Below are 288,358 nucleotides of genomic sequence, written 5' to 3'. Positions count from 1 at the left end.
AAATGTTGTGTCACTCAGAATGACGGTTTTGGTCATATCAGCTACCGACGATGGCCGTTCTGCGAAAGTGTAACCCCGTGGGGACGAATAGTGGCAATTTAGGTCAGCTGGACAAATTAGCTTAATTAAGGTTGACACGGCTACTGGACACACTGGCTGGCGGAATGTTTAGATTGGCGGGTGCTAATTGCGCAAATTGGACCGTTTTGTGGCTTGGGAAAGCAGTGATTTGAATATATGTTTATACAATGTATTTTAGTGTTTCTAAAAATGAAAACTAGATATTTCATAATCACTCTACCCAACATTAATTCAATCATCAAAACCTTTAACCTTCAAAATCCCCAAAACCATCGACAGCATCGTCTGCAAACATTGTACGTCTCACATGATGCGGGTTTCCCAGCTGTTGGTTTTATCCCCCCGTCCTCCCACGATACGATTTTCCAGCTCAGCTTAAAGAAGGCACACCACCGCCGACGACGACGTCTTGACGTGTACAAAAGCTTAGCGTCGCGACGCCATGAATGATAAATGGAGGCTGTAACTGCTTTCTCGCCAGCCAAGCCAACCGACCGACGTGCTCATAATATATTGAATTATACTTTGTGGTTTGCATCTGCTTCAAAGCGAGAGGTTAGGATCCCGTTAAGGAGAGAGAGTGAGAAAAAAAGTAGGGATCTTAAGGATGAATTAAGGAGCGGGGAAGAAGTGTAGGGTGAGTGAAGGTGCGTGTGTTTTCTTTTATTTGTGTGTTGGTTTTGGGTCACCGATGTTGCTTTAACACGTGGAGGATGTAGGTTAGAAAATGAGGAAAACATATCTTTGAATTCATTTTTTGATCTCTACCAAAGCCAGATCAAGCAAATCAATGAGTTTACCTGGAGCTACCGAGGGAATCGTTTTAAGATTGATAAATTATTATCCCATGAATGCTTTGGTTGTTTGTGTTCAGTAAATGTTTTCAATGAAGTTAACCACAGGAATTTCGAAATTTGTTCACGAGTGTGGATTTTTGTTACAAAATCATTCAATCTATACAATAAAATACTTTGATTAAAAATTATTTGTTGATAAATGGTATCTTAATTTTCCAATTGTTACTATTGTGAGAGACCTCAATAAGAAAAAAATGTAGCCAGATAGATTATTCAGATTCCTTAGTAATGGATTGCTTTAATTTTTATTTATTCATATTGTAACTTTTGTATTTTTAAATCTGGCTGAAACTTTTTTGGTGCCTTCGGTATGCCCAAAGAAGCCATTTTGCATCGTTAGTTTGTCCATATAATATTCCATACTAATTTGACAGATGCCCATACAAAAATGATATCTGAAAATTTAATAATCTGTATTTTTTGAAGCAATTTTTTGATTGATTTGATGTCTTCGGCAAAGTACAACTACACTAAAAAAAGTTACAAGGATTTTTTTTGTGATTTTTTATTTCACTTTTTTGTACTAAAACTTGATCTGCAAATATCACAATTTTATTTTTATTTTTTCATTTTCTGATATGTTTTTTGATCGATTTGGTGTCTTCGGCAAAGTTTTAAAGGACTACCCTGAAAAAAATGAAACACTGTAAAAAAATGCTGGTGATTTTTAATTTCACTAAGGCCGTTGCAAATATTTTTTGAAGTTTATGTCCCTCGCCTCGCGGGGGGCAAAAAAATAAAAAAAGTTTAAAAATTGAATTTACGAGCCATGGTTTTAACATATGAATGCAAAAAGTGTTTTAAAATGCATTATACACCTGTCCAGTTGTTTTGCAAACATTAGTTTCCAAAATATCTAATTATTGTAGAAAATTTGATTTTTCGCCATAATTTTTTTTTTTGCGGTGCTGTACATTGGGATTTCATAAAAAATCAAAACATTTTTAAACAATCCCAAACATGCTAAATATGATTATCAATGCAGAAAAATGAATTTTAGATTGTTTTCAGTTGATTCGACTTATATTTTCATGTAAATTTTGAAGTTGAAATCAAAAATTATATGAGATTGCCAGAAAGAGTACTCAAAATGGAGGCTCAGGAAAAAATTTCAGCTCATTTGGTTTAAAACTGGCTTGCCTTGAGCAGGAACAAGTTTAAATGGGAATTAACCCGTAAAACTGGAGCATTTAGGTAAATTGCTCTGTACAAGTCAGCCGTTAACAAATGACGACTTTTGCATACCATGGGGTCCTAAGGGATGATCTGGGGAACAATTCCTCCGAAGGGTGCAAGACGATCCGAGGTCCCTTGTCTTGCCTTGAACCGGATTTATTCCGGCGTCGCAGAAATTCTCATGGTCCCAGCTAAATGTATAGGGAAAAATCAAAGCACACTAGAAGGCTGCCTCGATCAGAGGACGCCACATGACAATCAGCCACCACGTGGCCGGAAAATAACTTCAAATTCGGCTTCAAAATTACATTTAGCGTTGTTAAGGTGTTTTTGATCAAATATCTGGTTGAATAAAGTGTCCTAGGAATAACAAAACCACTTTAAAAGCAAAAATTGATGATACCCTCCTGCCACGTGGTAGCTGATTGCCATGTGGCGTCCTCTGATCGAGGCAGCCTTCTTAGTGTGCTTTGATTTTCCCCTATACATTTGGCCGGGACCATGATAATTTCTGCGACGCCGGAATGAAACCGATTCAAGGCAAGACCAGGGGCCTCGGATCGTCTTGCACCCGTCGGAGGAATTGTTCCCCTGACCTTCCCCTAGGACCCCATGGTATGCAAAAGTCGTCATAAATGCTCCAGTTTTACGGGTTAATTCCCATTTAAACTTGTTCCTGCTCAAGGCAAGCCAGTTTTCAACCAAATGAGCTGAAATTTTGGCCTGAGCCTCCATTTTGAGTACTCTTTCGGGTAATCTCATATAATTTTTGATTTGACCAACTTTAATTTTTTTGACCCGGGCTAATATCCATAATGTGCAAAAAATCTTTGTCCGGGTTATGAATTTTTGAATTAATACTGATTTAAAAAAAAAACTAAATATTGATCACGCAAAAATTTATCTTCATTTTTCGATAGAAATTCGAATTTGCAATCAAAATGTACTTTAGTGAAATTTTGATGAAGTGCACCGTTTTCAAATTACAGTCATTTTAAGGTAGCTTTTTTGAAAAAGGTCGCAGGTTTTCATTTTTTTAAATTAATGTCCATGTTTTCCCACTTTTGAAAAAAAAAACTATTTTGGAAAAGCTGTAAATTTTTTTTATATTTTGGTGGGTTCTTTGGGTGAGACTTAGAAAACATCAATTTTCCTGTTTTTAAATCTTTACATGGCAATATCTCAGAAATTAAAGGTCGTATCAACAAAGTTCAATAAAGGAAAATATAGAGAATTTTCTTAGCGTTTCAAAAAAAAAATTTTTAAGTGGGTAAACATGCGCACTTATTTAAAAAAAATAACATCCGCGACTTTAAAAAAAAAGTTACCTAAAATTGGCTTTAACTTGAAAACGGTGCATTATATCAAAATTTCACTAAAGTTCGTTTTGATTGCAAATTCGATTTTACATTGAACAACTAAGTTAAAAAATTGTTGCGACCAATATTTCGATGTTTTTTTAAATCAGTATTGATTCAAAAATTCTTAACTCGATCAAAGATTTTTTGCCAATTTTGGAAATTTCTGAGAGGCATTTGATTTCCACTAAAACATATCAGAAAATAAAAAAAATAAACATAACCTTGTATCATTTTTTTCATTGTAGTCCTTATCCATACCTAAAACTTTGCCGAAGACACCAAACCGATCAATAAATACTTCTTATTTCATATATCATTTTTGTATGGGCAGCCGCCAAGTTTGTATGGAAAATTAAATATATGGACAGACTAATGATGCAAAATGGCTTCTTTGGGCATATCGAAGGCACCAAAAAAGTTTCAGCCGGATTTAAAAAATACAAAAAAAAATCGAATGACCGGAATCTCAGAGAATTGCTCCATAGTTCATGGTGGTGCAACATCTGGTTTACAAGATATGGTTTTTTGAAAAAAATACAAAAACTTTAAATAGAGCTTGTTCCAGTCTTATGAAACTAGAAAAAGCACACAAGATTTCTTTAGTCTCAAACGATGACCTCGCAGCCAGCGGTGGAAAATTGACGCTTATTTATATTAAATGAGCGCATAAATTATTGTCACGCGTCATAGCTGAGGCCACGTGAAAGAAAAAGCGCAAATAAAAAAAGGAAATACCGACGATTTTCGTCCATCGACTTCCCCTCGGCGGATTTCCGGTGGAAAATTCCGGTGCAGTTTATCTCTCTCAGTTGCACGGAGGAACAAAAAAAAGAAAAACATCAATAATGCCGCAATTTTACGACGCTAATGGCCAGACACGCAGCAATTGAGGGTGGGGAACGGTGGGTGGTTGGACACTTTATGCAATATTAATATTTGCCGGATTGCGACTTGCCGGCATGTCATGATTGTTGCAGCAATTTGGGGGTGACCCTTCTTGAAGTGTGGTTGGCGCACGGAAATCCCTCGGACATTTTTCTTGATTTGCGGGGATGAGTGAAATATTGTATGGCAGATGGTTCGATTTTTCTTGTTTGGCATTGTTTCTGCTGGGGGAGAGGATATTGTTTTGGAAATCAAAAGGGGGAAGAAAATGATAGCTAGTGTGGGAAGAGTGCAGGAATGTGCGTGCAAAGGAATTTTATCAGTTTTCGTATGAATCTTTTATCTTGAAATTTGCTTTTGCTTTTTAAAAGATTAATCGAAATGTTTTCATTGGCTCATCCTCTTGCAGCAGATTTCATATTTTCAAACAAAATAATAAAAAGCAGATGCTTCTAATAATCTTATCCCCCGGACAAAATTTTGTTTTTTCTTATCCAGCTTTTCATTCCCATTTCCCCAAACTGGCTAGGATCGTTATGTTTTCATTCCATATTTTTCCTCTTTCAACGTCCCAACCCAAAAAAAAGAGATACATTCATCGTTCTATTTTGATAGTGGTCAAAGTCAAGAAATAACTTCTTCATCATCTCTGTACGAATCCTAGTCCTAGGAAACCCCCACATAAGCTTGCAACGGAAAAATAACAAACCCTCCCGGGCGAAATGATGTTTAAAATTGCAACGTTCTATTTAATCACGGTTTTCTCGTATCCTCATGGTTTGGTTCGAGAGGGTGCAAAATGTTTTAATGGCTCTGGCGGGGATTGGTAACCCGGACCAGAGACTTGGAATTAATCTTTCCCTCGTTTGGGACTGCGTAGAAAGTGGAATGATTCCGGTGAAAAACCACAGAAGGGTGGGACTTTGGGTAACATTTTGTACTTTATTAAGTTTTGGAATTGGGACCTGCTAGGGTTCATGGTTCAAGGGCAGCGATTTGCAAATTTGAAACGATGTCCGAAATTTGGCACTAAATTTTAATATTTCAGGACAACATTGAAATAAGCGTTAATTTTTGCAAATAAATTCCAAACAGCCCGTACCGTCCAATCGGGCACTAAATTGTCCCCTCATTTCAGCTAGCATCAAGGACCTAGGCACGTAAAGTGGTGAAATTAAATGCGTCTGAGCGGAGTTTCCCCCCAGTTGTGCCACCGGCGATAAAGCTAAAAACGATGGCCGTAAAGCGAGGACCTTTAACATCTGTTCCGTGATGTCGGTTTTTCGCGAGAGTTGACGCCAAAAGGACACGCAAAATACCATCGGATCCGCACGATGGCCACAGACAAGTGGACAGATTCTTTCTGCCATAAATTAAAAAAAATCATTTGAAAAAACAAACCAAACGATAAACTCCAACTGTCACATCCCGATGTCTGTTCTACATCCAAAGAGAGAGTGGGGAAGCCGGAGCGGTTTGAAAAGTGGTCTGCCATGGCATGGAAATAAATTTGTTACGTCCCAACCACCGCAAAACGCGCAAATGAGGCGTAACTCGACATTGTACAGCCGAGAGCCGGCAACGGTTCGTTCGCTTGTTCGTCCGTCCTATCGCCATCCTGGGCCCCTTTTTCCATGATGTCGACAAAACAAATAAATATATTTTTACATGATAATGACATTTGGTGTTTCTGGTGGATTTAACCAAAGTGCGACTGTCTCCACCAGACTGCACCGATAATTTACTGCCAGCGGTGAAGGTTAAGCTTCGGAATCGAAACTGCGGAGTTTAAAGTAGATTTATGGGGAAATGCTGAAATCTCGCTTTAATTTTTTTTATGTGCAGATAAATTCTTTAAAATATTTGTTTATTTTCAACTTACAGTATGATGCAGTCGATGCTTCAAATATCCGAAGTTCGTTTATCCCAAGGTTTTTTAGAATCTACTCGAATTTAATTTTATCACGTTTAACATTAAATTCGTGTCTGCGACCCCATTTAGTCAAATATGAATGGTCGATTCCTGTTGTACTGAAAAATGCATTTTCTTATTTTTTTTTGTCACCACCATTTGAACCGTCATCATAAATTAAAAAATTTCAAATTTATGTAGAGCATTTTGGGGTCAAATTTGAGATCAACGACCCAAAATAAGACACTGATAAAAATATGTTTCGTGATTTGATTCGATTATCCAAATCAAATTTATCTGAATAATTGAGTAATCTTGTCTTGATTGTGTAATCAATTCCGAAAAACTTTGTGGAATCTTTTATAATCATTCTCCGCCAGCTTACACTGCAGTTGCCCCAGAGCCGTACCCAAAGATTGGTGCAGTTGGTGACCGCCAAAGTTGCCAGCCCCTCGGGGGCGTCGAATTGATGATTGAACAAAAATTGTACATCAATACCAAAAATTCTGAAAATGTGGCATAAGTTAAAGTTGAACTGAAACTTGATTATTTGGGTGGAAATATAAAAAAAAAATATGTAGAACACTTGAGGCGCCAGAATCAAATGTTTGAATTTTTGTAGCATTTCTTTTACCATTTTTTGATAAAAAATGTCTTTATACCCTCAGAATATTCGTATTGTCAACATATTTATTTATGGACGTATTTTGAGTTTCTATGGAATATGATTGAGTCATATACTTTTCTATCAAAATTTTGAGATTTCAAAATAAAGATGTATCGAGTTTAACAAATGGTACATTGCCAAGGGCGCCGTGGACCCGATTTGGCGGCCATGTTTATTTTTGAAAAACATTCAAATCTTGGTCCAGAAAACATCAATCACGTTGTTTTTAGAAGCATTTCTCATATCGTGATAAATTTTTCATTTCAATTTAATATTTCTGGGCCCCAATTCCATCATTGACAGTCATTGCTTCAAAAAAGAAAGACACCATCTACGTCCTTAAAAGAAATATTAGTTTTAAACCATAATTATTAGGGTCAATTTAATCATCTGAACAAAAATAAATAACATAAAACAAATTTTATAATTGAGTTATACTTGACTTTAAGATTTTGTTATTTGTATTTTATTGTTTGATAAGAAATTATAAAATTCATGAAATTTGGTAACAAAAGTGCATTAAGTACGTTATTAAGTATGCCAACTATCAATCTATAAAAAATGTGCTCACAGCTAACTAAAATTCAAGAATAACTATCGAAAAAATGGAATTATTCCCAGAAATTGTGCTACAAGATTCCATAACAGGTTTTTCAAATATATTTTTTTAGATTGTTTATTTGCTATTTTTTTGATATTTTCTGCATTCAATCAAAAATTAGCTGTTTTTTGAAAAATGTTTTTGCTTAAATCAATTTGTTTATATTTTCACATTGTTAATCATGAGCCAAAGCTATTTTTTAAGTTTAAGGGGTTACATACATGTAAATCTGCAAAAATGTCACAGGTTGGTATGAGCACATGCTTGTACTTTTTTCAATCTGTTTTGAGGGCATAAAAATAAACATTTTTATCTAATAAAAAACAAATTTGAAGACCTTTGGCTGTAACATTGCCAAGATATATCTATTTGAAGTTAGCAGTTTCAAAAAACGGGTGTCACGATATGTCAACACTGCCTTGCCAAATTGGCTCCAAATTTTGGTGAAGACTCGTTAAACCGGTCCCGTGTGCATGACGAAGGGCGATTTTCAAAAAGTTTATTTTCAAAAAAAAAATCAAAATATTTTTTTTTTTGTTTTTTGAATATAAAATTGTCAGTTTTTGATTTTTGTATTTTTTAATAAAGAAAAATTCAAAAAATCGGGCTTTGTCATGCACACAGGCTATGTCTTGAGCGCATGGCATATTTTTTAGCTTAAATCGTCTCTTTCTCAGTTGAATCATTAAATATCTTCATTGAATTTTCAGGAGTGATCATCTTTTTAGTGGATTTAATAAATTTTCTGTAATATGAAATTTTTTGATTTTCTACATGTATTCAACCCATTAAATAAATTAGTTAAACTTATTTTCTTAAATAAATTTAGGCTAGTTTTTAAACTCTGTGCAGTTTCAAATTATTCGCTCTACAGCAGCGATTCTCAACCTTCTTCTAGGCTGGTACCCCCTGCCATGTAAATCAAGTAGGCCCGGTACCCCCGTTGAGAATCGCTGCTCTACAGCATTGCCTTGGCGTTCTCGATTGCGAGATTCCTACTCGAAACTAGGTGTTCGAAGGCTTGATTGTTGAGGCAATTGCAAACCTCTTTTTACACCTTAGCTTCCATCCACCCCGGGATTCGAACTGACGACCTTTGGATTGTTAGTCCAACTGCCTACCAGCGACTCCACCGAGACAGAACCCAGGGAGACGACTCCTACACCTAGACTGAGCTAACGACCTAACCTTTTTTTTTTTTAGGTTAGTCCGGGGCCAACATTTACTTCCCGTCCGACGGAAGGCGTGATCAGACAAATCTCGTCTCGAAAAATGCCACCGGGACCGTCTGGGATCGAACCCAGGCCGACTGGGTGAGGGGCAATCACGCTTACCCCTACACAACGGGTCCCCGTGTGCAGTTTATGGAAATAAAAAAAAAACAAATAATAATTTTCTCGAATATTTTGATTGTTTGGATTTTGACCTTTTTATTTTTTGTCAGTTTTTTATTGTTGCTTTTGTTAGGTTTAGGTTTAGGTAATTCTATGCAAATTCAATTGAATTTTAATTCTTCAAAAACTGGGCTGCTTTTACAACATATATTTATAAGGTTATGAATTTTTGAAAAAAAAATGCTTCACATAAAATCTTCATTTCACATATATTTTTTTTAATTATTTTTTTATATAAAATTGAACTGGCAATCGAAAAGTACTTAACTGTCTCAGCAACTAATGGTTCGATTTTTAACTTAAATTATCTTGAGAAAGACAGTTCTCACATTTTTCTTTTATTTTGGGTCCAAAAATTTGAAATGGAAAATTATTTTATTTATTTTTTAAAGATAAATTAACACTTTTTGGAACGTGGAATCTGTCTGGAAAAGGTTACTTCTTCAAATTTTCAACCTTTCATATTAACTTTTTATTAATGTATATGATAAGAATTGAACAACTCAAAATAAATCAGCAGTTCATCCCTGCTGAACTAACACAACAAAGTTTTAAACGAAGCCAAAGCACCTTTACAAACTTGTAAATGCACAGCTTTGCAAGAACGAAAAACAGAAAAAAAACTTCAAACTCCGATAACTTAAGCATCTTTGTAAAAGAGAAAAATGACATTTTTCTTATAATTTTATGATTATGGAATTTCTATCTCCTCCGGCAAAACTTTTCACTCGACAATATTACTAGCTGTTCGCTTCCACCTTCAACCTTCCCGCGCCAAGCATAAGGACATTGTCGAACTCCCGCAGGACCAACTCCGGTGTGGCAATCGCGCGCACTTTTGGAGTGACTTTTTCGCCGATGCACTTTTCTTGTTCTCCCGACGATGGAATTGCCACAATAAACTGTTGGCAAAGTATGAAAATTTGTATTCTTTTTTTTTTCTTCCGTAGCTGAGCTTCACTTTTTGCATTTTTGCTTGTTTAGTCCTCTCGGGGATAAGTCGAAACGAGCAACTTTTTAAGGTGCCGAGAGTCACCTAAAATTGGTTGACAGGGAAGATGGAGGAAAAAAAATGGGACCGGAAGACGGACGGAAAATGTTAATTTTATTTACGAGCTTGATTTTTATTCCACGGACTAAGCGGAAGATTTTCGGTGGTCTCTTTATGCGAAGAAGTTTTTTTTCCCTCTGGTCGTAAGGTATTGTGCAGCATATGGTTGAGATGGGATCAATGGTTGGGGACGATTTGGATGGGAAAAGTTTTTTTTTTTCTTGTTTGTTGAACCAAAGTGGAGTGGTTGCGAAATCGAAGGATAAAGAATAAAACTTTGGAAATCATCGCTCCCAGATGGATAAATCTTAAGAGCTTTCGGTAGTTTAAAGTTTATAAATTGGAACAGTTTTTGGTTCGTTATTGAAGTCTGATTTTTATGTGGAGTTGGAATCAAACTGAAAGAAAATTTTTTTAAGTATGAGAAAATATACACACGCACATTCGAATGGCAGAACATACTTTGCAGATGATTTTTTTTTTCGTATCAGAATTATCACTAAGTTTTAGGATTATTTGTACTAGTTTGAAATTCTGTTAAATAATTCTGACAATTTTAATGCAGATTACAATAATCCTTTAAAATTTATTTTCTGAAACATTTTCAAGATCATTCTACAGCGTTTCCTCACAATCAGCTCTAGCTCCAGCGGTCTTTAACCCCCGGCGCACGCCAAAGCCATCCCACTCCCGAAAATATCGACCCCGCCGGTTCCCCGAATGTCAATTAATATTCCGGTCCCGACCGGCTTCGTTATCATGTAACCCGCCAGTTAATTGACTAATGAAGTTATCCCCGAGACTTGGTTGTTTTTCCGCACTGACTGGCAGTGCACCCACCCCCTCTTTTCCTCCACCCACAAACATTCGCTCGTTTAAGTCACTTTTAGACAATTTTCCTCGGACGTCTTTGGCGTGTTGTTTGCCGCGCCTCGGGGGCACAACTTTCCGATCGGATTGCGATTTTCTTCCGACTGACTTTCGAGAAGAAAGGCAAGGTATCCATCCATTCAGCACAAACAATAGAAGAAAGGAGGAAGTTTTGGGCGATTTTTTCCGGTGGGGTGGGAGGATCTCTTTCCGTGTATCAAATGACAGAATCGGAAAAAGGCAGCCCGGTGGTGGACTTTTTGACAAGAAGTCTGCCTCGTTTTCCAGTGTGTAACAGAAGAGTTCCAGCAGAGCATCGCCGAGCAAGAGCGAGTGAAATTTATATTCCACAAGATAAAACATTCCTTGCGGCTATCAACGAATTGAATCAAATTACAATTCGAACAGCAGAGCTGGTTGACATTGTGGGGCAGATTGGCGTGAAAATAGGTTAAAAAAGATAGATTTTGTGATTTGTAGCATAACGTATGAAATAAAAATGTGTTTATGCACAAGATTTTTTTTTCAATAATTTTCGCACTTTAAATTTCAGACATTTATTTGAAAGAGGAAAAGAAGATTGAAAAATGTTGGACCTTGATCGAAAACTAGAAAAACGCAATGTAAAAAATAACAAACCCGTTTTGTTTGGCTGACCATTTTGTGAATTGTTCCGAAATTTTGTTGAATTTTGTTGCCGGAGCGTCAAGATAGCATGACAATATTGAAACTCCTTTCATATGAGTTATTTGTGTTTTTATTGAATATATCTGGATTTAAATTGCATTTTTGAGATCTGTGAAGTTCAAAAGGTGAGGCATTCTGAGCTGCACAAAATGATGTTCTTAACCCAATTTGTCCTATAATGGACGTGCGACAAGATAGCATGACAACTACGATATGTTTTTTTGGGTTGAAATAGTAAAATAAATGTTTATTCAATTTTCTTCTAAACTAAAAAAATACGTTTTTCCCACTATTTAGTGGATGGCAAACTTCTCCGAAACCAGCCAGATGAGTTGGAAAATAAGGACTCTCCATCAACCAACTGTGTGGGTGGACAGAAGATACCGAACCAAGCCACGGTTGAAAATGATCCTTCCCACCCGGATCTTGGGAGGGTGGTGGCGGCTGGGAGGAAAAACTTGGTATCATCTCGCACTTAATTATGTCTTTGCGGTTTTGTTTTCTGCCCGGACAACTTTTCAGATGTGTCAGATTTGGTTTGGATTGCCAAGGACGGGGAGGATGATGAAACTGGTGGTGGTGGTGGTGGGATATCATTTGTGTGGGCAAAACTTGCCTGCGAAACTGATTGTTGATGTCATTTGTCATAGTTCTCTTCTCCACTGAAGGGAGGAGACGTGTGGGGATTTGATTGAGGATAATGAGTCTCTGTTTGTTGGAAAAGTATCATATTTATGACGAAGGACAAAGGGATGGTTAAATGTTTTGATTGGAATTGTCTGTTGATACTTGGTAGATTGTTTTCTGGAATTAAAGTATTTTGACAACAATTTTTCAATGTTTTCATTTTACAAAAAAAATACTCAATAATTTATATAAAAAACCACAACTTCAAATAAAGCTAACAGTGAAGCTCAGTAACACGAATCGTTAAACATAATTCATAAGTCATAAATCAGCACATCAAGTCAGAGTGAAAGTGATTGACATAACATTTATTACTTTTTCATACACGACTAGACGTGCAGACCGGCTGTACCGTCTAGGCATGACAACGAATAACCGACTGAAATTTGTCTATCCCCACTTTTAGGTACTGCTATGTTTTTCAGCAAAGTTTTTACTTTCACAGACATGCAGAAAGCTATTTTTTCACATTTTATCTGACCTACAAAGCAATGATTTCTTTTGATTCGAAAATTACACTTTCTTACTTCAAATTGTATATACTCATTCCAAATTTATGGGATTGACCAAAGAAAAATATTCTTTAAAAAGATCAATAAATGAATACAGTCCAGACTTGATTATCCAAAGCCTCGATCGAAGTTCGATTATCCGAAAGTTTGTATGGGACTTTGGCTAATCGAACCATGAACAAAAAAAAATGTTTTCCTTTTTTTCATTTTCTTACTTTTAACATCAAATTCGAGTTTTGCGACCTCATTTTAGTCAAATTTGAATGGTTGATTTCCAATTAAATTATGCAAATGCATTGTTTCAATATTGCATTACCGCCATTTTGGCCGCCATCTTGGATTTAAAAATTCTTCAGAGTAGTTTAAAGGTTATACTTGAGCTCGACAATCAAAAAAAAGTCAACGAAAAAAAAAGAAATTTGCTAAGGCCTTCCGATAATAGAGTCTGGACTGTATTGAAATTTAAATATTTTTTTTAAATTCTGATTAGTTCAGAAGTAAATTGTCTGAGGCCGCACAATGTGCTCTAACATAGGCACCTGAATTTTGTAAACATTTGAGGATAAAATCGAAACTAGTAATATGTGAAATAACACAGACATTCATCAGAATATCGTTTAATCGTAAATAAGAATCAAATGATCGTATAATTTAAAATGTTTTCGTAAAAAACTTAAATATTACAAGAAAGTGCCAGATTCTTTGAATGACCTATTACAATAATTTTTCTACCTTTGGAATTCCTTTGATATCTCTGATTTGAATATGTTTATAAATATAGCTGACAAAAAAAATGAATATTAAAAAATGGGAATTTAAGACGAATTTTGCTAAGAAACAATTGGAAATGGATACAAGTTTTTTTTTATTATTTCAAACATAAATAATACTTTAAAAACAAACAATTTTTTAAATATTTTTAACAAGAATTTTTTTTTCTTTTCTTTGAACATTACCATTTTTTTTTTTTTTGGAAGATTACTGTATATATTTTTTTTTGTGTTTTTGTTGTATTTTCTCGAACAGTTGAAATGGGGTTTCTTAAGTCATTTTCTTTGAATTTTCTCTTTGGTTGAAACATGAACAGCTCTGAAATATGTTTGTTCAAGTTTTCGAATATGAGTTTTCAAAATTCAATTCAAAATTCATGTAAGTTTTCACATTCTTTCGAAATAGGCAGCTCTTGAACATATTTTCTATTTATAATTTCCTTGAGTTTTTGGATTGTTTCAATTTAATAACCATCAGATTTTTTTATTTTTTGAATATTTATAATAACTTGAATTTCTATAAATCTGAGCAAATAAAAATAGTTGTGATGTTTAAAATTCATTCGAAATCTTGAGTAAATTATTAAGAAAAATTTCCGATATTTTTGAAACTTTTAAGCATTAATTTTTTAGCTTTGATAAATGATTGAATTTTCAAATGACTTTTTTTATTTTTTTTTGTTTTCAAACAATAAAAAGATATTTTCCATTCCATTACAGCAGGTAATACAAATTGGTTGAAACAAATTCTTTGATTATTTGTAAATTGATGCGAAAATACAAAAAAAAACTTCTACAAACATTACAGTCTAAATTTTGACCTGTGTGCATTGATACCAATTTGTTTAAATTTAAAAGGGGGAATGAGGATCGTGAAAACTAGCCAAGGGTGAAATGAATCGAATAAAATTGAGAACCACTGGTATAACGTCATGTTTCCTTTTTATTAGTGAGATTTCAGTTCAAATATGTTTTGAATTTCTGAATTAATTTTCATTAATACTTTTGTAAGCAAAAAATACGTTTTACAAATCAAAATATCGAGTATTTCAATGATATGCATTAAAAAAAAAAAATATGGCTCAAACTGAATTGTCTGTGACGAATAGTTTCCTGCCACGTTGACACCGATGAAATGAAACATTGCCTTCCGGCAACGATTCCACTGGTTCCACGTCGCTAGCAGGAATTTGCTTTCAAAACATTTACATAAAAGCCTTACCGTCAACTGTCACCGCTAAGTTTGACGGGCAGACAATTTGAAATTGAAAAACTGTTTATGAAATATTCATATCAACTTTGCGAGAAGCTTTTTAAAAGTTTCAGATTGTTATTTGAAAGTTGATTTATGATTTTGCTAAATAAAATTTAAATGAAATAACATAAAAATCAATCAAATAATGAGAAAGATAACCTCAAAACCCACTTTCTACAATTAAACTCAAACTGAACCCAGTTAAACTTTTCACAATTCCACAAGTAATCGGAACGTGTCCGGATTCTTCCATGAAGACCATCCCTCAGAAGCCACCTCTCGACCACAGAACAATTGTTTGGATTCCCGGTCGGTCGCCAAAAGTTTGTTTAATTTTGTTTGCCTTCGACGCTCGGCTAGGGAGAAAGAGTGAGCAACACTTTTTTGTTGCTTAAGGTTTCTCTCTCTCTGTTGTCTTTTCCGACCCTCATCTGTGCATCCGGTTCCGCTTCGTCGTTTTTTGTTTTTGTTTCTTCCAAGAACTTTTACTCTATTTTTTTCGTCCTGAATTTCTTTGTGATCTTGGGTTCGTTTGGTCTCAACATCATTCATGATACTTTGAGCGTTTCGATGGTCGTGAGGGTGTGTGTGTTGCACCCTGAGGGCACAAAATCCAACAATCACCTCGGTGCTGCTCTTTCCTGGTGTTTGTGTTGGTTGGGATCCCTTCGTCTTTGCCTGATTTTTTTTCTCCCGCTCTCATGTCTCTCGTGTCAGCATCCGGATCCGGGATCGGGATTTGAGTGTGCCCGGGCAGGGTTTGCAGATTTGTTATTGTTACAAATCAGAAAAAAATTCAGGTATAAGTAGTACAGTCCAGACTCGATTATCTGAAAACCTCGAAAAAATTTCCTTCGGATAATGGAATCTTAGGATAATTGGGTGGGGGACATTTCGCCGAATGTCGTTTCGCCGAGGGTCATTTCGCCGAAGGTCATTTCGCCGAATGTCGTTTCGCCGAATGGGACGTTTCGCCGAATGGGACGTTTCGCCGAAAAGGAAAAAAATAAAAAAAAATATAAAAAGGACAAAAAATTATTAAACTTTTAAACTTACTCCAAAAAAATCAGAATAACTCAGCGGTACAGTTGTCAATAAAGAAGACTACTTTGTTTATGCAAACTTTTGCGACAAAAATGAAAAATTATATGAAAATAAAAAGTATGAAAACAAATTTATCATGATCTAATTTGATTTGGCAAAAAAACTTTTCATAGAATCATCAATAGTTTTGTTACAATCTTTAAATCATGAGCAGTTCTTATCATACTTCTTAATGCAAAATTGAATGACTTGAAAAAGTTGCTGAAAATTGTCTATTCTTTTAAAATCAATATTGCTTTATTTTGTGTTTTCACATACTTTAAAAAAAAGAGCAGTTCTTTTGATGGTTTTAAGTGTAGTTGTCAGTCTAGATCAGAACATGTTCATCTTTATCTTTTTAAACATTTTTGTTTGTGTTTTTCCATTCTTTAAAACATGAGCATTTCTTATCACAGTTTTTAATGCAAAATTGAATGACTTGAAAAAGTTTCTGAAAATTGTCTATTCTTTTAAAATCAATATTGTTTTTTTGTGTTTTCACATACTTTAAAAAAAAACAGCAGTGATGGTTTTAAGTGTAGTTGTCAGTCTGGATCAGAACATGTTTGGAAAAACATCAAATCATTGAGACATCTTTATCTTTTTAAACATTTTTGTTTGTGTTTTTCCATTCTTTAAAACATGAGCAGTTCTTATCATAGTATTTAATTCGAAATTTTATGACTTCAATAAAAAAGTTTCTGGAAATTGTCTACTCTTTTAAAATTAATAATGTTGTGCTTCCACATTCTTTTAAAAAAGAAGAGTTCTTTTGATGGTTTTTAAAGCGAAGTTAACTTTCTTGAACATGTTTTTGAATTTCTTTAAAACATGAGCAGTTCTTTAAAAAATCTGACTTCAATGTACATGTCTGTGGAAATTATCAACTGTTTAAATTTTTTTATTGTTTCACTCTTTTTCAAACAAATAATTTTGAATATTGTCTGTGAATTTATGCAGCAGTTTTTTAAACAAAAAAAGGGTATAACAAAACTATTCTAAAAGTGTTTGCCCCTACAGTAATCTTGTCTTTGTTAAACTTGTTGTAACTATGGATGTAATTCTTTCGTACTAAGCATTAAGCAGTAAAAAACAACAACAAAAAACTAAAAAAGAGCATTTGAATTACATTTGAGCATGAAATTGAAAAAACTTTCTATTTAATAGCATAAGAGACCATCTCTCAACCATTTATACAATGTCGAAATCTTAACAAAAAAACAACCCCCACACAACCCCCGCAGCGTCTACGTGGTTTTTGGATGACCCCCAAACAGTACCTAAAAAAATCGGCGAAATGTCCTTTCGGCGAAACGACTTTCGGCGAAACGACTTTCGGCGAAACGTACCATTCGGCGAAACGACCTTCGGCGAAACGACCTTCGGCGAAACGACATTCGGCGAAATGTACCAGATCCAGGATAATTGAATCATGAAAAAACATTTTTTTTATTTGCCTTATTTTTTATTGTTTAACCCCAAACATGCCCAAATAATGAAAAAAAAGTTTAATCAAACTTCGGATAATCGAACTTCGGATAGTCGAGACTTCTGGGCTGTATCTCAAAGATTTAATAAAAATAGAAGTGCAATCCACATCTATCCAAAAAACATTTAATTACGTTGTTTTATTTTACTTTGCAAGTTCTATGTTTTATGCGACTTTTTCACATAATTTTATAAGAATACAGGAGATATCTTAATAAAAACTAAAATATTGTTCGAAAAACTCATGAGCTCTAAATTCCACAAAATAAAAGTATCAACAACCTAGTTTATTATTGATAAATTACATTTCAAAATAAACAAATCTAACTTTGGACTTTCTATTGAAATCCTATTGAAAACAAAAACATGAAAGCTTAATTTAAAAAAGCTTCACCCTGAAATTGTTAGAAACCCAAGTGAACATCAACCCCGATGGATACATCCAACAAACCCAACCAAGTGTGTTCGCACTGCAAACAAACCCAGATCCACAGCCAGCAGAGTCGTCGTCGTCAAACAGTGTGGGAGAGCCTGCGGGGATTGGCAAGCTATTCCCAATCAGATTGAATGGGATAATAATGCAAACAAACACGAGCTCGGCTGATGTGGACTTGGGTTTGGGGGGGTTTTCCTCTGATTTTCAGAGCAGAAAAAAAACCAGACGAACCTCTTCACGTAACAAACACAAACCACGTAGCGACTTTTTTGAGTCTGTTTTCTTTCCCAGTTTGAACACATCCATCGCGTCGAGATCTGGGGGAAATCAACGATTTGGGACCTGGTTCCGTCCCCGGAGGTCATCCGTGCGTAATCGAACCTTTTGCGCTTCCAAGCTGGGGTAGAGTTCCGCGAACAATTTTAAATTCCGACCTCGCGCGTCTTCCCGGATCGGATTACATCACTTTTGGAAAGTTCGGAGAAGAATCAAGCTGCAAAAAAGCTGCTACTACATCCAGGTGTAACTTTTCACCCCCGCAGTGTCACTTTATTAGAGCCACCTTCCAGCGGTACACGTAGTTCTGTTGGCCATTCTCCCGCACCAGGTAGTCCACGCGGACCCGTTTGACCCCATTGCGTTGCTCCAGCACGGAAACCTCCGACCTTCCATCGTCCTCACCGTCCAGGATCACGTGGTACCAGAACACGGTTCCGCTCGTATTGCGGCAAGTGTGTCCCTCGAGCACCGTATAGTTGAAGCCCTTCCGGTTGAAGACCGCTTCCAGCGTGGCCGAGACCCTGCCCGAGTGGACCGGCTGCTTCAACTCGTGGAACTGGAACGGCGACTTGTTCAGGCAGTCCTTGGCACCGATCACTGCAAAAGCATTCCAAGCATGACCATCAACTTCGTATTCAACAACAACAACACAGTCAATCGTCACTAACCGATTCCGGCGAGAAGAACCACCAAGGCCACCAGTAGCTTAACCATCATCCTAGAGGCTAATCAGGAAGAAATACTCTGTTTTCAATAATTACACACACTGGGTTCTGTTCGCAACGGGCGCAGTTCCTAGACTGATAAGGAGTTAAACGTAGTAGCTGCTACTAATTTGGCCTGGAGGTTGGTTCGTTCGTCTGGTGATTACAGACTTGGGATGCTACGCGATCGTGAGACGCGCGCCTTGTCGGAAATGATGACGCACTGTTTAAATATAAAATATTGAAATACATGTGTGCCAAAGTGGTGGCCGAAAATGTTGTGACCAGAAAGCTGAAATAATTTCAACTCACTTTTGTGCTATTATTAATAAGAGCACATAAGCAAATCTTGCTTGAACAGTTGTGCAAATTCGAGAAAAAAAAGTTGTCGATTCCAGTCTATTACCTTGCTATTTGCACAGATGGTTCAATCTATGCCAAAGCTTCAACAAACTCAATTCCTCGATTCCTCCCCGAAATGTTGAAGAGAGTTTGTTATTAGTCATCTTCAAATTGAAATTGCGTCTCATTACGAGAGCAATCCTCATGACATGACACGATCATGACAATAAACAAATTAAGCGAAAGATCAGCATCGCTGTTTGATGGTAAGAGATTTAATATCAGCTCTCATTTTTAGTAAAAGTTACGATTTTTGAACATTTGTTTACCCCTTAGCGACCCAAGTCTGTCTCCAGACATGCTACGATATTAGTATTCGCCAGGAATCAATTATAAAACCAGTAAATAATTTTCTAAAAGCATTGGAAATGAAAACTTTTAAGATTGAAAAAAATGGTTTCACAGTAAAAATAAGTTAATACGATTGTTGGCATATCCAATTACATCAAATGAATTATAGTGGAAACCATAGTTGAAAGGAACTCCAAAATCTCTATTTGTTTAAAGAAATACGAAATTGTTACCTGATTACCTCAAAATAAACTTTATCGAATTGAATTGAATAAGTTGAACTTTGATGTTACCTCAGGAAACTGATAACTTTTCATCAATATATGTTGAATTTATTTTTTCCTTAACATTAACTTAGATAAAATTGAGTAAAAAAGAGATAATCAATCATAATTGCAAATGACCAATTTCACGGAAATTTTACTGAACGTAATAAATGTTAAAATAAACTATTATATATTTAATGTGCAGGAAGTATTTTCTTCACTTCATCGTTTTATAAAAATGTTTAATTAATCTTTAATTACATAAAAAAATTATCAATAAGATTGCCGAGACAAACTTATTTAACGTTCTGCAAAGCATTTTTGATTTTTATTATTTATATCCCAGCAGAATTTGATTTGCATGCAAGTTGGAAAAACTTGAATGAGAACCAACTGAAAATATAATTTTAAAATGGCTATAAATATGCGTAGAAACAATTAAATTTTGAAAACCAGGGGGGCTTCAGAAAGGGGAAAACGTGAACATTAAGATGCATGTATTGGTTTAGTTGTTTATTGAATAGTTCTTTTGTAAAATAGTCGACAAGGTAGCTAATTTTGGCCTAAACTAACATTTCAAACGGGTGTATCTCAAAATTGGGACCATTTGGAGCAATTCTGGACCCGGATTCGGATTCAGCAGGCAAAATTCTACTAGGAACACATATATTCGTCTCAGAGACAAAATCTTGTTGAACTGTGTTATCCTCACCCATTCAATTTAAAATAACAATATGTCTTATTCGTTTTATACAAATGCATTTAATTTTTTTTTATTTTAATATTTAAAACCAGTAAAAACTTTTCTTATGTATCTCCGATTAATATATTTTTTAATTAGTATTTTATTGCTCGTGTAAAAATATGTTGAAAGCTTTTAACTCCCATTTAATAAAAATCGTTTAAATAGGATCCAAGGAGCAACACAATTATTACTACCAAAATAATAAAAATGTCATGGATTGACTTTTAACCTTGTTTTACAGTCAAATGGCGAAAGTTTTTCGAAAAAAGAAAAATAACATTAAAATGGTAAAAATCAAGAAAATTATTAACCATTTTTTTAAATAAATTTACATATAAAATTTTTCAGAAACATAACAGTAATTTAATAGTTTTTTAATATGCGATGATTAATTACGTTGCAAATGAGGGCCAATCTGTTTTTATTTTTATTTCAGATCTGTACGGATAAAATATTTGAAAAATGTTCATTTAATAAAGACCAATAGGCTTTATCCATAAAGTACGTCACGCTAAAATCAGCCAAAATTTACCCCCCCCCCCCTCCCCCCCTTTGTCTCGCTTTTCCTATACTTACAACACGCAATGTCACACTTGCTCAGACCCCCCCCCTCCCCCCCTAGAGCGTGACATACTTTATGGATGACGCCATATACAATTTCACCGATTTCCACGACAAATACCAGATGTCACGAATTTTTACTGTATGTGAAGAAATGCATTTTTCATCACCACCAATATTGACCAATATTGATTACAAATTTTCAGGTCTAACAATTTGATTTATGGTGAATTTGATTGTCCGAAGTTATTTTTTTCGAAGATTTAAAACTTCGCTTGTTTCCATTAAAATAGTACTCAAAACTCTTTCTCATTTAGGGGAGAGTGGGGAGACTTGATCCCCGGGGAGACTTGATCCCAAGCCTGTATCTCGTCAGCATGTGGGTAAAACAATTAGCTTTGTTCTAGAAAGTTGTGCGAAATTAACTAAAACTCATTATAGAAAACAATGAAAAAAAATAAAAAATGTTTAGATTGAGTTACACACGTTTTTCTAAAACGAGCTGCAAAAAACTTCCAAGAGATCTTTTTTTCTTTGTTTTGATATGTATAGAAAACACTCAAAAATGATTCAAAAAAATATTGTTTATACATGAATTGTTTGATAAACTTATCAACTCTAAAACCCTTACGCATTTGATGTTAAATTTATCGTCATAATATTTTTACAATCAATTGTTTAAAAAAGTGCGTTTAGGGAGACTTGATCCCTGCATTTTTACAGTCACTGGAATCAGCCTCAAGATTAATTAATTGGGCTGGGTTTTCATACATTGTTTCCTTTAGTATAGTAGTACATAACTTACTGCAGTTTGAACCTTTTTTCAAAAGTTTTTTAAACAAAAATTTCCAGCTTTTGTAAGAATGCTTAATTTTGGTCTAAAAAATAATATTTTAAGTTTTTAAATATTCTACATACTAAACTTGTTATATTTTGAACACAAACGTACAGGTTTTATGTGAAATTGCTGTAACTTATAGAAAATTAAAAGTTTGGATGAATAAGAAACATTTTGCTTAAGATTTCTTCAAAATGTTGAAAGGGGGATCAAGTTACCCCTAACATTTTTAAAATGCCGGTTTAAAATATTTTTTTAAAACGCTTGGCATGATTCGAAGAGTTCATCTGATGAAATACCCGTATTAGCCAAACATAGATGAATGTTTAAGCTTTCAATTCACGCTAAAAGTTTATAGTTTTGTGAGAAATTGACAGAGTTATGTGCGATACAAAAAAAGGGGATCAAGTCTCCCCACTCTCCCCTACGACGTCTTAACTATCGAAAGATTTACATAAGGAAAAAACATTATTAAAATAGCATTATTTTTTCCATACTAACAACCCAACCATAATGAATCTTTATATGTTGTAGGGTGCAAATTAACAGTAAACAATTGGAATTAATGGGCCTGAATATACTCATTTTTTAAAGTATTGACAGATTCAGTGTAGACAGATTTTTGCTAAATTTTTGTTTAGTTTTGAGGGCAATGATTTTTTTAAAGATCACATTTTTAGAAATCAATGTTGGCCAAATTAGGAATAATCTTGCGATAGCAAATAATGAAGCTGCAGGAGTGGTCCAAAAAATGATCCGATTCGATTATTTTTAGAACTCACAAAAAATAAATCTTCAAAAAATTCTCTTTGTCAATTGTAGATGAAACGCTTTTCAGTAATTTTTTTTTAATTAACATTTTTTTTATTGTGTAGGTCAGAAAATCGAAATTTCACTGTACTAATGTGACATTCATTCAAACTCATACAGTTTTCATTGCATCGATCCCACGCAGCATCGTGGCATCGTCATGCATCTCTTTCACACAACCAAAGCGCCATTCGTCCCACTCACACCAGCTCAAGCGCTGCGCGCTCGTTAACCAAGGCACGCAACTGTATTGGTGTCATCCGTCAAGCTCGTTCGCCACGCGCGCTCTCGTTCAACGTCGTTTCACGTTTCATTCACAAAAGTGCGCTTGTCAAAATCGGTCCACGTTACGGTGTTGCTTCCCGCCGAATCTCATTCATACATAAAACCAGTGAAAATGTCCGTGTTTTGGTGTGGCTTCCACTACGCTACGCTGCAGGTGAACGGCCAGCGATTCATCGGTCCGCCGGAGCTCGTCCCGGAACCGTCCTACCGGTTCGAGCTGTTTGTGAAAAACTTGCCGCGGCACCTGTTCGAACGGGAACTGGTTCCGCTGTTTAGCAGTGCCGGCTTCGTTTACCAGATCCGGCTGCTGATGTGTTTCACCGGGTTGAACCGCGGAATCGCCTACGTCCGGTACACGAACGAGCAGGACTTCCAGCGGGCCGTCACGATCTTCCACGAGCTGCAGCTGACGCCGCGGTTCCTGCTGTACGCCTGCCGGAGCCTGAACCTGAGCAAGCTGGTCATGTTGGACATTGATCCGGCCATCGACAACTTTATCATCCGGGAGGTGATCCGCGAAGTTTGCGGCGGAGAATGCGTAAGTACCATAACCTAGAAACATTTCAAAACTAACGAGTGTTAATCCGGCAGGTGTTCTTCGGCATCCGGAACTGCAAGGAGGGCAAAAAGTTCGTCATCATCCAGTTCAAGTGCCACTACGAGACGGCCCTGTCCCGGCGTAAGCTGATTCCGGTGTGTGCCCGGTTCGGCGAAACGTGCTACCTGAAGTGGTACGCGAAGCGCTAGGCGGCCGGAACGAGCCCTCCCCCTGGATGCCGGATAGAATGCGCAGATGAACTCGAAAAGAACTGGCACGTAATTGTATAAAACTGACTTCTTTTGTATCGTTTTGGTGTAATTTTAAGTTGAAAGTTTTATTTGTCGCGTTTAAGTTTTTGAGTTCAGTTAACTTTTTTCTTTACCTTTTGATGTTATCCTAAGTTTAATCTACCTACTTGGTATTATTTATTTTAATATTTATAGCAAAACATGGAAACAAATTGACGTTGTATGCAAGAGAAACATATATTATACCGTTTTATATCAAAATGTTATGAATAAAAGCTTGAAATGTTATTCAGTTAAGAGGTTGTTTTGGTTACTTATTCGAATTGAGAATGATTTATGACAAGTAGAAGAATATAGAATAGAATATCGAGGTTTGCGCCATTCTCAGCCAACTTGCTCGAAATCGGATAAAGTTACCCAGATCCCTCTTCAATTTGCGTAAAACTTTGTCCTAAGGGGTAAATTTAGTCCATGATCACGAATTTGAGTTCAATTTTTTCGATATATTGTGACGGAGGGGCGATACGACCCCTTTCATTTTACTAAATTTTAACTAAGCCACTTTTTCAGTAATTTAAAGATTCAAACCGTGAAGAGATAGAAATTTTATGTAAAAATGACTTTTGTGTAAAATTGGACGCCCGATTTGATGGCGTACTCAAAAATCCGAAAAATCGTATTTAACATAAAAAAGTCTAGTAATTTAAGTCCCAGATCCCTAATCCCTAATGATATTTTGTGACTGCTTTGTACGACTTTTTTCACACTCGAAAAAGACATGATTTTCAATAATTTGCATTTGAAAATATCTCGTTCCTTTTGTGACTTTTCAGCATTCCCAAAATAAATATCTTGTATTTTATAGTTTTTTTACCGCTTTTTTTAGAAAACATAAAAAGTCACATTTCACACTACAGTCTGGTATCCGAGTTAAAATTTTTGAAAAAAAAAAAGATTTAAGGAAAAATAATTGGAATTAACAGAAAATAAAAAAAAAGATGCAAAAAAAATTTACAATCAAAATTAAATTAACATCTAGCATAAATTGTGAAAATGACCAACATGAGTGTTTTCGTGGCGCAGGGGTAGCGGCTTCGGCTGCCGATCCCGATGATGCTATGAGACGCGGGTTCGATTCCCGCCTTATCCACTGAGCTTCTATCGGATGGTGAAGTAAAACGTCGGTCCCGGTTTCTCCTGTCTCGTCAGAGGCGCTGGAGCAGAAATCCCACGTTAGAGGAAGGCCATGCCCCGGGGGGCGTAGTGCCAATAGTTTCGTTTTTTTTCGAGTGTTTTTGCCACAAAGCAATTCTCTGAGATTTCGGTCAATCGATTTGGTATCTTAGGCAAAGTTGTAGGTATGGATAAGGACTAGAGAGCCTATATGGAGAGGCGAAATGTCACTCTCAGGGATCCAATCAAACTTTCAAATCGGGGTTCCAATCGAGCAACAAGATCATGCAAGAACAAGGTCGGAATCAATTTAAAATAATTTTGGCAAAAAAAAACGAGACTTATAACAATCACAAGTATTGTAAAACTGTTGTTGATAATAATCTGGTAGTTTTTGTTATGTTTGTGCTTGTTCGGTACAAGAAAAGTGCCACCACCAAAGAAAAACTGCAAGTTTAACAACCTTAAATTTGAATGACTTTGGTTGTTTGAAATTTCTCCCAGAACATTTCACTACACTGAAAAAAATGATACGCAGTAAAAAAAATTGGTGATTTCGAATTTCACGTTTTGTCACTAAAACTTGATTTGCAAAAAAAAAATTCTGACATTTGTTTGGGGACATCAAATGCCTATTTTTCAAAAAATTCCAGAACGGACAAAAAATCTTTGACCGAGTTATGAATTTTTGAATCAATACTATATTTTTTTACCCGTGTATAATTTTTTTGCAGTGTAGTCCTTAACTTTGCCGAAGACACCAAATCGATCAAAAAATTCCTTCAAAAGATAATTTTTTTTTAATTTTCATATATCATTTTTGTATGGACAGCTTTCGTAGGAAATTTGTATGAAAAATTATATGGACAAACTAATGATGCAAAATGGCATACCGAAAGCACCAAAAAAGTTTCAGACGGATTAAAAAATACAGAAATTGAAATAAAAAAAAGACCGATTTCGTAGAGAATTGCTCAAAAGTAATTTTAAAATCATCAGCTCAGCAATTCCGCTTAAGTCCGGTTATGGATTTTTTTATTTGGCTTAAGCTCTGTTTTAACTTATTAAGTTCCAAAGAAACTATGTTGCATCAGTAATTTGTCCCTACAAAAGTGCAATGAGATAGGCATGAAATTTTCTGATTGATTTATGGTCTGCTCATTGTTTGATAGTATTGTTTTGAGATAAATTAACCATTCTGAATTCTGTATTTTTTCAACTTCGATTTGTTGTTGGAAAAAAAGGTTTCAAATTTATGATTTAGCCCTTTATTTCTATGGTCCAAAACTTGCTGATTTTCTTCAATTTAAACATTTGCAAAAAAATCAAAATGTAATAATTAGTTCTACAATTAGTTTCAAACATTTCTCACTTTTATCAAGGTTTGAATGAACTCTTCATCAATCCAAAAGGAATGGAAAACTTAAGACAATCCAACCCCTCATTCCATCCCTTCCCTGAAAGATGGCATTTCACTCGGAAGCTAAAAGCTATAATCTGCACAGGTCTGGCTTTAAAATTACCATTCCTCCTTTCGTCGTTCCCTTTTCACTCAGCAACAAAGCTCTTTGTTTTTGATAAATGGTTACATTATAATAATTGAACGCTTTAAAGGCAGACCTTCGTCGTCGTCGTAGGTACCTGCCAACGCCGATGATGGCTTCTGAATGGATGCTGTCATTTCGGGTAAAACAGGGATTAATGTCAATCAAAGTGTTTTCCTTGGTGAATGATGAGGTGGGACTTGAGGAATTTTGATTTTCTTTTCTCGAATAGTAGGTTTTAAAAAGATTTAAAAAATATCAAATAGGTTTCAGCCATAATCAATTCGTCAATCTCCAGATTGAATCTTCCACCAACAGTCAATAATGCACTCGACCAAGGAAGGCAGGTGGTCATGTTGGTCTAGAGTGATTTATGCCATCCTCGCAGAACATCAAGATAACGACCGGTGACAGAGTGTCAGGCAGTGAAGCAAGTTCCTTCCTCTTCTAGAGAAAAGGACGTGTCCATCGTCCTTGTCATGCTACCATATACCAAGATTGTCGAGCTGCGATAAGATTCTTGGTGGTTTGAGCACGGTTTTTTTCTCTCTCTTTTTCCAGATTATCATCATCAAGAACATCCTGTGCACGACGACCTGGGGTCGTTCCGAGGAGCACACAGTCTTCACTTATGGCGCTGCCATTTGGCGGAGGAAAGTACACCGCTTAGTAATATTACTAAGTGCCTCATCATGACACGAATTATGATCTCCGAGATAACATAGTGTTATGAGTGTTTGAAGGAAGTTTTCAAGATTGGTTGTTCATTTTGTACAATTTCCTTTTCAACGGATTTTTAAATGTATAAATTGCTCTAGAATAACAAGAGTTATGGAAAGCAGCTGTATGCAAAATTTATTCCTGGAAATTCCATAATTGAATGTAATTGCAAAGCTCCAATTTGTCATCAAAACCAATTTTTCATTTCATCAATTAATCTCAACTGAAACCCCCCCTCAAAACTCACCCCCCAAAACGCCCCACAGTCGAATCGAAAACACACGTTTGATGTACACTAAATCCCTTAAATACGCTCCCCCCGATTACGCCTCCCCCGTTTTGCGCCCCCCGAATTGCGCTCAAACCCCGAAATAATGCTCCTCCCAGCGTTATTGCGGGGTTTGGGCGTAAAATGGGGTTTTCTTTTTAAATGTACTTTTTTTACATATAAATGAATCATTTGTATAAGGGGCCATCCACAAAACACGGATAAGGGGCCATCTACAAATCTGGTTATCCAAGAACTCCCGAAAGTCATGCCCTAGATATCTACTTGATCAACGGGGGTCTATATGGTTGAACTAACCATCGGTATAGCTTCAGGTAGCTTCAGTGAACCACGATGGATACCCTTCGCCATGTTGGATTGTTATGGATCCTCCAGGAACTCCCGGGAGTTATGACCTGATGATCTACCTGATCAACCGTGGGTCTATATGGGTGTTTTAACCATCGGTATAGCTTCCGGTAGCTTCAGTGAACCACGATGGCTATCCTTCACCATGTTGGATTGTTATGGGTCATCCAGTAACTCCCGGGAGTTATGGCCTGATGATCTACCTGATCAACGGGGGTCTATATGAGTGTGTTAACCATCGGTATAGCTTCCGGTAGCTTCAGTGAACCACGATGGACACCCTTCGCCATGTTGGATTGTTATGGGTCTTCCAGGAACTCCCAGGAGTTATGACCTGATGATCTACCTAATCAACGGGGGTCTATATGGATACATTAACCTTCGGTATAGCTTCAGGTAGCTTCAATGAACCACGATGGATATTCTGAGGTACGTTGGATTGTTATGAGTCATCCAAGAACTCCCGAAAGTGATGACCTGATGATCTACCTGATCAACGGGAGTCTTAACCATCGGTATAGCTTCAGGTAGCTTCACTGAACCACGATGGATACTTGGGGTACGTTGGATTGTTATGAGTCATCCAAGAACTCCCGAAAGTGATGACCTGATGACCTACCTGATCATCCGAGTCTATATGGGTGTATTAACCATCGGTATAGCTTCAGGTAGCTTCACTGAACCATGAAGGATACTCTGAGGTACGTTAGATTGTTATAGGTCGTCCAAGAACTATTGGAAGTCATGACCTGGATATCTACCAGATCAACGGAGGTTTAAATGGATGAATTAATCATCGGTATAGCTTCAGGTAACTTCAGTGAAGCACAATGGATACCCTGCGCCATGTTGAATTGTTCTAGGTCATTCAGGAACTCCCTTAAGTCATGGCCTGGTTTAATTAGACACCCAGGCCATGACTTCCAGAATTTCTGAAAACCCCGAAACATTCCAACAAGCTGCAGAGTATACATCGTTGTCCACTAAAGATACCGTAAGCTATACCGATGGTAATACTCCCATGTAGACCCCCGTCGATCAGATAGATCATCTGGTCATCACTTCTAGGAGTTCCTGGATGACCTATAACAATCCAACGAACTCCAGAGCATCCATCGTGGTTCACTAAAGTTACCGGAAGCTATACCGATCGTTAAAACACCCATAAAGACTCGTGTTGATCAGGTAGATCATCAGGTCATAACTTCCGGGAGTTCCTGGAGGACCCATAACAATCCAACGTACCCTAGAATATCCATCGTGGTTCACTGAAGCTATCTGAAGCTATACCGAAGGTTAGTTCACCCATATAGACCCCCGTTGATCAGGTAGATCATCAGGTCATAACTCCCGGGAGTTCCTGGAGGACCCATAACAATCCAACATGGCGAAGGGTATCCATCGTGGATCACTGAAGCTACCTGAAGCTATACCGATGGTTAGTTCGCCCATATAGACCCCCGTTGATCAAGTAGATATCTAGGGCATGACTTCCTGGAGTTCTTGGATACCCAGATTTGTGGATGGCCCCTTATCCGTGTTTTGTGGATGACCCCTTATACAAATGTTTCATTTATATGTAAAAAAAGTGCATTTTTAAAGAAAACCCCATTTTACGCCAAAACCCCGCAATAACGCTCCCCCGATTTGCGCTCAAACCCCGAAATAACGCTCCCCCCGTTTGCGCTCAAACCCCGAAATAACGCTCCCCCGAATTGCGCTCTCTCCCGGTGTGCGCCCCCCCAAAAAGAGCGCACATGGGGGATTTAGAGTAATTTGTTTTATGACAACACATGCGACATGCAATTCATCAAATTCAACTAGATCATAAATTTTAAAACAAACCTCCCTCCACCCACCCCATCAACAAAAACACCAACCCCCTCTGGCCACTGTCGTCGTTTCATTGGTTCATTCATTTGTGCCACCCTCACCCTCTCTTTCGTCACAAAGCCCCAGGGGGACGACACTTTCGGATCGTTCGCGACTCTCGATGGTGGTTGATGGCGTCGCGGTGGACACGTTCTGTATCGCGGGGGAACGACGACGACACCACCTTCATGTAGTCGTCGAATTCCAAAACAGCCAGCAATTGATGATGGGTGGAATGAGGGGGGAAAGAGTCTTAGAAGCAAAAAATCATCCCCCTTGGCGGATTGAACGGAAAGGTAAATTATTTGTTAATTTTGTTTAAATAAAATTCTATTTTAAAAGAACAGATTTTCAAAAATTTAAAGAAAATGAAAATAATCATAGGTTCAATTGGGGGCTTTCCGGAAATGACGCACCAATTTTTATCAAGTAAAAGGTCATTTGTTAGACTTTTTAGGATAAAAAGTTAAGAGTTTCAAAAGACTAGCATACCATTTCAAAAAGTCGTATGAAATTTTTTATAGGATTCCTAGCTCAAATTTGGATTATGAAATGTGATTTTTTTTTAAAATCATATCTGAGCAAATCTCTCAGATTTCGGTCATTTGATTTTTTTTGTATTTCTTCATCCGACTGAAACTTTCTTGATGCCATTCGATATTTTTTTATCGATTTGGTGTCTTCGGCAAATTTGTAGGTATGGATAAGGACTACACTGAAAAAAAATTATACACGGTAACAAAATATGTGATTTTCAATTTAACTTTTTGTCACAAAAACATGATTTGCAAAAAAACACTTTTTTTTTTGATGTGTTTTAGGGGACATCAAATGCCAACTTTTCAGAAATTTCCAGGTTGTGCAAAAAATCTTTGACCGAGTTATGAATTTTTGAATCAATACTGTTTTTTTTTCAAAAAATCGAAATATTGGTCGCTAAAATGTTTCAACTTCATTTTTCGAAGTAAAATCAAATTTGCAATCAAAAAGTACTTGAGTGAAATTTTGACAAAGTGCACCGTTTTTAAGTTAAAGCAATTTTTAGGTAACTTTTTGTAAAACGTCGCAGTTTTTCATTTTATTAATTAGTGCACATGTTTGCCCACGTTTGAAATACTGAGAAAATTCTCTTTATTTTGCATTTTTAAACATTGTTGATACGACCCTTAGTTGCTGAGATATTGCCATGCAAAGGTTTAAAAACAGGAAATTTGATGTTTTCTAAGTCTCACCTAAACAACCCACCATTTTCTAATGTCAATATCTCAGCAACTAATGGTCCGAAATACAATGTTTAAATATGACGCACGAACGAAGTTGACTTTATAGCTGTCGGCCACCATTACTAGTACCAACCACTAGTGTCTTCCTTTTTATCTACAAGGACTTCGCCGCCCTGGGCTCCTAAGTGTATGAAAGTATGGCACGGAGCGACGGCGCCGAATACCCATATTTACACAAAGAATTTTAGAGCGCCCGCCGCGGGATTCGAACCGGCGACACAAATATGACACATTCTTGAAATATCCCAATCTTTTCGAAAACATTTTTTTTAAATTTTCAAGTCAAAACTAACATTTCAAAAGGGCAAAACATTCAATATTTTGAAATGTTAGTTTTGATTTAAATATTTTGAAAATATTGTTTTCGAGAAGATCGGAAAATTTCACGAATGTTTCATATTTTAACATTGTAAATTTTACACTTTTTGTTTGAGAATTTGCAGGAGAAAACAAAACCTTTCAATAAAAATTCCATTGGTAAATAAAAACACACATTTTTTTTTCAAAATTTAAAAATTGGTAGTTTATGTTTATCGCCATAAAAAAAAAGATTTTGAAATAAAAAAATATATCAATTTTCTTTTTACGAAAGTGATGAAAAAGCGGAAAGAAAGGGATTTCTTGGAAACTATGGATCTGATTTTCAGTGTTAGATATTTAAAAAAAAATCAGAAAAATATATTTTAAAGTCTTGAATCTTTGAATTTTAAAAACACTCCTATTTTTTCCAAAAAGTTATCTTCAACGTAAAGGCCCTTTGAAAAGCTGTTTTTATTTTTTTTTTTGTGTTATTTTCTTCAGTCAAACTATTGAAAAAGAAAATGATATTTGATCTTTCCTTAGCTATTTTAATATAAATTTTATTTAATTTAAATTATTCTCTTGAAAAAAATACTCATATTGCTAAAAAAAGTTTACAAGTTTTTAATGGTTTTAAGCAAAAAGTACTATACCGTAATCTGGGGTGCATCGGGACTACAGTCTGAATAGGGACAGCCTGAATAGGGACAGCCTTTAAATTTGGAAATGGATGTACACATTTTGTTGGCCTGAGTTTGTTTTAATTGTAACCAACCAGAAAAATCAAAATATGGTGCTCCAACATGGTTAAAACTGCTGTCCCAATTCGCCCCATGTGTCCCGATTTGTAATAAGTATTTTAAAAATATTTCAAAGCTTGATACAATGGAAACTAAAAATCAAACAAGATTTATTTGCTCCCAATGTTTTGGAGAAAAATTAAAAGGTGAATAAAGATCGTCACTTGAACTAACAATTTCATTGTATAAATGACATTTTAAATCCTTTTAAGTTTTTTTTCACAAGAACAACGTACTTTTATTCTTTTTATTTTATTTTGTTTTACATTAATATCAAAATGAATTTCTTATTGAAAAAAAAATGCTTAAAATAATTTTATATCTTGACAATTGAAAAAAATTAACGATTTAAAATGTATTCAAAATAATTTACTACTGATTGTGAATTATCCGATGATTGATCTTTTTATTTGTTGGCCCACTTATTATTTGGTATACATTTGAAAAGGGTTTGAGGTTAAGACAAAACATTTAATAAAATTTATTTTGCCCTTATTTTGAATTGTTTTTGGTAGAAAAATTATCGGCAACAATAATTTATACGTATGAATTAAAAATCGCATTTTGTCATCTAACACAAATCTTTGAGTTTTTTCTAGTAAAATTTCAATTTGATAACATAAAAAAAATACTTTGAAAAAAATGGTAAATCAAGGAATGATGACAAATTTTGTGTCCAAAAAAGGTGTAATATTGCACCAGGAACTGGTGAATTTTTTGATGAATTTTCATCAGGTTCACTTTTTTACACATTTTGTATGTAATATTACTCAAAAAGTAGGTCACATTCAATCTTCCGAAATTCAACATTTTTTTCTGTGTATCTGAAAATGAAACCCTGTTGGCACAAATGAAACATGCTAGTAGAAATATTTTAACTACTTTTAATTAGTTGCATTCAAGCTTTTTCCGTGCAAAAAACCCTCAAATTGGTGCAGCAATTTGCCAGCCAACTCTGTCTGACTGACTGGGATCCGTGTTGCTGCAGGTGTGGTGGTATGCTGAGGTAATGAAATTAATTAGAGCAATAAATTTTAGACGCCAAGGTGCACACAAAAAACTCCTCCCACCCTCCTCCTCCAGGCAAAGCAACAAAACAACAATGTCACGTGGTTGAGATGAAAAATTAAAACCAACTCCCGGAAGCTCTGCGGGGACTGCCGCTGATGCTGAACCACTGAGTGATTGTAAACTGTTTGCCAGCAGCAGCTGTCGAGGGCAGGTGCGGTTTCGAAACGGTGGTGGGAGGTTGTAAATGACGCCTGAAGAGATTTTTGTTTGCCGAAAAGGATGGTTAAAGTTTGTGAGGTTGCTGCCGCGGAAATGACGCCCGTTAGCAGCTGCTTTGGTGGGCTCGCGAGCAATTATGCTGAAATTGGGTAATAAATTCTGTTTTAATGTGTCCGCTGGAAATTTGAGAGATTTTTTACCGGAAATCCGACAAAGAGCAGCAAAACAAAAAAAACAGGTGCAAAGGAAAACTTCATATCACTGACCCAAATTGAAATTTCATGGATATTATAAATCTTGCGACGACCTTCCCCACCATCGAAGATCGAACGCTGGAACGTGGGCTCATTTTTATCCTGTTCGATGTAGGCCATTAGAGCAACAGCTGCAGCACCTTCGACAGGTCATTAGTGTTCTGATTTTCCACCTGGGCAACTTTTCGGTAGTCCGCCACCGAAAGTCGTATTTTTGGCACCAATTTTCCTCCTCGTTTCACCTGGTGGAACCATATGGGAAGGGGAGGCAGGTATATCAAAAGAGTCATCGAGATTTTCGTTTTCTGGAACTTGCTCGAGCTTGCTAGAAGAAGGCTGGTCTCACAGGCAGGTGCTAAAAGAAAAGTTGGATAGTAAGGTGGAAAAAAAAGCAAAAAAGGATGAATCACTTTATAAAAGTTGGAGGCAGAAAAGGAGGCAAGTCATAATATTGATCGAATATTAGGGCTACTACACAGATCCATAAGAGGAAATGAAAAACATAAGAAGAAATGAAGAAATGAAGAAATGAAGAAATGAAGAAATGAAGAAATGAAGAAATGAAGAAATGAAGAAATGAAGAAATGAAGAAATGAAGAAATGAAGAAATGAAGAAATGAAGAAATGAAGAAATGAAGAAATGAAGAAATGAAGAAATGAAGAAATGAAGAAATGAAGAAATGAAGAAATGAAGAAATGAAGAAATGAAGAAATGAAGAAATGAAGAAATGAAGAAATGAAGAAACAAAAATGTCAAAATGGATAAAATTGATAAAATTGATAAAATTGATAAAATTGATAAAATTGATAAAATTGATAAAATTGATAAAATTGATAAAATTGATAAAATTGATAAAATTGATAAAATTGATAAAATTGATAAAATTGATAAAATTGATAAAATTGATAAAATTGATAAAATTGATAAAATTGATAAAATTGATAAAATTGATAAAATTGATAAAATTGATAAAATTGATAAAATTGATAAAATTGATAAAATTGATAAAATTGATAAAATTGATAAAATTGATAAAATTGATAAAATTGATAAAATTGATAAAATTGATAAAATTGATAAAATTGATAAAATTGATAAAATTGATAAAATTGATAAAATTGATAAAATTGATAAAATTGATAAAATTGATAAAATTGATAAAATTGATAAAATTGATAAAATTGATAAAATTGATAAAATTGATAAAATTGATAAAATTGATAAAATTGATAAAATTGATAAAATTGATAAAATTGATAAAATTGATAAAATTGATAAAATTGATAAAATTGATAAAATTGATAAAATTGATAAAATTGATAAAATTGATAAAATTGATAAAATTGATAAAATTGATAAAATTGATAAAATTGATAAAATTGATAAAATTGATAAAATTGATAAAATTGATAAAATTGATAAAATTGATAAAATTGATAAAATTGATAAAATTGATAAAATTGATAAATAAAATTGATAAAATTGATAAAATTGATAAAATTGATAAAATTGATAAAATTGATAAAATTGATAAAATTGATAAAATTGATAAAATTGATAAAATTGATAAAATTGATAAAATTGATAAAATTGATAAAATTGATAAAATTGATAAAATTGATAAAATTGATAAAATTGATAAAATTGATAAAATTGATAAAATTGATAAAATTGATAAAATTGATAAAATTGATAAAATTGATAAAATTGATAAAATTGATAAAATTGATAAAATTGATAAAATTGATAAAATTGATAAAATTGATAAAATTGATAAAATTGATAAAATTGATAAAATTGATAAAATTGATAAAATTGATAAAATTGATAAAATTGATAAAATTGATAAAATTGATAAAATTGATAAAATTGATAAAATTGATAAAATTGATAAAATTGATAAAATTGATAAAATTGATAAAATTGATAAAATTGATAAAATTGATAAAATTGATAAAATTGATAAAATTGATAAAATTGATAAAATTGATAAAATTGATAAAATTGATAAAATTGATAAAATTGATAAAATTGATAAAATTGAAAAAATTGAAAAAAATCATAAAATTGATAAAATTGATAAAATTGATAAAATTGATAAAATTGATAAAATTGATAAAATTGATAAAGTTGATAAAATTGATAAAATTGATAAAATTGATAAAATTGATAAAATTGATAAAATTGATAAAATTGATAAAATTGATAAAATTGATAAAATTGATAAAATTGATAAAATTGATAAAATTGATAAAATTGATAAAATTGATAAATTGATAAAATTGATAAAATTGATAAAATTGATAAAATTGATAAAATTGATAAAATTGATAAAATTGATAAAATTGATAAAATTGATAAAATTGATAAAATTGATAAAATTGATAAAATTGATAAAATTGATAAAATTGATAAAATTGATAAAATTGATAAAATTGATAAAATTGATAAAATTGATAAAATTGATAAAATTGATAAAATTGATAAAATTGATAAAATTGATAAAATTGATAAAATTGATAAAATTGATAAAATTGATAAAATTGATAAAATTGATAAAATTGATAAAATTGATAAAATTGATAAAAATGATAAAATTGATAAAATTGATAAAATTGATAAAATTGATAAAATTGATAAAATTGATAAAATTGATAAAATTGATAAAATTGATAAAATTGATAAATTGATAAAATTGATAAAATTGATAAAATTGATAAAATTGATAAAATTGATAAAATTGATAAAATTGATAAAATTGATAAAATTGATAAAATTGATAAAAATGATAAAATTGATAAAATTGATAAAATTGATAAAATTGATAAAATTGATAAAATTGATAAAATTGATAAAATTGATAAAATTGATAAAATTGATAAAATTGATAAAATTGATAAAATTGATAAAATTGATAAAATTGATAAAATTGATAAAATTGATAAAATTGATAAAATTGATAAAATTGATAAAATTGATAAAATTGATAAAATTGATAAAATTGATAAAATTGATAAAATTGATAAAATTGATAAAATTGATAAAATTGATAAAATTGATAAAATTGATAAAATTGATAAAATTGATAAAATTGATAAAATTGATAATATTGATAAAATTGATAAAATTGATAAAATTGATAAAATTGATAAAATTGGTAAAATTGATAAAATTGATAAAATTGATAAAATTGATAAAATTGATAAAATTGATAAAATTGATAAAATTGATAAAATTGATAAAATTGATAAAATTGATAAAATTGATAAAATTGATAAAATTGATAAAATTGATAAAATTGATAAAATTGATAAAATTGATAAAATTGATAAAATTGATAAAGTTGATAAAATTGATAAAATTGATAAAATTGATAAAATTGATAAAATTGATAAAATTGATAAAATTGATAAAATTGATAAAATTGATAAAATTGATAAAATTGATAAAATTGATAAAATCGATAAAATTGAAAAAAAATTAAAAAAAATATAAAACTGAAAAAAAAATTTAAGCTATACCTCACCGATAAGTTTGACTATTTATCATAGCCTAGTTCAAACACATCCGCTCATTTTACTGATAAGTTCCGAGAGTTTTCCGCTGCTGCCAGGTGTATAGTTTGTGTTTTCCAACGATTTTACGACCTTTTTCTGCAGCAAGCGGAAAGTTTTTCCTCCCTCATCCTTTAGCCCCAAAATGGGCCACACCATAACGGAAAACGATTTTCCACCTTCCGGGAGTCCTTTTTCCGCAAACTTTTTTTCCTTTTTCGATTTTTTCCTTTAACTTATCTGTTGGGACGCGAATTATGATTATGATTATCACTGGGGAAGGTTACCGGTGATCAGTGTGAGGACGCGTGGCTGGAAAATTGTCTTTCGGAAAAGGAAAATGTACCTTGTGAGGAAGGAGAGTGCCCTTTCGATAAGAAATGGATGAAAAATGTAACTCGAATCGAAACTGGAATAGAGGTGGAAGTTTATCGTGGGACTGAAATCTGAGCTGGAAGGAAAAAGCTACAGTTCAAGATAGCACAGTGCAATAAATGTGTTTTTTTTATTTTTGTTATAAAGACAAAAGACCTTTAAACTGATGTTTTCTTTTAAATAGAAAAATCGTGATTTGAAATTTGAAAAAAAAAACAGAAATTTTCTGATCAAAACATATTTAAGAATTATTTGTCCAGAAAAAGCTCGTCTTCTCCACAATGCCATTTTCACTACAAACTGTGAGGCCATAAATTATCACCCACAGCCATCCTCCTCCACTCCGTCCATTCTTAGTGGCCAGGATTGTATCCTGGGCGCAATCGTGACGAAAAAAGATGAAAAACGAGAGTGCACCAGATGTGGCTTCTCCTTCTTCGCCCCCAGCAGCTGTCACCAGGCTCAAATTGGTCGGATTGGTTTTCATGGGGACTTTGAGCAACTTCTACTCCCGAAAAAAACGTGCTGCCAAAAACGAGACAAAGAGAACAAATCGGTTTGGTCCTCCCTTCAGAAAGTGCAACCGAAGGGGACGGAACGCAGGACAGGAAGAATAATGATTAAGGTGTGGGAGGAGTTATGGACGTCGAACACGTTACTCATAATAATTTATGGCACAAACTTTGGCAATTCGTTGGCTCGGTGATCAGGTGATTCCCCCCACTCTCGAAATTGGCATTCAGAGAATGAATGGTTTTCTGACATGGAAGAAGCTTTTTGAAATTACTTTCGTTTCAACAATAGATAGTTTAGGAATAATACTTAATATATTCTCTTTTTATTCTTCAAGTCATACTATTCATAGTGTATGTTATGCCTCATATCGGATTTCTTAAACAAATCAATCAAAAAGTTTTGTATTTCCCGTTTAAAAGAGTATCTAAAAAGACAAACACCACTTCCCTTTATTGCTTTCACTTTCCGTCACCTTTCAAGGGTGTCAAACAAACAAACTTTCTGCAAAATTTCCCACCCACCAACCAGCGGAAGTGGCGTTGTTTAAGTTTCCGAACCACCATTCGTTTGATTTAGATCGTGGTAGGAAAAAAAAACAAGTGGCAAACTCTCTAGAGACAAAAAATTAAGCTTTCACCAACAAAAGGCGTGTGCCTCCTTCACTTTTTCCGTTTGAGGTGATGATGATGATGATGATGATGAAGAGGAAGAAGTTGAACGTACCATCCGGTTTTTCTAACTCGGAACGAGAAAAATCATGCGAAAGGTAGAAGGAGTGAAAAGTTTTTTCATGGCTTGAGTTGTGAGCTTTTTTGTTTTTCTTTGGGGTTTGTTTTTTTATTATATTCCATTAAAACAATATATCAATAAACCAATTCTAATACATTGAAATAAGTATGAAGACCAATTCCACAACATTTAAATAATTTTACGAAGGAATTCATGAATTTGAAGAAAAAAAACAGGAATGTAATCTTTCTAAAAAATAACTTTAAAAAATATTCTTAAGATAGTCCAACAGAAAAACATAAATTTCTTGTCTCGAGCGTCAATTTCTCGTCCCGAGAAAAAAAATCCAGGAATTCACGTTGAAAAGTATTACTCGTTTCTCGGATTTTTTTTAATTTCCTGGGAATTCCCGTAATTTGAGAGAAAGTATATATTTCTAAGAGTGGTAGTGGGTGGGTCTCGTGGCGCAGGGGTAGCGGCTTCGGCTGCCGATCCCGATGATGCTATGAGACGCGGGTTCGATTCCCGCCTTATCCACTGAGCTTCTATCGGATGGTGAAGTAAAACGTCGGTCCCGGTTTCTCCTGTCTCGTCAGAGGCGCTGGAGCAGAAATCCCACGTTAGAGGAAGGCCATGCCCCGGGGGGCGTAGTGCCAATAGTTTCGTTATATATTTCTAAACTATTTGGTCCAATGTTTGGAAAATGAATGACAACATTTGATTTTAAGTTGATTCTAATGATTGAAGCATTTAAACTACAGAGTAGCTCTTGAAAATTTATAGAAACATAATATAATGTTATACTATGTGAACTAAACTATTACTATTTTCTGATTCATAAACAAATAAAAATCATAATAAAAACCTGAGGATAACTTATCTAACCAATGCAATGAAAATTAGCTTAAACTGTTTGAAAAACTAATGCAACAGCACTTTAACTCTGTTTGTGTCATGAAGTTTTCATAGTTGAATAAAATAAACTTTATATGGTAAGAAAAACAATTTTAATAAAAGTAATTTATTAATCAAAATGCCATGAAACAATAAAAAATATATATTTAGTTTAAAAAAACGAAATAAAATTATTTAGTAAGGTGCCATCAATAAAAATATAAATTGATTTTAAGTACAGGGGTGCTCAAAGTTTTTGAATGACGGGCCAAATTTGAAGCTTACATGAGCTTGCGGGCCAAATTAGAAAAAAGATTCAATCTCCAAAATAAAAAAAAGTCATTTATTAGCTGAAGTTATTTGAAATTTCAGGTAATTCAATTGGCTTAATTTCATTAAAATCAGAAAAAAACAAAAAATTGCAAAACCAATATTATTCATCCGTTTTTCATTGCAATTTTCGTAGCAACTATCAATGCAATATTTTCGACTAAATAAAATAGTGATTTCACAACTATAATGAAAATTAAAAGGTATTTAATGGAATGCACTTCTATTTCAACTGACTTTGTTTTTATCAATTTTTGCCTTCCTCACGTTACTGAGGAAAGGCTATAAAATCACTCGGAAAATGAACTTCTTAATTAGACCTTCTAGACCCACCTTCACGTATACATATCGACTCAGAATCAAATTCTGAGCAAATGTCTGTGTGTGTGGTGGGATGTTGCTAAAAAAAATGTCACTCGATTATCTCAACATTGGCTGAACCGATTTTGTCCGTTTTGGCGTCATTCGATCCGTCTTGGGGTCCCATAAGTCGCTATTAAACATTATGCAGTTTAGTTATGTACTTCAAAAGTTATGCTAAAAAACCATTTTAACAAAAGTCCGGAAGATTGTAAAAAGGGTGGTTTTTGTAAGAAAACCCGTCATGCTATACATTTTCAGAAAGGCATTAAAAAGACCTTTCCAATGCGTCCAAGACATTGAAGATCTGACAATTCTATCAAAAGCATTTAAGTGTTATTTACGCACTTTTTGGATTTTGGATAACACCCTTTAAATGTGAGGAAGGCGCCAACCACCTAAGGGTGGATTAAGTAACGTTTTTAAATATATTTTAGAAGGTGTGACAAAAATTTTGTGAAAAGGGTTTGTTCAAGTATTACGTCCAGTGATTTTCGGGATTTCAGACCCCTTCCTCCCCCCCTGTCACGCACTTTTCCTATACCTTTAAAATGGGCTGTCACAAACCCCAAAGCCCCCTCCCTCCCCCTATTCATGGACGTAATTTTTGAACGAACCCAAATGCGTAGTTTTATTTTTCATTTAATGTGCAACTTTAATGATAAATCGTGACTCAAAGATCTTTCAATAAAATTTGGAATGTTCTAAGTGCGAAATAAGTGTCTGGCCTGATATCTTAGCTCTTTACAGTTTCCTGCTTTAATCAAATTCGAACGTTCTACAACTCATTTCCAAAAATGTTCGATGAAAATTCGGCAAAATTTACTTTTTTCAATCACATTTAAACGTGCTACTTATATTGTTTCAATAAGATAGATTGTTCAACACAATATTTGTTTCATATAATTGGGATCAAGGTATGGAAAAATCATAATTTATTATTGAGAAAAAATAATCTCAATTTTTAGGAAATACTTATAATCAAAATCACTTACAAATGCGTCAAAGGGCCATTTTACATGATCATTTAAAATGAGGTTGCGGGCCACAAAAAATCACCTCGCGTGCCACGTTTGGCCCGTGGGCCATACTTTGGTCACCCCTGTTTTAGAAGATTAATAATTTACTCACCTTTTGAGGTACTATTACACATTTTTTAATGACGCAATATCTGTCGACATTCCCAGATGTAATATTATAAAGTTTAGTTCAACGATGCAAATTATGCAGACATTTTCCAAAAGAATCTGGATTTAAAAATAAAATACAAAAGTTAGATTCTTAAGGAAAATAAAATTGATTTACAATTCAGTAATGCTTAATTTTCATAAAATTATTTTTCTTAATTTTTTTTTTTTGAAATCAATAAATGCCAAGCAAAAAGATAAAAGGCGGCTTTTGCGTTGAAAAAGATAAAAAAGAATAGTTTTAAAATCACACTTCCTGTAACCAAACCGTCAAAAATGGTTAGATATGAGCAATTCTCTACGGAATCGGTCTTTTTTCTTTAATTTTAATTTTTGTATTTTTTAATCCGGCTGAAACTTTTTTGGTGCCTTGGGTATGCCCAAAGAAGCCATTTTGCATCATTAGTTCGTTCATATAATTTTCCATACAAATTTGGCAGCTGTCCATACAAAAATGATATGTGAAAATTCAAAAATCTGTATCTTTTGAAGGAATTTTTTGATCGATTTGGTGTCTTCGGCAAAGTTGAAGGTATGGATATGGACTACACTGAAAAAAAATGATACACGGTAAAAAAAATTTTGGTGATTTTTAATTTAACTTTTTGTCACTAAAACTTGATTTGCAAAAAAACACTATTTTTATTTTTTTTAATTTTTTGATATGTTTTAGAGGACATAAAATGTCAACTTTTCAGAAATTTCCAGAATGGGCAAAAAACTTTGACCGAGTTATGATTTTTTGAATCAATACAGATTTTTTCAAAAAATCAAAATATTGGTCGCAAAAATTTTTCGACTTCATTTTTCGATGTAAAATTGAATTTGCAATCAAAAATTACATTAGTGAATTTTTGATAAAGTGCACCGTTTTCAAGTTATAACCATTTTTGGGTAACTTTTTTGGAAATAGTCACAGTTTTTTATTTTTTTAAACAAGTGCACATGTTTGCCCACTTTTGAAAAAAATATTTTTGAAAAGCTGAGAAAATTTTCTGTATTTTGCTTTAATGAACTTTGTTGATACGACCTTTAGTTGCTGAGATATTGCCATGCAAAGGTTAAAAAACAGGAAAATTGATGTTTTCTAAGTCTCACCCAAACAACCCACCATTTTCTAATGTCGATATCTCAGCAACTATAGGTCCGATTTACAATGTTAAAACATGAAACATTCGTAAAATTTTCCGATCTTTTCGAAAAAAATATTTTCAAAAATTTAAAATCAAGAGTTACATTTCAAACGGGCCAAACATTCAATATTAGGCCAATTTGAAATGTTAGTCTTGATTTTAAATTTTTGAAAATATTTTTTTCGAACAGATCGGAAAATTTCACGAATGTTTTATATTTTCACATTGTAAATCGGACCATTAATTGCTGAGATATCGACATTAGAAAATGGTGGGTTGTTTGGGTGAAACTTAGAAAACATCAATTTTCCTGTTTTTTAACCTTTGCATGGCAATATCTCAGCAACTATGGGTCGTATCAACAAAGTTCAATAAAGCAAAATATAGAGAATTTTCTCAGCTTTTCAAAAATATTTTTTTCAAAGGTGGGCAAACATGGGCACTAATATTAAAAAATTAAAAACTGCGACTATTTTCAAAAAAGTTACCTAAAAATGGTTATAACTTGAAAACGGTGCACTTTATCAAAAATTCACTAATGTAATTTTTGATTGCAAATTCAATTTTACATCGAAAAATGAAGTTGAAAAATTTTTGCGACCAATATTTCGATTTTTTGAAAAAATCAGTATTGATTCAAAAAATCAGGGCTGCGGAGTCGGGTCATATTTCAAACGACTCCGACTCCGACTCCGACTCCGGTTTTCTCAGACTAGCCGACTCCGACTCCGACTCCGGCTCCGGCTTTCAACAAATGGTTGGCTCCGACTCCGACTCCGACTCCGGCCTACCAACTCTAGCCGACTCCGACTCCGACTCCGACTCCAGCTTTCATCAAATGGTTGGCTCCGACTCCGACTCCGACTCCACATATTTTTAAATGTTTCAAAAGTTAGTCAACTATTATTAGTTAATTATTTTTAAAATATGGATAAATAAGATTATTTAAATACTCTCTAAGCGTCATGGTTTTCTAAAAAAAAATAAGTTCGAATCACAAAACGAAAAAAAAGTTTCTAGGTTACAAGTTTTATACGTTATCGAAAATTATGTTCAGTATTAGAGGCATTTTGAGAAGAACAGTTTTGTTAATAAATTTGGAATTATTAGCTAAACCTCAAATTTGCAATTAATGTATTCAAAGCTAATATATTTAAATATTAAATTGTTTTTTTGTGAATGAATAATTAAAACAAACCTGGCCTTAATGATCTATTGAACATTAAAATTCAATTAGCTCTTTTTCAGGCTAACATTTATAAGAAGCACAGTGACAGGCACCTTGTTTTTATAATGACAATTTTAAACGAAACATTTTTTTTGTTTTTTTTTAAGACGTACATGGACAATACGTCATGGCTGAAGAAGATTATTATTGCAAATCAATTTTTTCGTGGAAAGTACGCTTAAGAGGCCCTTTTCAAATATCTGTGACAAGGAACATATGTTACCCTGGATTTTTTAAAATTTATTTTAATTTTAAATAATAATATGCATTAAAAAGGAGGCGCACGATACTTCGTGAATCTCCATCTAAAACGAAGCTTTATGAATGATCTTGCGCCTCCATCAAAATATATGAAAAAACTTAAATTTTAATAAAAACAAATATCCACAAGTAAAATATTTTCTGGTCACAAGTATTTAATTTTTTAAGGTAAATTGATTTGCAATGATAATCACCTTACGTCATATTGGCGTGGGACATACAGTATGAGAAAATTCTTACGGGTTGATAATATTTTGATTTCGTTTTTTAATAATATTTGAAAAATAAATTTAAATCCTATATTTTCTTCTATACATTTTTTATTAGTTCATTTTTGTACTGAAGTCTTGAGATTTGTTCAACGATAATTTGCAACGATATCAAAATAGTTTACCTAAAATCAACATCAACATCAACATTCAATGATTTTTTTCAAAATTAGTTGCAACTTCTTTTGATATTTTTTGTTAGTTTCAATTATTTTAAATGCAACACTTCGATTTTCTTGAATTCAGTTATAAACAAAATGCGCATGTTGAGTTCCAAGTAAGAGATTGTTATTATCGTGGATTATTTGTTACAAAAGTTAAACTTAAAAAAAAAACTGTCAGTGACTCTTTTTCGATTTCCAAAAACAGTAATTACTATTTTTAATCTTTTTATGTACCTCGTAATTTTTTTCCTTAAAAATTATTTAACTTAAAACCTCCAAGACATTCACTATCGGGGTAAAAGATGACTATGTGTGTTCTTTTTCAGAAAGAACTGGAAGAAATTTGGTCAGATTTGAATTGGAAATATAGGCAAAAGGAAGCAGTCAAGAATCAATTAGATATGTCTGACTACATAACCAATATTTTTTTTTATATTTTTTAAATAATGATACTACATATTTGGGTAAGAGGTTATCATCTAGTGATTATAGTGAAATAACACAATTAGAGCTTTCCAATAGCAATAAAAAGCTTCAAATACATAATGGCCTCTGATAAATCTCTTTAAAAAAAATGAAAAATGGCGACGCATTGCATGCGACGTAAAAAACAATTAAAAACATACCAAGTTTTGTAAATCAAGCTGATACATAGTAAATACTGAACAATAAAAAAACATATTTTTTGTTGAATTTAAGATAACTCCGACTCCGACTCCGACTCCGGGTTATCAGAAATCTTCGGCTCCGGCTCCGACTCCGACTCCAGCTCTAAAAATTTAGCCGACTCCGGCTCCGACTCCGACTCCAGCTGTTCGAGTTTTGACGACTCCGACTCCGACTCCGACTCCAGGTCCCCAAAAAGACCCGACTCCACCGACTCCGGCTCCGACTCCGACTCCGACTCCACAGCCCTGCAAAAAATCATAACTCGGTCAAAGATTTTTTGCCCATTCTGGAAATTTCTGAAAAGTTTGCATTTTATGTCCTCTAAAACATATAAAAAAATAAAAAAAAATAAAAATAATGTTTTTTTGCAAATCAAGTTTTAGTGACAAAAAGTTAAATTAAAAATCACCAAATTTTTTTTACCGTGTATCATTTTTTTTCAGTGTAGTCCATATCCATACCTACAACTTTGCCGAAGACACCAAATCGATCAAAAAATTCCTTCAAAAGATACAGATTTTTGAATTTTCACATATCATTTTTGTATGGACAGCTGCCAAATTTGTATGGAAAATTATATGAACGAACTAATGATGCAAAATGGCTTCTTTGGGCATACCCAAGGCACCAAAAAAGTTTCAGCCGGATTAAAAAATACAAAAAAATCGAATGACCGAAATCTCAGAGAATTGCTCATATGTCATTTTATGTGAAATTTCATGTTTTTTTTCGAGTCTGCAATAAGTTATGGAGTTACAAAGAGTTATATTCAGCATTTCAAGAAAAATAAATTACTTTAAGGGGTTTGCATGAATTTTATCTCAATTTTATATTTTTTTTTCTTTCGGGTGATAATGTTGACCATTCTTGACATTTTTTTTTTTTTTGAAGTTTTAACTCATAAAACTTAATCGAATGCCTTTGAGTGTAAGGGAATAGCATCTAATTCCAGCGTGCCTCTAATGTTGTCATATCAGTACTTTGACATTCAATTACAGCTCATTAAAGGCGTTTTCAACTAAAATCGAGTGATAAATAGCTCAATAAGAAATGAGCAAGTAAGTTTCTATTAAAAGTTTTGCAAAATTAGTTTTTTAAACAGTGAAAATCAGTCAATTGGATGGAGTTAGGGGCGAGTGCTTGACCTGTCAAACATAAGAGAATTTTCCCTACGTTTTTTGAAAGTTCAGTTTGCATAAAAATGTCCCTTTAATGTTTTTGTGGCTTGTACAGCTAGAATGACAAAATTGAAAAAAAAACGGCAGTATCTAGTTTGATCCTTTATTTTAGGAATTTCCTCGCATTCCCACCATTACGAGATATTGAAAAGTGGACCTTAGATTCGTGATAAGGGACCAACATAACCTCTTTGAGCAACGTTTTACGCCAATCGATTTGGCAAAGAATGACTAATTTCTCATAAAGCTATATATAAAAAACTGTTCATCGTTAAAAAAAATTAATAAAAAATCAAAAACCTTTAAGAGGCCAGTCTAGTTATCGCGAAACATCTTTAAATATTTTAAAGAACTCAAATTCAAAAAAAAAATAATCAAAAAATATACTCTTGTCCACTTTTATTATATAGTCTAGAATCGATAATCTGGAGTCCTTGAAAAAAAATAACTTCGGCATATAAAATAAAAAAAATATGTTTTTTTTTTTCATTTTAATGATTTTAGTTGTTTAGCTCTTGTAGTACCCCTAAATTAAGTTGGATCTTGTATACTCTAAATTGAGTTGGAAATTAAAAAACGAATGGCTGTTTTAAACAGCCAGGATGGCGTTGACGAAATAATAAGACTTTCATGTCCATGATTCGATTATCCAAATACTTCGGATTATCTAGGCTTCGGATGATTGAGTTTTGACTGTATTGTCTGTATTCGATATATTTTTGCAACATTTGTGTATATATATTTAAAAAAATCGATTTTAATTTTTTTTTTCTCTTCACAAAATTAACTCATGACAAAATTGAATGTACAGACCACTTGATTTTATTGTTCCAAATATACCACGTTCAAACGAAAACGACGTCCATTTAAACACATTTGCTGTCATCCACAATGGCTGGTAATTGTGCCCGTCGTCGTCCCATTCCGTCCACCGTGCGATGATCCCCTGGATGCAATCAACGGTGACAAACGACTCCTCCGGAAGATAGCTCACGGTCAGTGGTCGTTTATTCCCCCCACCTTTTTCCTATAGCTCTAGCTCGATCAACAAGAAAGCACAAACTATATTGCCACTTTTTCTTGTTCTTCTTGCGGGAGAGAAAAAGACTAAAGATTTAAGGTGTGGGATTTACTGCTCTCGTCGTCCCCAAGTCGAGAGGAAAATCCGGAAAAGAGCAGCATCATGCCTGCAACTGTCTTCCCCGGATTCAACAATAAGACACGGGTGAGATAATAGATAATAGTTTTACTGCAATATAAACAGATAAAATTGTAAGAGGACTGGAGACGATAACTGGACAAGACACTGGACACGAGAACCGTCCCCATCGTCGTCGTCCAATGGATCAGTTTATTTCCCGACTTTTCTTCCGGAAGAAAACGCAAGCCATTCTGCAGTGTAGAACGCTGCTGGACGTGACATGATTACTGGCATTTCGTTTGAAACAGCTCAGGAAAAGAGGGATTAGACTCGTTCTTCCTCGCCCGGTGGTGTCGAGCTTAACCCGATCTCTTCCCAGCGACCTGAACGTAGAGTAGGACCAAACGGGGGCCATCCGTTATATTATCTGGTCCGGCGAGTGAGGTGAAATCGCACAATCCCCCGTTGATCCCTTTTCAGCAAATGAGAAAAGTTAATTTGGAAGATGTTTTCCCTGGGAATTAAAACCCGTCCACCCGGCGATGCTTTGGTTTCTCCTAATGAACGGTACCCAATGTTGGCCGCAAAAAAGGGGGCAAGTTGTTAGAAAAGGGTTAGGGGACCTTCATTGGTTCTTTGTTTACCTGGGTTTTAAAAAAATATATTAGAAATAGTTTAAAAACGTTAACGTTTTTTGTCTCTCCACAACTCTAAAAATCGTTGGCCAGGAAAATCTAAGGAAACTTGAATTTGCTTTTTCGAATTTGTAATAATCCCAGTAAACTAAAACAAAGCTCCAGAATGGTGTCCTTACCTTTCCCAAATCCAAATCAAGCTTCCGAGGGGGGTTGAGACTTCCAGAACCTACAGCAAACACCAAAAACCACAATAAATTTATTCCGGTAAAATTTCCCAAATTAAAAGCGAGCCCCAAAAATGTAAAATTCTCTTTGCTAGCTTGCGTACACCATCACCGAGGAAACCGCAGAGAAGATTAAATATCTTCTACCAATTTCCCCATCCCTCCCTCCCCCACTAACCAAGCAAAATAAACAAAACCTCTTCCGGCTGAGACGAGCTTTTCTTTGCGGGGGAGAGAGGGAAGGAAAAGTTTACCCACCCACCCGAAGAAAGAAAAAAAAACCTTCCGAAAAATTGAGGAAAGGAAATTCAAGCATTGTTACACACCCTTTGCAGCGGCAGAAGGGAAATGGATGAAAACTCCGAAAAAATGACGCACTCGTATTAGACGGCAAAAAGCATCCCGAAATTAAACAAATGAAAAAGTTTCCACTCGGCTCTCTTTCGTTTCTCACACACATTTTTGGCGTTTTAATTTTTCGGTGGGTGGGAAAATTTCATAATTTTGTTTTACTTCCAACTGACTTCCATTTGCTTGTGGGTGGAAACTGAACTGAACTGGGGGGAGGGTTGGGCAGGAAGAGGCAAATTGGGTTTATTTTGCTGGTGAGATTTGATTGTATGAATTGTGGGAAATTGGCTCATTTCGAGGGAAAAGAGCAATACACGAGGAAATACTGGTATTACTTGTGATTGTGATATCGGCTGGAACACATTATTTGATTGTGAGTTGAGACGATGAGTTTTATATTAAAGTAATTATGTTGGTTAAGATTCGCTTTAAACAAGAATAACTGAAAATCGGTGAGCATTTTGTAAGCAAAAAGGAAAGAGCTACAAAAGTTAAGTTTTTGTGATATTACACAGAACACCTTGGATTCAAACTAAGCGTGATAAAGAGTTGAAAGTAGTTGGAGAAGCAGTTTTTAACAATCTTGGAGTGTTTTGTTAACTTTAGACTCTAAAAATGTCAAAATTTTCTATTTTCAATTCCGTCGTGAAACTACTTACTTTTCTTGACATTCTTTCTACCAAAAATAACAGAATTGAAAATTAATACCGAAAAGTTGAACTTTTCACCACTTGCATGAACCACTATATTCAGAACATACATAAAATATTTCTAAATTAAGTAGACTCTCTGGTTTTCATATTGATATGACAATCGAGCAAAAGTAGCAACAGAGTATTGAACGATGCGAATTTATTACTTCATTGGATTTTCATTTTCAAATAATCAACGAAAAACAAACGAATGTCAAACACAATTCAAAGCTTCATTTTACCAAGCCATGCGAAAGAGGAAATAGAGCGTCCAATTTTCCGAAATTCAAGCAGAAGTATACATCACCTTAACTTTTTGGCACATTTTTTGAATACAAAAAAAATAATAATGAAACAGCTACTATTTTATTCAACTCAATTTATTGATCTTATTGAACATACCAGTTCGTTTGAAAATGTCATGTCAAGGTTTATTTCAGATAATATTAATTTCTGAAGCATTCACATCTGATAATAGATCTTGTTTATTTGTTGGGCAACAAAAATTACGATATTATGTAATGAAAATAAACTACTGGTAATTTTTTGAATAAAAAATGTTATTTTGAAAATAGAATTAAAAATAAGAAACCCTTTTCCGCCAAGATCAAATTTTTTATTTTACGTTTTGTTTACCATGACCAAATTGAATGATAATATGAAATGTGAAAATAAACAAAAAATAAAAAGAACTAGAATTTTTCTGCATGTTTTATTTTTCTTTTAAACTCCATGTGTCAATATTATTCTTTATCATATTCTCCTAAACTGTTTATTGAGACACATTTAAAAGCAATTTAATGGTTTTGGAGCATACATTCATTTAACTTATTGTTGAAACACTGTGATTGGAATAGAAATTTTTCTTATCAAAAAATACTAACGATTATTTGTTGATATTCTATACGAATTGGTAGACAGCTTATAAGAAAATTGTGTTTTTATACAAGCAGTCAAGAAGAGATGAGAATGAAGAATTTTTCGATACATGGAGTGATATTGAAATTGGGAAGATCGACAACCAAAGAGTTGACTGCAGAATAGGGTGTCCAGAATATGGAACTTTTTCTCCAAACCTCGCTCCATAAGCTGATTATTGTTTCTTAAGACGTCATCCATAAAGTATGTCACGCTCTAGGGGGGGAGGGGGGGTCTGAGCAAGTGTGACATTGCATGTTATAAGTATAGGAAAAGCGTGACAAAGGGGGGGAAGGGGGGTAAATTTTGGCTGATTTTAGCGTGACGTACTTTATGGATGAAGCGATGAAGCCTAAGCTATTTTAGGACTCTGGGCCAAATATGAGCAAAATTGGTCAACATTTACCCATTGATACTCGAGGGTGAAGTTTGTATGGTAAAATTCGAAAAAATGTATGGAAAACTCAATTTTCTTACGTGTTTGTCTGTAGGGTGCGCTACTTCCATCCAAAAATTCTCAAAAGTGAGATTTTTAATGAAAATTAATTGTTCTAAAACTTTGTAGAACATACCAAAGCTGTCAAACTCAATCCTGAAAAGTTATTAGCGATTTAAAAATGTCATTTTTGTATGTAAAACTTTTTTTTTCACCAACTTTAGGCTCGGGTATCAATGGATCAATCTCAACCAATTTCTCCCAAAATTTACACAGATGCTTTAAATAACCCAAAAATCTATTTTCCGCTTGTGGAGCAGGGGGTTATTTTTTCTAAGCACCCTACTGGAAAAGTTGTATGTGTAAGAATTGTTTCAAAAATATTTGACAATTTCTACAATTTGTAGTTTTTTCATCTACTTGTTAAAAACTATTTGAATTTTAAATAAAAAATAACCTTAGTAAACAAACAAACAAATGTCAATATAACTAAGTCACCCGGGAATTGAACAACCTTTAATTTTGCTTTCGAAGCTTTTATGTTTAAACCACTTTTTAAAAAATCAACAATTTCGAAGAGTTACCTGGTCGTTGTGTGGTCAACTTGGTCAAATTTTAAACCTTGAGACAATTCCTATTCTGAGCAATTCTTATCATTAATGTGTCCATAATTTTTTTTCATACAAATTTGGCAGCTGCCCATACACAAATGATATATGGAAAATAAAAAATCAGTATCTTTTGAGAGAAATTTTTAATCGATTTGGTGTCTTCGGCAAAGTTGTAGGTATGGATAAGGACTACACTGACAAAAAATGATAAACGGTAAATTTTCTTTTGGTGATTTTAATTTCATTTTTTTTTATTTGTTACTTAAAATTGATTTACATAAAAAAAACTATTTTTATTTTTAATTTTCTAACATTTTTTAGGGGACATCAAATGCCAACTTATCAGAAATTTCCAGAACGGGAAAAAAAACTTTGACCGAGTTATGAATTTTTTAATGAATACTGATTACTGAATACTGATTTTTCAAAAAATCTGAATATTGGTCGTAAAAAATTTTCAACTTAATTTTTTAATGTAAAATTGAATTTGCAATCAAAAAGTACTTGGGTGAAATTTTGATCAAGTGCACCATTTTCAAGTTATAGCCATTTTTAGGTAACTTTTTTGAATAGTCGCAGTTATTTATTTATTTTTTAACCCACCGGAGGTCGCGTACCTGTACATTGTACACAGTTTGTAAGGGCACTTGTAAGAAAGGCGAAAACACGCGACTTCCCGAAGGTTAAATAAGTGCCCATGCTTGCCCACTCTTGACAAAAAATACTTTAAATTATCTTATATCTTATAAATTATCTAAATAATTATTATAAATTATCTATATTTTATTTATTTTTTAAATTAGTGCCCATGTTTGTTCACTCTCGGCAAAAATTACTATAAATTATCTTATATCTAATAAATTATCTTAATAATTATTATAAATTAGGCCGTTGCAAAAAGCAAATATATTTTAAAGTTTATGTCGCCTTACGGCCTTATCTGTATTTTGCTTTTTTAGACTTTGTTGATACGACCCTTAGTTGCTGAGATATTGCCATGCAAAGATTTAAAAACAGGAAAATTGATGTTTTCTAAGTCTCACCCAAAAAACCCACCATTTTCTAACTTCGATATCTCAGCAACTAATGGTCCGATTTACAATGTTAAAATATGACACATTTGTGACATTTTTCGATCTTTTCGTAAACAATATATTGATTTTTTTAAATCAAGACTAACATTTCTAAAAGGCCTAACATTTAATATTACGGCCTTCGGTGAAAATACATACGTTAAATGTCATAGGCCGTTCAAAAAAATCATCATTACAGCAAGAGAAAATAAAAAAACAGCAAAATTTGGAAAACCGTGGTTTTTGAAGTTTCGCTATTTGCTAGACAGTCATTTAACAACATTTATCTGATATTCTAAATAAAAAAGCAAAAAATGTTTAAAAGTTGTAGATTTGAGATATAAGTAAAAAAAAAGATTTCCAGAACATTGCCAAAAAACATTTTTAAATGTCAAATTGAATTTGCAATTGATAGGTACTTTGGAGAAACTTGGATGTAGTGCACCATTTCGATCAGAAATAACTGTATGGTTGATTTTTTCGAAAAATGTCTTATTTTATTTTTAAAAATAGTGTCCATTCTTGTCAAGCTTTAATAAAACGTTGAGAAAACCCTCTACAATTTCCATTATTCACATGGCTTATCAATCGACGATTTGTTGAAAATTTTTGATTAGATTTTCTATGTTAAAAATTAAAGTCTTTGTGAAATTTTCTTATTTTTCCAAAAAGATGATTTCAGATGTTTTCAGAGTTTCAAAATTTTGATTGACTTTTCAGAAAAGGACGTTACGTTTTTTTTTTGTTTCATTAAAAAAACGAGATTCAAATAATATCACAAACTTAAAAATGTCAATCAATGTCTTCTCCACCAACACGAACTTCATTTCTTCAGCAATGTCAAAATACTGAATAAGTGATGATAGTATCCGTCAACCTCGTCCTGTCGTCCCAGCACACTGAGCAGAAGCAAGTCACGCAGATTGCATGTTTGCTCAACTTTAACACCAAAAAGGAGGCGTCCAAGTCTTCCGGCTCCTCCTTGGTACAACAGTTCACGAAGCGGAGCATAATCAATAATAGACTTTAATTTTTAACGAAGGTTGCCGTTGTCTGTTGAGGTTGTTTTTCCGATACGCCCCCTTAAGGGGTTTTCCGCCCTAGTATATTTGGATCGTCAGACCTTGGTTTGTTTTGCGGAAAACATCATCCTTTCAAGGGATTGAGCTTCATTCTGAACATGGTGCCGTGAGTGTGTACTTTGAGGCTTGCATTCACTTATTAAGGGTCCATGTTACTGTCCCTTCAAGACGGGGGGGAGGGTTGAAAGTCATGAACTTTTACAAGAGGTTAGGAGCTTCGAGAGAGACGTATGCAAAGCGATGTTTGTTAGTCTGGGAAAACTTTGTTTGATGAAGCTTACTTTGAGGAGTTAGAAAGGGGAAAGTTTAGCTAAGCTTTCGCTGCTGAGAAGGTTGTTTATTTAGATTGAAAGTGAGACGATTTGCTGAGGCCATAAATTAATAACGAGGGTTGCCACCGGCCAACCCATCTGGGAAGGTGGAATCGATTGAAGTTTTGCCCGGCGAGGGTGGCATTAATTATTGGCCCCAAAGTGGATGACGGTCCTTTTCCCGGTTCGGGGCCGGCTTTGGGGTCAAACCGAGGTTGTGTAATCCGTTTAAAAGTTTTCCACAAGTGGAAGTGGACTCTTTTGTAGAACTTTTCAATATTTGCACTGTGCGGTGATACTTTGCCGACCTGTGGTGGTTGAGGGATTTACATTTTCATGGAATTGATTATTGAAGTTTTGATGAAACAGGGAAAAGGATAAAGTTTTGAGGCTCTTCAAACTTTGCACATTTAATCTTGTTTGGAGCAACCATTAATGTTATTGAGTATTATGTGAAGGAGGGATATTTTTGGGGAAAACATGAAAATATTACGTCATTGATAAATCAATTCCAACAAAATGTTCTAGATTCAGTCGTACAGCTTCAAATCACCCAATTAATCACAAAATTTACTACCAACTCTACGCTCTTTTTTCAAACCTCCAGGATCATTTTTCCAGGACCAACTTTTTCGTTCGCCCAATTTTCCACCATAAATCAGTCAATTTGAATTTAAACACAATTTAAAATCAACACCCTCCAACGCCACCATCACACACCATCGTTGACGTTGGTTGAACCAATTTGACGAACAATAATAAAACTTTCGGTCGAAACTGACGCCATGAGTGAAATGAAAGCTGTGAAAACATTGTTCCTGCCCCCAACTACCGTTACCACCACACCTTCTCGTACGGATGCACCGGAAAAGCCACCTGTATGAGGGTGGATTTTCAGTTTGGGAAATGTACCGAATCACACGCACACACATACGGACTTATCGTGTAAAAACAGTGCAGAGCGAGCAGTATGGCGCTATCAGAATGCAGATACGAAAGCGAGTTTGAAGTAACCTTAGGTTAGCCAAAATCTTATTCTGCCTTATTAAAATGGAACTGATTGTACGACTCACATTTTAATTCTTTTTTTTTAATTTGAAATTTTTCGAACTTACATTTCAACTTTACATTTTAACAAATTTTATGTGAAATTCCACAAGGTTGTTTACATTTCTTTTTAAACTTTTTGTGACGTTTTTTAAAACAAATTTTAATTAAGAGAAATTCTCTAGAATTTCACAAATGACTCATTACATTTTTTTTTAAATTTTATGAAAATTTTCCAGCGATTCCTTTTATTCAATAAATCATTTTACATCATTAGTTTCTTCTTACAAATCTCCATACAAAATTGGAGGCTGTCCATAGAACCATAGAAAGTGCTATGAAAACACTGAAAAATCTGCATTTTGAGAAGGATTTTCTGATCGATTTGGTGTCTTATCACAAAAACTAGATTATGAAAATCTTTTACTTCTATTTTTTGACCGGTTTAAATTATAAGTAACGGACGTTTTGTTTGTAACATTTTTTTTTCATTTTTTTTGAAAATTTCCCAAAAGTTTTTATTTTTTACATTGAAAATCTGATCAATGATTTTCAAGATATCATCAATAGAAAATCATGGGTCAATCGGGAACAATTTTTAAAATCACATTTTTAGCAATTTTCACTCTTTGCAAGGCCATATCTTACCAGGTCGGATTTTTAATGTCAAAAAAAGCAAATTGCAGAGAATTTTCTCAACTTTTCCAATTCTTTTTCTAAGATGGAAATAATAAAAAAAATTAAAAAATCTTTAACTCAAAAACGGTGCACTTAATCAAAATTTTACAAAGTACTGGTGGATTAAAACTCAAATTTTACATTTAATAATGATTTTTTGATTTTTGGTGAGTATTTTCGATACTTTCCAAAGAACATATTAAAAAAAAAAACATACCTTGGCCAAAAACAAAACTTCCATCACACCTTATAGTTCAAAAGTGGACACTTTTTGTCTATTAACTAATAAAAAAATAGAATAAAAATCAAAGAGGGTATAAATTGACAAATTCGAGTTATTGTGATTAAAATTTAAAAGAAAAAAAAAATAAGAAAAGAGTGCATGATCCAAAACTTCTAATACCGTAAAATGGGGTGACTTTGATAGTTTTGCGATTTTTCCACAAAATGAAGAGTACAATTAAAATACGTAAGGAATGGTTCAGAAACATACTGACCGTGGTAGAGAAGTGTTCAAAGTACCTCAAGAAGAACTTTTCATAAATTTTATAAAGTTTTATAAAGTTAGTTAACTATAGTTAAAAAATGTTGATGGAAGTCATTATTTTAAACTTCTCAAAATGTCATGATTTTCTCAATGAACATGATTTTTAATCGGAAAACGGAATGAATTTTCGGATTCTTTGGACAATTTTCCACTAAGAGATGGTTAAAAAAGTTTGTAAAAAAAAATAAATAATATGTGTTTTTGAAACACAATTATAAAAACTCTCTAAATTTATAGGCAATTTCAGTTGAACAAATTTCATGTAAAATGTGAAAACTTGTGATTCGTGCTTCGAATTCAGTATAAAATGCAATATAAATCGATAATTTTAGAAACAAAACTAGTTTTAACAAATTTCAGGCAAAATTCTGACTTTTTAGCAATTTTACCTAAAATTTATATGTATTTTTTTAAAAAGCTTATAAACTTAGTTAACTTAACATAAACATTGATTTTTTTTCTTACAAACTATATCAGCTACTTTAGTGATGGTACATTTAACGTACAAATAAAGTTTGAACATCTTAAATATGATTTTAACAAGAAAAACTATGACTATCAAAGTCACCCCGGAATTAAAACTAAAAATTTTTAACGTAACTATTTTTCTAAACACTATTGAAAAAACTTTTTTTCCAAAATAGTGCATGGACTTTGTGTGGCCTACCCCAGTACATGTTTTAAAAATAAAAATCTTGAGAAAAACCTTACCTGTTGGAAAATATTCTAAAAACAAATTGAAATCCTATCAAAGTCACCCCGGTTTACGGCATACTTTAAATTGTCGTGAAATTCCTATGATAAAAAAAACTTTAAAATATTGATTTTTTTTTCAAAATTATGGCAATTGCAAATATTTTCCAATGTTTTTGTTTTCAAAAAACTACATAATTTGAATGAAAATAGAAGTTTTACTAACTGAAAATAGCCTAAAATGCTTGTTTTCTGGGATAATGTTTGGGCTAATTGAAAATTATTTTGAATTTTTATGAAATTGTACAGCACGGCAAAAAACTGTTTTTTTTTCTTAAAAAAAACTTTGTTTTTGTCATTACTTAGATATTTTGGAAACTAATGGTTGCAAAAAAAACTGGACAGCTGTATAATGCATAAAACAACTTTATTCATGCAAATGTTATATATTTTTTTTTTTTGCTCCTCGAATTTGGTCACAATCAAGAGACATAAACTTGAGAAAATACTTGCACCGGTCCAATAATTAAAAAAACTGTAATAGTGTGAAATTTATTTTACAATACTTTTTTCACCAAATGGTTGATTGCAAGACTTGATATTTCAATTATTTTTTTGACAAAATCACCAAATTAATTCGAATATTTTCAAACCTTATTTGTGCGACAAAGTGCAAATTTCTGTAGATAAATGTAGAAAACTTGATTGAAAAAAAGTTGTGAAGTGTTGAAAATGTTGTGATACATAAAAAAAATCACGGAGGCGTTTGATTTTTTTTAAATAAGAAAGTTAGTTAACTAAGAGAAAAGGTAGCCCATTTTAAGGTTATGTCTAAGAAATCTTCGAAAACAAACCTTATCACTAAAATTCAAAGATCTCGGCTCTAGAGTGTCGTAATTGAATATAATTCCAAAGGAAAATATTTGTGGTAAATTAATTTAGTATTTTTGAAAGAGAAGAAAAAACACGCGGAAGAACCCAAAAAAAAAACAAATAGATGAAATACGAGACTGGACAACAAGTTGCGATTGAGAAAATGGAAAAAACATTGTTAAATATATTTTGTTAAAACAATCTTGTTTTATTTACATTTTGTGTAAGGTTTCCAATCTTTCAAACATGAGCAAGTTTTGAAAACCCTATCTGATTTCAAAATCATTTAAGAAATTGTTATGTTGTATTAAGATAATTCTTTCGGTAATAATTATTAGGTACAGTACATTCTAGTAATAATATTCTTTTTTTTTTGTTTCACACAATTTTTTTTAAATACATTTGAAAAAAAAATAATCCGAACATATTTCAAAGAATGTAATGCTCTTTCAAATTACACTATTGTTTTCAGTTATATTTTTGTCAGTTCATCCTTCGTTTCAATTATGAGTTGATGTTTGCAAATTTGTATGAGAAATAGTTAGCATTCAAACATATTTCATTTTTGTTGTTTTTTTTGTCCTTTCGACGTTCTGTCCATTCAACCCCTTGTCCACTTTAGATCTTATGTCTGTTGATTTATTGGCATACAATCGGTTTTCTTGGTTTTTTCATATTTCTTTTTAAATAAGACTAAAAGGAAAGATTTCTAACTCTGTGGAAAATTCAAAATAAAAAAATCAAATTATTCGCTCTACAGCATTGCCTTGGCGTTCTCGATTGCGAGATTCCTACTCGAAACTAGGTGTTCGAAGGCTTGATTGTTGAGGCAATTGCAAACCTCTTTTTACACCTTAGCTTCCATCCACCCCGGGATTCGAACTGACGACCTTTGGATTGTTAGTCCAACTGCCTACCAGCGACTCCACCGAGGCAGGACCCAGGGAGACGACTCCTACACCTGGAATGAGCTAACGACCTAACCTTTTAGGTTAGTCCGGGGCCAACATTTACTTCCCGTCCGACGGAAGGCGTGATCAGACAAATCTCGTCTCGAAAAATGCCACCGGGACCGTCTGGGATCGAACCCAGGCCGACTGGGTGAGAGGCAATCACGCTTATCCCTACACCACGGTTCCCGGTCTGTGGAAAATTATCACAGTAATACTATCCATGTTTTAAAGTTAAAATATTTGGCTATTTTTTTGAGGGAAAAAGCATCATAATTTGAAGTTTTATAATATTATAACATTTGTGAATATCTACTAATCGTAGACACAGTTGACTTTAAATTGATGCTGAAGTATTTTCCCCTGAGCAATAGAGGGATAACATATGCACCACTCACCCTCTCCCCACCAGGCAGGAGGAAGTGTGTTCCCCAGTGCACCCAGAGAGCATCAAATTATACACGGGGCGCGCGTTGGTGGGAGTCTGCTCAGATGGTTCTATTTTCAGAGATAACATGAGACGCTGCTCTTACAACAACTATGGTTCGGAAACTCGTCCCGAGCGCCACTCCCACCTCAACGACTTCAACGTCAATTTGTGCTGAAATTGGATGCTTTTTAAATTTGGAGAACAATGTAAATTTGCATATGTTATCGTTACGGTGTGTGGGTTTTTCGTTTCTCGTGCCCCAAAAATACACAAACCTTGATGATTTTACTCTGTTTTCCGGAAACAACTTTTGCGGTTCCACTTTTCTTCTGTTGGATGATGTTTTCCATTGGATGGTTAAGGTTTGATGCTGTTCGTCCTAATCAAAGTAAATGAACAAAGTTAATTTTTGCAGAAGAAAATTACATCATGTACCGCCACATTAACTTCGAGAGTATTTCGATTAATTAACAAACCTCAACTATAAAGCGACCCTCGTCACAAAAACCCATTCGGTGTCTGAGGCATTAATCTTAATCGAACATCTTAATCTTGCCCCAATAATTAAGTTTTGTTTAGCAGGGGTGCGCCTAACGATGCCGAATGGCTTCTCATTTTCGACTGCCGCTGCGTGGCAATGGTCTTCGATTTACACCACAGAGATTGGAAGTGAAATCATCCCCTGCTGGGGCTCGGTTTGCCGGAATCCTTGTTGGTAATGATTGGAGTTGACCACTCTGCGGGGGACGACGACGAATGATATTGGAAGAAAAGTTTTGACAAGATGAAGGACTTTGATATCTAGAAGGCAGGGGTGAATTCTCGAAGTTTTCTTAAATATTTAGAATTTCTTCTACTTCTTGAACTTCCTGAGATACTTGATATTCGATATTTCTCGAACACAAGACTTCATCCCTGGCTGCTCCACCACAAAACAATGGCCACGTGGCCGCCACAGGGGGTCAAACCCCAAGCCAACAAACGCTTCCCTCCCACACTCCCTTCAGTTTTGGCCAAGAATCTAATTTCTTTCATTAGCATAGTTTTCCGGCACTTCCGTTTTTTCGGCATCCCGGCCAACAACACGGTCGGATGCCCTCGACGGTTGGCTGGCTGGCTGGGGGGTGGCCAAAAACTTCTCCCCCCGATTTCAGCTATCATCGTCACAGAATCCAGGACGTACACAGTGGGGAGCTATTCATTTCAAGAGTCCCTCTCACTTAGTCCATCACGGTTAAGTACCCTCTCGGTAGGTGTCTTTTTGGAAGAGTGGAAAAAGATTTCTGAACGGGAGCAGCAGAAGCAGCAGCAGCTTTCCATGGAGTTGAAGCTTCTGGAGAACACAAGACTTTTGCACTTTCACTTCTGTGATGGTTTCCAGGAAGAAATTGTGGTGAATGTTCGGTTTCTTCGAAAGGGACCATGCAGTAGTGTGAATTTGAAATTGGTTCAAATTACAAAACTTGGAAAGTGTTTTATAAGAGTTGAAATCAGAATCGCTAAAACTTCAGAAGTCTTGGTCAGAGTTGAAGTCGGAATTTCTTAAGCCCTTTTTAAGGGAAGTAATATTAAAACATTTTCAGCCAAACTAATTTATTTTTCGATCAAACTGTGTTTTTTTTTTCTAAATCCACTTCCATCTACTTTACGGTACTTTGACTCCGGCAAGCCCATGGAACCAGAACCTTTTATGCTGCGAAGAGCGCAACGCAGTAGCATCCCCAAGGTAGAAGCCACTTACGAAATTTCCTTCCCCGCAGCTGCCTGCTTTCCCGAAAGCCCCCTGCTGGCCAAGAGTCATGAAAAAAAAAAACAGACAGCAAATGCAAACACCTTTGCAGCACCGGGACACTATACCAGGAACCCGGCTATGTGGAATCCGGCATGGTGGCCGGTAAATGAGATTTCATAAAAGCATAAATTTTGCAACTGAAGCTCCTTAATCCCAGCAGAGCGTTGCCGAAAAGCAGCAGCCACGTTGGGGGAGGGGGGGAGGCTGATTTCCCATTTTCGGACAATGATTTACGGTTATGATCTCAAGTTTTGCACACCCTCATAAATGTAGGGTTTTTCGTACGCCGTTGGAGCACCGGAGCGAATCTTGGCCATGGCCAGATCCGGAGAGGGGAACGAGGAATTGGTCATAAGTAGCACTCGTAATTGTTGCAGTAGTTGTTCCTGCTGTAGAGGAGTAAAAGCTGGAGCGTTGGACGGACGATGATGGTCTAAGCCCCGAGCCGGAAGAAGTGGTGAGAGCTGCTTGAATTACGTACCTTGATTACCTTGTTCTTGTGGGATGGGGAATTGTAGTGCGGGAGAGGGAGGGGCATGGTCACTGTAGCTACCATAATGAGTTAGAGAGGTAACGGAAAGGGGATGGGGCACTGTTGTTAGCCGAAAGCTGTTTTATGGGTTTATTATGGTGCCGAAGCAACTATTACCAAGCGAGGGCGTTGTTTTAGGTTGTAGATAAGAGGAAGGATTAATGGAAAATGGATTCTTCCCGGGAAGTGGGTTTTTGGCTCCGTGGCGAAAGCGTGAAATATTTTGGTTAACAAAGCTCGATTTCAATTGAAGAATTCAAACACTTAGCATATCAAGTAACACAAAGTTTCAGGAGTTCCACAAAAAATAACTTAAATTACAAGCCAAAAGTTTCAACATTTAAAAAAAAAGCCAAAAGGGTAATTCTCCGCCAAATCACACAGCAGTTGCCCCGACCCCTCTTCGATTTGCGGCCACTTTATCCTAATAGGTAACTTTTGTCCCTGATCACGAAACCGAGGTCCGTTTTTTGATAACTCGTGACGGAGGGACGGTACGACCCCTTCCATTTTTGAACATGCGAAAAAAGAGGTATTTTCAATAATTTGCAGCCTGAAACGGTGATGAGATAGAAATTTGGTGTCAAAGGGACCCATCCCATTTTCCGTTAGTCGACTGTAAAATTTTTTGGAACATGTCATTTTAAGGGAAATTTAATGTAATTTTCGAATCTCCATTGACCCAGAAGGGTCATTTTTCATTTAGAACAAAAATTTTTATTTTAAAATTTCGTGTTTTTTCGAACTTTACAGGGTTATTTTTTAGAGTGTAATAATGTTCTACAAAGTTGTAGAGCAGACAATTACAAAAATTTTGGAAAAAAAAGAAGCTTGAAAATTTCAAAAAAACTGTAAGCAAAATTTGATTTTACGGCAAAGGGCAATGATCATGGATTTAATTTTCAATTTTTCACATGGGGAAAAGGGAGGCGGGTCTAGACATTTTATAAAAAGGGCAGTTCTCTACAGACTCGGTCTTTTTTCTAAAATTTTAATTTTTGTATTTTTTAATCCGGCTGAAACTTTTTTGGTTCCTTTGGTATGCCTAAAGAAGCCATTTTTCAACATTAGTTCGTTCATATAATTTTCCATACAAAGTTTGCAGCTGTCCATACAAACATGATAAGTGAAAATTCAAAAATCTGTATCTTTTGAAGGAATTTTTCATCGATTTGGTGTCTTCGGCAAAGAAAAAAATGATACACGATAAAATTTTTTTGGTGATTTTTAAATTCACTTTTTGTCACTATAACTTGATTTGCAAAAAAACACTATTTTTAATTTTTTTTTATTTTCTGATATGTTTTAGAGGACATCAAATGCCAACTTTTCAGAAATTTCCAGAATGTATGTATGTATGTATGTATGATCCCCATACCCGCAGGCAACTTGGTCCCGAAACACATGTGAGCGCTACGTGAACAATTCGATCATCTTTTACTCTGTAATCTGTACACCCACGTGCATAAGTTTTTTTGCACGAATTTTAGTGCTACAAATACCGGCGCAAAGATCAAAATGGGTACCCTCTTCCCTCCCCAAGCGCCGGAAATTTGTAGCGGGTGTAGGGACACTTCGCATAGACGCCCTTGCTCCCATCACGTCACTGAGGGTATGGAGCGACGAGAAATTAATAAGCATGCCCCCCTAGTCGAACCTTCATAAGAGAAGCAGGCAATCCACAACTCACAGCGAACGACCAAGGGAACACCCTACCGCGTATATAGTTGAATTGGCGTGGTTTGTCTTTACTGAAGTGTATGGATGTTAGAGTGGATGAAAGTGTCAATTGAAAAATACAAAATGGAAAGCTCTCACCAAATACGAAGAATCTTGGAAACAGCTCAATTCCGATCGCCTCGCAACATGACACTTGAAACTTCACAAATCTTGAATTCCTGCCTTGATCAGCAGAACCTCCGGCAGCAGTCCTGGTACCGCACGAATGATTGCAAGCGACCCACAACTTTAAAGTGGCTGGATAATGAACGCCACCCATATCTGCTTCGACAATCCTTGAAAGACGTGGAACCACAGGAACGCTTAAGCTGGTGGCCACTTCGTGAGGTTAACAAGCTCCTGTCTTTCTTGTTGCTGCTGACATCTCCTTCCGGTGGAGCAACTCTTCCGAGTCGTGGAAGAAGTATTTCAAAAATTTCACAATAATTTCTGCTTGTCACTTCCACCACTTTAACTTCAAATGTCTTGAAGCGGAATTGGGGCCGAGATCTCCGGATTTTGCAAAACTTTTCACTTTTGAAGACAATTAAAAAGTTTATAAAATGACAGCAATCAAAAACGCGTACGAACACGGGCACAGATTGCTTCGATCTCCACTTTTCAGAAATTTCCAGAATGGGCAAAAAAGTTATGATTTTTTGAATCAATACAGATTTTTTCAAAGAATTGAAATATTGGTCGCAAATTTTTTTCAACTTCATTTTTCGATGTAAAATCGAATTTGCAATCAAAAAGTACTGAAGTGAAATTTTGATAAAGTGCACCGTTTTCAAGTTATAGCTATTTTAGGTAACTTTTTTGAAAATAGTCACAGTTTTTATTTTTTTTTTAATTCGTTCCCATGTTTGCCCACTATTGAAAAAAAATATTTTTTAAAAGCTGAAATTTTTTTCTGTGTTTTGCTTTTTTGAACTTTGTTGATACGACCCTTAGTTGCAGAGATATTGCCATGCAAAGGTTTAAAAACAGGAAAATTTATGTTTTCTAAGTCTCACCCAAGCAACCCTCAATATTCTAATGTCGATATCTCAGCAACTAATGGTCCGATTTTAAATGTTAAAATATGAAATATTCGTGAAATGTTCCGATCTTTTCGAAAACAATATTTAAAAAAAATTAAAATCAAGTTGTCATTTGAAGTCCTCTAAAACATATCAGAAAAAAAATTTAAAATAGTGTTTTTTTGCAAATCAAGTTTTTGTGACAAAAAGTGAAATTGAAAATCACCAAAAAAATTTTACCGTGTATAATTTTTTTTTTCAATGTATTCCACATCCATACCTACAACTTTGCCGAAAACACCAAATCAATCCAAAAATTCCTTAAAAAAAACAGATTTTTGAATTTTTACATATCATGTTTGCATGGACAGTTGCAAACTTTGTATGGAAAATTATATGAACGAACTAATGATGCAAAATGGCTTCAATGGGCATAACGAAGACACCAAAAAAGTTTCAACCTGAATTAAAAATTCAAAAAAAATCGAATGACCGAAATCTCAGAGAATTGCTCAAAAGTGTCATCGTGGTTTATAGATGGTCCCTTACGTGACTTCCGTGAAATCGCAAAAAATCACTATCAATGTTCACCTTACTGAGGAAAGGCTATAAAATCACTCGAAAAACGAATTTCTTAATTTGACTTCCTAGGCCCACCTTCATGTATACAAATCGACTCAGAATCAAATTCTGAGCAAATGTCTGTGTGTGTGGAGGGATGTTGATAAAAAAATTGCACTAGATTATCTCGGCACTGGCTTAACCGATTTGAACCGTTTTGGTCTCATTCGATCCGTCTTGGGGTCCCATAAGTCGCTTTTGAAAATTATAAAGTTTTGCTAAGTACTTCAAAAGTTATGCTTAAAAACGCTTTTCACAAAAGTCCAGAAGATTGTAAAAAGGGTGGTTTTTGTAAGAAACCCCTTCATGTTATACATTTTTAGAAAAGTATTCAAAAGACCTTTCCAACAAGTTCAGGAGATTGCAGATCTGACAACCCTATAAAAAGTTATAAGCACTTAAGTGTTATTTATGAACTTTTTAGAGGCCGGATCTCATATATTTCGATGAAAACGTTGTCCGGAGTGGGTCTCGTGGCGCAGGGGTAGCGGCTTCGGCTGCCGATCCCGATGATGCTATGAGACGCGGGTTCGATTCCCGCCTTATCCACTGAGCTTCTATCGGATGGTGAAGTAAAACGTCGGTCCCGGTTTCTCCTGTCTCGTCAGAGGCGCTGGAGCAGAAATCCCACGTTAGAGGAAGGCCATGCCCCGGGGGGCGTAGTGCCAATAGTTTCGTTTTTTTTTTTTCGTTGTCCGGATCTATCATGCGACCTGTCGTTGGATAGGTAACAAAAGACCTTTTCAACGAGTTCAAAAGATTAAAAATCTGACAATCCTATCAAAAGTTATACGCACTATATAAGTGTTATTTATGAACTTTTTAGAGGCCGGATCTCATATATTTTGATGAGAACGTTGCCCGGATCTATCATGTGACCTTTCGTTGGATAGGTAATTAGAACACATTTTCAAAGAGTTCTAATGATTTAAGATCTGAAAACCCTATCAAAAGTTATAAGCACATAAGAGCCCTGAATTATGAAGATCTGACTACCCAATCTGATGAAATGAATCAAGTTGAAGAACACTGAAAGGTCCGCCCTTTTGTACCTATTTTGGATAGCATTACCCTCTCAATGTTAGGAAGGCACCAACCACCTAAGGGTGGATTAAGTAACTTTGTTTTAACATTGACTAAATATGCCCATTCTCGTCAGTCAGCTATCTTCGACCTTGGGAGAACTTTTTGCTTAAAGCTCCATTATATGTTGATTTAGTATCATTTTGAAAATCATAACAAAAGAAAAACCTAAAAATTTAACATCAAAAATCCAATCAACTAAGTACAACTAACTTCAGTCAGAACTCATTAATGAACGTACCGGAGGAATCTATAACTCACTCTTGTTTCACCCTCCAAAACAATGCGAAAAACAGAGCAAAAACCAAAATTTCCCCCCCTGCACACTAATGTGCCCACATTCGCACACTATTGTTCGAAGGTGAAAGTGCGTGTGCGGTTTTCTTCAGCCAACAAGAATCAGCCATCAGACACAGCCTCCAGCACAGCAGCGTATTGATGATGGGTGGGTGGGTTGCTTGTGCTGATGAGTGTCAGCAAGTACCGTACACACACCCATCCATTGAGTACAATATAAAACCATTAATCAATTTTCATCCACCCCCGCTCCCAAAACCGCCTCTAAGATCGGGGTTTTGCCTGACGGTAACGAGCCTTGATGCGTCTCGTGAATCAGTTTTCCCTCATCGAAGGCTTGCCCTCGTCATCTCGCCCTCATCAGGAACCACAAAATATGGCTTTTCCACGTGGGGGAATTTGACAAGGGGGTGTGGAAAACCGATGGTGTCGTATTGGCAAAAGGCGAAAGCGTGTGTGTAATTCAAATAATAAACAAAGTCAGCTTTAATTAGAGCATCCATTGTTTTCGACCGGAGTGTGTAGGATGTGGTTGAACGCTGCTTCGTCCCGTACTTTGTAAGGATACGTTCAGTTCATGCGAGTGCCAGGATCCTTAAAATAGCATCCCTACTGTGTGAGTGTGGGTGGTGTTGTGTTGCAATTTGCACGTTAAATGAAACTAATATAAATGATTTTCAAGATGATTTTTCACTCTTTCGCTCATTTTTAAATATAAATAGCACAAAGTATGACAAAATATAAAAAAAAGAGAAATTTTCCGTGTAAATTGCAAAAACCAACTATAGTGGGCAAAGAAGACGTATCGGCCAAGGTCCTTTGGTGGGTGTGCACCCCCGGTTTCGCTGTAAGTAATGACAGTCGGGCCGTGTGGAAGAGTGCCCTTGGAAAACCACTTACAATTTCTCCGCATATGAATGGTGCCGGGGTGGTGTTGTTGGTTATTTCAGCATTCTGGACGTTACATTCGTTATCGGCAGAATCTGTAGTTCTGGTTCGTGAATTCCTAGGAAAATAATAGTGAGCAACTCTCTACGAAATCGGCCGATTTCGACCATTTTTATTTGTTGTATTTTTTGATTTGGCTCAAACTTTGTGGGGGCCTTCCCTATGACCAAAGAAGCTATTTTGTGTCATTGGTTCACCCATACAAGTCTCCATACAATTTTGGCTGCTGTCCATACAAAAATGGTACGTAAATATTCGAATATCTGTAACTTTTGAATGAATTTTCTGATCAATTTGGTGTCTTCGGCAAAGTTGTAGGTATTGTTGAGGACTATTGAGAAAAAAAAGGTACACGGAAAAAAAAATGCCGATTTTTAATTAACATTTTTTTCACAAAAACTCAATTTCCCAAAATAAGTATTTTTTAATTTTCGAGATTTTTTGATATGTTTTAGGGGACAAAAACCCGCAACTTTTGAGCCATAGAGAAACATGGTCAAAAAATCTGCCGCCGAGTTATGATTTTTTGAAAAATAGTGATTTTTGGAAAAAATCGAAATTTCATGCAAAAACAAATTTGACGTAATTTTTTTTTAATGCAAAATTGAATTTGCAATCGAAAAGAACCTTACAGACATTTGATAAAGGGCTCCGTTTTCAAGATATAGCCACCACAAGTTTGATTTTAGCGAAATATTTGCAGTTTTTCAATTTTTAAAAATAGTGACCATAAGAGACCATTTCTAAAAATATTTTTTTTTGAAAAGTTCTGAAAATTTGCTACATAATTGTCTAAGAGACATTGAAGATTGGACCTCGGGTTGCTGAGATAGAGCCGCTTCAAGAAAAAGAAACACGAAAATTGAAGTTTTCTTAATCTCACCAAAACAACTCACTATTTTCTAATGACGATATCTCAGCAACTAATGGTCCGATTTTCAATGTTAATACATGAAACATTCGTGAAATTTTGCGATCTTATCGAAAAAATTTTTTTGATGTTTTTTAAATCAGGACCAGCATTTTAAATTTGTGTAATATTCAATTTTTGACCCTTATTTAAAGTTTTATAGTAAATTATCTGAACTTTTCAAAAAAAATATTTTTAGAAATGGTCATTCATGGTCACTTTTTTTAAAAATTGAAAAACTGCAAATATTTCGCTAAAATCAAACTTTCGGTGGCTATATCTTGAAAACGGAGCCCTTTATCAAAAAATCTGTAAAGTAGTTTTCGATTGCAAATTCAATTTTGCATTAAAAAATAATGTCAAACTTGTTTTTGCATAAAACTTCGATTTTTTCAAAAATTCATAACTCGGCGGCAGATTTTTTGACCATGTTTCTCTATGACTCAAAAGTTGCGGATTTTTGTCCCCTAAAACAAATCAAAAAACCTCGAAAATCAAAAACACTTATTTTGGAAAATTGAGTTTCAGTGAAAAAAAAGTTGATAAAAAAATCTGCAATTTTTTTTTCCTTGTACCTATTTTTTCTCAAAAGTCCTCAACAATACCTACAACTTTGCCGAAGACACCAAATTGATCAGAAAATTCACTCAAAAGTTACAGCTGTTTGAATATTTACATACCATTTTTGTATGGACAGCTGCCAAAATTGTATGGAGACTTGTATGGGTGAACCAATGACACAAAATAGCTTCTTTGGTCATAGGGAAGGCCCCCACAAAGTTTGAGCCAAATCAAAAAATACAAATAAAATCTATTTCCGGTTTTGGTAGAGAATTGCTCTAGTGACTTTGCAGAATCGTCGTACGTTACTAGTGCAAATTGGAAATCTGCAACAGATTTTTTGGATAGTTTGACTTAACAATGAAGTTTCAACTTTTTTTAAATCAAAAGAATGGTTAAAGGAAAATGAAGTTACTGGTTTAAGAGGAAACAAACTGTGCATAATGTAAAGAAAGTTCTTGATGATTTTCCGTATGTTGCTAATCCCCAAAGCTATCATTTAGGTCATTTGGTTAAACTACGAATCCTCATAAAACCCTTACACGTTTACCATCCTTTCTTAATATTGAAGCATCCGCCCTTAATACTCTCCCAACACGCAGCAGCAAGTCCCGTAAAACACTTCTGGTAATCTTTGCCTCTTTAGCAAGCAAAAAACCATTTTTGTTATCTTAAAATTGAATTACCACACCACGACGCACCTGCTGCCAGACTTCAACGACGACGCCCATTAGGCACATCCTGACTTTCCAAAGCGCATCCCCGGATCCTGAGGGTGCGAGGGAGTAAGGGAGGGAGAGATTCCTTAATTATCTTTTCACTGCCCTAGCTGCCTGCCAACCTCCACTCTTCCAAAAGGACGGTTATCCCCTCCTTGGGCCACAAAGGCAAGTGTTGCGCGCACGCCAGAGCAAATAAGCCATATTGTGAAAATCGATGTAAATTTAAATCGCTCCCCTCCGCTGGGGATTCACTTAATATTGCACGCTCTTAAATTTTCCTGGAAAAACACACGCACTTCTTCCCCCCGCTTTTCGTGAATTCCACGTGACGTGCGGGAGCGTTAAGCTTTTTCAATAATAAAAACTCCTCGGCGTTAATTCCAGCAACTTGTACCCTCCCCCCAATCTGCTACTTCCTCCTCCTGATGATGATGATGATAGGCGCTTCTCCAAGCCGGGAGCCTTCCTCAGTCGCGATAGCATCGAAAACCATAAACTGCTTTTCTTACGTGTCAGTGTATTTGCTCGAAGATGCGTCGCGGCTTCCAGCGGCTCCTCTGGCACTTGTCAGAAATAATTAAACATATCTTCCTCGGCTGGTTCCAGCCCCCGTGTGCAGTGCATACAAGACAGCTGCTGCTGCTACTGTAACCAACCATGTTTGCCAACAACCAGCCAGCATGAAGATGCTGCTGATGACGTGCCACAGCGCTCTGGCTTACACGACGGGACTCTGGAACTGTGTGTATTTTATAGACACGTTGCATAATCAGATAAAGTGCGTGTGTGGGGGTGGGCAGCGTGAAAGTTAGGATGTGCTAAAAAAAATATTTTTAAATGCAACTTTAAAAAGTTTTATCTTAAAAAAAGTATTCCCGAGCAGACGGAATTAACTTGGGAATAACATTTTTTGATATTTGAAAATACTAGGCCAATAACAATTATGTTATTTATAAAAAGATTAGTTATTCGTCGTTATGAATTTTTTATTATTGGATAACAGACTTATAACATTTTTAGTTATTTTTCGAACAAATCTATGTTATTATTTTTTGTTATTTTAACAACTAATCCGATCATCCCAATAATAGTTGGAGTTATTTTTCCAAAACAAAAAATGTTATTCCAAAGTTCTTTTGGCTTTCAACCAATATCAGACAAATAACAAATTTTGTTATGATAACATAAACTGTTATTAATCTCTTATGCAAAAATGGATTTTGTAAGAATATTCCACAACACTTTTTGTTATTTTAACAGTATTTGTTATTGAAATGGCTTGAATTTTGTTATTATCGTCTGCCCGGGTTAAGACGTACATACACATACAAAAATGATGGTAACATTCATCAAGAAATGATGACAGATTTTGTGTCAAAAAAAAGTGGAATATTACATCAGGAATTGATAGAGCGATCCAATATTTGAACGGAATAATTCATTTTCAAAACTCAAAATCATATCTTATTTAAACATAAAAAAGCATAGAGCATAGAAAATCCGACAATGTGCGAAGAAGTGTTCTGATTGAGTACACTTGTTTTATTACAATTACTTAAGAGGAATTAAAAAATGAAAAACAAATAGACAGCAATATTATTTGCAAAATAATCAAGAATTCATGAAAAAAAATCAATCCTAACTTTGATCTGTGGTCAAAGCGGTTGACATTTTTAAGAAGCATAAAGTGTACATTTCTAATAAAACAGAAAAAAATTATTGAAAATCGTCCTGCAGAAACATAGTTTGCTATCAAACTAAATTATAATTTTGGTCATTTTGGTCATTTTGGTCATTTTTGCCATTTTTGTCATATTGATCATTTTGATAATTTTGGCCGTTTTAGTCATTTTGGTCATTTTGGTCATTTCGGTCATTTCGGTCATTTCGGTCATTTTGGTCATTTTGGTCATTTTGGTCATTTTGGTCATTTTGGTCATTTTGGTCATTTTGGTCATTTTGGTCATTTTGGTCATTTTGGTCATTTTGGTCATTTTGGTCGTTTTGGTCATTTTGGTAATTTTGGTCATTTTGGTCATTTTGGTCATTTTGGTCATTTTGGTCATTTTGGTCATTTTGGTCATTTTGGTCATTTTGGTCATTTTGGTAATTTTGGTAATTTTGGTAATTTTGGTCATTTTGAACATTTTGGTCATTTTGGTCATTTTGGTCATTTTGGTCATTTTGGTCATTTTGGTTATTTTGGTCATTTTGGTCATTTTGGTCATTTTGATCATGTTGGTCATTTGGATCATGTTGGTCATTTTAGTCATTTTGGTCATTTTGGTCATTTTGGTCATTTTAGTCATTTTGGTCATTTTAGTCATTTTGGTCATTTTGGTCATTTTGGTCATTTTGGTCATTTTGGTCATTTTGGTCATTTTGGTCATTTTTGTCATTTTTTTTCATTTTGTTCATTTAGTTCATTTTGGTCATTTTGGTCATTTTGGTCATTTTGGTCATTTTGGTCATTTTGGTCATTTTGGTCATTTTGGTCATTTTGGTCATTTTGGTCATTTTGGTCATTTTGGTCATTTTGGTCATTTTGGTCATGTTGGTCATTTTGGTCATTTTGATCATTTTGGTAATTTTGGTAATTTTGGTAATTTTGGTAATTTTGGTAATTTTGGTCATTTTGGTCATTTTGGCCATTTTGGTCATTTTGGTCATTTTGGTCATTTTGGTCATTTTGGACATTTTGGTGATTTTGATCATTTTGGTAATTTTGGTCATTTTGGTAATTTTGGTAATTTTGGTAATTTTGGTAATTTTGGTAATTTTGGTAATTTTGGTAATTTTGGTTTTTTTGGTCATTTGGCCATTTTAGCCATATTGATCATTTTGGTCATTTTGGTTATTTTGGTCATTTTGGTCATTTTGGTCATTTTGGTAATTTTGGTTATTTTTGTCATTTTGGTCATTTTGGTCATTTTGGTCATTTTGGTCATTTTGGTCATTTTGGTCATTTTGGTTATTTTGGTCATTTTGGTTATTTTGGTCATTTTGGTCATTTTGGTCATTTTGATCATTTTGGTCATTTTGATCATTTTGGTCATTTTGGTCATTTTGGTTATTTTGGTCATTTTGGTTATTTTGGTCATTTTGGTCATTTTGGTCATTTTGATCATTTTGGTCATTTTGATCATTTTGGTCATTTTGGTCATTTTGGTCATTTTGGTCATTTTGGTCATTTGGTCATTTTGGTAATTTTGGTCATTTTGGTAATTTTGGTAATTTTGATCATTTTGGTCATTTTGGTAATTTTGGTCATTTTAGCCATTTTAGCCATATTGATCATTTTGGTCATTTGGATCATTTTGGTCATTTTGGTCGTTTTGGTCATTTTGATCATTTTGGTCATTTTGGTCATTTGGATCATTTTTGGGGACCATTCTTTTTTGTTAATTTTGGTTAATTGTGGTAATTAAGTTATTTTATTCATTTTAGTCCTCATTTTGAGCATTCCCAAGTAACCGCGAAGCACTAAATAGCGGCATTAAATCAGCATTATATTGGCATTTAATACCAGCAAATAATGCTTCAAAACATTAAACCAACACTTTTCCCTTGAGAAATATTTCAAGTGGCGCACAGTGATGCCGATTTAATGCCTCACCGAAAGCTCGAACAAAAAAACTGCTTTATCGACGTCAACGCTGGGGGAAAAAAAAGGACAGCTAGCTGCTCCACACACTTGGTGGTGGGCCTCCTTTGTTTTTTTTTTCTCCTGTTGCGTGTCATGTGTGAGTGTGACACTTTGATGTTATTCTTGCATTTTTCTCGTCGATCTCCAGGATGCGCGCCAGCCAACTGATGTATTCTGAAATGAGTGTTTGTTTTGAAAGTTTTAATCGATGTGGTTGATGCATCGAACATTAAGGAAGACTTTCTTTCTGCTGTTTCGAGTTTCTGGTTCATGAGAAAAACCCGTTGTCATTTCGTTGGACGGAAATTATTTACGAGTCACAAAGCAAATTGCGGCCAGCCAGTAAGTGCAGTGCAATCAATTACGGAAAGCTTGAGGTTATTAGGGACAAGTACTGGCTAACGGCTAACGGGAACTGAAACTTGGATTTGCTTGGTCCACGGTTGGCAAAATTTCACAAAGGGTATCAGACTTCCGAAAAGCAGCTTATTGCTTGTAAGAGAAGTAACTAAATTTACCAGAGAACTTTTGATAATGTCCTTTGTCCTTTGGACATATGTTTTGAAAAATTTGGCTTAATTACAAGCAGCAGTTTTCCACAAAAAAAAAAAACAAAAAAACACTTCAATCGGCGGGAATTGAACCCAGTTCATGCAAAATTATAACTTATGCACACTGGGGGAACTGCGCCTTAGCCCGCACGCTTATTAGAACGGTATGACGGGAGAAGGATCAAAGTCAATAACAGCGTGTTTGGCTGAAATGTTTCCCGTATCGATGGGTTACTTTGTTGATAAACATCAAATGCTTTGAAGCACATTTTCAAGGTCGTAAATGGTGATTTAATGCCAGTTGTAATGCTGCAAAGTTTTGGTAATTTGAGGCATTCGCAAAGCTTATTTACTACTTCAAAACATTCGAGTGCTGATTTAGTACTGAATTAATACTTCAATTTAGTGCTTGTGGTTACTTGGGTTATTTACTACTTCAAAACATTCGAGTGCTGATTTAGTACTGAATTAATACTTCAATTTAGTGCTTGTGGTTACTTGGGTTTTGACCTCTTTTGTCAAATGTTAAATTTTGAGCTTGGAAAAAATATTGACAGATTTCAATGCTCTTTTTAAGAAGTTTCATTTTGATATTAGTTGAAAATTTTATTGATTTGTTGATTTTACCAGGAAGTTTTCTGAATGAGACATTATTTGTGAACCTTTTTCTTAATAATCGATCAAGTTTACCAAAAAATGTTTCAGTCAAAATTGTTGAAAGTAATCAATATCATCCCAATTTCACAGTGCACACTCCTTTTCCTACTGTCAATACCTGACGGCAAGACACGAAACAGGGCATGAAGCGACAACCCCCGGCGGCAGCAACGACGGCAAGGCTCAGTTGGCAGTAAATCCAAAACGGAAGCAGCCGGCTGCCTGCCTGCCATATCTCCGATGACGGAACGGGAAGTCGGCTGTAAGCAGAGATGGCACCGAGCATTTACGCCAGGATGTGACTTTCCGGAGGTTTGCCACGCAATCGCGGACTCATTCTCACTTTAAGAAAATGATTTTCGAAGGATTTTCGATTGAAAAATCGATGCCCTTTAGACTTTTCAATCTTGAGTTACCTTAATTTCGAAAATTCCACCGCGTTGTTTCATGATGTCACCTAAATCAACTTCCCCAAACCACTCTAAAAGTCACTCATTTGCATACTGTGGTCTTAAGCTACCCATCAGCATCCAACGTGCAGACAGTGAATCTTCCACGCCACGTGCCTCCGAGTCAACTCTCTTCCGTGTGGGTCTACACATCTGCGCTCATACGCGGCCATATTTTAGACCGGTTAGAAGCGGTAGAAGAAGCGTTTCTTCATCAGGACAGGCCCCCAGGACTCGACGTCAGACAATCGCGACAAGGATGTCAGCCAATTTTCAGCACGTTCAACTATGTAGACAAACGGCGGCGGCGGTCTTTCCATCCTCAGTGACTCCGTCCTCGTTGTCGTCATAAAACAGAAGAAACATGTTGCTGTCGTTAAGATTTCTTTATGGGTTGGAAAATTTCTGCCACTTTCTTTGGTGGGGTGAAAGCGTGAGGAAGCAGACACGGCTGCCACACACGATAAAAGTTTCAAAATGTTAATTTTATAATAGTTGGTGATTGTATGAAATTATTAAATTTTCGTGTATTATTAAACAGGGTTTAATTAAATCACTTGACGAGCGGGACGTGTGCGTGAACGTCGTCGTTGCGGCGTCGGGAAAGTGTCTTCCCCAGCAGTGACACCGGCTTAATTCAATTTGGCGCGCGCGAAAGTTTGATGTGGACGGAAGACTTTGTCTTGTCTCGAATGGTCCCGGTTTGAAACGGATGAAAAAAGTTTAGTCGCAAAAAGTGATGTTTTTTTAATTTTTTATCGTTTTGCACACATCTATTTCTATTTTTATTCGCATATTCCATGCTGTTATTTTTATGAAAAAAGGAACATAGATTTCTCATACAATTCTGAAGAATTATTTGATTTGTGATAGACAAGAAATATATCCAATTCTAATGGAAAAATTTCGCATGCTCATTTATTTTTTTTATTCTTTACTTGTAAATTGATTCGTCATCAACTTGAGCGTAAAATTTTCCAAAGAATTCAATAATGCATTCCAATGTTCGATTCGAACTCATAAATTAAATGAAATCATTCAAAATGCAAACCTGCATGCATAAGTACACATGCATATAAGTACAGTGATTTGGGTAATTCTCTACCAACTCACACGAAATCGGGAAAAAATGCCCCGACCCCTCTTCGATTTGCGTGAAACTTTGTCCTAAGGAGTAACTTTTGTCCCTGATCACGAATCCGAGGTCCGTTTTTTGATATCTCGTGACGGAGGGGCGGTACGACCCCTTTCATTTTTGAACATGTGAAAAAAGAGGTGTTTTTCAATCATTTGCAGCCTGACACGGTTATGAGATAGAAATTTGGTGTAAAAGGGACTTTTATGTAAAACTAGACGCCCGATTTGATGGCGACCTCAGAATTCCGAAAAAAACTAGTTTTCATTGAACGAAACACTAAAAAAGGTTTTAAAAACTCTCCGTTACTTGACTGTAAATTTTTTTGGAACATGTCATTTTAAGGGAAATTTAATGCACTTTTCGAATCTACATTGACCCAGAAGGGTCATTTTTTTACCTAGAGGAAAAAATTTCATTTTAAAATTTCGTGTTATTTTTTAGAGTGTAACAATGTTCTACAAAGTTGTAAAGTAGACAATAACAAAAAAATAAAAATAAACATAAGGCGTTTGCTTATAAACATCACGAGTTATTGCGATTCTACGAAAAAAAGGTTTTGAAAAAGTTACTTTTTGCGTTTCTCTTTATTTCGTCGTCCGTGTCTGGCGCGGGTGACCATGAACGGCCATGATCAACGACGACCAACTTTTTCAATTTTTTTTTTGGAAAATCGCGATAACTCGTGATGTTTATAAGCAAACCCCTTATGTTTATATATCAAAATTTTTGTAATTGTCTGCTCTACAACTTTGTAGAACATTGTTACACTCTCAAAAATTACCCTGCAAAGTTAGAAAAAACACGAAATTTTAAAATGAAAAATTTTGTTCTAAATGAAAAAATGACCCTTCTGGGTCAATGTAGATTCGAAAAGTATATTGAAATTCCCTTAAAATGACGTGTTCCAAAAAAATTTACAGTCGAGTAACGGAAAATGGGAGAATTTTGAAAACTTTTTTCGTGTTTTATTCAATGAAAAATACGTTTTTTCGGAATTCTGAGTACGCCATTAAATCGGGCGTCTAATTTTACATAAAAGTCCCTTTGACACCAAATTTCTATCTCATCACCGTTTCAGGCTTCAAATTATTGAAAAACACCTCTTTTTTCGCATGTTCAAAAAGTAAAGGGGTCGTACCGCCCCTCCGTCACGAGATATCAAAAAATGGACCACGGATTCGTGATCAGGGACAAAAGTTACCCCTTACGACAAAGTTTCACGTAAATCGAAGAGGGGTCGGAGCAACTGCTGTGTGAGTTGTTAGATAAGAACAAATTAAAATATTTGAAAATGTTAAGAGATACCCCCTGGTTCGATTCTTTAGGTAAAAATAAGTACCGTAAACTGGGGTGACTTTGATAGCCCAGGGTGACTTTGATAGGTTTTTCAAATGCCCGTCAAATTATTATCTAAACATTTTTGAGAATTTTGAGAATGTAAGCATTAAGGGATAGCTTATTATCGAACATTTATGCAAAAATGTGACTGTTACATTGGATGTATCAAAATTAGTGGCCAAACCAAATTTCTATCAATGTCACCCTGGGCTATCAAAGTCACCCCAGTTTACGGTAACTGTGCAATGTTTGAGCCAAATCGGTTAAGGTATAAGGATCGCTTTTTATCGTTGAAGTTTGATGGGAAAAACCTCAAAAATGTATGGAGCAATTCTCTACGAAATCGGTCTTTTTTCTTCAATTTTAATATTTGTATTTTTTAATCCGACTGAAACTTTTTTGGTGCCTTCGGTATGCCCAAAGAAGCCATTTTGCATCATTAGTTTGTCCATATAATTTTCCATACAAATTTGGCAGCTGTCCATACAAAAATGATGTATGAAAATTCAAAAATCTGTATCTTTTGAAGGAATTTTTTGATCGATTTGGTGTCTTCGGCAAAGTTGTAGGTATGGATACGGACTACACTGGAAAAAAATAATACACGGTAAAAAAAATTTGGTGATTTTTTTATTTAACTTTTTAACACTAAAACATGATTTGCAAAAAAACACTATTTTTAATTTTTTTTATTTTTTGATATGTTTTAGAGGACATAAAATGCCAACTTTTCAGAAATTTCCAGGTTGTGCAAAAAATCATTGACCGAGTTATGAATTTTTTAATCAATACTAATTTTTTCAAAAAATCGAAATTTTGGTCGCAAAAATTTTTCAACTTCATTTTTCGATGTAAAATTGAATTTGCAATCAAAAATAATTCAGTGAAATTTTGATAAAGTGCACCGTTTTCAAGGTATAGCCATTTTTATGTAACTTTTTTCGAAATAGTCGCAGTTTTTCATTTTTTTAAATTAGTGCACATGTTTGTCCACTTTTGAAAAAAATATTTTTGAAAAGCTGAGGAAATTCTCTATATTTTGCTTCATCGGACTTTGTTGATACGACCTTTAGTTGCTGAGATATTGCAATGCAAAGGTTTAAAAACAGGAAAATTGATGTTTTCTAAGTCTCACCCAAACAGCCCACCATTTTTCAATGTCGATATCTCAGCAACTAATGGTCCGATATTCAATGTTAAAATATGAAACATTTGTGAAATTTTCCGATCTTTTCAAAAAAAATATTTTCGAAATTTTCAAATCAAGACTAACATTTTAAAAGGGCGTAATATTGAATGTTTGGCCTTTTTGAAATGTTAGTCTTGATTTGAAAATTTTGAAAATATTGTTTTCGAAAAGATCGGAAAATTTCACAAATGTTTCATATTTTAACATTGAAAATCGGACCATTAGTTGCTGAGATATCGACATTAAAAAATGGTGGGCTGTTTGGGTGAGATTTCGAAAACATCAATTTTCCTGTTTTTAAACCTTTGCATGGCAATATCTCAGCAACTAAAGGTCGTATCAACAAAGTCCGATGAAGCAAAATATAGAGAATTTTCTCAGCTTTTCAAAAATATTTTTTTCAAGAGTGGGCAAACATGTGCACTAATTTAAAAAAATGAAAAACTGCGACTATTTTGAAAAAAGATACATAAAAATGGCTATAACTTGAAAACGGTGCACTTTATCAAAATTTCACTGATGTACTTTTTGATTGCAAATTCAATTTTACATCTAAAAATGAAGTTGAAAAATTTTTGCGACCAAAATTTCGATTTTTTGAAAAAATCAGTATTGATTAAAAAATTCATAACTCGGTCAATGATTTTTTGCACAACCTGGAAATTTCTGAAAAGTTGGCATTTTATGGCCTCTAAAACATATCAAAAAATAAAAAAAATTAAAAATAGTGTTTTTTTGCAAATCAAGTTTTAGTGTTAAAAAGTTAAATAAAAAAATCACCAAATTTTTTTTACCGTGTATTATTTTTTTCCAGTGTAGTCCGTATCCATACCTACAACTTTGCCGAAGACACCAAATCGATCAAAAAATTCCTTCAAAAGATACAGATTTTTGAATTTTCATACATCATTTTTGTATGGACAGCTGCCAAATTTGTATGGAAAATTATATGGACAAACTAATGATGCAAAATGGCTTCTTTGGGCATACCGAAGGCACCAAAAAAGTTTCAGTCGGATTAAAAAATACAAAAAAAATCGAATGACCGAAATCCTAGAGAACTGCTCTATGGAGAAAGGCAAAACATTCAAAATTCCACCAAAAGGTGGTGTTAAATGTGTCGTAAAGTTATGTTAGGTAAATTGTATGACAAACAATTTTGTCGAAGACCGCAAAACGATCCGAGTTAACCCTGAAGAGTTATTAGCGACTTAAAGAAGACGTTTTTGTATGAAAAGATTTTTTGTTCACCAAATGTAACGATCTATAGCGACCCTTAAACCTGCCTAAAAAATCGAATCAGGAGGTATCCCTGAGGTCGATTTTTTTATTGACATTTCAAAATACAAAACCGAGTCGAATATAATCCTGAAAATGATAAAAAATATGTCATATTCCGTGATCTACTAGAAAACATGAAACCGCCCCAAAGTACCCAAAATGATCAGGAAATTGTTTGGGTATTTATGATCTTGAAAATGTTGACAAAAGTTGCTGATTTTTTATTTAAAATACACAGAAAAAAAGTTCAATTTTTAAAGGTTGAAAATTTGGTTGGTTGAATTTTAATAGGTACCTCTTTTTGAGTATTTTTACCAAAAAAAAAAGTGTAAAAATGTGAACCTGAAGAAAATTTATCCGAAATTGATAAAATTTCTCCAGTTTCTGGTGTAATATTGCACATTTTTATGATATAGAATTTGTCACCATTTCCTGATGAATATTACCATTATTCTGTAATTCTTGCGCATAAAATTTTTCAAAATAAAAAAAAATTGATTTTTAGGAAATTGTTTTTTTGGGATAAAAGTTAATTGAAAAATCGTCAAAAAAATTCCGTATACAATTTTTTGCTTCTTAATCGAAAACTGCAAATTGAGTTATCATAAATTTGAATGTGATACATGACTTTGCAACGCTAACATGCAGTATTTTCAAAAAATGCTCCAATTACTCTTCATCAGGACCCAACCCCATCGCTAGGTGCGTTTTGAGGAATATCCACCCAAAGTGTGAAAACTTTTCAAGCCGGGCAATTCTTCTAGGTTACATCGTTCGTCCTCCTGGTGAAACTTCCCGACAGCAGCTTGGTGCGGTGAAAAAGGTTTTTACCTCTTTGTCCTTTTCAGGTTTGTTTACCATGCTCCACCTCCGCCGTCGTCGTCGCCGGAGCTGAACTCGTTGAACAGCAGAGAAAAGGTATAAACTATAGGTACAAGATTCCAGTCACGCTCTAATGAAATTAAAATTAATGTGAAAATTATTCAAATACGCTTTATTTTAATAGATGTGGTGGGTGGAAGCAGAAGCAGGAGCAGGATTCCTTGCTGCAAACAAGACTCCTTGTTGAACGAGGATGGTGGTGGTGCTGTAACAAGCAGCACAATGATAGTAATTAAAACGTGGTCACGTGGGTGGAGTGTGGAGCAGAGGGGAGGGCGATGGTGGACAACTTTTCACCATCAACCGCTAGGACAACCGACAAGCGATGGGAAAATGTCGAAAAGCCAGTTGACTGTACTGCTGGGTGGGAAGGAAATTATGACTGGGTTTTGTTGGTACATGTGTACAAATAATGGGTTACAGAAAGCTGTGAGAGGTAAGCTTAATTTATGGCTTTAGTTTTTCCTGGTGAAGGGTTTGGAGGGGAAAATTATTTATGCAGGGGGTGGGAGGAAATCGCTAAACGTGACTGATAGTAGCTGTTTGTAGTTTACTAGAAGATGAACAGTATTTTTTGTGCATTTAAAAAGTTTGTGTTTTTTTGTAAAATATCCAATCCAAATTGATGTTTGAGCTCTAAATGAAAAAAAAAAATACATTACTCACATACAGATTATTTATTTGGTTCTAAAACAAAGTTCGCCTTATAACAAATGACCAACTAGAAATATAAGCCGATCATATTTCATAACAAACTTGTGAGTCGTGTCTCTATCACATTGAAAATAGCTTCATTATACCAATCTCTAACCCTTTCACTACTACTGATGTGAGAGAACAAAAATAAATCGCTCCCCGTTCCTAGACAGGAAACGAAGCGAATAAACTAAGCACGTAGTTGAAAGTTTTAATTTTTTAATAAATATCCTGGGTGTGTGCAATTTTCTACTCTACTCAGTGTCCCACGTGACCTGTCTGTTATGATTCGGCAGCCACAGAAGCATGCCATTTTTAATCCTCCTCCCGAACCCCCACTTCCCTCAAAATCCGACTCCACTGAAAAGATCACAGCCATGCTTACTTGCCGGGCAGCCTGAGAGTGTGCGGAGAGAGAACGAGTTAGCAAAGTTGGTCCCAAAATCCCCAAACACGTTTTAATTAAAAATTTTGCTCATTTCTCAAATTCCCACCCACACACACATTGCGCCGCCTGACGCCTTCCGCCAACTTTTCACTGCTCAGTTGTTCTGCTTTGATGCCCAGGCCAGGCCACCCAGAACCTCCCATGCCATGGTGGTCCGGACGCGCGACTTATGATTTTGCCAATCAGACAGCTCAAAGCATTAGTGATGTTGTGGGTAGCATTGTGGGAGATTGAAAATTATTGAAAATTTTGAGTTTAATTTTTAATGAATCATGAAAAAGCGTTTGATTTAATGATAAAATAACATTGTAAATTGATTTAAAAATTAAGCCTTCTAAAAATTATTGATAAAGGTGTATTACAGAAACTTCTTAATCTTTTTGAAGTGGACTAGTAAACATGTTGTACTTGTTGCAAAAGCAAATATCAACTTTACATTTGAAATTAACATTTGAATATTTTATATAGATTAGATTTGCAATCAAAATTACAACAAAATTATCCAAAAATATTCAAAAAGTTTGTGTATTGAGTCATCGTCATTATAAAGATGAATTAAAAAATGCTATAGAGGAGAAATTTTGATAGATAAACATTACCAGTTTTTTGTTTTCATTTTCCGTTTTTTAATATTATAGATTTGTGAAGATAATTCTCTCATAAATACTCATTAAATAGTAATTAAATCCGTTTTGCAAGGGAAAAGACTTGAGCAATTCTCTACCAAAACCGGAAATGGGTTTTATTTGTATTTTTTGATTTGGCTCAAACTTTGTGGGGGCCTTCCCTGTGACCAAATAAGCTATTTTGTGTCATTGGTTTACCCATACAAGTCTCCATACAATTTTGGCTGCTGTCCATACAAAAATGGTATGTAAATATTCAAACAGCTGTAACTTTTGAGTGAATTTTCTGATCAATTTGGTGTCTTCGGCAAAGTTGTAGGTATTGTTGAGGACATTTTAAATGGGCGTAATATTCAATGTTTGGCCCTTTTAAAATGTTAGTCTTGATTTAATTTTTTTCAAAATATTTTTTTCGAAAAGATCGGAAAATTTCACGAATGTTTCATGCATTAACATTGAAAATCGAACCATTAGGTGCTGAGATATCGACATTAGAAAATGGTGGGTTGTTTTGGTGAGAATCAGAAAACTTCAATTTTCGTGTTTCTTTTTCTTAAAGCGGCTGTATCTCAGCAACCCGAGGTCCAATCTTCAATGTCTCTTAGACAATTTTATAGCAAATTTTCTGAACTTTAAAAAAAAATATTTTTAGAAATGGTCGCTCATGGTCACTATTTTTAAAAATCGAAAAACTGCAAATATTTTGCTAAAATCAAACTTTCGGTGCCTACATCTTGAAAACGAAGCCCTTTATCAAAAAAATTGTAAAGTAGTTTTCGATTGCAAATTCAATTTTGCATTAAAAATTGATTTCAAATTTGTTTTTGCATGAAATTTGGATTTTTTTTCCAAAAATCACTATTTTTTTAAAAATTCATAACTCGGCGGCAGATTTTTTGACCATGTTACTCTAAAGCTCAAAAGTTGCGGATTTTAGTCCCCTAAAACATATCAAAAAATCTCGAAAATCAAAAAATACGTATTTTGGGAAATTGAGTTTTAGTGAAAAAAAAGTTGATACAAAAATCTGCAAAAAAAATTTTCCGTGTACCTATTTTTTTCTCAATTGTCCTCAACAATACCTACAACTTTGCCGAAGACACCAAATTGATCAGAAAATTCACTCAAAAGTTACAGCTGTTTGAATATTTACATACCATTTTTGTATGGACAGCAGCCAAAATTGTATGGAGACTTGTATGGGTGAACCAATGACACAAAATAGCTTATTTGGTCATAGGAAAGGCCCTCACAAAGTTTTAGTCAAATCAAAAAATACAAAAAATAAAAATGGTCGAAATCGGCCGATTTCGTAGAGAGTTGCTCACTTTATTTTTTATGTTCAATATTCTTTATTAACTATGGATCTTTTGATTCATTGTTAGTGCGTCCATTCCAGAATTTCCCGGGACAGAATTCCAAACAATTTTCCAAAAATGGAAATTTTGTTTTGCCTCGAAATGTGAAGACAAAATTTTTTTTGGTCTGAAACATCAGATTCGGTTTTGAAAAAGTGAAAAAGTTTAATATCTAGTAAAATGTTTCTACAAACAAAACAAAGAAAACCATTTTTTGACTGAAACATTCTGAATCAAGCTTTGTATGTTTTTCTAAAACAAAAATGGCCGTCAAACGGCTAATCGGGAATGATGCCTTTCAGAGTCTTAATGGTAATCAACAACTTCTATGTCTTCAAGCATAAAAGGGAATACATAAATCGATTGAATTTTTTTCTCATGCTTTGGTTCAAATAATTGAAAAAAAATATTTATGATTTGAGCATCAGGGGATTTTTTTTATTATTTTTTTTGAAAATAAGGCAAAACTAGTTTTTTTGTATTTATGAAATTTTACACGTCGTTATTTCAACTTTTTTCAGCACTCTTGAAGGGACTTTAAATTTATTGGTAAGCCTCATAATTCAAAATAGTTAAGAAACTGAAAAATTGCAAACATTAAAAAAAACTCCTACAATAATATAAACAACGTATAGAGCGTGGCCAAGAACCAAGAATTTATGTCTGAAAATATGTTTATCGGATTTCCCGGAAAATTCCACAAATGCTCAAAAATTTAGCCCAGGGTTTTTTTTTTAATTTTTCAAATATTTTAAATAATTTCTTTAAATATTTTTTTTGAATATCTTCAGTCCAATTTTAAACTGGTTTCAAATTAAGTTTTGATTTTCAAATGTTTTTGCTGTATGTTTTTAAAATGGTAAGGAGCCATTTATAAGCCACGCGAACATTTTTTTTTAATTACATGGTTTGGTATTGCTGTGGTATTCCACAAAAAAAAATTGTATTCGGCCAAGTATTTCTAAAGTTTGGTATTCCCATGTTGCTTCCTCAGCTGAGGGTAAACAATCGCATATCCCTCAATCCACTTACCCTAAAGTGTTCCCATGTTTTATGAATGACCTCTTAAGAAAAATTGTTCAAATTTAGTTCAAGAAACTTGTTTGATTTTTTTCCCAAGTTCCCAAGTAACTTTAAATTTTTACTGGTACAGATTTGATACGAAAATTCTACACGACATCGCATTTTTTGTTCCGGGAGCAGCAAGTGAATAAGACAAAATAAATCGAAATATTCCACTGTGCAACAACAGCATAGAACATAAAGGCTCTATCCGCATGGGAGATTTGCTACTTGCAAGTGGATATTTTTTTAAACCAGAGGACCACAGCAAAGTACCACCTCCTCCGGCATGTACACATTCGTGAAAGTTTATCATCGTTTAACGAGGTGATTTCACGGATAGCGGAGCTTTCGGACCGGAAACCCAGCGATACACCCAACTTTGGAAATCGGTCCCTCTGGCGCAGGTGGCCCCTGCAGGGTGGGTGTCAGAATGTTCAAAATTTTTGGATGGAATGGCCCCAGCGGTGGCGGGGCAGTTGACGCCGACGAGATCGCGCCAGGAATTAATAACTACAATTTGGCACGTCTGAGCGGTTGGCGTGGCGTGTCGGGGGCAGTGTTTTGCGTAATCGTGCGTGTCATTGTCATAATCGTGTGAGTCCCTGCACCGTTGAGGGGAGTAAATATGATTTGATTTGAAAGCTGTTTTATTAAAGTTTAAATTGATTTCGTTTGACGGTGTCTCTGAAATCACCCCGAAATGATGAACAAACCAAATCAGTGCCAACTGCAACCTCTGTGGACACTCGGAGAAATCCCCGCAGCAAATTGCTAGGGACCTTTTAATGGCCCGAAGTGCTGTTTACGTGCGCGCTGGTCATCATTTATCTTCCATGTTCAGCGATTTAGTCATCGCAAGGCCTCGAGTGACTCGTTGTGGTTGCAGAGCTATTAGCGAGCAGCAGAATAGCTAATTGACAATTAAGCTAAGCTCTGCTCAAATATTACTGGATAAACAGAGTCTCCTGTCCGGGACGACCCCCTTCCTGTTTTGTGAAAATCACGTGCACATTGCACATTTCCGGCCTGCGACTGTACCGAGTTAGACTAAACTGAGAGTCATAAATTCCATAATTGCTACATACGTTCGTGCATACGCAATGATTTGTCAGCAGCTGGTGGGGCACAGTGAGAAAATCGCCAAAGTCCAGCAAAATTTAGTAATTTGAACTTAAATGTATTTTGTATCAGTGCAACATAAAGAAAGGTTTTGGGCTGCAAATTGTGATGTTGTTTGCGCTTCGAATGTATTAATCATCAAGATTTGGGGGACGAAACGGTGCAATTGAATCGGGAAAGTGCCATTTGTACTGTTTGTCTCAATTAAGTTGCAATGAGTGTCATCATTTATGGTGGTGGAAAGTGTACAATATGACTAAAGCAGAATTCAACATTTTTAATTAAAGAAACTGGATTATTCATTTCATCCTGAATCCTATCCTTGATTTAAATACAACTTGTGGAACACTTTTTATCGCCTTAACAAAAAAAATCTGGAATCTTTTTTTTTTGTTTGAAAAATTACTTAAGTTAAACTCGCTCTCCGTATAGTTCATAAGTTAGTTTTAAGTTAAGTCCGTTTGTAAAATATGAATTTCTGCTGATTGGACACTCAATCTTGTCTGAATTGATTTCTAATCTAATCTAATCAGACCCTAGCGCAGCCAATCTTTCGAAGGGATCCTGGAGAGTGCCTTAGGTTAGATGACGCCTAGCACTCTTCTTGTCATTTATTAACGTTTGTAGTGCGCCATTGCATTAGAATGCATTGATACATCACAAGCGTTAAAGCGGCCAGGCCTACTGCGTAAAGCCGTATCGCAGAGATCACTCGTAGGGGGAGAGGGGGTAATATGCACCCCCGGGGCAAAATGCACCCCTTGCTTTTCTCGGTATTTGGAAGAATTTTCCGGGAAAAACTCATAGAAATTGGAAGCTTAACATTACTAAACCATGCTGGAAAAATTTGAGCATCGTAGTATAAAAACAGCTTAAGTTATTTGCAAAACTTTAATATGTTGTGTTTTCATCTAATTATCATTGAACTTTCATTATGATTTTTGGACAATATAAAAAGCATTTATTGTTATTGTAAGTATTGAGGTGTATAGTTTTTGCAATAATCTTTACTATTCTGTAGATAGATGAGTCCAAAAACATCAAAAAATGCATTTTTAATTAAATTTTCTGCAAAAAGTGTGGTCGGGGCAAAATGCACCGCTGTGAAGCTCCTTTGTAAAAACAGCGGTGTCATCTAGTGGTGACTAGTGAAAACTGCTTTTACCCGGTGCATTTTGTCCCATGTTGTGGTGCATTTTGCCCCGTTGTTGTAGTGCATTTTGCCCCAATGTTGCGGTGCATATTGCCCCGCATGGTTGTTTGAAATGAATCAAAAATGTTTTTAGAAATTTGATATTTTCGAACAATTTTGAGGTTTTTTAAAACTTTTTTCACATGGATGACGAAGAATAATAGTTGTTTTAGAACATCGAACAAATTTCTTCCGCAGTAATGCTGTGATGGTTGAGAAATCACAGTTTTCCCTTAGGGGGTGCATATTACCCCCTCTCCCCCTAATTGGGTTGAGTTTGAGCACAGAGTGTTCGAACAACAACACAATTCTGAATCGACAGGGGAGGAAGAAGCGTGGGGACACACCACCATACGCTCCGAGATTTTTGGTTGTATTCGTTGGGAGCACCATGCTAAGAAGGTTTGGTACTCCGGGACCCTCTGGGATGGGACATTGTATTTCCACGAATGCCCTGGACACTATTTGCCGTGGTTATAGCGCCACAACCCGCTCTCTGTAATAGTATTCCTAATTCCAGTCCAAGCTCACCAAGTCGTCATGGTCTAGTGGTTAGCATTTTTGGTTACCAATCCATAGGACGGGGGATCGAACCCCGCCTCGAGCGACTTTGATTTTTCGTTCATATTCATCATTTCAAATTTATGTGTTCTTAACTTTCTCGTTGGGAGCAGATGGGAATCGAACCCAGAACCATTCGCTTACAAAGCGAACACCGTAACCAGTCAGCCACGGCCGCTCCCTCAATCTTGTCTGAATTGATTTGCATGAAAAAAGGAAATCTGAATAAATAATAAAAGTTAAGAGGCAGTATTTGTAAATATTGCTCGGTTTGTTCTAGAGGTCGTATCGAGGTGCTCCGATTTGGATGAAACTTTCAGCGTTTGTTTGTCTATACATGAGATGAACTCATGCCAAATATGAGCCCTCTACGACAAAGGGAAGTGGGGTAAAACGGGCTTTGAAGTTTGAGGTCGAAAAAACCTAAAAAATCTTAAAATTGCTCGCATTTCCGTAAAACTTCATCAATTCCAACTCTCTTAGATGCATTCGAAAGGTCTTTTGAAGCCCTTTAAAATGTGCCATAGACATCCAGGATTGGTTTGACTTTTTCTCATAGCTTTTGCAAATTACTGTTAAAAATGGATTTTTTTAAAACCTTAATATCTTTTTGCAACAGCCTCCAACACCCATACTCCCATAGGTCAAAAGATAGGTAATTTCATGCACTATAAGCCTACGGTATTAACTTTTTGGCCAATCGCAGTTTTTCTCATAGTTTTTCAATTTTTCTAGAACAAACATTTTACAACGTTAGTTTTTGCCCTGTAGGCTTCCATAGCGGCACTTTTTGGTCTCAATTTTCATATTCGGAATCCTCGGACAATTTCACGTAAGTTAGAAGTATTAGAGTTGTAAATTTGATTTGAAAAATAATTAAATAAAACATTTTTGAAAAAAGAAATAGATCTTATTTACCCTATGATCAATACGTCAAATGCTGTATCAAGTAGGCGAAAACCTGTTTTACCCCTAATCCAACAAATTGTTAAAAAATATTTTAATTCATTTTAAATGGCAATTTTTTCAATCAAATTCACAACTCGAATACTTCTAACTTACGTGAAATTGTCCGAGGATTCCGAATATGACAAAATTGAGACCAAAAAGTGCCGCTATGGAAGCCTACAGGGCAAAAACTAACCTTGTAAAATGTTTGTTCTAGAAAAATTGAAAAACTATGAGAAAAACTGCTATTGGCCAAAAAGTTAATACCGTAGGCTTATAGTGCATGAAATTCCCTATCTTTTGACCTATGGGAGTATGGGTGTTGGAGGCTGTTGCAAAAAGATATTAAGGTTTTAAAAAAATCCATTTTTGACAGTAATTTGCAAAAGCTATGAGAAAAAGTCAAACCAATCCTGGATGTCTATGGCACATTTTAAAGGGCTTCAAAAGACCTTTCGAATGCATCTAAAAGAGTTGGAATTGATGAAGTTTTACGGAAATGCGAGCAATTTTAAGATTTTTAATGTTTTTTCGACCTCAAACTTCAAAGCCCGTTTTACCCCACTTACCTTTGTCGTAGAGGGCTCATATTTGGCATGAGTTCAACTCATGTATAGACAAACAAACGCACCTCGGAGCACCTCGATACGACCTGTTACACATTGGTGAAAAACTCGCTCTTAAATCGACTCCAGAAAAACTCAATTGTAATAACGTTGTAATAATCAACCTGATCAAAAAAGTTAACTATTAAGTTATCCGATTAAACAAAAAATTATAAAATAACAATATTCTTCCAATTTTATTATACATTGCAAAAACGAATTTAAAAACCTTTTTTTTACATTTCCAAGAGACAATTAAACTGGTATTTTTCACAAAATCAATCACGTTCACAGTAATTTATCGAAGAATCTCCATTACCTGATGTCATAAATGGATAAACTTTTACCAAGTCCCATTCATTCATGAGACCAGCAAAAACATCCCCCACAACATCTGCTGCCCTGGCCGGTGTCAATAACGCCGAAAATTCCAATATATTCCCAAACGACCTCCACCGATCAAAAGTGCGATCATCATTAGACTCCCCCCCTCCTTTCTGGTCAACCACTTTTGACAACTCCACCACCCCCCTCCTTAAAGTAAGGCATCTGCCCAGTATCCATCAGAACGTTTGCGCGGCTAAGCTATTAATTCAAAAACTTCGCCCCCGATGGTGGCCACACTCTCCTTCTTCTCGCCAGAGTTTTTCTCAAATTTGTGGAAAATGGCCCATTCTGCACATCTGCTCTTTGTCTGCACAAAACAGCCATTTTGAGGGAAAACTTTTTCGATTTCTCATCAGGCTTGGTGCCCTGCTTGGAGCGGAAAATTTCCAACGATTTTCCACGGAGCGATTCCAGGACGAGAGCTTTGAGGGGGGAGTTGGGCGGGGATGTTTGGAAGAACCTTATTTGAGATTGTGGGATTATAAACAGGCGGTTACGATGTCTTCGCTTAAGTTTTTCTTCAGTTTTGATAACGTCACAGAAAAAAAAGTTTTTTCTTCTTGATTTGACCTTTTCTTTCTTGATTTGTTAAGCCTTCACCTTAAGATAAATTTTAAAATACGTTTTTCAAAATCTTTTTCACAGTGCTCAACCTTACTAGTTCCACTTGAACAGAACTGCAGGAATTTCCTGAACAACTGGGCAAATCAAAGGCGAATCAATGAGGGGGTAGTTCGCCACCACCAAGATGCTGGCTGGCAGAGGGGTGGTGCGCCCTTAACAACGAAAAGGATGCTCATCTACATATTTTGGGTGTCTTGAATTTTTCCATCGGATAAAACAGAGAAAACGAAAAAAAAAAGGTTTCCACAAACACAGCGGAAATACGGGTGAGTTGAAAGTGGAAAATCGGCGATGTCGATTCACTGCGACAAAGGAAATGATTGTTAAAAACATATGACGCTTTTCCTTTCCTCGCGCCGCACGGATTCAGCAGCTGCTTGATTAGATCTTTATTGAGTTTATGTTTGATGAGACATGAATAAATAATTTTATTGGACTTTTAAAAACGACGAGCGGAAAAGTTGATTCCGGAGGAAAAAGGTTTTTGTCCCGTTTCCGGAGCGCTGGAAACGGAATTTTCGGGGAGATGAAATTACTTCTGGGAAAAGAGCACTGAGAGACGTCTTATGGATTCACTGAATGGTTAATATTTGATTAGACAATTGCAGAAAGAGGAGCAGAATCATTAAATATGAAGCGATTTGTGTTTTTCTTTTGTAAATTTACAATCAAGTTAATTTAAGACTTACCAAATCCAATTGCTGCCATTTTGCGAATATTGTCATCCTCTATATAATCAACCCACAAATTGTATGGAGACTTGTGTGGAGATGCAAAATGGCTTCTCTATACAAAAAGATAAAAGATGGACCATCTAACATCTGAATCAAAACAATTATTGTCAGTTTGCTAAAACTTAATAATACATTTTACAAATTTAATTAATTCAGAGTGGCCACTTAAGTCAGGCAATCGGGAAAGTCGTGAATTCGTCAAAATCGGCCAAAAAATCGAGAATTTTTTATTTTTTGTCAAAAAGTCCGGAATCCCAAGCATACTTGTTTGAAAATTATTTTCTCACTCTTTAATAATTTTGTGATATTTAATAAAAGTTTAAAATTGAATTCACTCAATAATTGATTATTCTTCCTTAGTATTTTACTTTTGATTTATGGTTCCTTTCACAATTTTAATCTAATTGTGAATGCAAAAGTTATTCAAGACATTTATAATCCTTTAAAATATTGGATGCATTTGACACAGATTTTCATAATATTTTTTTATGAATCAAAAGATTTCAAATCATTTTAGTTTATCAAACCAGAGATAACTTTTAACCTAACAAAACAATAAAATCTAATACAAAAATAGAGCTCAATTTTAACAATTATGGCCAGCTTAAAGTTTAGTGTTTTAGAAAAAAGATTCCAACTTGAGTTTTGCAATGGTTTTTTTTTTTTTTTTTGGGGTTCATTAAAGTCATTTCAAATCTTTTTTTTTTCAAATGTTTCCGTTGAATTTTTGTGTGAGTATGGGTAATAGGATGTAACAAAAATGACTTTTTGGCGGGCATTCAGGGGTTTGTTCCGGTGGGCATACTGAGCCCAAATCCAAAATATGAGCTTGATTGGGCGTAAAAGGAGCTGGCGCTCCGCCCTTCAATTTTAAATAAGATTTATAACCCGCAAAAAAGATTTTTTCAAAAATGCCACCTTTTGAGGCATTTTGGCCACTAAAGCGTTTATTTTCAACATCACTGGCGTGTAGGTTAGATCCTTGCGTATCTTTTGGTATATATAACATTGAAGTTTGGAGCACCCTGGAGCTCGGTACAGACCTTCAAAGTTTAGCATTCTTTCGAAAAATTGGTCTCAGCAAAATCAAATGGCGTCTCGGGCGTCGCGAGGTGCGACGCATATCTTTTTTGCCAGGGACGATTTTTCGAAAAATTGCCAAACTTTGATGGTCTGTACCGAGCTCCAGGGTGCTCCAAACTTCAATGTTATATATACCAAAAGATGCGCAAGGATCTGGCCTACACGCCAGTGATGTTGAAAACAAACGCTTTAGTAGCCAAAATGCCCCAATGGGTGGCATTTTTGAAAAAATCTTTTTTACGGGTTAAATCCATTTAAAATTGAAGGGCGGAGTGCCAGCTCCTGTTACGTCCAATCAAGCTCATATTTTGGATTTGGGCTCAGTATGCCCACCGGAACAAACCCCTGAATGCCCGCCAAAAAGTAATTTTTGTTACACTCTAATGGGTAAATTATATATATAAAAAAAATCATTTTTAAATATCGGAAAAAACAATTTTTGTTAGTTCTGAATGAAAAAGAAATTGGAAAAAGTGTTTTACGTTTGCAATAAAAATAAATACAAGAAATTTTGATTTTAGTTATTGCAAATATGTTTAAAGAATTTGTCCTGCACACATTTGGAATAAAATAAGTGGTAAAAATGGAATCTTATCAAACTGAATGTTTCATTGGAAAAAAAAATAAAACGGGTGAATACTGACGATAAAACAAAACAACATTGATTCAAAAGATCATTATAAAAATAATAAAATTAAAAAAGGAACTTGGTAAAACAATTTTGAACGATTTTTTTTTATATTTTTCTAATTTCTTTGAAAAAATATTAACAGTTATCATGTTTTGAGCGTTGTTTAATTTTAAATAAAAAGACGTTTGCTAATTTTAAAAATAAACATTGAAATTATAAGTATTATGAAGCATTCGGATATTTGACCAACTGTTTATGTTTCTACTCGGAATAAAAAATTAACAATGTATCTTTTATATTTGCTGTTAAATTCTGTATTTTTCTAAAATTGTCAATAGTTTGATACTTTGAGTTTTTAAATTTATTTAGATTTTTCTTTTTGATTGTTGCTATTTGCTTTTTTATAAAGAGTTTTTTGTTTGGAATCATTTTTAAAATAAGATATGGCTATTATTTGAATTTCTAGAAAAGTCGGGAATTTGAAAATGGTTAACACGCTTTATTTTTATTTTTTCAAAAAATATCTTCAATTGAGACATTATAACTTTTTGTATGCATCTTCAACTTTTTTTTCTGTGATTTGCCTTATTTCGCCGACTTCAAATAAATAAATAAATGAGCTAGTCCGCTTATTTTTTATAATTTGAGGAATTTTTAAAAGGTATCAAAAATTGTGTTTTCCAAACGATAAATTACAAGGGAAGCCCTTCTTTACCATTCTTTCCTTTTAGTAATAGAAATTTTCTCATGAGAACTTTCGTATACATTAAGCAAAACTTGAAAAACATCTAAAATTAATATTACTTTCATAACTGTCAAGCTGGTCAACCAACCGAAACCGCAACCTGCTGAGTGTCTGACGACCTTCTGCTTAAAAAAAAAAAAACTTCCCCTCAGGTTCAAGTGTGCACCAAAGCACGGGTATGAATCTTCAAGCAATTTCAATATGGCGACTTGTATCAGAAGAAAGTGAGGCATTTTCGCTAGTTCTCACTGTTCTGTGTTCTGCGTGCACGTCCGCAAATATCGACCACACACATACTAACACAAAGCGGCACCAAGAGGCAAAAGGTAGTTACGAATATTTTTGGCACTTTTGTTAAAAAATATGCGGTTTTGCAAAAACAAATAACAAAACCAACTTTTAAGTGTAGTTCGACTATCAAACTTGTAATTCGTTGCTGATTTGTTGGGATTTTTTTTAAAAATAAAAAGTTTTTTTGCAGCACCCCTTTTGGGCGGACATTTCTGTTGTCACCTTTTGGTTCCTTGGATTAGCCATGGATAATTTCACAGTGTAATAAACAGGGCAGCTACCACCACGTGGCGCCACCGTTTTGATTGAGAAAATGATACAGGTTTTTCAGACGAGTTTCAATCCCGTGACCAAAGGTAAAGAAGTCAAGATGGTTGGGAAAATTTCCAATGCATTTCCCAGTCTAACTGGCCACTCAAGGAGCTTTGATTCGCTCTTCAGTAAGTAAAGATTGGCTTTCCAGCAGCAGTGGGAGCTTTCCGTTGACCTTAGGTGCGAGGTCCTTTTTCTCCGATTCCACAACCAGACTAACTGCCCCCGGGTACCGGCCATATTGGATCGGTGGAGACCGGACTGTGGTCAGATTGCACTTTGAACAAATGTCCTTTTTTTTGCTCAAGCCCCCCCTCCAATATCGCAGTCAACAGTCAATTGCAACAAAGAAGAAATGAGACATTCGTTTTGCTGGTGGTTGGCTGCTAACATAACCTAGCCGCTGGCACTTTCTGGTAGCAAATCCCATAATGCAGGAGGGCATAAGCGACATTGTGGCAATATTAATGGCTTGACCGTTTCTCTCACTGGACTCGATATATGGGGCATGCGGGGCAAATTGAGCAAATTTAAAAATATTAGTTTTCAGTTTGCTTCACAAAATCAAAAGATTTCACCAAAACAAATTAATCTCGCAAATTTGACCCCAAATCCCCCACCTTTGGGATGCTGCAGGGCAGTCAACAGCACCAGCCAAGTACGAGCAGCAACGTATCGGTTGGTGTCTGGCCCAACTCGGCTACATATTGAAAACAATTTATTTAGATGGCGCCTCGCCCCGGGAGATGTCAGCAATAATCATATCGAAATTAATGAGCGGGAAAATAGAGTTTTGCTTCTGAACTTTGCCGGGGAATGCGCCACCTCACACCCACCCACAGTTTGAAGAGGTAACTTGTCGGAGCTGCTGCTAAACGAGTACGAGAGATTGCAGCACCATCCTTCGGAAAGGGTATATAACATATGATTCACATTTATTACAATTAGCACCGATTTTCGGGCACTGATTGTGCGTCGTCATTAATCTTGGTGGAAAATTGTAGGAAAAGGCTGTGCTGTTATATCATGTGCTGTAATGTTTAAAAATGCTCGATATAATATTGTAACGATTTTAGATTGTTGAATATTTAGACAATTTAACTGCTTAATTGAGTTTATGCACTTATTTCAAATATATCCAAACATATTAGTTAAAAAGACTATATAAATTATTATTGATATTATACAAATGAAAGTTTTGTTTTTTACGCTAAAACATTGTATAAAATATGATTGATTCCTTACTCAGTTTGTTTGTGTGGTTGAAATCGTTTGAGGTGGTTGAAAAAGTTTTATCAAAATGTATTTGCAAAAAAAAATATTTAATTTCGCTCTGAACGAATAAAAATAAGGCTCTAACAAAAAAAAACGACTGCCCCGTTTCCAAGTTGTAGCTTCTACCCGAAAATGTCCTCCACAACTTGCCACACCACTCCCTAAACTTTGGCCATCTAATAAACGCAATTAAATGCGAACCAGCAATTGGGTCCTAAAATGAAGCTTAGATTGCTGATATTATTGTTTACAGCGATAAAGCTTATTTTTCTGAGTAAAATGACCCTTTGTACGACCACAAAGAGTTTAAAATGGATTTTTAAATCAATTTTGAAAAATTAACCTCGCGGTCCTTCTTGACAGAAAAGTTCCTACTTGACAGCTCGTTCCAAGGGGACCATAGTTGATCCATCGAAAAAATGTTGTCTTGACATTATTTTTTTTTTGCACTAAAATGAAAAAAAGTGATCAGAAATGGTTTTTGATCGTGTTTTTTACCGTTGTACATACAACTTTTCATAGGGCTTTAGTACCCAATTGAGCAAAAGTCCCGACGACGTCCTCTGGCTTGTTTCTATTTTTAATTTCATGCCTCAAGTCAAACGGTTGACGACGAAAACAACAACAAAAACTCCACTTTTATGTCTTATTGCTTAAATTGCCCGAGCAACTTCCCCCTCTCCAAATGGACCAATTTAGCCACTTCTGTCCTTTGGGAAAGTTGAACTTTCTCCATACTGGGACGGAGTGACTTTTCCGGACTTGCTTCCCCGAAAATTGCGGACCAGAGCTAATGGCTAATGGGCATATCTCTGGGCGATGTTGACTATTTGTACGACTGGCAATGAAATAATCATGGTGATAAAAGAATAAAGGGGAATCTCGAGAACATGACAAGTTCGTTGAAGTACTCAGCTGGGAGAAATTCTTGGAGTGTTACTGCTTTGAACATCATTTTTAAATTTCCTAGAGAGATCGAACGAATTAAATTTGAAATTTCAAGCAATAAAATCCAACAATAAACTGAAATTCTCCACCCACTCTAAAAGCTCACATTTCACCCCCAGAAACCACGGCGGGAGGGGATTACAACACAAAAGCCAAACTTTCGAGCATCTCATTACCACTTTTGAGTAAAGGTATCGCAATCGGCTTTGAGTCATGTGAGCCTCCCCGCACGGGATTCCGCGACTTCTGGCGGCTTTCATGAGTAATTAATTAGCAGTACCAGGAGCAGGCAGTCTGCGCCGTCAAAAGCTTATGCATACACACGCTGAGTTGGGCATAGATCTTCGATGGAGCTCTCAAACTCCTTACACAGTCTGTTTGTTCGAAATTAGGGAACGGTTCGTGCAGTGAATGTAGTCAGTAAACGGGGGTGATGTATGAATGCTTAAGCCGGTTAGAAGGGAAAATTTCCTTTTTCACCCTGCAAGGTGAAGGTACCGTTGGCTGAGGATAATTTGGTAAAGGTTTGCGGTGGGTTAAAAAGCCTATTGTCAGTTTTATAATATTTTGAGGCGAATAAAATAATTTTAAATCTTTAAGTATGACACGAAACCTTTAATCATTGTGAACTTAAGTCAACCTCAAAATGTAATTCTAAATTTGTGCCAGATAAAAATGAAACATGGTGACATTCTTCAAAATGAAGGAATCTTTTCCAAGCTTTCGTAATAACAACAATAAGTAGACGATATTTTCCAAAAATAAATCTCTGTATTTTTTTCGGCATCATTAGATTTGACTATCTTAACATTGTCAGAAAACATTACTCATTCGCAAAAAATTACAGGATGTCAAGCCGCGTGTGAAATTTATAAACTGATTATTGAACATTTATTTCACCGATATTCTACGCAAGTTCAGTAAACATAGTATTTTTAAAAAAATACTTCATTGAAGAATGTGAATCTGTAATATAATTATTTTTCAAGGAAGTATCCATTTTGACAAATTTTTAAATAATTTCAATGGGAAATTGTTACATGTTAATATCAAAGCTACAATGTTTTCGTCAATAAAAACATGAATGATCATTAGGCGTCTTTCAGCTATGACTTAATTGTATTTTAAACTGTTTTACCCTGGACATAACAAGTAAACAGTAGGATTTTTTTTCCAGCTGTCGATGCTTTAAAGAATTGAAGAATTATCAAAATGACCAAACAAATCAAATTTTTTCGAAATTTGCATTCTTGAAGTCAAGTAAATTCAAACATAGTGTCAGACGGTCAATTACCCGAAATTACTGGGAGTTCTAGGAAGTAATTTAGTATTCCGGATTTACTCAGTAATTCTAAAATTAATAATAATTCCATGCTTCTTTTTTAGTGATTCATATTACACAATTTTTTTTTTAAATAATTACAGTAGTTGTTCGGTAACTGGGCGTTGTTTAACTGGGCTGCTTTTAACTAAGTGCTCGATAACTGGGCTGTAGCCCAGTTAAAAAGCAGACAAAGTCAAAATACCAAAACAAACCAAAATGACTGAGAATGTCAATTTCAACTCACAATTAAAGAAACATATGTCGTATGAAAAGTAAGCATTGTAAATAAATTTGATTAATTTTTATGTTTATATTTCATCAGGAAAATATTATGCATCGATGGTCCCCTCGTTGGTTTTCGTTCAGCCCAGTTAGCGAGCAGCATTCGGTGACTGGGTTACGTTCTCAGCCCAGTTACCGAACAAGTACTGTATCTCGATAAACCTTCTTTAATTCCTTTTTATTTTTATTTATTTTCATGTAAGGAGTTCCCAGTACTGTTCCAGAATGGTAATCCGAAATCACTCGGATTTCGAGAAAGTTATTCAGTAATTCCAGAATTACTCTGTAATTCTGCAGTAATTGAAATATTTTCCAGTAAGACTAGTTTCTGTTAATTTTAATTGCAATTAATTCATTAAGAGCAGTTCTCTAGGATTTCGGTCATTCGATTTTTTTTGTATTTTTTAATCCGGCTGAAACTTTTTTGGTGCCTTCGGTATGCCCAAAGAAGCCATTTTGCATCATTAGTTTGTCCATATAATTTTCCATACAAATTTGGCAGCTGTTCATACAAAAATGATATGTGAAAATTCAAAAATCTGTATCTTTTGAAGGAATTTTTTGATCGAGTTGGTGTCTTCGGCAAAGTTGTAGGTATGGATATGGACTACACTGAAAAAAAATGATACACGGTAAAAATTTTTTTGTTGATTTTTTATTTAACTTTTTGTCACTAAAACTTGATTTGCAAAAAAACACTATTTTTAATTTTTTTTATTTTTTGATATGTTTTAGAGGACATAAAATGCCAACTTTTCAGAAATTTCCAGAATGGGCAAAAAATCTTTGACCGAGTTATGATTTTTTGAATCAATACTGATTTTTTCAAAAAATCGAAATATCGGTCGCAAAAATTTTTCAACTTCATTTTTCGATGTAAAATCGAATTTGCAATCAAAAAGTACTTTAGTGAATTTTTGATAAAGTGCACCGTTTTCAAGTTATAGCCATTTTTAGGTAACTTTTTTGAAAATAGTCGCAGTTTTTCATTTTTTTAAATTAGTGCCCATGTTTGCCCACCTTTGAAAAAAATATTTTTGAAAAGCTGAGAAAATTCTCTATATTTAGCTTTATTGAACTTTGTTGATGCGACCCATAGTTGCTGAGATATTGCTATGCAAAGGCTAAAAAACAGGAAAATTGATGTTTTCTAAGTCTCACCCAAACAACCCACCATTTTCTAATGTCGATATCTCAGCAACTATAGGTCCGATTTACAATGTTAAAACATGAAACATTCGTGAAATTTTCCGATCTTTTCGAAAAAAATATTTTCAAAAATTTAAAATCAAGACTAACATTTTAAACGGGCCAAACATTCAATATTACGCCCATTTGAAATGTTAGTCTTGATTTTAAATTTTTGAAAATATTTTTTTCGAAAAGATCGGAAAATTTCACAAATGTTTCATGTTTTAACATTGTAAATCGGACCTATAGTTGCTGAGATATCGACATTAAAAAATGTTGGGTTGTTTGGGTGAGACTTAGAAAACATCAATTTTCCTGTTTTATAGCCTTTGCATAGCAATATCTCAGCAACTATGGGTCGCATCAACAAAGTTCAATAAAGCTAAATATAGAGAATTTTCTCAGCTTTTCAAAAATATTTTTTTCAAAGGTGGGCAAACATGGGCACTAATTTAAAAAAATGAAAAACTGCGACTATTTTCAAAAAAGTTACCTAAAAATGGCTATAACTTGAAAACGGTGCACTTTATCAAAAATTCACTAAAGTACTTTTTGATTGCAAATTCGATTTTACATCGAAAAATGAAGTTGAAAAATTTTTGCGACCGATATTTCGATTTTTTGAAAAAATCTGTATTGATTCAAAAAATCATAACTCGGTCAAAGATTTTTTGCCCATTCTGGAAATTTCTGAAAAGTTGGCATTTTATGTCCTCTAAAACATATCAAAAAATAATAAAAATTAAAAATAGTGTTTTTTTGCAAATCAAGTTTTAGTGACAAAAAGTTAAATAAAAAATCACCAAAATTTTTTTTACCGTGTATCATTTTTTTTCAGTGTAGTCCATATCCATACCTACAACTTTGTCGAAGACACCAACTCGATCAAAAAATTCCTTCAAAAGATACAGATTTTTGAATTTTCACATATCATTTTTGTATGGACAGCTGCCAAATTTGTATGGAAAATTATATGGACAAACTAATGATGCAAATTGACTTCTTTGGGCATACCGAAGGCACCAAAAAAGTTTCAGCCGGATTAAAAAATACAAAAAAAAAATCGAATGACCGAAAACTCAGAGAATTGCTCATATGTGCCAGATAAAAATGAAACATGCTGACATTCTTCAATATGAATAAAACTTTTCCAAGCTTTCATAATAACATCAATAAGTAAACGATATTTTCAAAAAAATCTTTGATTGATTTGACTATCTTAACATTGTCAGAAAACATTAATTATTCGCAAAAATTTACAGGATGTCAAGCCGCGTGTGAGATATATAAACTGATTTTTGAACATTTATTTCACCGATATTCTACGCAAGTTCAGTAAACATAGTATTTTTAAAAAAAATCTTCATTGAAGAATGTTGATCTGTAATATAATTATTTTTCAAGCAAGTATCCATTTTGACAAATTTTATGAATAATTTCAATGGGAAATTGTTACATATTAATATCAAAGTTACAATAATTTCGTCAATTGAAAAAAATAATGTTCATAAGGCGCTATGACTTCAAAGTATTTTAAACTGTTTTTGACCCTATAGACATAACAAGTAAATAGTAGGAAATTTTTCCAGCTGTCGATGCTTTAAAGAGTACTGAAGAATTAACAAAATTACCAAACAAATTATATTGTTTCGAAATTTAAATCCTTGAAGACTATTAAATTACAGCAAAGTGTCAGACGGTCACTAATTCGAACTTGGAGTTCTGGGAAGTAATTTAGTAATTCTGGATTTACTCAGTAATTCTAAAATTAATAATAATTCCATGCTTCTTTTTTAGTGAATAAAAGTACACAATATTTTTTTTATAATTATCTCGATAAAACTTCTTTCATTTCATTTTATGTTTATTTATTTTCATATAAAGAGTTCCCATCGCTGTTCCAGAATGGTAATCCGAAATCACTCGGATTTCGAGCAAGTCATTCAGTTATTCCAGAATTACTCTGTAATTCTGCAGTAATTGAATTTTCCAGTAATCCTAGTTTATATTAATTTTAATTACAATTAATTTCTTAAGCCAAAGCATTTGTCAAAACTAAAAGTAAAAGTAAAAATTATTTCAATTTTTTATTTAAAGCTTGTAAGGCCGTTGCAAATATTTTTCAAAGTTTATCTCGCCCCCCCCCCTTTAAAATTGGTCCGTAAAATCAGGGGGCAAAACATATTTTTTCCAAAAAATTTCAAAATTTCAATGGACATAGAAGTCTAATTAACCAAAAACAATCTAAAATACCTTTTTCTGCATTGATAAAATCATATTCAACATGATTAGACTCGTTTAAAAATATTTTGAACTTTTGTAAAATTACAATGTACAGCACCGCAAAAACTTTTTTTCTCGCAAAAATAAAATTTTCTTCAGTTCTTAGAAATTTTGGAAATCAAGGATTGCAAAACAACTGGACAAGTGTATGATGCATTTTAAAACACTTTTTTCATTCAAATGTCGTCACCGTGGCCTGTTATTTCAATTTTTAACTTTTTTTTATTTCCCCCCCCCCCCCCCTCGACTTTGATCAGAGTCGAGGGACATAATCTTTAAAAAATATTTGCAACGGCCTAAAGTTGATTATCAACTGTTCAGAACAAATTGCAAAACGTTTTATATGCATTTTTTTTTATTAAATAAGGCTGGTACACATTTTATTCAAAGCTTTCATAAATTTTGAAGGAACAAAATCACAAATTTGAAACAGTTTATATGGGTAATGATGACGAAACACAAAAAATAATGATGCTAATATTTATAAAATTTTAAAATAGAATAAAAAAACAAAAAAATCAAACCTAATTTTGAAACAAATAGAAAAAAATCAAGAAGGAATTTTAAATAATATAATGCAAAAGTTAAAAATCATCCACTTATGCATCGGAGTCAAATAAAACAAGATGTTGCTTTGTACAGATAACAGAACAGGCTAAACATATTCGACAAACATGCATAAAAGAAACAGGATCAAATGTTCAAAATTAGACCACATAGTGCACCGGTGGGCAATTTTTTTTTTGAAGAAAGAAAACAAGGATATTTCATTTCAAAATTTATTAATCAAGACCCTAAACACAATTTCAAAATGCATGACGGCAGCTTGGCAGTATTCTCATGTAATTTTATGTAATTACTATTAATTTTGTTAAATTCCATGTAATTTCCGGTAATTCGAAGTAATTCTATGAAATCAAAGTAATTTGTGACATTTTTTTTTTAGAAATCCGAGTAATTCCATTCAGACTGGTCAGTTATTCTTGATGCTGGAAACCCCTTGCTTGAAGTAGCTAATCTATTGTTAAGAAATTTGTGGAAGCCTTTCCTTTTACCAAAGAAGCCTTTCGAATGAATTGTCCATACAAGATTCATACAACTATGAAAGCTGTCGGTAAAAGTAAGGAAGATTAAGAAAAAAAATAAGAATAACCCATTTTCTATTCTATTTTTTAACACATCATTTTTTGCGCAAACCATTTTGACAAAACAGTTTAGACTCGACAATCCGTACCAGGATTTTGTCTCGTTGTTTGATTTTAATTGTTAAGCTCAAATATGACTCCAAAAATGCTCTCAAATGGGTCACTTTGCTCTAAGGCAGCGATTCTCAACGGGGGTACCGGGCCTACTTGATTTACATGACAGGGGGTACCGGCCTAGAAGAAGGTTGAGAATCGCTGCTCGAAGGGATAATCCAAAACAATATCATTTTATGGGAATTTATTGTCCTTTTTGAATCTGATATAATTCAAATAGGTTATTTTTCTTTTAGAACGAAACATTTCATTTTAGAATTACGGGTTTTTTTTGTAACATGTATTCTTCACATGTATCAGAATTTTAAGAATTAGTTTTTTTTATTTTTTTGAACGTGATGATTTATTTTTGACCAATTTTTCGAAGTTTTAACCTTCGTTTTTGAAAGTATTTTTTTTAGCAAATTTTGCTTTGCTTTTTATAACCTTAAAATCAGGAGCTGACATTATTGTCACTTTTATGGTGACAATTTTTGTAACAACTGAATTCCACGCTCTCTGACAGTTTTCCAACTAAATTCCTCAACGACAGAAGTGCACAAAAACAGTTTGGCACCCAAAACAACGAAACCAAAGGGCTCTTTCTCCCCATTTCCAAAAAGAGAAGCCAACAACACCGCGTTATTCGCTCATTCATCCCGGGTTCCTTTCTTCCGCAGTAAGATCAAGTACCGCGAGAGTGAATTTTATTTGCTTTTCTTATTAAAATTGTTAAGTTGAAGGGAGAAGAATAGAGCAAGAGGAGTCTGGATGCTGGGGGGACTAATTTTCATCTCCTTCCACCACCCTCAAACACTTGGAAAAACATTGCAGACAGACATTCACTTTTGCACCAACTTTTCGCGAGGGAAGAGGTGATAATAAATGAGGAAAATAGGATTGACTGGGATTAAGGGTTTGCTGCCGGAAGGTGTGTATTGTGTGTATGTGCGTGTGTGTGTGCACGTGAATAAATATAAAACAAACGACCAAGTTCTTGTTTGAATAGGCATTCTGCTGTTACTGAAATGTTGAAATATTGAATCAAACGCAGAGTGAGATTTTAGTCTTTTGGCGCGCGAAACTGAGCAATGAGAAATGAGAGCAGCGCTTCTTTTGAAATAAGGCAATAAGGAGGGTTGTGTAAGTGAAAGCCTTTTTGTTTTTTATTGTTTGCCGCGAAGATGAATGCCAAGTGGCACGTAGGCACACACACACAAATGATTATTTATGAAAGGAATTTGAGCTGAAAGCACAAGTGCAAACGCAAATGAGCCGCGGCTCCTAATTAATGGGAGTGGAGTTTTGAAGGTGGTATTTATGGAGGATAAAGTTAAAAACATTCAATTTAAACGATAAACTGGAACTTGTATTTCAGATATCTAGATTTTGATTGAAAAGTTCCTATAAACATAGGAATTTCCGTAGCTCATAACCTTAAAAAAAACTGTAGATATCTCTCAGATTATTTTGCATCTAATGTTTTCGACTTCATTAATTTGTTGAAGCTATTTTTTTAAAACCCAAAAAAGTGAAATTATGATTTTTTTTTACTTTCAAAGAAGAAGCAAAGCAATCCACTTTAACGACCCCCGGGTCTTTTGTGGGCTCTGTTGCAAGTTTCTACTCATTTCTAGGCGTCCGATGGTTATGTGTGGTTAGTCAATCAAAACCTCTTTTACGCTAATGGACCGACGTTTTACTTCCCCATCCGATAGAAGGCGTGATCAGGCAAATCTCGTCTCGAAAAATGCCACCGGGTCCGTCTGGGATTGAACCCAGGCCATACTGGGGTGAGAGGCTACCACGCTAACCACTGCGCCACCGGACCCGGCAAAGAAGAAGGTACAGTGCTATTTTAGAAAAATAAACTTAACCTTCCACTTACATTTTGATAAACAGTTTCCTTTTTACAAAACATATTTTGAGACAGAACATTTTAAGCTAAAAGTCATAAACAGTATAGCCTTACTATTTGATATTTGCCAGTTTATCATTTATTAATTTAAGAACTTGCAATTTTGACTTGCTTACGAAAAAACTTTTCCTTTAAAATTACTACTCTATTTTCAGTATTTACCTAGCAATTATCATATGTTTCTGTTTACATTAGATCAGTACATTCGTCAATTTCTAAATATTACTAAAATGAATTTTAGGCAGTCTAACTACGCTGAAATTTCAGCAGGTATTCATTTATAAATTCGAAATTTGAACAAAATGCATTTAAACATTTCTAGAACATTTTATTTTTTGTTTATTGAAGGCCATTTAATGCGTTTTTTATTAAAGGAACATCAAAAAGACGGGTGCGACAATATGATGACAGTACTTCAATAAACAAATTGATTTACAAAAATATTAGCATTATTTTTATGTAGTTTTTGCATTAATATGATGGACGTTTAATCATTGCAATAATGCAAATCATTTAATTTCAAATATTTGCTCATTTTTTTCAAATCAGAGAATCGAGTTCGGCTGTCATACCACCAGTATCTTATTATTTGATATTATTTGGTACAAATCTGTTAAACAGAAGCGAATCGATAATTGATATCGCATTTTGATTAACCAAATAAAATAAGTTAACATTAAAGTGATTTTTGCTTGAGAATAATTCTTGATGCTCTTCAAGCAAACCGTCATAAGGCCGATGCAAATATTTTTCAAAGTTTTTGTCCCTCGGCTCTGGCCGGGGTCGAGAGGGGAACCAAAAAAAAAAAATATATAAATTTTTTAATAACAAACCATAGTCTCAACACTTAAATGCAAAAAGTGTCTTAAAATGCATTTTACACTAATTCAGTTGTTTTGTAATCATTAGTTTTCAAAAAAAGTAAGATTTGATGAAAACAAAAAAAAAAATAGCGAAAAAAAAACTTTTTGCGATACTAAACATCGAAAGCATTCACAAATTCAAAAGATGTTTAATTCAACCCAATCATGCTAAAAAAGATTTTAAACACAGGGGAATGCATTTTAAATCAATTTCAGCTGATTGCACTTAAATTTCCATTGCAATTTCGAAAAAAATATTTTTTGCCACCTGATTTTTCGGGCCAACTTTGAAGGGGCTTGACAAAAACTTTTAATAAAATTTGTTCCAGCCTAAGAAACAATTTTAAAATTTTCTAGAATTTAAAAGGTATTCTACCGCTTTTGATGGAAATGAAATCTAGGTTCGACATTAAAGGAAATATACTTTTTTGCAATTCCGTCGTGAAACTTTTCCTGTCATTCTTGAACGATGAAATAGCCTACTTTTCTGTACCAAAAATAACAGAATCGAATAGCAACACTTTTCAAAATAAATGCTCAAAAGTTCTGCTTTTCAGCACTGAAATGATTTGAAACTTAAATTTTGCTGTGATCTAGTTGTAAGCTTTTTCTATTCCTATCCCCTATCATTAGCAATTGCGTAAGTTTTTTGAAAACTTTTTCTTACTCTTGTTTGTGCATTTAATTAACAGTAATAATTGCTCTAAACCGATTTAAGACGTAACACACAGCTGAAATGAACACAAAAACTCTGTTAGGTTCATAATATGTACAAATTGTAATTTGATTATTCACAAATAAAACCGAATTGAATTGAATTGAAAAAAAATGATTTAAAACTATTTCACTTGTTTCGAAAAGTAACACTTTTCAACATTTTTTTTGATTTAAACGATTTATTGACAAAATACATGAAAATTCGACTTAAAATTTCACTCAATGGGTGTTTTTCGAAATTGCAAAAAAATGTTGTATGGAACTCGTTGCAAAACTTGATTTTTTCAGCACTCGTCGTATTTATCCAACTCGGTGAACCTCGTTGGATAAATGTACGACTCGTGCTGAAAAAATCCTCTTTTTGCAACTTGTTGCATAAACTACTATTTCAATTGCACTACACATTAAAAAATAAACGCGTAATTTTAAGTTAATTTGATGCACATAACTGGAGCGTCAAATTTGTCTGAATATTACGTCAAATTTGAAAATTACATGATCCAATCGACCAATTCGTTCATTCATTGAATTTTACCTTAACTGAATATGAGACGATGTAATTTTACCCGTGCTGCTGCTGGATGAAAAAAAAACTGGGATTTTTAGGTTAGAAATTAAAAATAGAAAAGTTTTCACATAAATATTTCTTTATTTCATGCTCATAACATATTACGCTATCGTTTTCATAAAACATGCACTAGAACTGACAATAACATACATCACTTTTTCTGATTCATTCAAAAGCACTATTTTCGCCAAATTAATCCGTCCATGTTCCGGCCCGTCCTCCGACCCGTTCATCAGCTGGCGGCCTCAAACTGCTCGAAACTGTCACGGGGCACGAATCCGTTCCCCTTCCACTAGAAGATCTGTGTGGACAATCTTCACTCCGGATCTGGTCAGTTGACGACAATCGAATCAACCTAACCTAGAAAATTTGTAACAATATTTAGCTAACAGTTCTGATTACCGTACCAGCCCAGCTTACCTTGTTTGAAACTGTTTCGGCTGGGGCCAGGCGAGAAGCTTGCTTGTTAAAAATAAAGCAGGAATCGATTCCACAACGAGGTATTCCGGAAAAGACGGGGAGAATCTGCCTCTGGTCACCGGAACGTTGCTCTGGAACTTTGTCAAAATCCCCTTCTATGGGGCCAAGAACTCCGTTGTCTTTCCGAAATGAGAACAGGAATGGCCATAGCCATGGCCTGCAGGAACCTAGAGTTGCGGTCCAGGATCGGGTGGCAGAATAATCTTGATAATGAAAGCTCCAACATCTATAAATAAAACAGTCAAATAAACGACATGCTATTTTGAATTCAAGCGAAAAAATATTAAACTTACCTTTATGTAGTAGGTACTTTTCAATGCTCTACCAATATTTGGCAAAAGATTTCTACTTTTCTGGACAAGTTTCGCGAAACTAAACCTTTTCGTTCAAACGCATCTTTCTTTGTGGATTCAAACATGGCCGCCTTCTCACTAGACAGTGCACGGTCAAGCGAAAAACGTAAATACACTTAAAATTGAGTCTGATTTGCCGCAAAATTACGTCAAAGAACACGCTCCAGTTATGTGCATCAAACAAGATGGAATTTTATATCTTCGCAGATGTAATTTTGAGTTTTATTTGTCGAACAAGATATTTATCAGTTTACGATTGAGAACACATAATTTTACGTTAGATTTTTGTTTACATGCTTCTGTTTTACATTAGTTATGCAATTACGTTGGACGTAATTTTCATTATTTTTTAGTGTGTAAGCTAAGTAAACTACTCATTTTTAAAGATTGTTCCATTCTTTGAACAAGGACATATTAAAAAATCGACTTTAAATGTTGATTTTAATTTTCCTTTTTGCTCTATAAACTTCTCAAATTTTCAAGTGTTGTTCCATCTATAGGTATATAAATTTCACGTCTGAGTCATTGAAGCAAGTGTGAGCTTTTTCCAAACTGATAACGTTCAATACAACAAATAATGGCAAGAATACTAAAGCAAAAAGTATTGATTGTCTTGAAACTCATTCTTCATTCAAACTGCAGCAATAAAACATTTTTCTTCATACCCTTCTTAGTCTCCCGGGTCCTCAATATTCAATTCCAAACAAGATTGTTCACAGTTTACTCCAGACGTTTGTTCCACTCAATCACACACCCCTCATCTCAAATGAATCCATTCCATTACTCGCAGCAACAGATCTAAACTGTGTAAATGTGCAATCTATCCCCACCCTCACCCAACCTCATTTCAGTCATTCTCACCCCTCCATTGCATGTATCTGTCTCTCTTTCATAAATTATTAATCGTCTCTTGATTTTTCCGACATCGTCGTCGTCACCAGCGTCATGTCCTTTCCCTCTTGATCCTTCATGATATGCCTGCTGCAAAAACGACGACTTCTTCACAGCCCCGACAGAAAGATGTGCAGCTCTGGGATGTGTTCATAATGTTGAAATTCCCAGACTGACTGCTTCTGCCTGGTAGTCCTTTGGCTGGTCCTTGCTGGCAGGGCTGTGGAGTCGGAGTCGGAGTCGGAGCCGGAGTCGGTGGAGTCGGGTCTTTTTGGGGACCTGGAGTCGGAGTCGGAGTCGGAGTCGTCAAAACTCGAACAGCTGGAGTCGGAGTCGGAGCCGGAGTCGGGTAAATTTTAGGAGCTGGAGTCGGAGTCGGAGTCGGAGCCGAAGATTTCTGATAACCCGGAGTCGGAGTCGGAGTCGGAGTTATCTTAAATTCAACAAAAAATATGTTTTTCTATTGTTCATTATTTCGTATATAACAGCATAATTTACAAAACTTCTTATATTTTTAATTATTTTTTACGTCGCAAGCACTGCGTCACCATTTTTTAATTTTTTTTTAGATTTATCAGATGCCATTATGTTTTTGAAACTTTTTATTGTGATTGGAAAGCTCTAATTGTGTTATTTCACTATAATCACTAAATGGTAACCTCTTACCCAAGTATGTAGTATCATAATTTAAAAAATAATAAAAAATGTTGGTTATGTAGTCACACATATCTAATTTATTCTTGACTTCTTCCTTTTGCCTATATTTATATGCCCTTTCAATTCAAATTTGACCAAATTTCATCCAGTCTTTCTGAAAAAAGTTCACAAACAATCATCTTTTACCCCGATAGCGAATGTCTTGAAGGTTTTAAGTTAAAGCATTTTTTAGGAAAAAAATTACGAGGAACATAAAAAGATTAAAAATAGTAATCACTGTTTTTGGAAATCGAAAAAGAGTCACTGACAGTAACAAATAATCAACGATAATAACAATGTCTTACTTGGAACTCAACATGCGCATTTTGTTTATAACTGAGTACAAGAAAATCAAAGAGTTGCATTTAAAATAATTGAAACTAACAAAAAATATCAAAAGAAGCTGCAACGAATTTTGAAATAATCATTGAATGTTGATGTTGATTTTAGGTAAACTATTTTGATATCGTTGCAAGTTATCGTTGAATAAATCTCAAGATTTCAGTACAAAAATGAACTAATTAAAAAATGTATAGAACAAAATATATTTATTTAATTTATTTTTCAAAAATTATAAAAAAAACAAAATCAAAATATTATCAATCGGTAAGAATTTTTTCATACTGCATGTCCCACGCCAATATAACGGAAGGTTATTATCATTGCAAATCAATGTACCTTAAAAAAATGAAATACTTGTGACCTAGTAAATATTTAACTTGTGGACATTTGTTTTTTATTATACTTTAAGTTTTTTCATTTATTTTGTTAGAGGCGCAAGATCATTCAAGAAGTTTCGTTTTAGGTGAAGATTCACGAAGTATCGTGCGCCTCCTTTTTAATGTATATTGAATTTTAAAATTAAAATAAATTAAAAATGTCCAGGGTAAAATATGTTCCTTGTCACAGATATTTGAAAAGGACCTCTCAAGCGTCCTTTCCACGAAGAAATTGTTTAGATGCATTGATTTGCAATAATAATCTCCTTCAGCCATGGCGTGATGTCCATGTACGTCTTAAAAAAAAACAAAAAAAAAAAGGTTTCGTTTAAAATTGTCATTAAAAAAACAAGGTGCCTGTCACTGTGCTTCTTATAAATGTCAGCCTGAAAGTGAGCAAATTGAATTTTTATATTCAATAGATTATTAAGGCCAGGATCTTTTAATTATTCATTCAAAAATGACAATTTAATATATTTAAATTTATTAGCCTTGAATAAAATATTTGAAAATTTGAGGTTAAGCAAATAAATCTAAATTTACTAACAAAACTGTTTTTCTCAAAATGCCTCTTAAACCGAAGATTTTTTTTATTTCTGTTTCCATAACGTATAAAACTTGTAACCTAGAAACTTTTTTTCCATTTTGTGATTCGAACTTATTTTTCTTGAGAAAAACATGACGCTTAGCGAGTATTTAAATAATCCTATATCAATGTTTTACAAACTGGTATTAATTACATATCTTTTGAAACATTTGAAAATATGTGGAGTCGGAGTCGGAGTCGGAGCCAACCATTTGTTGGAAGCTGGAGTCGGAGTCGGAGTCGGAGTCGGCTAGAGTTGGTAGGCCGGAGTCGGAGTCGGAGTCGGAGCCAACCATTTGTTGAAAGCCGGAGCCGGAGTCGGAGTCGGAGTTGGCTTATCTGAGAAAGCCGGAGTCGGAGGTGGAGTCGGAGTCGTTTGAAATATGACCCGACTCCGCAGCCCTGCTTGCTGGTACAGTCAGCACTTCATTTTTCCTCCATAACATGCCAAGTAAAGTGCACCCTCTCTCTCTTCGGTTCGCTCTGCTCGAAGCAACACGTTGCACATGCACTAGACGACAAACCTGAAGCTGGAGGGGGAGGAGAAAGTCTCGATTGAAATAAACTACAAGACATGGTGACGACTTTTTCACATTTACACGAAGGGAGGGAGGGCACTGGCGAAGGTCCAACGAGACTTTCGAGTCCTTGTGTCCAGCAGCTGACATTTATGCAGTCATTTGGTGCAATCATTCTAATCTTTCCCCGGCTGCACCACCAGCTAAACACCAGAAAATGGCCCCATTCACATGGGCGGCAGGACGACAAGGACCTTACGCGCCAGGAACGTGCTGCAATTCGTAATGGCTGGAGCCTGTTGGAGCTGTGTTGTTGCAATCCATGGTCCACAGAAGTCAACGCATGTGAGCTAGGGGCACTCTTGACTTTGGGATGCTGAGCCTCGCAGGCAGGACACAACATGTGAAGTGAATGCATGCGTCTACATCGGACGACGTTGGACGTGGGGTGTGTTCAAGGATTTTGGAGCTTGTGGTTGTCAATGGTAAACATCGGTCGATATTATCCCTAATGGCTATAAGCAGTGGCCTGGAGTGCGTCTTTATTGTCGCTTCATCAAATCTCGCTTAGGCGCTGGATTTCCGCGGTCAGCACAAATCTGCGAAATTATCGTCTGTTGTGTCGGATGGAAGAGTAAAATTTCAATGGTGAGAGATAGTACAGCTACGATTTATTTTCATAATTTGAAAGAGTAATTTGATAAATTTGAAATCACAGTTATATTTTTATATGATTTTGTCTTTTTATAAAACAAAAAAAGGAAATATTATTAAAATTAAAGTGATGTTCAGAAACAGTTAATCATTGAAAATTAAATTTTGCTTCAAGTGATTTTTATTATTTCAAATAATTTCAAAAATGACACCAAATTTCTATCTCTTCACGGTTGCTACCTACAAATCACTGAAAAACGTGTCTTAGTAAAAAACCAGAAAAATGAAAGGGGCAAAGAGCAAAGTTTCACGCAAATCGAAGAGGGGTCGGGGCAACTGCTGTGTGAGTTGGCGGAGAATGACCCTTATATAAATGAAACTTTTTCATCAATTCCTTATCTTCAAATGAGCCCTTTAGCATAATTGGTTTCTTCACACCAGTCTACATACAAATTAAGGGTCTGTCCATTCAAAATTGCATTAAAAATATTTTAAAATCCGTGTCATGAGAAGATATTTCCTGATAAAGTCTTAGATTAATTCTAAGGTTATTTGGACTCTTCATGAAAATGAATACACGGGAAACAAATCTTCATGATTATTTTTGATTAACTCTTTATCAGTATGAGTTGAATTTCAAATAAAGTCATTTTTATACAAATAAGTATCAAATTTTTTTTTTAAGGAGACACTTAAGGTATCTTTTACGCTATGATTTAGAAAGAATCAAAGTTCATTTATATTTTTTGAAAAAATGATAATTAGGGCTACCCGTAATCCGTGAAATTTGCGCTGGGCCGTGAAATTTGGTAAATGCCGTAAAATTTAAAATATTTAATTGTCAAATTGCTGTATTTAAATATTCCTTTTTCTATATCAAACAAACCACAACATGGCATTTGGGAACTCATTCTTGAAGATGATTTTACAATTTTCTACGAAAAGTTCCAGCGAAATAGGCTTTGATTGTAAAATACCAGGTAAAATACAATTTGAAGTTTTTAGCATTTTATAGACGTGAGCATTTTTTGTTTATTACACAAAACTGTTTTTGCAATTTTTTTGAAATTTCTGTTAAATTTATAAAAATAACGATTAAAAAAATTAAAAATAGGCAAAGAAAGTTTAAAAAAATCCAATTTTGGTCATAAATGAAGTCTATTCATTCAATTTGATTCAAAACACAAAACATGTTATTAGAAATATTATTAGCCACTTTGCAATGTTTTCTAATTTACTGACATTTTCGGCATAAAATGTTTAAAATAAACTGTTCTAAATAAAATTTAGCCCGAACTTTTTGAAAATACTCGATATTATTTCAGCTTAATAACATTGACAAACAAGATATTAGTTATCTGATTTTACTAATTCTACTTTTGGTTAATTTATCGCTTAGGATGTCATTAGTTTTTAAGATACTTAAGGAAGGGCTTCGTTTTAGAGATGTTTAAGCAAATAAAAAAGCAAGTACATTCTAAAAATCTCAGTAAAATTATTATGGCTTAATCATAAATTCTGCTAATGAAAATTCTACAAAATGAGCTCATAATTTTATTGTCATGCATATTTTGTGTCAGGGGGTTATACTTTGTATCGAATCGTAAGCTTACTTTTTTGGTATCTTTTTTGAATACATTTATTCTCGAATGACTATTTTTCAGTTAAATTTAGGAAGATTTCAAAAAACCGTGAAACTGCAGTGAAATTTCAATGTTTTGAAATTGTGGAATCCGTGAGGAATCACTAGCCTTTTTGCCTTCCTCACCTTACTGAGGAAAGGCTATAAAATCACTCAAAAAATGAACTTCTTAATTCGACCTCGCAGACCCACCTTCACGTATACCTATCGACTCAGAATCATGTTCTGAGCAAATGTCTGTGTGGATGTGTGTAGGTGGGTGGACAAAAAAATTGTCACTCGATTATCTCCGGACTGGATGAACGGATTTTGACCGTATTAATCTCATTCGATCCGTGTTGGGGTCCCATAGGTCTCTATTTAAAATCAGCAAGTTTAGTTAAGTACTTCAAAAGTTATGCTAAAAAAACGATTTTGGCGTATGTCCGGAAGATTTTAAAAAGGGTGGTTTTTGCAAGAAACCCTATCATGTAATACATTTTCAGAAAGGTATTAAAAATACCTTTCCAATAAGCCCAAAACACTGAAGATCTGATAACCCTATCAAAAGTTATTAGCACTTAAGTGTTATTTATACACTTTTTGGAGGCCGGATCTCAGATATTTCAGTAAAAAAGACGTCCGGGTCCATCATGCGGCCCATCGTTAGTTAGATAATCGAAAGACCTTTCAAATGAGCCTAAAACATCAAGGATCTGACAACCCTATCAAAAGTTATTAGCACTTAAGTGTTATTTATACACTTTTTGGAGGCCGGATCTCAGATATTTCAGTAAAAATGACGTCCGGGTCCATCCTGCAACCCATCGTTAGTTAGATAATCGAAAGACCTTTCAAATGAGCCTAAAACATCAAGGATCTGACAACCCTATCAAAAGTTATTAGCACTTAAGTGTTATTTATACACTTTTTGGAGGCCGGATCTCAGATGTTTCAGTAAAAATGATGTTAGGGTCCATCATGCGGCCCATCGTTAGTTAGATAATCGAAAGACCTTTCAAATGAGCCTAAAACATCAAGGATCTGACAACCCTATCAAAAGTTATTAGCACTTAAGTGTTATTTATACACTTTTTGGAGGCCGGATCTCAGATATTGTGATAAAAATATTGTCTGAATCTTTCATGTGAACTATCGTTGGATAGGTTTTTTTTATCAGACCTTGCCGATGAGCCAGAAAAATTGAAGGTCTGCGAACCCTGCCAAAAGAAATGAGTAATAAAGTTGATTTGTTAAACATGTTAAGGGAATGTTGCTATTTTTACTGAATGTATTGACTTTATGAATGTGAGGAAAGCACCAACCACCTAAAGGTGGATTAAGTAACGTTTTTTTTATTGATTTTGGAATATTGTCAAACAAGATTAAATGTTCAATCAATACTAATCAATAATCACATACTAAGCAGAAATTTTTACTGAAAAGCTCGTAAAATCGAAAGTATATTGTGCAAAATACATTGTAAAATGCCTATTTATGAATTTTAAATCAAATAAGACTTTATAATTATTAAAAAAGAATTGAATTTTGAGACCACCGAATTGTACAAAACGTATTTTTTTTTAATATTTACATCCCCTCGATGCTCTGATCAAAGCCGAGGTAATTTTTTTTTAAATATTAGTTGTACCTGGCTAATTTATGAAGAAAAATCACCTCTGGAAATAATCAAAAGAGCTGAGTTTTTTTTTCCAATTTTCTTATTGAGACTTTGTTGGTTAGACTGAGATTTAGCAGCATGAAGATGTATTATAGTGAAAAATGAGTTATTATCAGTTTTAAGTTATTATAAGTTTTCATTTTTCATGATGTGTTGTTAATTAATGCTTTAGCTCTTATTGCTACGTTAAAAATGTGTAGTTTAAGTACATGCTTTTATGTTATCTTTTTTTATGTTTATCCTAAAATTTTGATAATATTTTAAAAAAAGTGGCCTTGAATTATCAGTTGAAAATCTAGAGTTATGGTGGCACTTATTTTTTACCGTATTAAAACTTTAAGTGGCTTTATTTCAGAAATCAGGCTGACTACGTGAGAGGCAACCACGCTTATCACATTTTGTTTCAATAATTCATTCAAGAAAGACGTCAAGTTTTTCAGTTATTCAAAGCGAATTCTACTCGATTAATGTAACAAATAAATAAAAACAATTATCCCACAAACTGGGGGCTAGCTTAGTGTTCAACCAATGATCAAAAAAATAACGTCTTAAACAAAAATCTTCTATCAAAAAAAAAAAATATGAAAAAAACCAAAATCTTTAAAAAAAATTAAGTCCTTTGAATCCACATAATTGATTCCCTTTTTATTCGGAACGTTAACAACCTTGAATTTGGTTTCAAAATTCAAATATTCGACGAAATTATGGCTATAAACGATGAAATCATAATGATTAAGTAATCAAATTTCCCTAAATGCAAACCTGCGATAATGCTAAACACATAAACAGTGCACTGCACTTTCGTCGTCTGCCAACATCAGCTGAAGCTGAAAGGTTTCAGCTCTACAGGTCAAGAGGTTGGCCCAGGGTCGTCGAAACCATCGAATCGAACATGAGTGACACTCGAGAGTCGAGTTCTATTTTCACAGCTTTCCCAACACACAGCTGAGATGCAGTTCCACCAGCAGCATCGATATTGCCACAAGACCGAGAATTGACATTTTTTGGGGGTTCGATTTCCGAAGAGAAGAAGCTTGCGGTGGGTGGAGCTTGACGTTATAAATATTTTATTGAATTTATTTATGGCTTTCAAAGTGGCTGCTCCAATCCTTCTTCTGTACGCCCCTCTTCAAGCTTGCTGAATCCTTTTGTTTTACGACACTGGAGAAGTGCAGTCGGATTGTTTGAGATTGGAAAATGCTTTTTCCTGCATGCGGTTGACGACGTTCTGTGGGAGCAAATCGAGTGGCAATAAATTTCCATTTTTCAATCATCTTGGGACGATGTAAACATTTAATTGAAGGTTTGATTTTTCTGAGCACATTTCTATTCAGAACGATTTTTATTGCCCTTTATGAGCGTTCTGGTGAAGTTTGGACCGTATGCTTGAATTCTGGAAAAGCTGGAAAAATTTAAAATCCTCGTGGAAAGTTAGCCTCCATAAAATGAAATTGCAGTCGTCGTTTAGAGATTTAATCTTCGACCATGTACGACGGGCAGGACGGAATGTGTGTATGTTTTCTCAAGTACATCGCAGACAGAACATGCTTCCCCTTCCCAGCAGCTCCAGTCCAAACCGGTTTAGCAAAAGGACTCAAATGGTCCGGAAGTACCGTACAGAACAGCAGCTCACAAAAGGGGACAGGAAATTCCGTAACAGGCATCATTAAAATTTTATTTAATGTCTTTTAATAAACAAGCACATTTATGTTTCCGCTCTCTCGTCTAGTTATGCATGAATATGGGATTGTACCATCAACAGCGGCAGTACGTGTTTTGGGTCGTCTCCTGGAAGGGCCGCTAAGCGGTGCAATTGGAAGCGTTTACCCCTACGATGTTGCTGGTTTGAAGTAGGATCTGTCAGGGCTGGGTTTCTGCCTTGTGATATTTTCCGGGACGTTTTTGGAGCATGGGAGATGTGTTCACTGTACGATTAACTCCACAATGGAAAATGGTCAATCCTTGTTGTGTTATTTTAAATTAAGATATCTGGGTATTTCTCTACCAACTCACACGAAATCGAGAAAAGTTGCCTCGACCCCTCTTCGATTTGCATGAAACTTTGTCCTAAGGGGTAACTTTTTTCCCTGATCTCGAGGTCCGTTTTTTGATATCTCGTGACGGAGGGGCGGTACGACCCCTTCCATTTTTGAACATGCGAAAAAAGAGGTGTTTTCAATCTTTTGCAGCCTGAAACGGTGCTGAGATAGAAATTTGGTGTCAAAGGGACTTTTATGTAAAATTAGACGCCCGATTTGATGGCGTACTCAGAATTCCGAAAAAAACGTATTTTTCATCGAAAAAAACACTAAAAAAGTTTTAAAAATTCTGCCATTTTCCGTTACTCGACTGTAAAAAAAATTGGAATATGTCATTTTATGGGAAATTTAATGTACTTTTCAAATCTACATTGACCCAGAATGGTAATTTTTTTCATTTAGAACAAAATTTTTCATTTTAAAATTTTGTGTTTTTTATAACTTTGCAGGGTTATTTTTTAGAGTATAACAATGTTCTACAAAGTTGTAGAGCAGACAATTACAAAAATTTTGATATATAAATATAAGGGGTTTGCTCATAAACATCACGAGTTATCGCGATTTTACGAAAAAAAAGTTTGAAAAAGTTACTTTTTGCGTTTCTCTTTGTTTCATCGTCCGTGTCTGTCGCGGGTTACCATGAACGGCCATGATCGATGACGACCAACTTTTTCAAAACTTTTTTTCGTAAAATCGCGATAACTCGTAATGTTTATAAGCAAACCCCTTATGTCTATACATCAAAATTTTTGTAATTGTCTGTTCTACAACGTTGTAAAACATTGTTACACTCTAAAAAATAACCCTGGAAAGTTAGAAAAAACACGAAATTTTAAAATGAAAAATTTTGTTCTAAATGAAAAAATGACCCTTCTGGGTCAATGTAGATTCGAAAAGTACATTAAATTTCCCATAAAATGACATGTTCCAATTTTTTTTACAGTCGAGTAACGGAAAATGGGAGAATTTTTAAAACTTTTTTAGTGTTTTTTCGATGAAAAATACGTTTTTTCGGAATTCTGAGTACGCCATCAAATCGGGCGTCTAATTTTACATAAAAGTCCCTTTGACACCAAATTTCTATCTCATCACCGTTTCAGGCTGCAAATTATTGAAAAACACCTCTTTTTTCGCATGTTCAAAAATGGAAGGGGTCGTACCGCCCCTCCGTCACGAGATATCAAAAAACGGACCTCGGATTCGTGATCAGGGACAAAAGTTACCCCTTAGGACAAAGTTTCACGCAAATCGAAGAGGGGTCGGGGCAACTGCTGTGTGAGTTGGCGGAGAATTACCCAAAGAGAAACGCAAAAAGAAACTTTTTCAATAATTTTTTTCGTAAAATCGCGCAAATTTATTTAAAAATAGAAAAACTAAACATAAAATTTTACTATCAGTTATTTTTTACATATTCAGATGAAATTACTCGTTTTTTATTTCGAAATTATCTGATTGCAACGAGCCAAGAATTTAAGATTAATTTTCATTTAAATTTGAAGACCAATAGTTTCCACAATAAGTGACAAAAAGAAAAAAAAATATTTTTTTTCAATTCAAACTTGATGAGGCTTTATCTAAGTATCAGCTGTCCGTTCAACAAAGTCTGAAAGCGAAAAACGCATGATTTTTTTCTTCTACTTAGCGAAAATTAAATTATGCAGATATGCTTTTCTTTTTCCTTTCCCCCTAAAAACTTGTTCAATCGATTGTTGACTTGCAAAATTTGAATTTTGAATCTTGGATAGACGCAACACTTTTGATGAAAAAAGCAAACAATATTTTCATGAATTTAATGATATTTTTCAAATATTTGACATAGGCATGACTTAGAGCGTCCAATTTTCAACAAATTTCCCGGGAAATTTGAAATTTATCAAAAATATTCTGATCCTGATTCTGAATAATATTATGCAACAAAATTGTATGGAACAGCAACTAAAATAGTCAAAATTTGTGATGATGATCAATTGATGGCTTGCTTACTTGTAAAAAATCATGCTACTTCAAGAAGATATATAAATTTTCTAATTTTATATGCGTTTCTTCAAATTGTTCCAAATCAAAAAATGATCACTAATTAATTTTTGTTAAGAAGTATAATTTTTATCAAATTATACAATGAGTAAAATAAATTCAAATGAAATGAAATTAAAAATTATGCAAAAATTATGATTTCTATGGCAAACAACTAGAACAAGTCTTACTGGATTCAGCTCATAAATAAATAAATAATCATGGAATTTACCTTTAAAATCCTACTACAATGAAAGCAAGATTCACAGTTGTGAAAGTTTTAGAAATTAATATTATCTGAAATTAACCTTGACATAAAATTTTCAGACGAGCTGATTAGCTCAATATGAACAGTAGATTTAATTGAATAAAATTAAGTTCACTAATTATTTTTTATGTATTTTTTCAGAACACACTTTTGCCCAAAATTTAAGAAAATGTACACTTCAACTTGGTTTTTGGGAATTCCCGGAAAATTTAAAAATTTCCCGGCAAACGGGATATATTTTTTTTCGGGAAATCCCGGGAATTCCCGGATTTTTTTTCCTTGGACTGGACATTGGACGCTTTAGCATGACTTTTACAAAGTATTAAGCATTTTGTGTTACCTTTGGTTTTAACCTAGACCTAGACCATGAACTGCATAATAAAAGATACAATAATACAAAATTTGTTTAATCTTTGGCATTATACTTGACCAAATCATATCCCATTCTCTCATAATATCTACCATTTGAGATTTAAAGAACAACATTTATTGAAAACTTGTTTAAGATTGATTTGCGAAACACTTTTTAAGATTTGGTTACAAATATTTTTTTTCTGAAATGGATTAGCCTTGTGGTAATCCCACAACTAAACCTCAAACGTGCAGCTCAAAGAACATGTCACCCAACATAACGACCACGGCGAACATGCGCATGAAATTCTACATCATCCAGAAGCATTGTGCTCCTCTACTGTGAGACAACAACATTTTGTCTTCAATTCTATGTGAGTGTGCGTTGAGAACGAGCACATCATGAACCACTCGAAAATGTTGCCTGGTTGATGTGAGCATGATCCTCCTGGAACCGGAACATTGTAAAAACAGACAAGCCGGCAATAAACATACATGTTTCTGGGCTGCTCATTTTCCACCCATGTGTGAGGGAACCAAACAAATAGATCCCTGCTCGAGTTTCGAAACCCCTTTTTGCGAAGAAGGTCCTTTGGACACGGGATTTTCCTGGGTTGGGCGGAGGGTCGGCAAAGAAACCAGGGTGTTCGGCTCGGCATAAATTCCGCACTAAATTGGGCGTAGAACGTTTTAGTGTCCCTTTGTGTGGGATAATTTGCTCCGTCTTGTGACTGTGAGTGTGTGTGTCGTCCCGGTCGTATAAGGAGTCATTTGTTTCCTTTAAACTAGATATGGGAGCGATAAACAATGTTGCCGGTCCGTTTGTGCTTATTGTCTATGGCGTGTCTGGGAGTGGGTCTTAGAGCAAGATTGTAAGAGCCCCAACTTAAGTTGCCACACCTACGGTTGGCAAACTTGAAATTGAATCTCTAACGTTTTAACAATTTCAAATTTTAACTGTTTTTTTTTTAATTTGTTTTAGCGTGTTGATTAATTAAAAGCTTTTATTATTCTGTTGTTCTGTTGTTCTGTTGGTCTGTTTTCCATGTTTCTATTTCCTTGTTCAATCTCCATGCACGTTTCATGCCATAATTTTTCAGCAGCCGTTACCAAAAACCAATCCCTCCAGATAAACCGAAATCGATTATAATTTACATCTTTTGCAATAACCGTAAACCGCCCCCAATATTGCGCGTTCATCGTTCGCCCCAAATCAGAGCTAATGTTTTGCGTGATCAGAGTGGAAATTGTCTATCGCAGAGAAAAAATCACACACCAAACAACCTACGAATTAACTTTATCGCCGAAACATGTTCCGCTACTGGTTTGGACAGGCATCAACAGCTTGAAAAGGTCCCCTCTTTCTTTCTTCTTTTGGAAATTCCACAAACAAATCTCTCGTCCATCAATCGAAAACAGGGAGGCCGTTGAAGGGCAAACATCAAAATTTGGCACCCCTCGGAAAAGTTTTTATTTCGTTCAGAGTCAGAACATTGAGTCGCAGAGAACCCAAAATGTCATTCAAATTAATGGGTAATGAATATATATCACAAACCACTTATCAAATCAAGGCGGCAGCCGAAAACGCCAGAACAGGCGCTGGAGGAAATAATTGAATAGAAATAAATATCCCCCAAACCCAAAGCGACACTTACCCTCGAGGACCCCACGCTGGCACGGCGAAATCTCGTTAGTCGATTTTTCCTCCGAACCCAGCATCGAATGGGCGTTGTTGCACCACCCCGTCATTGAGTATGCAGCTTCCTTGCGTTCGTCCTTTGGTTTACCCGCCGCCCAAAATCCAATAAAACCAAGGCGCAAAACTCAATATCTTTCCCCCGTCCCACTCGGATATCCTATTTTCCACTTTTACAAATTAATGCATTATGTATGAGGTTGACGTCGTCGTCGGCAGCGCAGTCGATGCCCCCTTGTGGAGAAATTGCTTGAAGAAGGCAATGGAAGAAAGTTGCTGGGGATAGATCAGCTAGTGAAGGAAACTTGAAGAAATTCTGGCGAAGAAATTCTTTACTAGAAGATTGAAGAATCCAGGGTTTATGTTACAGACATTTTAGTATTACTGTCTACAAAATTATTTACAACAAATTTATCTATTTTTACAATCAGATTATTGCAAGATTGGGTCCGTAAGTTTGACAATTATGGAATAAGAAGATAACAACTTCGTTGGTTTCATACTCAATATTTTTATGAGCGCAATACATAGTTTAATGATATGGCTTTTTTTTGTGATTTCAATGGTCACATGGGTCTTCGTATTCAGAATATCTGATCGCCGAGACTTGCAATTTCTTGTAAAGCAAATATCTGCCAAATTCCACGATGTTCGAAGTGTCGCATGACCATCTTGAGTGGTTCTGAAATCTTTAATTGACTTGTAGAGTGAACAAATAGTTGATTCAAAGATGGCAAAGTATGGCACGACCATTTTAAGCGATTCTATTGAATCAACTTAAGTTGTTACCATTCGACAGGATTCCTTCGAGGACGCTTGAAACGACTTCTACAGTAAATGTCTGCCTAATTTTTCGTTGTTTGATTTGTTACACAACCATTTTCAGTTATTCTGAAATGTGGCCTCAAAGGAACCGTTATATTTTGAAAGAACTTTGTAGAGTACTTTTGACATGAGTTGAAGTGTAAATATCTACCCAATTCCAAGATGTTTGAAGATTCCTATAGACATTTAGAGTGGTTCTGAAAAATTGCCTCGTGAAAACCCGTGCCCGGAACGTCCGTGGTGATCATACTGGGCGCGGTTGGATTTTGTCAACAAATGGATGCTTCTTGCAATAAAATTTGACCATTATATCTATGTTTCAATCAGATTATTACCTAAATTATTTCCAAATCCCAGAACCAACAGAACCAGTATCTGATCTTCATAATATGGAAGCACTATTTTGGTTATCAATTCAAAATTCATAGGTACCTTAAACCAGGGTGACATTGATAGTTTAATTTCAATACAAAAGGAATGGTCATACTGAGGTTGACAAGGGTGTTCATAGTACCCTAAGAAGTAGCTTTTAACAAATTGAGAAAAAAGCGATTTTTTAAATCGAAGCCCGTCTAAAGGCGGTTTTAGACGGGCTGCGATTTAAAAACTCGCCAAAAATCAATTTTTCAACCAATTTTTGATCTTTAAAAAGCATTGGAAAGAAGAACTCATAAAATTTTTGAAAATTTTTGGGTTGGAAGTTTGACTTGTTTCATGTTACTTTGCCAATGTTTTTAAAAATGTCATTTTTTTAGGGGTCAACTTTGGCTTTTACTAACATTTCCTATATTTTAAGTAAAAATAAGTATGCAGTAATTTTTCTAGTGTCCCAAATTATGCCTTTAAATATTGTTTTACAATTTATATGAAAATGTTGTCATTCTGAAGCAAAAATATTGAAAAACAAGCAAAAAATTAAAAAGTGACTGTAAAAACATGAAAAAATTAGATAAGCAAAACATAATGATAGGAGGTGGTAGATTAGGCCAAATACTACCAAAAACAAACATAAACTAAACAAGAAAAATGCGAATTAAAATACAAAAAATGAAACAAGAAAAAATTTAAAACAAGAGAAGTAAAGTTTTTCGTATGACAAAAGTTGCTCAAAATGATCTCCTGAAGACGGTAAAAATAAAAATAAAATCGAAAAAAGGGGGTTAACTATCATTATAAAAAAAACATAAGATTATTTAACGTTTAAAGTGTCTACTTTTCCTCAAAGAATACATTTGGCGATTGATTGAATTTTGTTTTTGTATGACAATATGACGATGTGGGAGGAGGGGGAGGGAGGGAGCTAAATATTCTAAAAAGTGTTGAAGTAGTTTATAAATGGCCACATTGTAGTTTGCTTATAATGCAAAAATAAAGAAAATTTTTTATTTAGATTAAACAATGTTTTATTCAAAATTTAATTCAGATTCTCTTTTAATATTCAAACGAAATGTTAGCAATTTTTTACAAAATCGTCTGATTTCGTGCATTTTATATTTTGTATAACTTTATTTGGCTCAAACTATTTGTATCATTAGTTCATCCATAAAAGGCTCCATACAATTTTTGGCAGTTTTCCATACAAAAATGGTATGAAAAATTCGAAAATCTGTAACTTATGAAGAAATTTATTGATAAATTCAGAAAAATGGCACACGAAAAAAAAAATTTGCTGACTTTTTCCACAAAAAATCCATTTCATAAAATCCATATATTTTATGTTCTACACATCATTTAGAAGATAAAAAAAACCACTACTTTCTAGCCATAGAAAAATGTGTACTTAAATTTTGTCGCCGAGTAAATGCGTTCAATTTTTTTTTTAAATTTTACTCTAAAAAATGTGTTGACTTCAATTTGCAACCGCAAAGTACTCCACAGATTTATTGATAGGGTGCACTATTTTCAAGATATAGCCACTTATAGTTTAATTTTAACTGAAAAATACCATTTTTCTATTTTTACAAAAAGTGTCTGTGATTGTTCATTCCTGAAAATGTTTTTGTTAAAAGGTTCAGAAAATTTCAAATAAATCTGCCCAAGAAACATTGAAGATTGAACCTCTGGATGCTGAAATACAGCGAATAAAAGAAATATAAACAAGAAAATTGAAGTTTTTTAAGTCTCAGCCAAACAGCCTTTTATTTTCTTGTACAAATATTTCATAAATTTTTAATGTTAAAATATTAAACTTTAGTGAAATTTTCTGATCCTTTCGAAAAAAAATTATGTTTAAAATTTTGGAATCAACTCTTACTTTACAAAAGAGAGTAATATTGAATATTTTACCTTTTTGAAATGTTATTCTTGATTCCAAAATTATAAACATTTTTTCGTCAAAAGGATCAGAAAATTTAACAAATGTTTTATTTTTTTACATTGGTCATTGGTTTTTAACATTGGAAAATTCAAACAAATAAAAAACAATGACGGTGTTGGAGAGTTGCTAACGTAATACCGAAATGTTAAGATTTTCTTATTTATTAAATCATTACCTTTCCTTAATATTTCACGCATAGCGGGGAAAATTTCAGATTTTTTTAAATAAAAAAACGTTGAAGGTTTACAAATATATTCAAATGCTTCCGACCATTTGATTTCTTAAAAAATAAATATTTCAACTCAGATGAATTTGGTAATTTTCAATTAAATTTTATTAGGTACACATAATTTTTTTTATTCAAAACAGTTGATATTGAAAGTTTTGAAAAATCATCACACATCATCTGTCAATGCATTGTGTGATATCGTATTTCATTTCATAATGATATCAACAGCTCAATTCTTTCGAACTATCATTCAAAATGTATCTTATACATGTGTAACAACAGTGATTGCTTATGATAAGAGAAACCTCCTCGTTGAATGAAATGCCTCCATAACCATGATAAAAACGACATTTTGATATCATTCACAGTGAAAGCATTCGATTCACAACTCCAGCTCTTATTTACCCTGGACTCAGCCGCGGCAGTACTCTTGTTGACATTGATGACGGTAACCTTGGCCGTGGCCTAGAACGACCCACCTTTGGGCTGCGTCCAGGTGGAAAACGTCGCTTATCATCGATTCTTGATGCCGGCCAACGGAACTTGGCCGTATCTTACCCGGGAGAGGTTGGTACAGTTTGGCTTGACTATTGGCGCAAGGAATTGGATGCTCGAGAAGGTTGGAAAAGAGTTCCAGTTTCGAACGCACTGGGGTCAGCTGGAGCCGGCATTTTTGTTCGTTAGTGAAGGATCTCAGTTTGGTGGCGATCGAAGAAGTGTCTTCGTAACTCCGTTGATGCGACCGGATAAGGAAGTTCTGTGGAAGTTGAAGAAGGAAAAAAGTGGATATTTTACCATCCAGAACTTCAACTTGAAGGAATATTTGTTCGCGGGGGAACCTCAGTACGGTGGATGTCATCAGTTGGGTTGCCAGCAAGTTACAGGGCAAGTATTCACCAGGAAAAGGAAGAAGCAAAAGACTTTTGGGCCCGAATTTCTATGGAACATCAGCTCGTGCTAGCAATAACGGGTAGCTATTAGCGATTTGTTAAATCAAGCTCATTTTGTGCTGAGGACCCATATGGTGCAACAGCAGTTACAGCAGGCTATCAATCGTACTCCCGGAATAATTAAATTGCGCTAATTATTTCATAATTTGTAATGAGAAACCACCCATTGCATATTAATAACACGCCACCGTATGAAATAATTAATAACAGTGAAATGAGAGCGCAAAAAATGTCACCGCACATGTGCGCGATAAATGGCTTCTGAAAAGGCATATTTACCAGTGGGTTCGTTTTAATTGAAATACTTTTGAGTCATTTGGTGAAACCTACAATGTGCGGTAATCTGAGGAATTTTACGAGTAATGATATATTTGCAGATTTCATGAAATGGTCATGGCTCATTATTTATATGCAGCTATAACTTTGACATTTAAATATTTATTTCAAAATCAATTCAATTTCCTTGTTTTTACTTATATTAACCTCTTTTAGCATATTCCATGACCTTAGCACAATTTTCACCAAGGCACCATGACAAATAACGCGATTTGGCAAAATCACGCACCTTTCGTAACGATGAAATTATGCATTCAAATCGGGCTTCCTCCATTGATTTGAATTTAATACCTTTCCGTAAGCTCGAAGCCGTTTCCGCGTTCCTAGCTTTGTTTTTCCCTCTTGCCTCAGGTGCTTTGTTTCCGCTTTGTTCGAGCATGGAAAACCCTTGGACCAGGATACATTACCAACCTATTTAGAAGCTTTTTAGCAGTTTTTTAGGTCAACCCTCTACTTAGCAAATAAATTCACAACTCACAATTTTACTTAGGAATGTCCTAGCCATATTTTTTAAAATCTTCAAGTCTTCAATAATCAATGAATAAAAACTCAATAAAAAAAACTTATTTTAAGAGGCAGTATTTGTAGATTCTGCTCGGTTTGTTCTAGAGGTCGTTTCGATGTGCTCCGATTTGGATGAAACTTTCAGCGTTTGTTTGTCTATGCATGAGATGAACTCATGTCAAATATGAGCCCTCTACGACAAAGGGAAGTGGGTTAAAACGCGCATTGAAGTTTGAGGTCCAAAACACATGAAAAATCTAAAAATTGCTCGAATTTCCGTAAAACTTCATCAATTCCAACTCTCTTAGATGCATTCGAATGGTCTTTCGAAGCCCTTCAAAATGTGCTATAGACATCCAGGATTGGTTTGACTTTTTCTCATAGCTTTTGCAAATTACTGTTGAAAATGGATTTTTTTAAAACCTTAATAACTTTTGGCAACAGCCTCCAACACCCATACTCCCATAGGTCAAAAGTTAGGTAATTTCATGGACTATAAGCCTACGGTATTAACTTTTTGGCCAATCGCAGTTTTTCTCATAGTTTTACGATTTTTCTAGAACAAACATTTTACAATGTTAGTTTTTGCCCTGTAGGCCAACAAGACGGCACTTTTTGGTCTCAATTTTGTCATTTTCGGAATCCTCGGACAATTTCACGTAAGTTAGAAGTATTGGAGTAGTAATTTTGATTTAAAAAATAATTAAATAAAACATTTTTGAAAAAAGAAATGGATCTTATTTACCCTATGATCAATACGTCAAATGCTGTATCAAGTAGGCGAAAACTTGATTTACCCCTAATCCGACAAAATTCTAAATAATATTTTAATTAATTCTAAATGGCAATTTTTTTCAATCAAATTCATAATTCCAACGCCTCAATCTAATGTAAAATTTTCTAAGGATTCCGAATATGACAAAATTGCGACCAAAAAGTGCCGTCTTCTTGGCCTACAGGGCAAAAACTAACATTGTAAAATGTTTGTTCTAGAAAAATCGTAAAACTATGAGAAAAACTGCGATTGGCCAAAAAGTTAATACCGTAGGCTTATAGTCCATGAAATTACCTAACTTTTGACCTATGGGAGTATGGGTGTTGGAGGCTGTTGCCAAAAGTTATTAAGGTTTTAAAAAAATCCATTTTCAACAGTAATTTGCAAAAGCTATGAGAAAAAGTCAAACCAATCCTGGATGTCTATAGCACATTTTGAAGGGCTTCGAAAGACCATTCGAATGCATCTAAGAGAGTTGGAATTGATGAAGTTTTACGGAAATGCGAGCATTTTTAAGATTTTTCATGTTTTTTGGACCTCAAACTTCAAAGCCCGTTTTACCCCACTTCCCTTTGTCGTAGATGGCTCATATTTGGCATGAGTTCATCTCATGTATAGACAAACAAACCCTGAAAGTTTCATCCAAATCGGAGCACCTCGATACGACCTGTTTCACATCGGTGAAAAACTCGCTCTTAACAATTCTAAAAACAAATAATTTTATCACCATGTACGCGTAAATTCCATCTCTGCTACGCTAAGGGTTCACCCAAATTCGACTCCCAGTCAAACTCAGACAAGCGCGCGAGCACGCGGTTCTTATCTTGGTTCGTAGCGTCTTCCAGCGCGTTTCGTTTTTGCCGAGCATCATTTGAAGAATGTTTCTGCCAGGCTGCCAGATGGTGCGGCGGGGGAGGGGACAGGACTTTGAAAAATGAGATAAGAGCGGAAAACGCTGAGCAGGTAAGGTCGACAGGAGTCCATCTATTTGCATCGAAGGATATTGGCAGGTTAAAAAAGAGAAGGGAGGATTTTCCGACCGTTCTTAGCCGGTTGTTGATATCTTTTGGTGAAATAAGCTCCGTTGAATGCATAATTGATGCGATTTTGCGAGAGAGATTTGTTAGAAGGAATGGGCGAGGTTTTTTGCAAGAAATTGATGAAACAGTATTTTATCCTTTTATATATAGAAGAAAAAATAGACCCTTTTATAAATACCGTGTTTGGACTTTTTCATATTTAAAGTATTTTTTTTTCTTTAATTTTTTTATGAAACTTTGTCAATAAAACCAATTTCGCATCATTATTTCTTCCATGCAGGTCTCAATACATTTCAGCGGACTGTTCATACAAAATGAGTATGTAAATATTATTATTTAAAAATATATATGAAAATCTATATTTATGCGATGGCATTTTCTGATCGATTTAGTGTTTTCGGCAAAGTTTGAGAATATAATTAGGGCTATTCAGAAAAAAATATTATATTCTAAAACATTTAAATCTCAGATTAGTTTTTAAAAAGCCGTACGAGCCTTTGGTAAACAGAGTACTTTTTGCATTGGTATTCGACCTACTTACAAAAACCAATATCAAAAATGCTGGAAATTGATCATCTACACGTCCTTCAAGTGCCCCAAATTAAAAAAAAATGAAATTTTGTTTCATTTTTGAGAAAAACGAAAATTAGTGTCAGAGGTCACAGTGGCTCTTACGGCTTTTTGAAAACTCCCCCGAAAAATGTTCTTATTTATGGGACTCAAAAAAAAAACATCTTTTGAGCCCTAGTGCATGGTAATAGAGATATTAATAAAAAATGTGTTTTAAAGTGTCATAAAACAGACAAAAAATTTAAAAAATATTTATAAAACCGCATATGCAGCTTGACTTGCAAAATAGTATTGAAATTACACACTTTGCCTCTATGTATATTTTTTTTTAACAGAAAAAAAAATGAACGAGGCTGGTTCCCTGGTATGAAAAATAGTGTTTCTTATGTAAAAAATCCGGGGAATCGATTGGTGATGGTTTCATCCACCGCACGAAACGGCAAAGGGCCCATTTTGCCCCAATTCCCCATTTTTTACATTTTTTCTTGAAAATCGGTCTGTATTTAGAGCGAAGGCTTTATGCGGCCATCCAAAATGCACTTAACTTATGTGAAAATGTCCCAGGAACCCAGTAAAAATATCCACTTGCACCGCAAAAATCATCTAGGGTCCATTTAACCCTAATTCCGCTATTAAAGCATTTTTTGCCGTTTTCAAATGTTGGGTCTTTTTATTTATTTTAATTTCTATATCAACATAAATGTGTTAAGCTATCAAATGCAAATCGCCATTCTTTTGTAAAATTGTCTGATCATTACGATAAAAATATTTTTAGATTTATAAAATCTGACCTAACATTTGAAAATGGTCAAAAATGCTTTTATAGCGGAATTGGGGTTAAATGGACCCTAGATGATTTTTGCGGTGCAAGTGGTTATTTTTACTGAATTCCTGGGACATTTTCACATAAGTTAAGTGCATTTTGGATGGCCGGGAACCATTTTTTCATACCAGGGAACCAGCCCCGTTCAATTAAGTCAAATTTTGGGTTCCATTTCACCCACTGTGCATCGTCTGAGAAATAAAAAAAATACTAATACTTATTTTCACATATAGAAATGTTAGTGAAAGCCAAAGCCAAAGTTTACGCTGGAAGAAATATAACTTTTTAAACAATGGTAAAGTCACATTAAACAATCCATACTATCAACATACAAAATTTTTAAACGCAAAAATTACAAATAAAAAAAATGTAAATAACAAGCAATGATTTCAACATGTGATAGAAAAAAAAGTAGTTTTAAAAAGCATTTTGCACTAATCAAGTTTATTTTGCGATCATTAGTTTAAAACAAATTGACAAAAACTAAAGTTTAAGCGAAAAAAATTCTTTACGGTAATTTTTTGGGACGATTTTGAAGGGGGAAAAATATTTTCAGAACATGGAAAATCAGAGACACTTTTTTAAAAAAATCGAAAAATCGGTACACTTCGTCAAAAAAAAAATCTGTTAAGTACATTTCAAATGCAAATTTGACTTCACATTACAACTGAAGTTAAAAAAATATCGAGAAAAATTTGTTTTTTTTTTCAAAAACACAATGTTAGCAAAAAATCATATAGATTCATCCATAAAGTACGTCACGCTAAAATTAGTAAAAAAATAATTTCAATTCAAATAAAAAAATATGGATTTAAGGGAAACCGTTTTTCTGAACAGTTCTCATCAACACCCACAAATTTGCCGTAGACACAAAACCGTTCAGAAAATTCCTTCAAAAGATACAGATTTTCGAAAATTTACGTACCATTTTAGTTTGAACAGCTGCCAAAATTGTATCGAGCCTTGTATGGATAAACACAAGTGACAAAAATTGCTTCTTTCGTCATAGGGAAGGTCCTCAAAAAGTTTGAGCCAAATAAAAAAAATATAAAAGATAAAAATTCACGAAATCGGCTGATTTAATAGAGAAATGCTCACGAACACGTTGCTTAAATTCCATTGATATAAAATCAAATAAATAAATTGCTTATTCTAGCGTGCACAAGTAGGGCAGTGTGATATCTAAACCAAATAAACAAAGGAACCGAACATCAATACGGACCGACACGATTGTTTGTTTGTATAGTAGAATATATATATTTCCAAGAATCAGATAACGCGAGTTTGATTTAAATAATAACAATCATTACCATCATTCGTCATCAGTTTTGTTATTTAAATAGGTAGTTGTTTTTGTTGTTGTTTATCTTCTCCGGGTCAAAAATCCTACTCTGGAGCTGGTAGTTGTGGCACAAGCTGCCGTGTGTTTCAGGGGCGAATTTGTGGGTGTGTGAATTTTAATATCATCATACTTTGTTGGGATTGCTGCTGCTGCTGTAGCAGCAACATAAAGTGAAAATTTTATTAATTGTTTCAACCGGAAATGGGTTGGGATGGATTTTAGTGAAGCGGCGACCTCGAGTACAAATTTGCTTAATGCAATTTTTAATAAATTCCTGTTTTTTTTTTTCTCATTTGTGTGTGCGAACGGAACGCGCGCGTCAGTGAGCAAGCAATAAACAAAATTAAATGGAACTGTTAATATTTACAGATAAAAATGGATAAAATACGGCCTCTTGCATATACATCTTGATTACGAGCAAAATAAATTAACATACAGTTTAAAATTAAAATTTTACACAAATAAACGTAAAATGAGTGTCAGTATTATGTTGTTGCTTTGTGGCAGGAAAGGACAACAGAGTTACAACAGGAGTAAAAAACGTTACTTAATCCACCCTTAGGTGGTTGGTGCCTTCCTCACATTTAAAAGGTAATGCTATCCAAAATAGGGCGGACCTTTAAGTGTTCTATCAATTTCATCTCATTATTATTTCAGGGCACTTATGTGCTTACAACTTATGATAGAGTAGTCAAATCTCCAATTCAATTTGTGCCCGTTGGAAAGGCTTTTTAATTACCTATCCAAAGATAGGTCGCATGATATATTTGGACAACGTTTTCATCAAAATATCTGAGATCCGGCCTCCAAAAAGTGCATAAATAACACTTAAGTGCTTATAACTTTTGATAGGGTTGTCAGATTTTCAATGTTTTGGACGCGTTGGAAAGGTCTTTTGATTACCTGTTCAACGATAGGTCGCATGATAGATCCGGACAACGTTTTCATCATGATATCCGAGATCCGGCTTCCAAAAAGTACATAAATAACACTTAATTGGTAATAACTTTTGATAGGGTTGTCAGATCTTCAATGTCTTGGACGCGTTGGAAAGGTCTTTTAAATACCTTTCTAAAAATGTATAACATGCCGGGTTTTCTTACAAAAACCACCCTTTTTACAATCTTCCGGACTTTTGTTAAAATCGTTTTTTTAGCATAACTTTTGAAGTACTTAACTAAACTGCATAATTTTTAATACCGACTTATGGGACCCCAAGACGGATCGAATGACGCCAAAACGGACAAAATCGGTTAAGCCAATGTTGAGATAATCGAGTGACAATTTTTTGATCAACATCCCACCACACACACAGACATTTGCTCAGAATTTGATTCTGAGTCGATAGGTATACATGAAGCTGGGTCTAGGAGGGCTAATTGAGAAGTTCAGTTTTCGAGTGATTTTATAGCCTTTCCTCAGTAAGGTGAGGAAGGCAAAAATAAAAATCGCAGAAAGACTACAACAGCGCTTAAGTTTTGTTTGTTTTTGTTTTGCGGGAAAGGGGATCGGGGTGTTGAAATGCACCAAACTAGGAGTTTGGCAGCATGTCGTTCAGCAGTTCCTTCTCCGACGACGTCAGCTTGTCGGGGAATTTGATGTCAAATGCCACCAGCAGGTCACCCTTGCGGGACGGTTCCTTCGGGAAGGGCAGCCCGTAGCCCTGGATCCGCTTGACCGTGTTCGGCTTGATAATCTCCTGCTTGGTGCTGATCCGCAGCTTCTCGCCCGTCATCGTGGGCACCTCGAAGATCACGCCGCACAGGGCCTGTAGGGGGAGGAAGAAGAAATTGGTTGTTAATTTGTTGGTTGGTGGATACGGACACCATTTTTATCAAAATATCTGAGATACATGTCAGTGAGGAAGGCAAATATGCAAAAAAATGTTTGTACGTTTATTTTTCTTAAAATTAATTTTAGAAATATTCAAAAAATATTGAAATTTTAATTCAGAATGCATCAATCAAGAAATTGTTCTCTTCATGATTTTTGAAGAAACATTTTACAAATCATGATTAATTTCCTATCATAATTTGTAGAATGATTATAAGTCTTCATTTTAACTGAAAATTCACAGGAGTTATCCAATGTATTCTAAATTACATTATTCCTGAAAAGTTAAATTTTTAAATCACGCTATTTGTGAACCACCCTAATTTTCAACCAAACCAATAGTTGACCCTTTCATTTTTGCAACAACTCTTCTGAAGACACTAAAGCTCCAAAACATAATTTTTTTTCGGAAAACCCATTTTCCACTTAATTTTGCAATGTGGATCACTGTGCAATGGCCTTATTTAAATAAATAAATTACACGCAAATTTTTTTTTTTTGGCTTTTTATGTACTGTAAAACGGGGTGACTTTGATAGCCGGGGTGACTTTGATAGGTTTGCGATTTTTCCGCAGAATGAAGAGTACAATTAAATTACGCAAGGAATGATTTAGAAACATACTGACCGTGGTAGAGAAGTGTTCAAAGTACCTCAAGAAGAACTTTTCATAAAATTTTGACAAGTTTAAAAAGTTAGTTAACTATAGTTTAGAAAATGTTGATGAAAATCATTATTTGAAACTTCTCAAAGTGTCATGATTTTCTCAATGAACATGATTTTTGATCGAAAAACAGAATGAATTTTCGGATTCTTTGGACAATTTTCCACTAGGAGAAGGTTAAACAAGTTTGTTAATAATAAATAATATGTGTTTTTGAAACACAATTTAAAAAAAAATCTCCAAATTTATAGGCAATTTCAGTTGAACAAATTTCATGTAAAATGTGAAAACTTGTGATTCGTGCTTCGAATTCAGTATAAAATGTAATAAAAAACGACTATTTTATAAACAAAACTAGTTTAAACAAATTTCAGGCAAAATGCCGACTTTTTAACAATTTTACCTAAAATTTATATGTAGTTTGCTAAAAAGCTTATACCCTTAGTTAACTAAATATAAACATTGATTTTTTTTTCTTAAAAACTATATCAGCTACTTAAGTGATGGTACATTTAGCGTAAAAATAAAGTTTGAACATCTTAAATATGATTTTAACAAGAAAAACTATGACTATCAAAGTCACCCCGGAATTAAAACTAAGAATTTTTAACGTAACTATTTTTCTAAACATTATTGAAAAAACTTTTTTCCGAAATAGTTCTTGGACTTTGTGTGGCCTACCCCAGTACATGTTTTAAAAATAAGAATCTTGAGAAAAACCTTACCTGTTGGAAAATATTCTAAAAACAAGTTGAAATCCTATCAAAGTCACCCCGGTTTACGGTAACTTAAGATTCTTTTAAATGATGAACATTTTTATGGTAAAATATGAAATCATTTCGATGTAATTTAATCGCAATCTCTGTGGAATTATTTTAATTACATAAGAAAAATGTAAATTTACACATTTATAAAGGTAGGTAATATTATTTATATTATCAAAATCTTATTTTACATCTTAAGTCGTTCTCAAATGTTAGGCTTAAAAATAAAAATAAAACATTTTTATTTTTATAGAAAACACAAAATTTTACGTATAAATACAAATTTGTTTTTTATTTGAGCAAATCTCTACGAAATCGGTCTTTTTTTTAGGATTTTAATTTTTTGTATTTTTGAATCCGACTGAAACTTTTTTGGTGCCTTCGGTATGCCCAAAGAAGCCATTTTGCATCATTAGTTTGTCCATATAATTATCCATACAACATTGATGTATGGAAATTCAAAAATCTGTATCTTTTGAAGGATTTTTTTAATCGATTTGGTGCCTTCGGCAAAGTTGTAGGTATGGATACGGACTGCACTGAAAAAAACTGATACACGGTAAAACAAATTTTGGTGATTTTTTAATTAAACTTTTTTTTCACTAAAACTTGTTTTGCAAAAAAAACACTTTTTTATTTTTTTTTATTTTTTATATCTTTTAGACGAAATCAAATGCCAGAAATTCCCAGGTTTTGCAAAAAATCTTTGACCGAGTTATGAATTTTTTAATCAAAACTGATCGAAAAAAAATTGAAAATCAAATTTGCAATCAAAAAGTACTGTACTGAAATTTTGATTAAATGCACTGTTTTCAAGTTTAATCCATTTTAAGGTGACTTTTTTGAAAATAGTCGCAGTCTTTCATTTTTTTTTTAAATTAGTGCCCATGCCCATTTCTTTACATTTTGCTTTTTGAACTTTGTTGATACGACTCTTAGCTGCTGAGATATTGCCTTGCAAGTTATTAAAAACAGGAAAATTGATGTTTTCTAAGTCTCACCCAAACACCATTTTCTAATGTCGATATCTCAGCAACTAATGGTCCGAACCAGGGCTGCGGAGTCGGGTCATATTTCAAGCGACTCCGACTCCGGCTTTCTGAGATTAGCCGACTCCGACTCCGACTCCAGCTCCGGCTTTCAGCTCCAACCGACTCCGACTCCGACTCCAACTCCGGCCTACCAACTCTAGCCGACTCCGACTCCAGCTTTCAAAAAATGGTTGGCTCCGACTCCAACTCCGACTCCACATAATTTTAAATGTTTCAAAAGTAAGTTAACTATTATTTCGAAAACATTGATAAATAGGATTATTTAAAAACTCTCTAAGTGGAAAAAACGGAAAAAAAAGTTTCTTGTTTTACAAGTTATATACGTTGTTGAAACAGAAATAAAAAAAATACCTCCAGTTTTGAAGGCATTTTCAGAACAGTTTGGTAAATCAATTTGGATTCATTAACTTTACCTTAAATTTTCATAAAATGTATTAAAAGCTAAAATATTACATTTTTATTATTTTTTAATGACTATTAAAAGGAAGCTGGTCTTAATGATCGATTTACCAAATAAATTCAATTTGCTCACTTTTAGGGTGGCATTTATAAGAAGAAGGTGACTTGCTAGTCACCTTGTTTTTTTTTTCAAATAACATTTTTAAACGCAACTTTTTTTTAAGCTCCATTGAATTTTTTAAGAGGTCCATGGACATCACGCCATGCCTGAAGAAGATTATTATTACAAATCAATGTATCTAAGAAAAATCTTCGTGGTAAGGCTGTCTTTTTTAATATCCGTGACCTAGAAAATATTTTACCTAGAGATTATGGATTTATATTAATTTGAAAATTTTCTATATATTTAAAAGGAGGCGCACAATACATCTTGAATCTTCACTTAAAACGAAGCTTTATGTATGGTCGCACCTCCATCAAAATATATGAAAAAACTTAGAATTGGGGAATAAACAAAAATACACAGGTAAAATATTTTCTAGGTCACGGATATTTCCAAAGGATCCTTAACCTACATTTCCAAGAATTTTTTTTAGGTACATTTAGTTGCAATAATCACCTTCCGTCATATTGGCGTGGGACAAACAGTATAAGAAAATTCTTACCGGTGGAATAATATTTTGATTCTGATCATTTTGATTAAAATTCGAAATATAAATTAAAATTCTATCATTTTTCTATACATTTTTTGTATCTTGAAATTCTATCCTATCCTGAAATCATGAGATTTTTTCAACGAAAATAAGAGAAGTAGTAAACTTTAAGATAATCGATATATTTTAAATATTCAATGATTGTCTCAAAACTGGTTGCAACCTTTTAGATTTTTTTTTCAGTTTCAAATATTTCGAGTGTGACAATTCAATTTTGTTGTAGTTAGTTTTAAACAAAATGTGCATTATTTATTGGAAGAGGTATACTGTCAGTGATTTTTTTTTTCCGATTTGCATAAATAGTGATTATTATTTTTTATCTTTTTATGTACCTCGTAACTTTTTTCCTGAAAATTGATATACTTAAAAAACCTCCAAGACATTCGCTATCGGTTTAAAAGATGACTGTGTGTGTATTTTTTCAGAAAGAACAAGATTAAATTTGTTCAAATTTTAATTGAAAGGGTTCATAATTTTAGGCAAAAGAAAGCTGTCAAAAATCAATTAAATATTTCTGACTACAGAACCAATATTGTTACTATTTTTTTGAGTTATGATGATACTACATACTTGGGTAAGAGCTGATTAACAGGTTATCATTTAGTGACCATAGATCTCTAAAAAATGAAAAATTGCAACGCAGCGCATGCGACTAGAAAAACAATTAAAAATATATAAGTATTGTAAATTAAGCTGTTTTATAGCAAATATTGAAAAATAAAAAAATCATATTTTTTTTGTTCTCGGGTGAGTTTTCAAAAAGCCGTAAGAGCCATCACGACCTCCGACACTAATTTTCGTTTTTCTTCAAATTGAAACAATTTTTCATTTGTTTTTAGTTTAGGGCACTTGAAGGACGTGTAAATGAACAATCTCAAGCATTTTTGAAATTGGTTTATCATAAGTAGGTCGAATACCGATGCAAAAAGGGCTTTGTTTACCAATGGCTCATACGGCTTTTTGAAAACTCACCCGAGTGTTAAATTTAGGATAACTCCGACTCCAACTCCGGGTTATCAGAATTTTTCGGCTCCGACTCCGACTCCGACTCCAGCTAATAAAATTTAGCCGACTCCGGCTCCGACTCCGACTCCAGCTGTTCGAATTTTGACGACTCCGACTCCGACTCCGACTCCAGGTCCCCAAAAAGACCCGACTCCACCGACTCCGGCTCCGACTCCGACTCCGACTCCACAGCCCTGCGATTTACAATGTAAAAATATGAAACAGTCGTGAAATTTTCCGATTTTTTCGAAAAAAAAACATTTCAAAAATTTTAAACCAAGACTAACATTTTAAAAGGGCTTAATATTGAATGTTTGGCCCTTTTGAAATGTTAGTCTTGATTTAATTTTTTTGAAAATATTGTTTTCGAAAGATCGGAAAATTTTACGAATGTTTTTTTTTATTTAAGCAACTAGAAATCTAATCATTAAAAGTTCAGATGAATTAAAAGGAAATTCTCTAAACCTTTGGAAAAAGTATTTCAGGCTATTGAAAAAAAAAACAAAATGCCTTACCTGTTGGAAAATATTCTAAAAACAAGTTGAAATCCTATCAAAGTCACCCCGGTTTACGGTAACTTAAGATTCTTTTAAATGATGAACATTTTTATGGTAAAATATGAAATCATTTCGATGTAATTTAATCGCAATCTCTGTGGAATTATTTTAATTACATAAGAAAAATGTAAATTTACACATTTATAAAGGTAGGTAATATTATTTATATTATCAAAATCTTATTTTACATCTTAAGTCGTTCTCAAATGTTAGGCTTAAAAATAAAAATAAAACATTTTTATTTTTATAGAAAACACAAAATTTTACGTATAAATACAAATTTGTTTTTTATTTGAGCAAATCTCTACGAAATCGGTCTTTTTTTTAGGATTTTAATTTTTTGTATTTTTGAATCCGACTGAAACTTTTTTGGTGCCTTCGGTATGCCCAAAGAAGCCATTTTGCATCATTAGTTTGTCCATATAATTATCCATACAACATTGATGTATGGAAATTCAAAAATCTGTATCTTTTGAAGGATTTTTTTAATCGATTTGGTGCCTTCGGCAAAGTTGTAGGTATGGATACGGACTGCACTGAAAAAAACTGATACACGGTAAAACAAATTTTGGTGATTTTTTAATTAAACTTTTTTTTCACTAAAACTTGTTTTGCAAAAAAAACACTTTTTTATTTTTTTTTATTTTTTATATCTTTTAGACGAAATCAAATGCCAGAAATTCCCAGGTTTTGCAAAAAATCTTTGACCGAGTTATGAATTTTTTAATCAAAACTGATCGAAAAAAAATTGAAAATCAAATTTGCAATCAAAAAGTACTGTACTGAAATTTTGATTAAATGCACTGTTTTCAAGTTTAATCCATTTTAAGGTGACTTTTTTGAAAATAGTCGCAGTCTTTCATTTTTTTTTTAAATTAGTGCCCATGCCCATTTCTTTACATTTTGCTTTTTGAACTTTGTTGATACGACTCTTAGCTGCTGAGATATTGCCTTGCAAGTTATTAAAAACAGGAAAATTGATGTTTTCTAAGTCTCACCCAAACACCATTTTCTAATGTCGATATCTCAGCAACTAATGGTCCGAACCAGGGCTGCGGAGTCGGGTCATATTTCAAGCGACTCCGACTCCGGCTTTCTGAGATTAGCCGACTCCGACTCCGACTCCAGCTCCGGCTTTCAGCTCCAACCGACTCCGACTCCGACTCCAACTCCGGCCTACCAACTCTAGCCGACTCCGACTCCAGCTTTCAAAAAATGGTTGGCTCCGACTCCAACTCCGACTCCACATAATTTTAAATGTTTCAAAAGTAAGTTAACTATTATTTCGAAAACATTGATAAATAGGATTATTTAAAAACTCTCTAAGTGGAAAAAACGGAAAAAAAAGTTTCTTGTTTTACAAGTTATATACGTTGTTGAAACAGAAATAAAAAAAATACCTCCAGTTTTGAAGGCATTTTCAGAACAGTTTGGTAAATCAATTTGGATTCATTAACTTTACCTTAAATTTTCATAAAATGTATTAAAAGCTAAAATATTACATTTTTATTATTTTTTAATGACTATTAAAAGGAAGCTGGTCTTAATGATCGATTTACCAAATAAATTCAATTTGCTCACTTTTAGGGTGGCATTTATAAGAAGAAGGTGACTTGCTAGTCACCTTGTTTTTTTTTTCAAATAACATTTTTAAACGCAACTTTTTTTTAAGCTCCATTGAATTTTTTAAGAGGTCCATGGACATCACGCCATGCCTGAAGAAGATTATTATTACAAATCAATGTATCTAAGAAAAATCTTCGTGGTAAGGCTGTCTTTTTTAATATCCGTGACCTAGAAAATATTTTACCTAGAGATTATGGATTTATATTAATTTGAAAATTTTCTATATATTTAAAAGGAGGCGCACAATACATCTTGAATCTTCACTTAAAACGAAGCTTTATGTATGGTCGCACCTCCATCAAAATATATGAAAAAACTTAGAATTGGGGAATAAACAAAAATACACAGGTAAAATATTTTCTAGGTCACGGATATTTCCAAAGGATCCTTAACCTACATTTCCAAGAATTTTTTTTAGGTACATTTAGTTGCAATAATCACCTTCCGTCATATTGGCGTGGGACAAACAGTATAAGAAAATTCTTACCGGTGGAATAATATTTTGATTCTGATCATTTTGATTAAAATTCGAAATATAAATTAAAATTCTATCATTTTTCTATACATTTTTTGTATCTTGAAATTCTATCCTATCCTGAAATCATGAGATTTTTTCAACGAAAATAAGAGAAGTAGTAAACTTTAAGATAATCGATATATTTTAAATATTCAATGATTGTCTCAAAACTGGTTGCAACCTTTTAGATTTTTTTTTCAGTTTCAAATATTTCGAGTGTGACAATTCAATTTTGTTGTAGTTAGTTTTAAACAAAATGTGCATTATTTATTGGAAGAGGTATACTGTCAGTGATTTTTTTTTTCCGATTTGCATAAATAGTGATTATTATTTTTTATCTTTTTATGTACCTCGTAACTTTTTTCCTGAAAATTGATATACTTAAAAAACCTCCAAGACATTCGCTATCGGTTTAAAAGATGACTGTGTGTGTATTTTTTCAGAAAGAACAAGATTAAATTTGTTCAAATTTTAATTGAAAGGGTTCATAATTTTAGGCAAAAGAAAGCTGTCAAAAATCAATTAAATATTTCTGACTACAGAACCAATATTGTTACTATTTTTTTGAGTTATGATGATACTACATACTTGGGTAAGAGCTGATTAACAGGTTATCATTTAGTGACCATAGATCTCTAAAAAATGAAAAATTGCAACGCAGCGCATGCGACTAGAAAAACAATTAAAAATATATAAGTATTGTAAATTAAGCTGTTTTATAGCAAATATTGAAAAATAAAAAAATCATATTTTTTTTGTTCTCGGGTGAGTTTTCAAAAAGCCGTAAGAGCCATCACGACCTCCGACACTAATTTTCGTTTTTCTTCAAATTGAAACAATTTTTCATTTGTTTTTAGTTTAGGGCACTTGAAGGACGTGTAAATGAACAATCTCAAGCATTTTTGAAATTGGTTTATCATAAGTAGGTCGAATACCGATGCAAAAAGGGCTTTGTTTACCAATGGCTCATACGGCTTTTTGAAAACTCACCCGAGTGTTAAATTTAGGATAACTCCGACTCCAACTCCGGGTTATCAGAATTTTTCGGCTCCGACTCCGACTCCGACTCCAGCTAATAAAATTTAGCCGACTCCGGCTCCGACTCCGACTCCAGCTGTTCGAATTTTGACGACTCCGACTCCGACTCCGACTCCAGGTCCCCAAAAAGACCCGACTCCACCGACTCCGGCTCCGACTCCGACTCCGACTCCACAGCCCTGCGATTTACAATGTAAAAATATGAAACAGTCGTGAAATTTTCCGATTTTTTCGAAAAAAAAACATTTCAAAAATTTTAAACCAAGACTAACATTTTAAAAGGGCTTAATATTGAATGTTTGGCCCTTTTGAAATGTTAGTCTTGATTTAATTTTTTTGAAAATATTGTTTTCGAAAGATCGGAAAATTTTACGAATGTTTTTTTTTATTTAAGCAACTAGAAATCTAATCATTAAAAGTTCAGATGAATTAAAAGGAAATTCTCTAAACCTTTGGAAAAAGTATTTCAGGCTATTGAAAAAAAAACAAAATGTCTTAAAATCAAATTTTAAGTGTAATTACCTTAAAAAACGTTGCACTTTATCAAAATTCCAGTAAAGTATTTTTTGATTTCAAATCCCATCACGCATTTAAAAAATTAAGTGCATTTTTTCGATCGTTCTCAAAGTTTATAAAAGTTGCATTTTTCTATCCCTGAAAAAATATCAAAGTTAACCAAATGATTTAGAAAATCTGAAAATATAAAAATTTTCGTCAATACTTAGAAATTTTGGAAACTTATAATTGCAAAACAACTGGACAGGTGTATAATGCATTTTAAAACACTTTATTTCATTCAAATGTTGAAACCGTGTCCTGTAATCTGATTTTTTTTAAACTTTTTCATTCTTCAAATATTGAAATACAAATAAATCCATTTCTAGTTTTCGTGGAGAATTGCTGAGCTGCTTAAATTTGAAGTGTCACCTATTTCGCGAGCATGGGAGGTACTAATTTACATTTTTGGAAGAATTGTAATCAAATTTATTGAAATTTGCATTGAATTGAATATTCTACTCATTTATCTATTTTATTGAAAATTGGTTAAAAAATAATTCTAGAATATTTTTTGAAAAGGTCCTATAAAAATATGAAAGACAATATTTTATAGGACCTTTTCAAAAAATCTCTAGAATTGTGAGGCAAATTAAGCAAAGAATGCAACAAAACTTCAACTAAGTTTCTACAGAGTGTGACACGCCGGTGATGGACATAATAATGCAGCAAAGTATGAAAGAAACAATAAATCTCTTAAGAGGGGGAGAGCAGCAATCAAGATTAAGGAGTGCCGTGATCATTAGCCCTCTGGTGAACCATTAATCTCTTCAGACCAGAACAACACTGCTGGCCTGCACCGAGAGCACTGATGGCCGGTGACACCAAACACCAAACGTGCTGAGGGTACAAATGTGTGTGTGTGTCCGTAATTAATTTTAAAGTGAGAGAGAACCCTTTTGCCATTATGCAAAGTTAAGATTTACAGTCGTTAATGGTCATTGGAGCCGAAAATGGACAGAATCAATTATTTGTGCTGACAATTAACAAATTCCTCGTAACATATTTTTTGTTTCACTTTCGAGTTTGAAATCCCTCGAGATGCGTGATCGACCGCAAAGCTTCGCGTTGACATCTGGTTGCAGTAGCAGTCTAGCAGATTGTTTGCCCAAAAGTGGCTCAAATGGTGCAATTATGATGGCTACAAAATGGTGTGATTGCTTTATTTTAACTTTTTTTTCTGCTTCATTGCATCAAAATTCAATTAAAATTGTTCACTCCATCAACGCGCCACCGAGTCCATCGAGTCGTGAGATATGAGCAATATCCCAACTTGACTCAGGCTGGGGGACATGACGCGGCTAAGCCAACCAAATACGGTCAACGACTGCTCATGGTACTGTGGAGACCAGCTGGACAACTTCCACGAACGTTGTCGTCCAGCATCCATCGAGTGGCAGTATCACTAATTGAAGAATTAAATTGTTTGAATCAAAATCGGCTTGCGAACCGCAGAAAATGTTGCCTCGCTGCAAACGCGACAACGTGGCAAAGTGATTGATTTTTGCTCGCTCCATTGTGGGTACACCTTAAGCGGAGAACACATTTATGGTACTCGTCAACAGGTGTAGGCTGAGTCGGAGTGGCCCTAGCTGCTAGTTGGGTCTTAATCTGATCTAGGGTTTGTTGGGCTATTTGTTGGAAATGTTAGGAAGGTGGCCGGCAGGGGAGTGAAGATATTCCATAAATGGAACAAAAATTATGTCAACCGCGTGTTAGATTGTCATTCAATAACAATGCTAATAGCAGGACGGCATTATAAAATAGTCAATCTGTACCAATTCATTAAAACTGTAACGAAAAACATGAATTGATAATGTCTTTTACATATTTTTCAAGGAGCCACAATCTCAACAAATGAGCAGTTCTCTACGGAATCGGTCTTTTTTCTTCAATTTTAATTTTTGTATTTTTTAATCCGGCTGAAACTTCGTTCATATAATTTTCCATACAAATTTGGCAGCTGTCCATACAAAAATGATATGTAAAAATTCAAAAATCTGTATCTTTTGAAAGATTTTTTTGATCGATTTGGTGTCTTGGGCAAAGTTGTAGGTATGGATATGGACTACACTGAAAAAAAATGATACATGATAAAAAAAAATTTTGGTGATTTTTAATTTAACTTTTTTTTTATTATTTAAAAATCAGGAAAATTGATGTTTTCTAATTCATACCCAAACAACCCACCATTGTCTAATGTCGATATCTCAGCAACTAATGATCCGATTTACAATGTCAAAATATGAAACATTCGTGAAATTTTCCGATCTTTTCGAAAAAAATATTTTCAAAAATTTAAAATCAAGACTAACATTTCAAACGGGCTAATCATTCAATATTACGCACTTTTGAATTGTTAGTCTTGATTTTTAAATTTTTGAAAATATTGTTTTCGAAAAGATCGGAAAATTTCACGAATGTTTCATATATTAACATTGTAAATCGGACCATTAGTTGCTGAGATATCGACATTAGAAAATGGTGGGTTGTTTGGGTGAGACTTAGAAAACATCAATTTTCCTGATTTTTAACCTTTGCAGGGCAATATCTCAGCAACTAAGGGTCGTATCAACAAAGTTCAATAAAGCAAAATTTAGATAATTTTCTGAGCTTTTCAAAAATATTTTTTTTTCAAAGGTGGGCAAACATAGGCACTCATTTAAAAAAAATAAAAACTGTGACTAATTTCAAAAAAGTTACCTAAAAATGGCTTTAACTTGAAAACGGTGCACTTCATCAAAAAATCACTAAAGTACTTTTTGATTGCAAATTCGATTTAACATCGAAAAATGAAGTTGAATTTTTTTTGCGACCAACATTTCGACTTTTTGAAAAAATCTGTATTGATTCAAAAAATCATAACTCGGTCAAAGATTTTTTGCCCATTCTGGAAATTTCTGAAAAGTTGGTATTTGATGTCCTCTAAAACATATCAAAAAAAAAAAAAAAAAATAATAATAGTTTTTTTTGCAAATCAAGTTTTAGTGACAAAAAGTGAAATTAAAAAAATCACAATTTTTTTTACCGTGTATCATTTTTTTTTCAGTGTAGTCCATATCCATACCTACAACTTTGTCGAAGAAACAAAATCGATCAAAAAATTCCTTCAAAAGATACAGATTTTTGAATTTTCACATATCATTTTTGTATGGACAGCTGCCAAATTTGTATGAAAAATTATATGGACAAACTAATGATGCAAAATGGCTTCTCTGGGCATACCGAAGGCACCAAAAAAGTTTCAGCCGGATTACAAAATACAAAAAAAATCGAATGACCGAATTCTCAGAGAATTTCTCAAGTGAAAGATTAAAAAAAAAATGTGGCTAAAAATGACATTTTCTGGGCCTTCTGGTGCAAAATCTGGTTGAGAATATATGATTTTTTTTTTGAAAAAAAAACGTTTTTTTTTAAACCGAAAACCTGGACAAAATTTTGTTTAAAATCATATAGAAAAGATAAATCAAATTTGCATTCGAAAAGCACTTCACAATTTATGTTGATAAAATGAAACGTTTTCAAGATAAAGATACTTTGAGGTATGAATTTTCATTTTTTATTGTTTTTTTTTTGCATTTTGAAAATACTTCTTGAGAGAAAAGCACCACTTTTTTTTTGAATGCAGGGGAAATTTTCTGAATTTTTCTCTCTAAAATTTTAAAAGACGGGGGTTCAAATACATACATACATACATACATACATACATACATACATACATACAACATTTTAAAATCTAGAAATTAGTTTCTGAGATAGAGCCTCAAAAAGAATTCGAATCAATGAAATGTTTTTTTAAGCCAGTAATTTTCAACTGAATGTTGGTTCGATATTCAATGTTTCGTTTCTTTAACTTTTGCGAAATTTTCGGATCTTTTCAAGTAAAATACTTCAACAAAAAAAATTGATCCAAACCATGAAAGAAGGCAAATTAATTATTTGTAGACTTTTTGAAAAGTTAAGCTTGATTTTTAAATATGAAATTATTTTTATTGAAAAGATCACAAATTTTCAAAAAAGTTCCATTTCTGTAATGGTAGAAAATAACATCTATTCAATGTTGTTTTACCGCAATTTTGACATTATCAAATCATAAGACCAACATTTGAAAAGGCCTTATTTGACTTTTTATTATTTTTTCTGGTAACGTTTTTATTTGTAAGAACAGATATTTTCACGGAAGTTTCAATTTTTTACATTTCAAATCGGAACAAAAGTAGCTAAGATATCAGTATTTGAAAATTGACTTTAATTTGAATGATAGCAAAAAAAAACCCATTTTATCCTGTATTATTTTTTTGTGGCTATATTTCAGCAACTTAATGGCCAAATATTTAAAGTTTTAGATAAACTTAAATAAAACTTCAAAACTTTTCGAACAAAACCTTTATTAAAATTTATGTTAAGTACTTTTTGAGAAATTAAGTGAATATTCGACCAATGTCTAAACTTAAAAAATAGCAACACTGCCAAAATTTGTTTTGCCATTTCTGGATCAAAGCTCAAAAGTTGTGTTTTAAAAAAAATCACAAAATATTGTTTTGAACACATGGGACTTTATGAGTAAAATTGTGAAATATAAAAAAAAAAAAATTAAAAATTGTGAGAATTATCCGTTTTTTTTAAGTAAATTAACAATTTATTTCTTCATTTCCTAACAGTTTTTATTTTTCGACCATTTGTTCATTTAATTTTTCTTTCTTTCTTTGTTTAAATTGACATTGTTTTTTACTTCCTGAGCAATTCTTTACCAAAACCGGAAATGGATTTTATTTTCAAACTTTTCGGGGGCCTTCCCTGTGACCAAAGAAGCCATAGCTATAGGTCATAGGAAAGGCCCCCACAAAGTTTGAGCCAAATAAAAAAATTAAAATGGTCAAAATCGGCAGATTTTTGAGAGAATTGCTCTTTCTTTGTTTATTTTTCGCAGAAAAAGTTTGAAATATTCAGCGAAAAATAAAAAAAAAATCAATTCTTTTCGTAAATCGATTTATGAATTTTCGAAAAACCAACTAAAAATGTTCTCTTGATAATTTGTTCATGATTACAACAAATTTGACACAAAACTTGTAACTCCAAATTTACAAGCAGTTGTTTGTATGGTAGCTGACTGAATGACTCTGTAAATTCAACCTTATTTCAACCGAAAATGGGTTCAAAATACTCTAGCTATCAAAACAAACACAAATTCCTGTTCGGGCGTATTTTTAAATTGATAACCGTAATCCAATGGATTTCCCAATTATAAAACAATGACTTGTTATGTCTAACTTTGGTCTTATTCAACTGATCAAACGAAATCGTGCCCCAATGACACACACAGAGTTTGATAACGGTTTCTGAATTTTTTTTTATTTTAGGTTTACAAATTGTATCAATGTCATACAACTTGTCAAGTTTACACCCCGCTACCTAAACTCGGATATTTTAAGCCAATCTTTTGAAGGATGTTTAACGTGTGTTTATTATGCACTTGATAACACACTTGAATTCACTTCCGTTATCATCCGCGTCATGCTGTTCCATGCGACTTCAATTAAAACGTATCGTTTCGTTTGCAGGATCTTTGGGGTAAATCCATCGCTTCATGTTACTTTTAGCCCACCCGTGTGGATCAATCGGACCGCGCACTGGACTCACAATCCAGAGGTCGCTGGTTCGAATCCCGCGGCGGGTGCTCTAAAATTCTTAGTGTAAATATGGGTATTCGGCGCCGTCGCTCCGTGCCATAGTTTCATACACTTAGGAGCCCAGGGCGGTGAAGTCCTTGTAGATAGAAGGAAGACACTAGTGGTTGGTACTAGCAATGGTGGCCGACAGCTATAAAGTCAACTTCGTTTTTTTTTTCATGTTATTTTAGCCAGCCAATTTTACCTTGATTCCCCCGTAGCACAAACCCCTTATCGAAGAAGCTTAATGCAATAAAACTGATTTTCGCTACCGATTCGAGCCGGGTGTCGTCATTTCGGGAGCTAATCTTATCACACAAGTTGGGATAACCCGACTAGAAACCACTTTGGGACTATAAAAGGCCCTCCAATGACCATGGTCCAGTGTTCAGTATTGATTTGGATATTCCAGCAAGATGAAGTTGTTCCTAGCAGTGATGGCCTGCCTGGCCGCGGCTCAGGCCGCCAAGCTCCAGTTCGAGACGCCGTTGAACGTGCGTGACGCCGTGCAGCAGAGTCGGTCCCGCATCGTGAACGGATTCCCGGCCGCCCCCGGTCAGTTCCCGTACCAGGTGTTCCTACGTGGATTCACCGCCGGAGGTGGTGCCCTGGCCTGCGGAGGTTCGCTCATCTCTAACCAGTGGGTCCTAACGGCTGCCCATTGCATCACCGGTGTTGTCCGGTTCGAGATTCCGATGGGATCGATTGCGTCCGCCACTCCGGAAGTGATGGGCACCTCGACCAACTTCATCATCCACCCGCAGTACAACCCGAACAACCTGAACAACGACATCGGCCTCATCCAGCTGGCCACTCCGGTGACCTTCAGCCAGAACATCCAGGCCATCGCTCTGCCAGCGGCTGACCGCACCGGCGAGACCTTCGTTGATAATCAGGCTACCGTGTCCGGTTTCGGACGCACCGTTGACGGAGGCCCAGTGTCCCCGACCAAGAACTGGGTCAACATCCGCATCATCTCGAACGCCCAGTGCATGCTGACCTACGGACCGTCCGTCGTCGTTGGATCGACGGTGTGCGGCCTCGGCTGGGACCACAATGCCCAGAGCACTTGCAACGGAGACTCCGGCGGTCCGCTGGCCATCCAGGAGAACGGCCAGAGCCTGCAGATTGGCGTGGTTTCGTTCGTATCTTCGGCCGGATGTGCCTCGGGACACCCGTCCGGCTATGTGCGCACCACCCACTTCCGCACCTGGATCAACCAGCAGACTGGAATCTAAGCTGTGGTTGATATTTGATGCTTCAAAACGGACTGATTTGTGTTTTTCGATAAGTTACAGTGTAAATAAACGGTCAAACAAATTTTTAATACTAAAAAAATCATCTTCCAAATTAGCATTTAAGACAATTTGCCCCGAAACAATTCCTGTCAACACAAATCGCCATGCGTGACTCCTTTTTTGGGCGCAAAACCGTGTCGTATGTGTGTAGGGGAAAGTGGGGCAAGTGTAACAAGCTAAGGAAATGATCGTTGTAACCCATTAAAAACGTTAAAAATCTGTCGGATTTTATAATAATCATCTTATTCCAGGTCTTGACTAAGACTTTGATAGAACAAGTTTTCAAAAAATCCTGTTTTTTAATGCAAAAAAATGATTTTATTTTTTTTTATTTTCCGTATGTTCTACTCAACTAGTGGGGCAAGACGAACAACCCGTTGGGGCAAGAGGAACAATGCATGAAAAAACATGTTAATTTGCTGACAATTGAACTGTTATCACTCAGATACATCAGATTAGGATGTATTTGAAACGTTTCTTTCATTTTTAGATTAAAGAATATTATTTTACTAAAAATTTGATCGTTTTTACGAAAAAGATTATTACTTAGATGAAAAAAAGGAAATTTTCTTAATATCACTATAATTTGTATGAACATTTTTTTAAACAATTGTTTATCAGTTATTAAGCACGTTTATGTATTTATTTCCCAATAAAATATGTTGTTGCAGCAATTCGTATTTTTTTCCATACTAAAAATCCATATGGTAAACTTGCCCCACCTGAACAATTTTTTTTAAAGCTCTCAACAAATATAACCAAAAGTTAAATCATACTTTATAATAGGTGCAAGTCATTGGTAGGGACACTACTGATCTAGGAAAAATTGCATTTTGATAAAATGAGCCTTAAAACGAACCAAAAGTCTTATTTTGTACTTTCCAAATATTATAAGAAAATAAAGGTTTGTAAAAAAAACTTCATTAAATCTTATGCTCCGTGGCGTTTACGTCGTTTTGGCGGTTATGTGGTAGTAGAATCAGCTAATTGCATTGCTAGCAACATTTCCTCATACTGGAAATAATCAAAATTGTAAAAATTACGGCCGTACGAGCGATTGTTCCTCTTGCCCCATATGGTCGTCTTGCCCCACCTTCCCCTATTCGCAAACTACATGCTCAAACAAATCGAGTCACGACTTTTTTTTCTTCTATCATCACCCCACCAACCAATCGTCACGGCCAACAGCATCACTATCTACATAGTTATTGATTGGTTGGTGGCTGGTTGAGCAAAGTGCAAATATTGCACCCATCATAGGTCGGTTAGGCTGAGCCTAACCATCGGTGGGATATATTTATGCGCATTCTGGTGCGGGGAAAAGTAAACCGCAAACATTACCTCGTGTGTCTATTTATGTTTGAAAACGTGAATGTTATGCAAAGGTTCACAGAAAAATAACTAAAATTTATTTAAAGACAAGATTTATGTTATAAAAAGACGGTATTGATCCCGAAACTTTTTTTTAAGTTCTGCTCAATTGCTAAACAAATTTTTTAATTGGATGGTAAATAATCAAATATAAAAAAAATGTTATACTTTTCAAGATTATTCTAAGTCTTACAGAAATAACAATATTATTCATTAAGAAATCAATACCATTGTTAAGATTTTTTTTTTACATTTACATACATTCACTTTAAATAATACTGAGCTTCCGATCTCAATCGGTAATTTCTCTGCAAAAGCTAATTCTAAATGTTTCTTAAGGTATAATCTGGTAAGAAACAAATACTGTTTTGAATTACCCACAGTTTGCTGCAAATTTTAGAAAATATATAAAATTCAAGTAATATTAAGCATGTTGAGAAATATTAAAAAAAATAATTAAAGTTGTAAATCTTTATATTGAATTCAGCGAAATTAAAAAAACAATCTGAATTTAACAAAAATAGAACCCTACAAAAACGTTCCCTGCATAATATTGTTGGCTTTTAAAAAAGTATCTTTCATCTACACTGATCATATTCATCGGGGAATGATGCCAGATTTTGTGTCAAAAAAGTGTAATATTGCATCAGGAGCTGGTGAATTTTCATTAGATTTTGGTTAATTTTCATCAGGTTCACATTTTTTAACATTTTTTATTTAATTTTGCTAAAAATTATAGGTTATATTCAACCTACCAAATTTTTAAACATTCCAAAATTCAACTTTTTTCTGTGTATTGTCTTGACAGAATTTTGAATGATTTAGAGTTGATGGCAAAATTGTAGGTTTTGGTCAAGACCAAATTTTCAATTCTCAACGATTCAAGTATCAGGCCCGAGAACTCGTCTTCCAACTTCCACTGCCCTTCTTTTCGTTGCGGAATTCAGTTAAAAAAATAAAAAAAAAGAATTGCCGGTTTCTGGCTTGTGTCAAATCCCACGTTAAAGTTCTCGTTTTCTATCTCATTCCCGCACATCATTTCCCCTCAACAGGCCCGGCCACAAAAGCCGTTACAAAACAAAATATGACAACTATTCGTGAAAGAGGAAAAGAGAAGCAGTGATGGAAAGAGAATACTTATTCTGATAAAAAAAGAGAATTCACAAGCTATAGTGAATGTAGATATACCTTTTAATATTTTGGGGCCAGAATCATCAAATGATACCCAGTCAAATCAATCCGAATTCTGAAACGGAATCTAATTAGAATCGTATACAACTTCCGTTTCAAACGCAACAACCGGTTCGAACACGGAACCGGTTGTTGCGTTTGAAACGGAATTTGTATACGATTCTAATTAGATTCCGTTTCAGAATTCGGATTGAGTTAACTGGGTAGTTTTTTTTATCACTCTTTCAACACCAGACCCTTAAAATGGTACACGGAAAAAACTGATTTTTTGTTTTAAAATTTTTAACTCCCAAAAGAAGTGTAATTTTTGACGTTTTACAACATATTTAAGGAACTAAAAAGGGCATCTTTTGCGCTTGAGAGAACCGTGGAAAACCGAAAAAAATAATGTTTTATTAAATGCATTATAAAAAAACCCACAAAAATATTTAAGACTGATTTTTTTTTTTCTTAAAGTTTGTTGACCGTTGTTTCTCAGTGTCACCTAATTAGCCTTCATTTATTGGTTCGATATTCAACGAATATTAAAACATGATTTTTTTGTGAAATTGTCTGCTCATTTTGATAAAATTTAAGATTCAAAAATAACATTTTGAAAGGGAATAACACTTTTTTGAATAGTCCAAAGGTTTGGGCATGATTTTTTTCATTTCTAAATCATTTTTATTAAAAAAGCATGAGATTTCACAAAAAAAACATTTAAAACATTGATTTGAATAAACAATTTTCGGGATATCGCGAGTTGAAAATGAACAAATTTAAAAAACCGGAAATGCCTTTGAAACGGTAAAATTTTCAAATATAATATAAATTTAAGGTCATTTCCGATTACAAATTAGATGTTGCATTTTGAAATGATATTTCTCTTCAAAAAAAAATTCTCTGAAATTCATAACTCTTGTACCGGATTTTGCACCATACCAAACACTGGCGCACCAGAAGCCTTTTTAGTCACTTTAACATTGAAGAATTTAAAAATAAAAAAACAGATCACATTTTGCGATACAGTCCAGACTCGATTATCCGCAGGCCTTGTAAAAATTTGACTTCGAAAAATGAAGTGATGAATTACCATCCAAGGTTGAAGTCACTTTAATAACCAAATCTTCGGAAAATCGAGTCAGGGAAAAAAATTGTTCTTGTTTTATTTTGGATTTTTGAGCTTAAGTATTTATGACTCCTAAAATCCGCTAAAGTGAATTAGAAGTTTGAAATCAAAGATAACGGTGATGAAATATTAGGAAAATGCATTTTGTAATTTAAAAGATAATCAATCACTCAAATTTGACTAAATTAAGGTAGAAGAACTCGAATTCGGTTTAAAAAAACGAAAATAAATAAAACAAAAACAGAATTGTTAATGGTTCGATTATCCGAAGTCCCATACAAACCTTCGGATAAGCGAACTTCGGATAATCGAAACTTTGGATTATCGACGCTTTGGATAATGGAGTCTGGACTGTAAAAATCTGGAGTTTTTTTCAAAAAGGTCAAATAAGTAATTTTCATTTTATACATTTTGGGTGTTTTTGAAAGCCTCTGACTCATGGAAGTTTCAAAAACACTCAAAAAGAAAAAAATGAAATTTTGTCTGCAATTGAGCTATCTTTCTGAAAAATAGTCAAAAAACCTTAACCTGAATGAAAACACCAAATCGATCAGAAAATCCGTTTTTAAGATACAGATTTTCGAAAATTCACAAGCCTATTTTTTATGACCAACCATCAAAATTGATTGAGCCTTGTTTAGATAAACTAATGATGCAAAATAATATGGACAAATTTTCATCCAAATAAAGAAAATACTAAGAAAAGTTAGTTTGCGGAAACGTGGAGAGATAAATAATGTCTTGTCAAATTTTACTAAAGTTCAATCATATCGCTTCGCTTGGAGACGTTGATTTTAGCGGATTGCAGCCTGGATTTCGCTATGTTTATATGATGATTTTCTGAAACAGGTTGGCTAGAAGTAATTGTAACACCAATGTGACCTGAATCGGATCCACAACACTATAATAGCCGTACACCGCGCCCCAGGGGCAAGTAAAAGAAGATGGAAGACGGATGTGTTGATGTTCCACTTTTCTAAGGGGATAAGGGAAAATCTCCAATGTATCCCAAAATATGTTCTGCTTGGATTTGTTCCGTTTTTGGGAAGATATAAGGTCTACGATACGCTCTAAGCAACCGAAAAATCTGTATCTTGAGAACGGATGATCTGATCGATTTGGGGTCTTCGGCAAAATTTGGAACCTATTTAAAAACGATAATTTCAATTGAAAAAACTCACATTAAGAACCACCCTACTCTAGAACTCGTACACCGCTGTTCCGGTTCAAACCGGTCAAATGATGACTATTGCTGACCACACGCACACACTCACAAGCCCACCAGCCGATAAAAATCATCAACACTTGGCCAACCGTCACCCCAAACTGAGCCACAGCCAGAGCATATGGACAGTAGAGGCTTCACAAAAAACGCAAAACCGCGCTTGCAAATATGGAAATTGATTTGCAGTTTTCATATTTGTTCAGCACTAACTGCGAGCTGCCAAGCTGAGAGTGACAAAAGCAAAAAATGCAGTGCTGCCAGCCAACCAGTGTCAGCGGTGGCAGATCGAGCTTTCCTATTAAATTGATTTGTAGCTCGGACGGGGGCAATTAATAATTGTGCGCGGATCAACCAACTCGGGCCAATAAATAAAAAGCACGCAGTCTCACCTGGCCCAAAACGTGAGGCCCAGTGTGTCTCATTAAAATGAGGTGATTAGATTTATGTGCCCAGCCCAAATTGGGAATTCGCGAGGCTCGGCGAGTGGTTTTACAGTCTAGGGCAGCTCTCTTGCGACTTGGTGTTTAAAATTCATTCATTTGTTTTAAAGTTGTTGATCCTCAAATAACTGGCAACTGCTGAATTTGCAGAGAATCCCCCCTTGCAAGCCCCCTTACCTGTTTTAACGTTAACCTCGCCGTGTACCGCAGATCGCTGCCCTCCCGCCGGAACCAGACGTGCGGCTTGTCGCGGATGATAAACACAATGTCGGCAGGTATCTTCCCCTTGCTTTGGTCGCCCTCCTTCTGGAACGTCACCTTCGTGCCGGACTTCCAGCCCGGTTTGATCGATATGCTGACGTATTTGTCCTCCTTCTTGGAGGTGCCGTCCGGCTGCAGCACCCTCCGCGAGATCTTCATCTTCTTCACACAGCCATGGTAGATCTCCTCCAGCGTCGCGTACAGGTCGTGCTCGATCGGCGGGTCCTGCACCTTTTCCTTCTTGAGCGGCGAGTGCACGTTGAACGAGTGTGACCTGGTGATGAGAGTAAATGGACATTTTTTGAAGTTGTTGATTGTAACAAAATTCAATACTCACCGAAACGCTCCCCCCAGCCCGTGCCGGTTGCCGAGCCCCCCGAACGACGTGAAAAACTCGTCGTCGTTGAACAAACTGTCGTTGAACAGGCTGTCATTGTGCATGTCGAAGAAGGACGCGAACGGGTTGCTCGAGCCGAAGAACTGCGCAAACGTCGCCCGCGGATCGCCGTGGAATTCGTATGTGAAGTTTTGTGACGAGTTTGTGGTGCCATTTGACGTCCCTAGGTGAAAGAGAAAGAAGGTGGTTTAGAAAGAAACGCGTCAACCAGTCAAACGCAGATCAAGACACTCACTTCCTTTCAGTCCTTCCTCGCCGTATTTGTCGTACAGTTCGCGCTTCTTCTTGTCGGATAGCACCTCGTACGCTTCGGCCACCTCTTTGAACTTTTCCTCCGCGCCCGGACTTTTGTTCTTGTCCGGGTGGAACTTGAGCGCCAGCTTCCGGTACGCCTTCTTGATGTCCTCGTCGGTGGACCCTTTCGGTATGCCGAGCGTTTTGTAGTAGTCTTTCCCCATGGCACCTATCTTGGCGGCTGGACTGGAACTTGGCGCGCGCAGCGACTAACACAGGCACCGACTCTCCCGGAACTCCTTATTGGCCCTAGGGCTCCCTGCGAAGAAAATAAACGGAAACAGAGAAGAGGACGCCAATTAGTGTACAACGCGATAAATCAGAGATCTTGTTTTTCTCGAAGCTATATCCATCCGAAAAGGGAAAATAGAAATTGTTTTTTCCTCAGCGAAAAACACGTACAGTACACCCGTTTACGTCAAACTGTTTGACGTAGTTTTGAAAAATTGTTTGCTTTTTTTTATTTCTTTTTTTACAAGATCACTCACATAGCTTGCAAAGAATTGACGTGTTGGGATGAAAATTTAAATTATTGGTATCAAAAAATATCAATCTCAGCTTTGCGAATTGATAGCCAAAAAATATTTGGTAACCCTCTATTGTACAATGTGTTTTTCATCAAAATTGTTTTTGTTTAAGAAGTAATTTATTATTTTTCTACAGAAAGCTTTTTGTATGCGGTCTTACCTATATATTTTCAATCGAAAACAAACCACAACATCATTACGCGCTAATTAACTGCAAATCTGAGAAATGGGTTTTGGTCGATTTTTCTAGTTATTTGTCTTGTTGATATAGATCACAGTTTTTTTTATGCCTTTCCTATGTCAAAACAAATAAATCATAATTTTTTACTCTACACAAATTTGAGGGCTGCCCATACAAAAGTGGTTCAAAAATATGCGAAAATCCAATTCTTTAAAACAGAAACTATTGATACGATATTCAATGTCAAACAATGACAAATTTATGAAATTTTCCTAAGTTTTTGAGAGAAACACAATTTAGGATTTTTCAAAAACTAACGACTAACGTTTCAAAACAGCTTACTACATATTTTTCAAACCCTTAAAAAAAATCACTATTTCAAAACATAGCTTTGCTGAAATAAAAAGTTTACCTGCAGAATAGCCCAATAGAGAGCACTTTTGGTTTACTAAAAAAATTGCAACAAGGAATGAATTTACAATATCGAGTTTTAGTTATAAAAATTAATTTTAAAGTCTGAAAAAAAATTCTTGTGCCTCACTTTACATTCGAAAAGTACAACTTTTTCGAAGATTCCAAAAAGATAAGAAAATCCTTACTAATTTCACAGATTTTCTAATATTTTCAAAGCACTCATGTAAAGAGTAGGCAATATTTTCGAAATCAAATTAATAAAAATGAAAAACAATGCACGGGTTTAATATAAAAAAAATGAAAAAATCTAAATTAAAACCATAAAAATGGGAACACAAACCCAGAATAAAAAAAAACACAAGTCAGTTAAGAATATATTCATAAGAATATTTAAAAAGAGGCAAGCTTGAAAAGCATTAAGCAGGAATTAAAATAAACGCACGAAATAAAATGTTTAAGGCATGGAAATAAAAGTTTTTGATTTTTTTTTAAACGAATGGAAGATAATAATAAGATTTTTAAGCTTATAAAGAAATTGTTTTAAATTAAAATTTCCACATTTAGCATATTTTGACGTTAATCCATAAACAACTTCAGCGTAAAATAATGTGGATTCTCCCCAATTAACATTCATCCTTTAATTTTAGAACATTTAAGAATTCGTTCAATGTTCAACATAAATATTGAATATAATTTAAAAAAACCCAATGATTTGTTTAATCTTTCAATGAAAAACTGCTTTCTCAGACAAAACAACAATAAAAATATAAAAAGGAACAAATTCTAAAATGTACAAATTTTGATTTTTTTTTGCTTAAAAATATTTATAACGATATGAATAAATATAAAATATTTGTTTAAATACATTTTGCTTATACTCTATCAATTACGGAATTTTGAAGTACCGTCATCAGGGGAGACATTGGGTCTGGGGGGTGAGATTGGGTCATACTAGAGCGTCCAATTTCCCGTCCCGGGAAAAAAATTCCCGGGAATTCCCGGGATTTCCCGAAAAAAAATATTTCCCGTTTCCCGGGAAATTTATAAATTTCCCGGGAATTCCCGAAATACAAGCGGAAGTATAAATTTTCTTAAATTTTTGGAACTATTTTTTGAAAATGCTCTGAAAAAAATAATAAAAAAACAAACTCAACATGATTTTGTTCAATTAAATGTATTGTTTGGTTTATACATAATTAATCAGATTATCAGAAAGTATGATATCAGAATTATTTCTGATAATATTAATTTTTGAAGCAACTGGGAATAGATCTTGCTTAATGAGTATTAAATTATTACAATTAGGTAACCTTTAAAAAGATTGATGTTATTTCATCAAAACAATATTAACTCCTTACCTCCAAATTAAAATTGAGATTTTTTTACGTTTTTGTTTACCATGATCAAATGAGATGAAAATCGAATTTGTGCAAAAAGAATTAATTCAATTGGTTGAATACCTAGTACTAAAGAAATTACAATTTGAAGTAAAAGAATTATTGAGAACTTGTGCAACTACAGGTGTTAGAGGGTTAAATGTGAATAAAATAGAAGACTTTTTGTGGAATGATGTTAATTTATCGTGTAATTTAAATCATGTTGATCATTTAAAAATTACTTTCTATTGTTTGTTCTCAAAAAATGCAAAAATATATTCAAAGCTTGCTTCAAATATTTGAAAACATTGGGTTGTTTAGTGTAAAACCAACACTAAAAAGCTTTAGCATTTGTTTAAGAGCTGAAACCAGTATTTGTCATGAAAAACATAATTTCTGCATGTTTAGAAGGAAGTTTAAAATTTCTCATAAAAAATACCAAAATACATTTTCTTGTAGTTGAATGATTTTTACATGCAGTCAAGCTGTTAATTGATCTTCACACTTATTTAAACCATTAATGTTGATGTCCTATACAATTTTGTTGCATAATATAAAATAAAACCAAGATCATAACAATTTTCAATAAATTTAAGATTTCCCGGGAATTCCCGGGATTTCCCGGGAAATTGGCTGAAAATTTCCCGTTTCCCGGGAAATTTGTAACCCCGGGAAATTGGACGCTCTAGGTCATACAAATTTCAGCGTTTTTGTTTGACTCAATCTCACCCCCCAGACCTGATGACGGTAATCAGTTGAATAGGGCAAATGAAATATGTTTTTATCACTTTCTCATTTTCGACTTTTTGATAAAATTCAGTAGAAAATAATATTTGGGTCATTCTCCACTAAATTACACAGTAGTTGTCCGGTTTTAAAAATGTTTTAAAACCACTGCACTGTCAATTTTCTTTACTCAACCGTAAAAACGTAGAATCACAAAATCACAAAAACGCGATATTTCAAAATGATTTTTTTTTGTTTTAAATGAAAAAATGACCCTTCTGAGTTATTGCAGATGCAAACAGTACATTAAATTTCACATAAAATTAACCAAATTTGTTTATAGTTGAGCAACCGCTAAATTTCCGAAACATCACTTGACTTGACGAAAAGTACACACTACAAGTTATCGTATCCAATAAAGCAACAAATTACAAATTAAATCACCACTACAGGCTGCAGATTATCGTATTTTTCGAATGTTCACAATTAAAAGGGGTCGACTGCCTACTGTCTCGAGATATGGAAAATGGACCTTAAGACAAAGTTTCACGCAAATCGAACTGGGGTCGTGGCTTTTTTTCGATCGAGAGAATGACTCAATATTCAATTTGAGACTCTCTTTTCTCTCCCAAAACCTCTTTTTTGTGTGTTGGATTTTAGCACGGACCGGTGGTGTAGTGGTAAGCGTGGTTACCTCTCACCCCAGTTGGACTGGGTTCGATCCCAGACGGTCCCGGTGGCATTTTTCGAGACGAGATATGTCTGATCACGCCTACCGTTAGACGGGGAAGTAAATGTTGGCCCCGGTCTAACCAAGAGGTAAGGCTCAGTCCAGGTCGTCTCACTGGGTCCTGTCTCGGTAGAGTAGCTGCACGGGTATGAATCTTCAAGCAATTTCAATATGGCGACTTGTATCAGAAGAAAGTGAGGCATTTTCGCTAGTTCTCACTGTTCTGTGTTCTGCGTGCACGTCCGCAAATATCGACCACACACATACTAACACAAAGCGCCACCAAGAGGCAAAAGGTAGTTACGAATATTTTTGGCACTCTTGTCAAAAAATATGCGGTTTTGCAAAAACAAATAACAAAACCAACTTTTAAGTGTAGTTCGACTATCAAACTTGTAATGCGTAGCTGATTTGTCAGGAAATTTTTAAAAAATAAAAAGATTTTTGCAGCACCCCTTTTGGGCGGACATTTCTGTTGTCACCTTTTGGTTCCTTGGATTAGCCATGGATAATTTCACAGTGTAATAAACAGGGCAGCTACCACCACGCGGCGCCACCGTTTTGATTGAGAAAATGATACAGGTTTTTCAGACGAGTTTCAATCCCGTGGTAGCTGGTAGGCAGTTGGACCCACAATCCAAAGGTCGTCAGTTCGAATACCGGTGTGGATCTTTTCATCTTTTCTTCCTCCCGTCGTCCATTCAAAACAATCACCACCGCCCTAATCAGCTGCGTTTTAATTGTTTCATTGCACACACACACAAGCACTAACACCACAAGTCTAATTCATATTCCATTTTGTTGTTTTACACCGGGTTTGGTCAAGCAAAAGGCAAATTTCCCACGTTCATTTAGAAACCATCACTTTCGTCGTCGTCATCGGCGGCGCAGAAATACAAGCCAATTTTGCTGTCTCACTTACTCACTCGCCAAGTTGGTAGCGCGCCGCGCGAGGTTGTTATTATTATTGCAGAAATATTTATAGCATAAATGTTTTGCGTTAATTTTAGAACGCTTTCGTAAGATTTTCCGCCGTTTTTTTTTATTTTCTTGTTGGCCTCACAGACACTGGTGCGACGACACACACGTGTGCATGGTTCGGTGGAAATTTGGTGGATGAAGAATGAGAATTTTCACTTTTTTTCTCACTTTTCTGTGATGAGGGGGTTTCACGACCTTGATCGAGTTTAAATCACATATTCCTTTGTTTTAATTGAGTTGTTTGGTTCTGTTAGACCTACCACAGGAATCTATCAACAACTATTCACAAAATCACTTAAATTCTTCTTGAATCCAGCATTTTACAACTCCACCTCACTTCGCAACGAATAGTTTCTCGCGCACGATCGCAAACTCAACTGAGGAGTACACCTTTTTCACGCGCTCGGCCAAAATCCTGTGTAAAGTGAGCAGTACTGGCAGTCAGTGAGGTAAGAAAATCACTTCCTCACCAACACCACCACCGCGACGACGCAATATGATCAGAGGAAGGAAGAAAACAAACCCACTTGAGACCACAAGCGAATCGCCGTTTGTTCACGACTCACGGCGCGTGTTCTCAATCAAGAGCGCGTGACGCGTGCGGCTCACACACGTGAGCGCAGTTCTCCGGAGAGTGGGAGAGAATGAGAGAGATAAATGGAGAGCGAACAAGATCGGCGGTCGCGATGATCTTGACTTTTTCGGGAAGCTTGTTTGTGTCGTGTCCAGCAAGTGAGCGAGAATTGAGCGTTCGTGAGGAACGATCGTGCAGTGATCATTAGCGGTGAGCGAGGGAAGAACAAATGAGGTGATGAGAGGATCGAGGGCAGCTGAGTGACAAGTGAGGAAAGGTCGTTTACTCAGCAAATTTGAGAGGTTCTTGTGAGAATTGTTAATACCTTATCAATAATTTTTTTTGATGAATTTTTCTCGTTTTTAACGAAATTTTCAAAACTACGTATTAAACTGTTCATCCTTTCTCGATTTTTGCCTGTAATATTTCTTAAAATCTATTTCAATGTACTCCTTCAACTTTTCCCGCTCAAATCAACTCCAGCAAAATTGCATTCAATGCTTCAAAAATCTAGGAATCGAATCGACTTCTGCATGGCTTCTCCCCAAGGATTTCCCTTTGCATTCAATCACCAGGCTCTACCTTCCACTCACCGCAAAAAGTGGGTGGCACTACATCCTGGTAAAGGATTACATTCATCGTACAACGTTGCGCTGAACCAAATCCGAGACCCAAAACCGAGCAGGGAGAAAGGAGGAATATCGTTTCATTCATCGTAATCTTCTTACTATTCACAGACTGGGACGGTGATATTGAACGAAAATTTCGTGAATGGTTGAAGCCTTATGGCTGGAAATGTAGAGGTTGGGAACGGGGAAGCTCAGGTGAGCTGCAGTTTTTTCCCCGAGATCTTGGAAGGATCTCTGGAGAGAGTTATTCAACCTTTTGAACGATTCGAAGAATATGAATCAAGCGAAATGATTTCAAAAGGGGATCATTTTTGCAAGCAGAAGAATGAGAGAATATTTTTAATATCATCAAAGGTTTTCTTTAAAGTATGTTTTAGTCTCTTCCAAATTTAAACAAAAAATATGAAAAAAATAAACCATTCTTGAAATCCTCAATTCTTTTTTGCAATTTCGTCGTGAAACTACTTACTTTATCTGTCTTTCTCGAACGTCTAAACTGACCAAATAACATAATCAAAAACTATTACTTTTCTATACAAGGGCTGAAAAATTCCACTTTTCAGCACCTATTTAGTGATAACAAGTAGATTTTTTTGTTTTCTTGTTTTCTTGTTTTCTTGTTTTCTTGTTTTCTTGTTTTCTTGTTTTCTTGTTTTCTTGTTTTCTTGTTTTCTTGTTTTCTTGTTTTCTTGTTTTCTTGTTTTCTTGTTTTCTTGTTTTCTTGTTTTCTTGTTTTCTTGTTTTCTTGTTTTCTTGTTTTCTTGTTTTCTTGTTTTCTTGTTTTCTTGTTTTCTTGTTTTCTAGTTTTCTTGTTTTCTTGTTTTCTAGTTTTCTAGTTTTCTTGTTTTCTTGTTTTCTTGTTTTCTTTTGAGTTTTTAGTTTTTAGTTTTTAGTTTTTAGTTTTTAGTTTTTAGTTTTTAGTTTTTAGTTTTTAGTTTTTAGTTTTTAGTTTTTAGTTTTTAGTTTTCAGTTTTTAGTTTTTAGTTTTTAGTTTTTAGTTTTTAGTTTTTAGTTTTTAGTTTTTAGTTTTTAGTTTTTAGTTTTTAGTTTTTAGTTTTTAGTTTTTAGTTTTTAGTTTTTAGTTTTTAGTTTTTAGTTTTTAGTTTTTAGTTTTTAGTTTTTAGTTTTTAGTTTTTAGTTTTTAGTTTTTAGTTTTTAGTTTTTAGTTTTTAGTTTTTAGTTTTTAGTTTTTAGTTTTTAGTTTTTAGTTTTTAGTTTTTAGTTTTTAGTTTTTAGTTTTTAGTTTTTAGTTTTTAGTTTTTAGTTTTTAGTTTTTAGTTTTTAGTTTTTAGTTTTTAGTTTTTTAGTTTTTAGTTTTTAGTTTTTAGTTTTTAGTTTTTAGTTTTTAGTTTTTAGTTTTTAGTTTTTAGTTTTTAGTTTTTAGTTTTTAGTTTTTAGTTTTTAGTTTTTAGTTTTTAGTTTTTAGTTTTTAGTTTTTAGTTTTTAGTTTTTAGTTTTTAGTTTTTAGTTTTTAGTTTTTAGTTTTTTAGTTTTTAGTTTTTAGTTTTTAGTTTTTAGTTTTTAGTTTTTAGTTTTTAGTTTTTAGTTTTTAGTTTTTAGTTTTTAGTTTTTAGTTTTTAGTTTTTAGTTTTTAGTTTTTAGTTTTTAGTTTTTAGTTTTTAGTTTTTAGTTTTTAGTTTTTAGTTTTTAGTTTTTAGTTTTTAGTTTTTAGTTTTTAGTTTTTAGTTTTTAGTTTTTAGTTTTTAGTTTTTAGTTTTTAGTTTTTAGTTTTTAGTTTTTAGTTTTTAGTTTTTAGTTTTTAGTTTTTAGTTTTTAGTTTTTAGTTTTTAGTTTTTAGTTTTTAGTTTTTAGTTTTTAGTTTTTAGTTTTTAGTTTTTAGTTTTTAGTTTTTAGTTTTTAGTTTTTAGTTTTTAGTTTTTAGTTTTTAGTTTTTAGTTTTTAGTTTTTAGTTTTTAGTTTTTTTAGTTTTTAGTTTTTAGTTTTTAGTTTTTAGTTTTTAGTTTTTAGTTTTTAGTTTTTAGTTTTTAGTTTTTAGTTTTTAGTTTTTAGTTTTTAGTTTTTAGTTTTTAGTTTTTAGTTTTTAGTTTTTAGTTTTTAGTTTTGTTTAGTTTTTAGTTTTTAGTTTTTAGTTTTTAGTTTTTAGTTTTTAGTTTTTAGTTTTTAGTTTTTAGTTTTTAGTTTTTAGTTTTTAGTTTTTAGTTTTTAGTTTTTAGTTTTTAGTTTTTAGTTTTTAGTTTTTAGTTTTTAGTTTTTAGTTTTTAGTTTTTAGTTTTTAGTTTTTAGTTTTTAGTTTTTAGTTTTTAGTTTTTAGTTTTTAGTTTTTAGTTTTTAGTTTTTAGTTTTTTATTTTTTAGTTTTTAGTTTTTTAGTTTTTAGTTTTTAGTTTTTTAGTTTTTAGTTTTTAGTTTTTAGTTTTTAGTTTTTAGTTTTTAGTTTTTAGTTTTTAGTTTTTAGTTTTTAGTTTTTAGTTTTTAGTTTTTAGTTTTTAGTTTTTAGTTTTTAGTTTTTAGTTTTTAGTTTTTAGTTTTTAGTTTTTAGTTTTTAGTTTTAGTTTTTAGTTTTTAGTTTTTAGTTTTTAGTTTTTAGTTTTTAGTTTTTAGTTTTTAGTTTTTAGTTTTTAGTTTTTAGTTTTTAGTTTTTAGTTTTTAGTTTTTAGTTTTTAGTTTTTAGTTTTTAGTTTTTAGTTTTTAGTTTTTAGTTTTTAGTTTTTAGTTTTTAGTTTTTAGTTTTTAGTTTTTAGTTTTTAGTTTTTAGTTTTTAGTTTTTAGTTTTTAGTTTTTAGTTTTTAGTTTTTAGTTTTTAGTTTTTAGTTTTTAGTTTTTAGTTTTTAGTTTTTAGTTTTTAGTTTTTAGTTTTTAGTTTTTAGTTTTTAGTTTTTAGTTTTTAGTTTTTAGTTTTAGTTTTTAGTTTTTAGTTTTTAGTTTTTAGTTTTTAGTTTTTAGTTTTTAGTTTTTAGTTTTTAGTTTTTAGTTTTTAGTTTTTAGTTTTTAGTTTTTAGTTTTTAGTTTTTAGTTTTTAGTTTTTAGTTTTTAGTTTTTAGTTTTTAGTTTTTAGTTTTTAGTTTTTAGTTTTTAGTTTTTAGTTTTTAGTTTTTAGTTTTTAGTTTTTAGTTTTTAGTTTTTAGTTTTTAGTTTTTAGTTTTTAGTTTTTAGTTTTTAGTTTTTAGTTTTTAGTTTTTAGTTTTTAGTTTTTAGTTTTTAGTTTTTAGTTTTTAGTTTTTAGTTTTTAGTTTTTAGTTTTTAGTTTTTAGTTTTTAGTTTTTAGTTTTTAGTTTTTAGTTTTTAGTTTTTAGTTTTTAGTTTTTAGTTTTTAGTTTTTTACAAGAAGATATCTATTTTTTCAAAGTTGTAAAAAAGTCAAATGAAGTGATTGACAAATAGAGCAAAATTGCTTTTGAAATGTATTGCATCCCATAGACCCTCAATCGATCAAACTGAAAATTATTCGACTCTTGCTGACAAGTTCATCACTCTTGTTGCCTTCAATCCATAAAACAAGAAAAATATCATCCCCAAATGATTACGCACATCAAACCGAGTACCACTGAACAAAAAAAAACACGTTCCACTCCTGGTCCACGGAATCCGAAACGCACTCTCAACGCGTTAATAAATTACCACAATTTATTGTGACATTAGCTGTCGCAATTAATCGTTTTCGCCTGTTTATGGCCAGAGGGCACCTCATCGGCAGCCACCTTTACCAGGCGCAGATTTGCTGGTCATTGTTTGAATTTCCTCAATGAAACTAAAAATCGCCGACTCGATTGTCCGATCAGGACATCAACCGTGTTTTCAATTGTTGTCCAGACTGTTATTGGAAGAGTATGAAAAAAATATTCATTTCCAGTAAGTCCACCCCTTTGGCATGGCGCGAAGGTCGTCGTCACTTGCTACAAATTGTGCCTCATTTGTACCGCAAGACCAAACTGGTAACCTCCCCTACCCTCTCCGAAGCCCATTACCATACAGAACCAGCCACGTCGATGACCTCCATCGGCCAAGAATGATCTCTGAGCTGAACCGAAGGCAATCGAATTATTAATTTATTAACGCCAGCGTCCAGTATTTCACACATCACCACGACCACGAATCGCTCGACGGCAGACAGAAGTCCATTTACAGCACACAGAAGGTTCGCTCTGAGGAAGCCCGAGGAAGTTGCTACTTGTTTACCCCACTTTTGGCCAATTCAAGTCCCTTTGCGGTTTACCGACCTGTGCCGACCTGGACAGTTCAGCAGACCACAATTGTAAGATATAAATCTTGATTTTTGTGACAGCAGTCGAGCTTACGAGTGCGGTGAAAAAAGACTAGCAAAAGGATTCCAGTGGCCCGTCACGGCCATGGGGTGCTGCTGCTGCGCGGTTCCTTCGGGAGGACATCTGAGGGATCGGTTCAATGAACCGACCCTGTTGAGGTTTGGGGAGCAGGGCTACAGGTCAGAATTTCATCGGCTCTTGATTTAGCGACTCTTACTCTGACTTTGACCTCCGCTCCAAAAACACCGGACTAGACTCCATTGACGCAGTCAAAGAGAGTTAAAAAAGAGTTGTTGGAAATTAGTTGACTCTAATTAATGCATTTAAGATTAAGCAAGTTCGATTTCTACTCTAGCTTCTCCGAATTTGTTGGCTCAGACGCAGACTTCGAGTCCTCATAAGTGCCGACTCCAGTGACTCCAAATCCAACTATGACTCAATAGACCAAGTAGGTTTCATTACCATATCGAAGAATTTAAAATGTTAAGATTTATTCCATTACAATAAACTTTTCGAAACTTGTTTTTGCAATCCAGTTTTAAAAACACATACTTTCCTGAAATTTCAATGTAATTTTAAGTGCAATCAGCTAGACACAAGACAAAATGCATGTTTGAGTTAATTTATAAATATTCTCAAAAAAATATAATTTCGTAATTTAAAATCCCGATTACCTCTTGGTATCATCAATCAAAAATAATCCGGATATCAGAACCCGCATCCCTAGTTTCAAAGTATACATACTCAATTTAAAAAAAAACTTATTTTTTCGAAAACACTCACATTTTCATAATTTGCAATTTCAGTATCAAACGAAGCGGAATTATGTATGCATTGTTATTTTATTATTTTATTATTTTAATTCTGTAATCACTGAAATTCTCAGAAAACACCGAATTGTTTTCTACAATACTCAAATTTTCTTACTTGTAATATGCAATCAAACGAAGCAAAATTTTGTTTGCATTTTCACTTTACTTGAGCTTTGTATGTAAAATATTCCAATACATTTAAATTTTAATGAAAAATACGGAGTTTAAAAATATATGGTAGTTTGCAGATATTTTAGTATTTAACGTATAGATTGTAATAAAGTGCAAATACATGCAAAATGTCGTTTTGTTTGATAATCACATTCCATATTATAAAATAATGAGTGTTTTCGAAAAAAATACAGCGAAATGTGAAAATTTTAGAGTTTTACAAAAACACTGGAGAAAAAATTATAATGCAATTAAAATTTAGCGAAACCCGTGTTGCCAATTATGAAAATTTCAATAATTTCGCAAAAATACGGTATTTATATGATAATTTTAGTATTTTACAAAAAATATTATATCATGCGAAAATGCATACAAAACATCACATGGTTATATTGCGAATTATAATTTAGTTTTTTTTATATTCGCTAAAAAACGGTATTTTAATTAATTTTTTATTTAGTATTTTTTTTAATCGACGATAACGGACGATAACTCATGCCAAAAACCAACCAGATTATGTTGAATTTTAAAGCTTCCTCCAAGTATTTTTTTTTTTTTTTGATAATATGAAAAGTTACAAAATATAAATACAAAAAAAATACAAAACAAGTATTTTGTTGAAAGTACTCAAATGTATATAGTGGGTTTCAACCGATTCAAAATGTTGCATGCATTTTCACTGTTTTAGAGTTTTTTGAATGAAATACTCAAATTTTCACAAAATACCGTATTTTCTCGAAAATACTCAAATTTTTATAATTCGCAATATGGGTATCAAACGATTCGAAATTTTAAATGTATTTTAACTGTTTTAGAGATTTTTGAATGAAATACTCAAATTTTCACAAAATACCGTATTTTCTCGAAAATACTCAAATTTTTATATTTCGCAATATGGGTATCAAACGAAACGAAATTTTACCTGCTTTTTGATTTGAGTATTTTCGAGAAAATACGGCATTTTGTGAAAATTTTAGTATTTTTTTTTCAAAAATCTCAAAAAAAGTAAAAAGGCATTCAAAATTTCGTTTCGTTTGAAACCAATATTATATGTTACAAAAATTTGAGTGTTTTCGAAAAAACGGTAATATGTGAAAAACTTAGTATTAAAAAAAACAGGAATAAATTGAAAATGCATTCCTAATGTCGGTTCGTTTGAAACCCATTTTGCGAATTATGAAAATTTTAGTATGGTACGGAAAGAAAAGGGCAGCCAACAACAACATGCCATTCATGGCATAGGAACATAGGTTTGGGTAAACATAGAAATTTAATTAACTTTAAATGTTCATAAAAAAGGCATTTTTTGTTTCAAAGCATATGCAGTCGAGATAAAACTCGATCTAAAAATAAGTCGCATTAATAATACTTTGAATATTAATTTATAAAGAAGTAAAAAAGTTTTCAATGTGTTGTTATGTAGAACGCATTGTTATTTGCAACAAATAATGAAAAGAATAATTTTTCAGCATCTTTGTTTCCCCGCTAGAGTGTAGTTTGCCGTCAAGATTGGTATCAATCTCCAAATAATATCTATAATAATTACTTTTCAATACAAGTGCTGAAAAATAGAACTTTTAACCCTCAAATGGAAGCTTAAGAATAATTTTATTTTTGGTGATGAAAAATTGGCCATTTCGTCATTCGAGAATAACAGGAAAAGAAGAATTGCAAAAACTGTATTTTTTAATAATTCAAATAATTTAATTAACACATTTGATACACAAAAGACCGATTCTTAGCGCAGCTACACCAAAATGTCACATTTTTCAATTTTCAGTGTGATTTTTAATATGAAAAAAAATCATTTTTATGATGATGCAATAATTGCAATGTGCTTTAAATGCGTTTTCTTACCTTAAAGGCCAAGAATATTGACCAAATGTGGTCTGCAAGCCACTGAACGGGAGAGGAGTTTTTTCATAAATCTGCTCCTTTCGTTGTCCCGTCACGAAAAGAAATGGCTGGCAAAAACTCAAATTTCAACCAATTCTTTCAGTTCAAGGAGCAAAAGATTCGTTTTTTAATTTGTGATAACGTGTAGAAGAGCAAAAGTTTTTAAAAATCAAACTGGCAAAACTGTAGCGATTTTTGTAGTGTGCCTTTTAAAAGTCCAGTTTTGCGATGTTGTCCCGTCACGCTACATTTTAATTTCAGGGGAAGCACATGTACTTTATGGTTCATTCTGCATGATATTTCTTTGTAGGAAAATCAATTATCTTTCCAAATATATAATAACATTGGGGGGTTTCTTCTTTTATTTTGCCACTACAGCCAAAACGCTGAAAAAAACTTGGATTTTTTTCGGAAAGGAGCCGAAGAATCGGTCAAAAGAAGATATTTTAGACAAGACATTGTATAGTCCACCGAAGTTTTTTTTTTTTTTTTGAATTTTCAATGTTCAAAATAACAAAATATGGAAAACAAAAAATAATATAAACAAACTGTGCTTTTTGTATTAGCAAAGAAGTTGAAAGTTAAATCAATTTGAATCTTGAAAATCAATAAAAAGTAGCAATGAAACATTTAAAATACATTGGTACAAAGTGTTGCCAAATAAATTTGTATATTAAATATGGAAACTTTCATTTTTGCATTTGCATATCACAAAATACATTATTTATTAATCCAGCGATGATACTGATTTTTTTTCCAAAAAGTTAGGAATATGTTTTTTTTTCTATAATGTTTTATTTCTTTTACGACCTATGGTCCCCAGAATCCAAATTGCTAAAAAGCTTCAGGTGTGATAAAAATTTTTAATTTAAACGTTGTATTATAGATAGTTTACAACTTAAAGGGTAACATACATGTTAATCGGCAAAACTGTTAGAGGTTGGTATAAGTAAAAATTTAACCCTTATTTAAAACCATGGCATTAAAATAAACATTTTTATCTTTTAACAAAACTAATTTGAAGACATTTGGTTGAAAAACGCTCACAAAGCCTGACAGTTAGCTTTGCGCATGGCAAAATTTTGAGTTTATATCGTCTCTTATTCAGTTTAATCATGATTTATTTTCATGAATCTTTTAGGAGCGATTTCAAGTAATATTTTCAGTGGAATTTGTAAATTTTGTGTAATTGTAAAATTTTGTGATTTTTATATGTATATAGAATTTGGATTTCGTGCATTATTTTTTTTATAGCCTATGATCTTTTTCATAAGGCCGATGCAAATATTTTTCAAAGTGTTTGTCCCTTGGCTGTGGCCGGGGTTGAGGGGCGCTCTAAAATTCTTTGTGTAAATATGGGTATTCGGCGCCGTCGCTCCGTGCCATATTTTTATACACTTAGGAGCCCAGGGCGGCGAAGTCTTTGTAGATAAAAGGAATACACTAGTGGTTGGTACTAGCAATAGTGGCCGACAGCTATAAAGTCAACTTCGCTTTTTTTAAATTCAAATACCTGTTTTTAATTTTTTTAGAAAGCATCCTTATTTATTTATTTTTTTAAATATTACAAATGGCTTAGAAAATTATTTATAATTTCCTTCTAACCTACATTGTTGATCCAGCCTTTTGTTGCTGAGATATGGTCATGCAAAGAATGAAAATAATACATAATTCTAAGTGTAACCCAAACATCCCTAACTCTTGAATAGATACTTTTTTGAAAACTATTGAACTATTGACCCGATTTTAAATGTTGAAAAATGAAACCTAAACTATTTGAAAAACGTGGTTTAAAAAATAAAACGTCATGACTAACATTTCAAAAGGGCAAAATCGAACGTTGTAAACCATTTAGAATGTTATTAATAATTTTAAAATTCTGAAAAATTTAAAACTGTTGAAACCCGAATTTTGAAAGTTATGTTAAATAAATGTTTCCTGCCTACCAAAACCGAAAGTGTTAAAAAACGAAATATTTTATAATCATTGGAAAATGATAGCTGAACTTACTGAAAATATAACACTTTAATCCAAAATTGAATTTGAATTGAATTGAATTTTGAAATTTAAATCATGCCATTGAGTTAGAATGATTAGAAATCCCTACAGTCATATTAGTACAATATTTTTTTATATATTTTTTTTTCATCTGAAATTCATTTCTACAAACTTTCACTGCCCCTGTTCGCATAAATGTCCCATATGCATTTTAATAACTAAGAAATCTGGAGGAAACGCAGTTTTTTTTCGCAAAAACTTAACACGTAGTGTGGGAAAAATTTGCCTTGAGATTTTCTTAATATGCTGTTTTTGCATATGGGAATGCTTGATGTGGCATTAACGCCGAATTGTACATTATGGACAAGTAAGGAAAATTACTTTTTAAATTTTCGAAATAACCCCTTTAGTAGACGGGGTTAAATATTTTTGAAATCATTTTCAAATCATCTTTTTGAGATTGAATAAAATAAATGGAACAACACAACTTAAAAAAAAACCTTGTTACCACATTGTCCGCCTCTGCCAATGCGTCACCGCTGGTCCTTCTCAATCATCAATTTATTAATAAAATGCTAATTATTCCTTCATAATCGTTAAAAAGTGACACCCGACATACGGATTCTGTCGGCGGCATAAACAAGACTCATTTGTCTATTTTTACCTCCATTGACTCGCGCTTCATATCACAGCAGCTGCCTCTGATGGTCCCAGCTTGGCTTACACTTTTTTGCACCTTCACTTAACTCAACTTAACGTGTGCCGCCGCCGCCGCCGCCGTCAGAAACATTTTTCATTCTTGGTCGCCGCGTGGTCAGCAAATGTTCGCCGGTGATAATAATACCGCGCATCATTCATGCTTTGCACGGTGACGGCAATTGTTGCGTCGATAAAAAGGGGTAAAACCTTTTCATATATTCAGCGAGGAAAAGGAGGGTGGTGGGGAGAGGGGGAGAGAAGCTGCGTGTAAAACGAGCGGATTACGCGATTGATAAATCGCGAGCTTTCGCAACGGCGGCATTACTTCAAAAGAAGGGGGAGGGGGGGGGGGAAGAGCTTTTGCCACACGCGCGATTGAGGAAAATAATGGACAATATTTTATACGGACTTTATTGTGGTGGTCTTCACGGCAAAGTGGTGGTCGCTACTGAGTTCATTTGCTATTGAATTCGTTGAGCTTGCAAAGAAATCTCAGAAGTTTGTGTTTGTGTTGCTTTTATGTTAAAAAATATTGCCAAATTTGTAAATCAAATCATTTTCAAAGCTTCTTAAAATCATTGGCAAAATAATCAATAAAGCATCATACCTTTTTCAAAATTCCCAAGATGACCTTTGATAAGATCATTTCTATATTTTCAATGCGCCATACTTGTAAATTTTCAGATTTTCAAATCTTCAAATCTTCAAATCTTCAATTCTTCAAATCTTCAATTCTTCAAGTCTTCAAATCTTCAAATCTTCAAATCTTCAAATCTTCAAATCTTCAAATCTTCAAATCTGCAAATATTCAAATCTTCAAATCTTCAAATCTTCAAATCTTCAAATCTTCAAATCTTCAAATCTTCAAATCTTAAAATCTTAAAATCTTAAAATCTTCAAATCTTCAAATCTTCAAATCTTCAAATCTTCAAATCTTCAAATCTTCAAATCTTCAAATCTTCAAATCTTCAAATCTTCAAATCTTCAAATCTTCAAATCTTCAAATCTTCAAATCTTCAAATCTTCAAATCTTCAAATCTTCAAATCTTCAAATCTTCAAATCTTCAAATCTTCAAATCTTCAAATCTTCAAATCTTCAAATCTTCAAATCTTCAAATCTTCAAATCTTAAATCTTCAAATCTTCAAATCTTCAAATCTTCAAATCTTCAAATCTTCAAATCTTCAAATCTTCAAATCTTCAAATCTTCAAATCTTCAAATCTTCAAATCTTCAAATCTTCAAATCTTCAAATCTTCAAATCTTCAAATCTTCAAATCTTCAAATCTTCAAATCTTCAAATCTTCAAATCTTCAAATCTTCAAATCTTCAAATCTTCAAATCTTCAAATCTTCAAATCTTCAAATCTTCAAATCTTCAAATCTTCAAATCAAATCTTCAAATCTTCAAATCTTCAAATCTTTAAATCTTTAAATCTTTAAATCTTTAAATCTTTAAATCTTTAAATCTTTAAATCTTTAAATCTTTAAATCTTTAAATCTTCAAATCTTCAAATCTGCAAATCTGCAAATCTTCAAATCTTAAAATTTACAAATGGTTTGGATTGAATTCTATAGAATGGAATTCTTGGGAAAGAAGTGATCGCAAACAAGTCATGAAAACTAGAGCATCGTTTTCGCCAAAGGTGACGAATATGATATTGAAAATTTCGCGCCAAGTACGAAAGCTAGCATGAGTTCTGACAATTAATGGGGACTTGACGCCAAAATGACAACCCTTTCCAACAAAGTTGTGCTTAAAAAAAGCAAATCAGCATTTTTTTATGTTAAAAGCAAAAATCACAAATAACACAACATGTATAAAATTCAGTGTTTAGTCTAGCAAAGTACAATAGTGTAACATTTTTAATTTATGCAAACTCGTAAAGTTCTGGGCTGTGAAGGGTTAATGATCAGTATCAGTTACTTGCGGTGGCTTCCCCCCAACCTTCCGTTGAACAAACTCATTAAGTCGAATGTAAACATGGCCGGGCAAGCTGTTTAACCGCAAGGCATTTTTTGCGTTCAAGCTCAAATTAATTATCAAAACTGTGTCCCCCGCTCCTGCCTGCGCACTTTGCGTTATTTTTTCGTCTTTTTCCGAGTTTTTGGCTAGGAATTTCGCTCGCGCTATCATATCTTGAGGAAAGGAGCAAAAAAGTTGGCAGCATAACCGCACGAGTCTGGTTCGTGAACCCGCAACCAACCCAGGGCTTGTGGTTCAGGACCTTCCCCCTTCTGTTGGGTTGTGTTCTTTGAAGAAAAATTTGCTTGTGAAAAGCATTGCCCACCACCAGAACGCGCTGTACTCATTTAGCTTAAATCAACTTAATTTAAAAATGCAAATTCTTTGCACCACACTCAGGCGAATCTCTGTTCTCGTCAGTGTTTTACAGAACACGGTCAGCAACTGGATGCGATTGTGCAGCAGTGTTGACTAAAAGCATTCCATTTCCTTATTACAATTTTCCGGCTAGCTTTTGGGGGGGTAACTGGATCAAATTTCACCTCGGACTAACTGATCGTCCTCAAAGTAGCAGAAAAGTGCTATCAAGGTCCACCTACCCTAACTTTCAAAGAACTGAAAAGTGCGATTCACATCGAGGATGCAGCGAGATAAGCTGCTGAAAGCAGCAGCCAGGATTCTTTTTTCAAACCACTTCCCATAGAGAAAGGATTCTGAGGCTGCGGCGCTTCAACCGAGTGGAAAATTAAGCCAAATTGCATGCGCATAATCTGGATTACAGATTTGTGCACTCTGAATGGGCGAGACAAAAAGAAAGAGGAAGTAGTGCATAAATGGGTTGGAGTTTAAGCAAAACGTCAAAGAATAAAGTAATCTACACTTAAAAATTTACCTACTTTTATTTATTTTAAACAAAGATTGCAGTTACTTTTAAAACCATGAAAAAGTGTTAGAAATATATAAAAAAAAATGTAAATCTTCTGCTACTTGAAATAAAGAAACTTATGAGAAAATAATAACTTATTGCTTGAACAATTCCAGTTTTTTCGATTTTTTTTGTTTTTCTGTTTTTTGTTTTTAAGAGATGAACAATCCATTAAAAATGCTTAGAGCAAATGATTGCTACATTGTTTTTAATATAATAATTTTGGATTGTTTCACTACATAATTGATATTTCTTTTTTGGCTTCCTCACTGAGGTAAGGCTATAATCCTGCTCGAAAAATGAACTTTTGAAAACAGCTCGTAGACCTGTATTCATGTATACCTATCGACTCAGAATCGAAAACTGAACAAATGTCTGTGTGTGTGTGTGTATGTATGTATGTGCCCAAAATTCTTGCCAAGTTTTATCAGCTCTGCCTGGACCGATTTTGATCAAACCGGTTGCATTCGACCTGGTTTAGGGTCCCATACATCGCTATTGAATTGTTTGAAGTTTCGGTAAGTAGTTCAAAAGTTGTATATAAAAAATCCGGATCTCACTTATATGCATGAAAACTACGTCCGGATCCATCATCCAACCCATCGTTGGTTAGGTTATCGAAAAACCTTTCCAAAGAGTCCAAAAAGTGAAGATCTGGCAACCCTGTCTCAAGATATGTCCACTTAAGTGATTTTTATGTACTATTAGGAAGCCGGATCCCAATTAAATGTATGTAAACTATGTCCGGATCCACCATCAGACCCATCGTTGGTTAGATTATCAAAAGACCTTTCCAACGAGTCCAATACATTGAAGATCTGGCAACCCTGTCTCGAGATATGGCCACTTAAGTTATATTTATGTACATTTTTATTCCGGATCTAAAAAATAGATGAAATTTGTGTCCAACCCCATCATATAACCCATTGTTGGTAATTAGTGAGGAAGGCTCCAACCACATAGGTGGATTAAGTTAGTTTTTTAAATTGAATTGATTGTGAGAGTAAGATATATCTCAGTGAATTATATTGGTGGGCTGGATAAGAGGTCAAAAATTTATTTTGTATGATTAAAACTTAGTTAGCAATTAAAAAAGTTCATAGAATGCTTCTAAATTATATTGTTCCATTTGACATTTCAAATTAAGCCATTTCTACCATGATTAGCGAAAATAAACTTAATTAGCGCTGTCTACCAACGGTTGCACTTCAACTGGCTAACTATAATTAAATAGCCAGAAAGTATTAGCTGAATGGCGCCGAAAAAAGCTCAAGCTTCGTCTTGTATCCTTTCTCGTAGCAGGAATCTTAAAACGACGCTACAAATCGTCCTGTCGTCCAATTTCGTCCAGACGCGAACGCCCGAAACTGTACACTTTCATTGCTGCTCTATTTCGTCTTTAATTTTAATTCCACCCACCATCTGGCCTGGCCAGCGAACTTCTCGGAACGAATGCGACGAATGTCAGTCTTGTGTATTTTTATTTCGTTTTCTGGCTGCTGCAGGAGCAACTGCAGCCGTCGGGTGACAGAATGAAAACAAATTAAATTTTATAATAATAAATTGAGATTTAATTAAGCAGCTCCGAAACAGAGCGAATTTATATCCTCCCGACGAGAAAGTCACATTAAATGAAATCAATTATCTCGAGAAGGGACGTCACACGGTGCGAAAGGATCCAGGTTGCGGGAAAAAGTTTTAATGATACTGTCCTGCGAAGCCAACAAACCCCCGAAGGGGGGCAGCAGGTCCTCGTCAGTTTGCACTGAAAGGGACACCACCCCGTCATGCGTTTCCAGATAAGCTTCTTTTTCCAATTAAATTTTTTACCTTTGCTCCCGGCCCGCAGCAGACAGATGATGGAAAAGTTCGGAAAACTCAGTCACAACCAGCCACAGGTGGAAAATGTGCTCGACTGCTACCCTGCTGGCATGGAGTGGGAAATCGTACACAAAGAGTATCCTTTCGACGAGACAGATTGCTCGTTTCCAGTAACGATATTGATTTGTTGTGCTGGGAGCTACTTGTGAAGTAAGTCAATTTAATGGCGGCTAGTTGTGTGGTGATACGAAGCATTCAGAATGGAAGAGGGTTTTTTTTTGTATATTTCTTGTTTAATAGCGTACGAAACTATTTACTATGATTTTTGTTAGATTTTTTGATTTTTCATAATATGACAAAATATTAATTAAAAAAATATCATCAAAATTAAAATAATAGTATGACTTAATAAAAAAAACACCAACTTCATTTGAATATTTAAAGATCACTGAATATTTATAAAGTCTCAGAATTTCTCTGAAAGGTCCTATGCCAAACAAGCATCGATTAATACGTGTTTTGTGATTTCAACTTGTGCAGTTGATTGTATTTTTTTTAAATAAAGATTCAAATATGTGAAGTATGTTTTTTTTGCATGATTTTCCATCTAATGTTTAAATTATGTCTTTTTTATTATATCGTATATTAAATTATCTTATCACTTATGCATAATTGTTACGCCATAGCTCTATTTTGTCAACAAATTGTACATTGCTAGCTAGTGAAATTAAAAATTGAACTGATATTGAACTTAATAAACAACGTTTATTAAACATTTAAAGCAATTTGGAACGTTTTAGACTATTGAGCAAGTTTAAATTAAACACTCGAAAGTTTAAAACTATTTCTCATAAGAAAGGCAAACACGAAAAATATTACTGCTTTAAAAAGTTTTTATAGAAAGAATATTGTGCAATCGATTTGCCAGACCTCAGATCGAAAAAGATGGTAAACTGTAGGATAAAAATATCATCTTGAATTTTAAGAAAAATTTCCTTTTTTTACAAACGTGTAATGATTTCCATGTCTGAAGCATTTTGTGATTCTTAATATACAAATTGAAAAAAAAAATTTTCAATTAAGAGAAAAACGTCAACAAAGTTTGACAGCCCGCTTTGCGCATGGCAAAATTTTGAGCTTAAATCGTCTCTTGTAGTCTGTGTCCTCTAACGAAAATCAAGAGAGGGCAAAAAATGTAAATATTTTTTTTTAACTAAAGCCATGGTTTCAACACTGGATTGAAAACAATGTTAAAAAATTCATTTTTGAAAGTTCCGTTGTTCTATTATCATTTTATTTTAAAATTACCTAGTATTCAGAAAACATTCTTAAGAGAAAAAAAATCTGGTTTTGTAGATTGGAATTGAAAAAAAAAAATGAATGAACCAACTTGCTTAAAAATGATAATCGTCGCAAAAAAAATTCAAATTGTTTGGAGTTGATTATTCTAATATATTTTGAAGGGAAAGAGGGGAGCGACATAAACTTTGAAAAATATTTGCAACGAGAACAAGCTAAGCCAATTTTAATTACTTTTTGTAGAATATAAAAAAGTATTCCATTTACCAATAAGAACGTTGCAAATAGAAGTTTATGTCCGTCGACTCTGACCAAGTCGAGGGGGGAGGGGCAAAAAATATAAGAATTGAAACGTTTCAATTTGACGTTTCAATCATCTTCTTATAGTTATGGATTGGCTGGTTTTTTGTTACATCCTACTGAGTATGATCGTAGTAGCTGTTAATAACAGAAATGTGTTAAATATCGAAGAATTTTGAAAATTGGCAGCAATTTTCCCACTAAAATAGACATAACTTTACTGAAAATGGATAAAATTTCATTCTTTTTTCTGCAAAATTGTTCTTCATTTTAATTGCAACAATGCTACAACATTAGTTTTCGAATTCAGACATGACAGTTTATTTACCAGAGCAAATTGAAAATATTTTTTCAGAAATAACACTATTTTACACCTCCTGATGACGCTGGGACTCAAGTAATGGATCGATTTAAGGTGTACTATGTCAGGAATATATTTTGGGAACTAAGAATTGATATCTTGATGAAAATGTGCATCTTTGTTCAGAGTTAGACCGGGATTTTAGACGTATTTTTGAGGCTTTAGGTGATATATTAGGTTTTTTAACTTCAAATCGAGATAAGACCAGTTTTCACCGACAGAATATTTTGGGAATCGATTTTTCTGACTCAGAATAGTCCCCCCAACCAGGGCTTGCGAAATTTCGACATTCTTTGTGATAGCTGACAGCACACTCCAATCGCGTTCACCACGACAACCTGATTTTTACATTCTACTTTCGTTCGTTTCACACACAAAGGAATGAGTGCTACGCAAAGTCACTCACACAATCATTGACTTCCCTCCAGGAGAAAAATCGCTTAGAGAGCGTTCGTTTGACATTCTACCGAGATTCCGATCAACCCTTCCAATGATAGCAATCATATGACTCCTGTCACCACGCAGCATACATTAGGAAGAGAGAGACAAAAACGAGAGAAAGAGAAAGAGCACGTTGTCTCGTTCGGGCGGCTGCTTGAGTTGTGCTCATTTTTCGTTCGTTTCGTCTTCGTGTTTACGTTCACTGACCGTCGCCAAGTAACGACGGTCATGATAGGCGTTGTGTGTCAGCGATCAAATATCGTTTTGGGAAATGATCGCTGATAGAAAGTTCGATCGAATATCGAGCAGTCCCGTTCAGTGATAGATCCCTTTTCAAGCATTGCCCCCAACAACCTCCAGAAGGAATTTCCGAGGTGCATGCAAGTTGCATAATAATCCCCTTCTTACCCACCGTGACCCGGACATAGTTTACATACATTTATGTGAGATCCGGATATATGTGAAAACCAATTTTTATACATAACTTTTGAACTACTTATCGAAACTTCAATCTGTATAAAACTCGATCTATGGGACCCTAAACCAAGTCGAATGCAACAGGTTCGGGTCAAATCGGTTCAGCCAGTGCCGAGAAACATGAGCTAGTTTGTTGGTCACATACATACATACACACACACATACACACAGACATTTGTTCAGTTTTTGATTCTGAGTCGATATGTATACATGAAGGTGGGTCTACGACGTTTTTATACAAAGTTCATTTTTAGAGCAGGATTATAGCCTTACCTCAGTGAGGAAGGCAAAACAAAATAATTCTAACTAAGGGTGTGAGAATATTTAATCCATTTTATCTAAATATAATTAAGAAGATATCAAATAATTTTTTTTTAAGTCTGAAATATAAATGCAAAATATCAAATTTTGTATTAAGATAATCAGATAAGATCGCTGGGTTATGAAAAACGAATTTGAATATAAAATATTTCTATAAGGGATATTCGTGCAAGAACCACTACAGCAGCAAACTATAATTAATTTATGCTAAACGGCAAGATTTTTTTTCCCCCACTCACACGGATGCTGCTCGATCGCAAAAACCACTGAACGCGTTGAGGAAGGAAAGTTCGAAGAGAAGGACCTTGAATTGGGTTCGCGGCGTCAGTCACAAACGACGACCCTGCGTTGGACGGCGATTCGATCGGCGTGAGTCACCCCCGGCCACAATGTCTACGCGGGACAGACAAACTTCACTCACAGACACAGATGTAAGCAGAGTCACAGAAGAATAAAAAAAAATCTCGCCAATCGCTTAATCATCGGAACTTGTTTTGCTTAATTCTTCCTGACTTTGGGTGGCCGCAAACACCGGTGAGGCGAGTTTTTTTTGTTGTGCAGATTGTTTACACGTTTATTTTTTGTTGTATTTTTTTCGATAAGAATAATGTTTAAAAAATATTTAAAAAAGAAGTTCAACGACCTGCCCGCATAATTGTCTAAGTGTGATAAATTAGCAACACTCACTAAACGGCAACAGGTTGTTAAATTTGAACATTGGTGCTAAACCTTCTCAATGATTTACACGGTCCCGGCGCTTCTGTCACATTACACTGCTCACCAAACACACACACACGTGTGTGTGAAACTTTTCGAGTCGCTCTTTGAAATCGTAACTATTTGCGCAAAATTCTATGTAAACATCAATCCAACCGAACACGTTACAACTATGCGAGCAGCCACAAGCTCGTTCTGTCAATATGGTCATGAATGAATAATGTGCGGGATTGTGCCCGGGTTTTGGTGTCTGACACACACAGTGACACTTCAAACTAGATTGAGTGAGAAGAGCCAAGCTGTGAAAATCAATTTTCGAACTATTTTACAACACGCAGTGAAGAGACACACACTTAGGCTGAAAAAGCTCTCTCGCACAGAAATGTCACTTTTTTTTTTTCTGTTTGAGTATTAAGACACGGAATCCTGATTACAAGGACTATTGTATCGTGTTACCCATTTTTACTGTTATTAAGCATTTTCAGATCTATAACACAGTTCCTATTGAGAGGAAAAGTGCTGTTCCATCCAGATGCTGTAAACTCCATTCCTTGTGCCTTGTGCGCTATGTATCGCTAGAACCGCGGTGACAATTTTTTCGTGTCATTTTTCAAGCTCTTCCCAGCAGCTATTAGGGGAACGGCACTTAACTCCATCGCGCACATATCTTTGGCATATGGAATGTTTGACACTAAATTATAGCTCCAAAATAGTTTTTAAGACAACAAATTTACCAGCAAAAGAAAGATTTTGCGTAAGCACACTGAATTGACACATTTTCTAAGCGATTATATGAAAATTAAAGCAATTATAATCAAAAACAAAATTTCGCGCTGGGATTTTTGCTCACTTGGGTTGAAAACCAACGACACTCGTATGGCGGCTGAGTTGCACTAACCGGAATGTCAATTTTCTTACCTGCTTTATCTTGATGTCCTGTGCTTAAATATTCACTAAATTAAGGTCTGCTTTCGGCAAAATGCTTTTTAAATTATCCTTCAACTATTCTCTAGAACAAAAAGTTCCACAATACGTCCAGTTTTGCAAGCGCAGCAGTTAAAATAAAAACATTATTTTGACGCTTCAAACCTAACCGCAGCAGGCCAACATTAGATGCCGTCAAACAAAAGAATGTTGGAGAGTGAGAGAGCGGGCACTATTGTTGCCAGCTGAAAGGCGTACATTTTGCATGCAAACATAAATAAAATAGGTTAGAGTGGCAACACTGAATGTAGCAAAACATCAGCCGTTGGTGTGCTCGTGAGCGATTTTTGACCTGCCAAGGTAAGGACCAGCGAGCGCCGGAGATAGAACTGATGGCATGGAATTAGAGGAAAAATTTACTGTTTTGAAATGCTTTTTTAACCATTTAAATCGATTTTTTCTTGAAAATTCATAATGCGGAAATGTTTAAAATGAGTCAATGTTTATACTGATCCTAATTTGCATCTTCGATTTTACAGAATATGCTTTTAATTTGAACAAATGTGTGAGATGTTCGACAAACCTGCCAAACATACGAGCATTTCCCCTATTTGCCGCGCGGGGTCTTGTAAAGACAATTGTCTTATTGCGGCGCTACTTTTGCGGTGTTCCCTTTGCTCTGATCTGGACAATGCGACTGGACTGCAGTGCAATACCGATCAGCTGGGCATTATTTACATGCGAAGACACGAGGAAAGTATTTTGGGAAGAGGCGCAAAGGAATATCCCAAGATTGATCACATGCTAGAAGAGCACGTGAAGCAACCGTTTTATACTCATACGGTTGCTGCTACCTCTGAACTTGAACCTAAGGCTGCCACCCTGAGAAGAACCCATGACTTTCCGCTTATGAGGCGAAACCCGTAACCATTCGGCCACAGGAGGTTGGCGAAATGTCACTTTGGAGGCGATTGATCGGGCTTGTTGCGCAGCGTCGGTCGTTGAAGCTGTGTCGTGACAAGCTCATGAATAACTATGCAGCGACCTCAAATTTAAATCATTAAATTTGTCCATTTATCGATCCTCACCACAGTTCTGACCATGCGCGCTTACGCAAGCATAAATAATTTTACCCGTCGACTCGCGTTGCGCGACAAATAATTAAGCTTATGTACAGGTGTGGATCATGAGTCATCCTCACCTGAAAAGCCCTTTATTAAATTTCGCCAATTGTTAGGCAATCAAAAAAATGGTTAAGCTTTCAATTATGAATGTGCGATGTTATTACACAGGGGAAATTGAGGGTGTGGCTTAACCAAATTCATTGGCATGTTCGTTCAATGGAGAATTCGACCTTCTCATTATTGACCAACATTTTTGAAAATGTTTTAGGAACATAATTTTGATATTCCAATAACATAATTTAAAGTTTCACGACAATGGTTCGAACCCATGATTCCGATTTTGAGGTGTACTCACTACACCATACGGAAAGTCATGAAGAATTGCAGAGGTCTGCATAATTTAATTCATGAGGTTCATCGATGCTTCTCATCGAAACGGACCACTTTTAGTAGAACAAAATTTAGTAGAGTTTTCGGGGACTGACTATAAAAACCCCAACATTCTTGAGGAGGGCAGTTAGTTCCAGTTAGTTCCAGTTAGTTCCAGTTAGTTCCAGTCAGTTCCAGCCAGTTCAAGCCCAGTCCAGTTCCAGATCCTGAAGAAGCCCCAGACCAGCCGGACCCGCCAGCAGCCACCAGTAGCAGAGGCCCCAGTCCAGCCGGACTTAGCGGTGGAGGCCGCAGTCCGCCGGGACTTAGCCGCTGTGAAGAGTCCGCCGGGACTTAGCCGCTGTGAAGAGTCCGCCGGGACTTAGCCGCTGTGAAGAGTCCGCCGGGACTTAGCCGCTGTGAAGAGTCCGCCGGGACTTAGCCGCTGTGAAGAGTCCGCCGGGACTTAGCCGCCGTGAAGAGTCCACCCGGGACTTAGGAGTTCGGGTCTGGCATGGCTCGGCGAAGAGGTCTGGAGGGCAAGTCTGGCTTCAACATAGAGAACTGGCTCGACGAAGATCTTAATGCAAAGTGATGTGATCGTGCGCGTAAAAGTTAAGCGTGTTACCGAAAAAAATGTAATCTTTAAAAAGTGTAATAGACAAATAAGTGATGTTTACTGATCTGTTTTGACTCTGCAAGTAAATATCACAAAAATCCTGAAAGCCTAAACCGCTCGGGCCGTTCAGGTGGTGACTAGCGGAAAGCAACGCTGTGTGTGTTTGGAATCGCCATTATGATTGGACAAAACCGAGAGTTGAAAATGTGACTATGTGTGAAAGTTAATGAACAAAATGATTTCGCGAAGTAACAAACAGTTAAAATAGTGTAAAAAAAAAACGTTAAATTGAAGAAAATGTTATGTGAGGAGTTCTAAGATGGAAGCAAATGTGCAGCAGTACGAGATGGAACCAAAACGGGCTCGACCAATGGCAGAAGCATCGAAAATTTCAAAACCGGCCAACGATGGACAACACTAGGGATTCAACAATGACGAGATCATCTGGATCAACTGGAGACGAAATACAGCCGCATCGAACACCCAAGAAGACGACCATGGAAATCTGGCAGTTTAGGGTGAGTAAACAAAAGTTATACCGAAATTTGAAAATGTGAGATCATTTTTGGGAACTGTTAATTTTTATGGAAAATTTATTCCAAACATTGCAGATAAACGTAAGCCACTTAATGCATTACTAAAGAAAAATGTGAAATTTATTTGGACAGAAGAATGTGAAAATGCTTTTGAAGAATTAAAAAACTATTTAATTTCAGAACCAGTTTTAGTTAGACCGAACTATAATGACAAATTTGTTTTGACAACTGATGCTAGCGATTATGCTATCGGAGCAGTTCTTACTAATGAGAAGTCAAATGATCACCCCAGCGCTTACGCAAGTCGTGCGCTTATCGGGGCTGAAAGAAACTATTTTACTATTGAGAAGGAACTACTTGAAATTGTTTGGGCAGTAGACCACTTCAAACATTTTATTTATAACCAAGATTTTATCGTTTACACAGATCATAGACCGTTGGTAGCTCTATGGCATTTGAAGAAACATCACCAACTTTGACAAAGCTTGGTTTGAAAATCCAAGGCATTGGATGTGAAATTCGTTACAAGCAAGGAAAGGAAAATGTGGTGGCAGATTTTCTCTCACGTTTAAAAAATGATGAAATTCATGCAGACGATAAACAGGCATCAAAATTAGTAGCAATTACAACTCGTCAACAAGCGAAACAAAATAGACAAAATGATTCAGGTAATCAAAACTCAACAAATACACCAAACAGACAGAATTCATCTAGAAACAATACTAACTGGAATAATAATATGAATGGACTTCAAAACATTGATATAAATTTAGATAATGACGACAAAAACAACGATAAAACATTTGCTTACAAGGATTTCCAAGATACAGATATCAATTTTAACATTTTAAAATTTTCTGAAAATATTATACCATTTGAACAAGCCGAAGCTACATTTATGATATTAAACAGTGTTACGGTACACAAAGAATTGAGTAAATACATTGACCTTCCACATGGTATTAAGGATTACACCAATGAAAATATATTTATAATCCCGCAAAAGAAAATTTGGGGTTTAATTTTGAATGGAACATATCGTTCAGCAATTAAAAATGAAGAATTTTTCGATGGTTTATTTAAAAGCTTTAAAGATTATCCTGATTTTGCTAAAGATGCATCAGTTATACAAATTATTTCTCATAGAATATTTAAAACAGAGTTGGAACTAAACTTATTACGATTTTTTGCAATGAAACTTTCAAAGTCATTTACACTATATGCAACAGAAAATGAACGAATTTATGTAAAGCCAGAAGACAGAGATCAAGTGCTCAAAGATTTTCACGACGCACCGTTGGGTGGTCATGTCGGAGGTAAACGAATGATTAAAAGAATGAGTCCTCTATTTACATGGGAAAATATGCGAAGAGATGTTTTGAATTATGTGAAGCAATGTGATTCTTGTCAAAAGAATAAAATATGGCCAGCAAATAAGAAGCCAATGAAAATTACGACAACATCGTATGAACCCTTTGATAAAATTTATATGGATGTGGTTATGTTACCAATTTCTAATAATGGAAACAATTGTGGACTTGTGATACAAGATGATTTAACAAGATTTTTGATTGTAGCTCCCATGGAAAACCAAGAAAGTACTACTGTTGCTAGAACTTTTGTCGAAAACTTTGTTTGTAAATTTGGAGCTCCTAAAGAAGTTGTAACCGATCGAGGTACAAACTTTGTAAGCAAATTATTGCAACACACATGCAAAATATTACACATTAAAAAGATCGTTACAAGTGCATATCATCCTCAAGCTAATTTAGTAGAGAGATCAAATAGAGAGTTGAAAGTTTATTTACGAAATTTTATTGGCAAAGATCCACAATGTTGGGATGAATTAATACCATATTTTATGTTTGAATACAACACTACAGAAAATTCATCAACTGGATATTCTCCCTATGAACTTTTGTATGGAAGAAAAGCTACAATACCAAGCACAATTTATAAAATCAATGATTCAGATTTAAATTATGACGACTATATTTGTTCAATGAAAGATATATTCAAGGATGCTCATGAAACTGCTAGAAACAACTTAATATTATCAAAAGAAAAAAGAAAGGAAATTTATGACAAAAAGACAAATGATTGGGTACCAATGTGGGGAGATAGAGTTTTGGTACAAATGGTACAAACAGGAATTGGTCAAAAGTTACAAAATAAGTGGCGAGGCCCTTACGATATCGTTAAATTTAACAGCGATCAAACGACCACTATCAAAAATGGAAACAAATTTGAAAATGTACATAATAATAGACTTAGAAAATATAATGATTAACATAACACTAAATGATAGTTCACAATGTACCCGTATTAAAATACATTTAATATTTTTTTTTAACAATATACATTTATCATAATTTAAAATGAAATGCTCCAATACAAGAAAAATATTTTGAAATGACAATTACAGTACAGTTAAAATAAAGTAAAAAAATAAGCGATTTATGCAATGAATGACATAGTATCATAAACGATTAATATCAAAAGCCTACAAGGAATGAAAATATTTATTTTTAACACACGGGATTATCTATGTATATTGAACAAAAATAAAAATAATAATAAAAAAAACTTATTGAATTGATATGATTGATGAATTAGAAAAAAACGATTGTTATCAAGAGAACTGAATGAATCAAACAAATGTGTTACAAATACTGATTTTTTATATAGAAAAATAAACATGAAAAAAGAATATATGATTGATTTGATATGATAAATGAATTAATGTTGAGTTAAACAAAATATGAATGATTATTATCTAAAAAAATGCGCAAACAAGAATGTTATGAATTTGGGATGAAAGATAATTTTTATATATGATTGAATTGATGGGGTTTAAAAAAGAAACAGATTAAGAAAAATACCAGTACTGAGTTTATACATTATTTTTATTTATTTTTTTGAAAACCACGTGAAGCGATAATGATCAAATATAAACATAATAATGAAGCAGTGATGAAACACGTTAAAACAATTAAGAAGCTGTTGGGTTGCAATTTTGGGAATATACTTAATTGAGCTTAAATGGGTTAACAGGGTTTTAGAAAAACAATTACGCAATTTTTAACTACAAATAAAAACAAATCAAACGGACTGAACAATAATGAAATTTCAACGACAAGCAAATGAAGATGGTGTGATTATTAAATGTTCCAAAACAACATGTATGCAAGTAAGAATGTGTGTGAGAATAATTGGACAAGGGAAGGCCACCCAGAATGAAAGTTGAATGTAAACATGTGTTTTATAATTTACTTAACAATGGATTAAGAATATATTTTCAGATTTTTATACGCTAATACGAAGGATTTACAGGAAACCATTGGAAGACGATCAAGAAGACAACAATTTCAACAAGGACGAATATGAACTACAGCTCAAGGAAAGGTAAAATTTGTGAGTATATCGTGGGGAATCTAAAAAGATCGAAAAGAACGGTATAAGTTCCGATCTAGGGATACATAAACTGATAAAGCAACGCCAAAGGGGGAAAAAAAAGTAGACAATTATACTCTATGGGGAGAGTTTTTATGTCGAATAAAGCTTCAAAACAGTTGTAATCCATGGGGGGATTCAATATGTTAATAACATTTCAAAACATTTGCACTTTACGGGGATAGTCAAATGATAATTAAAGGGAATGGATAAATAATGCTTCAAGGGAAAATCAAGGGATAAATAATGCTTCAAGGGATTTTTAAGGGATAAAATAATGCTTCAAGGGAAGAACACCTTTAAACTGATAAAATTCAGAGGGAAAAAAACAGAACATTATCATTAGACTGAAAATTGAACCAACAAATTTTCTTGCAAAATCAACATTTTATTGCGAATTGCTCAAATAAACAAATTGACTGAATGAGTGTAACAGATTTGAAAACACTGAATGACATACAGATTTCATAAAAAGTTGGAATAACAGAAAGGATATTTTAACATACGCAGTTTTGCAATGACAAGATGATAGGACGTATAGATCAATGAAAAACTTTATAGAGTAATTTTTTTTTATTCAAGTATAAAAATAATAGTCAATTAGAACTGATTTTTTCAAGTATTAAAAAAAAAATAGAACTGATTTCATATAAAAATATCAACAAGATTTATAAGATTGTAAGTAAATTTGAATTTCAATTTTGCACAGAAATTAAATGATAGATTCCTGAAAATTATAAAATATTGTTCATGCGAAGAAAACAAGTTTTAAATTTTTGTGGGAGAAACAAAACTAAAAACTGAAGCAAAATATGGCAGAGACGGGAGACGAAACACAAGGATCGACGCGTTCGTATGCTGGTTCTACGCGTTCGTATGCAGAAGTTTGTGATGGCAAGATGGTGAGTGGCAAAGTCATGCGGGAGGTTGGACAGGTAACGGTGTTGATGTTGTTGCAAAAGGTCATATCAATGAGGATCAAGTCGGATTAAGACGCAATTCTAGTAACGAGACATTCACGTAAAACAAATTACCAATCGAAATGTGAAATTATGCGAAGTAAAGATGATAGAAATGCGAAACATCAATTATGGAACAAAAATGCAAGTTGAGATCATACTGCACGTCTGAAACTATTGAAAAGGAGAAGATCATGATAAACAAATGATAACATCATCCGATGTCATTAATTTACAAAAGCCAAAGTTGCAAATTACACGAAAAGACAATTTTGGACAAACAACATTTCCTAAACATTTGAAAAAAGAATTACATCAACCGATGTCAATATTTTGAGATTGTCAAAGATACAAAGCAACTGGAAAAGTCAATTGAAAAAAAAAATACTGGATTTACAAACAATTCACAATACTCAGCAAGTGAGAAGTCAATGCACTCTCAAAATTGACCACAGTCAACTCACAGTTGGTTCATGATGGAAACGACAATTGCACTAATCGACGAAATTCAACACCTTAGCCTCGAAAACTGACCAATTGACCAAGTCACTGTGGAATGAATAGCCTCACGATAGAGACGATTTTTGATGAAGACGACAACGATAACAACCAGCCGATCAACACAGTTCTACAACAACAACAAATTTTGCTTACAGTGGGAAAAATGCAATGATTTTTTTTTTAAGGAGAGATAATGAAAATTAATTTCAAATGCAAGTTTATTTAAATCAGTTTCAACGAAAATATTTTTACAAGAGAAGTTCAAAACAGTAATTCAAGTAATTCAACAGGAGAGAAGATCAAAAGAGTAATGAAAATAATTTTACAGTAGAAAAATCAAAAGAGCAATTATAATTATAAAGCAATTTACAAGAAAGCACAAGAAGAACAAATTGTAAACCGCACGATCACTACACCCGACAATATTCTTTCCATAGATGATCATTTCTTTCAGACGATCATCTAGCTGATAAGTGTGGGGGAGATTAACCGACCCAATGTTTTTTTAAATCAGTTTTTTATAGACAGCCTTTTATATATTTTTATGATTTTTTGCAAAGTATTTTTTTCACAAATCAAATTATTAATTTTGGGAATATTCTTCCAACATACAAATAACTTTCGATAGATGTTCTTAATGCTTTTCAAGAATACAAACATCTAGCTGGTAAGTGTGGGGGAATGCAGCGACCTCAAATTTAAATCATTAAATTTGTCCATTTATCGATCCTCACCACAGTTCTGACCATGCGCGCTTACGCAAGCATAAATAATTTTACCCGTCGACTCGCGTTGCGCGACAAATAATTAAGCTTATGTACAGGTGTGGATCATGAGTCATCCTCACCTGAAAAGCCCTTTATTAAATTTCGCCAATTGTTAGGCAATCAAAAAAATGGTTAAGCTTTCAATTATGAATGTGCGATGTTATTACACAGGGGAAATTGAGGGTGTGGCTTAACCAAATTCATTGGCATGTTCGTTCAATGGAGAATTCGACCTTCTCATTATTGACCAACATTTTTGAAAATGTTTTAGGAACATAATTTTGATATTCCAATAACATAATTTAAAGTTTCACGACAATGGTTCGAACCCATGATTCCGATTTTGAGGTGTACTCACTACACCATACGGAAAGTCATGAAGAATTGCAGAGGTCTGCATAATTTAATTCATGAGGTTCATCGATGCTTCTCATCGAAACGGACCACTTTTAGTAGAACAAAATTTAGTAGAGTTTTCGGGGACTGACTATAAAAACCCCAACATTCTTGAGGAGGGCAGTTAGTTCCAGTTAGTTCCAGTTAGTTCCAGTTAGTTCCAGTCAGTTCCAGCCAGTTCAAGCCCAGTCCAGTTCCAGATCCTGAAGAAGCCCCAGACCAGCCGGACCCGCCAGCAGCCACCAGTAGCAGAGGCCCCAGTCCAGCCGGACTTAGCGGTGGAGGCCGCAGTCCGCCGGGACTTAGCCGCTGTGAAGAGTCCGCCGGGACTTAGCCGCTGTGAAGAGTCCGCCGGGACTTAGCCGCTGTGAAGAGTCCGCCGGGACTTAGCCGCTGTGAAGAGTCCGCCGGGACTTAGCCGCTGTGAAGAGTCCGCCGGGACTTAGCCGCCGTGAAGAGTCCACCCGGGACTTAGGAGTTCGGGTCTGGCATGGCTCGGCGAAGAGGTCTGGAGGGCAAGTCTGGCTTCAACATAGAGAACTGGCTCGACGAAGATCTTAATGCAAAGTGATGTGATCGTGCGCGTAAAAGTTAAGCGTGTTACCGAAAAAAATGTAATCTTTAAAAAGTGTAATAGACAAATAAGTGATGTTTACTGATCTGTTTTGACTCTGCAAGTAAATATCACAAAAATCCTGAAAGCCTAAACCGCTCGGGCCGTTCAACTAAGCAAATATTTTGATCTGTTTGGGGTCGGCATGTACTCTGGGTGTAAAATTGAATTGGGCGGAGGGCCTGAAAGCGTAGTGATTTTTCCCTTTTTTAGTTTTTAATTTTTTTTTATCAAGACTTACATTTCAAAAGGTCATAAAATTTAATGTTAGGCCCTTTTGAAATGTTAGTCAAAAGTGGTTGAAAAATTATTGATGGATCGGAAAATTTCACGAATGTTTCTTCAAATCGGACCATTAGAAAATGTAGGGGTGTTTGGGTGAGACTAAAAAAAAAACAATTTTCCTGCTTCTTTATTTTTTTTCCACTGTATCTTAGCAACCAGTGGTCCAATCTTCAATATTTCTTAGACGAAATTGTAGGAAATTTCCTGAACTTTTCGAATTTTCAGGAATGGACAATCATGGTCACTATTTTTTTAATCTTAAAACCGTAATTTTTCGGATAAAATTTAACTTTTGCTGGCTATATTTTGAAAACGGTGCACTTAAACCAAAAAATTGTAAAGTACTTTTCAATAGCAAATTCGATTTTCCATAAAAAAAATTAGGTCAAAATGATTTATGTACAAGATTTACATTTTTATACAAAAATCACTACTTAATAAAAACAAAACTCTTCGGTAAAATTTTGGTCCATACATCTGAATGGCTTAAAATATAATGGGTTTTGTCACCTAAAACATTTTAAAAAAAATCTAAAATTAAAAATTACGGATATTCGGAAATCATTTTTTTGTAAAAAACGTTACTTAATCCACCTTTAGGTGGTTGGAGCCTTCCTCTCATTTATAGTGATTCCAACCCCCCTAAAGTGTCCACATGTTTATGGATCTCCCCTAACGTTCGCAGCACCTAAGAGGTCCTAATGAAAATAAGTGATTAGTAAAAAACAGACTACCTACAGACTTTTTGTCAAGATTATATAGACACCGCCTTTCAGGAAAATGGCATCCCTCTACAAGGCTTTTTTCGTGGCGACCAGACGGGACCATTTGAGGTTATGTAAATTCAGACCATTTATTAAACTGCTTGTAATTTTAGATAGGTAAAACAGATCTTGAAAATTCTTAATCCACAAGAAAGGTCTTCTCATATGCTTTCTAAAAATATATAACATGTGAGGGTTTCATGAAAAAACCACCCTTTTTACCATAATATTAATTTAATATGAAACAGTTTTTTTAACATGACTTTTTATATACATGATAAAACTGCATGAATTTAAATAGCAACTTAGGGGACGTTAAGACGGATCGATTAAAACCATTCCGGCCAAAATCGGTTGAGCCTGTGACGAGATATTCCAGTGACATTGATTTGGTACACATGTCTACATACAGCCAAACACACAGACATTTGCTCAGCTGGTGATTCCGAGTCGATATGTACAAATGAAGGTAGGTCTAGGAGGTCTAATTAAAAAGTTCATTTTCCGAGTGATTTTATAGCCTTTCCTCAGTAAGGTGAGGAAGGCAAAAACGTCAATTAAAAAATCACCAAATTTTTGTTTTTCGTGTACCAATTCAATACCTACAACTTTGCAGAACGCACTTAATCAATCGAAAAATTCCTTGATTCTTACAGATTTTCGAATATTTTCGTACCATATTTGTATGAAAAGCTGCCAAAATTTGTGGAGATTTGTATGGGTCAACCAATGACACAAAATGGCTTCTTTTGTGATAGAGAAGGCCCCCACGAAGTTTGAGCCAAATAAAAAATACAAAAAATAAAAAAGGACGAATCCGGCCGATTTGTAGAGAATTGCTCTTTTTTTCATATATTTTCTTGTTTTTAACATCAAATTTGAGTTCTGCGCCCTATTTTAGTCAAATTTAAATAGTTGATTTCCTTTTGAATAACAAAATGCATTTTTCAATGTTTTGTCCTCACCATATTGGCCGCCATCTAAGATTTAAAAATTCTAAATCACTTCAGAGTATTGGTCATACTCAAAAATAAGAGATCAAAACAAAATATTTCGTGATTCGATTATCCAATGTGATTTTTTTTCCGAGGACTTCGGATAATCGAGTCTGAACTGTATAACTACAAACATGATTTGAGATTTTTAAACAGTTTTTGCTTTGATATTTTGTATTCGCCGGTTACAAAAAAAATATCTTTATAATGGAATGGAATTTCACATGATTTATTTTAACTAAAAATAGAATCTACAATTTTGAACTAAAAAATACTTATCATACACCAAAATTCAATTATTTATTTTTTCTTTAAAATGTTCATTTCGTATAAGATCACACTAATGACACACAGAGAGAGCGAGAATAAGGGCACCCATATTAAAATCAACCTCAAACGTCCATGAATGACGCTACTCGCAAACCCTCGTGGCCCAACCAAGGACTGAAAGTGGACACTAATGGGCAAGGGCCATACTCATCAATGGAGCGACACACGCGGTTATAAATACCTTTGCAGAAATGGAGTGTGCCACCTCGTTGTTGACCTTAAGGTCCAAGACGCGCGACCGTCTCGTCGAGATGTCAATGGCGGTCGATTTGGTGGCGACGGCGGCGGCCCTTGGCAGGGGTCAACCCCTCTTAATGGGGGAGGCCGTCATCGAAAAGGGGGTGTGTCCGGTTGATTGTGGGAAATCACTGGGTATAGCCTTAATTGATGATTTATGGCTTTCTTTCAAGGGGTCGACACTAACTGAGATGAGCTGCGACGAACGGCGTTATTCGATCGCTTGACTAATTAATGGTGCTCAATTTTCAGTCAGTTTATGTCCGGTAATTGGGAGGGCGAACAGATGGTTTCAGCTTTAAAGTGTTTTGTGATTAAGTGAGGTTGTAGCGAATGATGAATGGCTAAATTTGACCCACAAAATATTGCGCTACTATTTCACACACCATAAAATATGGCCAGAGACATTTCATCAACCGAATAATTGTCGATTGTCCCCGGCATAATCGATGCAATCGGGTGCAAACTGCATTCGATCAGAGTAATTGCCAATAATAGTTGCTCATCGGCCGTAATCGCTCAACAAGCTAGTTTTGTCGTCCCTGGTTTTTGTCCTCGCCCCCCAGGCTCAGCAAAACCCCAATTGGACAAATCAAGTTTTGCATTTTGCATCCATAATTTGCTATCCTTTGGGGAGGTAGAACGGAACGAGCAAACCTACAGATACAGATGCAACTGCACCCGTTGAGCTTTCCACTTTTCCGGTTCACCTCACGAGAGTCAACTGATTTTTTCCAGACTCTTGCTTGCCGTTCAGCACAAAGCCACATTAAAGCGATTCTTAGTAAGATTGCAAAAGTTTCATTTAATAAATATGTATATTATGCAGACATTATTGATATTTTTCCTGAAATTTGTTAAATGCAGCATTCATATTTGCAAAATATATTTTTTTATACAATCTGAAGTATGTTACTAGTTTTTCAAACAGTTTCAAAATTTTTGATTTTTTATTTCTTTGTTTGGATTTATGATACATGTAAATATTGATTATTTATTTATGATTTTTTATTTATATTTATTTTAAAACTTGTTTAGAAGCACTTGCAAACCAAAGTTAGATTTATACTAAAGGTTGGTCATTCTGCACAGAATTCCTATCGTCTAGCAGGTCATTAATATTCTCTTCATTCCGGAGAAAACCACACACACACACACACATAAACTGGAACATAGACACAAACAATGCCGGACTGTGGTTTTAGTTTTTCCTCTCTTTCTCCCACTCTCTTTATCTTCTAGTGGTGAAATATGAAAAATCGTGCTAATCGAAAGCATTTTTCTGAGGTTGGAAAGTTCTGTGTGTTTGTGTGTGTGAGTGTGGGTAGAAAAAGTTCTCACGAGATTTTGTATTTTTTTTTGCTTCCATTTCATTTTCCTCACACTCTGGTGCAGTGCAGCCCGTGAAGACGAATTTCCTGTCGAGAAGAGGAAAAAAAAAAAACACTAAAGTGGGTGGGGGTGAAGCTGGCAACTAGCAGCAGTTAGATAACACATAAAGTTTTATAAATTCGCCAATTTTTCAAACGAAAAACAGGTGTCGGTTATGTGTTTCTAGCGTGCGGCACGTTTTTTTTTCGCAAAAGGAAAACTCGTTGGGTGCAGGGGTGGTGAAAAACAGTGGAAACGAGAGAAAATTCCATTAAGAGTGCGCGCGACGGCAGGATTCGCATTCGTGCCGGTTTGGATTTATTTTACTTTTTTTTTTGTTTTCAAATGGAAAAATCAGTCGGAAGTGGAAGGTATCATATGTTGCAGTTCATCCATTAAGATCATACACGCGACGTCTGGGGGATCGAATGTGAACCATACGGGATTGAGAAATGGTGGAGGTTGAAAAATTACAACTGATTACTCTTTCCTGCTCCAGTTGGTGTTGAGTAGTGCTCATTTGATAAAATTCAAACTTTATAAATTATATTTTCAGGTGAATATGATCCATTTCATCGTCAAATTTCATTTGGAACCAAAATAAACACAAACATTCAAATTATAACATTTTTAATCAATATAGGGGAGTGTGGGGTAATTTGGACACCCTAAGGAAATTGCTCTGTTACGGGCTGTATGGATATTTTAAAGGAATGTGGATGACACCAGAGGATAATAGAGACCATATTTGATGGAAAAATGTCATTCATTTCGATAAATTTTGATGAAAAACCCATTTTTATCGCAAAAGTTAAAAGGTGTCCAAATTACCCCCACATTTTTGTGTGGGGGTAATATGAACACCCCTATGGGGTAATTTGGACATGCCTTGTGGGGTAATTTGGACATACCTTGTGGGGTAATATGAACACCTTTTGTGGGGTAATTTGGACACATGTTGAAGAATAAGTTTAACATTTGATTTTTAAGCATGTTTTTTATCCTTCAACCTGGTTTTGTAATTGCTTTATATTTTGAAGTGTTGCTCACAATATTTCATCAAAGGTTCAAATAATGATTTTGTGATAGAACTTTAATTCAATAGGAAGATAACAAATAGTTCAGTGTAGTATACTTAATTTAATCATTAATACTGAAATGATTTAAACATTGATTCTGGATCAGACACACTATACTTGTTTTTAGTGATTAAGGTATCGTTTATGTTTATATAAATCAATCTTTATGTAGAATTTATTAGCCTGAAAATATCATATTTTTTTTTAATTTTACATTCTGTAGCCCTTCAAATTTAAATATTATTGTAAACCAGCATAGAAATTAGAAATGTCAAAGAAATTAATTAAAAGCAATCAACATTAGAGTCTTGTTGAACGCCAAATGTACAGTAATCAGATTTTCATCAATTCGAATATTGGAATAAATTTATCTAAATAAAAAAATAGGGGTTTTGTGAAAGTTCTCATTGCTCACATTCATTTTTGATTGTTTTGACATATTAAATCCCTCTAAATTTATCTAAATCCCTTTAAAAACTCATCCAACCATGAAAGTTACTTTTTTGTTGCCTGACAGGTAGACTTTCAGGTATGTCCAAATTACCACACAAGCCATGTCCAAATTACCCCCATAGCATAGTCTATCATAAATTGCGATTGTTGATGATAAAAATGGATAAAATGCACAATTTTTATACGTACATATCTCAGGCATCGTCCAAGCATCCCCCTTAAACAAAAAATGTCCACTTTTTTGCCATATAACTCCTGCAAAACCTTATTTCCTAACCTTCAAATATTAGAATTTAAGGCAGTGCCAACCGGCCTTTGGAAACTTTTACATATTATACCAAAACTACTTAACCTATTCCAACTTTTTTGGTTTGTCCATACTTCTAGGCCATTACTAGTACTAGCCTTATCACTTAAATTGCCGTTTTCACTTTATATCCGAAGAAAACGTGATTTTTAAAGGGGTGTCCAAATTACCCCCCACTGTCCATATTACCCCAAACTCCCCTACTATAGTTAAAAACAATTATCAAAACATGATAAATGGTCTTAGATTTATAATAAATATTTTTGTTCCCTTAGATTTCATGAATCACTTTTTAAATTCAGAACCATCACATTTTTCTACAAATAAAAAAAAACGAAAAAAAAAAACATTTCTTTAAATATAATCCCACAATCACCCATGCGAATATTTACGTCCACCAAATCCGATAATGTGGCGGCAACAACAGCCATCAGCTCAGAGTTGAAAAGAAAAAAAACAACAACGAACCATCCAACAAGCATTAAAATAAATTCCGTAATCCAGCCAAACGACGTGATTTACGATATAAATGGCCGACTCGCTTCGTTTTTTTGTCACCATTTACGTGAAGCTTTTCGCATTGAACATGTAAATTTTTCAAAACTATATAACAATGCTTATTGTAAATTTTTTATTGAATATTTTACAGGTTAACAACTCAACAATAAAATTTTGAAAAGTTTTATTGATTTTTTTTAAACTTAAAAGAATAACATGCAAAAACCTTTATAATAATTATTATTCTTCACCTATTTTTTTAATAACTTGACCATTTAAATAACGAAAACTGAACGAATTTTAAACAAACTGAATTTTAAGGCCAATGCATGTTTGAAAATAATTGTAAATCCCCTCCTCCCTTCAAAATCTTTCCAAAAAATCGGGGGCAAGAATATTAATAAATATCCAAAATTTTGTGGGAAAAACATGTACTCGAATGTTAACTATTTAGAATGTATATATACGTTAACGTTTGTTTATGCATTAGATCACATATTGGAAAAATGAAAAAATCGGATTTTTTATAAATTTAAATTTGTGACACAAATATAACTGTAATAATGAATTGAAGCATTCTGTGATACCATCTGGTTATTTTTATTTATCATGGATTTTTATTTAATAAGGCAACTATTTAATTTACGTCATCCGAAATGGACTTCTTAAGGGATGATAAGTTCCTTTTAGATCATTTTACTTTCTGAATCGTTTTTGAGCACAAATCTTAATCAAGATACACTCCGTAACGCTCTTTGACAGCTCACCCGCGCAAGGTCCCCGAGGCCGTTCCGAAGTAGGTGGCGTTTTGCATGCAACATTAACCGACTCGATTCAGGTGGTTTATGATCATCGCGCCGGAGATCATTTAGCATCCAGTTGTGGAGGTGGGTGGAAGAAAAATTAACACTCTTACTGTGTGCGCCGGCATTCACCCAGCAGGGTTCTGTATCAAATCACAAGGAACTTGAGTCAGATGCTGTCTGATGCTGATGCCATGCCGTGAGACTTTGAGGCTGCAGAAAGTAAAAGAAGGAATCAATTGAACGAGTACATCTGGGATGCTGTTTATTCTGGGGCGGGACGGAGGATATGATCTCATCGCACTCGATCGATTACGAGTATAGAGACTGAAGGTTCGCACGAGTTTCGAATTGCAATGCGACGGTCAAGTGGAGGGTTATTAACTGGCCCGTTTGCCTCTTGGAATGTCAATGAACATGTCGTTATTTTTAAACAAGACAATGAACTGCCTTGTCTGCGAACGCGATGAAAAACTGACCACCCTCACGGTGGAAAGTTCTCAATCTCATCACAGCAGAAGAAAAACTAATCATAATGATGGATTATCCCCGGGTTCACCTGTGCTCGGTCAACCAAACTCGTCACAACAAAGAGACTGACGTCGCCAGGATGGTCATCAACCCCTCCCTCTGAGACAACTGTCCATCATGGGTACGTGTGCGCAAACAGCAACATCAACAACAACTTCACCTCGAGAACCAGGAAAAGCTCTACGGAAAATGGGAAAACTTTTTTACAGCCAATCACATAAAAATGTTTACCCGCATCATCGACGTCATCCTTAAACATATTGTGCAGGGGGGTTCTGGAGTTGCAGCGGTGCAGTTTTTTGTTATTTTGTCTAGACTTCGATTATCCGAAGTTTGAGGGTTTCTTGGAAATTTCGGATTATCAAATCACGGACATTTTGTTGTTTTCATTTCATCATATCTCACAAAAAAAAATGGCTTCTGCAACCCAATTTAAGTCAAATTTGCCTGTTTCTATAATAAATGCATTTGCTCAATATTGAACATTTGCCATTTTGGCTTCCATGTTTAATTTAAAAAATTCCAGATCAATTTAGAAATTTTGAAGGGTAATATTTTACCTTACGACCCAAAAAAACGAAAAATATTATTTTCGTGATTAGATTATCCGAAGATTCAGTTATTCGAAGTGTGAGAGGATTTCAGATAATCCAGTCTAGACTGCCATCATCTGGGAGAATCGGGACAACTGTTTTAGCCCCGCTGCAAAATTTTCGATTTTTTTATCAATTTTTTTTTCATTATTTGCAATAAAGATGTTAAAAAACATTAAAATATGTTAATAATGGTGTGGACTTTCACTAGTCTGAGTTTTGGCGTAAACTTTTCCAATTTTATAAAAAAAAACTGTGTTTATTTATCTATAGAAAAAAATATTTATACTAGTAATACAGGTTTTATTTCCCTATTATTCAAATATCATCTAAATAATAACATTAATACAATATACTTTGCCTAAGGCAAAATTACAATCTTTTTTGGAAATTCAGTATATTTTTTTTAAAAAGGAATGGTTATTTTTTATTAAAATCTGTAGTAAAAAGCAATTCAGTTCAAAATTTTACGGTTTTTGATTCCACAATGTAACTCATTAAAATACAAATATTTTTTCAACAAGCACGAAATTTTGTGAAAACTTTGCTATTTTCCAGTTAAAATAATACCGTTAACTGGGGTTACATTGATAGCCGGGGTAATTTTTAAGGTTTAAGATATTTCCGAAAATTTAAGAATACTAATTAAATGCGTTCAATATGGATACATACTGACCACGATAAAGAAGTGCTTGTTTTGTTGGCACAAATTATGATATTTTTATGAAAAAAAAACAATTTTTAATGAGATTTTATGAAATTTTGAATTATTTACCTACTTAACATTTTTATACATTTCATTTAAATTTAATAAACTTAGTTGAAAAAAATCATTAAATTTCGATTTAACAATAATTCATAATGGTCAATTTAACCAAATCATTTCAGTTTGCAATCTTTCAGGTACCTCGGTTCTTGCATAAAACATTTTCAACGAAACTATTTTAAAAAATCTTCAAAAAATACACTTTTTTGAAATTCTTTGAAAATATAAATGTTGAGAAAAGTCTTACTGGTTTAACAATATTTATAAATTGAAATCCTATAAATGTCACCACGGTTTATGGTACTGTAAAATTCAAATTGAATAATACGCATATTGCAAGTTTTAAATTTTAGTATTTAACAAATATCATATGCATTTTGTAAAAAAAACTGTTTATTTTATTTTACACTAAAAACTAAAATGTAATGATAATCTGTTAAAAAATGAGGCGTCGTTTGAAATTCATATTGCAGTTTTTATAGAGTATAATTTGTGATTTTTTGAGGAATTTAGTAATGTAATTTATTAAACCACAATATATATATAAAAAAAAAAGTTTTAAGGCATGTCTGATAAGTTAAGTCTGAGATTATTTTGTTTGAATAAGACCATTATATGAATCATTAAAATCATTAAATTTCAAATCATTTTAAATTTCAATGAGTTAATTTGAATGAATTAACGTTGATGATTGCCAAAAACTTTATCGTATTGCAAGAGAAGTCTACATTTCCTTTCATAAAAAGTTTGTATCTTGTTAATTTAAGAATCTAACAAGAATTTTATGAATTCTTAAATACAGATTAGAGCTTTATAATAAAGCAATGAAAAAAAAAAGCTAAAATAAAAAAAACTGTAACGTAGATTATTGAATTTTCTGTTTATCTGATATGGCTTATCCTGATGATAAGGTTGTCGTTAATTATTTTGATAGGTATGTCATAAGTTTTTCAAAGCAATGAAAACATCATTTTATGCAAACTAAAATAATTTAAGTAGTTGCAATAATTCAATTGACTTTTACAACTTTTCTAACGTCACAACATTTTTTTTAATTTCTATATTAAATATTATTGTTTTTACCTGTGAACCTGTGAAATAATTTAAAAAGAAGATAATAAGATGCATTTTTAACACAAATGAGTTTCTTATTAACAAAAACAAGAAAAGCATTACTGTACTCTAAGATTTTTTCAAGATTTCAGCATACATTTTTTTGTTTACATATAATTGTCAAAGTCAATATTTTATTGTCATAACTTTGAAACAATCTCGGATATTGTAGCGAAAATCCACTGATAAACGCACACAGTCAAGATTGCCTTTCCCGTTTGTTTTCAAACACTCCTTCCAGTGAGTGGGTGTTCTCGTAAGGAAAAGCCACGGATGCATGTGATGGGCCGGGAAATTGAGAAAATCTTGAAAAAGAATAAATCAATGAGAAAAAAAAACCGCCACCGTTTGGCGTAGCGGCAGCGATATAAATTCCACTCTGATTATACGCTCGGTTGAATATGGATGTGGAGGAAAAATAATATTCATGAATACAATAATTCAAATATGATTACACCAGAGCGTAACTTGCATAAACGGTTCACCCGGTGGTGTTGCCACGTATGGGTAGTGTCGTATGTCTGGAGGAGACATCTACTCCGGAGCGTGGACGGAGTTGCTAGATCTTCAGGAGTTCATAGGGGAAGCAACTGCGTTGCGAGAAATGAACGCGATGACATGCCCCTTGTGAGAAATGGTGCGACTTTTTTTTGTTTAGTTTTAGAGAAAAAGATTTGAGTTTTGTTCACAAATGAATTCTTCAAAAATCTCAACAATTATAAATTCAAAAAAAACTATCGATAAAATTAAAAAAAAATCAATAATTATTAAAACCATGAAAGCCATCCAATCCTACTAGGTGAATCAATTCGCAGTTTTTCCTCTGTAAAGCACCGAAGAAAAGCGGGCGTTTGATGAATGTGATTCCTTACACATGAGCCTACAGAGACAGAGAGAAAGTGCAAAGAAGAATATTTGTCAAACTGGCAGGCAGCGAACCGGAGGGGGCTGTTACATGACACTCGGTGCGCGCTCGGAAAAGTCAAGGGAGGGGAGGGGGTGGTGTCACGACTTGAGTGTGTGACTATGAATATTTTAGCATATCATTTTGCCATTCCAGACACACACACACACACACATGGAGGAAAGACCAGAGCAGTGCTCTCTTTATCGGTGGCAAGCGATAAGACACATTGTCTTTGGTTGGGCACAGTTTTCCGACACGGCGTATGATGGCCGGGGAAATTCGTCAAAAATCAATTTTCCAACCGACGGCGGTAGCATAAGTGACAGGAGCGCATCTGGGAGCAGATTGCTGAAGGGTATTTTCTTGGGGAAGGGGTGAAGGCTGAGGTTTGTCGCAGATTGTCAGTGCAAGTAAGAGAAATCATTGCAGTTTATGTGGTTTTGATTGAATGTAATTTGGATAGTTTGTGTTTCAGGGCACTTTCATGTTCTTTTGTTTTTTTTTTAATACAGTTTTTTTTAGTACAGTTTTAATACGATTATCCGAAGGCCTCGGAAAAACTTCACTTTGGATAATCGAATCAAGAAAAAAAAAATTTCGTTGTCTAATTTTTTATTGTTGAACTTAGGTATGACCCCTACGCTAAAATGATTTAGAATTTTCAAGTCAAAGATGGTGGCCAAAATGGCTTAGATGTAATATTGAAAAAATGTATTTTATTTTTTAATAGGCAATCAATAATTCAAATTTAACTGAAATGGGGTCGCAGAACTCCAATTTTATGCTAAAACTAAGAAAATGAAAAAAAATACGAAAAGAAATGTTTTTGTTCGTGATTCGATTGTCCGAAGTCCTATAAAAACCGTTGAATAATCGAACTTCGGGTAATCGAAACTTTGGATAATCAAGGCTTCGGATAATCGAGTCTGGACTGTATTTTGATTTGTTGGGTTGGTTTTGGTTAAAACAGACTCAGACCAAAAAAAACCTTCAGGTGCTCTCAAAATGTCTGTCCCTTTTAAGATTACTCTCTCAATTTCCTAATAATCCATAAGTAAAACATCAAAAAACACTTTTGTTATTACAGTTTGTATTCATTCCAAACTAGTTTCTGAAAGGATTTCGGATGACATTTTTAAGTGAGATTTTAATTTGAATGATTTATTGACATATTATTACATTTTATTAAAAACTATTTTTTTGCAATTCCGTCGTGAAACTACTTACTTTTCCTGTCATTCTTGAACGACGAAATAGCCTACTTTTCTGTACCAAAAATAACAGAATCGAATAGCAACACTTTTCAAAATAAATGCTGAAAAGTTCTACTTTTCAGCACTGAAATGGGTGCTGAAAAGTTGAACTTTTCAGCACTTCTTTCGAAAAGTAACACTTTTCAACATTTTTTTGATTTAAACGATTTATTGACAAAATACATGAAAATTCGACTTAAAATTTCACTCAATGGGTGTTTTTTTTTTTTTTTGAACTTTTCAGCACTTGTTTCGAAAAGTAACACTTTTCAACATTTTTTTGATTTAAACGATTTATTGACAAAATACATGAAAATTCGACTTAAAATTTCACTCAATGGGTGTTTTTCGAAATTGCAAAAAATGTTGTATGGAACTCGTTGCAAAACTTGATTTTTTCAGCACACGTCGTATTTATCCAACTCGGTGAACCTCGTTGGATAAATGTACGACTTGTGCTGAAAAAATCCTCTTTTTGCAACTTGTTGCATAAACTACTATTCATAAATCAAAGCATTTATAGAAATAACATTTGAATACATTTTTGATGCCAGGATTTTTGGCAAAAGTTTCTGAACAAAAATTAATGCTTTTCAAATTGAATTTTGAATATGTTTCGATACATATTGTGTATTATAACCTTTTACATAAAATTCAAAACATTAAATAATTTAAAAATATCTTATACTGAATAAGGAACTGGTTTGATTTTGAGTGTGTCGTATTTTATAAACCGAATTTTATTGTTATGTTTAAATTTATTTTATGTACATTGTGCGTTTTTCCGAATTCCGGAAATGGATTTTAATTTATATTTCCAGGGACCTTCCCTACACAGAAAAAAAAACAATTCCCGTAATCGTGAATTGTGCTCATGAATTTGAGAATCACGAAGGAATTTATTCATGAGTTTGGTGAATTTGCACTAAAAACGTGATTACATTCCGTCGTGTTTCTCAAATTCATGAACACAATTCACGATTACGAGAATTGACTTTTTCCTGTGTATGACCAAAAACCATTTCATGTCATTGGTTCATTCATAGAAGTCTGAAGTTTCCATGCGAAAATGATATTCGAATACTATATCTATATCTTTCGGAAAAAAAAAACTCTTATCAATTTTATTTTTTTACTATCGATTTAGCAATTGGTCTTGGTATAGGTAAGGACTATTACAAAAAAAATGGTTTTTTTCTGATTTTTTTTCAAAAAAAAAATTCTTAAAAACTGTTTTTAAATATATGAATATTTTTTAAAATAAATTTCCTAAAATTTCGTCTAAAAAACAATGAAGATTGGAACTTTGGTTGTTATGATACAAAAGATTAAGGGAAAAATAAACAGGAGAATTGAAGTTTTCAAAGTCTTACACCCAAACGACGGTCGCATGATTGTGATGCATGGCGGCATGAAAGTATATCAGAATCTGCATGAAAACTGTCCATATGCATTTTTTGCGATATAGGGGTATGACATATTTGCCCGTTACCGACAATTATCGACATTACCGACGGCTTTTTGGTTGTATTTCACAACAAAAAAAACCCTTAATAGAACGAGAATCGAACCACCAACTTCTTGATTATTGATCCGACACGCTACCACCGCGCCATGGACGCTTGATGAAATGTGAGTGAAAGAGCACCAACATATTCTTCTCTTTGGAGTGTTGCTCGGGGACGGGCCAGCATAGGGACGTGGCGTTACATCGTGCTGCCACCTAGTTTTTTTAAGCGCAAGAGTGTAAAAGTGCTGAGTCATCGTCTAAAAATAGACGGCGTCCTATCTCGCCCAGCAAAATGAAGTCGATAAAGTAGTCGGTTTCGATGAGCAAAAGTGGAAAATGTGGTCTAAAAATAGCGACGCCATCCCCCTATTATATGTGTTGGTGAGAACTGCAGATCGCTGACATGTTTACACGCGGGCAAAAATGACCTACGGGCTTGCTGCAAAAAATGTTATAAAATGTGACATTTTCTGCAGCAAATCCACTGTTGCAGATTTTGAGATATATTTTTCCTTTGGGTGTACCCATGCAGCCCCCGATTTGTTAATGTTATATTGGCAAAACTGTTTGTAAAGTAAAAAATAAAAGAAATATTTGTAATTTTCTGATATAAAAAAATATTTTGAAATTTTGGAATCAAGATAAACATTTCTTAAGTGCAAAGTATTGCACCATGTACGCGGGTTATTTATTAAAATATAACAATAAAATTAAAAGAAATTGAAGAATGCTGATTTTGAGAAAATGTCGTTTTTGACAGGCCATTTTTATCCGTGAACCTATTTTTTCTGAATAGTCCTCATTGGCTGCTGAAATTGTATGGTGACTTGAATAGGTGAACCAATGTCACTAAATGGCTTCTTTGGTCAAAGGAGAGGCTCCCAAAAGATTGAGCCAAATTCAAAAATACAAAAAATAAAGACTACAAAAAGTGAAGACTTGCTCATACGATCAATTTTTAAAATATCAAACCCACGGAAAACATCGATTTTTGTATGGAACAATCCCAGTTTTCGACAACTTTGTTCGAAGGAGTAATTTTGGTTCCTAATGACGAATCCGAGGTCCATTTTTCGATATCTCGTTACAACCCCTTTAATGTGCTTAAAATTCGGAAAATACGTGTTTATCAATAGCCTTAAATGGTGAGAATTTGTAAATTTGGTGTCAAACGTACTTATTTGTCAAACTGGAAAAAGGCATTCTTCATCAAAATAGTTGGAAAAAAGTTGTGCACATATCGAAAATAGAACATTTTTCAGTTCTTATGGGTGTCGCCAGTTAAGTTACAAAATAATCATAATTATTATATTCTTTATTATATACCAAATACTTTGTGGACCCGTGTTGTTTTAAAATTGATGTTTTCAAAATAACAATAACCCTTTGGTTTAACTTCTATTCAGCTTCTTCTTGATAAATCGCATTACCGTAAAAATCTCATCATCGCTCATGTTTCGAAAGTCTTCCGCTTCAAGTGTAAATATTTTTCGTGGTGTGCGACTATTTCCACGTGAACTTAGACCTCTGGCAATGCTTCCGTTTCCGGGTCCATTTCCGTTTCCAGGCCCATTTCCATGACCGGTTCCATTATTGCCATGGTGATTATTGTTGTGATGGTTAGGATGGAAATGTCCAGGGTACTTTGGAATGTTCCAATTCCAATTCTTCATCAATTCAATCAGCAATGGAATGGCCCAACTGGGAAAATCGTGACCACCTTTGTTGCAACCACAACTACAGCCACAATTATACCCACAATTGCAGCCACCACCACCACCGTTGGACCCGCCACCACCACTCTGCTGATTGCCCGCGTTCTGATTCTGACTGACCGGGGTGGAAATCACTTGACTTATTGGCTGCGTAATCGGTTGATTCACGTTTGACGAAGTTATTGGCGTGGAAATGGCCGCCAATCCTCCGAGCGCGGTAAGCGGACTGTAAACACCTCCCCAACCGCCGCCACCGCCACCACCACCACCACCCCATCCTCCATGGTGATCTCCCAAGGCACGGTGATGCTTGAGGAAGTAGGTTGCAGCTAGAGCGGCGAGCGTGAGGAGGTGGGTCATGCCGAACATCTTCAACCCTGCCAGTAACTTGAACGGGATCACCACAAACAAAAACAGCAAGGCAGGAACTCCAACTGCCAGCAGGATAACCGCCAGGGTCTTCAGCAATGCAAGCACTGACGGTCCGTGGTCGGATGGGGCATGATCCTTGATGACGATTGGTTGAACGTCCCTCACTTCCGGTTTGTACCGTTGCAACGGAACTTCAACGTAGCCGCTGAAGAGGAAGATTATGATCAGGCGAGCATTCACAAAGTTTCAGTTGATTTTACTCACTGATCATTCGAGTAGTAATTCTTCGAGTCACGAAACTTTCTCACACTTCTGGGATACTCCTCCGAATCAACGTAGTCTTCTAACCCATCATACACTTCGTTTCCACGCTGATGGTAATATCCCGCTCGATCACTTTTTCTCTCTTCGCGGACCAGCTTTTGGCTCGAGGGAATGAAATAGGTCCTGGCCGAAACGGACAACGATCCGACCGAAAAGAGTATCAGCACCGAGAGCAACATTTCCACCGGAACCTCGCGCAGACAACTGGAAGCCATTCTTTGGCAAACAGTTGCTTTTATAGACTTTGGTGATTCATATTTTGGAGATGGAAAAAGGCGAAAATCACTCAATCGCGTGGAGTGTTAGATTTAATATCTAGAAGATTTATTGTCTCTTACGGGATTGATTGCCTTTTCTAACCAAAAGATAGTAAAGCTTATAGCTGTGCGGCAGAACAAACGGAGAAAATAATTGAAACGAACCGAATTGCATGTTGTATTTTAATTAAATCAATCGTTCTTATTATTTTAAGCCCAACACATTATATAACTCGGTGGCATCGCTTGCGGTCAAATCCCGAAGCAATAGACGCAACTGGCCAATAAATTGATTTAATTTATTTGAGCAACGCTTCCGGCCAAGTCCCGGACAGTTTAGCTGTTGTCAACACTCAACAGAAGACAGAAAGGTAAACAAGAGAAAAAATGAACTTCAATGTAGTCAGAAGAAGCAATTAAAACTGTAAAAAGTATCAATTAATAGCGTTTGGCGATCAGTGATCAATTTTCTGCTATCCGTTCTCGCATTATCTGAAAGTCACGTGTGCAACTCATAATATACGAACTCGCTATCTAATGATCGTCAGTTCGAATCTCGGAGTACACGGAAAAAAGTCAACTCTCGAAATCGTGAATTATTTTCATTAATTTGAGAACAAAGGCATATATTACAGTGCAAATGCACCATACTTATGAATAAATTCCTTCGTGGTTCTCAAATTCATGAACACAATTCACGATTACGGGAATTGATTTTTTTTCTGTGCAGAAGGGGGATAGGTGTAAAAAAAGGTTTGCACAAAAACAGATTGTAAAGCGAACAAACTGATCTTAAGACTTCATCTCAGTCACTTAGCATGAATTGCCGATGGCAGACCTCGAAATCCTTTTCCAAGCTCAAGTTCACTCAGCGAATTCGCATCAATCTCCACAACCAAATACACACGCGGATCGCATAAATATTTATATTCACACAACCACCTCAACCTCAAAACCCCCGTCATGAATGTGTGCGAATGTGTGCGAGAGTTTGTTTTTATTTCACCAGTCGCCCCCAAACACACAGCAAGATCCTCAGCTCACCTATATAATCGCGCACACAATTTAATAATAATTTACTGGGTTTAAATTTGGCTGGCTTTGAGCCGACGCCCACGCCGCCGCTCGGAAATAGAAAGAAACCCCTCGCGGCCGTCTCGTCGTGGTAGTCGTTCACGCTCAAAACAACAACAAGATGACAGAGATGACATTTGCGGATGCAGGCCGGTGAATTCCCCGTTGGACACCGTTGCCCTGGACGGGCCAAGTTTGGAGGATTTCCTTGGAGATGCGACACCGTAGACAACGAAAGGCTCGCGGACGGTGCAAGTTCAAGAGTGACAATTTATTGAGTTATTTGGGATTAATAACTGTTGGAAGGTTGAAGATCGGAGGACATTTGAGATGACTTTAGTTTCATTGCAAAAAAAAAAAAAAAAAAAAATAGACAATTTAGAATCTTTCATTAAAATCTTAGAAAAATTAATGAACTGCTTTTTTCAGAGAAAATGTTGCTTATCAATTTAGGCCGATTTTTTTTTCAAAGTTTATATTCCTTGACTCTGGAGTAATTCTCTCTGTTTTCGCAAATCGACTTCCCTTTGTAGTTTTTTTATTTGCATGAAACTTCGTCCTTGTATTCCCTATGCCAAAAGAAGTCAATTTGCATCATTATTTATTCTATAGAAGTCTCCATACAATGTTGGGGGCTGGTCATACACATTTGAAATTTATGATATATTGTATCTGGAAAAGGAATTTTCTGATCGATTTGGTGTCTTTGGTGACTTTTCGGAAAAATAGTTGCACTCTGAAAAGTTTTTTTTAACTTTACATTATTATTAATGAAGTTCCCGATATAAAATTTTTTAATTTCGAAATTTTATTATCTATTTAGGGGACTCATAAAAAAATTTTTTAATCCATAGTGCATGATGGTGAAAATCTGGTTCAAGAGATAATTATTCCTGGAAAAAAAATGTTTTTTATTAAAGAAAAAACAGATCATGTATTTTTAGAAAATCATACTTTCAAAAACCGAATCGAATTTGTAATCAAAAAGTACTTTAATTTTTTTTTGCTGAGGTTTAACCGCTCTGAAAGTATAACAACTATTGGGTATATATTTTCGATCTGTTTTCATATTATTGCATATAAAATATGCTTTGGTTTTGATCTAAAATTACGTCTTAAATATGTAATATGAAAATTTATCTATATGCTTGATTTAAAAAAAAATATGCTCGATTTTAAAATTATATTTTTTCAAAGATAAGTAAATTTTACAAAAGCTTCATTTTATAATATTAAACATCAAACCTAAAGTTTCCGAGATATCATCATTTCCAAACTACCAAACTAATTGGATGATACTTAGAAAAACTCATTTCATAGTCTCATCACATAGTCTAAAAAACATTGTAGGAATTTTTCATAGCCTTCAAAAATATTTTTTCAGGAACGGCTTTTTTAGTAAAGTATTTTTAAAAGCGAAAAACTTCCAAAAATTATCAGCTAAAAGTAACTATAACTTGGGTAATTCTCTACCAACTCACACGAAATTGGGAAAAGTTGCCCCGACCCCTCTTCGATTTGCGTGAAACTTTGTCCTAAGGGGTAACTTTTGTCCCTGATCACGAATCCGAGGTCCGTTTTTTGATATCTCGTGACGGAGGGGCGGTACGACCCCTTCTATTTTTGAACATGCGAAAAAAGAGGTGTTTTTCAATAATTTGCAGCCTGAAACGGTGATGAGATAGAAATTTGGTGTCAAACGGACTTTTATGTAAAATTAGACGCCCGATTTGATGGCGTTCTCAGAATTCCGAAAAAACGTATTTTTCATCGAAAAAAACACTAAAAAAGTTTTAAAAATTCTCCCATTTTCCGTTACTTGACTGTAAAAAATTTTGGAACATGTCATTTTATGGGAAATTTAATGTACTTTTCGAATCTACATTGACCCAGAAGGGTCATTTTTTCATTTAGAACAAAATTTTTCATTTTAAAATTTCGTGTTTTTTCTTACTTTGCAGGGTTATTTTTTAGAGTGTAGCAATGTTCTACAAAGTTGTAGAGCAGACAATTACAAAAAATTTTGATATATAGGCATAAGGGGTTTGCTTATAAACATCACGAGTTATCGCGATTTTACGTAAAAAAGTTTTGAAAAAGTTACTTTTTGCGTTTCTCTTTGTTTCGTCGTCCGTGTCTGTCGCGGGTGACCATGAACGGCCATGATCGATGACGACCAACTTTTTCAAAACTTTTTTTTGTAAATCGCGATAACTCGTGATGTTTATAAGCAAACCCCTTATGTCTATATATCAAAATTTTTGTAATTGTCTGCTTTACAACTTTGTAGAACATTGTTACACTCTAAAAAATAACCCTGCAAATTTCTAAAAAACACGAAATTTCAAAATGAACAATGTTGTTCTAAATGAAAAAATGACCCTTCTGGGTCAATGTAGATTCGAAAAGTACATTAAATTTCCTATAAAATGACATGTTCCAAAAATTTTTACAGTCGAGTAACGGAAAATGGGAGAATTTTTAAAACTTTTTTAGTGTTTTTTTTCGATGAAAAATACGTTTTTTCGGAATTCTGATTACGCCATCAAATCGGGCGTCTAATTTTACATAAAAGTCCCTTTGACACCAAATTTCTATCTCATCATCGTTTCAGGCTGCAAATTATTGAAAAACACCTCTTTTTTCGCATGTTCAAAAATGGAAGGGGCCGTCACGAGATATCAAACAACGGACCTCGGATTCGTGATCAGGGACAAAAGTTACCCCATAGGAAAGAGTTTCACGCAAATCGAAGAGGGGTCGGGGCAACTGCTGTGTGAGTTGGCGGAGAATTACCCACTTAGAAACGGTGTACTTTATCAAAAATTTGTTAACACACATTTCAATTGCAAATTTTATTTTGTTATTGAACATATTTTTGTGAAATTATTTTAACCGCAGATGTCTTTTTGAGTCCCATAAAACTATAAAATCAAGAAAATTTAAAAGCACGTAAATTTTCAAAATTTAATTTGTGGTGAAAAAAGTTAAATAAAGAAATGGGTTTTTTTTAAGAGAATGTATCTATTTTTCTAAATAATCCTAATTATAATCTGTCGACAACACTTAATCGACTAGAAAATCATTTCTCAAATTTCCGAAACGTCTGGCAAAAGGTTAAATTTTGATGCTTCTTGATTTTTTATTGCCGTCATAAACTTTGAATAATATTTGCAAACGAACTTAGGTTTTTAAAAAAAAACGTAGATTAAATTATATTATTTATTGTTTCTTCAGTACAAGCACTAAAAGATAGCAATTTTCAACCCTGCAAGTCATATTTCTTCAACTCTTTTTTTATGACATAATAAGATTCAGATTCAGGATTTTACAGCAGCATTTTTAGTGGATGGTTTTATGAACCTTCTGTAAATCTATGTTTTTTATTAATTTAAGAACCTCCCACCATACAAATTCAAGTCAAAGTGATATTTTTAAAATTTTATGAAAATAAAATAAAAAATAACTTGGTTTTTAAAGTTAATTTCCTATCAATTGACTTTTAGATAGATTTTAGCACAAGAAATTTGTAGTTTTTTTTTGTATTTTTTAAGAAAATTTTATAATGAAAACAAAATAATCGTAAAAAATTTCACGTCCCCTCTTCAATTTGCGTCAAACTTTATCCTTAGGGATAATTTCAGTCATTGATCACAAAGCCGAGATTCATTTTTCGATATCTCGTGACGGAGGGTCAGTACGACCCCTTTTAGCTTATAACATACGATGAAAGATGTATTTTCAATAATTTGCAGCCCTAAAATTTCGCTAATTTGGATTTGGTTTGATGATCTGAATTGATGGAGTACTCCAGGATTCGGTAATTTTCCAGATTTTAATAATTTTTGCAAATTGCTGCATTGGAAATCGCAAAACTTTAAACATGTTCTTGATCTCTGTAAATATTATGTTATTTTTTTATAAAATTCTTCTCAAGATTTTTTAAATTGATTGCAGAAAATAAGCCTGATAAATATGAAAATTGAAAAAAGTTTTTATTTATTTAAGCTATTCTGCAATTAAAACAAATTAAAAAAAAACCTATCAATATTTGCATTTTATTTGAAAATGCTAGTTAAGTCAAGTTGCTAGTCTTCTATTGAAAATTAAAGGTGAATAGAATCACTTTGAAAAATGGATTTCAAAAATAATTATAGTTTTTGCATGGCCTCAGGACTGGTCAACATTATCAACAAAGTCATAAAACATTTCTAAATATTTTGAGCAAAACTTTTTTCAGAAAAACTTTTCCAAAAAATTACTAATTCTCAAAGCTAGTGCCTTTATCCAAATTTCACAAAAGTACTTTTCTTTGCTAGCAATACTTGGAAAAATGATTTGATTTTTTTTTTGCCTTTTTAAAGAAAACGCAAAGTTAATAAATAAAATGGAAAAAATATGTTAAGTAAACAAAAATTTCAGAAAACATTTGCTCAAGAGTATTCCTGATTTTCAAACATTCAATTTTATTTATTAATATCAAATGACTCAAGACTGCATCACTGGTTCCATCAACGTAGAAAAAAAGTTAAACAAACAAACAAATCAGTAGCGATGAATGACTCGACTTAATACCGCAGAAACCAACCACGCAAGCGAGCAATGCAAAATTTGCGGAATGATTTTCCAAATTCCTTCTCGACTGCTTGGCAGTATATTTTTTGCTGTCGGTAAATTATGCTTTTTGTTTGCCTCAGCGTTCGCGGCACGATAGTTTTCGCGTAGATTTGAGTACAAACAAACGCAAAAAAACGAGATGCAAACAAAAACTGAATTGCCAGGGTTATGTGTATTTTATCGTGGGAATTGCTTGAAAAGGGTGATTAATGCGTTAATCTGGACATTTCAACGATCCGTGTCTTTCAAGTGACACTTTTTATCTACCTTAATTCTTAACAGCAATCTTAAATTGCGATTTAAGACCTTACATGTTCTTCAACAAAAAAAGTGACCTTAATGCCCATACTGCAGCTCAGTTTAATGCGCTTTAAAATCGAAACATTCAATTCTACTTAAGCCTTCAAGAAAGAAAAAAAAAACGGTGGAAATAAAGCAATCCTTCTCCTCGATCCCGAATCGAATATCTCAATTGGCACCTCCTGCATTCCGTCATGTTGGCCAGACGTGCCTCAATTTACAATCAATAACCCGTCGACTTTGGAAGTCTTGCTGCGACGAGATGTGCAACATTGCAATGATCATCAGCACGATCACCGCGTAAAACGTGAACTTGACTTACCTTTCACTACCGCGTGTTGAGCAAAAACCAAGCAAAAATCCTCTAAAATTGACCGCACTGCACCATCGATAATGTTGGTTCTGAAACGAGATAAAAAGTAAAATAAATCAATACTTTGCGTAAAAAGCGAATGAAACGCGACGTGGTTATGCTTTTTTCCGTGCCCGCGGAACAAATTTGGGTAAAGTTCCCCGAAAACCACTTGCCATAATGGGTAACCTTTAACACCTTCATTAAAATTGGCGACAAACGAGCAGTTTGTGTGCCGAAAGTGCGTACGTGGTTTTCGGGGAATGAAAAATTAAGCACCTTTTTCTCGCACACCGTGTGATGTGTAAGCACTTAACGACCAACGAGCCAAAAGTCAAGAGTACCCTCAACCCCGAACCGCCTTGCGATTGTTCGCTTACAAAGTATTCACTTTTTGGCGATAACCAACAACAACGATATCGATGATCGATGGGGCAAATTTACAGGAATGGAGTGCACTTATTCAAAGAGCTTGAAGATGATCAAAACTTATTTAAATGTTGTATTTCAAGAGTTGTTTCAGTTTTGCCATTTTTTAAACATATTTTAACTAAAAAAAAGTTAAACTTAACTTAAAAATAAAGCGATTCAAACTTATCAATAATAAATCAAAAAAAATATTTCAGCAAAAAAAAGATTATAAATAAAGTTTAGTCTTTGGACACAAAAAAATGTACCCTAAACCATTTCTAATGATCTTTTATTATACTGATTGCCATTTTATTTTTTTTTTATTTTGTGCAATCTAAAAATAAACATTATAAAAAAAAGAGGTTGATTGTTAATTAAATAAATTTAAATAAACTTTGATGATCATTTACTTATTTTTGTTATTTAAGAAAAACAAAAAGTGCAGTCTTTCTCAAATAACAATTAACCCTCTACAACCCAACGTCGGGGTCCAAGCGGGCTTCGACCTAAAAAATCTTCAAAAATCAATTTTTCATCTATTTTTCTATCTTTAAAAAAACATTGAAAAGAAGAGTTTTGAAATTTAAGAAACTTTTAGGGTTGGAAGTGTGACCTGTTTTATGTGACTTTGCCATTGTTTTTTAAAAATGTATTTTTAGTGAGGTCAACTTTGGCTGTGATTTTCACTAATATTTTCTTTATTATATGTAAAAATTAGTTTGCAGTAATTTTTGTATTGTCCCAGATTATGCCTCTAAACATTTTAAAACAATTGAAATAATTATGGTTTTAAGTAAAAAATGTGAAAACACGCAATAAAATAAAAAAAGTAGCTGTAAAAACATTAAAAAAACAAAATAGAAAAAAGTAATGATAGAAAGTGATAGTATTAGCCACATATTATCAGAATCGAACATAAACTTAACAAGTTAATAAATGCAAATATAAATACTAAAAATAAAAGTAGAGAAGTAAAGTTTTTCGGAGAACAAAAGTGGCTCAAAATGACCACCTGAACAAGGTAAAAATAAAAAAAAATTAAAAAAAGTTTGGACAGTAGAGGGTTAACGATAAAATAATAATTTCGATGATAAGGACTAAACGGTGACGAGTCTGATTATTGTAAATGATGATGAGGGAAATAAATAAATATATTGTTTTTTTTTTTCTTCGGCAATGTTAAAGACTATGATTAGGACTCTTAAGAAATAATACTGAATTGTTGAGTTTATTTTTAATTTTTTTTTTTGGAAATATTTTAGGGGACCTAAAAAATAGGAGAATGGTACCAAATAGAGAATGGTACCAAATATGGTACCAAATATTTGACCGGAGAAATACCTTTTTGATAAAAACCTTGATTTAAAAAAGCGAAGTATTTCAATTTTTTTTTTGGAAAGGTTCACAAATAAATAATTTTCATAATTTCATAGCATAGAATAAATTATCAATTAGCAAATACATTTTTTGCTGATTTGAGCGTGACGTATTTTATGGATGAAGTCAAAACTGTAAATTTTATGGAAAAATGCCAAGTATTTTCGGACAGCAAATTTAATTCAGCTATTATTAACTATTTTTAATATTTTTTGTCCAAATTTTCGATATTCTCCATAAAACTGCGATTTTTTAAAAACATATATCCTAAACCAGATTTTACACCATCATGCACTATGGCTCAGAGGATGTCCCCTAAAACATTATAAAAAAAATCGAAATAAAAATTAAGTATTTTGAAAATTTAACGTTTAAAAATCGAAAATTTGTTTTTTTTTCAATTTTAATGATTTTTTGGCCGAATTCGGTAAAGTTTGCCGAATTTTCAACTGCAGAACAGTTCGGTAAACTGAATATTACCGAATTCGGTAAAAATTATCAAAATTCGGTAATAAAGTTCATTGTTAATCATACAACCGATACTCGGTAAAATTTCGTTCATTTTGACAGATAATTTACCGATATAAACTTTACCGATTTTTCAACTACCTAAAAACCGAACACCGAAAATTCCTAAAGGTTTCCTAAAACTTTGCCCTTTAAGCCCTTTTAATAATTACTCTTAATTCTTAAATGTTTAATTGAAAAACCAAAAGTTTAGTTTTTTAACATTGAAAATGGGATTAACAGTTTCTGAAAAAATATGAAATTTAAAAGTCGAAAGAAAAAATCGGGAATATTTTTCGAGCATAGGAAAAGTTTTATCTAAATAAAATAATAATAAATATACAAGATAAAATTACGGAATTCTGGAGAATTCCTTAGTTATCACATGGAATACATTAATTACTTCCATTGAAATTTCTTAATTTTTTAAAAATCTGCAATGCCCCTGCTACTTTGTTCTAGAAATCAGTATCAATTCATTACTTTTTTTTCTATTTAAAATATTTTTTTAAAAAATCAAAGTTTATATTTCCGATTTAAACTTGTAATTTTTGATTGATTTCACAAAATCAATTCTTGATATGATCTAGAAAAAAATAATCATATACAGGAAGAAAATATAAATTTATTGAGTTTTGTTTGTTATAAATCCATTGGCTGAAAAAAATAAAAAATAAATTATGATAAAAATTTAAAAATCAAGATTTTGTTATACAAACCTCTTAAAAAAACTACAGATTTTTACTAAACCAAACAAAATGTTTCAGTTTTTGTAAATATAAGGTTTGTATAAGGTTACAAATCGAAACTTCACCGATGCCATCTTATTGATTGTAAAAATATTCACTTCTAGGCATCCCTGGAGAAAAAATAACTTTCGTCACTTGCAGTCTTATTTGCTCGTCTTGTCATCCATGTGTACAAACCATTTTTTTTTCAGGTGGTCTCGCACCAAAATGATCACTGAACCGAAACATCGCCATCGCCACACCATCAACACCACTTTGGGACGCAGAGAACCCATTCAGCGAATCGGGAGGCACAACCACCGCCCAGTCAAATCAATCCGAATTCTGAAACGGAATCTAATTAGAATCGTATACAAATTCCGTTTCAAACGCAACAACCGGTTCCGTGTTCGAACCGGTTGTTGCGTTTGAAACGGAATTTGTATACGATTCTAATTAGATTCCGTTTCAGAATTCGGATTGATTTGACTGGGCGTCAGTGCCATATCGACGACAATCGCCCGCGTGCGCGCGCTCAACCAACCGCAGAGAGACTTCAACGCCAACCGATGCTGCGATGTTGATTACCATTAAAGGTAATGGTATTTAATTTTTACTTCCCAACCCCCAACCTCACCGCTGGTTGCTGGTTACAGTCGTCCCTAGTCAGGTGATCGATGTTCGAAAAGATGTTTCGTGCATATCTTACGCGACCGAGCAAACGATACCACACAGGGAATGTCAGAGTTGTGCTCGCTTGCCACAATCAACTCGATTAAAAATTGTCAATTTTGAAGAGAATTCAAATGGTGACAACCGAGCATCCCACCAACGACGTGGGACCTTAAAAATGCTTTATTGGCAATGTCATATCGCGTTGGGACCGCCTCACAAGTACCCTCCGATGACTTCAACTTGCGCGGTGTGGCATATTTTGACACATGTTGCTGGGAGAAGTGGTCACATCATCGGTGTTGACTATATGCAGCAGGACCACCTCTCCGAGGGGGTAGATTGTGCTATCAATGACTCGTTACATTGTATGAGAGCGCGCTGAAAGCAGGTCTAAAACAAACAAGTTGCGTCAAGTGTGCTGAGGTGAGATTCCTCTGGTAGTGGCGGAGGACCTCCCGCTCTTGGAGGACACATCCGAGTAGCCAACCATTTAGGCGATCGATGTTGTTGTTGTTCGGGCAGATATTGATAACTTATGTGAGACCTTCTGGGTATGTTCGTTCCCAGTGATTGTTCGAGAGTTGAATGTACAGCATAAGAACTAAGTCACTTGAACTATAAGACAGTTTTCGAAACTTCGTATTTAAGTTTAAAATAACAATTAATGATTATTTTTGTAATTATATGCAATGCAATCTATGGTACCGTAAACAAAAGTGAGATTGATAGCCCGGGGTGACATTGATAGAAATTTGATTTGGCCACTTATTTGGATACATCCAATATAACTGTCACATTTTTTTTGTTCGATAATAAGGTAGCCCTTAGTGCTAATATACTCAAAATTCTCAAATATGTTGAGCTATGAATTTAACGGGCATTTGAAAAACCTATCAAAGTCACCCCGGGCTATCAATGTCACCCCAGTTTACGGTAGTTAATAAGTAAACAAATAAAGCTTAATAATTCTTCCTAAAATTAGCAGGCTTTCTTTGCAATTTTTTTTTTGTATTTTTTATTATTTGGATGAAACTTTGCTTGCACCTTTTCAATGACCAAACGATTTTTTTTTTTCATCATTAGTTCGTCTATAAAAATTCCTTTTATAATATTCAAAAATCTGTATCTTGAGAAAGGATTTTCTGACCCATTTTGATGTCTTGGGCAAATTGAGTAAAATTTTTTTTTTTTTTTTTTTTTTTTGGGAGGGTGATCCAGCCGCACATCGTTGATGTCGAAACCTCTAAACTGGGCCCTCGTCCTGTCACGTCTGTCAGTAGTCTTGTCGTACATTACAACTAGAACCAGATCTGCCAATGAATTAGTACACTTCGACCAAATAAACACTGACGCTGTATGGATCTGACTCTAGAATAAATGCACAGTTGTGTGTTATTCATAAGTCCAAAATGTTCAATTATTCATATAAGTCCAAATATTCATTTGCGGATAACCACCTACCTAACTTGAATTGAATACAAGATTTAAAGTAATCAATCCGAAAGCTACTCTTATCTCAAATCCCCGAAATTTTAATTAATAGCCAAAAATTCTAGTACGTTTCTTTTAAAACCTGTCTGGCTTCTTTTAAAAACAATAAAAATAGATTAACAGTTCATATTTTACAAGTCGTGAATTGAAAAAGAGACGACCATTTGATCGTCAGAATTCCAGTAGATCCTCGATTCGCAACAATGGTCGATACAATCATAATCCGACAACCGTTAGTTCAACAGATCAACGAATTTAGTCCGATATCATTTCACTATTGATTGATCGAGACTCTATGGAAATTTTGACAAATCAGAATGGTTTTTATGCTACTTGAATGAAAATCACCGATTCTGATAGAATTACTAAATTCACTATTCCTAATTTTGTCCCTAAATAACTAAATGCAAAGTATAAAAAGTTGATATTTATAGTTAAAAACCTGAATTCTACAAAAACTAAATTTAAAAAAAAACCCACATCCTAACCTGACACCCACATTAAGATAGGGAAAAATCACATATGTAGCAGTTCATTGTACAAATGTGATATTTCCACTATCGGAGAACCTCCTTGTCTCGATGACAGCTTACCGGCCATCGATTAAGCCCTGAGACTACGCCAAAGTGGGTTCTCGCAGCATGAAGTGGTGTCCATGTGTAAAAATGGAAGCTTCAGCAATATACTGAACACTTCGATTTTAATTCCACATCGAATCAAATCATACTCTTTGCCAAACAAGCATCAAACCTATGACACTCATTATGACAAAGCCCAGGGTCTTGGGCAAATTGAGTAAAATTGCAGAAAAAATAGTTACACTCTAAATAAAGGTTTACCAATTTTTCAATTCGACTTTTCACACGAAAAAAAATCGCAAAATGACCATTTTTGAAAAATAAAAATGTATGCTATGTTTTGAATGTCAAAAATGTAGTCTTTTGAGCTGTGAAATAACAATAGATGAAAATTTATTTGCCATATTGAAAAAGTCATAACTTTTAAAAATCGTGGAAAAAATCGAAAAACTATTTTGATTTATTTTTAAATTTAAAATCAAAATTGCAATTAAAAAGAACTTTTTATTGAAAAAATATTTTTTTACCTCTAACAATCATGGACAAGCTACACCATCCTGAAAAAATAACAGTTCTGAAAATTTACAAACGGAAACGGGAAAATGATTTTTGATAAATTGCCACGATAACATTGATTTTTTATGTGGCGATAACTCAGCAAATATGCGTCCGATTTTAAATGTCAAAATTTAAAACAATCATAAAAATTTCGAAAAAGACAACAAAATTTTCTTATCAAACCTATCATTTAAAAAAATGCCCTCAAACACTTATTTTGGCTTAAAATAAAATTGACGAATCAATTTTGAATTTATAAAAAAAAATGTTTTGCAAATCAGTACTAAAAAGTTCATTATAACACTAATTTGAGTGTTTAATAGAACAACTTTTCAACACTTGTATCGAAAAGATATAACACTTGGAAACTAAACTAAAGCGGAAAACAAACGCATTTCTGATAAATCATATTCAATAGTGTTTTTCGGAATAATAAAAAATGTGTTAATGATGAACTCGTTGTAAAATTCAATTCCTACAGAGCTTCGTTGGATAAATGTAGAAAATCAAAAAATCATCATTTTGTAACATGCTGCATAAACTACTATTCCATCGTTTATTTATCGACTTTGAATCCAAAAACAGTATCAGATTTCTTCTTGGCAATAGTCTGACGCAAAAAAAAATTGTTTTTAGGAAATCAAGATTTCAAATTAAATTTTAGAAAAAGGTTTCTTTATTTTAAATAAATGCAATTTTTATTTCTATGGATGAAACTTACTTCACAATTCAATTTCTCATCATGTAAAAAAGGAAACCAAAAATCAAATCAAATTATTCGCTCTACAGCATTGCCTTGGCGTTCTCGATTGCGAGATTCCTACTCGAAACAAGGTGTTCGAAGGCTTGATTGTTGAGGCAATTGCAAACCTCTTTTTACACCTTAGCTTCCATCCACCTCGGGATTCGAACTGACGACTTTTGGATTGTTAGTCCAACTGCCTACCAGCGACTCCACCGAGGCAGGGACCCAGGGAGACGACTCCTACACCTGGACTGAGCTAACGACCTAACCTTTTTTTAGGTTAGTCCGGGACCAACATTTACTTCCCTTCCGACGGAAGGCGTGATCAGACAAATCTCGTCTCGAAAAATGCCACTGGGACCGTCTGGGATCGAACCCAGGACGACTGGGTGAAAGGCAATCACGCTTACCCCTACACCACGGTCCCGGCAAAAAAAGGAAACCACAATTAATAAAAAAAATCAAAAGTTTTAACATACATGTTTGTAAAATCCGATTTTATTAGAAAGATTTATGAATAAAAAAATACAGAGAAACTGTGCCAGAAAACTACCTGTTCATTTGCTACTCAATAAAATAAAATATGTTAAAAAAAATCACATAAACTTTATAAAATATATGCAACGTATCGATAAAAAAAATAAAATATAATGCAAATAAATGTTGACATCAAGGTTCAAACTACAAACCCTAATATGCATCAGGGGATAATAACCAATTTAATTACCAGTTTAACAGTCAAACTATAAAATCAGTTAAGCTTGACTTAAAAAATAAATAAATAGAAAATAATGTATTTAAACATTTCAAAAGGACGAAACCATGAATGCAAATTATTGATTGATGTTAACTTGCACCAAGATCCAAACAACCTCCAAGTAGTATAATTTAAACTACTCCACGGTAGCTATCTCACCCAAGTCAACCGCCACCGATTGTTTCCCTAAATCACGCCCTGAGAGCAACCGCACGAAAAACCACGATCAATTGAATGATTGGTGGTAATTGACCGCTAAATAGATTATTTCGTAATTAATCACTCAATTAGCGCAGATTAACTAGATTTTTCAACTTTTTGCAACCCCTTCTCCGAGGGGTCCCCCCGAAATGGTCGACGACTCAATAGTTGATTAATCGATTTAATCAGTCTTAATTTCAGTCCCAATTTGTACACCTGCACACGACGCCACTTCTGGCTGGCTGGTGTAGTACAACAACATTTTCCACACATTTTTTGGCCACCGTTGACCGCCAACAAACAGGTTGCCGGTTGGTTCCTGACCGCAGCAGATCTTGACATGTCCAAAATGGGCCCCCCGTCTCTGAACGTCGGACTTCATCGGTTCACCACGAGACCTCTCCGCATTGGTTCACAGTGGGACAAATTTGCAGGCGAAATTGGTGAAAATGTTTAAACAAAAAATTCGCTGATTTCGACAAAACTGTACTCCACACGCAAATAAATTGAATTTCGACCACATTCCCATACCCCTTCATCGACTGTCCGTTCACTATGAACTTCCACGAGAACCTCCAAAGTGGTGAAGAGGTCAGCACACGCAGCACTAGTCAGCAAAACGTTTTGCACTGCTCCCCACTTCCATTCACCTCCCCCTAAACGGTGTGCGCAATTATGTTGCCACGGAATTGATTCGTCAAATTAATTCATATTTCTAAAACAAGACAATCGGAACGCTGCGATCTGGCCGCTCTGGGTGACCCTCGCGCGCGCTGGAACTTGACATATAAGCCACGACGACATCTGGCGACTTAATCGCACAACTAACGCGATCTACCGCGAACGGACTTGACCAGGGGGATTAGCAGCAGACTTGCAGTAGCAGTTGAGCTGAGAGTTCATGGCGGTGCTGTTGGTGGACAACAAATTGGTCAAGTGAGCTAATTGAAATGTCTGAGATCTGATCAGATGTTGAGAACAACTTGTTAGAAGGCTCAAGTTGCAACAAAATTTGGCCTTATTTTTCTGGAATTTCATTAAATACTTATTTTCAAAGGCACAAAAAATTACAGAACAATTCTGAAATCACTTTAAACCAGACAATCCTTTTAAAAGTCATAAACAATACCACGTCCCCACTATTGCTGATGACGATGCGTTCTGCGCCTGACGTTGCGGAGCTTGTCGGTGACAGTTCCCAAACCTGCCAGAGGCACAAATTTCCACTTCATTAAAATTGTATAGTCTTTTCCAGCAGTAGTACCAGTGCATCATCCGCTACTGCCACTGCTCGAGTTGTGAATTTGAAATCCGCTGAAACATTGTCAGTCACATTTTTATCAACCTAGCCCAGCAGGAAGGAGGGCGGTTTTCCACCAAATTTCCCCCTCCAACACCAGAGGCTTCCCAGCGGAAATTGGGCAAACGAGCACATCGTCGATTTCAATTTGTCGAGGCGCGCACACCGACCATGCGTAACTCTAGCGCGCGTGAACGCCACGTGCTACTGTCAGTGTTTTTGGGCTAAAAACGTGCAAAAAACTGTTTTTGTCACGACAAATGCGAGCGTGCTGCAAATGCATTTTGGTGCAGCTTGCTTGCTTTTTTTTTGTTATTGCATTTTATTGCTAGAAAACATAAATCGATTGTGCCGTTTTCATGAAGCGAATCGAAGCGAGTTTTTCGGAGCGAATCGAATGAGAATGGTGCGCTGTTCGGAGGGGTTTCTGGGAGTTTTAATTTGATACTGCTTTGGAGCAGAACGTGGCAAATTAACGATTTTGGAAATAGATTCCAACAGTCCCAATAAATCTGATCATTTCTCTGAAATTGAGATTATTTGAAAATTTATAATTTACTATTTGAGCAAAGTTATTTTTTCATATTTAAAGATAAAAATTGAATTTCGCAAAATAATCATACTCAGGGTTGTTAAAATATCAAAATATCAGCTCTCAGCAACTATAATTATCCCGCCTGAATATTCATGCCTCAAATACAACTGCTCTTCTCTCTTCATTGAAACTCTCAGGGCCGAACATAGCCGAACACGTTTTCGTGTTTACCCACTCGTGATTGACATTTTCCTTTTCTCTCTCATTCCCGCTTCCACGATCATCCTATTGCAACAGCGTTTAACCACAAAAGCCGCCACAAAACCAATTTCGCAAACGCAGTTTAAAGGGACGTCATGCGTGGTCGGCTCCTAATCGCCATCTCGCGTTCTCTCATTGCAGTTTTTGGAGAGATTGAGAGACTCATCGATGAGAGCGCATAGTCGAGGAAAAGGGGAAGAGTGATAGAGAGGGAATGACATCGGTGGGAATCACGAGACACAAGAAGAGATCTCACAAGCTATAGTCACGGGCGTTATACTCTCAGATATTTTTGGTGCAGAGATAATCTATTGATAGCTTTTTTATCACTCATTTGCAACACTGATCATACTCAATATCTATTTCTATTTTATGAAAAAGAAACTGGAAAGTTAAAATTTTCTCAAACTTACCCAAAGACTTCATTTTCTAATGCCAATCAATATCATTGCAACTTGTGATCTAAATTTCAGTGTTAAAAAATAACACATTTTTATACCAACAATGAGCAATATTTTATTCTTAAAAAAACATGTTGGAAAGTATCGAATTTCTTTGATTTTTTCTTCTGTAAATTTTAAACATGACTTGCACTTCAAAAGAGTCAAAAATTTTAGCTGAAATTTGTTAAAATCATGCTGGCTATATTTTGAAAACGGTGGCAATTTGATTGAGCAAAATAAAAGCTTTAGGCAACAATAAAAATTGAGGAAAATTTTTATTTTTTTCTCAATTTTCATAATATCGTAACTTAGTGGCAAGTTTTTTTTCCGTTCTTTTGAATGGCCTCAAAATTGCAGGTATTTTTTTTTCTTGAAACATTTAAAAAAATTGGAAATTCTAGAAAATACGGATTTTGGGAAGTTATTTTTTTTGTAAAAAAAAATTATTTGAAAGTCGGCAATTTTTCTACAACTTTGCCGAAAACAACAAATCGATCAGAAAATCCTTCAGATACAGATTTTTGAATATTGGCCATCAATTTTGTATATATTGTAAATTATATGGAAACTTGTATTGGTGAACCAATGACAGAAACAGCTTTTTTGGTCATAGGGAAGGCCTAACAATGTTTGAGTCGAATAAAAAAATGAGAATTGCTCTTCAGCTGCTATTGGACCGAATTCAAAGTCGTTAAAAGCCTGCCCAATTTTTTTCCTTGTTCATGAGGTCAGTTTGAGCAAATTTTGTTCTACGAAAAACTAATGCAAAAATATAATTTTCGTCAATACTTAGATATCTTGAAAACTAACAACTGGACAAGTGGACAGGTGTAAAATGCATTTAAACACTTTTTAACACTTTTTTTCATTCAAATGTTAAAATCATGGCTCGTTATTTCAATTTTTATACTTTTTTTGTTTTTTTGTTCTCTCCACCCCCAACGGCCTTAATTTGAATTGGCCTGTTCTACCACTTCCTCATTACATTTTGTCTTTCTATTTTTTATGTTTTTACAGTCACTTTTTCAATGTTTTGCTTGATTTAACATTTTTTACTATAAAATAGCAACATTATCATTTAAATTGTAAAAAAATGCTTAAAGGCATAATTTGGGGCACTATAAAAAATACTGCATAGGGGAGAGTGGGGAGACTTGATCCCCGGGGACACTTGATCCCAAGCCTGTATCTCATCAGCATGTGGGTACCCGGGCAGACGGTAATAACAAAATTAATAATATTTCAATAACAAATCCTGTTAAAATAACAAAAAGTGTTATTATTTTATCCTCAAGCTCAACTTCAAGAAGAAAAAACAATAACAGTTTCTGATAAAATAACAAAATTTGGTATTGAAGTGATATTATATTGAAAATGTTTAATAACACGCTAATAAGATGAAATGATATACATTTCAAAAACTCTCCTAATAACAAAATTTGTTATTCGTTCGGTATACTGACTTAGAAATAAAATTACCATAAATCGCACAAATGTAAAAGTTTCGAAGTGTCCATAACACAATCTGTTATTATTTTTTCTTTTATTAAATATGTTTAGATCTTTGAAATAACTTTGTCTAATTTGGTCGGGGTCATTATTTTGGCCATAAAATGGTGTCCTTAAGCTAAAATTATTCTAAAAATTTGAAATTTTGGAAGTTGATTTTTTTAATTATTTGATATACCCCCTAAAGGACTTTATTTAAAATGGTTAGAACTATGGGATAATTTTGACCAATTTCGTCGGGGTCATTATTATGGCCATGAAATGGGGTCCTTAAGCTAAAATTATTCTAAAAAGTTGAAATTTTTAAAGTTGATTTTTTTTTATTATTTGATATACCCCCTAAGAGACTTTGCTAAAATTGGCTAGAACTATGGGATAATTTTGACCAATTTCGTTGAGGTCATTATTTTGGCCATGAAATGGGGTCCTTAAGCTAAAATTATTCTAAAAAGTTGAAATTTTTAAAGTTGATTTTTATAATTATTTGATATACCCCCTAAGAGACTTTGCTAAAATTGGCTAGAACTATGGGATAATTTTAACCAATTTCGTCGGGGTCATTATTTTGGCCATGAAATGGGGTCCTTAAGCTAAAATTATTCTAAAATGTTGAAATTTTGAAAGCTGATTTTTTTAATTATTTGATATACCCCCTAAGGGACTTTGCTAAAATTGGCTAGAACTATGGGATTATTTTGACCAATTTCGTCGAGGTCATTATTTTGGCCATGAAATGGGGTCCTTAAGCTAAAATTATTTTAAAAAGTTGAAATTTTGAAAGTTGATTTTTTTTTATTATTTGATATACCCCCTAAGAGACTTTGCTAAAATTCGCTAGAACTATGGGATAATTTTGACCAATTTCGTTGAGGTCATTATTTTGGCCATGAAATGGGGTCCTTAAGCTAAAATTATTCTAAAAAGTTGAAATTTTGAAAGTTGATTTTTTTAATTATTTGGTATACCCCCTAAAGGACTTTGTTTAAAATGCTCATTTTGTTGCCATGAAATGGGGTCCTTAAGCTAAAATTATTCTAAAAAGTTGAAATTTTGAAAGTTGATTTTTTTAATTATTTGATATACCCCCTAATGGATTTTACTAAAATTGGCTAGAACTATGAAATAATTTTGACCAATTTTATCGGGGTCATTTATTTCACCATGAAATGGGGTTTCAAACTAAAATTGATTCGATAAAATTAACTTTTGAGAGTTCATTTTTTTAATTTTGTTATATTCCTTAACGGAATTGATTTATTTATTGAGAATTTTTGATGTGTGAATAACAAAAACTGTTATTATTTTCACAGAGCCAGGAAGTCGGAGCTGACGTTGAAGTTCGAGCTGGAGTGAGACCTCGGAGACGGCATCGGATTCAGCTAATTTTCAGCAACTTTTACTTGGAGTCGGAATCTGTGAAGTCGGGTATTTTTGGAGAGCTGAAGTCGGCGTTGACGTCATATCCTGCATCCAGAGTCGGAGTTGTCTTCAAAGTATGGATTCAAAGTCGCTTGGAGGTACCCGACTCTGCAGCCCTGACTAGTACAGAGGAGTAATGGTAACTGCAGGTTTATTTGCAAATTACAAATAAACCAAAACAATAACTTTTTTTGTTATGGAGACATACCAGTTCAATAACATTTTTTGTTATTATGCTGCTCCGCCTCTCCGCACAAAATAACAAATCTTGTTATTCCTTCATGATTCCTTCTGTGTTATTGGTTTGTTATTGCAATAACAACATAATAACAGTTTAAGTTATTCTTCGAACAAATCTTTGTTATTGATTTTTGTTATTTTAACAACTAATCCGATCATCCCAATAACATATTTCGATCTTCTCACAATATCAAAAACTGACCTTCCCAAGTTATTTCCGTCTGCTCGGGTAAAATAATTAGCTTTGTTCTAGAAAGTTGTGCGAAATTAACTAAAACTCATTATAGAAAACAAAGAAAAAAATTAAAAAATGTTGAGATTGAGTTACACACATTTTTCTAAAACGAGCTGCAAAAAACTTCCAAGAGATTTTTTTTTCTTTTTCTGATATCTATGCAAATACTAAAAAAATATTCAAAAAAATATTTTTTGTATATGAATTGTTTGATAAACTTATCAACTTCAAAACCCTTACGCATTTGATGTTAAATTTATCGTCATACTATTTTTACAATCAATTGTTTAAAAAAAGTGCGTTTAGGGAGACTTGATCCCTGCATTTTTGCAGTCACTAGAATCAGCCTCAAGATTAATTAATTGGGCTGGGATTTCATACTTAGTTTCCTTTAGTATAGTTGTACATAACTTACTGCAGTTTGAACCTTTTTTCAAAAGTTTTGTAAACAAAAATTTCCAGCTTTTGTAAACATGCTTAATTTTGATCTAAAAAAATATTTTAAGTTTTTAAATATTTTATATACTAAACTTGTTAAATTTTGAACACAAACGTACAGGTTTAATGTGAAATTGCTGTAACTTATAGGAAATTAAAAGTTTGGATGAAAAAGAAACATTTTGCTTAAGATTTCTTCAAAATGTTGAAAGGGGGATCAAGTTACCCCTAACATTTTTAAAATGCCGGTTTAAAATATTTTTTTAAAACGCTTGGCATGATTTGAAGAGTTCATCTGATGAAATACCCTTATTAGCCAAACATAGATGAATGTTTAAGCTTTCAATTTATGCAAAAAGTTTTTAGTTTTGTGAGTAATTGACAGAGTTATGTGCGATACAAAAAAAAGGGATCAAGTCTCCCCACTCTCCCCTATTAAACTAATCTAATCTAATCTAATCAAACCCTAGCGAAGCCAATCTTTCGAAGGGATCCTGGAGAGTGCCTTAGGTTAGATTACGCCTAGCACTCTTCTTATCATTTATTAATATCTTAAATCTTTGAACAATTGCTTTTTGAATTGATTGCTGTTATGCTGAGAAATTACTTTTTTATGTAATGTTTTTGATTGCCGTTTATGGACCCCTTTTCCTAAACTTATAACATGTTTTTGAAATAGCTTTGTAAATTTTGATTGATTTTAAATTGTGACAGTTTCAGAAACTTTTATTATTGTTATATTCGATTAAATCGAATAATAAATGCTTTTTTTGTCTTTTTAAAAAACAATTTACTCAATACCCACTTGTTTTTAGTTTTATATAGTGGACCATCTCAATTTTATTCTTAGTTCTTTTCAGTTCAGTTTTTTGGTTTTTTTTCGTAAAGTTTCTTAAACTAATTGATGGAAAATAAACCCAGTAGAAAATTAAACAAAAAAAAAAATAATAACAAGTTTACATCTTCAATTTGTAACATTCCAATTTATGCACTTTTTTCAAGTGAAGTATAATTCCAAGCTATTTCTTCCTGCCAAATTCTGGTTTTCCGGATTTTTTTTAAATTTGAGCCGTAATTTTTTTTACCAGTTTTGCATTTTTAAAGAGATGAATTGTGATCCAGCACTGCTATGGATACAACAAATAATCGAGCCAGTATGTCAAATGCCAATTCATCAAATTAACGATTCCTCAATGAAACGGTAGCCCGGTTTGCATTCCTTCCGCAGCCAAATTAGAACCCGGTTTCCGCGCGACTCTAAAACGCTGTCAAGATCTAATCATTTATCTAAACAATTATCAAATAATAGTCCGCTGTCAAATGAATGTCAATTTGGCAGCGCTCCACTTCCTTTTTCTATCGACTTCCAAGTTTAAGCCTGGTCGAATTGTGGAAGTTCACATTTTTTTTGCTCCGAGAGCAGGTACTTTTGTGCCGAGGGCAACATTTAGTCCGATGACAAAAAATAACACTGAGTTGGACGGCTGTGTGACATCGTGGTGAGGGTATTTAGCGATTCTCTCCATATGGAAGTGGTGACCCAAAGGCTGTGGACGAGTTTTTTGCTATGTTGAGACACTCCCCGATGGCAACACTGGCGCTACCGTGCATTGATTGATGGATTGATAAACTGTTGAATGGTCATCGCTGAAAGGGTGCTTGAAATTGGTACTATGGATAGCCGAGGAGGTGTCTGGGTCTTTTTTTTTTTGGTTGGATTTGGGCAGAGATAAAAATGGTAAAAGATATAACTGTTGCTTAAGAAGCGCCACCAGAGGTCGTTAAAATCCTTATAAGGAGATCAGATTGTTTGGGGTTGATACCGAGCCGGACTACACGGTTATAAATTAGTTGTGAAATTTAAGGCTTTATGCCGAAACATAAAATAGCTATGCAAAAAATAGAAATATGTTCTACGCTATAAAATTACATAAATTTAATGCATTTATTCGAGTTTAAAAAGCTGTTTATCTCTTTTCGCTCATTAAATTGCAAAACGATTTGATTCGAACATAATAAGCCCATCAATTTAACCAGAGCACCAATAATCATGCCCTTGCCCGGCAAGAGGAAAGAAGGGGAGGGCTGAGGGGACATGATTTACGACCCAAAATAGTAACAAAACCCGACTAGCATAAATATCCACTTGGCACCCAATCAACAATTTGTATGCTCGCGCGCGACTCATATCGGCCATCGACGACAACAACATTGTAATGCCAATGACAACCCCGACCAACCAAGCCAAGCCGATTAAAATCTCTCGTGTTCCGGTCTTTTTTTTTTCAACATTCAATTCACTTTATGCTCGCATGTCCTTGTGTCCGAACATTGCATTTATGATTATGCTACACTCATTTACAAGCATAATTGGGGATGGTACCACCCCCTCAACTCCCCCTTCAACCCCTCAACCCATCTCACTCGCTAGTTCACAATTGAGCCCCCTCCGGGCCGCGTGACCATTCATCATAAACAGGTTGTAAATGTTGTTTTGTTGTTTTCGAGCCATTTTTAGTGAGAACTACTGAATGTGGAGCGTGTGCGTATGTGTGTGCAGAACGGGGGAGGTCGTTTTGTGAATGGGTCAACCTTTTTTTCTTCGGTGCGTTTGTCGTTCCGCCAATGTCCCGCGGATTGAAACTGTTTGATCGTAATTTATTTGGAAGCTCGGATGTCTGAACAAATGGTAACGCTGAAGAGGAATTAAAATATGAAGAAAGTTTTGAGAAATTTTAAGGCCAATACCTACTAAAAGAAGAACTAGAAGAAGAGAAGTTCTTTACGATTTTGCTTTTTCCTGATTTTTTCATTTGCTATTTTTATTTGGATCAAACTTTGTCCATGCATTCCGTACATCAATAGAAGTCATTTTAGTAAATAAGTTTTTTCATTCCATTCTCCGTTCAATAGGGGTTGATCACACAAAATGGGTATTTAAATCTATATCATGAAGAGGGAATTCCTGATTGATTTGGTGCCTTCGGCATAGTTGCTGAAAAAAAATCTCATTTTTAATTTATCTTTTGATGGTAAAAATAAAACTACCAAAATACGCAATTTTTGATTTTTGATATTTTTTGGATAAATATTGTTGTTTTTTTTTCATATCAGAAATCCGGTCAAAAAAACAATTATTAAAAATTAATTTTTGAAGCAAACTCATATTTGCAATCGAACAGTTCTTAAAATTACACTTTACGTAAAAATATTAAAATAAAAATCTGAAACATTTTAGTTTTTTTTTATATAAAGAGTAATTAAATCATATAATGAGTGCATAATTGACAAAGGGAGCGCGTGGTCGTAAAAAATATTCGGAGTGAAAAGTGATTTCTTTTGTGATTTTCAAAGCCCTTCCTATATCATCGTTGATCGGAAGGCACGGCGTCGGGTGGATTGTGTTTAAATTTTTCGAATAAGGTTTTATTTTTTCGGTGAAAAAGCCATTTCTATATAATGAACGAAAGACGCACTGACAATTTGGATCGTTGAGTTAATAGTGGAGCAAAATAACTGTGTGTGAGTGACTTTGTGTGTTAACCAGAAAGACCTTCCCATAGCATCGTTGCTCGGAAGGCTCGCCGACGGGTCTGTTATGAAAGTCCTCCCCATAGCGTCGTTGCTCGGGAGGCATCGAAAAGCCAATACCTTATCCTACTAACCCAAAAAAATTAATCACGTGATGCTTGAAGGAGATGCTGTGGATTCAACGGTCTCAAGCGGTATCAACAAGTATATAGCGAAAAACTATGTGCTTGATGAGTCTGCAACTTCAACTATCGGACTAACATTCCTCCCTTTCGTTGAACTCCAGGCTTCTTGGGAGGGCACCGGTATTGACTAATAAAGTAGAGATCTTCAGAGGTTAAACAGTGAACGGATGGTTGGCTCCCACTGATCATTTTTGATTCATTGTTTAACTTCAGCTGATCTGTCAATAACGGAGTAGCAGCTCATTGGCAGTCAACCATGCTCATGCTCATGCTCATGCTCATAAAGAGTAATTAAATCATATAAAACATTATTTTTTTAAATCAACTAAACACTAAACCTGTTTAAGATAATAATAATAGTTTTATTTTAAATGAAATCAAAAACGACACACATGAGGAAAAGCTATAAAATCACTCGAAAAATGAACTTCGACTTCGTAGACCTACCTTCACGTATATCTATCGACTCAGAATCAAATTCTGAACAAATGTCTGTGCGTGTGTATGTCTTTAAGGCCGTGCACCGAAAAATATGTACACGACTATCTCCGGGCTGGCTGAACCGATTTGGACCATTTTAGTCTCATTCGATCCGTCTTGGGGTCTCACAAGACCCTAGTTAATATTATGAAGTTTAGAAAAGTACTCCAAAAGTTATGCTTAAAAAACGATTTTATTAAACTTCGAAAGATTGTAAAAAGAGTGGTTTTTGTAAGAAAACCAGTCATGCTATACATTTTTAGAAAGGTAGTTAATAGACCTTTCCAACGAGCCCAAAACGTTGAAGATCCAAAAACCCTATCTATAGTTATAACCACTTATGTGTTATTTATACACTTTTTAGAGGCCGGATCTCAGATATGTTGATGAAAATGTTGTCTGGATTGCGAACTATCGTTCGATGGGTAATCAAGAGATCTTTCCAATGAGTTCAATAGATTGAAAATCTGACAACCCTATCAAAAGTCATAAGTACTTCTGTTTTGAATACAGTTCTTTTGAGGCCGGATCGCAGATATTTTGATAAAAATAATTGTTATTTATACACTTTTTTGAGGCTTTGCAGTATATTCCCTTTATGCATGTAAGGAAGACACCAACCGCCTAAAGGTGGATATAGTAACGTGCAATACAAAAGTTAGTTAATACAACAAAAAAAAACTGAAAATAAACTGTTCATATTCTAAACGATATTTTCATGTTCGAAACAAAAAAATATGTACTGACAAAAATATTGTTTAAATGCTTTTTAAAAATATTTAGTTTGAAATAATGCTTATCTTAACAATTTTTAAACTCCTTAAAGTTATGTTTATCTATTTTATTCATATTTGGAAGATTTAAATTACCCACAGTGTCAATATATTCAAAATATTGTTTTACCTGATCTTGTTTTGCAAAAAAGATTGGTATTTAACAAAAACTTACTGAAAGTAAACTTAACAAAATCAAAGCAATCCACTTTCACGACACCCGGGTCTTTTGTGGGCTCTGTTGCAAGTTTCTGCTCATTTCTAGGCGTCCGAAGGTTATGTGTGGTGAGTCACCCAAAACCTCTTTTACGCAAATGGACCGACGTTTTACTTCCCCATCCGATAGAAGGCCAGGAGGACAACAAAAAGCATGTACGAAAGAAAAAAAATACATACATGCTTTTTGTGCACACGTTTTCTCATACAATATTACATGCTTTTTCTCACAAAGGTGATGTGCATGTTTTTGCATGCGATTTTACCATCGGATTTTTTGCTTTTGGTTTAGCTGTGTAGGTTTAGCGGATAAACAAAAACTTATGTCTGTAGTTCTCGCAGTTTGTGAGATAGAAAAATGTTTGTAATTCTCGGCTCACCACACTGCTCCATTAAATGTATTATTTGCTTAAACTTCAAAATCTTTAGCTTACGATTGTAGTAATATTTGTACAGATTCACAAAAGAAGTTATTTATATTTTAAACTATTTTTAACCTATTGCTCATTTGTTTACACTGGAAAAGTGATTACAGATTATTTTAGAAAATTCAGAAAAAAGGGTTTGAAAATATTTGTATGATTAAAAGGTGTCGTTGCTAATAATCCTTAATTTAATAATAAATCGATTAATTCAACTCTGAATAATTCCCATATACACTAGAAGGGGTAACGAAAATAAATATTAAATTATGCCTTGATTTGGACAACGAAGAAATTTCCAAAACTATTTGTAAGCATGATGTTTAAAGAATTGTAGAATGCATAACATATGTTTACATTCATTACATTAGCTTTTGCTTAAGGTGTGATTACAGATGTGCTCACGCCAACAATTAGAAAAATATTAAATATTAATTTTTTTCCAGAGTCTTTTCCGATCTGTTAAAAAATTAAAGCAGCTTGAAAGTGTTTCATTTGACTAAAAAATTTAACATAAACGTATTAAAAATTCTAAGATGCTCCAAAAAACAATACCTAATATTTTTTGCGGACATGAAAATTTCAAATTAGCTTGAAAGGGCTAAAATGTACTTAAAATGTTGAAAAAAAAATATTATGAATTTTCCCCATAAAAAAATACAGTTCATATCATCCTTTTCAAATACACATAGAAAATTAGAACACTTATTAAAAAATAAAAATATTATCAGCAAAATTTTAAGAAAAACAGAGTTATTTCTAAGATTATTTGAACAGTATTTGAGCATATTTCAAAATATTTTTTGCAGTTCTTTTTTGAAAATACCTAATATTACTGTCATTTTGTATTGACGAAATGACCTACTAATCATCACCAAAAACAACAGTGCTGGAAAGTTCATAAACTCATTTGCGTGCTATAATGTTCAACTTTTCAACAAAAAAAAAGCGGGGAAAACGAACGTTTCACTTAAAAATCCTATCCAATTTTTTTTATCGCTAATGCAAACAGTATTGTATGCAACTCGTTGAAAAACTTGATTTTTTTTTAATTGATCAAAAAGAGCATTGAGCATTAAGGAGCGGCCGTGGCTGACTGGTTACGGTGTTCGCTTTGTAAGTGAATGGTTCTGGGTTCGATTCCCATCTGCTCCCAACGAGAATGTTAAGTACACAGAATTTGAAATGATGAATATGAACGAAAAATCAAAGTCGCTCGTTGCGGGGTTCGATCCTCTTTCCTTTGGGTTGGTAACGCAGTAGGCCTGGCCGCTTTAACGCTTGTGATGTTTCAATGCATTTTCAATGCAATGGCGCACTACAAATGTTAATAAATGACAAGAAAAGTGCTAGGCGTCATCTAACCTAAGGCACTCTCCAGGATCCCTTCGAAAGATTGGCTGCGCTAGGGTCTGATTAGATTAGATTAGATTAGATTAGATTAGAAATGTTCAAAAAGAGCATTGAGCATTAATTGATTGAGTCGGAAAAATTACCAATATCATGAATTTCTACATTTCTCACATCACTCCTGTGCGCACTCCACTCTTGTGTGCGTAATCCTGGCGCGTATATCTGTATGTAACTACCGATGGCATAAACTATTCCCGGCGAGGAGGTCTTTTGTGTACCGAGGCTACAATTGGCCCCCACCAAATTCGTAGTGGGTGGCCAGGCCGGGCAATAAAACCGGCCATTTATTGATGCCAATCGCCATAAATCTTTGGGCCCGGCCAAATTGTGCTCACCCAAAACCAATTGAGGGTGTACTGTTGTACTCCTTTTTGTGAAGTTGGAAGTGGGGTGGGGGGGATGTTCCGATTCATGTTCGATTTATGTTAATTTCGGTATTTTATTCGCTCGCTCGCAATATTATTTGCGGCTTTTTGGGGGGAGAGCAATGTTGCATTCAAAGTGCATTCACTCGTGGGAGGTTCTGTGCTGAAAGGACTCGCGCAATTTTGGACGATTCCATTCCGCGTAAGCTTCTAGTTTTGTTCAATTTCCCGCGAGAATTTCGATCGGTCTGATTTATTGTTATTATTTTATTAATACTTGCTCGAGCTTGTTTGCTGGATTGCGGGGCTTCTGAAATGAATGGATTTCGCTGAATCTCGACTCGACCAATTGTAACGCTTTATTCAATAACTAGTTGATATTTATGCACTTTGTTTGGCTGATTTGTACAATAGATTTATATCAAATTGCTACCCTCAAATCTCTTCGTAAATTCTCCCAATATTTGAAATGAAACACCGACCTATTTCACTTCTCAGAAAACCACATCATCCCATCAAGAGCCTCTTCCGAGAATCTCTCATCGTTTCAACATGCAAATCCTTGGGTCTCGCCGGGACTCTAAACCTTCCACCCGAACCAACCCCCAGAACGTTCCCTCCAAAAACCCAACCCAGACAGCATCCAGACCCCATGAATAAAATATCGATGCAAAAAGATCCATTTACGGAAAAGTCGGATCGTTTCGTTATGCCCCAGCTCTTGACGTCGTCTCCGGCGACCGCCAATGCAAAGTGCATCACGTAAGAGATGCTGAGATATGCAATTCTGCCGACTCGTCGATACTTTATGCTGATTTGCTGCTGCTGCATTTGCCACTGCTCGAATCTGAGCGAAAATCTTGTTAAATCGCACCATGTTGGTACAAAAGTATACCACATTCGCCGTGGTGTCGTAATCGGCAGAATAATTGAAACGGTAACGTGAGCGAGCGGCGCCGCGTATTTTGGAGGGGACCCATTAGTGTCGTAATTTAAGGGGATATACGCTTTGGTTTGGGGTTTCGCCTTAAGTGGCTTTTCGGGGTGCAAATTGGTTTTGGCAAAATTACTTACACCTCGTTCTGGTGGCCGGTCACCGGTGGCCAAAAAAGGGACATGGAAATTTGCAGGGAAATTGGAGGTTACTTTGGGTGAAATTAGGAATTTTATTTTGGATTTGTAAGCATTTCAGACTAAAGATATGTGAAAAAATTTCCAAGAAGTTTAACGTTGTCGTGCTATCTTGTCGGATGCTGTTTTTTGACGTTCCGAAAAAACGCGTTTTAATGTTTGACCTTAAATACACAAAAAAAGAACATGCAATGTAAACAATAACAAACACGATTTGTAAGGTTGACCATCCCGAGCATTGTCCCGAAGTTTTGTTGAATTTGGTTGCCGAAGTTATAATTAAACATATTTACGGTAGTCGGGCATGTACGTGTGTCAAACGCGTTCTGACTTGAAATCGCTTTGGCCAGTTGTCGCATTTAGAGTAATTTTTAGGGTGTGTCAAGGTAGCACGACATTTTAAAACTTCATTCATATAAAGAATGACAATAATGCACAAAGTTGGTTTAGTTTTTATTGAATATCTCAGGAATGAATTCGAATTTTGGTAATCTGTGAAAGTCAAAAGGTGAGGCATTGTGAGCTGCACAACTCAATTTGGCACAAAATCCACGTGCGATAAGATAGCAGGACAACGACGATATGATACAGAAGTACTATTCACGAATTTGATCCGATTTGATTTATTTTGATTTTGTAAAATATTTTTTTAGGGGCTAAAAAAAGACATCATTTTTTTTCAAATTAAACATAAACCTATAACTTGAACAAAACATGATAACGGCGCTCTTAATAAAAAATATGCTGAGTCCCACTAACTTGTTGTGATTTTTAATTTTGTATTTATTTTTAATTTGAATTACTGATGGCACGCCTCCATACAATTAAACAGACTAAACATTCAATTTTTTGTGAGTATTCGACATCTTTTTGTTGAAATTGAATTTTATGGTCGATTCAGTGTCTTTAGAAAAGTTGTTGTTTTGGCCTTTTTTTGTAAATAGGCAACTAAAAAACAGTTTTTTATCTCACTTTTTGTAAAATAACATAAAACATTATTTTTATCAGTAAATTATTATTTTAAAATTTCGTAGTTCTTATAACCTAAAAGAGTTACGTGTTCTTTTAAACTATAATTTGTACTATAGGTAATTTTAATGTAATTGGACTTTGATTTGACTTTGAACTTTGATAATTGCTTAATAAGTAAAATTCTATTGTTTTTATCTTAAGGCATTTCTTGCAAATGAGTTTAGAGTGGTGCAAAATCTAGTCCAGGGTTTTTTATATTTTCTGAAATAATGATGATTTTTCTAAAATACCGAACATGTATTAGACATTATTGTAAAGATCAGAAAATTCCACAAAAGCTTCATTTTTACCATTGAAAATCGGACCAAAATCGGAGATATTGTCCGTTGTATACAGGGTTACCAGGTCAAAATTTGAAAAATCTGGCAAGGGACCATCCATAAACAACGTGGACACCTTAGGGAGGGGGGGGGGGTGGGTTGTAGATTGTCCATGCTCCATGCAAAAAATATTTTATTTGTATGGAAATTGTCCACGATGGGGGGGCGTTGAGATTTCCAAAAAAGTGTCACGTGGTTTGTGGATGGTCCCCAAAGTATCTTGTAAAAATCTGGCTGACGAAAATCTAATAATTCTGAATGGTAAAGGGGAGGGAAGATATAAATTAATTCTAAATTTTGTAAATTTAAGATAGTTTATTTGATAATTTGACCTCAAAATGTTGAATTTGCATTATCTTAAAGAAAGATATATATTTTTTTCCTTGCATAGTTATCAAAAAGTTGTTCAAAATGGACATAATGTAAAAATCTGGCAAAGACTGTCAAAATTTGGCACAGAAAAGGGTGTATCTTTATTCTGGCAGACACTTGAAAAATCTGGCATTTTCAGATTTCTCTGGCAACCTGGCAACCCTGGTTGTATGTCACAGGGTAATTGATTCAAATTCTTTGTGAGGCTGAATCTCTAAAACTAATTACCTGATTTTCAAAGTTTCAGAGAGAAAATTGCAGGAAATTTTCTAAGCTTAGTTATACCTTAATCATAAAAACGGTATACAGTACATTTATTCAAAATAGGTTTGTTTAAATTATGATTTTTAACAACTTTTTGTCCGGATTTTGTATATTTAAAAAAACGATTTTTTCACTCATTTCACCTAAACTAGATTTTGGACCATCACGCATTATAACTCATAAGATGTCTTATTTAATCCCTTAAAACAATTAAAAAATTTCGAATTTTGGGAGCTCAACTTTTAGTGATGAAAAATTAAATTAAAAATTCGGATTTTTTCCGTGCACACAATTTTTTCCGAAAAGTCATAACCTACAACTTTGTCCAATACACAAAATTGATCAGGAAATCCCTTCTTACTTGCATGGAAAACTAATAATGCAAAATGGTTACTTTTGACAAAGTTTCGTCAAAACCAAAAAATGAAATTTTAAAAATCTCGAAAAAATTAGCGAATTTGAAGAGAATTACTCTGTAACAATAAAAAGCATTTTGTGATACCATCAATTAAGGCTAGTCAGGACATCAGTTTTAAGAGCACCTTAAAGTTTGACATTAAATGGAAATGGAAGGAAATTAAATATTGGAAACCAATTCCGATTTGCTCCAGGTGACAGTACTCAGAAGACTTTATCCAGAGCTAAAGGACAAAAAATCTTCTGTTGGATGTGGGATGTTTGATGTACTTCCAACATATCGTTCCGTTTTATTTTAAATTGATGTCGAGGAGGCCATTTTCAGAAGCTTTTGTTTTACCTTGTTTTTGTTTTGTGGTTTTTCGTATTTTGATTTATTATAAAACCCATACACTGAAAAAAAATTATTTCTGTTATCATGAATTGTGTTCATGAATTTGAGAACCACGAAAAAAAATATTCATGAGAATGGTTCTCAAATTCATGACCACAATTCACGATTTCGAGAATTGATATTTTTCCGTGTAATGATATTTTATTATTCATTAATTATTATTTCATGGAATTCATGGAGTTATTGATAAAAAATATTGATAATAAATATTAGTTTATTTATAGCAATTATCATAATATAGAAAGGAGGGGATACTATTAAAGTCCATATTCTGATTTTGACCCAAAAAAAAATGGAAAGCCCGAATGTTATTGAAGACTGAAACTCAAAATTTACACAATTTTCTCAAACCTTTGACACATCCGCTTTGCATAATCCCTTTGCAACTCCACACCCTCGTTTGACACTGGATGCTGCTGGATGTATGATTAATGAAGTGACACCAACTGCCTGCCTGCACTCGCGACACGCCAAGTGACGTTCCTGGCGGTCATATATCATTGCGCCAACTCTCTATCGGGCTATGAAAACGTCAACAAATGACAGCTGATCGGAGCTGAGCGTTTGCGACGGTGCTCAACGGGCTGTGAATGCGACTTGTAGGTTAGACGGGGATACGCGAGTTGTGTATGATTCAAACGCCGAACAATGTCGGTCATTAATTTGGCAAGGTTTTCGCAACAATATGGCTATAAATTGAACGGAATATAGAATTAAAGTAATTGTGCTCTCAAATGACTCAACGCAATTGCATAGTGCAGAACGATGATTTATGTGAACTGCAATCGTGCCAATTCTTGAACAACATCTATCCAAGTTAAGACCTAATCCAAGACCGCCACAACCTGTCATCTTATCGCACCTTAACCTGCGCGACCTCATCACCCTTTGGCCGTGGAACCCTCAATCAGGCATGACGGAACGCAAAACCTGCTGCCAAGCAAGTCATCCGACATAATAACAGACTCCACGGAACAACAACACCATTTAGCACACCAGACGACCCTTCCCAAGGAGGGGTCCCTCGAGGGGAACACACACACACACACACGTTAAAATGTATAAAATAAAAATAAATCTTCAACGCCGCCCGGTCACGTGCTAATTGCCCATGGTAATGGTTCACGTGCGCCTGATCGCATAATGTAGATACCCTGCCAACCATTGATAACAATCTCTCGCCGGCTCAGATTCTGGGTGAGCCGTTTGACCGAAATAAAGGCGAAACACATGCGCGATGTGATATTCTTGTGGAAGTAGGGGAACAGCATCTAATTCCAGCGTTCCTCTAATGTTGGCAGGTCAGAACTTTGACATTCAATTAATGCTAATCAAAAGCGTTTTCAACTGAAATCGAGTGATGAATAGCTCAATAAGAAGTGAGCAAGCAAGTTTCTATAAAAAGTTTTGCAAAATTAGTTGTTTAAGTAGTGAAAAACAGCAAATTGGATGAAGTTAGGAGCGAGAGCTTAACCTGCCAAACATACGAGAATTTACCCTAGGTTTATGGGCAGCGCAAAACCGGGCGGACATTTAAATTCCATCCACCACACTCGGGCGGCCGTCCCGCTCGGCGGATTGACAGGCAGGCTGTCAGTTTCAATTTGGTTCATAATTCCGTTTTTGTCCATAACGTGGATGGAATAGGCTGCGCCTACGAGGCAGTGTGGATGCTGATGTTCGATATCTTCAGGGGGCTTAGCGTTGGTACTGTTTGATGGAGTGGTTCAGATGTTGAAGATATCATTTGAAAAAGTTGGATGTTATGATCAAGGTTTACGAATTATGAATTCCATTTGGCAAAATTTGGTTATCAGATCAGTAATCAGTAAGTTTTGATTGGAGGAAACAATAGAAAAATGGGATGAATTTTTTTTCAGTATTGATTCCTTAGTAATAATAAATTGCATTGCACTTGACAAAAAAATTAAGTTTTAAGAAAATGAAAAATAGAGCTGGGCAAAAAAAGAGCGAGTCGCTCAAAGATCCACTTCACTAAAAAAAGCGAACGAACCATGGCTCACCGATCCAAGGTGAAATGATATTGAAAACATGTGTCTATTTTTAGTTTTATAAATATAATTCATAGTATTTCCGACAAATTGTAGCCACAAATTTGTTTTTGAGAATTGAAAATGCAACTGCATAAATTTCAATGCTTTTAAAAAATAATCCAAAATTGTCCCACGGTGTATTTTTCAAGTACTTTTCGGCAGGTTTAAGTGGGGCTATATTTCCCGACATCTTGAAAGCCGAATCATCATGTTTTCTTGAGGGGTCTATTGCATACTTTCTCCAGATATATTGAAAGATTTTAAACAGTATTTTCCTATGCATCTGTTTTATTTGAACAACACTTGAAGGTTTTCAAACTCATATTTTTAAGTTTCCTAGTTTTCTTTGAATTTCCAAAAGAATATAAATTTGAGCAATTCAAATTGCAAGATTTAAACGAGGTTTTGGAAAAAAAATCCTCTTGTCCGATTAAACTTAAGCATTTATCGATAAAATCAGCATGTAGAAAAGAACTCGCAGAATATTTTCTCCAAATGTCAACATTTCTTCAGTTTTGGCAGAAATAATCGCAATTTTTAAATAACTTATGGATAATTCTCCGCCAACTCACACAGCAGTTGCCCCGACCCCTCTTCGATTTGCGTGAAACTTTGTCCTAAGGGGTAACTTTTGTCCCTGATCACGAAACCGAGGTCCGTTTTTTGATATCTCGTGACGGAGGGGCGGTACGACCCCTTCCATTTTTGAACATGCAAAAAAGAGGTGTTTTTCAATAATTTGCCTGAAACGGTGATGAGATAGAAATTTGGTGTCAAAGGGACTTTTATGTAAAATTTTTTTTTTTTTTTTTTTTTTTTTTTTTTTTTTTTTTTTTTTTAATTTATATTTATTCAAATTTCTTTTCCATGTACATTCATTCAGTTAAAATATTATTGAGTGTCCAATCACAAACGATGACTTTTCACCTCAATTTTAAATACTAGCAACTTTCATTTATTCATGAAATATTGTAGCTTTCGCTATTCAGTGATTTCAAATGTAGGAGGTCCTACATGTACAAAAGGGAAAAGGGATACCTTAAAACTAACTTATAAACTATATAATGAGCGGATCAATGCAGCTGAAGACTGCAATGATTTTTGTCGAAATGCATCAATTATCTTATTGGACATAACATCCAAAGTGTCAACTTCGGCTAATTGATGAAGTTCACTGGTGCTGAACCAGGGAGGAAGTTTCAGAATCATTTTCAGAATTTTGTTCTGAATCCTCTGAAGTTTTTTCTTCCTGGTTAAGCAACAGCTTGTCCAGATCGGCACAGCATAAAGCATGGCAGGTCTGAAAATTTGTTTATAAATTAACAGTTTATTCTTGAGACAAAGTCTAGAATTCCTGTTTATTAGTGGATACAAACATTTAATATATTTGTTACATTTAACCTGGATACTTTCAATGTGATCCTTGTAAGTAAGGTTTTTATGTAAAATCAGACGCCCGTTTTGATGGCGTACTCAGAATTCCGAAAAAAATGTATTTTTCATCGAAAAAAACACTAAAAACGTTTTAAAAATTCTCCCATTTTCCGTTACTCGACTGTAAAATTTTTTGGAACATGTCATTTTATGAGAAATTTAATGTACTTTTCGAATCTACATTGACTCAGAAGGGTAATTTTTTCATTTAGAACAAAATTTTTCATTTTACAATTTCGTGTTTTTTCTAACTTTGCAGGGTTATTTTTTAGAGTGTAACAATGTTCTACAAAGTTGTAGAGCAAACAATTACAAAAATATTGATATAAAGACATAAGGGGTTTGCTTATAAACATCACGAGTTATCGCGATTTTACGAAAAAAAAGTTTTGAAAAAGTTACTTTTTGCGTTTCTCTTTGTTTCGTCGTCCGTGGCTGTCGCGGGTGACCATGAATGGCCATGATCGATGACGACCAACTTTTTCAAAACTTTTTTCGTAAAATCGCGGTGGTGTTTGTAAGCAAACCCCTTATGTTTATATATCAAAATTTTTGTAATTGTCTGCTCTACAACTTTGTAGAACATTGTTACACTCTAAAAAATAACCCTGCAAAGTTAAAAAAAACACGAAATTTTAAAATGAAAAATTTTGTTCTAAATGAAAAAAATGACCCTTCTGGGTCAATGTAGATTCGAAAAGTACATTAAATTTCTCATAAAATGACATGTTCCAAAAATGTTTACAGTCGAGTAACGGAAAATGGGAGAATTTTTAAAACTTTTTTAGTGTTTTTTTCGATGAAAAATACATTTTTTTCGGAATTCTGAGTACGCTATCAAATCGGGCGTCTAATTTTACATAAAAGTCCCTTGACATCAAATTTCTATCTCATCACCGTTTCAGGCTGCAAATTATTGAAAAACACCTCTTTTTTGCATGTTCAAAAATGGAAGAGGTCGTACCGCCCCTCCGTCACGAGATATCAAAAAACGGACCTCGGATTCGTGATCAGGGACAAAAGTTACCCCTTAGAACAAAGTTTCACGCAAATCGAAGAGGAGTCGGGACAACTTTTCCCGATTTCGTGTGAGTTGGTCCAAGTCCAATGAAAAAAAAAACTTAAAAAGTCACATAATTCTTGAAAATTGCTTTTAAATCAAAATTTTGGAAAAGAGCCAAAGGGCCGCTCTTTTTGATGAGCGATCGAAAATGAGCGGCTCCTAAAAAACGCGGTTTTGCCCACCTCTAAATTAAGAATGTTAAAAAAGAACACAATGAATTATCGTGAACTCGTTTGTTTGAGTAAAACTCCAAAAATAACAAGAAAACAAACCATTTTTAATTCTTGAAAAAGGCAATAAATTGCCGAAACGTCGGAAAGTGAAACAATACATTATTTTCACTGTTCTATGACTGAAAGCCGAAAAACCACAACCCAAAATTGTAGAGTAACAGTTGAGAGCATAACTACTGAAAATATTAACATTTTATACAACAGAAGGGAGAAGGGACTAGGAAATTTATCATTTGTGTTTAAGTTAGATTTCAAAAATCGATTTTAGATTCAAATTTTTATTTGCAATCGAAATTGGCTTTTTGATTAAGTGTACCGTTTGAAGTAATTGACACTTTAAAGGTTTTTTTTTTCCTCGAATCATCGCAATTTTTAAAGATTTCATGAAGGAAAAGCACCCCTACAAAAATGTTTTCGATACGCAGAACAAATTTCCAACCATTTTCTTTTGTTGACACAGTGATCAGATTGCTATTTGCTGAGATACCTTTTATAGTTAGAATTTTGTGATTTTTTTTTCATAGAGTCATCTAATAAGCCCTTATTTATAAACGTCCGATAACTCAGAATCTGTTGGTTCGATTTTCAATGTTTAAAAATTAAACCTTTGTGAAATATTCCGCTCCGATCAATAAAATAATCGAAATTTTTAAATCAAACCTGAAACACATTTGACATTTTGAAAATATTTTTATTTAAAAGTGCAGAATAATTCTTTTTTTTGTAATGAAAATCTTATCAAAATTCTTGCAATTAGGGCTGATTAAACAAAACTGAACAATGAAAAACGAAACTATTGGCACTACGCCCCCCGGGGCATGGCCTTCCTCTAACGTGGGATTTCTGCTCCAGCGCCTCTGACGAGACAGGAGAAACCGGGACCGACGTTTTACTTCACCATCCGATAGAAGCTCAGTGGATAAGGCGGGAATCGAACCCGCGTCTCATAGCATCATCGGGATCGGCAGCCGAAGCCGCTACCCCTGCGCCACGAGACCCCCCCCCCCCCAAACTGAACAATATCTTCTTCTAAAACTCCAAGACGCTCTATTTCGGCAAACAATTGTCTGATCAAACTATGTCAAAAAAGGAATTCTCTAGAAATCTGCCTTTAACGGTGCATATCAACCGGAGCTTTTGCACCAAGATTAATGCTACAGATATTTTGGTATCTTCAAAATAACGAGAACTATCGAAATATTTTGCCTTCCTAACTGAGGTAAGGCTATAATCCTGCTCTAAAAATGAACTTTTGAAAAACAGGTCAAAGACCTATATTCATGTATACCTATCGACTCAGAATCGAAAACTGAACAAATGTCTGTGTGTGTGTGTGTGTGTGTGTGTGTGTGTGTGTGTGTATGTGTGTGCGTATTCCCCTTGGTGCTCAAAATTCTTGCCAAGTTTTCTCGGCACTGGCTGATCCGATTTGAGTCAAACAAGTTGCATTCGATTCGGTTTGGTGCCCCATACTGCACTATTGAATTGTTTGAAGATCCGATAAGTAGTTCAAAAGTTACGTATAAAAAAGTGTCAGAGTTGCGAATCGAGTGCTGGAATTTTGATGCCGGATCTCACTTATCTATATGAAAACTATGTCCGGATTCAACACCCAACCCATCGTTGGTTAGGTAATCGAGAGACCTTTCCAATGAGTCCAAAACATTGAAGATCTGGCAACCCTGTCTCGAGATATGACCACTTAAGTGATATTTATGTACATTTTTGAAGCCGGATCTCACTTAAATGTATGTAAACTATGTCCAGATCCATTACCCGACCCATCGTTGGTTAGGTTATTAAAAGACCTTTCAAATGAGTACAAAACATTGAAGATCTGGCAACCCTGTCTCAAATTATGACCACTTCAGTGATAATTATGATCTTTTTTGAAGCTGGATCTCACTTAAATGTATGTAAAATATGTCCGGATCCATCATCCGACCCATCGTTGGTTAGGTAATCAAAAGACCTTTCAAATGAATACAAAACATTGAAGATCTGGCAACCCTGTCTCAAGTTATGACCACTTAAGTGATAATTATGATCTTTTTAGAAGCCGGATCTCACTTAAATGTATGTAAACTATGTCCGGATCCATCATCCGACCCATCGTTGGTTAGGTAATCGAAAAACCTTTCATATGAGTCCAAAACATTGAAGATCTGGCAACCCTGTCTCAAGTTATGACCACTTCAGTGATAATTATGATCTTTTTTGAAGGTGGATCTCTCTTAAATGTATGTAAACTATGTCTGGATCCATCATCCGACCCATCGTTGGTTAGGTAATCGAAAGACCTTTCCAATGAGTCCAAAACATTGAAGATCTGGCAACCCTGTCTCGAGATATGACCACTTAAGTGATATTTATGTACATTTTTGAAGCCGGATCTCACTTAAATGTATGTAAACTATGTCCGGATCCATTATCCGACCCATCGTTGGTTAGGTAATCAAAAGACCTTTCAAATGAATACAAAACATTGAAGATCTGGCAACCCTGTCTCAAGTTATGACCACTTAAGTGATAATTATGATCTTTTTAGAAGCCGGATCTCACTTAAATGTATGTAAACTATGTCCGGCTCCATCATCCGACCCATCGTTGTTTAGGTAATCGAAAGACCTTTCCGATGAGCCCAAAACATTGAAGATCTGGCAACGTTCAGTTTCAAGTTTTGACCGCTTAAGTGACATTTGCGTTTTTTTTTTTTTTTTATTGAGAAATAGATAGAATTTGTGTCCAAACCCATCATATCACCAAATGTTGGTAAAAAGTGAGGAAGGCACCAACCACATAGGTGGATTAAGTTAGTTTTTTTTATTCATCTCTTAAGTTACTGCCTACAAAGTAGTTTACAACAAAATTTTACTATTTTTACAATTATATTGTTGCAGGATTGGGTCCGAAATTTGACAATTTTGGAATAAGAAGACAACAACTTCCTTGGTTGCTGTACACCCTTAACAAGATTTTTACTTTTTCATTTTTTTTAGTTGAATGAAATTTGGTCTATGCATTGAAGAAGCCAAAACAAAACCATTGAAGAAGCCAAAACAAAACCATTGAAGAAGCCAAAACAAAACCAAATTTGAGTGGTGGTACAAAATTGGCATGTGAATAATCGGAAATCGTCTTCTTGAGAAGGGATTTTCCGATCGATTTGGTGTCTTTAGCAAAGTTTTAGGATTTGATAAGGACTTTTCAGGGTAAAAAAACTGTGTATTACAAAAAGTTGAATTCTCAAATTTGAGTTTAAATTTTCTTGTTTTTTTTGTTGTTGTATGTTTTAGGGGATTTAAAAAGGACTAGAGTTTAGGATAGTGCAAAATCTGGAATGTTATGAATTTTTCGAAAAAAAAACTTTGACAGTTTTACTTCAAAAATATGGTTCAAAACTACCCTCAGTCACAGTTTTCGGCGCGCAATAACCGCTGCTAACTCTGGACAAGTGCCCATCACAAGTTTTTGTCAGAAAGTGGGACTCTATTTTTGGAACATCATGCAGCACACCGTCATCAGCCCGCCTAAATTTCCAACCCAGGAGTTCGTGCTACTATATTCCGCACCATGAACCACCACCGCATCCATATGGTTTAGTTGCACTTCCTATCTCTCTCGGTGGTAGGTAGGTACCTACTTCCGATGCAAGTAAGGATTAAAACTGTCGTTTTGCCGGTGAATATTTAATAACGTTTGCTTCTGGTGTAGCGAGGGCATCCTGCTGAGCAGCATCAGCTGAGCTGAGCCGGTTCTCCGGTTCAGCTGATATCAATTTTCCAAATCTATTGATGATTATCCGAGCGATTATTTCCAATTATGCCTTTCTGTCGATTGGTAGCCAACCGGTTTGTAGCCCAGTTAGTCCGTTGATTGCAAGGATGCATTGCAAATTGAGCACCTTTTGCACGGAGAACCTATGTCTGTACGACACCTGCCGGGGTGACTGTCAGGTCCCCCCCTCTCGTTATATGACTAGATGTTTTACGGGGTTGTCTACATGTGTATCGCCGGCATCAATCTCAGCGGTCTGTAGGGTCTCCGGGTTTCAGGTTAGAAAATTACTGCCTGTCAACGAGGTTACACAGCACGTCAGTCCAAGGATCCTCCTCCGAAACGGCGCGCGGAGGTTTGATTGGGGGATGATTTACGGTTCGGGGAACCTGTTTAGTCAGCGCACTCAACATTGTTGGCAATGGTCTGTCCAAATCGGTCCGTTTTGAAACTGTTCGCAAATCTGTTGTAGAATACGCGCAATCCAAGAAATCAAGTAATCCCTTGGAGACCAAGAGACCTGATTACATATTCCGAGGACCACCCGCCGCAAGACATTCCGCGACGCGTCATGGACCGACCTCCGACACTACCGTGGATGGCCAACGGGGTAGGTCCTACCATAATCAGATGCGGTGGCGGCGGCGGCGGCGTCGGAACCCGGTGGCCAACTTGCAGACAATATAATGTGTGTCTTTATGGGGAGGAGAGTGTACCCCGCAATCTGCTGTGCTGAGCTGTAGAAACGACGCTCTTGGAGTGAGAGGTTAAGGGGGAGGCAGAAGAAGTAAAGCGTGCAAAATTAAGGTCAAGGTTGACCGGAATGTAGATTTTGCGGTGCGCAGCGCAGATCTCTCGCATGTCTGTGTGATGTGTGCACCAAATTGGTAGCTTACTATTAATACCCGGCGGACTGGCGTTGCTGCTGCCTCTTGTGCCATGTGAGATACTGTACGGATGTTGGTTCGCATTCCGGATATGGGTTGTGGAAAAAGTGTGGAGATTTTTGTAAACAGCGCTACTTTTTACAAAATATTTATAACTGATAGTGAATCAATTTGGTAAGCTACAACTCTTGTAAAAATGCTTGTTATTCTTAGCGTGTTCGCAAATCAACATTTCTATGCACTTAATATGTCATAAAAAGCAATATCAAATTATAAAAATATATTTGATTTGTTTGAGTTTAAGATGATTCAAAATCTGGTACCAAAAATATAAATGATTAAAGTTTTTTTTGAAAATATCGAAATACTTGTCAAACTAAACTTCAAAATTCTTTTTCAAATGCAAAATCAAATGTTCAATCAAACTTTAATAAAGTCAATTGAACTTTAAGGTAAAACTTTTCGAAAACAGTTCAACTCAAAAATACTTCATGAATGAAAAGCACCCTCACAAAAAATATTTTTGCGACACACAGCTTAAAAAAGTCTAAATTTTTTTTATTGATTTTGTTGATCAGACTGCTAGTTGCTGAAATAACGTCTCAATTTTGGGAAATATTTGCTTTTCTCAGTGTCCTCTAATTGGCCTTCACTTTTCAATAACAAAAATTAGGATTTTGTGAAATCCTCTGCTCTTTTCAATCAAATTAAGTTCAAAATTTAGACAATTCAAAATGTTGTACTTGATTTTTAAATTTCTAAATTACTTGAAAAAAGGGAAAATTTCACAAAATTATTTTTTATATATTTTGATTGGAATTGAACAAAATATTACGAGTTGAAAAATAGGAGCTTAGTGGGTAATACTGAGAAAATATCATTTTCGGCAACTTATCTCTGCAACAAACATGATCAAAATAAGAAAATTTCAGGAAATTTCCTGGCTGAACAATTTTCTTCTAATTCCGAAAAAAATGATTTTATTTGTATTTTTTGTTTTATTTAGCTCAAACTTTTTCATGACCACCATATGGCCAAAGACATATAATTTAGGCAAAAATGGTACATAATTTTTCCCAAATCTGTACATTTCAAAGTAATTTAATGATCGTTTTGGTGTCTTTGGAAAAAAATTGTATTAATAAGGACTATTCAGAAAAAAACAGGTACACGAAAGAAAAAAAGGTATTTTTTAATTATTTTTTTTTTCATAAAAGACAACAACTTTTATACTTTAGTACGGTCAAAAACATTGCCGAAGAGCAATGATTTTTTGGAAAAAAAAAAATTTCACCCAAACATTTTTGTTGACTACTTTTTTATGTAATACGAAATCCAATAAAACCAAAAAGAAATATTCGTAAAGTGCACCGTTTTTGAGATATTGCCACTTAAATTATGATTTTAACTTGAAAAGGGAAGTTTTTCGATTTTTAAATAGTATTGTTCATGAGGGACCATGAACGGGAATTATTTTTTATTGAAGAGTACATTAAATTTCCTAAAATCTAGTCTAATAAACTTTAGAGATTTGACCCCTAATTGCTGAGATACAGCGGAAACCTCAAAATTTAACACTCTCCGAAAAAATAACTAAAAATACTTTTGACTTTAAACAGTTCTGTTAACCTTTTTTTTTTTTAAATCTTATGACAGCATCTTCGACCAATTTCCGAAAATCGCCCATTTTGTTTCAAAATCTAATAACTCCAGGATCAGATTTAGTCCCTAAGAAATGCCTTGAAGTTTGAATCTAACCTAAAATAAAATAATTTAGGAACTTAACTGTTAATAATAAGCAGCCTAAAAAAATCGAAAAATTATGATTTCCGTGTACATTTTTATTCTGCAAACGGAGATTTTATTCAATAAAATCAAAAGATTTTCTATTCACTCCTATTAAGTATAATTTTATCAAAAATTAAACGTAAAAAAACAGCATAACGAGTATCATGTATTTTTCCCATCCTAGAAAAGGTAAACACGGAAAATTTCTTTCTCGAAACTGCCTCGACCTAATTACTGAGCCAGCACCGACTACGCACGCACTCATCCTCACTTGGAGCACGCAAATCCATCACCCTCAATCCGCACGTTTTTCTTCGTTCCAACAAGGTGATGAAAATATTCTTTTTTTTTTTTGAGTGATTTTCTTTTCCTATGGAAATTCTTATTTAACAGCTAAAAGCAACCACTTGAAACAGATTAAACTGCGCACTCGGAACTTAATTACCGTTTGACTGGATTAAACGATCATGATTTGCTTGTCAATGATGATTGATTCAATTAACGATCTACGCTGAATCATCGCCACGTTTAGTTGCTTGACATCGAGGTCGTTTACTCTAATTGAGATTTCAATTGATTTGCGAGACTCCACGGTTTCCAAATTCCTGCATGCACCCATTGCTCAGAACAAACAAATCTTGTGAAAAATTCCAAACAAAATTCACGCTTGAGCAGCACGCCACCACCACCAGCACAACATATTTGTTCTAAATTTAAAACAACCGAAAAAAAGAGTCTAAAACAGAAATGTGTTGGAAATTGGAAACAAACTTCGCACTCAACGCGCGATCGCATCCGCAGGTATCGACCCGAAGATCTACCTCACTGGCAATGGTCATTGGAGGAGTGTGTTTGCTTGCATCATCGCCGTGTGGAGACGCCCTGCCGCGAGTGAGAGCGGGAGAGGGAGAGGAAAAGAGCACAAGAGAAAATAATATCGCGATCGAGCGAGAGTGTTGTGATCGTAATCGAATTAGTCATCGCGAGTTCTCAAGTTCGCTCGCGAGTGTTGCGGTGAGTTTTTTTGTTGTGAGACATGGAAAAGTAATCAAAATTAGGGAATTTCTGATTCATGAAAGTCGTAAAAAAACACAATCATTTAAATTTCGATAAAGGCTTATTCTGAAAGAAGTTGCCCTTTCTTCTACAAACTCCCAACCCTCACGGTACGATAACTCTCAAGATCATTCGGCAGTGGTGAGGGTTTGTTTGTATTTTGGTTTAGCATTGAGCCGGCAGTGGCTACAGCACCGGAACACTCTCAGCGAGAGAAACTGGTTAAATGTGACGCTGCTGTCCACTACCGCGTTCACAGAGCTGCATAATACACGCATTCACACGACCACGTAACCAGATACACTCGTATACAGGTAGTGCTGTGCTGGTACTGCTCTGCTGCTTCTTCCCAACTCAATTGCGTCCAAACCAAAACAATGGACAAGATAAGATACACAGAGGCTAGTCAAAGTTACGTGAAACTCTAAACTTTAGTATAATGTTTGTATATTTTTTTATTTGTTAATTTTAAGTTTCTTCTGGTTGATTTTTTTACATCTTTTTCTGTTTTTCAAAATTAACAATTAACAATTTACAATTTGTTGAAAACCAAAGTGCGTTGGCACAAATGAGAGGAGTGATCAGCACACAACTTCTTCTAATTCCTCTTCTTCCCCCCACCATCATATACGAGCAGTGACCAGGAGGAACAACATTCCGTTTTTGACCGAAAGACAACTGTCAAAATTATGAGAAATGAGTGGTTCATTTTTGGCATTCGCAAATATACGAGAGCGCGGCTTAACGTTCCTAATTCTCGGCGCACGGCCGTGCATGAAATCACCGTGATCCGGGGGGGTTCGTTGATCACCTTCCAAATTCGGAAGTAGGAACCACCACCACCATCACTATTAGTTAGAGATGTATGTGCTCGTGTGTTGGTTGGCGTCGGTGTGAGGTAGTGTAATTGGTGTTGAATTTTACCGTATCCGAACAATCAATATGATAAGTAATCAATTAGAATCAATCTTTTCTAACGTCAAATGTATCAGTTGATGACTTATTAAAAAATATAACATCTTGATATGAAAATAGCTACATGCCACCAACATGCCACAATGTTTTAAAAATTGTTTTAAGCTGCAGTAAAATAGAAAATCTAACAATAACTAACATCATTTTTGGCGTAATTTTTATCACAAAAAGAAAATCATCGTCGAAAAAAAGATCACCGAAAACTAACTAAGATGTTTTAAAGAAACCAGGTCTCTCTTTTCGTTTGGACCAATAAAAAAATTAGAAATATCTAAAATCTTCAAATAAGTTTCCTTTATTAAAAACCGGATCAATAACTGCCAAGATATTGACATTTGAAAATATTCACAATTTTAATCTTATGCAATCTTATTAAATGTTCACAAATGAAAATTGTTGAAAATATTCTTAGCTTTTTGACATACATAGATTTTTTTTTAAATCAATGGTCATACTTATTTGAACATGCATTTCGCATTTAAGTCCCCTTTATAAATTATAATGCATTTTTCGATGGCAAATTTAATCGTGTTATTTAAAAATTTATAAAAAAAGAAATTTATATCGCCATGAAAATATGATCTTTTCTCTTCATTAGAGCAAAAGATGACATTTTTGGTCTTCAAAAACAAATTACAAAATAAAAATATAAAAAAGAATTTTGTGGTTAAACCTTTTTGTTAAAAAAGTTGATTATAAAATGTTTAATTTTTTTAAGAGTCTAAGGCCTAAGCATCTTCATTCAAAGCTTATGTCGCCGTTTTAAAAAAAACATTACCGTCATCTGAGGCAAAACGTAAAACATGCAGTGAATTGCGATAGCTGTTTTAGTCTTGTTACTGCACAATATATAGATATTTTTAATTAGTTTCAGATAGAACAAAGACAGAACAACCAGAAATAATGTAACGTTTTTTAAATAACAAGCTTTTAAGAGCTTTAAAAACTGCTGTCCCTACTCAGTCTGTAGTTCCGATTCGCCCCTGTTGACGGTAACTTATATCTTTCAACTGGAAATTTTAAAACGATAAATGGTCAAAAAGTTGTGTTGCCGAAAACGGAATGACACTGTTTCAAAAAAAAATGACAAAAACTATCAATTTCAGAAACATACAGTTAAAAAAGGCAAACAAAAGGATTAAAAGTATTTTTTGAGAGATATTTTTAATCTCTTCACAATTTTTGAATTCTGGATCCACATAGGAAAAAGTTGGCAAAAAGTTTAAATTTTGTTTAAATAAATTCATTGATATTTGGCTTTAATTTTTGTGATAGAAGCATAAATCAGGCTAGAAATGTCGTTTTATTAATTCCCAAAATTATACTTTTATGAACGATTTTTGGAGCTTGAGCGTTTTTTGAATGTAAGATTTTTGACTGAAACTAAGAAACCAACCTGATTCTGCCGTTTTCAATAATAGTTTTTTTTAGAAAAAAAAAAATAAAAAAAACTCTAAAAGGTTATTATGTTGCGAAATTTGCTGAACTTTCAAAAACTTTTGAATGCACATGATAGCGATGGAAACTTAGAAAAACTAGTCAAAAATGATCAAAATAATCAATCCTTAAAAAAACTGGTCAAAAAAAATACGAATATAGTCCTTATGTCATCATTTATTTTGGTTTTTGTTCGTTTTACAACTTTGTAGACCATTTTACACACTTAAAAGTAGTCAATATTTGTTGCAAAAACAAATGCAGATTCGAAAAGTTCATGCAATGTCCTATAAAATTACATTCGTCTCATTTTTTGGCAGTTAAGTAACGAGAAACAGCAGCGTTTTCAAAAAAAAAATTGGAGAAAGATAAGTTTTTTTTTTTCAGAATCATGCCCTATCGTTATGTGACCTAAAAAAAGAACCTCGCATTTGTGATCAGGGATCAACATTACTGATTAGAGTAATATTTCAAGGATATCAAAGAGGGGTCGGGGCTTTGTGAGCTGGATTTTTCTAAAAAAAAATTGAAGCTTGCATAAAAAAATAACTTAATCAACCTATGTGGCTGGAGCCTTCCTCACTTCTTACAAATAGATTATTGCAAATCTTAAATCTCTTAGAATGACTGGAAAGGTCATTTGATTATCTAATCAATGATTAGTCGCATGATTGATCCGGACATACTCTACATACAGATAACATAAGATCCGGCATCTCAAAAGTACATAAATGGTTGCCAGATCTTCAAAGTTTTGAACTCGTTTGGTATTTGGATTGCCTAGCTAATGATGTATACTAAGACTCGAGATGTTTTTTTCGCCACTTTTCTATTATCGGCATATTTAAGAAAGCACATTTTTATACATAAATACTGAAATACTGAAAAATCGAAAGTTCATGAAATTCTACAGCGACGTATGGGACTCAAAACAGAGTCGAATGCGTCCAAAATCAGTTCAACCAGTGCTGAGAAAAACAAGATACAATTTTATCACATCCATACATCCAGACACGCATGCAGATAGTCAACTGTTCAGTTTTCGATTCTGAGTCGATAGGTATACATGAAGGTGGATCCAAGAGGTTTCTGTGAAAAGTTCATTTTTATAGCAGGATTGTAGCTTTAGTTTAGTGGGGAAGGCAAAATAATTAAAAAATAATATTTAGTTTAATTGAAATTTTACCATCTATTCATTATTAATATTTTTGAAAAATGTTTAATATCTAGAGATTTTTATTGAAAGTTTAATAAACACAATTTCCATGATTTTGCTTTTTGGGTATTTTTGAAACCGCAAGGTGTCAAGGATTATCAAAAACATCTTATGTGGCATAATAAAATAATATTTTGTTGCATTATAAAATAATATATTGTTTTTTTTTTTTTTTTATAAAGGTAGATCTATAAAAACTCCACTTATTGTAAAGGTATTTCAAATTCGTCTACGCCAAGTCAAACTTTAGCAACAATATACAACCCAACCCTAAAAGAATAAAAAAAATACAGGTTTACTACCTTGCTCGCCGAGTCTCTCGCCGATTGTCGTCGTTGGATCTTTGGCTTTGGATGCGCGTATGGAGCAGTTCGAGCTCCTCGATCGCCGCTGCTGCGATGCGTGACGTGATCACCGCGGTTGTCTTGAACAGTTCCAAAGAGGAAGTGCTGCTGCTGCTGCTGCTGCTGAACAGAAATCTCGTTCTCGTTCCTCCCTTCCGCTTGTGGCGAGTGTGTTTGTTGTAGAACGTTTGTTCTGTTTACCAATTCGCTGTCAGCTGAACTATTTTGACAACCGCTCACGTTCACCGCTTGGATGCTTTCCTCAGGTTAAGCAAAAAAGATGAACAATATTTTCCCTTTTTTCCGGCTTGTTTACGAACAACAATATCCATGTGTCATGACTTTTTGAAGGTTTTCCGTTCGCGACGAGGTTTTGGTGCGCACTCACGCGTCAACACACGCACGCGTGTTCAAATCCCAGTTGAAACGCGTGAGAGCAAAAAAAACGAAAGAAACTTGTGTGGCAAAATAACACACGTCCCAAAAATAAAAACTCGACGCAACTCGTGAATGACACTTACAAACTGTCACAGCAAGCGGCGGAAAAACACCAAACACAGATCAACCGCTACCCAAAAAAAAAAATCGCTCCGCCAAAATGCCTAGCAAAAAAGCACTAAAAATAATTATAATCTCCGTGAACTCAGTGTCGACGAAAAAAAAAACCGACGACGACCACGGCCGATGATCAAGAAATCTGGAGGCGTTTTGCACGACGGCGACGACACAAACACAATCACAGCGGGCGTGTCGCGAAACACTCAGCAACAAAACGTCCAAACGACCACCCTAACACAATCACGGTAGATCACGAGAGAGGAAGAGAAAATATCACGAAGCACTCACGGCGCGCAGTCGCGAAAATGACCGTAGAACGAACGGTACCTTTTAAAGAGCGAGGGGAAAGGGTGATCGCGGGGCACAAACACAAACAATTCACACGCACACACAAAGGCGGCGCAAACGATCGGTTGAAGATCGGTGAACAAACACACACGGTGAACCGGTCGTCGGGAGAGTTGCAAAGCGACTAAATCGACTGCGGGTGAGGCGCGATGAAAAGCGCAAGAGATCAAGAATGGAAAGAATCGCGAGTGAGCGCGATCTTGGCGCGGTGTGGGGAGTAAGAGAGAGATTTTGCTCTGTGTGCAAAGTTTGGAGAATGGAGATCGCTCTCGCCAAGCATTCCGGTTTGATGTTTTGAAGTGCACGGTCGTGTTAAAGCGTAAATTTATTGCAGAATTTCAATCCAGGTCGGGCTTCAAAACGAAATATACCTACTTCTACCTACTTATTTTTTTCTAATTATTTTTCTAGTGTTAAAAAGTTCATTAATTGAAAAACTTAAGTACTTCGTACTTTTGTATCGATTTATCATGTTTGATTTTTGTTTTTAAAATTTGTGGTTATTCATAATTTTCAGTAATTTTTCGAATTTTGAATGTGCCTTTTTTATTTTTATAACCAAAATAACTGCTATTGAAATGAAAAGCCCAATGGGGTCCCAAAATTAAGCTTTAATTCCTAATATCTGCAATTTTTTTTTTAAAGGTTCAATAAACCAAATTTCCAGTTTTTGCTTGTTGGGTGTTTTTAAAACCGCCTTGAGTCAGGGGTATTAAAAAACACCCAAAAAGCGAAAACTAAAAATTTGGTTTATTGGACCTTTTCAAAAAAAAATCCGGATATTATCTTTCACAACTATAGTTGATCCATCGAAAATGCATTAAAATGAAAAAAAAAGTGATCAGAAATGGATTTAATTGTGTGTTTTACCGTATTAAATAAAAATTGTCATAGGGCTCTAGGGCCCTATTCCTGTGACTTTGAAAATTAAAATTATTAATTAAGACTTTCTAACGCTTTTTGAAGATTCAATATTGTTTAAAAATAGATTTTTGCTGAAGCGTCCAATATCCCGGGGTTACAAATTTCAACCAATTCCCGGGAAATTTTAAATTTATTGAAAATAGTTCTTATTTTGGTTTTTAATAATATTTTGCATCAAAATTGAATAGGACAGACTTTAATTGTTAAAATAAGCGTAAAGATCAACTAATCAACCAACTTGACCGCATGTAAAAAATCATACAACTACAAGAATGTATTTCTTTTTTATAATTTTATAAGCTTAGTCAAAAAATGAACTCAGTTATTTTTTCATCTAAGTGTTTGGAAAGTAAATAAAATGAATCCATACTCCAGAATCTTAAAATAATTTAAAACTTGCCAATACAATCATTCAGAATTTTTTTTTTCATAACAAATAACTTTTCTAAATCAAGTTATACTGATTTCAGCTATTGAACAAAATTGTTAAGCTTTTTTATTTTTTTCTTAAAAATCTAACTTCTCGTGTTTGTTTTATTTCAAACAACTTAATGTTTTATATGTTTGGAGCAAGCAAGGTTTATAATTGACTTCTGTTAGACATTTTTTCATAGAACTAAATCATGATTTAAATTACACGTTGCACTGGTGCTCCATAATTCTTTTACTTTAAATTGAAATTTTATGAACGAATTGAAGTAATTCTTCTTGAAAAATGATTTAATGATAACAATTAGCAGTTTTTTGTAATAGCAGTTTTTTTTGTAATTGAATTTTTTTGCTTTCGTTAAATCTCACCTATTATAACAAATTAATTTAATCCAATGATTACTGATAATGCTGTAGCTGCAAGGATCTCCATAACTCTACACTAGTTTATAAGTTAAAACAAAATGTATTATGCTTAGTACAAGAAATAAACATGAATTGAATTGAATTGAATAATGATAACAATTCAATTGTCATCTGATTTGATCATGGTGAATAAAAAAGTAAACAATCTCAATTTTGCTTTGGCGGTAAAGAGTTAAAATATCATTATTCTATATCTAATTATTAGCATAGCATAGCATAGCATTGGTGTCTACCCGTAGCTGCTACTTCGTTATTGACCAGGACCCCCAAACATTGCTCCGAGGACCACAGATGAAAGGTAGGAACCAATCATCACCCCTTCGCAATTTTCAAAGGTCCCTATCGTGCTGATCAATACCGACGCCGGCCACGACCAGTGGTAAGACACGGGGAAGTGGATGGGAATGTTAGCCGATACTTGAGTGATGGGACCGCCAAATCGACTGCGTCTCCGACAAAGTATCACATGAGTTTTGAGGGGTTAGTAAGATGGGTATGAGGTCAGGATTCACTGTGTTAGGTGATGCGACCATGAGCAATTTGTTTATGGGTTGAAATTTTAAAAATCTTAGGCAGCCGGCTGCGGAAAGATACCTATCTAGGGATTTAAATATAGTATTAATTCGACCGCGATTCTCCAAAAATTCTCCGTCGGCGTGCCTTCCGATCAACGGTGATGTAGGAAGGGCTTCATTCATTAAAATTATTTTATATCATAAGCCTTAAAACATATCCGTCGACGTGCCTTCCGATCCTCGATGATATGGAAAGGACTTAATCCAGCATTACGGCTTGCTTGTCTCAAAAAACAAAAATCGGATCGTTTCTATCGAAAAGAAGAAAAATAAAATTCATCGGCCAACGAACGCGCGAACAAAAAATAAATGAAAAAAGAAGAAGAAGAAATCCAATCACCCCATGTACACAAATAGCGACACAAAAGAGACGGAAAATAGCACGAAAAAAAACAGGACTGCGCGTCCACACAGGCACCGCACTACTCCATTATTCTATATCTAATTATTCTTTAAAAAGTTTTCCTGAATTGTAATAGTTTATTTTCATTAAGCCAGGTCTAATTGCAGTTGCTTCAAAAATTAATATTATCAGAAATAAATCTTGATGTTAAATTGAGTTTCTTATTTTTTTTCCTAGAGCATTTAAATTGAATTGGCTTGAATTTCGGGAATTCCTGGGAATTTTGTTCCCGGCACGGAAAATTGGACGCTTTAATTTTTGCCAAATATAAGCGAATTGTTTGTATCTAAAGCCAGTTTCACTCGATAATGACATCTGCGAAGGGCGTGAGTATTTTAAATATGTTTGTTTTTTGTAATTTAAATATTTTTGTATCTCGAAGCTGTTGCATTGTATCGAAAAATGGTCAAAGATTTTTAAGTTTTAAACGCAAATTTGACGATTTTCTTCAATCATATTTTCTGTGGAAATAGCCTAAGATGTTACAAAAAAGCTCGCAAAAAATGCAGGATGGAGCAACTCCCTAAAAAAATAACAAAAATCATTTACGAAAACTGTTTTTTTGAAAAGTTCTCTAAACGTCCAAATAATCAAAACCCAAACACGGGAATCGATTCTTCAGACAATTTTACATAAAAGTCTACATATTGACCACTGTCATTGTCCTAAGTCTAATCTTTGTGAAATTACAGCGGGCTTAAAAATAAAAATGTTGAAAAATTTGTTTTTTTGGTGGTTTTAGGCAATTTTTGTATGACAGATTTCATATTTCATTCTCGTAAATATTGTTACCGGAAAGCTCGTCCAATTTCCTATTTTTTTTAATATTAAAATATAGAATGAAAAGATAAATTTTTGCTCCAAGATTATTTGAAACACTTTTTTTATTTTTCTTTGAATGGTCATAATTTTTCAACTGTAACCTTGCTTACTGATTTTATGAAAATATAAATTTTATTCGTGTTCCTCAAAAAAGATCAACTTCAATTAGGTGAAAACGCTATAGAAACTGATTGAGATTTATTCTAGCACCACACACACACACACGATTTGATTTACGCGCCAAACGCATTTTTGTTTCTTATATCATCGTGCTGCCACGCTGTGTTCGGCGTGCAAACTAAACGAAATAGTTTCGAAGCAGTTGGATGCAATATTGCATGCAAGTTACATTAGGGTAGTTAACTGCGTTGGTAATTGAATGGTAATAATTATTTATGTTTTTGTATTTTTCAAATTATGTAATTACGATTTATTGATATAAATTTTAAAACAATATTTTAACAAAAATATATATTGAAACGTTTGTGCATTTTTGATCCACCCTATTTGACACCTCCTTTGTTTAGAATTTGACGTTTGTCGAAATCCCGCTGCTAATTCAAAACATTCATGCAGGCAGTTGTTGAATGAAGCAGTTGCACAAACGTTATTAAACAATTATTTACACCATAACTGTGTACAATGGCCAACAGAGATTCACCAACGAGCATTTTGGCGGAAACCCGAAACCTCCGGCAACGGATGCGAGCCGCGTATGATGGTAAGTGTTCTTAAAAGGACCTAATGAAATCAAGTTTATAAAAATATATCATTCATTTCAGTCAATCAAAACAGTTGCGTTATCGGAGACAACGCCGCCCAGCTGGAAGCGCTGCGAAGCAATCTGTTCTCGCTGATCGAGCAGGCCAAGATTCGGATCCACAAGGCCAGCGTGAACCAGGCGGCACCGCTAACGGAGAAGCAGGCCAAGCTGCTGAACGATGCCATCTATTCGATGAGTTCGATACTCCGAAAGCAGGAACAGCTTACTACGATGAAGAACCGGCTGCAGAAAGAAGGCAACGGCGTTAGCGGAGAGGACTTCCAGGAGCAGATGAACAGCTTGGTGAAGAAGTTGAACGTTATTTCCATTGAGATGGCTAAGCTGAAGCGGGCCAACGATAATATCATCAACATTTACTCGAACTATCAGCTGGAGAATGAGGAGGAATGTGACTCTGAAGAGGAGGAGGATGATAGCGATGAGGTTAATAATACGATATTTAAGCAGCATTAGATGTGGGCGTGTGGCCACTGGTCAGTTGAACCATCTGTAAATATTTGTTCATTTGAAAATGTGATGTTAACGAAGAATAAATTATAATATGATCCCATTAAAAAGACCACATTGACTTAATTTCTAAAGCAGTTAATACAGGTATCACACAATCAATACATTCTGTCATATCGGTCTCTCTTGCAAGATATAGAATACATTCTAGTACTTTTTGGTACCAGGGAGACGACATTCATTGCTGGGCTAATGACCCAAACTCTAGGTTAGGCCGGAACCATCATTTACACACACAAACATACACACAGCTTTTGAACATTTTCAGAGGTATATAGATAAATAATAACAACACATATTTATGTCCAGAAAACCTCTCAAAATAAAATCAGAGGGTGTTGAAAATTATTATTATTATTAATACTTCACTTCAAAACATGTCCCAAAATTCTATCGAAAAAGCAGACAGAAATTGAAATAAGTTCAAAACATTAAGAATACATTACAATCGCTTTATCTTAACTATTTCATAATTATTGTTATACATATTTAAGGCCAATGCAAATATTTTCCAAAGTTTTTGTCCCTCGGCTCTGGCTGAGGTTGAAGCAAAAAAAAATATATATAATAATTGAAATAACAAGCCATGGTCTCAATAATTGAAAACAAAGTGTTTTAAAATACATTTTACACAAGTTCAGCTGTTTTGCAATCACAAATTTTCAAAAAGATGTAAGATTTGCCGAAAACAAAAAGTTAAACAAAAAAAAACTTTTTGCGGTACTGTACATCGAAAATATTAAAAAAAAATCTACTGATTTTTTAATGGAGCACTTCCATTAGAGCAGTTTCTGTTTTTTTCTACAATTTATTTCTTATGGAGCGAACTGTCAAAAACTGCTCGTCTGCGGGTGCTCCATTAACCCAAGCATGCTACAAATGATTCTTAAAGTAGGGGAAATATACGCATTTTAATCACTCTTAGCCGTTAAACAAATTCTCATCACTTTTGCCGTTTTCCGCTATTAAATCAACATTTTCAGATGTATAAACAATGGAGAGTTGCTTGCTCACTTTTATTTGAGCTATTTATTACTTTGGAACAGTCAAAAACACTTAATGAAAGCTGTAATTCATTATCATAAGTGCTGATAGGCCGATAATAGAAATAGGCTGAAAAAAGGTATGGTAGGTGAATTCATTTTAAATTGATTTCAGCCGATTGCATGGTGTGAGGGTGGCAACTCAAATTGGGAAAGTCGAGAATTTGTGATTTTTTATTAAAAAGTCGGGAATCCTAAGCATATTTGTTTATGTATAATTATTTTCTAACTCTTTAAAAAAAGTTTATTACAATTTTCAAATTAAATTCATTTCAATAAGGCCGTTGCAAATATTTTTCAAAGTTTATGTCGCCCCCCTTCAAAATTGGTCCGAAAAATCAAAAGGCAAAACAATTTTTTTTTCAAAAATCGTCAGAATTTTAATGAAAATAGAAGTCGCATTTTTCTGTGCATTTATAATCATATTTAGAATGTTTGGGCTGGATTAAAAGTATTTTGAATTTTTACGAAATTCCAATGTACATTTTCGTCAATACTTAGGTATTTTGAAAACTAATGATTGCAAAACAACTCGGCAGGTGTAAAATGCATTTTTAAACACTTTTTTCATTCAAATGTTATTTTTTTTGCTTTAAATTTAAGGCTCTTTTCACATTTTCAATCTATATGAAAATGAAAAGGATTTTTAAGGCATTGAAATTCCAAATAAATATAGGGTGCATTTGACACAAATTTGCATTCTATTTTATCATTGTTTAAACATGTTTTTTTTTATTTTTCCCTTGATTTTTCTGTAAAAAAATAAGGGAAATAACTATAGATAAAGCATGATTTTAAGTTGTCGGAAAACTTAAATACCGAATAAAATCCAATCGTTGTTCGTACTGAATGAAAGATCAGAAAAACTTTTTTACATTTTAAAAATATGAAAAGTACCGAAAATGCTAAAAAATAAATAAAAAAGAAATGATTTTAGTTATTGAAAATATGTTTAAAGAATATGACTCTTCAAATATTTCATATAAATTAAGTGGTAAAATATGGAACCATATCAAAATGAATTTTTCATTGAAATAAATTAAAACAGTTCAATTCTGACAACTAGGTAAATCAACATTGAATCTTAAATTCAAAATCAAAATTAACAAAATTGATAAGGGAACTGGTAAAAACTTATTTTTACGAATTCCTTGATATTTTTCTAATGTGTTTGAACGAATAATATCAATAATCATGTTTTAAGCGTTCTATGATTGCAAATAAAATGAAGTGAAGAAGATTTTTTTTAATTCAGTTATCTTTAACTTTTTGCCATTTCCAGTTGAAACGCAAATCAATAACTATACGTTATCCAAATTTAAAAATAAACATTGAAATTGAATGTATTGTTAAACTTTCGGTCATTTTTCAAAGACTGATTGACTGACTGATTGATTTTTTTTCTACTCTGAATAATGAGAATTTCCATTTTTCAATGTATTTTTTTTAGGAATTTGTTGTTATGTTTCTGTTTCTACAAAAATGTTCAAATGTTTTTTTTAAATTTATTTAGGATTTGTTTTTGATGATATTGACTTTTTTATAAAGATTTTTTGTTCGAAATCATTCTTTATATAAGAAATACCTATTATTTGAGTTTCTGGGAAGGTCGGAAATTTGAAAATGGGATTTGAGTGGTCACCCTGCTGGGATAGATCCTGATGGCCTTTATTTTTTTTGTAGAGTTCGCACGATAAATGAGAAATAATAAATATTCTATCAATTGTTTTCTATTTTTATCACAAAAAAAACTAAACTCCCAAAATTCCACTCTCCAGAATGTCTATTACCAGAAATTATTTCTATTATAGGAAATTATTTTATGTATAATTGGCTATGGGCAAATAGGGTTTACTTTCCAATGATTCAAACCGGGATCCATCTCACATCTACATCAACATAGTGAAATTCCATCATCTGATTCCACTCCAGGTGACGAGTACACCACTTCACAACAAAACAACCCCCTCCTGCGGGCAAAGAATCAAGAGTCAACGGCAACGAGCAAGTTCCGGTTCTGTTTACCACCCCTTTTTCATAGGAAACCCCCAAAAAGCTCTTCGCTCTCTCAAAATAATCTCTCTTTCTCGCTCTCTTGCTCTCATTTTGCTCTCCCAAACAACCCTGTTTGTATGTGGTTCAGAATTTTTATTCTGTTTGTCGCCGTCAAAGCAGCAACAACCGGCACTGCATTTTCTTATTTTGTATTCGAGAAAATCGCGCCGAAAAGTGTGTTTTCAAGAAAAATTTGTCCGGTCTCAATAGTGTTTTGTGAGTTTGATCTGTTGAAATAAATTTCCTCGATAAAAGTATGTGAAAGTGAGTTACAGTTTTAAGCAAGGTAAAAAAATCTTAACAAAGGAAAAGTTTCTCGGAAAATCCATATTTTTGTCTGAGAAAGCTTTTCGCTATGTAGAACTTTCCCTCTGAGTTATGATCAAGTAGATTGTTTGAGCTATTATTGCGTCATCGAAGTGAAAAACGGATGCAGTTTTCTGCATCTCGCACACTCATCACAGGTGCCGAGATCATCTTGGCGGAGTCTGTGAGGGTGTGAGTGTGTGTGCGTTATTGTGGGTTGAATGTTGTGGAAAAGCGTCGCGAAGGTGCTTTTCACGACGCTCTCTCGCTCTCATGTTTTATTCAACCCTTTTTCCTTGCTCTTTGACGGAGAGAGAAAATTCCTTCACTCTCTGTGATGATGTTTTCTATCTGAATATTTTGTTTTGGAACACTGAATAATTTTAATTTACATTATTTATTTTAAAAAATATTAAAGCAACAAAATTCTTAAACTTGATAAAAACAAGTATTATTAGAATTTGCAGTAAAAACAGAATACTTTTGTTCCAAAAACTTCAATCGGCCCTTATAAAAACGTACACTTGTTTTAAGGTTGAACCCCCCTTGCAGTCTGTAATGGTTTTCCCGACCTGCATCAGCAGCAGCAGCAGCAGCTTGGTTCGAGATTAATTCTAGATTAGGTCATCGTCACCTCGTCATCATCAATTTATCCATCAATCTTTCGAAAGAGTTGGGAGAACTGTCGATAGAGTGACGACGACGGTGAATGGTGGTTTGTCTGTTGATGGAAATGTGATAAATCAATTCCCGGGAAGCACGGATCATCATCGCCGGTGAGTATGGTTGCCGTAATTGGGCTAGAAGTGAACGGGGGAGACGGGGAGTAGGATCAGGCCGGCGTTATCGAGCGATGAGACGTGATACGATACGAGTCGATAAGATGTCTATAAATAGGCTGACGAGGCTTGTTGGAGAATAAGTGAAGGAGAAATAATTACGACTAAGATGAAGTGCAGTTCGATGCAGTATAATGACAAGAAGCTGAGCTAATGGTTGTTAAAGAGATAATATACTGTAATAGTGATGTGAGTGAAAGGACGGTGAAAGGATCTTCCGGATTCTGGAAATATATGAGTTAATTCAAGTAATTATTAAGGCTGAAATACGGTCAATCTAGGAAATATAATACCATTTTTTTGCCAACGTTAAACTAATGTCAAAACGATAGATATCTGATTTTTTTCAAAACTGTAACCTAAGGAGCAATCTAAAGTTTGTGTCAATTAATTTTAATTTGGATCAAGGTTTAATACGTTGGATCATTATTTTGGATTCTGGGCAACCAGATTTTCAAACTGTAATGCTAACTGAAAAATTCATTCAAATATAAATATTTGGCAAACTTACAATAACTATTTAAATCCATATTTAAAAAAAATATATTTTTTTTTAAATTATCAATATGAAGTATTAAATAAAATTATGTATGAATTGGTAAAGCTCTGATTTATTTAAAATCATAATAGAGTCGACTCTCTGGCTGTCGATCTTCTCGATATCAATATTGCTCCAGCTTTAATGAATTTTTCAGTCCCTTAAAGAAGCATGCTTTGATTTTTCGTTCTATGATTTTATACCTCCCTCTCCCGACGGTCCCTTCAATATCGACAACGAGAGAGTCCACTAAACAACAAAATTATAAAAATGAAATGTTGAATAAGACCGCTGAAAATATGTTTCAAAGTTTATGTCACCCCCTCTAAACTATCCAGAGGATTCAAAAATATTATTAATATGACTTAACAATAACTTAATAACCAAATCTTTTGATTGCAAAAATATTGATCCTTGAACTGTAACTTGGATTTGACTCGCACTTTTCTCTCGCACTTGTGAGAACAAGAATTGGAAAAACTAGGCAACCAGTAGTTGTTTATTTACTTTCCAGTCACAGTTTTCACCAAACTGGACATTCGCACTTCAAAATTGCGATTAACAGCTGGAAAAATCGGTTCGCTTTGATCATTTTATGAGGAAATTCAAAATTTTCCAAGGCAGTTTGAAAATTCGCAGTAATGCGATCGATAGCAATAATTTAGTGCTAAATCCAAGTTAGTGGGAATTGCGCAATACTGTATAGGTTTATTATTTATTTTACAACCATTTTAACACAAAAAAAGTTTAAATGAAAGCTTCTAGTTTCAATTTCTCCGCTCTTTTTTTCGATTCATTTTCAAAATTTTATCTCAAAAAAAAGTGCTGAAATCGAGGATCGAATCCAAGACCTTTGACATATCGATTCTGCGCCTAATAGTTGGTCATAAAAAGCAAACTCGGAAGGTGTAATATTAAAAGGTTCAATAATTATTATGGGTAATTCTCCACCAACTCAAACAGCAGTTGCCCCGTCCCTCTTCGATTTGTGTGAAACTTTGTCCTAAGGGGTAACTTTTGTCCCTGATCACGAATCCAAGGTCCGTTTTTTGATATCTCGTGACGGAGGGGTGGTACGACCCCTTCCATTTTTGAACATGCGAAAAAAGAGGTGTTTTTCAATAATTTGCAGCCTGAAACGGTGATGACATAGAAATTTGGTGTCAAAGGGACTTTTATGTAAAATTAGACGCCCGATTGTATGGCGCACTCAGAATTCCGAAAAAACGTATTTTTCATCGAAAAAAACACTAAAAAAGTTTAAAAAATTATCCCATTTTCCGTTACTCAACTGTAAAATTTTTTGGAACATGTCATTTTATGGGAAATTTAATGTACTTTTTGAATCTACATTGACTCAGAAGGGTCATTTTTTCATTTAAAACAAAATTTTTCATTTCAAAATTTCGTGTTTTTTCTAACGGACAACTTTTCCCGATTTCGTGTGAGTTGATAGAGAATTGCCCTTATTTGGTTTTACGGTATAATCGGTGATTGAAAAATTACTAATTAGAAGAAAGTTATGAAAATTAAAGGTGGATAGGTTCAATGTTATCTCTTTTATGATGGAATATTACCTCTATTAAAACCAAAAAAGTGGCTTTCCTACGAAAAAGTGGTAAAAGTTCAAAAGGAACGCAAGCATTAAGGTAAAATTGTTACCACATTTAATAAGAAGTTAATGCCATGAATACCTAATTGAAGCGGAATGAATTTTTATTAAAACAAAGTTCAGCATCGGAAAAGTTAGACTAATTTAAATTTTATTTAATCTTTTTTCTCGCCTCCCCGTTCAAAATATACTTGTAAAATAAAATAGCTTGTATTTTTTGTTTCAAAAATATGTTGAAATGTTTAGTGATAATAGAAGTGCAATCAGGTTGAAATAAATGCATTTTCCTGCATTTATTATCAATTTTTGCACGATTGGGCTGGTTTGAAATTATCCTAGATTTAGGTGAAATTTGCATGTACTGTTCGTAAAAACTTTTTTTGATTTTTGAAAACTAATCGTCGTGTGCTAGGTATTTTTTTTGCAAAATCAATTTGATTACAGTTTTATTTTAAAGGTAGAATCCCAATATAAAATTAATTATTCAAACAAGGATTATTCTACTTTGTATTACAAGGACTTATAATATTATTTAAATCTATAGATTCAGCCATTTTTTGGATATTTTAGTTTTTCTTATTTCCGTAAAATCCTTGTGAAAACTGGAAATTTTTAGCTTGAAAAATCACCTTTCTTAGATACTTTTTATACAATTAAGTGTTCAAATACTTTTCCGGATGTTTAACATAAGATTTAAAAGGTTAACAATTTTCACGAACCGTGAAATTTCCGTGAAATTATGTGGTCGCCGCGAGAATTGCATTTTTCAGTTTGAAAAATCACTAAGCCTAATCATAATGTAAAATTCCTTAGTACATAGTACAAAATCAAAATTTTCAATTAGTGAAAATCATTTAAATATAAATCGAAATAATTGTTTTAAATGAAATTCGCTCAAAACTTCTTTTCTCTCGAAAGCTTCCAAAGAAAACAGCACAATATTTCAGGATTATACCCGCAACTATACACGAGAAACGACGATGAGGATGAGTTTTATCCACCCAACGCGGTCTACCTCACCGCCAATTCCCGCAATTCAAAATATAAATCGGCGGGTCGTATTTGCTCAGCTTTCCAGTTCCAGTTCGACCGTCGTCCGGGCAAGACGTACAAGTCTCGCGGCAAACAATAGCAGCAATTGTTGAGTGTTGAGTGTGTGAATTATTGCAATTGAGTTTTGTTGAACAAAAAAAAAGGTGAGGGTGGTTGGCTGTTTCGATGCTGATGGAAAGTGATTATCAGAACAACTCCAAAAACATGGGGTAGTTTAATCGAGTGATGAATCAAGTTTCGTTTTGTGTCGACCATGACCATGAGATATTGTAGTTTTTCGGAGGTTCTGGATCGTGAAGCTCGCGCAGTGAATATGTACTCGTAATTTGGATGTTGATTTATTAGCACTAGTTGATGGGTAGTTAACAAGACCATGTCCAGAGCTCAAATGAGGACGATAAAGGTCATTGTAACCGGTAACGCTGGCTAGTCTAGACCAGAACCAGGAGATCCAGAGTTGCGCAAGATTCCATGCTCACGCCAGAGGAAGAAGCTCAACTGTTACCGGCAGTGAATGATTGAATTTTCAAATTAAACTCAATTTAGTTTGAGTTCTGCAGTCGTCAGTCAACGTTTGCGGTGGCGGAATCCTTGCATATAAAATTGTACACGGTGAAAAGAGCGAAAGGAAGAAAGAAGCCAAGTGTGGTGGCTATTATTCAATTCAAGCGATCAAGAAGCACACACACACACAGGGGGGTGATTGTGCGATGATGTGTATCTCCAAGAGATCAGCTAAACTTAGTCGGGAGACTACATAGTGAAGGTGCACGATTAGATATAGTTTAGAGGAATGTGATTCAAGTGATAAAATACACGTTGGTGGGCGCGTGGTGCGACGGCAAGTTTTGGAGACTGTTTAAATTGAGATCAATGGCAGTTTCTGAAACATCCACCAGCCAGGAAGTGTGAATCGAGGACAAATGCATTTAGTGTTTAAGAATTTTGAATGTTCGGTAGATTGAATACTACAGAAATATTCGGAGGAATTGTTCGTTTGATTGTTTGTCTATATTTTTGTGAAATCAAATGGGAGGAATTTAGTTGACAAATTTTAAGCTTCTCAATGTTTGAATAAGAAGTTTAAATTAAATAATTCTGCAGGATGAGTGCATGGTTGGGTGGTTAGGTAGCCTTATGCTAATTGAAAGTTTATTCTCATATCAAAAGCATAACACCATATTTTATTTTCTAACTTCAAACATCAAATTCGAATTCTGAGACCCCATTTCAAGTCAAATTTGAATAGTTGATTGCCTATAAAATTAGCAAATGCATTTTTTCAATAGTTCATTGATAAATTTCTAAATAATTTGAGATCGACAATCAAAAATTTGAGAACGAAAACAGTTTTTTCTGATTCGATTATCCGAAGTGACAATTTTGAAAGACCTTCAGATAATCGATTCTGGACTGTACTAATAATTTTTTTTGACGTTGTTAACGTTAACCGTTCTTAAAATGCATAAAAAAGATTTTTTTGCAATTATTTCATCCATTTCGGATGATCATCTGAAAAAATCGGTATGTACAGAAAAATTCGCTTTTCCTAAACTTATATCATGCAATGTCACACTTGCTCAAACCCCCACCCTCCCCTCCCCCCGAAGAGCGTGACATACTTTATGGATGACGCCTAGACGAAAAGATGGCATTAAAATTGTTTATTTTTGCAACTTGTAGAGAAAAAAACATTATAAATCATTTAACTGTGTGCTTATTGTTTTCTGCACTTTTCTTACTTATGCCTTTAACTTTGTCAAAGACACACTAAGTCGATCTGAAAACAAGTCAGTGTCTTGCGAACCTTCGTGGTGAACGGACACTAGAGCTGCGGTATTTTTTACTACCTAAGCTCAGAGTTATTTAAAAAAAAATTCACAGTCTTTTTAAAGACTACCTGAGTTATTTTCCAAAATTCTAAACAGTCTTTTCAAGACTAACCCCGCCTGAAATTTTGTTGTATTTTACAAACGAAGCCATCTTTTTAAGAGAACTTTGCTTGCAAAATGCGTCAAAACAAAGGTAAACGCAAATCTTCTGAAGATTTGGTCGTTACGTCGGTGAAGCGTTTGAACGCTAAACCGGCTAACGGAAACAGAAAAAGAAAACAGCCTCTTCTGAGGTCTGATTCTGATTCTGAATGTGAGGTCAATCCTCCAATTCCATTGACAAACAGTTTCGGTGTTTTATCCGAAACTGATGACAAGGAAACTTCTCCTCGTACTGAGCCTTCTGCCGTCGAGAAACGAGTAAAGGCTCCGCCAATTGTAGTGACTTCCGTCTCCGATTTGGCCAGCTTTCGAACGCAACTGAAGAATTGCAAGGAAACTTGCAATTTGAAAGTTTCGTTCCAGCTTGGTCGAAGAGGAGAATGTCGCTTGTTGACGGAATCTTTACAAGATCACCAAACTTTTGTTGGTTATTTGAAAAACCACAAACACAATTTCTACACGTATGAGACCAAGAATGCTCGGCCATTCAAGGCGGTCTTGAAAGGTCTCTCCAACGACTTGTCGGTGGATGAGATCAAAAACGAACTTAAGGTGTTGCTTGGCTTTGCCCCATCCCAAGTAATACCAATGAAGAAAAAATCAAACGGGAATATTTCTCGCTTTGGTTTGACTTCACAATTTTATCTGATTCATTTCAACAGAAATGAAATCAACAATTTGAAACTTTTGGACAAAGTTCAGTTTTTGTTCCATGTACGGGTAAAGTGGGAGCATTTTAAGAAACATGGCGGTAATGGCCAGAATCTGACCCAGTGCCGGCGTTGCCAGGCATTCGGTCACGGTACTGATCATTGCGCCATGGTTCCAAAATGCATGGTTTGCGGGGATTCTTCTCACGACAAGGACAATTGTCCCGTGAAAGAAGTCACCCAATTTAAATGTGCAAATTGTGGTGGAAATCACAAATCAAATTTCTGGGATTGCCCCATCAGAAAAAAGGTTTTGGATTCTCGTGCTAAGCATCAGCCGAAATCCAAACCGAAATTTTCTCAAAGTCAGGTTGTACCTGCATCTTTAAATCAAACGTTCGTGCTGTCTCACTCGAACAATTCTAGAAATACCCCTACCGTGGAAAAGTTAGGTAACAACAATGGCATTTCTTATGCTAACGTCGTTTCGGGTTCATCCACGAATTTTAAATCCTCTACCAATCTTTCTGAAATTGGGCAGGTACCTCAAATCTCATTTGAAAATTTTTCTGCTGGCAACGCTTTGGGATCTTCTGATCTCGGCGATGTTACGTTTGAAAAAATGACTTTTTTGCAAAACTCACTGTTTGGTTTGATTCAAACAATGAGTAATGCTACATCCATGATGGAAGCAATCCAGATTGGATTAAAATTTGCGAATGATGTTGTTCTTACCCTGAAGTTTAATCATGGATCTAAGTAATTCCATCAATATTATGAATTTTAATGCTCGCTCTTTAAAAGCGAAAGAAAATGAATTTTTCAACTTTTTACGAGTTCATAACGTGCATGTTGCTGTTATAACCGAAACATTTTTAAAAACTGGCACTTATTTGAAAAGTGATCCAGATTATAAAGTTATAACTAATAACCGAATGAATCGAAATGGCGGTGGAGTTGCAATAGTTATCCACCGTAGTATGACTTATGGCACGTTACGTGACTTTAAGTTAAAAGTTATTGAAAGTTTGGGCATTGAACTTGAAACTTCTTTTGGGAAAATTATGATTGCAGCTGCATATTTGCCATTCCAATGCACTGGGGAAAATAAAAATTATTTCAATTGGGATTTGAATAAACTTACTCGGCATAGATCTCGATTTTTGATCATCGGTGATTTTAATGCCAAACACCAATCTTGGAATAATTCAAAAGTAAATTCCAATGGTAAAATTCTGTTCAGAGATTGCACTTCTGGTCATTATTCGGTTTTATACCCGAATGGGCCAACTTGCTTTTCTTCTGTTAGAAATCCATCAACAATTGATTTGGTTTTGACAAATCAAAGTCAGTATTGTGGTCCTTTAGTGACTCATGCTGATTTTGATTCTGATCATCTTCCAGTAACTTTTTCACTTTCTCATGAAGCAGTTACCAGACCCAATAGTTCTGTGTTTAATTACCACAAAGCTAATTGGGACAGGTATCAGCATCATATTGAGAATAATTTAAATCATGATTTTGTTTTAGAAACCAAAGCTGATATTGATTCAGCCTTGGAATCTTTAACTAATGCAATTTTGGATGCTAGGAATATTGCTATTCCTAAAGTCCAAGTCAAATTTGATTCTCCCATTATTGATGACGATCTTCAGCTTCTGATTCGTCTGAAAAATGTTCGCCGAAGACAGTATCAACGTTCTCGTGATCCTGCACTGAAGCGAATTCAAAAAGATTTGCAAAAGGTTATTGACCACAGATTCACTCTCCTGCGAAATGAAAAGTTCGCAAGAGATGTCGAACAAATTAAACCTTATTCCAAACCTTTTTGGAAACTTTCAAAGGTTCTTAAGAAACCTCAAAAACCCATCCCTTCTTTAAAAGATGGTGATAATATTCTATTAACTAATGGGGAAAAAGCTCAAAAACTTGCTCAGCAGTTTGAGAGTGCTCATAATTTCAACTTGAATGTTTTGAGTCCTATTGAAAATCAAATTTCAATAGAATTTCAGAATATTGTTGAACAAGAATTTTCATCAGATGAAGTTTTTAATACGGATCTGAATGAAATAAAATCTATTATCAAAAAATTTTAAAATATGAAAGCCCCTGGTGAGGATGGCATTTTTTACATTTTAATTAAAAAATTACCAGAAGCAACTTTAAGTTGCTTGGTCAAAATTTTCAACAAATGTTTTGATTTGGCATATTTTCCCAGTAGTTGGAAAAATGCCAAAGTAATTCCGATTTTGAAACCGGATAAAAATCCTGCTGAAGCCTCAAGCTATCGGCCCATTAGTTTGCTTTCATCTATTAGTAAATTATTCGAAAGAATAATTCTTAATAGAATGATGACGCACATTAATGAAAATTCAATTTTCGCTGATGAGCAGTTTGGATTTCGCCTTGGGCATTCAACTACTCATCAGTTGTTGAGAGTTTCAAATTTAATTCGAAGCAACAAATCTGAGGGCTATTCTACTGGCGCTGCTCTTCTAGACATAGAAAAAGCATTTGACAGTGTTTGGCATAAAGGTTTGATTGCGAAATTAAAAAGGTTTAATTTTCCGATTTATATCGTGAAAATTATTCAAAATTATTTGACGGATCGTACTCTGCAGGTATGTTATCAGAATAGCAAATCTGATCAACTACCTGTACGTGCTGGCGTCCCTCAAGGAAGCATTTTGGGTCCAATTTTATACAATATTTTTACTTCTGACTTGCCTGATTTGCCCCCAGGATGTCAGAAATCACTTTTTGCTGATGACACAAGCATCTCCGCCAAAGGCAGAAGCCTTCGTGTCATCACAAGAAGATTACAAAAAAGCTTGGATATTTTCAATTCTTATTTGAAAGAATGGAAAATTACTCCAAATGCTGCAAAAACTCAACTTATTATTTTCCCTCACAAACCAAGGGCTGATTTTCTTAAACCAAAAAGTCATCACATTATAAAGATGAATGAGGTAAATTTAAAGTGGGAGGATCAAGTGAAATATCTTGGACTTGGTTTTGACAAAAACCTTACTTACAAGGATCACATTGAAAGTATCCAGGTTAAATGTAACAAATATATTAAATGTTTGTATCCACTTATAAACAGGAATTCTAGACTTTGCCTCAAGAATAAACTGTTAATTTATAAACAAATTTTCAGACCTGCCATGCTTTATGCTGTGCCGATCTGGACAAGCTGTTGCTTAACCAGGAAGAAAAAACTTCAGAGGATTCAGAACAAAATTCTGAAAATGATTCTGAAACTTCCTCCCTGGTTCAGCACCAGTGAACTTCATCAATTAGCCGAAGTTGACACTTTGGATATTATGTCCAATAAGATAATTGATGCATTTCGACAAAAATCATTGCAGTCTTCAGCTGCATTGATCCGCTCTTTATATAGTTTATAAGTTAGTTTTAAGGTATCCCTTTTCCCTTTTGTACATGTAGGACCTCCTACATTTGAAATCACTGAATAGCGAAAGCTACAATATTTCATGAATAAATGAAAGTTGCTAGTATTTAAAATTGAGGTGAAAAGTCATCGTTTGTGATTGGACACTCAATAATATTTTAACTGAATGAATGTACATGGAAAAGAAATTTGAATAAATATAAATTAAAAAAAAAAAAAAAAAAAAAAAAAATCTGAAAACAAGTAATCATTTTTCAAATTCAAATCAATAGCATTAGTAAACTTAAAGTTTTTTTTGTTTTTTTTCAGACCCTGGATTTCAAAATTGAAAAAAAAAAACAAAAGTGACAACAGTGATTATTGTACATTTTCAATAAAAAAATATACATCAATTGATCAATTGATAGTAGAGCGTCCAATTTCCCGGAGTAACAAATTTCCTGGGAAACGGGAAATTTTCAACAAAGGAGAATGGGCAAATTTGTATGGGAGCTGGTCCAAGAATGTACACGAACGGGTGAAACTTTATTCGAAAGATCTCGCCGAGACATGAAAAAAAAGTCTTCTGGACGAACTCTTTAAACCCCGGGGATCAAAAGTTACACCTTGTTGAGTTTTGAGTATTTTGGGTTAAAATGTACAAAAAATCTTATTTTTGCTATTTCTAAAATAACTCATAAAATCCTTATTTTATTATGGATTTCGATCATCCTGTCTTCATTCGACGCGTATTAGCAAAAACTATAAGTTCTGATATGTTGCATGCATGATTGAAACATGACTTCTCTTGTCTTTATACGTTTGAACCGTTTGTGCAAGTGGCTTACCATAGAAACAAGTCGAAACTTGAAGATTTTGAAAACAGATCCTACCCGAACTGCTTCAGTTAGTATGGAAGGCTACAAAGCATTGGATCCTACCCAAACTGCTTCAGTTAGTATGGAACAGCATTGTTGTAACAGCTTATTGAGATGTTCTGAGTCGTCCAAGAACTCCTTGGAGTTCAGACCGGTGGGTTTACCGCCGTAACAAGCAAGAGGTCGACGGTTTTTAACCTCGGAACATATCCGCACAGTTTCAGTGAGTATGGTAGACTACTTTGTTAATGTTTTGAAATGTCCAGGATCATCCAAGGACTGCCTGTAGTTAAGATCTGTGGTTCTACTACCGTAACTAGCAAGATGTCGACCGGTATTGCCCACGGATCATTCCCGCATAGCTTCAGTTAGTATGGTAGACTGCTTTTTTAATGTGTTGGGATGTCTTGGGTCATCCCAGGGCTCACTGGAGTTAACAGCCACAGAACATAACTCCAGGGAGTCCTTAGGTGATCCAAGACAGCCCAAGTCATTTACAAAGTAGTCTAACCTACTTAAAATACTCAAACTTCAACAACGTATAACTTTTGAACCCCGGGGTTTAGAGAGTTCGTCCAGAAGACTTTTTTCATGTTTCGGCGAGATCTTTCAAATAAAGTTTCTCCCGTCCGTGTACATCATTGGACCAAACCCGCTCATTCTCCTTTCCCGGAAAATCCCGGGAATTCCTGGAAAATTTTAAATTTATCGAAAATTGTTCTGATTTTAGTTCTGATTAATATTCTTCAACAAAATTGTAAAAAATAGAAACATAAATGATCAAAATTAGTGCGAGGGACAATTAATGCCTTAACCGCCTGCAGAGAAAAATAAATCAAGAAATTATATAAATATTCTAAAATTATAGGCTATCTTGCCATTTTTAAACACTACACTATAAAAAAATATATTCATTAGTATTTTTGTGCATTATTATTTTTCTAATCACAGTGTTTGGATAGCGAGTAAAATGAATCCATGCTTCAAACCCAGAAAATTGCTTTTAAATATGGCTATATGAACAGTTTGAGAGAATACGTTTAAGAATTATATTGAGACGACGTGAATGAAATGAACACCCAAAATTCCGAGTCAAGAGAATCGTTCCCTCAAAATTTATTGAGAGCTCAGCGCTAAAATCGAGAGAATAATGCTACCAACTCACACCACCATAAAAAATGAGTTCATTCGTTAATTGATACAATAAATCTCCAACAAGTGTATTAAATCGACATCTGACCACTCCTTAGTCACCACGCTGTGGTGGCCGAGGCAGTTAAGTCATAGGGTTAGTATGTCAAAGGTCTCTGGCTCGATTCCCGTAGGCGACACTGTTGGTTTTTTGTTTTGACGGATGAACTTTTTTTTGCAAATGAACCTCGAGAAATAATTCTTCCGCCTATATCGAGCTATGTTCTCTGTGTCCGTAAATGGTACCACTATTCTGTCGTCTTGAGGCCATTATTCTCTCGGACTGACGCTGCCCAGTTTTGGGTGAATGAAACAAATCATGAAGAAAATAGGGATTGGTTTGCAAATCTTTTTCCAGGACAAATCTTACTTGTTTGAGCTCATAAAGAAATAGATAAGCATTGAATTCACCTTAAATACTGGAAATATCATTTTTAATGAAATCACAAGTCAAAGTTTTTAAATATGTTGAGCGATATTTTGAAATATCGTCAGTTGTGTGCTATCTTGTGACAACGACCATTTAGTACTTTTCGAGAAAATCGATTTTTAAAGTTTGTTAGTAAATTATTTAAAAACTATGAATGATAGAGCCAAACTTTTTGAAGCAATCGGTTTGTATACTATCGCTTAACAAACGCTTCAAGTTTCAACTAATTTGGTTACACCAGTTTAAAGATACAGTAAATAATGTAAACAAAAATCTGAAAAGCACGTGTCACAAGTGTGTTTCGAAAGTAAAATTGTACTACGTGTCACAAGTGTGCATAGAATTTCCATACAATCTAAAAGAAGCTCAAATCAATGGTTTAATCGACTTAGTCAGTATATTTTTATAAACAAAAGGTTGCATTGCCTTTAGAAAGTATGTGTGTAGGTACATAAATTTGTGAAAAACAAGAAAAATTTCCCACATTTTCCAAAAACATGTATGACGTGTCACAAGTGTAAACAATCATTTTGATGATAAATTGGTCTATGTCATAAGTATGTATTGCGATATCCGGGAAACGGAAGTGAGTTTCCAAAATCGGGTTAAAGCATTTTTGAGTGTTTGTTAAGTATAGCAAAAAGTCATCATTAACTCATTTTCGACCAAAATGGTCTATGTCACAAGATAGCACACAGCTGACGATATGTTTTCATTTTTCGACACTATCTATATAATACGAAGTAGTTTTTTATTGATTCGGCTTAATAAATGACTTTGGCTAAAAGAAATTTCATGGCAATGAGAGTAGTTTTGACGCTATTTCATATTAAAACCTCTTACGCACTTTTAGCTCAAGTTCTCAAATCTTAATATTAAACTGTTAACACTGTTAAACAAATTAACCAAGTTCTTCTTGCACAACCCTCTTTGAGACATTAAATGATATTTTTTGTAATTTACATCCAATTTGGCCATAGTAAACAAAATCGTAAAAAACTTTATTTTGTGTACCTTATCTTCAAGTGATATAACAACAATTTTCGTTTCAAAAACCAACAAAATTGTAATGTTAATTATAATTCCAAAATGTCTTTATTTTTGTTGCTTAACGAATAAACAAGATCCCAGTTGTGAAAGCTTCAGAAACTAAAATCAACTGCAATGAAATTTTCAGACGAAATTATAAATTATAAGAACAGTAAATTGAATTGAATAGAATAAAATTGAGTTTTTTCTTTGCCATTTTTATTAAATTTAAAAAAGGTGAGCCAAGAAGTTAGGAAAATGTATACTTCCGCTTGACTTTCGGGAATTCCCGAAAATTAACAAATTTCCCGGGAAACGGGGAATATTTTTTTCCGGGAAATCCCGGGAATTTTTTCCCTTTGACGGGAAATTGGTCGCTCTAATTGATAGCTGTGGGTGACCGCTAAACCGATTTTCTTGCCCACGCCTTTATCAAATTTCTAAGGAAAAATTCAGTTTCTATGCATTTTTTTCAAAACTGGTTAAGATGGTTAAAAATCATTTGATGAAAAATTTAAAAAAAAAATCACTCGAAATTTTTCACCATTCCAAGATGTTTCACATATTTTTTGTGTAACGTCATGATTCGAATTCCCGGACGCTTCGAAACCCGGACACTTCAACTTGTTTTATCAATTATTTGGATATAAGTTCGCATTATGAATGTCAAAACTGTGTTATTTGATTAATTCTAACACCAACTTTCATTTAAAGTTTGTTTGAACGCTGTAGTTAATGTCAAAACAATAAAATAAAACAAAATTATAAGTTTACCAAAAATGCGAAACATTTCAACGGAAATATTTCATTGGCGTCCGAAGCACCGGGAAAGCAAAGCAGAAATTTATGTTTTTGATTTCCTTAAATTCTAGCAAATTTTTATATAAACTATCGATTGTTTTGATGTTAACAGCTTATTTGAGGCTTAAAGAATGCCATTCACTAACATTTCAGTCCAAATTATTGCGATTCATAAGCAAAATCGAGTGTCCGGAATTCGAAGCAAAAGTGTCTGGATTTCGAATCAGCTTTTAAAAATTTTGATGAAAAATTGTTTGAAAAGACATATTTTGCATGCATTCTCTTAAAACTGACTGTTTATACTAAATCCTGATGATATTTCTACATTCCCAACTTATTACATGTTTTTTTGCCAGCTATAACAAAAATAATATGGTACTAAGTGTCCGGATTTCGAATCATGACGTTATAGGTGATTGATTTACTTGATCTTTTAATTAGTTTGTCTGTACCATTACGTTCACAGTAACAAAAATCATAGTAAAATTACAGCTGGGAATGGAATATCATCAATTTCAGGAAAAAACTGTAATGTTACCTCTAAAAATGTGTAAATTTTACTCTTTGCCAGTGTTTTTTTTTCACTTTTTCAGTCTAGATTGATGTAATATTACATCATATAAGGCGTAATAAAACACCTCGAAATTTAGACAATTATTTACTGTGTTTCTCAAAGCATCCATAGCTAGAAATTGCACCACTATCAAAACTGATTAGCATAATTGCACCGCTGGCGAGTCGAAATCAATTTGGATTCGATTCGACAGCCCCCAGCGGTAAGGTGTGTTTCTGTCTCGAACGGGTTGATTTGTTTTTGTTTTCGATTGGGCGTTTTCTAGCTTTGACTTAATGTGTGCCGACTAAGTCTTTGTGTTTTCGCCAAGAAGTCAGCCTGTCTGACGGGCTGCTTTTTTTTGTTTGCCTCAGCTGATGGTCGGTTTGCAATTCGGTTACGGTTTCATGATTAGTGGCCATAAATTAGACCCGGTTTCTTGCCCGGCCGTTGTGAGTTTTGTTGTTGTTTTGGAGTGGGTGTTTTGGGATTGCAGAACCAAACAGAAAGGTGCCTCGTAGAACAACAACAACACTTTGTTGGCCAGAGCCAGGCCGTGGCTGGACTTAAAAAATAGTGTGGGATTTATGCACGAAGGTTTTTAGGACCAGAAGTGATTGAATAAATGCGATACAGAAACATAACGTGATCCGATGTGGCCACCGGAGTGTGGACGAAGCATGGTGGCGTCAGGAAGGAGTTTAAATTTTCTTTATGCGTTGGCGGGGTTAGTTAGAATTCATGAAATATTTATGAACTTGTAATGCAGTATAAATTCTTGGAAATTTGGAGGGGCTAGAAGCGTGTTTTGTTGAATTTTAGCATTTTAATGAAAATCAATTCAAACTATTCACAAGTTTTCCTTAATTTCTAAAGATCTTAAGAAAACATATAGTCACATCAACAAAGCGACGTAAACTAATTAAAACCAGAAGTTTTGTACCAGTCGACGAAAATTCTGCAGGAAACACCAAGATTTATCATGCAATTGTTTTTCTCTCTTTTGTATTTTGCAGACACTTTTCAACCAAACTTATTGCCACCAGTGAAAGGAGACCATTCCATTCAACATGAAGCGACTTTTTGCAGGCTGAAAAGTCCAAATCAGAGGAATTATTCCCTTACAAATTTATCCTCACTCAGCGTGTGGTCGTGGTGTAAAATTACGTGTGGAAAATTGCAAGAAAAAAAAAAAAACAAACAAACAACGGAGTGTGAAAACTGAGCGCGCCCAATTTGCGTGAAACAATAGTGAAGACGGCAGTGAAAAATGGCCCCGGGCAGGTTACTTCCATTGTTGGTGGCCATATTCTGCGGTTTTGGTGTTGGCGCCTCACCAACGACCACCCCAACGCTCGTTAGTGGTGGTGCATCTGCGGAAGATGAAGTGCTGCTGCTGGCCACGGCCCTGAACCGGGATTACGCGGGCAAAACCATTCTGCCCGATTTGGGCGCCCTGCTGCGGTTGGATGCGCTGCCGGAAGTGCACCGACCAGCGGCCGAACAGTTCCGGGCGCTGTGGGACGAGCATCTGACCGGGGCGAAAGGATATGATGTGGTTAGAGGTGAGTAAGATTTGGTTTTTGATTACGATATGTTTTGTTACTGAGTGATTGGTTGCGTTAACAGTTTGCGCATTGCATTTCAATTTTTATGGGAATTTGAATAGACAACCCTTCTTTTTAACATTTTAAATTGTATTAGTTTTATTTTCCACTATTTTTTTAAAACCAATACAATTACGTTAAAATTGAGAAAATTCTCTTGAACTTTCCCGAAGAAAGTATGCTAAAAAATTGCGTGTCTCTTGACAATGCAGAAATCAATGCAAAATAAAAACTACAAGAATCAAAATACAAAAAGAAATCTGCGCTAGTGTTGACGCTACCAATCAATTGGGTACTAAAGCCCTATGTCAATTTTTATGTACAACGGTAAAAAACACGATTAAAAATAATTTCTGATCACTTTTTTTTCATTTTAATGCAAAACATTTTTTTGACAAGACAAAATTTTTTTCAATGGATCAACTATGGACCCCTTGGAACGAGCTGTCAAGAAGGACCGCGAGGTTAATTTTTCAAAATTGATTTAAAAATCCATTTTGAACTCTTTGTGGTCGTACAAAGGGTCATTGTTTTCAGAAAAATAAGCTTTATCGCTGTAAACAATAATATCAGCAATCTAAGCTCCATTTTAGGACCCAATTCCAAAATTTTAGAAAGTTGTATTGAGGCCCAAAAAGCACAAAAAATTGCTCTGGTTTGATTTAATCATTTTTTAAAGTTTCATTTGATGACGAGCAAGTCTTATACATATAAATCTGTGTTTCTAGTTCTTAAGTGAGGTAACAATGGAATATTGTTTTAAAATAACTTTGAAAAGTTAAAAATTACATCTGTTCAAAATAAAAATGTGATCGAGCAATTCCAGCTCAAATCAGGATATTTTCTGGTACTTTTGTACCCGACCCTCTCCGATTTCAATGAAACTTTGTAGACATGTTATCCTAGGCCTATATAAGCCATTTTTGTGTATATGGAGCCAATAGTACTCGAAAACAACATTTAAGAAGAGCGTAAGGTATTTAAATATTTTTGTATTTTGTAATTTAAAAATTACTGTATCTCGAAGCCGTTGCGTCGTATCAAAAAGTGGTCAAAGACAAACTTGTAGGAAATTGGACGGGCTTTCTGAAAAAATACACTGAAACAAAAATACACGCCACTTCTATGAGATTTTTTGATATTTAAGTCTAAAACTTAAATTTAAGGTGATGTCACGATTTTTTTTCGTTCAAAATTTTTGAGGAAATAGCCAAAAATATAATCAAAAGACTGACGAAAAATGCAGGATGGTATGTCTCTCCTAAAAAAATACAAAAATCCTGATTTTTTTTGAAAATTGGTCTAAACGTCAATTTTTTTTAAAAATCAGTAGTGGGAATCGATTCTCCAGACAATTTTACATAAAAGTCTCCATATTGACCATTGTCCTATGTCCAATCCTTGGGAAGATACAGCGGTTTTAAAAATGAAAATGTTGAAAAAACGGGTTTTTTGGTGGTTTTTGGCAATTTCTATATGACAGACTTGGTTTTTCAGTCTCGTAAATATTTTTACCGGAAAGCTCGTCCAATTTCCCATAAGTTTGCCTTTGACATCTTTTTGATTTATATCGTTTTTATATTTACGCAATCAAATTTACTATCCTGGTTTCTACCACACTGAAAAAAATATTCTATTTTCAGTTATAAGCAATGTTATTAAGCTTATATCTGTAAGCCCTTACATCCAATTGAAATGCTGTCAAAGCAAACTTATGGGAAATTGGACGAGCTTTCCGGTAAAAATATTTACTAGACTGAAAAACCAAGTCTGTCATATAGAAATAGCCAAAAACCACCAAAAACCCCGTTTTTTCAACATTTTCATTTTTAAAACCGCTGTATCTTCCCAAGGATTGGACATAGGAAATGGAAAATCGATTCCCACTACTGGTTTTCAAAAATTTTGACGTTTAGACCACATTTCAAAAAAAAAACAGTTTTAGTAAATGATTTTTGTATTTTTTAGGAGAGACATACCATTCTGCATTTTTGTCAGTCTTTTGGTTATATTTTGGGCTATTTCCTCAAAAAATTTGAACAAAAAAATCGTGACATCATCTTTAAATTTAAGTTTAAGACTTAAAAATCAAAAAATCTCATAGATGTAGCGTGTATTTTTGTTTCAGTGTATTTTTTCAGAAAGCCCGTTCAATTTCCTACAAGTTTGAACGATCCTGATTTGAGCTGGAATTGCTCGATCGTCAAAAATTTATTGGACAGACTTTTTGCTTGTTATGATTCTGATTTAATTCACTGTAAAGCCTCCTTTAGAAACTTAAGCAATTTTGTTTTCCAAAATAACGTGATAAAAGTTTATTGTAATAATTTGTGCAATATTGATCATTGATAAATTAATAATTAGTTGTTCGTGATTTAAGTTTAGACAGTGGTTTAGGCAGCGATAGTTTCCGGCAAAGATTTTTTTTTCATCTTTGAAAAAATAACAATTGTTTCGCCGAGCTACTGTGAGGTTACAGGTTTTGCCTAGTAAGCGGAAGGTGATGGGCTCGATTTCTGTCTGGCTCGGAAAAGTCAGATCCCTTCAAAGAGTGAAGAGAGAGTAACGACTCAAATTGGAAGAGCAGCATCGTCAATGAATTTGGTGAGGACTTTCCAATTACATTATATTGTATAATACATTATATTTCCATTATATATTGTTATATGACCGCAAACTAAACACACCCTACAAAACACCAATGCAATGATTAATCGGAGCGTTTGGTACGGTATGTCCACGCATCTTTCCTCCCCTGTAGATTCTTTGAAATGTGATCCGTTCTCAGAATCCTCTCTGCGGTAAACAGAACGTTGCAGGGCTGGCCGCTTTAATTCATGCTATACATTTTCGGGTGTTCTCGAATGTACTGCAATTATTAATAATGACGGTCCATCCCAACTCGATATCGTGGCACCCGTAAATCAACTCTGTGTTTAGAGAAAAACGCTCACAAAGTTCGACAGTTCGCTTTCCGCATTGCAAAATTTCAAGCTTAAATCGTCTGTTACTCACTTGGATCATGAAATATCTTCATTAAACTTTCAGGAGTGATTGGAAACAATCTTTTGGTGGATTTAACAATTTTGCTGTGATACGGAAATTTTAGATAACCCCTTAAATTTAGTTTCTCAGAAATATATATTCAGTGTTATTGTACCACAATTGAACTTATCTAAAAATGTATAGACATTTTCAGTAGAACAAGTTTCTTAGAAAAGTTATTATTGCTGTGAAACTGGTTTGGATGGTAATACAATTTTATTTTTAATGAAACAAATGTAATGTTATGAATTATGCACAACTTTGTTTTTTTGAAATTAATTAACTTCTTTATGAAACATGAAGATGAAATTTATTAATAACATTAATTTTAGATTTTTTTAAGCTAGGCATATAAAGTTACCTTACTCATGACTGATTAGAAAAAAATAAATTCAATTTGCACATTTTAAGCTGCAATTTATAAGATTCCTTATGAGTTTTTTTTGTTAAATTCGACTCCCGATTTGATAGCGTACTCAAGATTCCAAAAAACTTATTTTTCACAAAGCAAAACAAGAAATAGTTTTAAAATCACTGTCATTTCCCTTAACTCAACAGTCAAAAATCATTAGACATGTCATTTTGTGGGAAATTCAATGTTCTTTTGGAATCTACAATAACCCAGAGAGGTAATTTTTATATTGAGAACAAAATTACGAAATGTAGAAAGTAATTTTTGACCAGTTTTTCGAATGTTATACCCCTTAAACTCAATCGTGGCTTTGAAAGTATTTTTCGGAACGTTCAGCCAATTTTGCACAAGAATGACAAACCTGTCAAATCAACAAGTCATGGTCATTTGCAAGTTCCATTTTTACTCACTAAAACTCTTTTTATTGCTTGCAAGTTCCTCGATTCATCTCTATTTCGTTTGGCAGAAAAAATCTACGACGGCCAACCGAGTAGTAGAAACATCCTCACCAATTCCGGGCACGTCCCAGCGGGCTCAGAGTGACCACTGAGTGTGTCCCACATGCACATCGCCGGTACAGAATCGACAATTGAATTCTACACAGAATTCAACCCCGTTCGAGGACGACGTCCCACCCTCTGGAGAAGGATGACCGGGTGGTAGAATGTGTGCCAACAGCTCTTTATCAATTCATGGCACATAATCAGCAGCACGCCCGTGGCTCACGTTTCACCTGCTGTTTGGATTGGTTGTTTTTGTGTTGATCGTAACACACATTTCTTGGGCTGGCTGCCGTGGCGGCATCGTTCTAGTACAATCCACTTTATGGAGTAAAATGTGTTGAATTTGTTATGACGGGTTTGCAATGGACGATTGATTGGACGTTGACTTCGACGAATTTTGCGCATTTTAAACAACCGACATGACGCGTAATGCTTGAAAATTGTTTTTGTTTTCTTTCAGACGAAATTAGAGTACAAAATGTGCCTTCTGAGCAGTTCTCTCAGATTTCGGTCATTCCATTTTTTTTGTATTTTTTAATCCGACTGAAACTTTTTTGGTGCCTTCGGTATGCCCAAAGAAGCCATTTTGCATCATTAAATTCTCCATATAATTTTCCATACAAATTTGGCAGCTGTCCATACAAAAATGATGTATGAAAATTCAAAAATCTGTATCTTTTGAAGGAATTTTTTGATCGTTTTGGTGTCTTCGGCAAAGTTGTAGGCATGGATATGGACTACACTGAAAAAAATGATACACGGTAAAAATTTTTTTGGTGATTTTTTATTTAACTTTTTGTCACTAAAACTTCATTTCCAGGTTGTGCAAAAAATCTTTGACCGAATTATGATATTTTTAATCAATACTGATTTTTTCAAAAAATCGAAATATTGCTCGTAAAAAAATTTCAGCTTCATTTTTCGATGTAATTTGCAATCAAAAAGTACTTTAGTGAAATTTTGATAAAGTGCACCGTTTTCAAGTTAAATCTAATTTAAAAGAGACTTTTTTGAAAATAGTCGCAGTTTTTTATTTTTTTAGATTAGTGCACATTAGCCTGTCCCATTTTGATTATGATTATGAGAGATTATGACGTTAAGAACAATGTTTTCTTTGGCAAGAAAAAATAATAAAATACTTTCTCGCACCCCTAGTCGATTTACTGAAAAAGTCACTTTTTTGAACAAATTTTCTAAAATCGCTTGGAATCAATACAAAAACTGATTCGATCTGGTGAGTATTATCTTCAAACGATAGGTTTTTGTCCATAGATTAAGATGCATTATCAATATTGGACCAAAACCTAAAATTTTGGACTCTCCCAGGCGGATTTGGGTAGCCTATTTTTCCCAGTAAAACCAATACATGCAACTTGTAGGAAATTTCATGGCGTGAAATTTTCCGATCTATTCGATTTTTTTTTAATTTTTAAACCAAGACAAACATTTCAAAAGGGCGTAATATTGAATTTTTGGCCCTTTAAAATGTTAGTCTTGATTTAAAATTTTTGAAAGTATTTTTTTCGAAAAGATCGAAAAATTTCACGAATGTTTCATATTTTAACATTGTAAATCGGACCATTAGTTGCTGAGATATCGACATTAGAAAATGATGGGTTGTTTGGGTGCGACTTAGACAACATCAATTTTCCTGTTTTTAAACACTTGCATCGCAATATCTTAACAAATAAGGGTCGTATCAACAAAGTTCAAAAAAGCAAAATATAGAAAATTTTCTCAGCTTTCCAAAAATATTTTTTTCAAAAGTGAGCAAACATGAGCACTAATTTAAAAAAATGAAAAACTGCGATTATTTTCAAAAAAGTCACCTAAAAATGGGTTTAACTTGAAAACGGTGCACTTTATGAAAATTTCACTCAAGTACTTTTTGATTGCAAATTTGATTTTACATTGAAAAATAAAGTTGAAAATTTTTTACGACCAATATTTCGATTTTTTGAAAAAAATCAGTATTGATTAAAAAACTCATAATTCGGTCAAAGATTTTTTGCACAACTTGGAAATTTCAGAAAAGTTGGCATTTGATGTCCTCTAAAACATATAAAAAAAATAGTGTTTTTTAGCAAATCAAGTTTTAGTGACAAAAAGTTAAATAAAAAATCATCAAAAAAATTTTTACCTTGTATCATTTTTTTCAGTGTAGTCCATATCCATACCTACAACTTTGCCGAAGACACCAAATCGATCGAAAAATTCCTCCAAAAGATACAGATTTTTGAATTTTCATGCATCATTTTTGTATGGACAGCTGCCAAATTTGTATGGAAAATTATATGTAGAATCTAATGATGCAAAATGGCTTTTTTGGGCATACCGAAGGCACCAAAAAAGTTTCAGTCGGATTAAAAAATACAAAAATTAAAATTCCAAAAAAAAAAAAACGATTTCGTGGAGAATTGTTCTTTTTGAAGTTAATTGTGTATAAAGTTTGTTTAAGAAAAAACCGAGAATAGTAAACGATAAGAAAAAACTGTTCGAAAAACCCAATTAATAAATAAGGAAAGGAGGCAAAATTCCTAGAATAAAGGAATTTTGTACTTATGTAGGCTTATAGTCTTCAAAATTCCCTAACCTTTGATCTAGGGGATTAACGGTGTTGGAGGCTATTGCAAATGTTTTTGGGTTTTACTTAAATGTTAATTTTCAACTGTTTTTTAAGTCAAACATGTGTATAAAGTGCTTCAAAAGGAACTTTCAAATGCAATTAAGAAAATTGGAATTGATCAAGTTTTATGAAAATGCGAGCAATTTTAAGATTTATACGTTTGTTGAACCTCAAACTTCAATGCTTCATTGTTTTTTTTTTCAAATCGGAGCACCTCGATACGACCTCTAGAACAAACCGAGCAAAATCTACAATAACTGCCTCTTAAATGGAATCCCGTAAAACACTTTAATTCCATCTCTTATAGTCAACTTAAAGATTTCTGATGGAAGTCATCGGCATCATTTAAAGAAATTTGGCCAAATAATACAACACTTTAGAAAACGTAATTGTTGTTTAATCAACCTAGTTTTTCTTCATGTGTTTTCTAATATTAGCTATAAAATTCATAAAATAAGATATGATAATCAAATGGAATTTCCAGATCTACATCCTAATAACCTAGAAACATAGAACATAGATAACATAGAAATAAAAAAAAAAATGTTTTGAGATTTTTGATCATAAATCCACATTTCATTTAAAACATTTTTCATTGTAACGTACCTTTTTTTAGAACGACGCTAAGCTTTCCCAGAGATCCCAACCTGGTGATAACCTCATTTTGCCACTGCTGGCCGGGGTGGGGTGGTTAAAATTCTGCAATCGTACTGCCATGAAGCTGGCCGCCGCCACTGCCACCCGCTACGGCAAGGTGAAATCGCGAATATTTGCATAATTCCTACACATATGAGAAATGAAACGTTTGCAAACAAAGCGGAAGGAAGCCGCGGGCAGAACTCGGCCCGGCCAGAAGGATAATAAATCGTGCTCGTGGTGCAGTTTGCATCTCGATAAGATGGTTGCACAAAAAAGGCGGCCTCGCCTAATGAAGGGGTTTCCCGATCACGTGCAGCCACGTGCGAATGCACCTGTCAGCGGGAAGCGGGCAAAGGATGCCCTTCCAGACTGGGAATTGCGGGTTTTGTAGATGTCCGGGGAAGGATTTATGGACTTGCAGTTGCAAAGTTTGCAACTTTGTAATAAATTGCGTAAGATAGCAGTTGGGACAAGATTGATTCACGGTCTGTCAGCTGGTTGTGATTTCTTTGACTGAATTTTATTTTGTGTGACTGATTCAAGCAAAAACAGATGATTCACTCTGCACTTGATCCGCTGATCATTAATAGTTTGAAATTCTTTTGTTTCCTTCCCCACCCAATCAGATATTCCGTTCACGTTGATCATCCCGAACCGCATCGATCGGGTGGCGCTGGATTCGCTGGACGAGCCACGTGCCCGTGAATTCCTGCTGGAGCACGTCATCCCGGGCGCGCTGGTCGAACTCAAGGATGGCCACGTGTACGCGAACGCGAACCAACATCCGGTTGGGGTGAATCTGACCTGCATCAACATGCTGCTGGGGTACGTGCTGAGGTACGCCCAGGACACCCAGGAGGTGCGGGTGGTCGGACATCGGCACAACGTGACCGACTCGCTGGCGGTGGTGTTCGTCGAGGGAAATCTCACCGAGAACAAGGCCGCGGTTAACACGAACAAGCTGAACAAGCGCAACATCCAGGAGAATAACCGGTAGGTGGAGTTTTACAGTAAAGTAATGGAGCACCAAATCGGAAAATGTTGCCCC

At 34.4% G+C, this 288,358-nt stretch overlaps 8 protein-coding genes and 1 long non-coding RNA gene across 11 annotated transcripts in view; 5 read left to right on the top strand and 4 right to left on the bottom strand.

Annotated features, from left to right (window-relative positions):
- Positions 1-18,281: 18,281 nt before the first annotated feature.
- On the bottom strand, positions 18,282-18,877 carry LOC120427357 (uncharacterized). Its single transcript, XM_039592212.2, has 2 exons — positions 18,721-18,877; positions 18,282-18,649 (listed from the first exon to the last, which is right to left on the bottom strand). The coding sequence occupies exons 1-2, from the start codon at positions 18,767-18,769 to the stop codon at positions 18,318-18,320; spliced, it is 381 nt and encodes a 126-aa protein (XP_039448146.1). The 5' UTR covers positions 18,770-18,877; the 3' UTR covers positions 18,282-18,317.
- A 4,104-nt stretch (positions 18,878-22,981) lies between these two features.
- LOC120427358 (probable RNA-binding protein 46) lies at positions 22,982-23,830 on the top strand. The gene is made up of 2 exons (XM_039592213.2): positions 22,982-23,492; positions 23,546-23,830. The coding sequence occupies exons 1-2, from the start codon at positions 23,067-23,069 to the stop codon at positions 23,699-23,701; spliced, it is 582 nt and encodes a 193-aa protein (XP_039448147.1). The 5' UTR covers positions 22,982-23,066; the 3' UTR covers positions 23,702-23,830.
- An 82,753-nt stretch (positions 23,831-106,583) lies between these two features.
- On the bottom strand, positions 106,584-107,445 carry LOC120427352 (uncharacterized). Its single transcript, XR_005606858.2, has 3 exons — positions 107,243-107,445; positions 106,890-107,175; positions 106,584-106,829 (listed from the first exon to the last, which is right to left on the bottom strand). It is a non-coding gene; the product is annotated as an uncharacterized LOC120427352 (long non-coding RNA).
- A 17,338-nt stretch (positions 107,446-124,783) lies between these two features.
- On the top strand, positions 124,784-125,628 carry LOC120427355 (uncharacterized). Its single transcript, XM_039592210.2, has one exon. The coding sequence runs from the start codon at positions 124,933-124,935 to the stop codon at positions 125,365-125,367; it is 435 nt and encodes a 144-aa protein (XP_039448144.1). The 5' UTR covers positions 124,784-124,932; the 3' UTR covers positions 125,368-125,628.
- A 4,991-nt stretch (positions 125,629-130,619) lies between these two features.
- On the bottom strand, positions 130,620-255,362 carry LOC120427353 (dnaJ protein homolog 1-like). The gene is made up of 6 exons (XM_052709177.1): positions 254,295-255,362; positions 212,320-212,399; positions 154,663-154,980; positions 154,368-154,590; positions 153,947-154,304; positions 130,620-132,514 (listed from the first exon to the last, which is right to left on the bottom strand). Exons 3-6 carry the CDS (start codon positions 154,883-154,885, stop codon positions 132,278-132,280), a joined length of 1,041 nt encoding a protein of 346 aa, XP_052565137.1. The 5' UTR covers positions 154,886-154,980; positions 212,320-212,399; positions 254,295-255,362; the 3' UTR covers positions 130,620-132,277.
- Positions 147,514-148,460, top strand: LOC120427354 (collagenase-like). Its single transcript, XM_039592208.2, has one exon. The coding sequence runs from the start codon at positions 147,553-147,555 to the stop codon at positions 148,372-148,374; it is 822 nt and encodes a 273-aa protein (XP_039448142.1). The 5' UTR covers positions 147,514-147,552; the 3' UTR covers positions 148,375-148,460.
- LOC120427351 (uncharacterized) lies at positions 204,171-206,470 on the bottom strand. The gene is made up of 2 exons (XM_039592206.2): positions 205,690-206,470; positions 204,171-205,630 (listed from the first exon to the last, which is right to left on the bottom strand). The coding sequence occupies exons 1-2, from the start codon at positions 205,962-205,964 to the stop codon at positions 204,730-204,732; spliced, it is 1,176 nt and encodes a 391-aa protein (XP_039448140.1). The 5' UTR covers positions 205,965-206,470; the 3' UTR covers positions 204,171-204,729.
- A 4,008-nt stretch (positions 255,363-259,370) lies between the features above and the next one.
- On the top strand, positions 259,371-260,162 carry LOC120427356 (uncharacterized). Its single transcript, XM_039592211.2, has 2 exons — positions 259,371-259,542; positions 259,604-260,162. The coding sequence occupies exons 1-2, from the start codon at positions 259,464-259,466 to the stop codon at positions 260,056-260,058; spliced, it is 534 nt and encodes a 177-aa protein (XP_039448145.1). The 5' UTR covers positions 259,371-259,463; the 3' UTR covers positions 260,059-260,162.
- Positions 260,163-263,310: 3,148 nt separating this feature from the next.
- LOC120427360 (uncharacterized) overlaps positions 263,311-288,358 on the top strand; it is a 33,069-nt gene continuing 8,021 nt past the window's right edge. The window contains exons 1-3 of one of the 3 annotated variants that reach the window (XM_052707604.1): positions 263,311-263,496; positions 279,495-280,043; positions 287,937-288,303. In XM_052707604.1, the coding sequence (XP_052563564.1) occupies positions 279,749-280,043; positions 287,937-288,303 (662 nt within the window). In that variant the 5' untranslated portion in view covers positions 263,311-263,496; positions 279,495-279,748. Of the gene's footprint in view, positions 263,497-267,599; positions 267,702-279,494; positions 280,044-287,936; positions 288,304-288,358 lie in introns of those variants that run through there. The other 2 variants (XM_052707605.1, XM_052707606.1) reach the window with 2 other exon arrangements.

Source organism: Culex pipiens, chromosome 2 (genome assembly GCF_016801865.2).
Source record: "Culex pipiens pallens isolate TS chromosome 2, TS_CPP_V2, whole genome shotgun sequence".
In the NCBI taxonomy this organism is placed as follows: domain Eukaryota; kingdom Metazoa; phylum Arthropoda; class Insecta; order Diptera; family Culicidae; genus Culex; species Culex pipiens.
This window is presented reverse-complemented; position numbering and strand designations above follow the sequence as displayed.

Bases quoted from the DNA above. Each gene is read 5' to 3' on its own strand.
- LOC120427357 (XM_039592212.2), bottom strand. From the start codon at position 18,769: ATGATGGTTAAGCTACTGGTGGCCTTGGTGGTTCTTCTCGCCGGAATC. The intron at 18,650-18,720 runs GTTAGTGACGAT...ATGCTTTTGCAG, and splicing joins GGTTCTTCTCGCCGGAATCG to TGATCGGTGCCAAGGACTGC.
- LOC120427356 (XM_039592211.2), top strand. From the start codon at position 259,464: ATGGCCAACAGAGATTCACCAACGAGCATTTTGGCGGAAACCCGAAAC. The intron at 259,543-259,603 runs GTAAGTGTTCTT...CATTCATTTCAG, and splicing joins GATGCGAGCCGCGTATGATG to TCAATCAAAACAGTTGCGTT.
- LOC120427355 (XM_039592210.2), top strand. From the start codon at position 124,933: ATGCCGGCCAACGGAACTTGGCCGTATCTTACCCGGGAGAGGTTGGTA.
- LOC120427354 (XM_039592208.2), top strand. From the start codon at position 147,553: ATGAAGTTGTTCCTAGCAGTGATGGCCTGCCTGGCCGCGGCTCAGGCC.
- LOC120427351 (XM_039592206.2), bottom strand. From the start codon at position 205,964: ATGGCTTCCAGTTGTCTGCGCGAGGTTCCGGTGGAAATGTTGCTCTCG. The intron at 205,631-205,689 runs GTGAGTAAAATC...CTTCCTCTTCAG, and splicing joins AATTACTACTCGAATGATCA to CGGCTACGTTGAAGTTCCGT.
- LOC120427353 (XM_052709177.1), bottom strand. From the start codon at position 154,885: ATGGGGAAAGACTACTACAAAACGCTCGGCATACCGAAAGGGTCCACC. The intron at 154,305-154,367 runs GTGAGTATTGAA...TCTCATCACCAG, and splicing joins GGGCTGGGGGGAGCGTTTCG to GTCACACTCGTTCAACGTGC. The intron at 132,515-153,946 runs GTAAGGGGGCTT...CTCCCCCTACAG, and splicing joins CGAGGTTAACGTTAAAACAG to GCCCTGTGCGGCGTGATCTT.
- LOC120427358 (XM_039592213.2), top strand. From the start codon at position 23,067: ATGTCCGTGTTTTGGTGTGGCTTCCACTACGCTACGCTGCAGGTGAAC. The intron at 23,493-23,545 runs GTAAGTACCATA...TTAATCCGGCAG, and splicing joins AAGTTTGCGGCGGAGAATGC to GTGTTCTTCGGCATCCGGAA.